Source organism: Chlorocebus sabaeus, chromosome 14, assembly GCF_047675955.1.
Source record: "Chlorocebus sabaeus isolate Y175 chromosome 14, mChlSab1.0.hap1, whole genome shotgun sequence".
Classification (NCBI taxonomy): Eukaryota; Metazoa; Chordata; class Mammalia; order Primates; family Cercopithecidae; genus Chlorocebus; species Chlorocebus sabaeus.
This window is the reverse complement of record NC_132917.1, coordinates 69480047-69711601: the sequence shown is the minus strand read 5'-3', so window position 1 is coordinate 69711601 and position 231555 is coordinate 69480047. Positions and strand designations below refer to the sequence as shown.

The window sequence follows — 231555 nt, the reverse complement described above, 5'->3', positions numbered from 1 at the left end:
CCTATAGCAAAGTGAGGAAAAAGGTTCTGCCAAGGCCTTGTTAACAAAAAAAATTTTAAATGTAGTTTACTGCTTAATTATCAGTTGCCTTCAGTACAGTTAGAGCTAGAAAGCGTTCTGGAAGGCAGAAAAATGTAAATCCAGCACTTTGGAAAGCCGAGGCAGGAGGATGGCTTGAGCCTAGGAATTCAAGACCAGCCTGGGCAACACAGGAGGACCCTCTCTCTCTCTCTCTCTCAAAAAAAACAAAAACAAAAACAAAAAAAGACTCAGAGCCCATTTCTGAAGTTCTTCCAAGATCATCCATTCTTGATTACATACTTGAATAAATCATTATCACCAAAAGTTAATAAAAAAGAAACAAAAGGCCGGGTGCAGTGGCTCACGTCTGTAATCCCAGCACTCTGGGAGGCCGAGGTGGGTGGATCACGAGGTCAGGAGATCAAGACCATTCTGGCTAACACGTTGAAACCCCGTCTCTACTAAAAATACCAAAAAAAAAAAAAAAAAAAAATAGCCAGGTGTGGTGGCACATGCCTGTAGTCCCCGCTACTCGGGAGGCTGAGGCAGGAGAATCGCTTGAACCAGGGGAGGCAGAGGTTGCAGTGAGCCGACATTGCGCCGCTGCACTCCAGCCTGGGTGAGGGAGTGAGACTCCGTCCCAAAAAAAAAAAAAAAAGAAAGAAAGAAACAAAAATATAAAATACTTCTTCTTGCCAAGCACCATGCTCTGTGGTTTGCATGCATTATTTCTTTTTTTTTTTTTTTTTTTTTTTTGAGACGGAGTCTCGCTGTGTCACCCAGACTGGAGTGCAGTGGCCGGATCTCAGCTCACTGCAAGCTCCGCCTCCCGGGTTTACGCCATTCTCCGGCTTCAGCCTCCCGAGTAGCTGGGACTACAGGCGCCCGCCACCTCGCCTGGCTAGTTTTTTGTATTTTTTAGTAGAGACGGGGTTTCACCATGTTAGCCAGGATGGTCTCGATCTCCTGACCTCGTGATCCACCCGCCTCGGCCTCCCAAAGTGCTGGGATTACAGGCTTGAGCCACCGCGCCCGGCCATGCATGCATTATTTCTTATTTACTCCTCAAGACAATTTTGCGATGTAGAGTACTATTAGCCCCATTTAACCAAGCTGAATGTTAGCTTTAGAATACGGTTGGATTAAGTTTCCTCCATTTCAGGAAACTGTAAATCCCCTTATAAGCGATCAAAACAAAGTTAAGAGCAGGGACCAGTTTCTTAGGGACTTTCGGTAAATCAAGCTCTTGGCTTATTTTCTACCCTTACCGGGAGCGTCTTCGGTGCGGGGATCGCGAACGGCTCCTTCTCCGATCTCTCTCCCGAGACCTGGACCTTTCTCGGCGCCTGCGTTCTCTCTCCCGGGATGTGGACCGGGAACGCCTACGTTCTAATGGAATCGCACACAAATTGCATAACTGAAAATTACCTCAAATATCTAGAGCTGCGCCGTCCAGTAGAAAAATAATGCAAACCATTACTAGTCACATTAAAAAGGTAAAAAGAGGCCAGTGGCTCACGCCTTTAATCCCAGCACTTTGCGAGGCCCAGGCGGGCGGATCACAAGGTCAGGAGTTCGAGACCAGCCTGGCCAACACGGCGAAACCCCGTCTCTAATAAAAATACAAAAATTAGCCAGGTGTGGTGGCACGGACGGGTAATCCCAGCTACTAGGAAGGCTGAGGCAGAAGAATCGCTTGACCCCGGAAGGTGGAGGTTGCAGTGAGCTGAGATCGGCCACTGCACTTCAGCCTGGGCGGGCGAAAGAGCGAGACTCTGTCTCATTAAAAGTAAATAAATTGATTAAAAAGAAAAAAACCAACGAATCAGGGGCAGAACCGAGGGTCTAAGTTAGATCTCCTGATGGAAGTCCAGCTTTCTTTACATCGCGCTGCCTCATTAATGGGGCTGGGAGTCAGAAAACATTACGAAGTGAGCTCCCAGGACTCAAAATTCTTAATATCGATTTCCCTGTAATGACTTGGGCAGGAATCTAACATTTATTAAGTATTTAAGAACTAGGCAGAATCACATACTGTGTGTTATGGGATGTGACATTAATTATCACATCAGTTTTTAAAAGTTGGCAATAGTACCCTCAAAAAGGCTGAGTAGTGACTTGCCCACCGTCGCCCAGAAATTCAGCAAAGGAACTGAGGCCTAATTCTAAACCCACCGGCCACAGTGTAATAAAGGTTATTGTATGAAGGTGACAAAGACTTAATGAAACTAATTCAGAGACACTGCCTTCAAACCGGAGAAGGTGGGCTGAAGAGGGAAGGGCCCAGGTCTACGTTCCTTTATCCACCCCTCGCTCTCCTCCTGGGGAAAAGAGCCCGCCTCTCTGCTACCCGGCTACCAAAAACAAAACAAAATAAAACAAAAGGGACGGGCCTCCAACAGAGCCCCACGTCCTCCGAAATGCTACAGGACTCACCCCTCCGTGGGGAGCGGCTACGACTGCGACCCATTTGGAGTCCCGCTTCCCGGAAACAACTGTGCAACAACTTCCGGGAGGGCCGGGAACCGAGGTTTTACCGCCGACCAGAAAACGTCAAAATGAGTCGCGAGGGTTCCGGTCTTCTTTTGTTCACGGTGGGCATTAAAACATGCGATTTGGTATTACTATAGAAATTCCTGGAAAATTCAGCCGTATACTCATTATCCTAACACATCTTTCATTTTTTTCCCCCCATTTTTGTCCACATGCACAAAATACAGCAAACCAATTGTAAACAGCAAACAGCTTGTTTTTCCACATAACATTTATAAGCAGTGAATATACCAAAGTTCACCTTTTTTTTTTTTTTGAGACAGAGTGTCTCTCTGTCGCCCAGGCTGGAGTGCAGTGGCGCGATCTCCGCTCACTGCAAGCTCCGCCTCCCGGGTTCACGCCATTCTCCTGCCTCAGCCTCCGGAGTAGCTGGGACTACAGGCGCCCGCTACCACGCCCGGCTAATTTTTTTGTATTTTTAGTACAGACGGGGTTTCACCGTGTTAGCCAGGATGGTCTCGATCTCCTGACCTCGTGAATCGCCCGCCTTGGCCTCCTAAAGTGCTGGGATTACAGGTGTGAGCCACTGCGCCCAGCCCCCGTCCATCTGCTTTATATTTTCTCATGCCAGCATTGAGAAGGCACCCAAAACCTCCTACGGGCTCTTGGAAGGAAAACTAAAGGCCCCAAATTCCATCCTACCCTACAGAGTACTTCCCCGAAGTTGCCTCTGTCCTCACGGAAAACAACAACAACGACAAAAACTTTAGAATGTTCAAAACTACAAAAATTAGGAGAAAGACTATCTTGCCCCAAGGCTGAACCATCTGTGATAGAGCATAAATAAGCTTACCAGGAAAGACTCAAACCTCTTTATTTTATTTTATTTTATTTTATTTTATTTTATTTTATTTTATTTTTTATTTTATTTTATTTTATTTTATTTTATTTTATTTTATTTTATTTTATTTTATTTTATTCCAGGGTTCATTTGCAGGATGTGCAGTTTTGTTACATAGGTAAACGTGTGCCAAGGTGGTTTGCTACACCTACCAACCCATTAAGCCCTGCATCTATTAAGCTATTCTTCCCAATGCTCTCCCTCCCCCCAGCTCCTCCCCCTACAGGCCCCAGTGTGTGTTGTTCCCCTCCCTGTGCCCATGTGTTCTCATTGTTCAGCTCCTACTTATAAGTGAGAACACGCAGTATTTGGTTTTCTGTTTCTGTGTTAGTTTGCTGAAGATAATGGCTTCCAGTTCCATCCATGTCCCTGCAAAGGACATTATCTCGTTCCTTTTTATGGCTGTATAGTATTCTATGGTGTATATGTACCACATTTTTAAAATCCAGTCTATAGGCCGGGCGCGGTGGCTCAAGCCTGTAATCCCAGCACTTTGGGAGGCCGAGGCGGGCGGATCACAAGGTCAGGAGATCAAGACCATCCTGGCTAACACCGTGAAACCCCGTCTCTACTAAAAAATACGAAAAACCAGCCGGGCGAGGTGGCGGCGCCTGTAGTCCCGGCTACTCGGGAGGCTGAGGCAGGAGAATAGCGTGAACCCGGGGGGCGGAGCTTGCAGTGAGCCGAGATAGCGCCACTGCACTCCAGCCTGGGGCACAGAGCAAGACTCCGTCTCAAAAAAAAAAAAAAAAAAAAAAAAAAAAAAAAAAAAAAATCCAGTCTATCATTGACGGGCATTTGGGTGGTTTCTATGTCTTTGCTATTGTGAATAGTACTGTAATGAACATATGCGTGCATGTATCTTTGTAATAAAATGATTTATATTCCTCTGGGTATGTACCCAGTAATGGGATTGCTGGGTCAAATGGTATTTCTGGTGTTCGGTCTTTGAGGATTCACCACATTGTCTTCCACAATGGTTGAACTAATTTACATTCCCACCAACAGTGTAAAAGTGTTGAACCTCTATTTCTAATCAAACCAACTCTTTTCAGTCAGTTCTCTCCAGAATTATCAAATCTAGTGACCTGGCTTTTAAAATACAAAGAGCTGGGAGATGGAAATGGACTTTATTAGGTTAGAAAAAATGCCCACCAATCACATACATTTTTAGTTAGATTTATACATTCAGAGTGACCTCTTTAATACCTATTCCAACCCAGACTTCCAGGAAAGATCCAGCCATGACATGTAGGATTTCTACCACCAGCCCCGACCCCCAGACTCTTTTGGAATTACCCTGGCAAAGCATGCACTAGGTGTAGAATGGGGAGGTTCAAGGGAGGCGCAGGCCCCAGGGAAGAAGATTTAGGGACATCATTGGAGAAACACACCACTAATGATAGCTGGGCGTGGTGGTACACGCCTGTAATCCCAGCTACTTGGGAGGCTGAGGCTGGAGAATTGCTGGAACCTGGGAGGCTGAGGTTGCAGTGAGCTGAGATTACGCCACTGCACTCCAGCCTGGGTGACACAGTGGGACTCCATCTCAAAAAAAATAAATAAATAAATAAAATAAAATAAAATAAAAAGAGAGAGAGAGAGAAAGAAGAAATACACCACTAACGATTGAAGAAATTGTCCACAGGGAAGACAGGATTTATGGGAAACCTAAGGGGGTATGTACTAGATGTGTAAGAGAGGAAGAACATGGTGGCCTCAGGTGGTGGCTGAAAGCACTCCTTCTCTTTCTCCTTGTCCCCTCAGGGGTGGGGTCTCATCTGATGAAAATGCTTTTTAAGAAACCCCTCTAGGACTAAAAATGATTGGAAGGTATGCTGGGGATCAGTTGAATACACAAAGAGTTTTTGAATGCATAAGATGCACAGGACACTCTACCACTTTGGCACTAGGATGAAAAGATGAGTAAGACATAGTCCCTGCCTCAAGGAGCTTGCACTCTAGCTGTGGAGGCAGACAGAGGAGACACATCTTCACTATAATGTGGTAAGATAAAATATGCACAGTGTGCTATGGTGACATGAAAGAAGGCTTTTCAGCCTAATTTGTCCAAGAGGGTTTCCTGGAATAATAATAATACTAGCTAATACGTACTGTGCTAATTATATTCCAGGCACTGTTATAAAAATGTTTATGTACACACACATTCACACACACACAATTAGTTGAGCTGTGAGACTCAAAAGAGTACATTGTCCAGGTAAAGAGTGGGAGTAGCAGCAATAGAAAAGGCACAGAGATGTGTCACACTATGACATACACAAGCACTAAAAGAGGTTTGATATTATCATCACTTTGAGTTCACCATGGCAGACCTTACTAAGTACCTGGGACTTTATCCTTATGGTTACAAGAGGCCACTGGAGCATTTCAGGCTGGGGAGTGACCTGACCAGATTTGCATTTTAGATGATTCATCTGGATCTAAAGACCTGAGCCAGAAAGAACAAGTGGAGGGAATAAGGGGTTGCACTAAGGCAATGATGGAAGAGAATGAGAAAGAACATAGGAGACATTTGAGGAATAGCATGGCAGGTCTTGGAGACTGGTTAGATCCAGGCAGTGGGAAGAGAGAGAAGAAATGACTTCCAGGCAGGGCCAACTTTACAGGCATGGGACCTGTGTAGTCATACAGGGTCCTGGGCATAGAAGGGCTTAATACTCAGCTTTTGCTACTCTTGAAATTCCTGCTAATCTTTGAACAAGAGGTTCTGCATTTCCATTTTGCACTGGGCCTAGCAAAAAGTGTGTATCTCATAGTGATGTCTACTAAAGTGAGAAAAATCACAATTTGTCAGTTTACTACTTAACTGAGACACAATGGTGAGTCCATGGGGGAGACGGTGGAGAAGGCAGTAAAAGGGACATCCCTTTTTTATGTGAGACGCCCTCTGTCAGTGATTAGTATGGGCCCTTCCCTGCCCCTAGATCCCCCCATATCCATTCAGGGGAATTCCTTTTGTACATGTTTGCTCCACAGTGTGAGAACCTAGTTACACTTCTGCTTTTGGTGAGAGGAAGAACATGAATTTCATTTTAGAAGATTATTAAGTGTGATGGACTTGAGGAACATCCAGATAGATATATTTTTGGTAGGCATCTGACCAGCTACAGACTGAGTCTGATAATTACAGGGAGCAATCAGGGCTAAAGATAGAGATGGAGGGGATGGGCGCGGTGGCTCATGCCTGTAATCCTAGCACTTTCGGAGGCTGAGGCGGGTGGATCATGAGGTCAGGAGATCGAGACCATCCTGGCTAACACGGGGAAAGCCCGTCTCTACTGATAATACAAAAAATCAGCCGGGCGTGATGGTGGGAGCCTGTAGTCCCAGCTACTCGGGAGGCTGAGGCAGGAGAATGGTATGAACTTGGGAGGCGGAGCTTGCACCAGTGAGCCGAGATCACACCACTGCACTCCAGCCTGGGCGACAGAGCAAGACTGTGTCAAGAAAAAAAAAAAAAAAAAAAAGATACAGATGGGGGAGTGATGAATCACAGAAGTCCATGAAATTGTCCCAGTGAGAAAAGTGTGCTAGGTGAGCAAAGGATGGCCCCCATGTGGGATTAAACAGAAAAGGAAAGGCCAACAAAGGAAGCCAAGATGAACTTGTCAGGTAGCAAAACAAGAGTACAGAACAATGTGCCAGAATTCAGAGGGGTGGAGTTTTGAGAAAGAATGAGAACGGTCAGTGTAGCAAGCTGAATAATGGCCACCCAAAGATACCTCGTTCTTTCCTCTGGAACCTGTGAATATTACCTTCTATGGGAAAATGTTTACAGATGTGATTAAGAATATTGAGACAGGGAGATTATCCTGGATTATCCAGATAGAGCCTAAATGCCATCACTAATGTCCTTATAAGGCACAGGCAGAGGAATGTTTGATACATACACGAGAGAAGGAGGCAATGTAACCACAGAGGCAGAGATTGGGTGGTGCAGCCACAAGCCAAGGAATGCTGGCAGATTTTTCTCTAGAAACTCCAAAGCGAGCACACCCCTACTACACTTTGTAGTAGGGTTTGGCCCGGTAAAACTGGTTTTGGATTTCTGGCCTCTAGAATGGTAAGAGAATAAACTTCTGTTGTTTGAAGTCATCAGGTCTGTGGTAATTGGTTGCAGTAGCCTCAGGAAACTAATACCATCAGCTATGTCAAATGCAGCAGAGAATCCTTTAAAACAGGGGTCCCCAGTTCCCAGGTCATGGACCAGTATGGGTCTGTGGCCTGTTAGGAATTGGGCCACACAGCAGGAGGTGAGCAGCTGGTGAGCCAGCATTACTCCCTGAGCTCTGCCTCCTGTCAGATCAGCGAGGCACTAGCTTCTCATAGGAGCGCGAACCCTACTGTGAATTGCACATGGGAGGGATCTAGGTTGCATGCTCCTTATGAGAATCTAACTAATACCTGATGATCTGAGGTTGACAGTTTCATCCCAAAACCATCCCCTGCCCTGTCCTGTGGAAAAACTGTCTCCCACAAAACTGGTCCCTGGTGCCAAAAAGGCCGGGGACTTCTGCTTTAAAATAAGAACTGAAAACTGTCCACTGGATTTAGCTTTATAGAGGCCATTGGTGAACTTGCTGAAAATTGTTTTTGGGGAGAGTAGGTTAAGACAAATTACAAAGAATTACATTCATCTTTCCTACTCCCGAAATCCATACCAGCATGGGACATTAGGGAAGATGCCATCAGCAGACCAGAAGCTGAGGAATTTCCAAACCAGAAAAATCATACCTAAGACAATGGCAACTCAACACAACAAAAGAAGTGATGACTGAAAAGGTGAGCAGATCTCTCTCTTTGTAGTCACATTCATCCACCTCTCCTTCACCACCCCAGGCCTGTGACAACCACTAAGCTTTTTTCTACCTCTGTAGCTTTCCATTTTGAGAATGTTATATACATGGAATCATGTGATACATGACCTTTTTTTTTTTTTCTTTTGAGACAGAGTCCTGCTCTGTGCCCAGGTTCAAGCGATTCTCCTAAGCCGTTATGACTATGTGTGTACAGGGTTTTCTACCGATAAATGCCCAGGAGTGTGATTGCTGGGCTTTATGGTAAGTGCCCGTTGTTGTTGTTTTTTTTTTTAAAGAAACTGCCGATCTGTTTTCCAAAATGTTTATGCCATTTTACTTGCCTACCAGCAATGTATGAGAAATCCAGTTTCTATACATCCTCACCAGCATTTGGTGTTGTCACTATTTTTTAGGTATTCTAATAGGTAGATAGTGGTATCTCATTGCGGTCTTAACTTGTATTTCCCTAATGGCTATCTCAATATATTTCCATGTCCTTATTTACCATCCATATATACTTTTTGGTGAAATGTCTCTTCATGTCTTTTGTCCATTTTCTGTTTGGATTATTGGTTTTAACTGTTGAGGTTTTTTTTTTGTTTGTTTTGTTTTGTTTTTTGATACGGGGTCGCCCAAGTGGTGTGAACACAGCTTACTGCAGCCTCGACCTTCTGGGCTCAAGTGATCTTCCTACCTCAGCCTCCCAGGTAGCTGGGATTACAGGTGCATGCCACCACACCCAGCTAATTAAAAAAAAATTTTTTTTTTTTTGTAGGGATGGAGTCTCCCTATGTTGCCAAGGTTGGTCTCAAACTCCTGGACTCAAGCAATCCTCCCACCTCAGCCTCCCAAAGTGCTGGGATTGCAGGTGTGAGCCACCATGCCTGGCCAATTGTTGAGTTTTCAGAGTTCTTTATATATTCTAGATATGAGTCCTTTGTCATATATATGATTTACAAATATTTTCTTCCAATCTCTAGTTTATCTTTTCATCCACTTAACAGGATCTCTTACAGAGGAAAGTTTTAAATTTTGATTAAGCCCACTTATTTTCTTTTTTACAGATTATGCTCTTAATGTCATACCTAAAAGTTGTCACCAAGGCCCAGAATCCTGCTGTAGGTTAAATGTTTGTTTCCCCCAAAATTCATATGTTGAAACCTAATCTTTGGTGTGATAGTGTTAGGAGGAGGGGCCTTTGGGAGGTGAATAGGTCACGAATGTGGGGTCCTCATGAATGGGATTAGTGCCCTTACAAGAGAGACTCCAGAGAGTTCCCTTTCTTCTTCCACCATGTAAGGACACAGCAAGAAGGCACTATTCTGTTCTATGAACCAGGAAGTAGGCCCTCACCAGATGAAGAACCTGCTGATGCCTTGATCTTGAACTCCCTAGCCTTCAGAACTGTAAGAAATACAATTCTGTTGTTTGTAAAGCCACCAGTCTATGGGATTCTGTTCTAGCAGCCTGAATGGACTAAGACTGTCCAAAGACTTTCTCCTACATAATCTTCAAAAGGTTTTATAATTTTACATTTTATATTTAAATATTTTGATTTTTGTATAATGTGTAAGGTTTAGGCCAAGATTCACTAAACCTTTTAGTGTTATATTTGGTCGAATGCTTTTTCTGCATCTATTAATATGATCATGTGATTTTTCTTTATTTGTTAAAATGGTAAATTTCATGAATTGATTTTCAAATTGATTTATATTGAACCAACATGACCCAGAGAATCCCGCTGTTGGGTATATACCCAAAGGAAATAAAATCAGCACCACAGAGGTGTCAGGGCTCCCACATCAATTGCAGCATTATTCACAAGAGTCAAGATATGGAAACAGCATTAGTGTCCATTGATGGATGAATGGATCAGTTGTGCTATATATAAAATGGAATGTTATTTGGACTTAAAGAGGAAATATGCCATTTGCAAAAACATGAATTAAACTGGAGGACATTATGCTAAGTGAAAAAAGCCACACACAGAAAAATACTGCATGATCTCATTTATATCTGGGATCCAAAAAGAGTCACATACACAGCATAGAATGGTAGTTACCAAGGGCAGAGAGGAGGAGGAAATGGGGAGATGTAGTTCAAAGGGTAGAAACTTGCAGTTATGTAGGATGAATAAGTCTAGAGGTCCAATGTGCCACAGAGCTAGAGTTATTAATATTGTATACTGAAGTTTTGCAGAGCGGAGATTTTAGGCGCTTTTACCACACAAAACAAGAGGTAACAGTGGTAGGTGATGGATATCTTAATTTGCCTGCATGTCCTAATCTTTTTACTATGTATATCAAAACATCATGTACACTTTAAACATATGCAATTTTTTTTTAAAAAGGAAAACAGCTCTGGGGTTTGAGTTTACTTTCGGCTCCACTGCTCCACAGCTTTACCACCTTGGACAATATTCTTAAGCTTTAAGCTTTCAATTTTTTCTTCTCTAAAGTGGGAATAATAAAGTTTAATACGTTAGACTGTTGTGAAGAATAAGAGCACATAGCACGTAGTAAATGTGTGTTTTAAAAATCTGGAATGTTTTAATCAGATATGGTGTCTTAGTCTGTTTCTACTGCTATATCAGAATACCACAGACTGGATAATTTACAAAGAAGAGGAGTTTATTTGGCTCGTGGTTCTGCAGACTGGGAAGTCTAAGAGCATGCTGCCAGCATCTGGTGAGGGTCATCCCATGGTGGAAGGCATTGTGTGGTGAGGAAGCACGTGCGACAGAGGACAAGCGGGGAGGGGGCAAACTCATCATTTTCAGCAGAAACCCCCTCTTGCAGTAATGGCATTAATTCATTCATGAATGTGGAGCCCTTGCGACCTAATCACCTCTCCAATGTCCTGTCTCTCAACACGGTTAAAATGGGAATTCAATTTTCATTTTATGAACTTCTGAGGGACACACTCAAACCATAGCATATGGTAAGACACAGAGACACAGACGTGAATGTCACAAAGGAAGATGTTTTTAACTGAGTAAAACATTACAGTCAGTTTCCTAGAAGCAGGAGGCATGGCATTCCACACAGGGAAGCACTAGGGTTGACCAGGAGGTGAAGGGAATGAGGGGAAAGCATGGGTGACACTTTACTGTGGTTGTCATGGGAAGGAATGGGTGAGGCAGGGTAAGCAACTTCTAAGACTGGCTAGTTTGAATAACTTCAGCAGGTTCTCAGGTGAGAGGCTGGCCCTGGGGTGATTAGGGGATGGGAATATTGGCTTGGCTTATGAGAGTTTGTTAAAGGAGGTAGTTGGGGATATGGGCTTTGGATTGGCTGGGGTGTATATGTAAGGCATGCTCCAATGGGAGTCTTTTGCAATCTCTAGGAATTAGTCCTAGGAAGATAAGTCTTAGCAAGAACCCAGATGTCAAAACATCAGAAAATAAAAAAGGCGTGTTACTACAGTTTGTCATTATTCACACATTTATGGCACACCACATGTATCAGAGGATTTAACAATGCAAAAGATGCAAGTCGTGAGTAGCTTGTAGTCCAGTGGGGGATACAAACAAGTAAACAGTGTGAAAGTGCATTAATGGGGAAAGAACAGAGTACTAGGAGGGCACATACCATGGGAGGGTTGTCAAGAAAAGTTTCCAGGAGAAAACAACGTTCAAACAAGACCTAAAGTATGAGCAGAAACTAGCCAGGTGAAATGGGGTGACATCTGTGGTGGGGAAAGGTGGAAGAGATTGTCCAGGCTGAGGAGACTGCATGTGCAAGGGCAGGAAGCGAGGGACAGGATGGGCTCTTTAGAGAACTAAAGGAAAGTATGACAGCCACCTTGGGGGCAGAGTGTGGAGATGTGAAGACAAGGCTGAAACAGACTCCTTAGCTATTGTATAGAGTTATCCTGAGGGCAAATGGGGGACCTTCAAAGAATTTTAAGGATAGGAGAATAGACAGAGATTTGAGTTTATGCAGATAACTCTTTGGGTAATGTGGAGACTCAATTAGAAGGGGAAAACACAGGAGGTTGGTGCAATAATCCAGGTTGGAAATTATCATGGTCTGTACTAGAATGGTGGCAGTGGGCAAGGTGAGAAGTGGTTGCATTTGAGATACAGTTGGTAAAATCACAAGAACTTTGTGATTTCTGGATGCAGAGCATGAGGGAGTTGGAAGATTCGAGAATGACATCTAGGTTTCTGGCTTGCACAATTGAGTAGTGTCATTTGCTGACATGAGGCATACAAGACAAATTCCAGGGAAAGCAGATGCATGCAGATCTGGACACGCTAACATTAGGTGCTATTTTGAACACTCAAGAGGAGATGTCAACTAGATGTGTATCTGGAACTTGGAAGAGAGATCTACGCTGGAACTATAGGAAAAGGAATTATCAAAATACAGATGGTCATTTGAAGCCATGAGAGTACATGAAATCACTTGGAGCAGGCTCAGGAGAGAAAAGAGCCTGGAGACAGCCAGAGGAAGAAAACAAAATTAGACCAAGGAGTGGCCAGAGAAATAGAAATAGTGTGATGTCAGAGAAGTTTAAGAGAAGACTCCTTTTTAAGGAGAGCAAAGTGGTCAATTTTAAATGTTAGTTAAAGGGAATGCACATCTAACCTACAGGATTGAACAGCAAAGTCATTGTTGACCCAGGAAATTTTATTTTGAGCCAGGAAGTTAGATTTTTTTTTAACCTTTGCCAGTCCTAGTTCATATAAAATTACCAGTCATTACAAAAGTATTCTAGTTTATTTTTAAGAGACAAGGTCTTACTCTGTTACTCATGCTGGAGTATAGTGGGTACAATGATAGCTCACTGCAGCCTTGAACTCGGCTCAAGCAGTCCTCCTGCCTCAGCCTACTGAATAGCGAGGACTACACCCAACTAATTTTTATTACTTTTATATTCATGTATTTACTTTTTTGAGATGGAGTCTCACTCTGTCACCCAAGCTGGAGTGCAGTGGCGTGATCTTGGCTCACTGCAAACTCTGCCTCCTGGGTTCAAGCGATTCTCCTGCCTCAGCTTCCCGAGTAGCTGGGACGACAGGCACGTGCCACCATGCCCAGCTAATTTTTGTATTTTTAGTAGAGACAGGGTTTCACCATGTTGTCCAGGCTGGTCTCAAACTTCTGACCTCAGGTGATCCGCCCTCCTCAGCCTTCCAAAGTGTTGGGATTACAGGCGTGAGCCACTGCATCTGGCTTCAGCTATTTTTTTAAAAAATATTTTTTTTGTAGAGATGGGGTCTTGCTATGCTGCCCAGTCTGGTCTCAAACTCCTGGCCTGAAGAGATCCTCCTGCCTTGGCCCCCCAAAGTGCTGAGATTATAGGCATAAGCCACCATGCCCAACCTTTTATACTTTACAAATGAATGTATGCTGTTGAGTAATTCTGCTCCATAATTAGATACAGTCTGACCACTAGTTAATAATGATTGATGCCCTTTGAGGATTTTTGCTCTTTGTACCCCTGTACCTTAGACCTTGGGAAGAATTAAAACTCTCTGGTTGAGGAGAGTTTGTGCCATGCCTTTTTAAAAATTTTAATCCAGTCACATGATTGGGTCCATATTGGTTGAACACATTTCAGGAGATTGACAAGTCATTTATGCTTATCATTTGTACCCCTGGCTCTATTATTTTCTATTCTTTACACAGGTTCATCTTAAACAGTTTAACAATTACCAGTCCAATATTCTACATCAGCTATCAGAACTTTCTGCAATAAAAATATTCTATAGCTGTACTGTCCAATATGGTAGCCACCAGGTACATGAGTTACTGAGCACTTACAGTGTGGCTAGTGTGACTGAGGGAGTACATTTTAAATTTCTTTAAATTTTAATTAACTTACACTTAAGTGGCCACAGTGATCTTCAGTAACCCTTTTTTTTAAATATATTTTTTGAGACAGAGTCTTACTCTGTCATCTAGGCTGGAGTGCAATGGCACGATCTCGGTTCACTGCAACCTCTGCCTCCCAGGTTCAAGCGATTCTCCTGCTTCAGCCTCCCAAGTAGGTGGGATTACAGGCGCCCGCCACTATGCCCAGCTAATTTTTGTATTTTTAGTAGAGACGGGGTTTCACCATGTTGGCCAGGCTGGTCTCGAACTCCTGACCGCAGGTGATCTGCCCATCTCGGCCTCTCAAAGTGCTGGGATTACAGGTGTGAGCCACTGTGCCCGGCCCCCAGTAACCCTATTTTTGCATTTGATGTTGAAAATTGTTCACATATGACGGTAATCCTATTGAAAGACTTGAAATTAGATAAAATGTTAGCTGTGAAACACTTCGTAAAAAAACAAAACAAAAAACAGGCCGGGCAGTGGCTCATACCTGAGATCCCAGACTTTGGGAGGCTGAGGTGGGCGGATCATGAGCTCAAGAGATCGAGACCTTCCTGGCCAACATGGTGAAACCCTGTCTCTACTAAAAATACAAATATTAGCTGGGCGTGGTGGCGCGTGCCTGTGGTCCCAGTTACTCAGGAGGCTGAGGCAGGAGAATCGCTTGAACTCAGGAGGTGGAGGTGGCAGTGAGCCAAGACTGCACCACTACACTCCAGCCTGGTGACACAGCGAGACTCCGCCTCAAAAACAAAACAAAACAAAACAAAACAAAACAAGTGACTACCACTGTTCTCCACACGGTTTTACCTTTCTTGCTAAGTTTCATGCCAAACCATTTTTTTTTTAAAGGAAAGGTATTCATATCCCTTCTTAATAACTTAGTGTGAAACTCTAGGACATATTTTCTTAAAGACCTCTTCCTTACTGACAAACACAAATCATTTTTTTTTTTTTTTTTTTTGGAGACGAGTCTTGCTCTGTAGCCCAGGCTGGAGTGCAGTGGCGCGATCTTGGCTCACTGCAAGCTCCGCCTCCTGGGTTTACGCCATTCTCCTGCCTCAGCCTCCCGAGTAGCTGGGACTACAGGCGCCCGCCACCTCGCCCGGCTAGTTTTTTGTGTTTTTAGTAGAGACGGGGTTTCACTGTGTTAGCCAGGATGGTCTCGATCTCCTGACCTTGTGATCCGCCTGCCTCGGCCTCCCAAAGTGCTGGGATTACAGGCTTGAGCCACCACGCCCAGCCAAATCATTCTTAAAATATAAATGTTGTTTTCTAGCCCTAGCATAAAAAAATAGTAGAGGCTGTAAGACAAAAGCTGACAAAACACAAAGCTTTCATAAACCATAGTTTATATAATACTTTAGCTTACACTATTAACACTTTATTGAAAATATTTCTATTGAAAAGAACAAACTCTGCAAACACATAAAAGTATTTGGTAAGAAAACAAAAGCACATCTTTACTACCAATGTGAATTACTAGCTGACAATTATCAATTTCTCAAATAAGAACATTAACCTACTTGTGATTGAAGAATTATCCTGTCTATGGATGACATAAGCAACTTGGCCAGGACAGAACCAATGGATGAAACCACATACAATTCCAATTTGGCCAGTTAACTTATATAAGTGAAATGAAACAGTTAACTTTATTCATTAATATGCTCAAACATTATCTTTACTTCCAAGATTTGCAAAAACGTAATTATCCCAATAATTTGTTTGGCATTTATATATATTTCAATACATAAAGGGTAAGGAAACTCTTATACAGTAATGAGATAGAAAGAAAACAACAGCTTCCCATGAAAGAGACCTAATATAGTCAAATATAAAAATAATTAATGTAACCTCTTTTTTTTTTTTTTTGAGATGAAGTCTCACTCTGTCGTCCAGGTTGGAGTGCAATGGTGCAATCTCCCCTCACTGCAACTTCTGCCTCCTGGGTTCAAGTGATTCTCCTGCCTCAGCCTCCTGAGTAGCTGAGATTACAGGCGTGTGCCACCATGCCTGGCTAATTTTTATTTTGTGTATTTAATAGAGATGGGGTTTCACCATGTTGGTCATGGCTGGTCTTAAATTCCTGACCTCAAATGATCTGCCTGCCTTGGCCTCCCAAAGTGGCTTATAGGTGTGAGCCACCACACCCGGCTGACGACCAGCTGAAATGTAACCTCTTGATAACAGCCAAATCACTGTATTAGAAACATTTAAATTCCAGCTCTGAGGGTCAAGGGTGAGGCATTTAAAAGGTTCCTTTAAGTTAAACCAAATGGATGAATTTTAAAAGAACAAAAGCAATTTATGAACCTATGGGCATATCATTAAGAAAGAAAAAAATTATTAATAAATTCCAAAAGTTAAAAGGAGTTGGAATAAAAACCTAACTAGAAAGAAAAAAAATTTGGTTTCAGTTAAGGGGGGTTTTTTGGTCCATTTTATGTAAGAGCTTACTTACTCTTTTTCCAAATGGGCATTTATTATTTGCACAGATACATAAAAATGATTCCCATTTTAAAAACCATAATAAAAATATACATTAACCACAGAAGTACTTACTCTAACTGGAAAGAAAATGAACATGGCTATTCTCAAAACAGTAATAAACACAAAAGGTCAACATATATAAATCACGACAAGTGTACATCTCATTTTTGACAAAAATAAGTTCCATTTTTACATTAATGCTTCATCATCAGGTTCTATATTAGATCCTCTGACCTTATTTACATTTACTATGAAATTTCTATTAGCATGTGTAACTCAAAGGCACTCAATTCAGAGGGTATAAAGTCCTGAGCTTAAGTAGGAAACAAAGTTCCCAACTAAAATTTGAACATAAATAATTCTAAAGATCAGAGAATATTAAAATGTTTAAAACTATAATATCTGGTACATAAATAATTCTAAACCTAATAATAAAGGTGTACAGACTGTCAAAGAAAAGACCATGTAAGGCAAAAAATATCCTTGGAATCAAACTGATTTTTCCTTCATTCAAGATCATTTGAAGGTGTGAAGCTAACTTTCATTGTTCTTAAAATCCTAAGAAAGCCTAATTTAAAAAAATAGCAATGACAATGCTTAAGTTTTAAAAAAAGTTTCTCAGTTTAGTCTCCAAAACCAGGAAAAAAATATTTAATGATTAAAAACAAGTGTGAGCTGGAAAAATAATGAACTAAAAGGAGGCATCATAATGAGCAGGTGAAAATATTAAAGGAAAGCTTTAAATGCACCAACTGAAAAAAGCATTTCTAATTGGCCATCCGAATTATTCTTTTAGATTATTTTAGCCAAATAAAAAGAAATTTACAGATGGATAACTGAGGTCCACAAACATAAGGCAGAAAGAAAGTTTAAGCTAAAAATTAAATCTATATTTTGTTGCAGATAAATGTGAGATTTACCTATAGCAATTTTCTACTGATGCTAAATTAAACGCCCATGAGTTGACATCGCTCTAACAGAAATGGTTTGACAGATATTTTCTTGGCTTTAAAATGTTTCTTCGTATATGCATAGAAATGCAATGAGGATAAGAATAATCTTCTGTATTGTCCGTACAGTTCGTAAGGCCTTTGTCATTGTTAGTCACCTTAGATGTGAGTATCAGTAGGGCCATTAAATTAAAACTGGCCTAAAAAGTTTTCAAAGTGCTACTGTTTCCAACTGATGAGATCTTCAGTTTTCTGTATTTTCTGGGTGACGATTATTTTCAATTCTTTTTTTCTGGTGATATATACAAGAAGTTACAGCAGATATATAAGGGGAAGATCAGAAGCCTGCTGTCCAAGTTCATCACCACTTGTTCCTATAAGACAGATTTGTAGATTTAATGACAAGTAGATAGCAATAGCTTAAAAATAAAAACAAAAAAACCAAACTGTTGAACTGAGTGAACCAAAGGAGATACTGTCCTGAGTCTGAGATCCACAACTCCACTCTCCAAATTCCCACCCACTAGCTGTGTGACCTTGTCAAATGCAGCTTCCTCACTGTAAGATGGGGACAATAAGAGTACCTGACTTACAGGAGGATTACATGAGACAATGCACAGGGAGTTTCACAAAGCCAGCTATCTATTGTGTACTCAATAATGGTAGTTGTTTTCATTATTGCAAAAATTTCTATCAAATACTTACATATTTTGTGAACAGATACAATGTCTACAAACACATAAACTTCTCACTTGACTTCAATGTTTTAAACATTTTATTTCCTTTTAAAAAATAGTTATTAAAAAAAAATGAGATAGGGTCTTTCTATATTGCCCAAGCTGGCCTTGAACTCCTGGGCTCAAGAGATCTTCCTGTCTCATCCTCCTGCCTCAGCCTCCTGAGTAGCTGGGACTACAGGCAGGTGCCAATGTGCCCGGCTACTGGGCTTTGATTTCTGATGGCCGTTGGGTACAGCAAATCACTGGGATGAGGGTCGGGAGTCATTATCATCACCAAAAAGCAGGGTTCCTACTATTGTTTAAGATTTCCCACTGTCCCTATGACAAACATGTAATTTGTCTCCTGAAACATAAAATGCATTATCATGGAAAAGCAATTTCAGGTTCAGTTACATCAACACACACAAGAATGCTCAGAACTCCCAGAGACAGGAGTTGACACTACACAAATATAACATCCCTGATGCTACAGATCTCTGTTTGGAACCTCATATATCCTCTACTAGAAGCATTTGCTAAACAGAATCAATCCTCAGAGTAAAAGAGGAAACACTAAAATGAAAATTCCTACATTTTAAATGTCTGGCATACACTCTCCGCAATAGTATGCATTAGTTACACTTTATTTATTCTGGGTAAGATACTATTAAACACTGTTTAAATCCAAAGTTTTAATTTTTTACTGAGGCATGTATTCCTGCATGAAGAGGGACTAAAACTAGAATATTTGAGTGACTGAAGCAGACTCACTGGACACAGCTTCTGTGTTGAGGGAACAAGCAGATAAATTTGAATAAAGAAGGTAGAGAGTACAAATGTCTCTCTCACACACACACACACACACACAATCTCTCTCTACATATATATGAGGGAAAGTGGTATTTTAAATAGACATCAGTGAACAAAATCAGGGGAGGCCATCACCTAGACTGATTGTGCTAACAATGTCACCAGAGAGGAACGATGCCAAAGCATGGTTGGTCTTCAGATACTTGAGACATCCTGACCTAGTCAAAATTTATATCAATAATCTGGATGAAGGCACATTTACCAAATTTGTTGAGGACAAATGCTTTGATGATATGTATATCTGATGATAAAAATTAAGATTCTGTACCTAATAACTAAAAGCTTCTGAGGAAGATTAGCCTTCTGGTATTTGAATATAGTTAAGATTGAGGCAGGGAAGGGCAGGTCAAAGGGCCAACTCTGGAGAAAGAAGGAAGCCATGTGGATATCATTTGGCTGAATGGACACACCAATTTTTGAATATTAAATTGTATTAATCCCCATTCTCCATTCCCAAACAGGATAGGTTGATCCTAGCTTCATCAAATGTGTTGCTTCACCTAAAGGTTCAATCTGCATCTGCATTTGCATTGAAGTACTTTTACAGCAAAGTTCTATTGTCATTATTCCACTATGGATGGAAGCTGTGGAGCCCACATATCACAGCAGCAGAGCAGCAGCATCCTCCTAGGTCCCCACTTCTACTTCCAGATAATTAGTTATTCATCTCTATGTAGAGATCCCTGCTTCTTTGAGGTTTCTGCAACTTATTCTATACTATTCCTCTATTACTTCCCCCACATTCTATCTTATATGTCTAAATTCCAAGATCTAAAAATACAACTCACTATTAAATAATCTTTACTTAGTTATAAAGTAACTCAAATTCAAACCCTCAACTATTGGCTACTATCTATCCCTTCCTTTCTTTCTTTCTGGGCCACCTCCACTTTCACTCTTACAATTCGGCTTAAAAAATTAAGTTTCTAGGTATTTGTTGTTGTTGGTAGTGTTTTTTGTTTGTCTGTTTTTGTCTGGAGACAGGGCCTGACTGTCACCCAGGCTGGAGTGCAGTGGCATGATCACGGCTTATTGCAGCCTCAGCCTGCCAGGCTCAAGTGATCCTCCTGCCTCAGTTTCTGAGTTGGTGGTACTACAGGCACATGCCACCATGCCTGGCTAATTTTTTAATTTTTTGTATAGACAGCGTTTCGCTATGTTGCCAGGGCTGGTCTTGAACTCCTGGTCTCAAGCAATCCTCTTGCCTCGGCCTCCCAAAGTGCTGGGATTACAGGCATATGCTACCATGCCAAGCCTGCAATTTGGCTTTGATTCCCCATCCCAGCTTTTGAATGTCTCACCAGGTTACCTTTTTTGCCCATCTCTTAAATACCAGTGATCACTAGGGTTCTATCGTGTCATATTCTCTGCACATTTCCTGAATGTTATCTCATCCAATTATTATTTCTAGTTCAGGCATTACTTGTAAACTCCAAATCCATTTATTAACCAGCCTATCAAATTTTCACCTTGATGTTCTCAAATTAAACGTGCCCTAAACGGAATTCATCATCTCTTCACCATCACCAACACTACGTCATGTTTTCCTTCCTATAATTCAAATCTCAGGTAAAACTACTACTATAAATCAAATTGCCCAAATCAGAAAACCATGAACCATCTGACATTTCCTCATGCACACACACGATTAAGAATCAAATTCTCAGTTGCACCACTTTATTTCCAGAACCCATCAATATTTTCATCTTCACTGCTACATTCTTTAAGGTTCTCATCACTTTTAATCTGAATTATACCTATATAATCAATAAATTGTTTTATTGCCATTATCATATCTTGAATCCTTCCTACACATTGCCGTCTGAGGGAACCTTCTATAGTGAAAATTCATTTAGCATGGTCTTATAAGACAGACAGTTACAAAATAAATATACATAATTCACTACCTTTGTTACATTATCAAAAACTATTAGAACAAATGATTCATTTCATATTAGCAATTGAAATGTAAAATACTGGCTGGGCGCAGTGGCTCACGCCTGTAATCCCAGCACTTTGGGAGGCCGAGGACAGCGGATCACAAGGTCAGGAGATTGAGACCATCTTGGCCAACATGGTGAAACCCCGTCTCTACTAAAATACAAAAAAGTGGGGCATGGTGGCATGTGCCTGTAATCCCAGCTACTTGGGAGGCTGAGGCAGGGGAATCGCTTGAACCCAGGAGGCGGAGGTTGCAGTGAGCTGAGATCACGCCACTGCACTCCAGCCTGGCGACAGAACAAGACTCCATCTCAAAAAAAAATAACAAAAAAAAATACTAAACATTATACTTCTAGGAAATAATACAGGAACAATATGGGAAAAACTACAAATTTTAGAGAGAGACATAAGAGAAGACCTAAATAAATGTAGAAAATACCATATTCCAGAAAGGAAGACATCAACTGTCCACAAACTACTCTACATATTTAATCATATAAATTAAAATCCCCACAGGAATTTTTGAAAGGAAACTTAGCAAAATGATTCTACATCCCATACAGGAGAATAATCATGCAAAAAGAACTGAGAGATTTTTGAAAAAAGAAAAATGAAGGTGGTTTTGCATTACTAAATATTAAAATGTATTTTAAAGTTAGCCTAATTAAAACAATTAGGCTTGTCTTCATAACAAAGAAATCAATAAAACACAAAGTCCAGAAATGAAAGCAAGTTTATAAGTATTTCATGTACAATAAGGCATTTCAAACACACTGATACATCCAGTACATTTCAGATACATCGTCAAATACTCCAAAGTAAAAAATTAAGCCATAAAAAGAACAGAAAAATATATAGATGACTATTTATATAATCCTAGTAAAATGGGGGCCTAAGGGTCACACCAAAAAAACAAATCATAAAAGAAAAAGATAGATTGTTTTGAAGGTTGAAAAGACAAATGACAAAAATGTAAAGACTGGGCATGGTGGCTCATGCCTGTAATCCCAGCATTTTGGGAAGCCGAGGCAGATGGATCACTTGAGCCCAGGAATTCCAGACCAGCCTGGGCAACGTGGCAAAACCTCGTCTCTATAACAAAATACAAAAATATTTAGCTGGGCGTGGTGGTGCGAGCCTGTAGTCTCAGCTACTTGTGAGGCCCAGGAGGTGGAGGCTGCAGTGAGCTAAGATTGTACCACCGCACTCCAGCCTGAGTGACAGAGTGACAACCTGTCCCAAAAAAAAAAAGAGAAAAAGTAAAAACTACAGACTATCACAAATGTTAGTATTTTTAATATATAAAAGCTGTTAAAAATTAGCAAGAAAAAAATGAACATTTTAATAAAAAATTTAACAGAAACAATATAAGCTGTCAGTTTACATGAGATGATGTGTTCAATAAGCATAACAAAACCCAACCATACACTAACCAAAGAAATGAACATTGAAAATTAAGGGCCAGGCATGGTGGCTCACACCTGTAATCCCAGCACTTTGGGAGGCCAAGGCAGGTGGATCACTTGAGGCCAGAAGTTCAAGACCAGCCTGGCTAACATGGTGAAACCCTACTCTAAATACAAAAATTAGTGCACTCCAGCCTGGGCGACAGAGCAAGACTCTGTCTCAAAACAAACAAATAAAAAAGAAATGAAAGTTAAAACAAATATTTGTTTTCACATTTACTACACTGGGATAGAGATGAAAAAGAATGAGAAGACACAATATCGGGTATACTCTCCTATACTGCTGCCGGGGGGCAGTATCAATTGGACAGTACCTTTGGAGGGCAATTTGTCCATTAGAAAATTGTATGTACCATGCAACAAGAATTCTACTTGGAATTTACGCTTTTAAAATATCATAAAAACGGACAAAGATATACGTATATTTCCTATAGTATTGAAAAAAATGAGAAACAACTTTATCCAATAAAGAGGAATTATCTAAATTATGGTATAGCCAAAACAACTAATATTATGCAGTTCATAAAAATGATGCTGTGAATATATATTTATTGACAAGAAAAGCTATGTACAACAAAGTGGAAAAAAAAAAGTAGATTACAATTACTACCTCACTGTCTGATGCATCTAGGTTCTCCTGGCCTTGGGCTCTGAAACAGGACTAAGCCTTTCTTCTACTGGGCCCAGGCCAGGTAACCCTACTTTGCCTCTTCCCCAGGCCTGACCACTATGCAGCCAACAAGTTCTCCCCAACCACTGAGTTGGCCATGAAGGAGACAGAAGACAACACCACACTTGTGTTCACTGTGGATGTCGAGGCCAAAAAGCATAAGATCAAACAGGCTGTGGAGGAGCTCTATGACACCGAGGTGGCCAAGATCAACACCGTGATCAGGGCTGATGGAAAGAAGAAAGCGCATGTTCAACTGGCTCCTGAGCATGCTGCTTTTAGATGCTGCCAAAAAACTGGGATCATCTAAGTTGAATCCAGCTGGTGAATTCTAAATATATATATATATATATTTCACCATTAAAAAAAAGCAGGTTACAAAATAGCTAATCTACTGTGATCCAATTTTGCAAAACAGATACAGGTGAAGAAAAAACTCAGCAATGTATCTGAGTGGTACATGTATGATTGTTATTTCAGCTGACTTATATTTTCCGTTCTTTCTACAGCATCCATAACCTATATGAAACACACAACTCCCAAAGTAAATCTTCCAAACTTCATCCACAGCCCTTATGCCCTGGCTCTAGTTATACTGAACTCTTCCAACCGTCTTTCAGTTCCTTGAATGACCCGTGTATTCCCTTGCTTCCATCTTACTCACCGTTTGAGGCTTGGTTCAGGTATGCATTGACTTTAACACTTTTCCAGGAGACGATGCTTTCCCTGAGCTGTCTTTCTTTCTCTTCCTCCTCCAATAACCACCCCCAACCCCGGCAACTGCTCAGTTACAGGTTAGAGTCTTCTCCCTCAAGGTTGCACACTCTGAGCTCATTCTATGATGCTACTTACACTAGTCTACATTAACACAAGCCTGTCTTTATTTCTTCTACTCCTAGCTGAGAACCAAGCACATGGTGGGGACACAAATGTTTGCTGAAGGAACATATGGAATACAACTACTATCTTGGCCTGGTGCATTTTTAGGTCTCTGGCTGGGATTGAGCCATGATGGTATTTTTCATGAAGTTTCAGGTAGAAGATAAAGATAGTCATTGTCTATTCAGCTGCAGAGGGTACAAGAAGGACCAACAGAGAATTCTGATGGAGGCAGATTTGAACTTTCTCATTATATATCTGCCTTGAAATGGACATTCCTACCTACTACCTTTCATGTAAGATGGGGGTCGGCTAGAGTTTCAACAATGAGTGGATGACCGTCTGTAGAATGCTATTAAAAGAAGTTCTCATATGGCATGTGAGGTTACAATGATCACTTCCAGGGTTACTTGCAATGCTAAGGATGTTCTACGATAGTCTCTTCAGTCTGAGGAAAACTACTAACTTCTCATAATTTATGTAAACTATAACGAGCTTTGAATCCTTTAATAAAACATTATGCCTTTTGGAATGATGATTAGTTTTAATAGAAATAAACTTCCTCAATATTTTAACAGCTTTCAATTTTACTTTTAAAAATGGTCTACTTTCTCATCATGACACTTTGAAACTTCTCCAAGTGTGTGATGTATGAATAAATAAATGGCTTTGGAGATAATCTGGGGAACAATACAGAGTTTGCCATCTTACGAACCTAATGGGCTAGAGAATAATGCTCTTACGATATTAAGGAGCTTTGGAGACATACAGGATTGTCTTCAAGGCGCCTGCTGTGAATGTATAAATAAATGCACTATGTACACAATGGATAAAGCACTTAAGTTCCTAAAATTTTCGGAATGAATTTTAGTGCTGCTGATGATATTCAGGATAAACGATTATTGCCTTATAATCAGCGTTTCCCTGCCCCTCAAATAGTGTTTTCTTTTTTTCTCCCAATTATGCTTCCATTGGGATGGGGTCAGTTATGCATAAGTGAACGTGGTACTTTCATCTTTACCTTCAAAAGGCTTTCAAACCAACTTTTAGGTCAAAATGCCATCACTTTAATGTTAATTCTACTTAAGAATTTTCAAAAGAGGATTCAAAAGACAAATATTATAATGACATACCAGAAGATAATCGAACATACCTGATCCTTTTCAAGTGTAAGTATTTGATAGCCAGTTGTTCTACTACATATTAGTTTTCCACTACTATCAAAAGAAGCCAAACGTAATCTAGGATTTAAAAAAATAAATAAATAAACACAGGATTTTTAAACCACAGATTAAATAAGCCCTTCCTCACTTTCATATTTACTTTTTTCTCTGTTTTTTATTTGATAAAAGACTTTCAGGAAGTCTTTTCAAACTGTAATCTGACTGCATTCAGTGACAAGCCTGTGCTATTACACATATCTGGCCAAGAGAAATAATTTATAAATGTTTTTACTGTTGTAAAATATACATAACATTTATCATTTTAACCATTTTAAAGTATATAGTTCTGTGGCATTAAATATATTTCCACATTGTTCTGTACCCATCTCTAGAACATTTTCATTTTCCCTCGCTGAAGCTCCTTACCCATTAAACACTAACTCCCCACTTTCCCTTCCCTCAGGCCCTGGCAACCACCAGTGTACCCTCTGTACCTATGAATTTGTCTACTCTAGGTACTTCATATATGGAGTGGAATTTTATATTTGTGCTTTTGTGAGTGGCTTATTTCACTTGGCATGTCTTCCAGGTTCATCCATGTTTAGCATGTATCAGAATTTCCTTCCTTTTCAAGGCTAAACAATGTTCTCTTTTATGTATGTACCATATTTTGTTTCTCTAGCATCTGTCAGTGAACATGTGGGCTGCTTCCACCTTTTGGCTATTGTGAATAACGCTGTTATGAACATAAGCATACAAAAATATCTGTTTAAGCCCCTATTTTCTTTTTTTTTTTTTTTTTTGAGACGGAGTCTTGCTCTGTCACCCAGGCTGGAGGGCAGTGGTGCAATCTCGGCTCACTGCAAGCTCTGCCTCCCAGGTTCACGCCATTCTCCTGCCTCAGCCTCCCAGGTAGCTGGGACTACAGGTGCCCGTCACCACGCCCAGCTAAGGTTTTTGTATTTTTAGTAGAGGCGGGGTTTCACCGTGTTAGCCAGGATGGTCTCGATCTCCTGACCTTGTGATCTGCCCGCCTCAGCCTCCCAAAGTGCTGGGATTATAGGCGTGAGCCACCGCGCCCAGCCTAAGTCCCTATTTTCAATTCTTCTGGGTCTATACTCAGAGGAGAAATTGCTTGATTGTATGGTAATTCTGTTCAATTTTTTTGAGGAAGCGATATACCATGTTCCATAGTGTCTGTGACATTTTATATGGCCACGAGCAGTGCACAAGGATTCTAAATACTCCACATCCTTACCAACACCTGTTACTTTTGTTGTTGTTTTTTCTATTCTGTTTTTATTAATAGCCATCCCAATAGGTGTGAAGTGAAAGATCATTGTGGTTTTGGTTTGTATTTCCCTAATTAGTAATGTTGAGCATCTTTTCATGTGTTTTTTAGCCATCTGTATATGTTCTTTGGAAAAATGTTTATGCAAGTCTTTGGCCCATTTTTGAGTTGAGTTTTCTTTTTAAATTATAGAGTTGTAGGAATTTTCTGTATATTCTGGGTATTCATGTCTTGTCAAATGTATGGTTACAAGTATCTTCTCTCATTCCCCGGGTTGCCTTTTCACTGTCCTCTGATACATAGGTTTGTGATTTTGATGAAATCCAATTTTATCTATTGCTTCTTTTGTTGCCTGTGCTTGGGTGTATTATGGAAGAAATCACTGCCAAATCAATCGTTAGGAAGCTTTCCCCCTATGTTTTCTTCCAAGAATTTAATAGTTTTAGTTCTTATGCTTAGATCTTTGATCCATTTTGAGTTAATTTCTGTATTTGGTGTAAAGTAAGTATAAACATATGACTTTTAAATCATATGTTCATTAAGCTATTGTCCAATTTGTCAGCTTCTGGTATCCTCTCAGAAAAAGATTGCTAGCAACCACTGGGCAAAGTTTAACATATTAAATCCTTTAAAAAGTTAAGGATAATACATGTTTTCCTGGAAACATACCTTGCTACATATTTCAACAGTCTGGACCTTTTATTTGCTAGGAATAGCAACAAGGCGATAACTTCAAGGCTGATATTCCCTATTGGTATATATTCCAGCCTATTCATTCTCCCTGACATACTAGATCTTATGATTCTGATTACCGACAATACATTTCACAGGAATGGAGCCTCGTCATTTCCTACCACTTTCACATATACTATAGCTTACCAAAGTTCTACTAATGTTGGTGTAAATTATCAAGGTTTTATTTCTTACATTTCCTCTGGAGTGAGGAGGAGTGGGGTGGGGAATCTCATCCTACCTAAATGCTATGCTCCTTCGAGGCTGTAAACTGACAGATCCGCTACATGGCTGATTCAGTGTATTGCGTTTGAAAATGATGTATCGATTGGTGTAAGTTACAAGTAGGTCAAAGCCGAAGTTAAAACCCGTCCAACGCCAGCAGTACTAAAAAATACAAGAAAGAAGACTTACTTCAGTTTATCATATTAGCAAGTCAAAAATAAAAAATTCAAAATGTCTTTTGTCTCTAACTCATTACAAGTATTTCCCTCATGAGTGGTTGACTTTTTGTCAGTGACTTTTTCTTCAGGCTTATCACCCCAAACTATACATACATCTATGCCAGAAAAGCGGCCCTTATGATCATAATTCTCTAAGCTACTTTCCTCTTCATGATTAGTTTCCTTATCTCTTCATACTGCAATTCTACCATAAATAACAATGCTTTTTTTTTTTTTGAGATGGAGTCTCACTGTCACTCAGGCTGGAGTGCAGTGGCATTATCTCGGCTCACTGCAACCTCCACCTCCCAGGTTCAAGTGATTCTCCTGCCTCAGGCTCCCAAGTAGCTGGGACTACAGGTTCCTGCCACCACGCCCGGCTAATTTTTGTTGTTGTTGTTGTAGTTGTTTTTTGAGACACAGTTTTGCTCTAGTTGCCCAGGCTGGAGTGCAATGGCATGATTTCGGCTCACCACAACCTCCGCCTCCTGGGTTCAAACGATTCTCCTGCCTCAGCCTCCCGAGTAGCTGGGATTACAGGCATGCAACACCATGCCCGGCTAATTTTGTATTTTTAATAGAGACGGGGTTTCTCCATGTTGGTCAGGCTGGTCTTGAACTCCCGACCTCAGGTGATCTGCCCGCCTCAGCCTCCCAAAGTGCTGGGACTACAGGCGAGAGCCACTGCGTCTGGTCTTTTTTTTTTTGTATTTTTAGTAGAGACAGGGTTTCACTATGTTGGCCAGGTTGGTCTTGAACTCCTGATCTTGTGATCCGCCCGCCTCAGCCTCCCAAAGTGCTGGGATTACAGGCATAAGCCACTGTGCGAAGCACTAATAAGGCTTTTCGCTGTAACTCTATGTGACTATATAGCTTAGAGCACTAAGAATCTAGATGGGGGTAACTAAGAACCCATTAAAATCTCCTTGCTTTAAAAATACTCTAAAATACCTTAAGTGACACATAATTGGGTTATGTAAATACCATCATGGGGTTCACGAGTTTGTTTATTCTATCAGCTAATAGTTAATGTGAGAGTATCAGATAAGGTGGTGTGATAGAGAGAAGTAGTTAGGGCTTCAAGTGTTTGGCTGACACCCTGGATTGCAATTCAGTATTAACTGATATTTATTGAGCACATATTATATGCCAGGCACTCCTCTAAGCAATGGAATCATAGCAGTAAATAACATACAGTTTCTGCCCTAGCAGAGGTGAGGTGATAACTGTAAGGGCAAATCTTTTTTTTTTTTTTTTTTTTTTAGAGACAAGGTCTCTCTATGTTGCCCAGGCTGAACTCTAACTCCTGGGTTCAAGCAATTTTCCACCTAAGCCTCCCAAGTAGCTGGAACTGCAGGTGCATACCACTGTGCCTGGCTGGAGCAAAGGTTCTGAATAGGTGAGCATGGATAGAGTCCAGTACAAAGAGAGGGAATGGACTAAGAAGCAGGCAGTTCATTTTTCTAATAAGAGGAAAAGCATAGCGCATAGCTATAGATGCAGGTAGACTGGCAGAACTACTGGTAAGAGGATGTACAGATTCTCTTTTCATTGCATTAGGCAGCAAGGCCATCAGGTAAGAATAAGGGTGAGAGTATTGCCCTTTTGAGGAGAGAAGGTATGACTTATCTCAGCTAATGGGAGGATCAGTTCACTAGGGAAATGCAGACAGATCATGATGCAGCACTAACCTACTTGAAATTCATGGTTACCACATTCAAGTGGAACCTAATGGGGTATGGTGTTTGTCTTTAATCACATTCATCTGTCTGGATGCAAGCATGGAGTGCAACCCTTAACAAGAGTTGGGGTTTAGCCAGGTGAGTTTAACATGTCAAAGAGGAAAAAGAAAAGTTAAAAGAGTATAAGCAAGTGACCAATTTTAAGATGGAACATAAAATATAAGTCAGGCAAAGAAAGAAGTAGAAATGTGGTCAGAAAGGTGATAGGGAAAGGTTGCAAAAATAATGTATTATATAGCCAAATGGGGTTAAAAAATTGTTGGAGTCCAGGTGCTAGAGCGAATGAGCTAGAAAGATGAGGTGGGGTCTGAAAACGGGATGCCTGAAATGGAGATTTTGAAGGTGGTGTAGTAATTAATAATGCAAGGGTATGCTCATGGGAATGGATGCCTGAGGTAGGGTGGAGCACAAGAGCATGGGGGAAGGAAGGTCAAGGAATAGAGATATTGAAATCATCAAGACTGATAATAAGAATAGTGATAAAGAAAGGTAATGAGGGCTGGACGTGGTGGCTCACGCCTGTAATCTCAACAATTTGGGAGGCCAAGGTAGGAGGACCACTTGAGCCCAGGAGTTTGAGACCAGCCTGGGCAACTAGTGAGACCTCGTCTTTACAAAAAATTTAAAAAAATTAGCCAGGCGTGGTGGTGCATGCTTGTAGTCCCAGCTACTTGGGAGGCTCAGGTGGGAGGATCACTTGAGCCCAGGAAGTCAAGGCTTCAGTGAGTCATGATTGTGCCACTGCATTCCAGCCTGGGCAACAGAGTGAGACTCTGTCTCAAAAAAAAAAAAAAAGAAAAGAAAAGAAAAGAAAAGGCAGTGAGCTCAGTGAATTATGGCCATAATAAGGGTAGTAGGTGGTACAGTAGAAGCATTTGCTTCAAAGTAACAACAAGATCTGGAAGCAGCAAAAAGGAAAAATGTGAACTAAAGAAAACTATTCTTTTACACTCTGAACATCTATCATAATATAAAGGCAAACATAGGCTGGGTATGGTGGCTCACGCCTGTAATCCCAGCACTTTGGGAGGCTAAGGCAGGAGAATCTCTTGAGCCCAGGAATTTGAGACCAGCCTGGGCAGCATAGGGAGACCCCCATCTCTACAAATAGTAAAAAATAAAATTAGCTGGGTGTGGTGGCATGTGTCTGCGGTCTCAGCTACTCCACAGACTGAGGTAGGAGGATTGCTTTCAGTTCAGAGCACTGAGGCTGCAGTGAGCAATGATTGTGCCACTGCACTCCAGCCTGGGCGACACATTGAGATACTGCCAATCAGTCAACCAATGCAAACATAAAACAATCAACTTTTAAAAATTAAAAATAAATAAAGTAAAAATGAGGAAAAGTTTGGGATAGAAATAACCAAATGGGTATCTATATAAGGCTGATTTTTTTTAAAAAATAAAAATTATAATTAGTTGGGGGGGGAATATTTAAAAATGTAGTTCATGTCCCATTAGTAGATTGTAAAATCAATTGAATAGGATACAATCAGTTGTTTTGTTTTGTTTTGTTTTGTTTTTGAGACGGAGTCTCGCTCTGTCACCAGGCTGGAGCACAGTGGTGTGATCTCAACTCACTGCAACCTCTGCCTTCTGGGTTCAGGCGATTCTCTTGCCTCAGCCTCCCGAGTAGCTGGGACTACAGGTGTGCACCACCACGCCCAGCTAATTTTTGTGTTTTTAGTAGAGATGGGGTTTCACCATGTTGGCCAGGATGGTCTTGATCTCTTGATGGTGTGATCTGCCTGCCTTGGCCTCCCAAAGTGCTGGGATTATAGGCGTGAGCCACCACGCCCAGCCACAGTCAGTTTTTTTTAAAAAAAATATTAAATAGATAGCTGGGCATGGTGGTTCATGCTTGTAATTCCAGCTATTTGGGATGCTGGGATGGGAGGAGTGCTTGAGCCTGGGAGGTAAAGGCTGCAGTGAGCTGTGGTCACGCCACTGCACTCCCGATTGGGTGACAGAGGGACAGCCTGTCTCTAAATAAAAAATAACAATAAAAGTATTAAATAGAAAAAAGAATCTCTGGATGCACAGGGATAAGTATTGTTTTTAAATACTGTTCTTTCACTTATATACATTTATATTGGGTGATAATGAAAAAATATCTTTTTTTTTTTTTTGAGATGGGGTTTCTCCAGCCAGGCTGGAGTACAGTGGCATGATCTTGGCTCACTGTAACCTCCGCCTCCCAAGTTCAGGTGATTCTTGTGCCTCACCCTCCCTGGTAGCTGGGTTTACAGGCACGCACCACCATGCCTGGCTAACTTTTGTATTTTCAGTAGAGACAGGGTTTCACCATGTTGGCAAGGCTGGTCTTGAACTCTTGGCCTCAAGCGATCTGCCCACCTCAGCCTTCCAAAGTACTGGGATTATAGGTGTGAGCCACCGTGCCTGGCCAAGAAAAGGTAATTCCTAATGTGGGTAACAATCAATGGATCTGAATGTCCTTGATTTAGGATAACTGTAACACAGAATCACTTTTAAGACTATGTAACAGATCCCTCACAATTTCTTCTTTATCTTAATTTCGGATTGCTAAGGGACCCTCTTCTTGTATCTCTTATCTGAACTCAAAATTTAAGTTCAGCATTCTCATACAAGGCCAAGTAATCAATCACTACTGAGTGTGGTGGCTGTAACGCCTTTCCCAGAAGATCATGCTACAGAAAGTATACAAGCTCTTCTGAGGTATGACAAGTGTCATGATTATTACTTACAGGTGCAGGATGTGCTGATAATACAATTTGTATGAGAATATTAACAGTCACAACCCATACTTACTTCACCATCTTTGGCAAGCTTTCTACCACACCTCATGCTATTTCCCTCTAGTTCTTCTTTATTGATTTCTTGAGGCCTAAAAATATACATAAAACATGAACTCTCATAGAAAATATGCAACTAATAATTTAAAAAGAACTATGAGTTAAGGACAGAAAATCTTGCTACCAGATTTAAAAATAAATTTTTGTGGTACAGATAAAAATAACAATGTGTTGATTAAATTTAGTCCATTACCTTTGCTAGATAAAAAAGATTTAATATCTTCTATGTTTCACTTATTGCCCTGACTTCTGGACTACTTTTATTAGGGCTCAGTCAAACCAGAGAAGAGGAAAAGAAAAACTGAAAAATTCTATTTGCCAAAAAAAAAAAAAAAAAAAAAAAAAGCAAAAGTCTACTAAGTAAAACAAGTTAAAATCTATTATTTCTGTAAATAAGATGTGACTTGATATCACCTACCACTTAACATTACTTGTTTCACATGCAAACCATTTTTCATGTAGTGTAAGTATGCAAAATCAATATTTAATAGAAAATGTAGAATTTTATCAGTTAAGTCTTTACTTGGTTCCCTAGTTTAAAAACCTTAATAAATTAAGAGAAACACTGTTATCTCAAGTTGTAATAAATATAGTATTATTATTAGCTTCATAATTCCAAATGATAATAGCAATACAATACATTCATTCATATACTCATTCACAACATGAAGTGCCTAGAAATTGGGTGCAATAATAGCATATATAATAGATAATAAAATAATGAAACAAATACAATAAATAAATAAGTGTAAATAAGACTAATAAAACATGTCCTTGATATCCAAGAGCTCAGTTTAGTAGGGAATTAGACATAAGTAATAATTATAATACGGTATTATATTATAATAATTATTATAACATTAAATATTATAATAATTATAATAACATTAATAGTTTGTGGTTTGTGATGTTAAGAGCATGAAGAAGGTACAGATTTATTGCCCATGGTTAGAGGGGGATCATTAGAGAGTAAATATTATTTGTGCCTGAGTGGAAGCTTGTTGGGTGAGGTGGAGGTGAGGGGTGAATTCTAAGGAGGGCTAAGAGTATTCCAGGCAGAAGAAATAGTGGATAAAAAGGAACTGGAGCATAACAGAAAACCAAATGTAAAGGAATTTAATACAGCTGCAGCATACGAATATAAGAATTTAGTGCACATTTAGTGCAGATGAACATGAAAGGAGATGGAGCTAAACACATCTGGGATAGAATGCTGACAGTTCCCACAGGTCATGCTAATAAGTTTCAACTGCTCTTGTAGGTAACTAGTTCTCAAGCATTTATTCTGTAACTTTAAAATTTTTTATTATGAAAAACTGCAAACATATGAAAGCAGAGAAAACAGTGTAATGAGCCAAATTTTCTTACCATCTAGCTTCAACAATTTTGAATACCAATACTATAATCCCTTAACTATCATCAAATATCCCTGGACATATTTAAGCAGAGGAGTGACACAGTTTTATTGCCGTTTTAGAAAGATAACCTTCTTGGCAATGTAAACGAGAGTTTTATGAGGAGAACCCCAGAGGGAGACTTGACATCAGATTATAACCTAGCATCCAGGGAATATAGTGTCTTCCTCACTTTAGCAGTCCTGCAGCAGTGAGCAGATGCTTGGTTTATCTGCTGAACAGAATATTTCCTAAGCGGGAATATAATCATACACAGTTGACCCTTGAACAACAGGTTTGAACTGCTTGGGTCCATTTATACACAGATTTTTCTCAACCAAAATCAAATAAAAAATGCACTATTTGGCCAGGCGCGGTGGCTCATGCCTATAATTCCAGCACTTTGGGAAGCCGAGGAGGGCGGATCACGAGGTCAGGAGATTGAGACCATCCAGTCTAACATGGTGAAATCCCGTCTCTACTAAAAATACAAAAATATTAGCCGGGCATGGTGGTGGGTGCTTGTAGTCCCAGTGGCTGGAGAGGCTGAGGCAGGAGAATGGTGTGAACCTGGGAGGCGGAGCTTGCAGTGAGCTGTGACTGCGCCACTGTACTCCAGCCTGGGCGACAGAGACTCCGTCTTAGGAAAAAAAAAAAAAAAAAAAAGCAGTATTTGTGGGATGTGAAATCCCACTTGTATATGGAGAGCCAACTTTTTGTATATGTGGGTTTTGCAGGACTAAACAACTGTGGGACTAGAGTATGTGTGGATTTTGGTATACGCAGGGGTCCTGAAACCAATCCCCCCAGAATGACTGTACCTTTTAGGCAAAAAACTAAACACTTATTCTAGTGCAGTATCTTAGATGAGACTCTATATTACCCTCAATAAGGATATGGGTGAGGAAAATCTTGAAAAGTAAAGAACATCCAAAATCTAAAAATTGAATATACAGAAGATATAGGATGATTTATAAGCTACTTCATACACTACAAAAATGCTTCAGTTCTCAATTCCATTAAACAGTTCATTGTTACTTCATATACTACAAAATGCTTCAGTTCTCAATTCCATTAAATAGCTCATTGTTACTTCATATACTACAAAATGCTTCAGTTCTCAATTTCATTAAATAGCTCATTTTTTGGTTTCAATTTATTATTTGTATTTCAACAACCTTTTTTTTTCTTATTTATTTTTGGGACGGAGTTTCGCTTTTGTTGCCCAGGCTGGAGTGCAATGGCGCAATCTTGGCTCACCGCAACCTCTACCTCCCAGGTTCAAGCAATTCTCCTGCCTCAGCCTCTTGAGTAGCTGGGATTACAGGCATGTGCCACCACACCCGGTTAATTTTGTATTTTTAGTAGAGACGGGGTTTCTCCATGTTGGTCAGGCTGGTCTTGAACTCCTGACCTCAGGTGATCCGCCCACCTTGGCCCCTCAAAGTGCTGGGATTACAGGTATGAGCCACCACGCCCAGCCTCAACAATCTTACTATTATTTATGCTGGATAAATACACTGGAAATATATTTGAAAAAATATATAATTATAATCAAAGTAGAAACTAGGATCCTGGATAATAAAAATCTCATAATCATCATGAATTTATGTAATACTTTCATACACTTACTGTTTGGATGAAAACTTATAATTAGGTCATTACTCAAAAAAAGTCTTTGGTATATAAAAATGAGTTCAAAGAGATCAGGGGCAAAAAATTAAACTTCAAAGGTCTTTCTGTATACTCAGTCTCTTCATAATACCTATATATTAAGAAGCTAGCAGAAGGATCAAATCACAAATATAAAAGTTCTGTGAATTACAAAACACTATACCTCTTTCCTTTAAGATGAAGAAAGAGCATTAATGTTTTGTGGGGGGAGTCACATGTTTTTGGGGAAAGTATTCGTAACCAGATGGTGTTTTTTTTGTTGTTATTTTATTTTATTTTATTTTATTTTATTTTATTTTATTTTATTTTTGAGACAGAGTCTCACTCTATCCCCCAGGCTTGGAAGTGCAGTGGAGCAATCTCGGCTCACCGCAAACTCCACTTCCAGGGTTTAGTAGAGACAGGGTTTCATTATGTTGGCCAGGCTGGTCTCAAACTCTTGACCCTAAGTGATCCTCCCACCTCAGCCTCCCAAAGTATTGGGATTACAGGCGTGAGCCACTGTGCCTGGCCTGCATGGTTTTTAAATTAATTTTAGACTTAAAGATCATCAAAACCTATTCATTACATTAATTAGAATTTGACAATACTACCATAAATAAGAAAAAACAGATTTACCTAGACATAAATATAAAAATTGTGCTTTATGAAAGCATTACCTCAAATAATAGTTCAGTATGTCGAAAGAAAATCATATGATACTAAGTGAAACAAGGTATACATGGATTACATGTTCGATTTTACTAACAAAGCAAATGATATTTCAATAATTGCATTATACTAATTGACCAGAAAGACATTTATAAGACTGATAATGTTGCAAATATATAATAAAAAGTGATAATATGATCTTTACTTCAACAGCTTGAGTTTTCAATACTATTAATGATTTTTCAACATAATTAACGCATTAAAAAATCCATAGCAAATTTTTTTAACGAAAAATGATACGTTATAATATACTTACCCCACCTCACTGTCTTGTTCTGCCCGCAGCATAGCAAACCACTGCTGTTTATACACAGAAGAGAGCCATTCTGAAATGTAAGAATAAATTAATAATAAATAACGACTGAAGAACATAAAGGATTTAAACATTCATAGTTGATAAAATTGTTACCATTTCTAAATACAAGTTTAAAATAGCAATTTAAAAATTAGGTAGCTTAGGCCAGGCATGGTGGCTCATGCCTGTAATCCCAGCACTTTGGGAAGCCAAGACAGGTGGATCACCTGAGGTCAGGAGTTCGAGACCAGCCTGACTAACATGGCAAAAACGCATCTCTACTAAAAATACAAAAATTAGCTGGGTGTGGTGGTGGGCGCCTGTAATCCCAACTACTTGGGCGGCAGAGGCAGGAGAATCACTTGAACCCAGGAGGTGGAGGTTGCAGGGAGTCAAAATCATGCCACTGCACTCCAGCCTGGGTGACAGAGTGAGACTCCATCTCAAACAATCAAACAGACAGAAAACAAACAAACAAACAAACGAAACTGGTAGGTAGCTTATATTTTACAAACATACTATAATGGCTTAATGATCTTTAAAGTGGTAAAGGTTATATAGCTTTGTCTCAGGATAGACTGCACTTATATTGCATACATTTAAATTGGGATGTAAATCCTTAGTTAAAAGCATATTCTTGCATTTAATGTTTTCCTTTTCATAGTTCATATTAATTTTTCAATTGTAAAAATCATACCTGAAACTATATTTTTAGTTTTTATAGAAGTTCTGACAGAAAATTGAATAATAAACTCTTCAGTTATTAACATCTTAAAAAAACAATTAATTTGTTTTTTGGGAAATCCCTACATTAGTAGATGAAACATGCACACTCAATAAATAAATAATTCTAGAATATTAGATTTAGATAATATAAAATTAAAATATTTTAAATTATTCTAAATAGAATAAAAATTACAATTATAGACATTCCTATAATAATACTTTTTTCCCACAAAATAAGCCTGTGTAAGTGGAAATGTTAGTTATTTTAGATAAAAACAGATTAAAAACAAGAGTAGGCCAGGTGAGATGGCTCATGCCTGTAATCCCAAGCACTTTGGGAGGCTGAGGTAGGAGGATCACTTGAGTCCAGGAGTTCCAGACCAGCCTGGGCAACATAGTGAGACCCGATCTCTCCAAAATCATGAAAATTAGGTGGACATAGTGGCGTGTGCCTGTCGTCCCAGCTACTCAGGAGGCTGAAGCAGGAAGATTTCTTGAGCCTGGGAGGTCAAGGCTGCAGCGAGCCCTGGACATGCCAATGCACTCAAAACCTGGGCAACAGAGCAAGACCCTGCCAGAAAGAAAGAAAGAAAGAAAGAAAGAAAAGAAAAGAAAAGAAAAGAAAAGAAAAGAAAGAAAGAAAGAAAGAAAGAAAGAAAGAAAGAAAGAAAGAAAGAAAGAAAGAAAGAAATGGCTTAGCACTATTTATCTCTCTGCTCTTGTTTATTCCCAACTAGGGTAGTTTTTCTATTTTTTTTAAGTTCTTAAATTATTTTTCAATCTCTAAAAGAGGGGTGGAAATTATAGTGCAATTAAAATCTGGATTGTCACTTCCTAGGTCTCTACTTAATAAAAGTAATCAGGTGACTTCCAATATTTACTGGTGTCTTTCCTTAAAACATCCTATAAATACAAATACTTTTTTTTTTTTTTTTTTTTTTTTTAGAGAGAGAGACACGGTCTCGCTCTGTGGCCCAGGCTGGAGTCCAGTGGCCCTATCTTGGTAAACTGCAGTCTTGAACTCCTGGGCTCAAGCGATTCTCCTCTCAGCCTCCAGAGGAGCTGGGACTACAGGCGTCTGCCACCATGCCTAGCTAATTTTTCCATTTCTTATGGAGAAGGGGTCTCCTGCTTCAGCCACCTACTGCTGGGATTACAGGCGTGGGCCACCATGTCTGGCCTAAATACACTTTTGAATGTTTCTTTCAGGGGCCTCCAAAATTATATTCTTGATATTATAAGGAATTTAAGTGTCTAGCACAGATAATTTGTCTTCATAGGTAAATACTAGTAGCAACTATTGCATGACTCAGCACACATATACTCGTATATTTTTAAAAATTCTTTTTTTTTTTTTTGAGATGGAGTCTCACTCTGTTGCCCAGGCTGGAGTACAGTGGTGCGATCTTGGCTCACTGCAAGCTCCGCCTCCAGGGTTCACACCATTCTCCTGCCTCAGCCTCCTGAGTAGCTGGGACTACAGGCACTCGCCACCACGCCTGGCTAATTTTTTGTATTTTTAGTAGAGATGGGGTTTCACCAGGTTAGCCAGGATGGTCTCGATCTCCTGACCTCATGATCCGCTGGCCTCAGCCTCCCAAAGTACTCGGATTACAGGTGTGAGCCACCGCGCCCGGCCAAAAATTCTTATATATGTGTATTTAAAGCTGATCACTACCTATTAAAATGCCTGGAGTTAGAAACTCATTGATCTAGAGATAGCATATGGCATTTCATGATTCATTTGTAAAACTGGAATGAGTTACACATACATGCATATTCTCAAATATCATGTTAGATGTATCCCACAATTTTTTTTTTTTTTTTTTTTTTTTTGACAGAGTCTTGCTCTGTCACCAGGCTGGAGTGTGGTGGCATGATCTAGGTTCACTGCAACTTCCGCCTCCCGGGTTTGAGCGATTCCCCTACCTCAGCCTCCCCAGTTGCTGGGATTATAGGCATGTGCCACCACACCTGCTTATTTTTTGTATTTTAGTAGAGACGGAGTTTCACCGTGTTGTCCAGGATGGTCTCGATCTCCTTACCTTATGATCCACCCACCTCCGCCTCCCAAAGTGCTGGGATTACAGGTGTGAGCCACCGTGCCTGGCCAAAAATGTTTTAGAATTTAAATTGCAACAAGTTTTGTATAACCTCCTTTAAAACCAAAAGCATTTTAACAAGTTAAAAACATGAGTACATATTTTTGTTTCTCTTGTCATGGCTTAATCCAAAAAAGTAAAAAGTGAAACTTCAAATCTTTCTGGTCATTGGTAGCTCAAGGATTCTAGGTCCCATGTCTTAAAAGCAGCATTCCAAAAGTAAGTCAATGTAACACAAGTTCAAATGCAATGTTAACAGCATTGCAAAAGGAAAAAAAAAAAGAATCCCTGGTAAAATATGGGATAAAAAGAAGTGAAGCAGGTTCCTTTTCACAGAGTTTTCAGTATGTTTGTATGCAATCATTTCCAAAAAGGAAGAAACACTAGGCAGAGTTTGCCAGAATCCTTTTTGGCAGAGAGCTACTGTTGGCTGGAAAGATTCTGAAAAAGTGCCTTCAAGAAACTTTGACTACGTAGACTAAACTTTGACTAAATAGTAATATGTTTCAGCACTTATTTTAAACTTTATCAGACCAAGGTCCAAAACAAAAACTCAAAATAGGGGCTAGGTGCAGTGACTCATGCCTGTAATTCCAGTATTTTGGGAAACCGAGGCGGCAGGATTGCTTAAGACTAGAAGTTTGAGAAGAGCCTGGGTAACATAGCAAGACTCTGCCTCTACCTGCCTGCCCCTCTCCAGGCCACAGGGCGAAAAAAAAAATGGGCATGTCAAGGTGGTATTTGACAGTGTCATGGATCCGATCTGCAGTTGAGATCTAGTCTACAGCAGTTTTGAATATAAACACAGTATTTTCCCAATGGAATAAATGAGATACATGAGACTGAATTTATTTAGATTATTTCCCTAGTTTTACACAAAGAATATGGAAAGGGGACCTCTAAAACGATATTATTTGAAAATGTCATGTCTTACGTTTACCAACTTTAAAAAGCAAAAAAAGATACTTCCTAATTTGCCCAGTATTTTTTGTTTAAGTGAAGGGAAAAGTGTATCTTCAGGTATACATACACTCACACGAATCCACTTAAAACTAATATGGCTTATAGCAAAAAACTAAGCCTACAAGTTGAACTACTTTATGAAACACATAAATCAGATGTAGATAATGAAGATGAGTGACCAAACATTTACATAGTAAAAATTTCTACATGGACAAATAGGAGTACTCTGTATAGAGCATCTAGGTAGAAAATAGTAACACAAAATTATGGAGAAGCCTGGTTCAAAAACGCTTATGTATAATAACATAAAAATCTAGTTCTGAAGCTATTTTCTGAATTTATTACATGGATTTATATACTTTTTCATTTTCAGTAACTTATTTTCACAAAACTGACAATGAGGTAATTGGGTAGAAAGTTAGAACAGAGTGGCAGAAATTGATATAATTGCTGAAGGAAATGAAAAAGAGAAATAACGAACTAAAAGTAGTATAAGAAGTCCCAAGGTTCAAGCTTAGTGTTGAAATGTCAATTTGCAGTGACACCAATACGAGAGCTGTAGAATGCTCTGCAGCAGTACTCAGCACAAAGTAGAGTGCTTGACACAGTTGAATCCTAAAATAAAATGCTTCTATACAAAGTCCCAATTCAACTTTTAATTAAACATGTTTCTAAATTTTTTACCTAAAGATGGCAAACAGATGTACTCAAACTCTCCATATTGCCAAATGTCTAACTTTGATTAATGTTAACACGTTTGGCACTATTTCTGAAAAATGATCAAGTTTTAGGTTGATTAATCAAAATAATTTCAACTCATTTCAAATCTAAGATACCTTCCTACTGACAGCATATACCAATCTATCTCAATAATGTGAATTAGGTGGCTTCCTTCTGTCCCTTCACAATGTGATAAATATGTGGTAAATAATTATCTGTAAGATATGGTAACAATGACTGACATCTGCCAGAAAATACAGGATCTAAACTCTTTCTGATTCTATATTGAATAAACTATTTTAGACTAGAAATACTTGTACCCATCTTGCAATCCAAAAATATAAAGCTTATCCACTTGCATCACAGGCACACTTAAATTAAACCACTTTAGAACAAACTTTTCCCCAATCTCTTTCAAAACTCATTTGCAAAAAGCCTTAAAAGGAAGTACAGTTAGAGTGGCATATGTAATTGGCTTTGGCATCTAATATTACATCATTGCTAGGGCCTGGTATTTAACAGATACTAAAACTATTATAGAACTGCTATACTATAAGGAATGTAAAATTCAGAGAATTTGTGATTTAAACAGCATCTATAAACTTGCTGAAGTGATTTTATAAAAATGCACCACTTCCAAATATACCAGAAGAGTTAACTCTAAGTTTTCTTTCCCTTCAATTCCTTTCCAAATAAGTATACAGATTTCAGGAACAATTTAAATCTATAAACATATAGCTATGTCACAATTAAGGTGTCAAAAAATCACAACCTTTTACACAAATCTATAACTCTAATTATTACTGCAAACATGACATATAAATCTTCAAACAGAAATTCTATTTTCCATTTCTTATATGTATATATAGTACTAAATGGAATTATTCACAAGCACTAGAGATTTAACTCAGAAAGGTAAATCAGTAGTTATTTCAAAAAATTTAAATTATAATTAGCAAAGACACATTTGCTTCAACATGAAGTTTAAGACTTTAGAATAAGAAAAAACCAGAATAAACAAATTTAAGGAGCACTAATAGAAAAATCAGTTATGATCTTTAAATACTTCAAAAGTCATTTTTAAAAGTCTGATCCAAAATCATGTACTGGTTTATTAAATTAAAGAACATCCATATTACAGAATACTAGATAATCATTTAAATATTCTAGAGAGTATTTAATGAAATATGATATGGGAAAATACTCATGATATGTAAGCATGGAAAATTACCTCTATAGTATGATTCTACTTTGGAATAAACATGTATACCTTTTTGGGATTAATAATAATTTCTACTTCCTTGTTCTATTCTATGATCTATATTACTGTTATAATCAGAAATATATTACTTAAAATTACAAATTCATTATGTTCTCTTACCTGAAGGTACTATAGCATCTTGTTCAATAATTCTTGCAGAGGCCAGATCACTGATAATATATTGTAACCTTAAATGTCCGAATACCGACACAAATGGTTTTCCTTGTTCAGTTTCAAGAAAGGCCATACCTTCAAAATCTATAAAAAACCGTGTAAGTTAAACAGTCATTCTTTTCAAACCTATTATTCTTAAATGTTTTGATGGACAGGAGATATACACATACACTCACGTCTATTAGAATACAAAATAAGGTAGTTTTAAAGTTCTCAAGAATTTTATAAACCTTAGGTTTACAGATAAAAACATAAGGAGATTTATTTTAAAATCCCAGGAAATTAACTTTGGTCCTAATGAAACCCCTGGGCTGGGAATTCAGCTGTTTCTGGGCATTTGGCATTTATAGCGCAGCAAGTTGGGAAAGGAAGGCTTGAGAAAGGTACTTAGGGTTACACACTCTCACCAGAATCCCCCTCCCAGGAACCGAACAGGCCAGTGAAACTCTGGAGCCCAAAAGCCTCACTCAAGGGTAAGGTACACAGGACAAAGACTATCTCTTAATTTCTTTTAACTTACATGTCAGCTACATGTAATGAACACTAGTTAATATATTAATTCTCTATTGAAATACAAAATAAGAAAGACTACGTATGGCTAGGCGTGGTGGCTCACGCCTGTGATCCCAGCATTCTGGGAGGCTGAGGCTGGCAGACTGTTTATGCCCAGGAGTTAAGAGACCAGCCTGGGCAACATAGTGAGATGCTATCTCTATTAAAATAAAATAAAACAAAATAAAATAAAAGACAGACATTGTAGCCATAGTTTTGCAACAGTTGGGTAGTATTCAGTTATTATTAAGATAATTCAAGGCTGGGCACGGTGGCTCACACCTGTAATCCTGGCACTTTGGGAGTCTAAGGTGGAAGGATCACTTGAGTCCAGGATGTCTAAGATCAGCCTGGCCAACATTGTGAGACTCCCATCTCTACAAAAAATAAAAATAAAAAAATTAGCGAGGTGTGGTGGCATGTGTCTGCAGACCAGACCCAGCTCCTCAGGAGGCTGAGGTGGAAAGATTGCTCGAGCCCAGGAGTTAGAGCTTGCAGCGAGCTATGATTGTGCCGCTGCACTCCAGCCTGTGTGACAGAGCAAGACCCTGTCTCTAAAATAAATAAATAATAATAATAATGCTGAAAACAGAATAATTCGGCCGGGCGTGGTGGCTCATGCCTGTAATCCCAGCACTTTGGGAGGCTGAGGCGGGTGGATCACGAGGTCAGGAGTTCAAGATCAGCCTGGCCAAGATGGTGAAACCCCATCTCTACTAAAAATACAAAAAAGATTAGCCAGGCGTGGTAGTGGGTGCCTGTAATCCCAGCTACTTGGGAGGCTGAGGCAGAGAACTGCTTAAACCTGGGAGGCAGAGGATGCAGTGAGCCGAGATCATGCCACTGCACTCCAGCCTGGGTGACAGAGTGAAACTTTGTCTCAAAAAAAGAAAATAGAATAATTCAAGTTTATGAAGTATATAATTTTTTTTCTTTTAGGGAGAATTTAAGGTTATTCCTAAAAATTACCCTCAGTTACATTCCAGTGTGCTTTCATGAGTCAGAAGGAAAGGTTTAGAGTTACTGCTATCAAACAGGTATTTGTGCATGAGCCCTAGTCTATGTTTTCTGTTAAACGACATACACCCAGGAGAGTATGTACACCCAGTCCTGTTGCTATTAAGGATAAGGAGAAAAACAAGACAGTTGCCATTATAGACTACTATGTCTCAAACCATGCTTCACATAGAATACAGGTTTTCTGTAGACCAGAAGGTGTTCTCCACTAAAATATTTTTTTACTGAAAATTGTAATAAAGACAGCCAAGTTAATGAAAAGAATTTCCACATTATCTCATATATTTTTCGTATTCCCTTGGCACCTGCTTAGAGTCAGCAAAGCAAACAAGAAAGCAGTAAATTCATTAAAAAAATTAATAGTTAACTTTGCTTATTTATACAACAGGTGTGTGATGGTGGATTTATATCTCTGGCTTTTAAAAATAACAACATTGGTTCTAGTTCACACGTTGAATTAAATGTGCCAATTTCATGGGGTGTGCTGAGAATACCATTTTGTTTTCACAGGTGTTCTGTCACATGAACAAGACATAAAAATCTAATTCTGGATTGTCTCACAAAAATCTGGTGATTACATCTCATGAAGCCTTTTCGTCAAGGCTGTAGAAGAGACTGGCTCATTTACTTCTGTAAGAATTTATAGAACCAAAAAAAATGTTTTAAAGTTGCTTGCTGGACAACATGTGGCCATACTTATTCCATCAGCTAAATTCAATAGCAATCCTTAAGTATAATTGTGTAGAAAACTTTCTAAATTTCTATTGTTTCTTGTAGTCCTGATCCATATAGATCTGAAAAGTCAAATAATTAAGATAACTTAAAAGAAATATACAAAAATATACGCTGGGTGTGGTGGCTCACGCCTGTAGTCCTAGCACATTGGGAGGCTGAGGCAGGCAGATCACTCGAGGCCAGAAGTTCAAGACCAGCCCGGCTAACATGGCAAAAACCCATCTCTACTAAAAATACAAAATATTAGCTGGGTGTGGTGGCATGCACCTGTAGTCCCAGCTACTCGAGAGGCTGAGGCAGGAGAATTGCTTGAATCTGGGAGGCGGAGGCCGCAGTGAGCCAAGATCGCACCACTGCACTTCCAGCCTGGGTGACAGAGCAAGACAAAAAAAAAAAAAAAACAAAAAACAGACAGACAGACAGACATACACCAATATATAACAAGTGAGGGATCACAAGTGATTTTTTCTATCCTGTTTCCTAAGTATGCATCTTATTTACAATTTTAAAACTACTGAAAATGACTCTATAAAATCTACACAGAAAAACAAGAGCATTAGACATACATTTTTGTTTGTGCAATCAATGTCTCCCTGAAAAGTTATGTTGAACTGTAAACTTTCACACCTCAGGGGCTGGGAGGGAGAGCCTCAAGTGGGAAACCAGAAGTGGACCACAGCTTGCTTCTCTAGTTTCTGCCACTTAGGCTACAGGGCAATTTCTCTTTTGATTGATTGCTGTGGTGGATCTATCTGAAGCACAAATGATCCTAAGGTTCTATCAACATTTGCCTAACATCTGCTATTTCTACTGAGTCCCTCTGTCTTTTTAACTTCTTCACCATCCTTGTCTCTTTCCGTTTTTCTTTTTTTGTTTGTTTTTGAGATGGAGTCTCGTTCTGTCGCCCAGGCTGGAGTGCAGTGGCCGGATCTCAGCTCACTGCAAGCTCCACCTCCCAGGTTTACACTATTCTCCTGCCTCAGTCTCCCGAGTAGCTGGGACTACAGGCACCCGCCACCTCGCCCGGCTAGTTTTTTGTATTTTTTAGTAGAGACGGGGTTTCACCGTGTTTGCCAGGATGGTCTCGATCTCCTGACCTTGTGATCTGCCCGTCTCGGCCTCCCAAAGTGCTGGGATTACAGGCTTGAACCACCGCGCCCGGCCCTCTTTCAGTTTTTCTCTCTCTTCTGTTTATTTAAATGCTTTCCCCTACTTTTCTCCTCTGTAATTTCCCTAGTCCCTCTTTAATTGCCATAATGTAACACGAAAGTATAATTTAAGATAAAAGTTTAGTATTTTTGTTCTTCAAGGAAATCAAATTATATTTCACTGATATGGTTCTTTACATATTTTTATTTCAAGAGTTTTACAGAAAAATAATTTGTCTGGCTCTGAGGTAGGAAATCTGACTACATAAAATAATTCTATAAAATGAATTTAAGCTATAAAGAGCATGAAATTTTAAAATTAAGAACATCTATTCATCAAAAAACATTTTTTTTTCCTTTTTTTTTTTGAGACAGGGTCTCACACTCTGCTGTCCAGGCTGGAGTGCAGTGGTGTGTGGCCATGGCTCACTGCAGCTCTGACCCCCCCCAGGCTCAGGTGATCCTCCCCCCATGTCAGCCTCCCCAGTAGCTGGGAATACAGACAAGTGCACACCACCATGCCCTGCTAATTCTTTTTTTTTTGAGACAGAGTTTCGCTCGTTGCCCAGGCTGGAATGCAGTGGCGCAATTTTGGCTCACTGCAACCTCTGCCTTCTGGTTTCAAGCGATTCTCCTCCCTCAGGCTCCCTAGCAGCTGGGATTACAGGCGCCTGCCACCAAGCCCAGCTAATTTTTGTATCTTTAGTAGAGATGGGGTTTCACCATGTTGGCCAGGCTGGTCTCCAACTCCTGATCTTGTGATCTGCCCACCTCAGCCTCCCAAAGTGCTGGGAGTACAGGCATAAGCCTCCGTGCCTGGCTGCCCTGCAAATTCTTTATGTTGCTCAGGCTGTCCTTGAACTCCTGGGCTCAAGTGAGCCTCCTGCCTTGACCTCCCAAAGGGCTGGGATTACAGGCGTGAGCCACGGCAGCAACCAAAAAGACATCTTTAATAAATTAAAAAGATAACCTACAAACTGGAAGTGCAGAACATATTTATGACAAAGTATTGGTTATCAGGAATATATAAAGAAAGTCTACAAATAAATAAGAAAAGACAAATGTGACATTAAAATAGGAAACATACCTAAACAGATATCTCACAGAAGAGGAAACATGTGGCTAATAACCATATTAAGGGTCGTTCAATCTCTTTAGTTATAAAGGAAATTAAAATTAAGGCCACAATGTGACATAGTTCCATAACCACTAAAACAAAATGATACATTATCCAGTGGCGTGTTGCCGCTGGCTCATAGGAGCTGACTGTGTACATCTCCTTTTTCACAAAGTGATGTCATGTTGGTAGTTTGCAATCAATCAGCCACAATGGGAAAATTTATACCATGGGAATTAAAAAATGGTACTAATCAGGGATTGTTTTTTTCAGAGTCAGCTTATTAGCACACCACTATGTAATATATGTTAAGACATATATACTTGGTGCAATAATATATATTTTGAAAGCAAAAGAATAAACACGAAGCTCAAGATAGCGGTTAGGAAAAGTCAGAGGGACACAATAGAAAAGAAGCACATGAATTAGACTGAAGTTACTGATGTTCTAATTCTCCAAGATTAGGTCATAAAGGCTCAACGTCTTAAAAATAAACCAAAAAGGTGGCCATAAGCTAAGAAAATCATTAACTAAGGATTATGATTTATCCAGTTCTTTGCACCTAACAGCCATAAAAAATACTTTTTCTAGATATGTTTTAGCAAAGTAAAAAATAACATACATACATTTTAATATACACACACATGTATTTTTTACATTGCATGCCCTTCTTTGTGCAGATAAGACCTTATAGCAGTTGAGCTTAATCAATTTTAGATCAGTCTCTACTGAGAATCTGATGGAAGGTATGGAAGCTCTCCTCCCACAAATGTATGCAGCAGCACACACACACCCCCCCCAAATTCTGTACCCACTTTTGGGGGTCAGTGACACATGAAAGCCTATCTATGGCCCCCATGTTAAGAATGGTTGCCTGACAGGGTATAGTTTGTTAGAGAAAACTCAGTGTGGTCAAGACAAATGCAGTCAACAAGATCTGTTGGTGATATAATGGGAAAAACAATAGTTTTGGGGGATCAAGAGTATGGTGACAGTTCAAGGAGTAACAATTCAGATAATGATAGGTAAGGCATTTTTCTTATCTAGCCTTGATTTTCTCACTACAAATGAGGGGCTGAAGTAGATAACTGCTAAAGTTTTCTCTAAGCTCTAAAATTAAGTCTATAAACAAGTCAGGGCCTGATTTCATTTGATTAATTAATTTATTTTCTGTTCTCACGGGGCCTGATTTTAATAAATTTCCTTTTAAAAGATAAGTTCTCAAAAACTTTAGGCCTACCTTTCCTCTGTTTAGAAAACCAGACATCTGTCTCTGTCAAAAGCTGTTTTAAAGATCCATTCCAAGAAGGCACAAGTTGAAGGAACATCCACTAGGTTAAAAAAATTAAATAAGAAAACAATTATGAAATTTCATCATTTTATGATTTTACATTTTCAGATTGCTTTCACCTTAAAATATATAGCTAAAAAATTTAACTTCTACTTTACCAGCAATTGCAAAAGAGAAAGTACAACTATTAGATGACATGCTTATAAGCACTCAATTTATCATGGCATTATCATAGTTCAATGGCTGGGTGCTGTGGCTCACACCTATAATCCCAGCACTTGGGAGGCCAAGGCAGGAAGATCACTTAAGAGAGGTTTAGACCAGCCTGGGAAACATGGTGAAACCCCACCTCTACGGGAAAAAAAAAAAAAAAAAGGGCATGGTGGCATGCATCTGGAGTCCCAGCTACTCAAGAGGCTGAGGTGGGAGAACGTTTTGAGCCCAGGAGGTCAAGGTTGCAGTGAGTCATGATTGCACCACTGTGTTCTAGTCTAAGTGACAGAGCGAGACCTTGTCTCGAGGAAAAAAGAAAAAAAAAATCACAGTCCAGTGATAAAAATTGGATGTGGGTGCTAAGCAGTAAGCCAATCCTTGAGAAGTCTTTATGGTAACTCGCTGGAGATTACTGTATTAAAAAGGTAAAGGTCTAATATATATGTATATTACATTAGTAATTTTATACTAACTTATTCTACTGACTAACAACTCAATTTCACTAAATACTATATGAGATTATAAAAGCAAGAAATTAACACGGGAAAAAGGAGCTTCTTTGTCTTATTGCTGAGATAATATGCACAGCAGGTAAGAGCAAAACAACTTTTAAATCCTGGACCTGGCACTTAAGAGCTGGGCACATTACCTAATATCTCTGGGCCTTAATTTCTTCATTTGTAAAATGAGCATGATAATATGTTTACCTCATAGGACACTAAAATATTTAATATATATAAATACTTAGAATGGTGCATGGCATGTAAACACCCTGTAAGTATTAGCACTTATCATTACTGGCAAAAAGCAGTTATAACAACAGAAATGAATGCCACTGTGACAACTCACTGCAGGCTGCACCTCCTAGGTTCAGGTGATCCTCCCACCTCAGCCTCCTGAGTAGCTGGGACTACAGGCACAAACACCACACCCAGCTAAGCTTTCGTATTTTTTGTAGACAGGGGTTTTTGCCATGTTACCCAAGCTGATCTTGAACTCTGCGCCGTAAGCGATCCGCCAGCCTGGGCCTCCCAAATTGCTGGGATTAAAGGCGTGAGTCACTGTGCCTGACCTCTGCACCAATTTTTTAAAAGACTGGATAGCCCAGATAGTAAAGTTCCTTGAAGAAAAATAGTCACAAAATTTCATCTCTACCATAGAAACAAACAAACAAAGAGTCCCTATGAGATAAGCTAGAAAGTGTGTCAGTCTGAAGTTTCACAACTGTGTTAAATACTCACAACAGTTTTGGGGACAAAAGGGTAAAGGCAGGATTATGCAGTAGGAAGAGGGCAATGGACTGAGACTCCCAAGATCCAGTCTCTGCCTTAAGCCTGCTCTGAGTCTCACTATCTACATGAAAGAATAGTGGCTGATCTATATCTTCAGAGTTGTGAAAATAAAATTAGATTTTTAAAATGTTGAAACTTTTCAAAAGGATGAAGTAAAACATATGCCAGACATGCAAACAAGCCTTTGAAAGAAAAATTTCAACACTGCTTAGAAAAAGTGTGTCTAAAAATACCATCATTAACTGAAGCTCAACTTTGAAAACGTTCCTAAAAATGATATAAAACATTTCTGATTACGTAAATAAATAACAACAATATATTTTTTGTTAAAGAGAAGTCTGGGAAAAAACAGAAAAGTATTCCTAAAATAGAAAAGTACAAAAAATAAAGTTAAAATCACTAATAATACCAAATCCCTAAATATAAAGACTTTTTAATGTTTTGGCCTATTTCCTTTTCCTACATTTATAACCATCCCTTTATTGCTGGACACTGTTTCCAGTTTTTCACCATTATACACAGTGCTGAGGTGACATCCTTGCATAATATGACATCATATTATGTCAGTACCTTTTTTAGAGCGGTGTATATATCCATCTCCACTTGCATCACAAATAAGTTAGATGAACCAATGAGCTGTTTCATGACATTTATACTGAAAACGATAAATAGAGGGAGTGAGCTTATCTTTAGGCACAGGCTAAAGGATCCTGGTGGAACTAAAAGCTTTGTCTTTCTTTGAAAAAATACGTGGAATTAAAAATGACAGCAGTCCTTCTGCCCAAGACAAAGAATCTTACAAAACAATCTATCTGGATACAAGGATAGTTTTAATTCAGATAGTGTGCTGTGAAAGGTCCTTTTCACACTGATAGGGAAACAAAGAGCTCTGATCTGCTGATTAATCAAGTTAAAGCAAGGTTCCAATAAGATAACTTTCAGTATGCTCTGATAAAATGACAGCCATCCTCTTTTACCTTCCACCACTCCACTTCTATGTTTTGTTTTGTTCTTTAAAAAAATGCCAGGCATAGTGGCTCACATCTGTAATCCCAGTACTTTGGGAGGCAGGAGAATCATCTGAAGCCAGACGTTTGAGACCAGCCTGGACAACATGGTGAGACCTCGTGTACCAAAAAAAAAAAAAAAAAAAAAAAAAAAAAAATTAGCCAATCATGGTGGTGTGCACCTGTAGTCCCAGCTACTTGTGAGGCTGAAGGGGTAGAAGGATCACTTGAGCCCAAGAGGTGGAGGTTGCAGTGAGCCGAGACTGTACCACTGCACTCCAGCCTGGGCAACAGAGCAAGATACTGTCTCCAAAAAAAAAAAAAAAAAAAAAAAAGACACTAGAATAGCTATATCGTCAAAGTAATCTTTAACCTCTAGGCTTAAGAGAACTGCTTAGTCATAAACTATGGTTTTAGTACTATTCAAGAGCATAAGATCAAGAAACATGTGCTATTTAGAGTGAAAATGACATCATCAGTTATTTTGTTTTGTTTTGCTTTTCCTTTGTTCTTTCTTTCTTTGAGCCACAAAAAGCCAAGAGAGTATGTGGGTTTTTAAGAGGATCCTGCTCCTTTTTCAAAAAACTCAATGAGAAATTAGAGTTGTCCCCTTGTATCTGTGGGGGGTTGGTTTCAGAACCCCCTACAAATACCAAAATCCTCTATGCTCAAGGCCCTTATATAAAATGGCACAGTATTTGCATGTAACCTATGCACATCCTCTCATATACTTTAAATCATTTCTAGGTGTTCTTATAGTACTTACTACAATGTAAATGTTATACAATAGTTGTCATACAATATTGGGTTTTTTGTTATCACTTTTTAAAGTTTTTCCCCCAAATCTTTTCAATCAGCAGTTGGTTGAATCCACAAATGGAGAACCCATGGATATGGAGGGTTGACTGTATTAAAGTGTTTCTAATGATTTTCAAATCAAACATTCTACAGTGATTTATTTATGCCTCGATATCACCAGGTGATGAATGTCTCTCACACTTCTCTACCAAATTACCTTGTAAAGGCAAAAGAAAGGAAAAAACCCAATGATCTAGGTGGTGGTCTAACCATAAAAATAACATTTCTATAAATGGTATCTTGAGAGTTCAAGGAAATTTGAATTCCCTCTATTCTATAATGTATTTAAACATAAAAATGTTTACCTCTCCCCCACCTCAACAACAACAACAAAAAATCAATACAATCAGTAAAATTCACATCCCGGGGAGCTATGCAATGTTTGACTTTAGTTTTGTACATTTCCATCAGAAAGTCACTTACTCCTGGGCACATTTGTATCCCTGTCTCCAAAGCACCGCTGTCAAGTAAATGCAAGCCAGAAAATGACTGTAATGCCAACCAGCCTTCAAAACTTCACTGCTAGCCAGATTTTCTCAGACCCATCACAAATACCTTAGTCCCATTACTATAAGTTCCCTGACAGCAGGAGACCATGACAAAATCATCTCTGCATCCTTCACAGCCACTAACAGAATATCTTTACATAATGAACAGTTAGGAAGTACTTGCTGCAGGAATAAATGGATAATATGCGTACTTAATCCAAAAAGCCAAACTAAGCTGGGTGCAGTGGTATGTGCCTATAATCCCTGCTACTTGGAGGCTGAGGTGGGAGGACTGCTTGAGCCCAGGAGTTTGAGTCTAGCCTGGGCAACATAGCAAGGCCCCCATCTCTTTAAAAAAGAAAGACTGCTATGTAGCTTGGATGGTGGGCAGTCCTCATTGTCACCGCCATATTTCTTGTAGGTTTTTAGAACCCTGGAATCCATTTCTCACAGGTGACTGCGGTCCTATTATTCCAGCTTGGACTACATGGTCCACAGGTGACAGAGAAATCTTGGCCCTCTGGCTCCATCTCCAGGACCTCTGGCTCTGCGCTGTGCTGTGTCCGACCGGGTCCCGCTTGAAGATGAAGGCAGCGCAGTTGACTGTGGGAGCCTCTGCAGCCCCAGCCTGAAGCCTGCATGGGACCCTGTGTAGTGGTAACAGTTTTTTTTAAAGGAAGACTGATATTTTCTCAAAGAGAGGGGACGTCACTATGTTGCCCAGGATGATCTCGAACTCCTAGATTCAAGCAATCCTCCCAACTTGGCCTCCCAAAGTGCTGGGATTACAGGTCTAGGTTTTCCTAAATCTGCTTTTCTGGTAGAGAAACCCTGAGGACTGATTGGCTTTTGCTTGTCTAAAACCATGGCCTGCGAATTCGTAACATTCAGGGACATGGCCATAGACTTCTCTCATCAGGAGTGGGAATACCTTGACCTGGTTCAGAAGACCTTGTACCAGGAGGTGACAGTGAAGAACTATGGTAACTTGGTCTCACTGGGGTCTCACTCATACTGAGGCTGGAGTGCAGTGTTGCAATCACAGCTCACTGCAACCTTGACCTCCATGGCTCAAGCAATCCTCCTGCCTCAGCCTCCAGAGTAGCTGGGATTACAGATTTGAATTCAAGGAGTGAAATAATCAGAGACGGAAAAATGTACATTTATAGGAGCCACACATTTGTTACGCCACATCAGAGAATTCATTCTAGTGAGAAAACCGATCAACATGAAAAGTTTTTGAAGGTTAAAAAAAAAAAAAGGCCAAAACGTTTCTTCAAACTTATTTCTCAATAATAAAGATGATTTTTAAAATATACCTTTTAAATTCTCTAAGAGTCTGGCAAAACCTGAAACTTTTCTATAGTCTTATAACAGCAATGCATTTTTCTTTTTTAAATTTTTTTTTATTTTTCTTTTTTAAATTTATTTATTATTATTATTATACTTTAAGTTCTAGGGTACATGTGCATAACGTGCAGGTTTGTTACATATGTATACTTGTGCCATGTTGGTGTGCTGCACTCATCAACTCGTCAGCACCCATCAACTCGTCATTTACATCAGGTATAACTCCCAATGCAATCCCTCTCCCCTCCCCCCTCCCCATGATAGGCCCCAGTGTGTGATGTTCCCCTTCCCGAGTCCAAGTGATCTCATTGTTCAGTTCCCACCTATGAGTGAGAACATGCAGTGTTTGGTTTTCTGTTCTTGTGATAGTTTGCTAAGAATGATGGTTTCCAGCTGCATCCATGTCCCTACAAAGGACACAAACTCATCTTTTCTTTTCAACCCAAATGTCCATCAGTGACAGACTGGATTAAGAAAAGTAATGCATTTTTCTATTAAAATTGGTTAAAACGGTAGACATAATATCCATTATATTATTCACAACAAAGAAATAAGTTTGTGTAGCATTTCTTCAGCTTATGGATGTAGTCAAGCCCTTTCATTAAATTGTTTGCTTTTTCATATTTTTGTGTTCTACAAAAATGTTACATACTTTAACAAACGATAAACAGTATTTTAGGATGACTAATTATGAAGTTACTTGAAATTCAAATACCTGAGTTCTTTAAAAAGTTCAACATTCTGGTGAGTCATCAAATTGTTTAGAAGCCATTCAAGGCACCTGAAATTAAAACATATAATTATTACATTATATACCATGTATTTACAATTTATTAAGTAGGACTTATAGTTAAAATCAGAATATTAATCTTGCCAGAACATGCTCAAAACTTTTAACTTAAACAATAGGAAATTTAGTATTATTTTTGTCAGTGGATATTATTAAGAGAATATTTCCTTTATATTAATGAGAGCATTTCTAGTTTTAAAACTTCATTTTGAGTTTGTGTTAAATAGTTTATCAAGGGGTCTGCATACTACTACAACCTTTAAAATCTCAAAACAGGTACTGCAACTTTCAAGAGTTAGAAGGACTGTCAGTCATTGCAATGGTATAATGTCTATCAGGCCTACTTCTTAAACAATTTTAACAGAAAATGTACTATAAAGTACGGTGGCATGATCACAGCTCACTGCAGTCTTGAACCTCCTGGGCTCAAAGAATCCTCTGACCTCAGCCTCCAGAATGGCTGGGACCACAGGTGCATGCCACCATGCCTGGCTAATTTTTTAAATTTTTTGTAGAGATGGGGTCTCCCTATGTTGCTCAGGCTGGTCATGATCTCCTGGGCTTAAGTGATCCTTCTGCCTTGGCCTCCCAAATCACTGGGATTACAGATGTTAGCTACCACACCTGACCAAGAGAGACCAAGGTTTTTATAAGCATATATATAACCCATATGGTCACTGACAAAGACAACACTTTTGAGGAATTTACTAATTAGTCCAAAAGTTAAAATGGGCTTTTTATTTAACAAAATTCCATTCCCCTATCCTAATTTTCCTTAATTCTTTCTTTCTTATAGCTATACATTCTCTTAAGAAACTAAAGCAACCAAATTCCTAAAGTAGGATAGGAAGAAAAATGAGAAAGGTAACTCACTTTTTCTTTACAGAATCTAATCCATAGGTCCCTGCTGATGTGTAATAGCCACATACAGTTTTCACATTAATTGTTTCCTTCATTGTCTCACCACACTGCTGTATTAAACCATCCTGTAAATATAAATAAGCACTGGAAAGGCCCATTTCACGTGGGAAAAATTAGCTCTGATATGTGCTTTTACATATTAAAAAGGAAAAAAAAAAGAAGGAAGAAAGAAAAGAAAGAAAACTCATTAAGTGCAGCAAACCTAAGTTGTTTTTGTTTTTTTTTTTTTAACAAGTCCAATAAAAATACTGAAAAAAATTCAGCAAGTATTCAACTAAATACTTGGAATTTGAAAATGGAAGGTGGGGGGAGCAGTCAGCTAGAGATGAATACTGCTATTCTTTTTCTTTTCTATTCTTCCCTCTCTGAGACCTTTGCAAATTTCTTTAGCAGCATTTTGTCTGTTTTGCCATTTCTTTTTAAATTAAGAAGTCTACATAGTCAGTTAACCATGTCATGGGCCTAAACAAATAGTATGCATTAGCAGAAAGTAATTATTAAGTTTAAAATAACTATAATATCTAAGAGACACACCTAAAACAAGTATATTATTTTAAATTATGAACATTAAAGTTTTAACCTAAAATGTTTATATAGGTTTTAAGTGAACTAACTTTAATATATGGAAAGAATACTACTTTTCATTCAAATTTCTGAAATATATTCATCATGCAGGTATATTAAGTTAAAGAGTTAGTAAATCATAAAAGTAACACAGAAAGTGAATTTAGAACAAAATCAAAAGGACCAGAGTTAGAAAATAAAGTATACTTATTGGAAATAAGTATTGAAAGGATCAAAATATTTTGAAAATCAAATGATCTCAACCAAGGATATTTAGCAAGCTATTAACTAATATTTCAAATGAATCAGTACAAAAATACCACACAAAAGTAAACAATTTTTTAAGATTAAAATAAAACATTGACTCCATTAGGATTTTCAACTTACCTGGAAATCATTCTAGACTCCTCCCCTTTCCTCTTAACACTTAGTCTGTCACCAAGTCCAGTGGATTATCCCTGAATATCTCTGCTATCTACTTTTTCCTCTCCAAGCTTATTGCTACTACCCTACTTTCCTCCCTTGGACGACTGCAATAGGTTTTTGTCTCTAATGCTGTATGCATCATTCCTTCAATTCATCTTTCACATTGTTACTGAAGTATTCTTTCTAAAACATAACTTCGTCTTTCCCCTGATTAAAATATTCCAAAGGTGCTGTGTACGCTAAACTCAGCAATGTGTAACGGTATTTTCATGATCTGGCTTCTGCTCCTCTCTTCTCCAATCCTTCTTATGTTTATGCAGGAGCCATGTTTCTGTTAGAGTCTTGAATCCTCCACTATTTCACATTGCTAGGTCTTAGTTTACTCTGTTCTGTCTGAAATGCTCTTTCTTCCCCTCTTCCTACTTTGCAATACAAACACACTTCCAACTTTCAAGACTCAATGTGGAAACGTAACTTTCCTCTGTGATACCACCAGGGTGAACTGACCACTTCTTTCTTTATGCATTCACTAAATGCTACAGGATGTTTATTATCATATCTATAATATTGAACAGCTCTTACTTTACCTCTGGGTTTGTATATCAACCCTCCCACTGCTCTCCACACATACATACTATATTGTGAACTTTTTGAAGGTAAGGATTACATCTTAAGTTACCTTTGGATTTCTGTGTCTAGTTTGACACAGTGCTCAATACACTTCTGTTAAATGAACAAATCTGTCATTCTGCCGGTAGATTAAAATACATATATGTGATTTATACACAATTCTTTCAAAACTAAGAGAAATTTAAATAGTAGGAATGCATGTTTATTTGAACCCATGAATGATATTAATTAGTAATCATAAGCCATCTGCTTAATAGTCAAGTAATTAATGAATAGAAATCTGTAAATGACTTTAGACAAGTAAGTTTCTTCCACATTATAGTCATACTAAGATATCTACACAGAAATGGCCTGCATTCATTTTATGCAGACATCAAGACTCCCTCAGTTATAATAAATTGCTTTTGGTTAGGCATTTTAAATGATTTATAACAAATGGCATATTTATATGTTTCATTTTTATTTAAAAACTCTAAAAAGCTAAGCTTTATTTTTGCTTTTGGAGTACACACTTTGAGACAAAGATTATTATTCTGAATCTTTCTTTGAATCATGTGCATACTTACCAACTGCAGCAAACAAGCTGCTGCCAAAATGGCAACAACTCGACTGGGCTTTATCAAGACATCATCTCGATACAGTGAACCAAATGCAACCTGCAGTGCTGAAAGCAAGGTACACATGTAGGATGAAATAATATTTATATCTATTACAAGTATTATACAAATAACAACGACGACTGTCTTCACACACAAAGACATCTGTCTAAATGTGGCATGTACACAAAAGGATAACAGAAGTATCTCTTTAATTAAAAACGCTAGTAATCGTTACTGGTTGACACCATTAATTTAATAACAAGGTTATAAATTTCTGTTTATTCTACCAAATCTAGCTGCATTCTTCTAACATGTAATCTTGACATCAGTGGTCACAACCAAGAGGCCTTGGAAGAAGTTTTATATGATACTCCTGAGTAGACCAATCGTTAAGTACAAATACGCAGACTCAAAGATAATCTTAACCCTGCTGCTTTCAGCACTTTACCACTGAGAAATGTGGTACAGCTCCTGAGTCCTGTCCATGCCACACTCATGCCCAGCCCCCACAGTGACCTATGCCTGTCCATCCTTCCTCCACCGCCACTGTTATGAATGTCCCACATGGTTTGCTTTGTAAATATTCTTAACTATTTCTTTGCCTTTGTATTGAGCACCAGGTACTTCCATGTGGACCACCAATGAGGGGAGCAGCAAGAGCACTGGAATGGGAATGAGGAGAGCTGTCGTCTGACATAGGCTCACTAAACTGCTCTGAGATCCAAAGTAAGTCCCTTAACTCCTTTGGGCCTCAGCTTCCTCAACTAAGGATTCTTTTAGCTCTAAAACAATATTACATGATTTATGCCTTTATTGTTCCCAGAAAATAGGGAATAATCAATAAGTATTATTTATCAGATTTTCTACATAATTAAAAAAATGGTCATACTTTTCCTTCCTTCATCCTACGTCTTCCGTATCCCAGGTGGGCATATTTTACAAAGATAAGTAAACGGACTGATAAGGCCCACATGACAAAACAGATCAGTGATAGGATGGACAGAACTGATAAACTATGGTGTAAATCAACATAAAATTATCACCTTGAGGTGATTAAAGGAGTTTTCTAGACTACAAGGCTAGAAGGAATTATTTATTTTCTACCAAAAGAATAAGATTATGTTTTTATGATTCTTGCATAATAGTTAATTATTATGGTAGTTACCTTCTACATCAATGTTCTGGTCAGGAATCTCCAGTTCAATAATATTCATGCTGGATTCTTTCCAAGAACCACTGAACATACTAGAAAAGTACCCAGACTTAAAAAAAAAAAAAAAAGTCAACGATTATCAAGTACTTTCTGTGTCTTCCAAATTATTTTCCCATTTCTAATTCTAAGCAACTATTCTATCCGTTAACTAAACTCATCCATTCTATTACTTCAACAGAAAAAGAACTGCCAAATATGTCTACAGGAGAAAAGAAATTAAGATAAGGACACTACTAGGTGTATCAAAATATACTTTCAGTTTAGTACTATTTTTGACAAAAACCTAAAATTCCTATATTACTATCTAAATTGAATTCCTGTATTTCTATTTGAACCTGGTTAGCTTTTTACTCAAACTGTTGAATCCTTACTGTACACCTGAGTGGCTATAAAGGACCAAACCAGTCCCAAGTCAGCAAAAACAGGATGATCCCCAAAGAAATTAGGGAAAATCCAAAATTTAGTTTAATCTAATGAGAAATTTCCAGAATGGACCTGAATTCTTGGAAAGGTATAGAATGAAGTCTTTAGTTATCTGCCAGATAGCACTCCTCATAATTAGAATTACTTTGAAATTGATCAAATATTAACTAATTCATTTAAAAATGTTACTGAGTACTTAGTATGTAGAAGGCACTGTGAATATAGCAATAAACAAAATCAATATTGTTTCTGTCCTCAGGGGGCTTATATTTTAGCATGTGGCTTGAACTATAATCAATACAGCTTCCATGAGAGGTCAAGTTTTAACAGAGGTATTCTCAACCTTAAGTTCACAAAACTGCTTTCAGATGTTAAAAAGAAACAATACGAATCATATCCTGAAGTTAAAAGCAATATTCTGATATAGTGTCTGGGCAACATACTTCAAGCCAAAATAAATTTTTTTCAAAAACATTTTTTGTTTGTTTGTTTGTTTGTTTTTTTTCAGACTGAGTCTCGCTCAGTCGCTCAGGTTGGAGTGCAGTGGCGCGATCTCGGCTCACTGCAAGCTCCGCCTCCTAGGTTCACGTCATTCTCCTGCCTCAGCCTCCCGAGTAGCTGGGACTACAGGCGCCCGGGGTTTCACCGTGTTAGCCAGGATGGTCTCGATATCCTGACCTCGTGATCCGCTCGCCTAGGCCTCCCAAAGGGCGGGGATTACAGGCGTGAGCCACCGTGCCCGGCCTCAAAAACACATTTGAAAACATGATTAAAATGTTAGAGAAGGCAATTCCTTTCCAAATACTTTTACTGAAAAATTTTATACTATACTGTCTTACCAGTAATTATTCTCAAATGGTAAAGAGGAAAAATATAAGTTCCAAAGGATAAAACCTGTTGTTTTATTCCTAGTGCCTAGATCAATATCTAGCTTATAGATTTGATTTAAAAAAATGAATAAAGTATTTGGGCCATTAGAGCAACACTGTATTCTATTTTGAAAACTCTGATTTTTTTTTTTTTTTTTTTTAGACAGAGTCTCGCTTTGTTGCCCAGGCTGGAGTGCAGTGGCGCGATCTCAGCTCACTGCAACCTCCATCTCCCAGGTTGAAGCAATTCTCCTGTCTCAGCCTCCTGAGTAGTTGGGATTACAGGTGCCCATCACCACCCCGGCTATGAAAGTTCTGAATTTTTAAAGTGGGGTGGGAAGTAGTAATATTTTCAGTACAGAAATCGACTTAGTCTATATACTTTTTGGTGTTGTCTTTACCTGGATTTTCCAGAGAACTTTCCACTCACACTCAATGTGAATTACAAAGCAACATTTCAGGTGAGTTTATCCAATTTAAATAACCATAAGCAAAATAAACACATTACAATCTTAACTTTAATGTTAAATATTTTTTCCCCAACTTTTCTCCTTTTATCAACAGAAGGCACCGAAAAAAGCACTTTATGAAGTGATGACAAATATGTAGTATTAGGCTCGTATGATACTGAAATCTCAAAATCTCTTTCTAGACCAAACTTCATTTTCACTAACAATGCTTATCATTTTTCTTACAGACTTTTTACCAAATGAGAGGATTTAACCACTATGGTGTTCATGCAAAAGATTACTGTGAAGTGCAATGAGAAAGAACATGACTTAAGAGTTTAAGTGATTACCCTGTTACTCAAATAGAAAAAATACTTACTTGACATAAATATATTTTGTGTAAGCTCCATTCTTCTCCTAGAGCACAAATCTTAATGTCACTGTTTTCACCATTCAAAAATAACGTTTGATAAATATATTTAGATGTACTCTTTAATTTTTTCCTGTTAAAAGAAATGAAAAAGTCACATATTTACATAAACTGAATGCTTTACTGATTTTGCATATATTTCTAAATACTCCTTTTATTCAATTTCTATTAAATAAAGTCAACTCACCTATTGTGTAAAAGGATAGGGGGAGAGTATTTATTCAAATTTTCTTGTGTCTAGAAAAGTACATAAGAAACTAACAATAGTGGTTATCTCTGGGGTCCTCTATGCATGAGAGAGATAGTGGAGAAATGGGGGCAGCATGGGAGGCAGACTCTTCACTACATACATTTTAGCAATTTTGGACTAATTTAATTACCTATTCAATAGATTAAGAAGTTAGCATGTTGATTTTTTTGCTTATTTCCTTATTTAAAAACCAGCACTATGAAGGAACTCAAATAGTGCAATAATCTGCAACTAGGAAATAGAGAACAAGAGTAAACATTTCACTTACCCAAGTAATTTTAAAATGATTTACATTTAATCTTACTTTGGTACCAATCTATTCTTAAACTACTTAAAATGTTTTCTTCCCGCTGGACAAATGGTTTGCAACCTTAGATCAAAGGTTTTCTCTTCTTATTTATTTTTTAAAATTATTTATTTATTTATTTGAGATGAAAGGTTTTTTCACACTGCTCAAAGAGAAGTCTTAGGGGCCACCAAGGAGAGCTGAGGAGTGAACTGTGAGTATCCCATCTAACTTCAACCAGAGCAGCATCACCTATTATATCTGTAAACATACTGGATTTCTGCACAGATTTAATTTAAAGGAAGAACTTGACTTAAAAAATAAAGTTTGAAAAGAATTGCTCAAAATGGTCCAGTAACCAAGAAAAGGCCCTAGGCAGAGGCTGATCAATATCTCAAATTCCTGACCAATTCTGACAGCTTTCCTAGCACATAAAATTTTCAATGTCTTTTTTTTTTTTGGAGACGGAGTCTCGCTCTGTCGCCCAGGCTGGAGTGCAGTGGTATGATCTCAGCTCACTGCAAGCTCCACCTCCCAGGTTCACACCATTCTCCTGCCTCAGCCTCCCGAGTAGCTGGGACTATAGGCGCCCACCACCTCACCCGGCTAGTTTTTTTTGTATTTTTTAGTAGAGACGGGGTTTCACCGTGTTAGCCAGGATGGACTCGATCTCCTGACCTCATGATCCGCCCATCTCGGCCTCCCAAAGTGCTGGGATTACAGGCTTAAGCCACCGCGCCCGGCCCTCAATCTCTTTTTAAAAATGAAGTAATTGTTTCAGATGACATCCTGAACTGGTGAATTTAACACCTGTGTACTTAACACCTCTTCCTAGACAACAATAAAAACAGCACATGCCTTAGTGGTAACAGACTTGGGTTTGAGTCCCAGCTGCCCCCCTGTTCAGTTATCACAGCTGTAAAAAGAGGATATTAATAGTATCCACTTCATTGATTATGATGAGAAATCAAGAGACAATGTAGTTTCCAGTTCCTGATAGCAGAATGTACACATGTTGGCTTCCCATCCCTCCCCAAATTACATTAAAGATTAAGAGTACAAAAAGGAATAAGTCCACACCAGGAAAAGGTAAAGGGTACACTCATCACTTGATGAGAGATTTACACAGATCTGAAAGTTAGAAAATAAATTCAAATGAAAAAGAACAGTGAAAGCCATAGCCAAAAAATACATTATGGAGGGCTAGGATGGAGGCTAAGCTTATCTGCCCGTTAGAACCCTTGGGAGAAAAGTAGGATGAGGTCTCAGGGAAACAAAGGCAGAAGAAAGAAGAGGGGCAGAAAATGGGGAAATTAGTGCCTTCTCCACTCTATGAACACAGATTATAGATAAGGAGAGTACAGATACTGAGGCAAAAATATTCCAAGGCTTTTCTAGAAACAGCACAAAGCTAATGGAAGATCTAAGGCTGTAGTGTAGCTGCTGGTGCCCAGACAAAGCAATCCTCATTCTGAAATTTAAAGAATCTGTGGCCTGTTCACTCCCAATCCATTCACCCTGAGTCATGGTTCCCAAACTGTGTGTGAAATTCACCAGTTCAGGATACCATCTGAACTTAGAGCACCACAGCCAACTCAGAGAGGCATGTGGAATATTTTAAATTTGAAGAAAACACAGTAACATCTTTCAGATACCATGCAATCTGCTATCATTAGGTTGTTTGGCCCTAACTATGAAGTATTTCTTTTGGACTAGGGGTGAAAATTACTAAAACATGAAATGTGCTGTGATCCATGAAAGCTTGGGAACCTCTGCTCTACAAAGCATGCCCCACCTATAACCAGCTGAGTAGTCTTCTTACTCAAAGAAGAGGTACATTGGAAATACATCTATTTACTCAATTAAAACACCATACACCAGTTACTCATTCTTCAATGTAAGTGGACAAGAAAGGAAGGATCACCCAACATGAGGAAGAATAAGAGCATATGAGAGACAGAGAGACAGAGAGAGAGATAGAGAGACACAGAGAGAGAGAGAGAGAGAGAGAGAGAGAGAGAGAGAGAGAGAGAGAGAGAGAGAGGGGCTCCCTCCATCCCTGGAAACATATAATTCAGGGAAAAGAGAGGAACAAAAAACCCTCTCACCAGTATACCTAGAGATCTGAGATTATTATATTCACCCCGTAGGATGCTATGATAAAAGATGACTCAGAACAAGAAAGAGCTTTTAGAGACTAAAGACATGATTACCGAAATTTAAAAAAACAAACAAACCAAAGAATGGTTTGTTTGTTTTTCTTTCTCATGTTGGGTGATCCTTCCTTGCTTGTCCACTTACATTGAAGAATGAGTAACTGGTGTATGGTGTTTTGAGTAAATAGATCTATTTCCAATGTACCTCTTCTTTGAGTAAGAAGACTACTAACTTGGTTATAGGTGGGGCATGCTTTGTAGAGCAGAGGTTCCCAAGCTTTCATGGATCACAGCACATTTCATGTTTTAGTAATTTTCACCCCTGGTCCAAAAGAAATACCTCATAGTTAGGGCCAAACAACCTAATGATAGTAATGAAAAAGTTAAAGGAAATTTCCCAGAACATAAAGCAAAAAGACAAAGAAAGAAAAAAAGAAGAGACAGATGCATAATCCAAGAAATCCAGAATCCAGTTAAGAGGCATCCCAGAAAGAGAAAATAAAGACAGCAAGAGAAAGGAAATTACGGAAGAAATTAATGGAAAAAAATTTCCCAAAACTAAGGTAGTATATGAGTCTTCAGATTATAAGGAACAAGTACCAAGGCCATTAAAAGACCCATACTTAAGCATATTCTAGTTAAATCCCAAAATACCAAAGAAAAAGTTCCACAGGTTCCAGAGAGCAAAAATGGTCACCTGAAAAGAGAATTACACCAGGATCAAATTTTTCATCAAGACTGTAGGCCTGAAGACAATGAAGCAGTGTCATCAAAGATATGAAGAAAGTTATTTTAGATTTCCATACTCAGACAGAGGATGAATAAAAAGAGACTAAATTTATATTTAGATATGCACAAATTACCCCCTTTTGCACCCTTTCTTGGAAAAATACTTGAGATGTATTAAATAGTTCCTAAAATGAGTGAGAAAGAAATGCAGGCTACACAAAATAGTACATTCAATCCTAGAGATGGGGTGAAAGGAAGTCCCAGCATAAGAGCAGACAAATCCAGATTGGAACAGGAGGATGGAAGAGGTCTAGGTTTTAGAGAAGGATTCCATGAAAGTGTGTTTCAAAAGACTTTTCTGTGTTTTTTCAGAAAAACCTGAAGCCATGATGAAGGAGTATTGTTACTTTGTCAAGAGTGGGGAAAAGGCCATTATACACTCTGGGACAATAAAAAAGCAATACAAAAAAAGGCACTGTTCAAATAAGATACAAACAAAAGCAGGGCCTGACTTTAAGCACTTGATGGAATATAAGAAAAGATTCCATATGACTGTGAGGTTAGAAAAATTTCTCCCTTTGAACAGACAAGGGGTTGTGACATTGGACCCATCAAGTATGATTTATAATCCTAGCACACTACTTAACTCTTCAGAAACAATATTTACATAGTTATAACTATGTAATGTTGTTTCAATTTTTTAGAGACAAGCTATGGACAAAACACTCAAGATCTGGTTGTAGAACAGTGTGGGTTTTAACAGTCTTGTAAATGTAAAAGTAAAACATGCAGTTGACAAAGGTATGAGGTGGAAGTTGGACCTAAAAGCTAAAACTTCTCATAAGGTGGTCTGTTGATGTGGGAGGGCACACCAGACAACCTCAGGAAGAATATACTAGGGCCAACACACAAAATTCAACATCTTAATGCTTTCTCTTTTAAATTTTTATTTATTTAGTTTTTGAGACAGGGTCTCACTCTGTTGCCCAGGCTGGAGCGCAGTGGCGCAATCTTGGCTCACTACAACCTCTGCCTTCTGAGTTCAGGTAATTCTCCTGCCTCAGCCTCCCAAGTAGCTAGGAATACAGGCGCGCACCACCATGGCTGGCTAATTTTTGTATTTTTTGGTAGAGGCGGGGTTTCACTGTGTTGGTCAGGCTGGTCTCAAACTCCTGACCTAAAGTGATCTGCTTGCCTTGGTTTCCCAAAGTGCTGGGATTACAGGCGTGAGCCACTGCGCCTGGCCCATCTTAGTGTTTTCTTATACCCTGCATCCGTACTGGGCTGAATAATCCAAGCATCTTCTAGTAATATACACACACTAAACTCTGATATGCATTTTCTGATAAAGGTTTGCTTTAAAAACTTTCCATTCCAGTCTACTTATGTAGTCTAGGAGTTGGTACACTTTTTCTGTAAAGGTCTAGATAGTTAATATCTTTGGCCTTCTGGGCCAAAAGGCTTCCAAATAATTTTGTTGGCATCCTAGTAGGCAGTGTCCTGCTTGCCAGCCTCAGCCTACCACACCTGAGCAAACTTTTCCACCATCCAGTGGGCTACAGCCACACCTCCTTCAACATCATCTGAATCTTAGCTTGGTAAAGGGTTGGGGGCACCTATTTTCCAAATTTGTTCCTTCTGTGGCTCTTCTGCCTCAGCCTTAGAAGTACTGACTACTCCATCTATTTTCTAGAGAACTCTTTACCTCAGCATTGTGTCCTCAGTAGTTAATTCTCTGTGCCTTGTTAATAATGTTTATATTAAATTTCCTGTATTCAAATTGCTGTGTGATTTCTCTCCTTCAAATGCACTGTGACGTATATTTCAATAATTACATTAAATATAAGTGGTCTAACTACTAATTGAAAGGTTAGATTGTCCTGTTGGATAAAAGAAGCAAGACTCAACTATATGCTGTTTACATGATATCTATTTTAAATATACACAGGTAAAAAGTGAAAGGAGAGAAAATGAGATATTCAGACATTTATCAAAAGAAAGTGGCTGATGGATACACTACAATCCCAGACTTCACCACTACTCGTTATATGCATGTAAGAAACCTGCACCTGTACCCACTAAATATAAATAAATAAATAAATACATGTATGTGGTAGTGGCTAAATTACTAGGGATAAAGAAGGATGAACATTTTGTTGTGATAAAGGGGCCAATTCATCAAGGAGACATACTTACTGCATGCTTACATGTTAGACATTGTGCATTTGGTTGTTCTCATATTTGTCAAAGCCTAAAAGGCAGGTATTTATATCTCCAATTTACATATGAGGAAAATAAGGCTATTAAGTGCAGAATACAGACAAGAAGTCAGAATTTTTTTTTTTTTTTTGAGATGGAGTCTCACTTTGTCACTCAGACGGGAGTGCAGTTGTGCCATCTCGGCTCACGGCAACCTCGCCTCCCAGGTTCAAGCCATTCTTCTGCCTCAGCGTACCAAGTAGCTGGGATTACACATGCCCGCCACCACGCCTAGTTAATTTTTATATTTTTAGTAGAGACAGAGTTTCGCCATGTTGGCCAGGCTAGTTTTGAACTCCTGACCTCAGGTGATCTGTCTGCCTCAGTCTCCCAAAGTGCTGGGATTATAGGCATGAGCCACTGCGCCTGGCCAAGAACTCAGAATTTGAACTCTTAAAACTATGCTACAGGTTGGCAACGGTGGCTCACACCTGTAATCCCAACACTTTGGGAGGTCAAGGCAAGAGGATCACTTGAACCCAGGAGTTCAAGGCCAGCCTGGGTGGGCAACAGAGTGAGACCTTGTTTCTACAAATAAAAAAATTAGCTGAGTGTGGTGGTGCATGCCTGTGGTCTCAGCTACACAGAAGGCTGAGGTGGGAGAATTGCCTGAGTCTATGAGGTCGAGGTGGAGGGAGCCATGATCCCACCACTGCATTCCAACCTGGGCGACAGAGCGAGACCCTGTCTCAAAAAAGAAAAAAATTTTTCCAAAAAAAAACTATGCTACACTGACTCTTCAAAAAGGTTACAGAGTCACGCATGGTGGCTCACACCTGTATTCTGAGCACTTTGGGAGGCTGAGGTGGGAGGATCGCTTCAGCCCAGGCATTTGAGACCAGCCTGGGCGATATAGTGAGACCCCTGTCTCTTTAGAAAAAAACTCCAAAAATCAAATAAACAACAAAAAAAGTTACTGAATAGTATTCACAGTAGGGGTCCATTTTTGTAAATAAATAAAAATATTCATTAAAAAACAGTACAAAAGGTTTTATAAACCAAACTATTAAGTTTTTAATCTATGATTCCTGTTTTACAATATGTTACACTTGTATAGCAAAACCTTTTTGAATCTGCTCATAAAGTTTAATTTTACGCCGGGTGCGCAGTGGCTCACACCTATAATTCCAGCACTTTGGGAGGATGAGGCCAGCAGATCACCTGAGGTTGGGAGTTTGAGACAAGCTTGGCCAACATGATGAAACCTGTCTCTACTAAAAATAGAAAACATTAGCCAGGCGTGGTGGTGCGTGTCTGTAGTCCCAGCTACTCGGGAGGCTGAGGCACAAGAATCGCTTGAACCAGGAAGTGGAGGTTGCAGTGAGTTGAGATCGCACCACTGCATTCCGGCCTGGGTGACAGAGCAAGGCTCTGTCTGAAAAATAAAAACAGAAAAAGAAATCATTAAAAAAATTTCATCTGTGACCCTACCAAATCACCTTTAAAAACAAAAGCAGAAAAACCAAATTGTTTGTATAAGAATATATTCTACCTATAAACTACATTCTAATTCCAGGTCACAAGTCAATATTCCATCTTTCAACTCATTAAAAAAAAAAAAAAAAAAAGGTTAAGCAAGCTGCAGCAGCACCGCCCTACATACAGTACATCCACGGTCAACGACTTCAACTACTAGAAACTTGTACGAACTCTGTTCCTGGTTAGGAACAAATGTACACTATTGATAAACTTCACCTTTACGATTAACGAGAACTCCTGTGTGCAATTATTTCCCCTCCACTGAGTGGGCGACAGTAAGAGTACCCATTTCAGAGATTACATTTAGTGTCTGTACTAAGGCAACCGGATGCAAAACAACTTAGTCTGCGGCTACCCACTTGAGAGGGCAAAGGTGGACTGGGAAGGCCAGCCAGCCGGGCGTCTCTAAGGTTTAACGAGACGCGAGCTCGGGCTTGGCGTTTCTTATCCTCATCTTGGGGCTGTAACAACACCCTGGAAGCGTCTGTGGTTAAAAAGGCAGAACACCAGGCGTCTCCCAAGGCGCTCCCCCGTCCGCCCGGCATCGGGCCGGCTTCCACATTCACTTGTCAAGGGCACGACCCCTCTCCATAGGCTGGGGAGCGCTGCACCCCGCAAGCGCACGGGGCGCCGGCTTGGCCCCAGGCCCAACAGGTGCGGGTCCGGGTACGCGCGGGTGCGTGCCCCCACGTACCTTCGAGGGGTGTTGAGGAGCCGCTGCTGCTCGTCCCCCTCCTCCTCATCCTCGTCTGTCTCCGAGTCAGGGTGACAGTAGCAGAAGGCCCCGCTGCTCCGCTTGCGCTTGTGGCTGCCCGGACAGTAACAGAAGCCGTGGCCCGCCGCATCGTCTCCAGTGTCCGGCCTCCAGGCCGAGCCCCCCGCCCTGGCACCCTGCGCCTGCTGGGCAAGGGCTCGTCTTGGCTGGCGCAGCACCCGGCTGCTCAACGATCCCATGGGTCACGGCTCCCCGAGACTTCAGGGAGCCCAGAGAAGGGGGTCTCCCGCCATGGCCCGGCCGCCGCCGCCAGCCTTCCCCGAGCGCAGATGCCTACACCGCCACCTTCTCACGCGCAGCCCCAACCGTTGCAGCGGACGCTACAGCCTCCATCCTCCGCCCCGCCCGCAGTTTTTGGTCGCTCCGCGCGCTAGCACCGCAGGACCTCGCCCCCTCGCTTTCGCAACAAAGCGCGGGCCGGCGGGCGCATGCGTGTGGCGAGCCTCCGGAAGGGGCGGGGCAAGGCAGGCGTGCGTGCGTGGCAGGTGGAGCCTGCGCAGAACCTGGCGCGCCGGTATGGGCCGGTGTTTTCTGGCCTGCTGGGGGCCTGGCCTCCTACTAACCTGAACTTAGGCGTAGACACAGTGTTAAGCCGTAGTTCACACACGCCTTTGTAGTGGCAAGACTTGGGACTTCAGTCACGCATTCTTTCTACAAAGGTGCCTTGAGCCCCAGGTGCTTATGGGCCTGTGCTAAGGAAGTGGCAAAACACCGAAGCTATTTGGTCTCCTTGCGGGAGCTCGGCGCTTGCTGGGGCCGCGCTCTGCTTTGTTGGGCGTGGCCTCCTGTGAGAGGGGCCCTAGGATGAGGCGCTATGCTGGATTCCTGGTCTTCCTTAACAGGAGCCCTACCCTGCTGTAGACGTGAAAGGAACCCATTAAGTTACGGGAACGTTCCCGGCACTCCTTTTCTTTCCTATCAAGTGCCAGTGGGATGTCCGAATAGGGTCTGGCACCATGACTGTCCGTACTCAAAAAAGTGCCTTCAGGAGGCCCTAGCAAAATTGACAAGTGTCTGCCTGGAGGAGCTGCTCTTCTGATGGACTCCGGACAGCGAGCGTTCACTCCCTGATTCCCTTCTGTTACTTTTTAAGTAAAATAATAAAAATATTTCTCCTGTGGACCCACCACTAGCTTGAAATTTTATCATACTTGGTTTCATTCTTTTTTTCCTCTCCGCTTTATTGAGGTGTAATCAATGATTCATTCTTTTTAAATAGAACAATACAGATAGGCAGAAGCCCCTGTGTACCTCTCCCTCCCCAGTGGCAATCACTGTGCTGAGAATGTTGTATATCACTGTCCATGTATGTCCTTATATGCGTACCCATAAATATTTTCTTTTGCATGTTTAGACATATCATGGAACGGAATCATAGCTGTACCTCTCACTGTGCACCTTTCTCCTCTCAAAATTATACTCTCGAGATTTGTCCATTTGGTCAATTGCTAGATAATTTTCACTGCTCATTGAATGACTGAACCATATTTGCTTTTACATTCCTTAGTGAGAGAGGTTATTTCTACTTTAACGGCCTTACAGAGCAGCAATGAACATCATGTGCAATGGATTCGCCAAGCCGATTCCCAGAAGTTAATTTGCTGGGAAATTTGCAACTTTGTTAGCTATTACTAAATTGCTCTCTGGGTTGATTGCATCAATGTACCAATTTAGACTCCCATCGGCAGTATACGTAGTTTGAGGGCCCCAGTGGACTAATGTCTGATTCATGTATGAGAAATCTGAACTGAGAGAGGCTAGCCAAGGCAGCTTGGGGTGGAGGTGGGAGGCGGAGAATGATGGCTGCAGAGGGATCAGCTTGCATACACAGAATTTGCCAGCGCAAAGAACGTGCAGGTGTTTCCCATGGAGCAGATGTGGACCACCATGAGATAGCTGGGATGGGATCATCTTAGGTCCTGCCCAACAGGTCTGGGAGGAAAGCAATGAACTTCAGCACTGAGAACCTCAGAGTCACCAAATTCCTAGAGGCTGAAAAAGGAGTACACATTTGCCTTGCCAAAGGAAGCGCAGGTGAGTAGCATGATGAGGTCGACAAAGGAACCCACAAGAATCAACTTTAGTCTGTCAGAGTCACGCAGGGCTGATCCTCTACCACTACAGCAATGACAGTCAGGTAACAGCTTTCCTGCTCCCCTTAACTCTCTGCTCTGCTACAGCCCAGACATGGTAGGTTGGGGCAGGGGAAGAACGTGGAAGGAAACCTAGGTGGAAAAAGAAGAGAAACTCATGGTCACCCTTTCCCCAGAAACCAGCTTCCTACTGGCAGTAAGCCAGAAGTAAGTGAGGGAAGAAGCCTCAACTATAAATCAAGCTTGGAATTTTGACTGGATATATTGCTTACTAAAATGACACTGTTTTATGACCTTAAGGGACTACACAGTAGGACTTTAAAACCTAAGAGTGAACAGAAAAGTTATGACTCTATTCTCTATCTGAATCTACATCTAAAAGAACTAGGCCCGCTGAATAAATGTCAGTGGACAGTGGGAGGGAAAAACAAAGTTACTTCATAATTATATTTCAAAGTCATGCTAATTCAATATGACAAACTTTCCTCCAGGAAAGTTATCCTACCTTCTGGAAATCTTCTGGTGAATAAATGCCATTTGTTTTAAAATTTTGGCCAACCTATGTATCATTTAAACATAAAACTTCTACCAAAAAATTCCCCATGCTTCCAAAGACAAAATAAAGCTGATTTGGAGATTCTGTGGTCTTCTGGAAAGGCATTGAAATGGCAGTATTATTTCCTGTAAGTAACTGGAGTGACTAAATATTCACAAAAGTAGCTTCTACCAGTAGCTGTGAATATAAATGTCTTTTATACATTTATGATATTTAATATAAACGGTCTACTTAGAGCAGACAGCATCACTCATTTCCAGAGAATAAGTTCATACATTATTTTATGATATTGAGTAGTGTTTGGCATATGTGAACATTAGCCAGTAGGCACACATAAGACTAAATATGTGATTTTTTTTTCTTATATTTTAATTCCTATAGAAACTGAGTAACACAAGTCCTTCAAAAATAGCTCCTTTCAGGGGTCAGGATGAAAAACCTCAGACGGTGAAAAGTGGATCAGAGAAAGACTATACCTCATTTTAAAGACACTCCCCTCCCCATCCCTTTAAGATTTGGTTTCTCGCTCTGTCGCCCAGGCTGCCGTGATCTCGGCTCACTGCAACCTTCGCCTCCTGCCTCCTGGGTTCAAGCAATTCTCCCTGACTCAGCCTCCTGAGTGGCTGGGATTACAGGCACCTGCCACCACAGCCAGCTAATTTTTGTATTTTTAGTAGAGATGCGGTTTCTCCATGTTGGCCAGGCTGGTCTTGAATTCCTGACCTCAGGTAATCCACCCACCTTGGCCTCCCGAAGTGCTGGGATTACTGGCATGAGCCACTGCCCCCAGCCTAAAGACACCATTTTAAAATTAAAATTATTTTTCCACGTTCATACAAAGTGAACTTTTTAATTAAATCAAAGTACATCTTCAGAATGTTTCTAGAGTTGAAAGGCACAGTGCAAACAGAAATTACTACAATCAACAAAATTGAAAAAGATTTTAAAAAGTATTTTTAGCACAAAAAAGTTTTCTTTATATCAAACTAAATTCAGAACACTACATAATTCCCAGAATACCTAGTTTGAAGCTTATTTGTTTTCTCCATTCACTTGCAAGCTGGATTAAGACATTAACTATAATAATATGGAATGTTCGGCATTTATGTTTGGTAACCAGATGTATATGGTTTGTATAACCATACTTTAGAATTTAGTTTGTTCAGATAAATTGGTTTTGGTATACTTTGACTACAGAAAGTGGTTTCAACATAAGATGTGATGAAGGAAGTCTCCCATGAAAAACTTAGTAAGGATCAACTAATGCTATGGACAAAACCTAAAAAAAGAGATTTGTAGATGCTTTCAAGGCTTTGACTATGAAATGTAGAAAACTGGATGTGCGTTCTTACTAACCAGATGCTTACAATTTCAAATGAAGAAAATACTAGCTACTCTAAAAATTAGATTAGGGGAAAAAGTGATTTTAGAACAGTTTTCCATTTAAAAAATTTTTCACTGAAAAGAAAATATGGAATAATTTAATATATTCAATGTCTGTGAAACACAAAGTATAAAGTAATCTTTTAAAAACATGGAATACATTTTTATTTCTATTTTTAAATCTCCATTTATGTCTTATAAGCTTTGAAATGCAAGTACAGCTTTAAAGCACCATAATGACTAATTATAGGCAAATAATAATACAGACAGTCTATATCCTAGGAGGCAGCTGTAGGCGTTTTAATTGGAAATAAGCATTCTGAGATTATGATAATAGCAGTGTAGAAAAATGAAGTTAAAAAAATTCAAAGTGTTGAGGATCCTCCTGTCCTTCTGGGATTTTTATTTTAATCATCTCCTCCACAGAGAACAAGCAGTACTTTCCTGTAGTCTCCGGATGTGTCACCCTGTTGGATAGGGAAGCAAAGTTAGATAAATAGATTTTGAAACAAAACACACAGTTCAAAATCATCTAAGCCAACTTTTTCAAGCTTGGCTGGATTTTTCTTAGCTTTAAATCTTTTTTTTTGTTATTTTTTATTACAAAGGTAATACTCATTCAGTGTAGAAAATAAAGACAAAAAAGAACACAAAAATCAACCATTATTCCATCATCTAGAGACTACTATTCTTATCATTTTGATGTGTGAATGTCTTTCCAGTCTTTTTTCTATGTATCTAGATACCCAGTGTGATAGAACAGTAGTAGTCTGTGTTCTGCTTTTTCACTTAACAATATAGCCTATTTCCCTATTTTGTTAATTTTTTTTTTTTTTTTTTTGAGATGGAGTCTCATTCTGTCGCCCAGGCTGGAGTGCAGTGGCGTGATCTCAGCTCACTGCAAGCTCCGCCTCCCGGGTTCACGCCATTCTCCTACCTCAGTCTCCAGAGTAGCTGGGACTACAGGCGCCCGCCACCATGCCCAGCTTTTATTTTTGTATTTTTAGTAGAGACGGGGTTTCACCATGTTAGCCAGGATGGTCTCGATCTCCTGACCTCGTGATCCACCCACCTCGGCCTCCCAAAGTGCTGGGATTACAGGGGTGAGCCACTGTGCCAGATGCCTATTTTGTTAAATATTATTCTACAACATTATTTAATGGTTACAGAATATCCCATTGTATGCAGGTAAAATCATTTATTTAATCACATCCTCCCTCTCCCTATTGTTGGATATTTATGCTGTTTCAATTTTTCACTATTATAAACACTGCTTCAATAAGCATATTGTAGTTATATTTTTGTATATTTTCTTAATGATCTATTCTGGATAAATTTTCACAAAATAGGAATTACTGGACTAAACGCATTTTCTTAAACCTTTTTTTTTTTTTTTTTTTTTGGGACGGAGTCTCATTCTGTGGCCCAGGCTAGAGTGCAGTGGTGCAATCTTGGCTCACTGCAACCTCCGCCTCCCAGGTTCAAGTGATTCTCCTGCCTCAGCTGCCTGTGTAGCTGGCACTACAGGTGCACACCACCATGCCTGGCTAATTTTTATATTTTTAATAGAGATGGGGTTTCACCATGTTGGCCAAGTTGGTCTTGAAGTCCTGACCTCAAGTGATCCGCCCACCTCAGCCTCCCAAAGTACTAGGATTACTGGTGTGAGCCACTACACCCAACCTGTTTTCTTAAACATTTTGATATGGGTTACAAAACAGTCTTCCAGAAAGGTTCTATAATTTCTACATAGAAATTTTAGTGGTCATAATAATTGATTAATTTTTTAATCTTTTATTTATTTATTTATATTTTATTTTTAGAGACAGGGTCTTGCTATATCACCCAGGCTGGAGTACAGTAGTGTGGTCATTGCTCACTGCAGCCTCGAACTCCTGGGCTCAGGCGATCCTCCCACCTCAGCTTCCCAAAATGCTGGGATTATAGGTGTGAGCCACTGCACCTGGCCTAGATTAATTTTTATTAGTCATTCGTGGGGACTAGAAAAGATGGAATCTCTGTATATAGGGTTCAAAGTTTAATAAATATCTGTTAAGCTCAATCTTAATATATCCTTGTTTATACTTTGCCTTACTGATCTGCCAAAGCATAGGATGTATTAAAGTTTCTCACTAGCATAGTAATTCCATTATATGTTTTCTTCTGGAGCCTCAAGTTTCTTATTTATACATTTCAATGCAATATGATTTGGTACTTGAAGTTTCGTAACAGTTTAATCTTTGCTGTGAATTGTTGCCTTTGTCAGTATAAAGTGATCCACTCTCTCCTATTTAATACTTTTTCTCCTTAAATTCTTCTTTTTACTAATAGCATAATCTCCACTTTCCTTCTTATATGTCCGCTTTCTTTCCCTGGTGTTTTTCTTTAGGTTTTTTACATGTCACTGTATTTTAGTTGTTTCTTATAAACAGCATGAAGTTGGATTTTACATTTTTACCTAACCTGAGAGTTTATTTTTATAACTTTTATTTTTATCTTTCGTCATTTTTTTCTATTATTTACATATTTTATGCTTCCATTCTGCGTCTTTTGTTTCTTTTGACAACTATTATTAAATGAGCAATGTATCCTTTATTTTTAATCTTTTCTAGTGGTATGTGTGTATACACACATATATTTACATATTTATATATACAGACATATATACACTAGATTATAGTGTTTTCTTCCCAAGCCAATCAATATATTTGTACTCAATCATTTTAGTGTTGGCATAGTATTATATTGTATGGATTTTCCATAAGTTATTCCCTATTGATTAATAGTAATAATAATATAAAATTATATACTATAATACCATATTATTGATATAAATATAAATAACATAAAGCAATGTAAATAATATAAATAATGCTGTGATGAAGCATTATAATACTCAGTCTACTCTTTTCACATTTCATTAAATAGTTTTATTTAAATTCTTTCGGAGACATTTTATTGTGGTAAAAACAAATATATATATATACAATTTGTCATTTTAACCATTTTCAATGTTCCTTTTACAATGTTATGTAACCATCATCACTGTCTATTTCTAAAACCCTTTCATCACCCCAAACAGAAACTCTGTACCCACTAACCAATAACTCCCATTCTTTCCTGTCCCTCCAAATTCCTGGTAACCTCTAATCTACTTTCTGTCCCTATGAATCTACCTATTCTACATACTTCATAAAGCAGAATCATACAATATTTGTCCTTTTGTGTCTGATTTATTGCACTTAGTATATTTTCAAGGTTCATTCATGTATCAAAAATGTTATTCCTTTTTTCATGACAGCCTACCATTGAACGTCACTGCTTTTTATGTATGTATATATATTTTGTTTATCTAGACATCTGTTGATAGATATTTAGGCTGTTTTCACCCTGTGCCTATTGTTAATAATGTTTATGTTGATGTACAACTAGCTGTTTGAGTTCCTGTTTTCATTTAAGTATATAACTGAGAGTGGAATTGCTGGATCATGTGGTCATCCTATGTTAAAATTTTTTCTTTTTCTTTTTTGGGAAGGGTCTTTACTTAGGCTGGAGTCTTGAAGTGGTATAATCATGGCTCACTGTAGCCTCGACCTCCCCAGCCTCAGGTGATCCTCCCACCTCAGCTTCCTGAGTAGCTGGGACTACAGGCGTGCACCATCACACCCAGCTAATTTTTGTATTTTTTGTAGAGACAGGGTCTCACTATGTTGCCTAGGCTGGTCTTGAACTCCTGGGCTCAAGTGATCTACCTGTCTCGGTCTCCCAAAGTGCTGGGATTACAGGCGTGAGCCACAATGCCTAGTCTATATTAAACTTTTTGAAGAAGTTTGGTGCTTAAAGTTTCTTAATAGACTGTTTTTCACAGTGGCTGCACCACTTTACACTCCTACCAATGGTGCATGAGAGTTCTAGTCTCTCCATATCATCCATAAATCATTTGTCATTTCCTGGGGTTTTTTTATTTTGTTTTTTTCTTGTTTATAGTATATTTTCCCATAACTTCACTTACTGTCATCCTTGAATCTTAAACTAGTTATACAATTCAGCTCTGCCAAATCAAGTTACCTAATAGCCTAGCCAGACATAGAAACAAGTTCCTGCATGCCTTGCAGACATAGTAACAAAATCCACAGCTTGGTGGGGCATGGTGGCTCATGCCTGTAATCCCAGCACTTTGGGAGATCGCGAGGGGTGGATCACTTGAGGTCAGGAGTTCGAGACCAGCCTGGCCAAAATAGTGAAACACTATTTCTATAAAAAATACAAAGTTCATGCCTGTAGTCCCAGCTACTCAGGAGGCTGAGGCAGGAGGATCACTTGAACCGAGTACGTGGAGGTTGCAGTGAGTGGAGATTGTGCCACTGCACTCTAGTCTGGGTGACAGAGTGAGACTCCATCTCAAAAAAAAAAAAAGAGAAAAATCTGCAGTTTAAATCACCTAATTGTCACACCTCTCCAAGCTTTGAGTAGGATTCAGAATATTTAATTCACAGATCAAATGCTAATTTGAAGCTTGCAGTGCAGGCAACCTTAGCTGCTAGGGAAATCTGTCTCACTTTCATGTGCATGAGACTCTTCTGGCATCCTCAAGAAACAAAATCCCAGCTTTGAGGGAGGTGAATCATTTCTCACCACTACCATCCCCTCTTAGGACTCCTAGAAGTCTGGTGCCTGGTAAAGAACAGTAATTCAGGATAACAAAAATGCTTTTCCATGTTCCCAGCAGACCTCAGCTGGCCCTGCATAGGACTCTGGATTCAGTTGTTTATCTTCTATCATAATTAGGTAGACGAGGAAATTGTGTGCTTAAAAGTATTCATTAAAATGTAATCTTTGTCTGGGGTCAACATAAAATAATTACTGTATTTAGAAGGCAAATTTCCAGCTTGTATCCTGGCAAAGGTTTAAATATCTGTGTGAAAGAAGAGAGACTGGAAATATCGGGAGTATCATCTTTAAAGGAAATTATATATACCAAGAAGAGGGGACAAGTGCTAAATGCCAAGGTCAGAGGGGTCCTTTTCTGGATCCTTTCCTCTGGACTGAGGCTGCTGTGACCTACCTTGATGAACGAGTACAGAGACTTTCCATAGAGTCTCTTGAAGTGTGCCCGGATATCCAACATGTCAATTTCTGCTCGAGAAACCATCACTCTGATGAGGGTGTTATCATCGGTGCCCAAGCCCTAAGGAAGAAAACGAAATCCAAACATATACAAAAACCTAGCTGTTTTTCAGTGTCTTCTTTAGTCTGCCAAAGCAAGACTAGAGATGACTGTGCTGATGATGTCCTCTGCTCCACTGCTTGGCAGTCCTGAGGAATATCCTCACTCCTCATCATGGTATTCAAGGCTCTCCACAACTCACTTTTCCAGTGCTATGTGTTCTGACCACAGGATGCTGTTCCCTGCTTTTCTAGAGCCATAACCTGTGCTGTCCAGACATACCCTGCCACCTGGCTCACCTATGATTCCTTCTCATAGAGTACTATCCTTCCCTCCCCAGCCTTATCACCCCTTCCCCTCACCATGTGAAATCCTCTGATGTAAAACTTTTACATTTGGAAGGTCCTGCTCAAATGTATCAACTTCTTTATATATTCTTTGCAGATTCCCTACCTCAGAAAACAAATATTGGGAAAAAAAAATCCTTTTCTCTGTGTTTCTACAATGTTTGCATCCTCAACTACTGTCTTACATTCTATCTTGTTATAATTGGTGTCTTGCACATACTTATCTAGGCTAGACATTCTTTGAGAGCAAGTTCTATTTTTTTGTTTTGTTTTGCTTTATTTATTTATTTATTTTTTTTGAGACAGAGTCTTACTCTGTCACCCAGGCTGGAGTGCAGTGGTGCGATCTCAGCTCACTGCAACCTCTGCCTCCTGGGTTCCAGTGATTCTCCTGCCTCAGCCTCCCAAGCAGATGGGATTATAGGTGTGAGCCATCATACTTGACTAAGTTTTGTATTTTTGCAGAAACAGGGATTTCACCATGATAGCCAGGCTGGTCTTGAACTCCTGACCTCAAGTAATCCACCCGCCTCAGCTTCCCAAAGTGCTGGGATTACAAGAGCCACCGAACCTGGCCAAAGACTACATTTTGACCTTCCCTGCACCTCCTGTGATTCTCAGCACAGGTGCCTGCAGAGTACGATGGAGGGTTAGGAATATGGGCTCTGGAGCTAGAATGCCAGGTAAACAGTAATTCTCCATTACTTCCTCACTGAGAATCTTGGGCAAACTGCATATCCTTTCTATGCCTCAGTTTCCTCATCTGTAAATTGGGGGTTAGTAATAGTACCAGCCTCATAGAGCTGTTGTGGGGATATAATTAATCTATTAAAAACAGTGATCCACACATCGTAAGTACTCAGTAAATATCACCTAGTATTACTATTAGCAGGCACTCACTGAAGTATTCGATGGATTGAATTGGATCTTTCAGAGCAAAGTTTGGATAGGCGATATAAGTAAGCTTAAGAAAGTGGACACAAGATAACTTAAATTCATTTAGATGCTAAAAATAAAGCCATTTACCTTCATTGATTTATAGAGCTTTTCAGCAAAATACGCAGATTTGTTCCTCATGCACTTTACTGTCAAAGAAAAAAAAAGAAGAAATGAAAAGATTACAGATAAGACCCATGAAAAAAGGAAAGTGACAGTTGTTTCCTCTGTTTCTACAAGGTATCAATATTTGCTTTGCCAGGGAAATTTTAGCCAAGCAATGTTTCATGAACATAGGCTATGCTCTATGTATTTTCACACATAGAAAGTACCCTCGATTTATTATCAAGTTCCTGGAGAAGTAATTGATAAAGTCTATCAAAGCAAAGGGTGGTATTTCGTTTCAAAATGAGGATTATTGTATCTGCCATATGAGACAGTTACTAGTTTCTAGCCATTCACAGACTTGCAAGCTGCAGCTTGTTTATCTGCACACTATTACCTTTCACATAGCACATACAAAAGCATAGAAGATATAAAATATATAAACCACGTGGCACAATAGCAATCAGGTTGTATATGATATTTCTTGTTTAAAAACCTGGAATGTACCATGAGTGATTCAAACAACTTTTATCTCTGAAAATAATTCTATATCCCCATATTGCAAGTTGATAATAAGAAGAAAAATCTATAGACATTTGTTTCTCTACTCCCCCTACCAGCTTACCTATAGCCAGCAGAGCATCTTCAAAGCTACCAGATGTTTCAGATTTAATACTCTGTTCAATATCCTTCTGTGATATCCTTTTGTATTCATCAAACACTGCAAACAATAACAAAATAGTATTACTGGGAAGAAAAAACAGAGGAAACTGAAATTATGGAGCAAATGAGCATTTTTAACTAGCCTACACTATTTATTCTTCAGCATACTTGAGGAGGAAACTAATTAGTAATATGGGCAAGCACACAGGAGGGAGGTGCAGAGTGGACAAGAAGGAAGAAATGCTGTGATGTTTGGAGGACACCAGTCAAGTCCTTCCCCTTATGTGGGATGCTTGTACATAAAATGGAGATGGCCTCTGGGGACCTTTGCTTTCCTTTCTCATTGTTTCCTTAATAAGCAGAATGTGTCTTTTTGTCCTTGGCAATCACCTCCCTGTCATCTCCCTTTTGGTTCATCAAAACTAGAACAATTCAACCTCTTCAAAACTGAGTCACAGTTAATAACAGCTGGTTGCATCTTTTAAAATACTTAAACATAATTACATTTGTTGTTGTTTTGTTGTTGTTTTTGCTAAGTGTTTTTGAATGTGGTGAATATGTTCCCCTCTCTTGCTGTCTCCTTCTGGAACCTTCTTAGAGCAGGTATCCATTTTATCTTCCCACCATCGCCTTCTTTGGGGTGCTGCCTCACTTCCATCAATGTGATTTTAACAGGGCTGTCAATCAAGGGACACCATGCTCAACAACAAACAACACAACCTCTGTCAAACATATGAGCATTTCACCCAGTCAGGACCCATTAGAGTCTCTCCTGGGAACGTTTTAATTGAGCAGCTCACGGGGATGGCCAAAAGCACTGTGTCATCTTTGCCCTCAGAGAAACCTGTTAAACTTCCTGGGTGTCACACTCAGAGGTTCTAATTCAGTCAGTCTCAAGTAGGAGGTCAATAATGAGCATTTTTAAAAGAGGATGAACTTCAGAAACTCTGCTTTAGAAATAAAATCCATTATTCCCTTCTACTGAGACCCCCAAAACTCCCTTGACTGCTGTTCTTCCTGAAGGTGTTCAGCTTTCTGTATAAATCTGTGAGCTACCAGTATTTTCCATTTTCCCTCTTGTGCCATTCCATATTATTTCATATTTTCTTACTTAAATTGAAGTCAGTGTGTGTGGCTTGGAATCAAAGAACTTAATTGACACATTTCTAAGCCTCAGTTTTCTCCACTGTAAAATGGAGATAATAATTACTGCTCCACTGGGTGTTGCAAGAAACAATGCTTATAAAATGCTTAACAATGCACCTAGAAAATAGAAAATTATTAACAAAACCATAGTTATTATGAAACCTCACCATTATTGTTGGTTGGTAAGACAATTATGAAGTTTTCCTAACCCAAACAGTGCTTAAAATATTTTCTCCCGGTGAATTACAGATATTTCATAATTGCCTAACTATTGACTTGCACCCAGAAGTGAAAATGCTTGCAAATGCATTTATGCACTAAATCGGCTTCTGAGGACCTGCAGTTCTTCGAAAATACCACCAGGGGGGAGATTCCTATTATTTGTAACCAGGCAAGGGAAGGAAATGAAGTAAGAAGCTGAGTCAGAAGTTTGTGTTTCTGATAGTAGCCTAGGATATTGATTAACAGGAGTAATCACCTGTTTTTTGTCACTGTGAAAAATCTGAAATAATTACAACTTCAGAATGTGCTGTACTTCTCAATTGCTTTATGTTTTCAATTTAACAAACTCATTCTCAAATTTCCCACAGGCTTTGCAAATCAGTGTGTGTGACTAAAAAGGTATGGTGGGTGGGTTTATAAAATTATAATGTATTTAAAGATCTAAAGAACTCGTATAAAAGATGAAATATCTTATTAAACCCTTACTGCTGTTTAAAAGAATATAAACCTGACAGCAAATATTCTAAAATTGTCTAGTGTCTTTCCCCCAAATAAGTTAAAATCACATTACAAAGTTTATATTTATCAGAAACAAATCAGAAACATTTCAAATTTGAAATTATCCATTATTCATCTTATACAACGTAACCCCTAAAGAAATCACTTGTATTAGCTTTACAGCTTGGATGGTACACAGGAATAAATATCAACCAACATTGCTATTTTATTACTACCTGATCTACTACAGATTACTTTCATATGTAACTAAATAAGAATGAAGGCCGGGCGCGGTGGCTCAAGCCTGTAATCCCAGCACTTTGGGAGGCCGAAGCGGGTGGATCACGAGGTCAGGAGATCGAGACCATCCTGGCTAACATGGTGAAACCCCGTCTCTACTAAAATATACAAAAAACTAGCCGGGCGAGGTGGCGGGCGCCTGTAGTCCCAGCTACTCGGAGGCTGAGGCAGGAGAATGGCGTAAACCCGGGAGGCGGAGCTTACAGTGAGCCGAGATCGCGCCACTGCACTCCAGCCTGGGTGACACAGCGAGACTCCGTCTCAAAAAAAAAAAAAAAAAAAAAAAAAAAAAAAAGAATGAAAATACTGGGGCTACTTTAGAAAAGCGACTGACTATGAAGGTCAGTTTCCTAGAAACAAGAATGCCAAGCTTCTATGACTACATGCATTTTTGCTAATTATTCATAATTAATCTTTCAGAAATTAGCCTTCATACACGTCATTGGACTAATACATTTCCAGGGTAAGAATCTAAGACACTTGGGTACAATCAGTTCTTTGTACCCACTGAAGGAGAAAGGTTATCAATTACTTATGGGCAATACAGTTTTTGCTATCTTTCACACCCTTTCTTTGGGAAATGAAGTGCCTTACCATGCAACAGGTGATTTCGGTTCCGGGAACAGAGAACAGTTAGAAATTTTACCTCGTCTGTCCCCCATTTCTTCTCTCCAGCCTCATACAGGTCCTGAAGCCAAACAAAGCACAAGTCTAAAACTCCAAAAAGGATGTGCCAGGACACAGGCAAATACTTCCAGAAGCTCAAAGAGCTGAGATAGATTAGTTTTATTTTGTTGGTGATGGGGGTGGAAATGGTGGTGGTGAGTGGAAATGACTCAGGGCCCTTCCTCAGGCATAAGGCTGTTGGGACTCTGTCATACCTTCCTGGGAGTCAAGGCAAACACTGGCAGTTCCCTAGCTGCAGACTACATGGTTCTATCCTAAGAGCTAAAAGAAATGTCCTAGATTTGGGCTGTCCCCTACAGTTGCCACTAACCACATGTGGCTGTTTAAATTTTCATTAAAATTAAATACAATTTAAAATTCAGTTCTTCAGTCACACTAGCCTCATTTCAAGTACCCAGCGGCTACAGGTGGCCAGTAGTCACCCATACAGGACCGTGCAGATGTGGAATGTTCTCATCACTGTGGGGAGTTCTATTGGATAGCCCTGCTCTAGAATGATCTGTGATTTTCCTGAGGTTACAGGACAGTCTCACAGTAGAACCAGGGACCCATTGCCAATTGCTTACATTCCAACCAGGTAGGAATACAAGAAACTGATTCTGCTCAATTTAACTACATTATCGCTAAATTCAGAATTACTGTTCATTTATAATAAGCAGCTGGCCTGTTACATTTCTCAAAAAGATCTTAAATCACATATATTGTTGCTCATTGGGCTTACCTCCATATACTCCCCCATTTTTTCACTTCTTTCTCTGATTCCCTCACTGCTTTAGAGTCAATTCACATAATCATAAAAATTTAAGCTGAAAGCGTTCATCTCATTCACCTAATTCAAAAACGTTCATCTTATTCAGCACTTCTGAAACTTGAATCTCAACAGCCTTGTGACAATTTATTTTATGTCAACTTGACCAGGCCATGGGTTACCCAGATTTTTGCTCAAACATTATTCTGGGTGTTTCTGTGAGGGTTTTTGGATGATCCAATATGGAAGAGGGGCCCTCATACAATCAGCTGAAAGCTTTTGTTTTCAAGAACAAAAGGGCTGACCTTCCCAAGAGTAAGAGGGAGTCCTCCTGCCTGACTGCCTTGAGCTAGGGCATCCGTTTTTATCCTGCCTTTGGATGTGAACTGAAACATCAGTTCTTCATGGGTTTCCAGCCTGCCGGCCTTCAGATGGGAACTGCTCCTGGTTGTCAGTCCTTTGGACTCAGACTGGAACAAAATCATGGCTGTCCTGCATCCCCAGCTTGCTGACTCCCTCGGAAGATCCTGATACTTGCCCACCTCCATCCTCTCTCTCTTTCACCCTCCCCCACCACACACATACCCCCTCTGTGTGTGTGTGTGTGTGTGTGTGTCTGTGTCTGTCTCTCTGTCTCTCTCTCTCTCTATTGGTTCTGTTCCTCTGCAGAATTCTGACTAATACATTGCTTTAATTAATAAAGCATAGTAGTTGGCTGGGCACGGTGGCTCATGCCTGTAATCATAGCACGTTGGGAGGCCAAGGCAGGTAGATTGCTTGAGCCCAGGAGTTTGACACCAGCCTGGGCAATATGGCAAAACCCCACCTCTACCAAAAAAATATTTAAAAATTAGCCGGGCATGCTGGCATGTGCCTGTAGTCCAGCTACTCAGGAGTCTGAGACGGGAGGATCACTTGAACCTGGGAGGTGAAAGTTGCAGTGGGCCAAGATTATGCCACTGCACACCAGCCTGGGAGACAGAGCAAGAACCTATCTCAAAAAAATAAATAAATAAAAAATAAGATACAGGTTAGTGAAAGTGATACTGTGATTTCTGAGGCTAGATCATAAACAATCCTGCAACCGCCATTGGTTCCATTAGAATGCTTGCTTTCTGGGTGCTCCCTTTTGAAACCCAGTTGCTATGCTCCAAGAAGCCCAAGCCACACACAGACCTCTATCCCCTCTAATGAAAGCAACAAGTTCTCTTTTGCATAAAACTAAGTTGTTCATACCTCACACACTGAATGGGACCAATCCCTCATTATGGTTATGTATTGGTTAAGAATACTGGGTCTATGGCCAGGCGCGGTGGCTCATGCCTATAATCGCTGCACTTTGGGAGGCCATGGCAGGTGGATCATTTGAGGTAAGAGTTCAAGACCAGCCTGGCCAACATGTTGAAACCCTATCTCTACTAAAAATACAAAAACTAGCTGGGTGGTGGTGGCGCATCTTGTGATCCCAGCTATTTGGGAGGCTGAGGTGGGAGAATTGCTTGAACCTGGGAGGGGGAGGTTATGGTTAGCTGAGATCATGCCACCATACTCCAGTCTGGGTGACAGTGAGACCCTGTCTCAAAAAAAAAAAAAAAAAGAGAGAGAGAGAATACTGGGTCTAGATGCCAATTGGTTCAAATCCTAGCTCTGTCCTTTACTATCTGTCTGAGCTTGAGCAAGGTACTTGACCTCTCTGAGCCTCAGTTTCCCTGCTTGTAAAATGGGGATAGCAATACTTATGAAGTTATTGCAAAGATTCAATGACATACTTAATATAGAATTTAGAACAGTGGGCAGGTTGCAATAGTTCATGCCTGTAATCCCAGCACTTTGGGAGGCCGAGGCAGGTGGATCACCTGAGGTCAGGAGTTCAAGACCAGCCTGGCCAACATGGTGAAAACCTGTCTCTACTAAAAATACAAAAAATTTGCCGGGTATGGTGGCAGGCACCTGTAATCCCAGCTATTTGGGAGGCTGAGGCAGGAGAATTGCTTGAACCCAGGAGGCGGACGTTGCAGTGAGCCAAGATCATGCCATTGCACTCCAGCCTGGGCAACAGGAGTGACATTCCATCTCAAAAAAAAATTTAGAACAGTGTTTGGTATCTGGTAATGACCCCCCTTTTTTTTTTTTTTTTTGAGATGGAGTCTCACTCTGTTGCCCAGGCTGGAGTGCAGTGGCTGGATCTCAGCTCACTGCAAGCTCCGCCTCCCAGGTTCACGCCATTCTCCTACCTCAGCCTCCCGAGTAGCTGGGACTACAGGCGCCCGCCACTTCGCCCGACTAGTTTTTTGTATTTTTTTTAGTAGAGACGGGGTTTCACTGTGTTAGCCAGGATGGTCTCGATCTCCTGACCTTGTGATCTGCCTGTCTCGGCCTCCCAAAGTGCTGGGATTACAGGCTTGAGCCACCGCGCCCGGCCGTGACCCACTTTTTATTAGCTATTAGTGTTATCTGGCCACAGCTGATTAGACCATGGGTTGGTTCCAGGACAACCATCACTGGGCTGGGAAACAGAGAGGCAAATGCCTCTTGGGGTTTCCTATTAATTTTACCCAGCAGGGTATACACTGTGCCAGGCTATTTTATATAGGTTCTATCAAATGTCCTCTTTGATGAAGAAAAAAGCACAGTGAACAGTCCCTTTCACCTCCAAGGCATTCAGAAGACACTCAGTGGTTCTCCGGGATTGCCACACGATGGTCCTAAGGGTGAGAAACCTGGAACCCAGGAGTGCTTATATAATGATGTCCAGCCCCAGGCACCTCCACGAGAAACCTGTTATTAAAGGCCATCTGTGGGAATGTTTTTAAAGAACATATCCAAGCCTGGCTAATATACACTGTAATATAAGATGTTGTCCACCCACTAAGGCCTGTCTTATTGGCAAAAGAGAAGAAAACTGGAAGAAAGAAGCTGCAGTTCTACCAACCTGGGCATCCTGTCTCACGAGAGCATCGTCCAGATAATTTCCTTCATCCCTCCCACCCTGAGGATGAGAAAAACAAACAAAAAGTAATTTGAGAATATACATGAAGATCTGGGGACACCATTAAGATAGCAAGTCTAGAGTAATGAGACAAAATACCATGAGGAGTGGGGCTTCAGACCCAGGGAGGAAGGACAGACATCCTTGAAATGTGCTCGCATTATTACCATGGCTCTGATGTGTGCCTAGAGGGCTGAGGCTCAGTGTGGCCCCTAACGTTGCATGGGTGCCTTTGCCAATACAAGGAGGAGAATAAATGCTTCCCAGGGACAGCTCCCTCCACTATCTCCTGGCCTCACCCACACCCCACTCTCCTGTGTCTTCCCAGCTGACTCATGCCTTCCTAACTGGCAAATCTACATTGATCAACCTCCGCCAAAAGGGGGTCTGGGTGTGCTTGTAGTTCCAGCTACTCAAGAGGCTAAGGTGGGAGGATGGCTTGAGGCCAGGAGTTCAAGGCATTGAGCTAAGATGGCACCTGTGAATAGCTGGCCTGGGAAACACAGCAAGACCTTGTATCTTTAAAAAAAAATAAAAGCTGGGGAGACTGGGAACAGAGGAGAGTCAAGAGAATATGGGACCTATGGTGGGACTTGAGGATCCCATAAACATGTCCCCCTACCCCTCACCAACACCAGCTCACAAGAAGGCAGGGTGGAAGCCTCTGAAGAATGCTAACAAGTGACAAAATGGGCTAATTTCCTCTAGTTTTTAGGCTATTTTTATTGTTATACTCTCTTGATGTTCTATGGTCTAGGCATGGCTCATCAGAGTGGTAAATATGGGAGGAAAAGAAAAAGTGGGAAAGAAATATGAGACACAGGCAGGTGTTACTAAGTAAATACTGGAGACAAGAACAATGTGAAAATTGGAGATGATTTCCAGGGTTCTGTTTCTTTAAGTGTAGGAGGAACAGCAGCAACATTAACAGAAACAGACAAGTCAGGAAGAAGAGCTGGTTTGAAGGGAAAATGAGTTCCGGTTTAGTTCATGAGGACTGGTTTAAGGGGATAGTAGAATATCCATAAGGAAACATCTAAAAAGCAATGTGAAATGAGAGTCTTACGCTCAGGAAGGAGGCCAGGGATAAAGATGCAGTTGGGAAGTGATGTGAAATGTCTCGAGTCTCCAGCTTCCCTTTTCAGGCACCCCTGCCCCACCTAGCTCAGTCCTGCTTTATTTTCCAGCTGGAATTTTCCAGGTAGCTTCGTTCCTGGTCGTCCAGCCTCCAGTTCTCGCCACTGTTCATCCTACACGTCACTATTACATTACTATTCTGAAAGTGCAGCTCCAGTCACATCACTCCCATCATCATTGTCATCATCACGTCATCTACTGCTCCCAAATCAGTAAGTGTAAACTCCTCCCAACATAGAATTCCAGTTTATCCTCCCACCCTGTTTCCAGAATCACCAGCCCAACTGTTCAGTCAGTTGTTCCCTGAACCCCCTGTTCCCTGCCTTGTTCTTGCCGTTCTCCCTGTCTGGAATACACCCACCCACGTCTCTGCCTCTTGAAATTCTAGTAATCCTCCAAGTTCTTCCTGAACCAGCATCTCTGTCATGAAGGCCTTTCTTTGTTTCTACAACCAAAATTTCTCCTTGAATCTTCTTTTTCCTATGCGCCTCTCCTTTGGCATGTAATCTTTTCATGCCTTCTAGCAACTTGTGTACCTGATGTATTCCCTTATGACAATATATACTGTTAAGGCCCAGGAACTGCCTCTGAATCATCTTCATAACTCTCAATGCACCGAGTGACAGGGGGACCTGGCAGGTATTAGGTACTTGTAAATATCAAATTAAAGTAGAACAAATGGGCATGAAGGATTAGCCAGAGTCTCTGAAGGAGAAATAAGATAAAGGAACAGAGGGGTCCAAGAACAGCACCTGGGGAATATCCACATGTCAGGGACTGAAAGGATGAGAAAGGCTGGCAAAGGGGATAGAGTGGACATTTCAACAAAACCCACCCCCCATCAGAAGCAGTCACTCACAGCTGACAGAGACACCAGCACTCGCTGGAACATGAACGATGTGTCAGAGCGAATGTCATCTTCAAGGCTCCGTCCATATTCTAGCAAGAGAGTGAAATTAGCTACATCAGAATAAAGAGTCTTGCCCAATGCCCTGTCACACTCCAGAGCACTCTGTCCCCTCAAGACCAGCCTGCTTATGGAAGCAGCTTATCACCCCACACACAGTTTTTCAAAAACTAAACTCTGGTAAAATGGTCAAGATAAGCTTATCCTGTCACAAGATATTCCTATTTTTGTTTTGTTTCTTTCGAGATGGAAACTCATTCTATTGCCCAGGTTAAGAGTCTGAAGTGCAGTGGCACCATCTCAGCTCACTGCAACCTCTGCCTCCTGGATTCAAGCAATTCTCCTGCCTCAGCCACCTGAGTAGCTGGGATTACAGGTGCGCCCCACCATGCCTGGCTAATTTTTGTATTTTTAGTAGAGACGGGGTTCTGTCATTTTGGCCAGGCTGGTCTTGAACTCCTGACCTCAGGTGATCCACCTGCCTTGGCCTCCCAAAGTTCTGGGATTACAGGCATAAGCCACTGTACCCAGCCGAGATATTCCGAATTCTTAAAATGTGGGGTTGAAAAAGCTGGAGCTGAAATCCTCCCTCTGTGCTTCCTGCTACCCAGGGGTCTGATCTGAATGTGGTTCTCAGTGATGCAGAGAGAACCTGCTGCTTCACGGATGGAAGGCAACCACATAGGAGCTTCTGAACCCAGCTTTGGGGTGGGGCTGGGGTCGGAGCACCGTCAAGGGCAAATCCTAGCATATGCCTTTCTGCCACGTCTCTCACTTGGGAGGTTCTGACAGGTTATCCACGAGAAGCTCCATGGCCAAGCGCAGTGGCTCATGCCTGTAATCCTAACACTTTGGGAGCTGAGGAGGGCAGATTGCTTGAGTCCAGGAGTTCGAGACCAGCCTGGGCAACATGGTGAACCCCCATCTCTACAAAAAATACAAAAATTAGCTGGGTATGTTGGCGCATGCTTGTAGTCCCAGCTACAGGGGAGGCTGAGGTGGGAGGATCACCTCAACCTGGGGAGGTCAAGGCTGCAGTGAGCCATGATCATGTCACTGCACTCCAGCCTGGGCCACAGAGTGAGACCCTGTGTCACAAAAAAGGCGGGGGGGGGGGGGGGGGCTTCAGCAAGAAATTAAAAATCACTTCTTCATTATTAATTTTTAAAAAGCAAAAACAAAAAGAGAAGCTCCAGCCCTTCATAGCCCTCAGGGAAGAAAACCCTCATTGGGCAGATGTGGGGACTGGGTTGCTAAATCCAGACTCCTAAGGTTTAGAATCTCCTGCTCTGAACACTTCCCACAAAGCTCTTATTGTGGTGGTTTTTCTTTCTATAAAGGTAACACATGCTGACCACAGAAGACTTAGGAAAAAACAAATAAGTAAAATGAAGGGACAAGGCGAGGAACTCCACTGCAATCTAGTCACCCAGAAATAATAATCATTGATAACATTTCTGTAAATATCCTTCCTCATTTTCCCCCATATACACACATTATCTTCATTTATTTAACAAATAATGTGTTATTAACTGTGTTAATTTTTAAAAAATGGGATCATAGCATACTATTTTATGGCTTGTCTTTTTCACTTATAGGTACTACACCATTTAATAAATATTTTAATAATATTGTTGGCCAGGTGCAGTGGCTCACACCTGTAATCCCAGCACTTTGGGAGGTTGAGGTGGGCAGATTGCTTGGGCCCAGGAGTTTAAGACCAGCCTGGGCACCATGGGGAAACCCCATCTTTACAAAAAATACAAAAATTAGCTGGGTGTGGTGGCACACGCTTGTGGTCCCAGCTACTCAGAAGGCTGCAGTGGGTGGATTGCTGAAGCCCAGGAGGTCGAGGCTGCAGTGAGCTATGATGGGGCCACTGCACTCCAGCCTGGGCAACAGAGTGAGACCCTGTCTCAAAAAAAAAAGGTTAAATAAAAGAAAAAAAAATACTCTTTAAGTTTTAATGACTACATAACAGTTCATTGTATAAGTGTATCGTATTTTGTTTAGACACTCTGCTACTGTTGGACATTTTTAGCTAATGTAGATAACACTGAATAAACACTGTGAGATCTAAACCTTCGTTTATGTTTAGTTATATTCTCAGGGCAAAAAGGCAGGCATTTTTTAAAGGCACTTCGTATGTATCACCCTCTGGAGGGCTCTAAGAGGGAGTGAATGGCTGTCATTCTGATTTGGCTGGAGGACATACAGTCCAGTCTGAAGGGAAGAATATGGGCCAGACAGCCCCTCCAGACCATTCCTTGGAATGCTAAGATCTGCTGGTGCCACCACTTTTGAACAAGTACCTTAGATTCTTTGTCTGATAATAAGGAACAACTTTCCAACTTTTAGGGTAATAAAATACTGCACTGGGTAGGCAAAATAGTGTGTCATCTTCACCTGAGAAATCTTAAGAAGCCAACAGACCACCATTTGCCTAAACAGGGATCTCTCTCAAAGCAGAGCTTGGCACCAAGGATCCCTCATGCTCAGCATTCTATGAAAAGTCTCATCAGCAGACAACCACCCGCTGCTACCCTCATTCTCTCATCACAGCGAAACCTCAGCCAGGGCCACTGCGGATGTCACGTACGCTGCTGGTAGGTTTGGCTTATGCGCTGGATCTCCTCAGGGGTCCGGGAGGCCAGGATCTCAATTAGGCAGCCCTCATCAGTGCCAGCTCCCTAAACAAGAAACCAGAGGACAGGGCTATATGAGCCAGTTTACAAAGCTGAGGCCCAGACACAGAAGGAATACAGCCATGAATCTGCAGAGAATAAAGATAATCCACTGTGTTCTAGCAACAGGATTTGTTCACTTTTATTGTCCTGCCTGAAACCCAAAGTGTTTGTCATAATAATTATGAGTAATAACAAACATTTCTAGGCTGTTTACTATGTGTTGGTTACTCCAGGATAGGTACAGTTTCTGCCCTCTGGGAACTTAATTTTTCCTTGACCTCTTCTACTGTCTTCCTCTGAAGGGCAGAATTTTCTGGCAAAGACTTTGTCACCTCTTTGCTTTCCCAGAGCCTGGCCCAGAACCTTCCACAAGTCTGAGTATTTATTGACCTGGTTGAGGAGGATAACTGTACTCCTCGACTTATGATGAGGCGTACAATATACTGAAAATTTTTAAGTAGAGCCATCCTAAGCTGGGGACCATTTGTATTTGCATTATATACTTGGTCATTAAAATTCGGCAGACCCCGGCTAGGGCACAGTGGGTAGGTCATCTAGGGAAGCCAAGAACTCTTTCGCCAGTTCTAAGTCTATAGTAGACCTGGAGGCCCCAAGGTGTCAGTCATAAAGTTACATATCTCAAAAGTAGTTAACATGACCACGAAGTCGCTAGAGCTGTACTAAAAGCCACAATTATAATCACTCCCCATTGAGCCACAGGAAGGAGCAAGTGATGCCCTTTTTGGAAAAGAATTTTTAAATGATCATTGGTATAATGTAATGTTGTTTTCAAGTTGTCATAAATGAAGGAAAATCTCCTATACTTTACACCTGCCATTCTCAGAAGGCCTTGGTCATAGTTTCTTTTTTTTTAAAAAAATTTAACTTTTACTTTAAGTTCAGGGGTACATGTGCAGTTTTGCTATATAGATAAACTTGTGTCATGGGGGTTGTTGTACAGATTATTTCATTACCCAGGTATTAAGCCTAGTACCCATTAGTTATTTTTCCTGATCCTCTCCCTCCTCCCACCCTCCATCCTCTAACAGGTCCCAGTGTGTGTTGCTCCCCTCTATGTGTCCATGTGTTTTCCTCATTTAGCTCCCACTTGTGAGTGAAAACATACGGTATTTGATTTTCTATTCCTGCCTTAGTTTGCTAAGGATAATGACCCCCAGCTCCATCCATGTTTCTCCAAAGGACATGATCTTGTTCCTTTTTACAGCTATTCCACAGTGTACATGTACCACATTTTCTTTATCCAGTCTACTATTGATGGGCATTTAGGTTGCTTCCATGTCTTTGTTATTGGGTGACAGTCTCTTAAGAAAGCACATCAGCATTTGCATCAGCAGCACCAAGAGCACAAGAGGAAGAGCACAGACCTTCATGGCCCTTCGCAGCTCTTGCACGTCATACAGCACCGTGGGCGTCATCATCCCCACAATCACCTGCTCGAAATTGCCACTCAGTTCTGACTTCAGGTCGTCTATCAAGTCCTGCAATGCAAGAAAGTAGCTCCACTTAATTGCGACAGCAAATGAGACCAGCCACTCTCCAGTGTGGTCCAGGGATGTCTAGGGTCTCCAAGACCCTTTCAAGGAGCCTGCAAGTCAAACCTATCCTCGGAATAACACTCAGATGTTATTTGCCTTTTCACTGTCATTCTTCCACAAGCATACAGTGGGGTTTTCCTAAGGCTATTTGACATTGTGCATCAACAACTGTTCAAATACTCCCCCCATTTTCAAGTACATATCTGTACAAGACCAGATTTTCTTCATATACCTCAACCCAAACAATATATCATAACAAATTGAAGTAGAAATGGATATGAGAAGCCATCTGTCTTCCATTAAGCCAGACATTAAAGAGATCTGCAAATGTAAAACGATGCCAGTCTTCTCACTAAATTTTTTTGTTCTGGGATATATAGCTATTTTTTCATTAAAATGTTATTTATAGTAACATACAATACACTTATTCTTTTTACTAAGTTAACAAATATCTATCTTTAAATGCCCTCAGTTTTAGTTTCTAATAGGGCAAATATCAAAAGATAGAACCCACAAAACCAAAAGTCCTAAAAAATTTAAGAGGTAAAGGAGCCTTGAGGTTAATATGCTTGTAGACACCGATGTAAATGTACTTGCCTACTTAACAATATGTCTTGAATATATTTCCAAGTCAGTATTCACTGATAACCTTTTTAGCAGCTGTGGAGATTTCTATAGGTAGGTACAATATCATTTCTTTTTCTTTTTTTTTCTTTTTTTTGAGACGGAGTCTCGCTCTGTTGCCCAGGCTGGAGTGCAGTGGCGCAATCTCGACCTCACTTGTCTTGGCCTCCCAAAGTGCTAGGATTACAGGTGTGAGCCACCCACCTGGCCTAATTTCTTTAACTAGTCATCTGTTTCTATTTTTCTACTGTTATATACATAAGGCATTTAGTTGTATCTTTGTGATCATTCATGATTATTTCGTAAGGCTCAATTCCTAAGATATAATTTCCAAATATAATTATTTGGAAAATGGACCGAATTCTAAAGATGTTTATTCACATTTCCTCCTAGAACGGGTCAGAGAGTTTAAGAACCTGTTTAAGATCAACTAAGAAGCAGCTGAATCGCTTTTTTTTTTTTTTTTTTTTTTTTTTAGATGGAGTCTCGCTCTGTTGCCAAGGCTAGAATGCAGTGGCACAATCTCGACTCGCTGCAGCCTCTGCCCCCTGGGTTCAAGCAATTCTCCCGCCTCAGCCTCCCAAGTAGCTGGGATTACAGGCACCTGCCACCACACCCAGCTAATTTTTTGGTATTTTTAGTAGAGATGGGGTTCCACCATGTTGGTCAGGCTGGTCTCAAACTCCTGACCTCAGGTGATCCACTCACCTTGGCCTCCCAAAGTGCTAGGATTACAGGTGTGAGCCACCCACCTGGCCTAATTTCTTTAACTAGTCATCTGTTTCTATTTTTCTATTGTTATATACATAAGGCATTTAGTTGTATCTTTGTGATCATTCATGATTATTTCGTAAGGCTCAATTCCTAAGATATAATTTCCAAATATAATTATTTGGAAAATGGACCAAATTCTAAAGATGTTTATTCACATTTCCTCCTGGAACAGGTCAGAGAGTTTAAGAACCTGTTTAAGATCAATTGACTAAGAAGGATCTTAATCGTTATTCTTCTTTTTTTTTTTCTTCAGATGGAGTCTTGCTCTGTTGCCCAGGCTGGAGTGCAGTGACATGATCTTGGCTCACTGCAACCTCCACCTCCTGGGTTCAAGCAATTCTCCTGCCTCAGCCTACAAAGTAGCTGGGATTACAGGTGCCTGGCACCATGACCAGCTAATTTTTGTATTTTTAAGTAGAGATGGGGTTTCACCATATTGTCCAGGTTGGTCTCAAACTCCTGGCCTCAAGTGACCAGCCTGCCTTGGCCTCCCAAAGTGCTGGGATTACAGGTGTGAACCACCACACCTGGCCTCGAGAACATCTTTAAACAAGACAAAGGATCGATCTTTTAAAACACAGGGTCACTTCAGGATCCTAGATCAGGAAGAGGCCCTGCTTCCTGTTGCTGCCAAGTCAGCCAGACAGAGCAGGAAAGACTGTGGCCTACCCTGCCAATGGTGCTCTTGTAGGCCGTCCTGATCTCCTGGCGCTGGGCGGTGTTGCGGTAGGCAAGGACGCTAATAATGGCGTCTTCATCGGTGCCTGGGGACAGAACGGAGACAGCGGGTGAGTGTGATTGGAGAGAGGAATGAGAAAGCGGGTTCCTCTGCGGACACTGGAGTTACCCAAACACACGCAGAGGGCTTTCTAAGAAAAGAGGCCCTTATTCAGAGGGTTTTCTACTTTTTGGGAAACAGATGCTAGGTTTGGAACTTAGCCTCTCCTTTAATTGGCTGTTTACTACTGAACAAAATGGTTAACTTTCTAAACATTAGTTAGTTTCCTTATCTGGAAATGTGAATGATGACAGTGATTTCCTTCGATAGGTTGCTGCAAGTGTTAAACAATATAATTAAATGCCTAGCACTTACTAAACATTTAATAAATGTTGGCTGGAGTAATTATTCTTCCTCTCCTCTAGAATTGTTTTTTTTTTTTCTTTGAGAGGATGTCTTGCTCTGTCGCCCAGGCTGGAGCGCAGTGGCGCGATCTCAGTTCACTGCAACCTCTGCCTCCTGGCTTCAAGTGATTCTCCTGCCTCAGCCTCCTGAGTAGCTGGGATTACAGAGCTGTGCCACCACCCCCAGCTAATTTTTGTATTTTTAGTAGAGACAGGGTTTCACTATGTTGACCAGGCTGGTCTTGAACTCCTGACCTCAAATGATCTGCCCACCTCGGCCTCCCAAAGTGCTGGGGTTACAGGTGTGAGACATCGTGCCCAGTCATCTCCTCTAGAATTCTTTTCATGTCTTTTGAATCTCCTATCTCTCTCTTCCATATTCTTGCCTTTTCTTTGTTTTTATCTCTTTATCATCTCCTCTGAGTTTTGAAACAATTCAAACTTGTCTTTTAATTCACCAATTTGGCATTTTGCAGAGTTTAAATTGGCTGTAACTACATTCACTATGTTTTAAAATCTGGAACTATGTTTTTCACTTCTAAGCTATCTTTCCTGAACACAAATGGTTCCCTTTTAGAACTGCTGACAAATTACCATGATACAACATCTTACCAAAACTTTAAGCAAAAATTACAAATTAAAAATGTTCTAAGTTTTGCTTGCCTGTTTCTTGCAGCAGCTTTTACAAAGAGACTTTATTCTGATTTTTCAAATTGGTCCCTTATCTTTATAACAGCTGGATGTTCATAAATGTTTGGTGAATCTTCTGTTTCCTCGTTGTTTATGCTGTATGGGGGGTTGGGATAGGTTTCAGAAGTGATTCTACTGAAAATATTTCAGGGAGAAGTGAAAAAATACAGCCTCACCTTAGTTATCCTTGGCAAGATTAGAGATAAGATGTGAGTTGTTGGGAGGAAGCTATAGAACTTTAAGTTTACATACCTTGGGGACCTACTTTCTGTTCCTTTTTTTTTTTTTTTTTTTTGAGATGGAGTTTCGCTCGTCACCCAGGCTGGAGTGCAGTGGCACAATCTTGGCTCACTCCCTCCACCTCCCAGGTTCAAGCAATTCTCCTGCCTCAGCTGCCCTAGTAGCTGGGATTACAGGTGCCCACCACCACGCCTGGCTAATTTTTTTTTTTTTTGCATTTTTTAGTAGAGATGGGGTTTCACCATGTTGGCCAGGCTGGTCTTGAATTCCTGACCTCAGGTGATCCACCTGCCTCAACCTCCCAAAATGCTGAGATTACAGGCATGAGCCACTATGTCCAGCCGTGTTCCTATTTTTAAAAAGGAGAGGACAATCCATACAACAATCAGTTTCTCCCTTAGCACTCTCAGCTAGGAGGTGGTGTGGAGGGGGCAGAGAGGGTTCACTACCTTTTGTTCTCTCCCTGTTTCTTTGAAAGGGATCACTCTTCTCCCCAGTCAAGCCAAGCTGAAATTCTCAAAATAGACTTGATTTTTTTTTTTTTTTTTTTTTTTTTGAGACGGAGTCTTGCTCTGTGGCCAGGCTGGAGTGCAGTGGCGCCATCTCAGTTCACTGCAACCTCCGCCTCCCGGGTTCAAGCGATTCTCCTGCCTCAGCCTCCCTAGTGCCACCACGCCTAGCTAAATTTTGTGCTTTTAGTAGAGATGGGGTTTCACCTTGTTGGCCAGGATGGTCTCGATCTCTTGACCTCGTGATCTGCCCACCTAGGCCTCCCAAAGTGCTGGGATTACAGGTGTGAGCCACTGCACCCAGCCAATAGCTTTGATTTTTTCACCCTCTCCTTTCCTCTATATTCAAGTCCACTGTCATGAAAAATGTTGCTTTACACTCTCTTTTGCATTCTTTCTCTCTTTTTATTTCCTACCATAACCACTCCAATTCAAGATTTCAGGGTTTCTTCTTAGACAAGTGCAGATGTCTGCTAACGAGTATTCTTAACTCCTGATTGGTCTTCCCAGAGTCTTGCCAGATTCATTTGTGTAAAAAGAAAAACTCACAATGTCCCTCCCCTGCTCAGAAATACACAATGGCTCCCTATCATCTACTGGATTTACTTTAGGCACAGCAGCCTGACATTTGAGACTTTCTATAATGTCCCATTCACTATTGTAAATAGCCACATAAAAGGACACTAGGCAGCCAAATTCACAGACTCAGCTCTTGAAATATTGTGCTTTACCCAACAGTGCTGCACTCCATGCTCCTGACCTCTTTCATTACCAGTCTATTGGTTTATATGTCTCCTTAACCCCCTCCATTTAGCATCATGATTCTGGTATATGTTGTTTCCCAGCCAGTGCCTGTGGGACATACCCCCCTGTCTGTGATTCTTATTGGTGGCTTTCTCAGTAGCACCCCTAGAACCTCCTTCTGGTACCTGCTTTCTCAGAAAGCTCCTGCTTTGCAAGTACCTCCTGCTGATACAGGAGATAGAAAGAAATTGTTTAGGCAGATAGTGAGGGCAGGCCGGGTGTGGGGGCTCATGCCTGTAATCCCAGCACTTTGGGAGGCTGAGGTGGGTGGATCACTTGAGGTCAGGAGTTCAAGACCAGCCTGGCCAACATGGTAAAACCCTGTCTCTTATTAAAAATATAAAAGTTAGCTGGGTATGGTGGTGGGGGCCTGTAATTCCAGCTACTCGGGAGGCAGAGGCATGAGAATCACTTGAACCCGCGAGGTGGAGGTTGCAGTGAGCCGAGATCATGCCAGTGCATTCCACAGCCTGGGTGGCAGAGCGAGGCTCCATCTCAAAAGTGAAAAAAAAAAAAAAAAAAAAAACAGATAGTGAGGGCAAAAGAGTCCTTGGCAGAACTTCCCTTCTAACAAAAAGCAGCCCCCAAAATCTTTTTTTTTTTTTTTTCTAACAAAGAGATGCCTGAAAGATCAAGCTACAAATGTAGATAAGGAAACTGAAAGCTTGCACAAGGGAATGCTGACCACTGTGCCAATAGAAAAGGGCTACCTGGGGGCCAGGCATGTCCACCATAGAAACTTCATCTTCCCTTTTTTGTTAGCATGTGTATAGTAAGAAAGAAATGTAAGAAAGTACAGCTCAGGCTGAAAACCCACCTGCATAATAAAAGACTGGGGTAGTGGCTGCCAGAGATTCGTGCCCTATGCAGATAGCCCACCTGTTTCTAACTGTTTTTTGGTGCCCTGTGTAGATCAGACATCAGCCCTCCCCATCCCCAGCCTCTGCATTTCACTGTGAATTGGCAACCCATTTTTCTGGAATCCCTTTCTGTAGCAGACAGCTAGTCTCTTTCTTTTCCCTATTAAACTTCCGCTCTTAACCTCACTCTTTGTGTGTCCACATCCTTGATATCTGTGGTCATGAGACAACAAACCTTGGGTGCCACCCCAGACGAGGCCACTTCACTGCTGCAAGACACTTTTCTGTGTATTTACCATGACTCCCCTAGACCTCAGCACATGCCATTCCATTAATCGAAACACCTTGTCTCTTAACTCTGTTTACAGAAATTCAATCATCTCCCAAGGTTCATTTTAACTTCTACATCCTCCAAGAAGCTTTGCCCACTGCCCCCAAGTGAAACATGATATCTTCTCTCTGAACCCCAGTGGGATCTTATTTGTGCCCCTCCTGTTACTGTTATATTATGAATTAATCATAGTTATTTCTGTGCATGCCTTAGCTGTGCTAGCATTCATAGTCTATTTGAACACAAGAACTAGGGATTATAATCTTTGTCTCCTCCAACAGTCTGCCTTGCATTGGCCCACACATAACAGGCACTGAAAAAGGGTGGTTGTGCCAAATGCCTCCTCACCCTTTATGTTGATAATTCTGAATGTGACCTGGGCTACATTTTGAATTATGGTGTCCTTGTCATATACCAAAGAATTAGGATAAACTGAAAAAAAGGTGGGTCCTGTACTTTTCTCTGTTTATGAAAAAGGGAAAAGAAGAAGATACATAGATTCAGGACAATGTTCTCTTCAGAGATGGGCAGCAGCATAGAACAGTGGCTTAAACTCCAGCTCGGGAATCAGACATGAGGCAGCTGATCATGCAAAGATGAAAGGAAAATGTTCTAGGAATTACCTAGAATCCTGAATATACCACTTAGTAGTTCTGGGACCATGGGCAAGTTAGCCAACTTCAGTCACTATACTTTACCTTCTCAACAGTAAAACAAGCTGCTGTCAGGATTAAAACAGATAACCCATGGAAAGCATCTATCTCTATGTCTGACGCATAGCAGAGCTTAATAAACATTTGCTATTATTGCTACTGTTGTTGTTACTGTTAGCAACCTTGAGGCTGAGTAAAATGAACTCTTTTTGGATAGAAAGATGGTCTCATGGTCAAGTGTTTTCACCCTAATCTCAAGGAGATTCTAAATAGCAGCTAAGAACCAGGGGATACTTCTCTGGCCAAAAGTTCACTGAGACAAGGTCTTGGGGGCAGAGGCTAGGCCAGGTAGCTTGTGGTGCACATAGAATCACTGTACCTACCCAGCATGAAGGTGGTGGCCCCCAGGGAGCTAACTGGAGGGTAGCATGCTGGAAGACACTTCTAGTGTTATAGAAGGCAAAAATAAATTATTTAGGTAGACATTTAGGGTAAAGTGAGTCCCCAGCAGAAAACTTTCCTTTTAACAAAAAGCAGTTCAAAAATAGCTCCCTTTCTAACCACACATAGTTAAAAAAAATCACTTCTAACAACAAGCAACCTGAAAGTTCAGGTTGTAAAACACAGATAAGACAGCTCAAGCACAGAAGGAGGGGTGGAAGTCTCCTGGGTAATTGCCAAACTTCACACTTACACAATGGGCCCCAGTAAAACAGTGGGTCTTAATAAGCACATTCCTTTCCCTTTAGGTGCACTAAGATAGAGAACTAAAAGCAGACTGGGGGGATGCCTGCAGCTGCAAGAAGATGTATGGGAATAGACACTGAAACTCTTCCTCCAAGATAAGCAAGACAAAGAAACACAGACTAAGAGTCAGCCTATGTGGTCAGGGAATGGAATAAGAGCTGATAAAAAAAATTCTGCTCTATACAGACAGCACACTTGGTCCCAACTAAATTGTCAGGCCCTAAGAGGATAAAGTATCCCCTCCTCATGAGGCCCCTCCTCCCTAGACCATTTATAAAAACCCTGACATTTTTACTACTGCTTAGCAACCTGCTCTAGACCCCTCTCTGTGACTGTTCGGTTCTGTTCCTTTGCCTATTAAACTCTCCTGCTCCAAACTCACTCTATGTGCGTGTGCATGTCCTTGACCTCAATCTCCTTGGCCATGAGACCAAGAACCTCAGTATCTACCCCAGACAACAAGGCTGCTTCATTTTGAGGGCTCGTCCAGGATTTGAAGGTGACTTCATTAGAATGGTGAGTAAAGGAGCAGACTCTACTTTCACTTCCGAAGTTTCTTGTCCTCTGTTTTTATTCTCTCAAATAACTATCAAAAACACCAGGCATCTGACAGCTGATTGAGGAGCCACAAGGGCTGGCCACCAGTCTTGAAGACTCAGATGTGAGGCTTGCCGGGGAGGACCTAGTCAATCCCCTAGTGACCTCAGGGTGCTGGGAATGTTGGCTCTGTCCAAACTAGTTTCTTTTCACGGAAAGCCTGGCTGTCGCATGGGGCTGGAATAGGTCCTGGAGCAACTGGGAATTTCTGGCCAGGACCACACCCTGGTGTTATTCAAAAGGCTCCTGGACAGACCCCAGCCTCTGACTGCCTGACTGGGTGTCAGCCACAGGATCCCCAAGTTTTCCTATTGCAAATCTTATTTTCCTCCTTTCCTTTCTGCAGTCACCATGTCTCCCATCCCCTCTCTGTATGAAATGCTGCAGGAATTTTTACAGCCCAGGAAATAATTCAGTTAGGCAGGCTTAGCAACCACCTTAGTAACCAGGAATACAGCTCAAGGGATTGCTGTTTTTGTGACTTTTTACAGATAGGGGGATTCCATGATCCAGATCTCAAAGACTATTTAACTCCTAATGATAACACTTCCTGGGGGTGGGTGGGAGGCTACTTTCCCCCCAGTAAATGCCCCTCTGTCTACTTAGACTGTTTCTTTTCCCATGTGAGGAGCCAGCACTGTCCAGTCAGACTGGATAGCCCCTCTATGAGGTGAATTAACTTTCTCCTGTTAGGAGGTATGCTGTGGGGACAGCTGGCCACAGGTCAGACTTCTCTCTCTGTCCTTTGTTTAAAGAGCATATGGAGGAAAGTTACTGCCTGGTATTCCACTAGCACACCTAGTAAAACGGGAATCCTCTCCATGAGGAATCTTGTCTGCCCTTTGCTAAAAGTCTCTGCCTTTTCAGTTCTTCTCCCTTTTACATCCCTCTAATAGATACCAAACCTTATGCCCCCTCTGCAAGTGGAAGAACTCTGCTTTCAGCAGTGAGGAGGAATATGTCCTCCAAAACCAAATTTTAGTCTCAGTACTCTCTCTGTTAGCAGGAAGGCCACCATTTGACCCTTATGTTCTCTGGACACACCCATTCTGCCTACAACTAGAATGGCATCGAAATAGAATGGGGATTTTATGTCTGGAAGTTTATCAGAAACACCACCTAAGAATAAATTTTCTAGTCTGGTCCATAATAGCAGAGTATACAGCCCAATCCAGTATACTCCCTCCATTAATGGGCCTTGCTCGAATGCAAGAGTTACATAATCTCTCCTGAGACCCATTTATCAAGAAGCCACGTAGGTCACACAGGTCTAGGAGGTCAGAGGGTAATTACCCAATTATTAGGCAGATGACTAAGGTCATACGGGTAAACATGACTAGCCCATTGATTAGGGCCTCTGGTATTATGCTTGGGGGTCATACCTGCAACCATGGGGCTGCAATTATGGTGCTGGGACCTGGGGACCAAGGAGGGAGAACAGCCGGGAGGACACTCCTACTGTGTCCCCTCCTCCCTGAGTCACATTGAAAAGAACCAGAAGACCGAGGAACACCTCTACTCTTGTCTCTTTTTCAGATGGGTAACAAGCCATCTTCAGCCAGCACTCCTCTGGAGTGCATTCTGAAGCACTGGGACTCCTTTGACCCTAAAACTTTGAAGAAAAAGCAGCTCATTTTCTTTTGCACAAGGGCGTGGTCTTCTTACTGTCTCTGGAATGAACAGACATAGACAGCTGAAGGGAGCCTTGATTTTAATCTTATCCAACAATTAGATCTTTTCTGTAGACAGGAGAGCAAATGGTCCAAGGTGCCCTATGCACAGGCTTTCTTTGCCCTGCGAGACAACCCAGACCTTAGCAAGCACTGCACAATTGACTCAGCTCTCTTAGCAATCATATCAGGCAGGTCTATGGAGAGTAATTCCCCTAAGTCAGAAGAGCAAGTTTTGGAGGAGCCATTGGGGGCAGCTTCTAAGTGCCCAGTCCTAGTTTTCCTAATCTGGGGCCCCCTCCAACTGCACCATCTGCTCCTCCAGCTCCACTATCTCCAAAGCTCCCCACTGCCCCAGCTTCACTCCTACCCCTACAAGAAATGCCAGATGGAAGGGGCACCTCTAGGGTACATGTTCCCTTCTCATTACAGGACCGTAGACAAATAAAGGAAGACTTGGGCTGATTTTCTGATGACTGTAATAGGTAGATAGAGACCTTCCAAAATCTAACTCAGGTGTTTGACTTCACATAGAGGGCTGTTATGCTGCTTCTAAGCCAAATCCTCACTGCAGCTGAAAAGCAGGAAGCTCCTGACATTAGAAGGAAGCCACAGAAACACGTTATAGGACCAGATAGTACCTTGGAAGATCTCCTGAAGGTGGCCACCTCGGTCTTTTACCATAGGGACTGGGAGGAGGCCCAGGAGAAAAAGAGAAAGTGACTAAGGCTCGAGTGGCTGCTTTGCAGGCTTGCAGAGTCCAGGATCCTCAGGAAGCAGCCACTAATTGCTACTGGTGTGGCAAGCCAGGGCACTTTGAGAAGAATTGCCCAGGCAACAAGAAAAAGCCACCTTGACCCTGTCCAGCCTGTGGTGGAGACCACTGGATATTAAACTGCCCCTGAAGATGGAGGTCACTAAGTCCAGAACTGGTCTCACAGATGGTCCGGCAGGACTGACAGTTCCCAGGGCTCAAACCCCTGGCTCCAGTGGCTCAGACTGCCATCACTGCTCAGGAGCCCCAGGTGATTCTGGAAATTGAAGAGAGGAGGGTGGGCTTCCTCCTGGATACTGGAGCCGGTCTCTCTGTTCTCTTGTACAATCCAGGCCTCCCCTCTTCCCATAGCACAACCATGGTGGGTGTCTCAGGAAAGACTCTAACCCAATATTTCTCTCAATCCCTTAGCTGTAGCTGGGGGGACTTATTATTTACACTTGCCTTCTTAATTATGCCTGAAAGTTCCACTCCTTTATTAGGTAGAGACATTTTAGCCCGCATGGGCCCAGAGTCCTCATGGCCCCAGGACAAACTCTGTCTTCCCTCAGTGAAAGCCAATATTAATCCAGAAGTGTGGGCAACTCGAGGAAGAATAGGTCAAGCTAAAACTGCTAGGCCAGTTCAGATCCACCTTAAAAATCCCACTTCTTTCCCTAACCAGAGACAATGTCCTCTAAAGCCAGAGGCCAGAGAAGGGCTAGAAGCTATTATTAATAACCTAAAAATGCAGGGCCTCCTCAGACCCTGTAACAGGCCTTGCAACACCCCTATACTAGGAGCGCAAAAACCCAAGGGGGAATGGAGACTAGTTCAGGACCTCCGCCTCGTTAATGGGCCACAGTCCCAATTCAGCCAGTAGTCCCTAATGCCCACATCTTGCTGACTCAAATACCTGAAGGAACTAAATGGTTTATGGTCCTAGATTTAAAGGATGCCTTTTTCTGCATACTGTTACATCCTGACTCTCAATACCTGTTTGCCTGTAAGGATCCCTCTGGCCAGACCACACAGTGAACATGGATGGTGCTGCCTCAGGGATTTCAAAACAGCCCTCATTCGTTTGGACAAGCACTGTCAAAGGACCCTTTTAAGTTCTCCTGTCCTCAGCTCAGGGTCTTGCAGTGTGTAGATGACACTTTCCTCTGTGCCCCAATCAAGGAAGGCTCAGGAAGATGCTAAGACTCGCCTCAATTTCTTAGCTGAAAGGGAGTATAGAGTCTCAAAATCTAAAGCTCAGCTCTGTCAGACTTCAGTAAAGTACCTAGTTCTAGTCTTATCAGAAGAAACCAGAGCACCAGGTGAGGAAAAGATTAGGCCCATTTCCTTTGATAGATAGGAAAATTCTTGGGCATTAAATGGATTTTGTAAACCGTGAGTACCTGGGCACAGGGAAATGACTCACCCTTTATACTGCCTCATAAAAGAAACTCAAACAGTTAAAACTCACCCCTCTCTTTTTTAGGAACCTAAGGCTCAAAAAGCCTTTAACCAGCGAAACCAAGCCTTCCTGGCTAACACGGTGAAACCCCGTCTCTACTAAAAAGACAATAAAATTAGCCGGGCGAGGTGGCGGGCGCCTGTAGTCCCAGCTACTCGGGAGGCTGAGGCAGGAGAATGGCGTGAACCTGGGAGGCAGAGCTTGCAGTGAGCCGAGATCCGGCCACTGCACTCCAGCCTGGGGGACAGAGCGAGACTCCGTCTCAAAAAATAACATAACATAACATAACATAACATAACATAACATAACATAACATAACAGCCTGCAGTCTTTCCATGGGGAAAGCATTCAGTCTCTACGCAACAAAAAGGAAGGAAATGGCCCTGGAAATTTTAACTAAGGCTTGAGGTCCAGCTCAACAGCCAGTGAGTTACTTAAGCAAGGAACTTAAAACTTGGTGGCCAAAGGATGGTCAGTCTGCCTCCAAGCAGTTACAGTAGAGGCTTTGCTGGTGCCAGAGGCCACTGGGTTAACCATAGGAAATAACTGTTTAACCCCACACAATGTAACAGGACTGTTGTCCTCTAAGGAAAGTCTCTGGCTAACAAACAATTGCCTCCTCAAATACCAAGCTTTGCTGCTAAAGGGATCTGCAGTCCAGTTGAAAACCTACCCTTGCCTGAGCCCAGCCACTTTCTCCCAAAGAAAACTGGAGAACCCAAACATGATTGTAAACAGGTAAGTGGAGCAAACTGGGTAAAACAAATAATAAGAATCACTGTTTGCATTCTCTGTAAAGTTTTAATTAATGAAAAAGGATTTTCTTAAAGAACATTCAGCTCAATTAAAAGTGGATATCCAAGCTATGGTTATACTTAAAAGGCCTTTATATTTTTCTCTTCATAAATCTTCCTTTTCTGGAAAACATTTTTTTCTCAGTCGACTGATTTTTTTTTTTTTTTTTTTTTTTTAACTGTGTCTTGCCACTCTTGGTCTATCTAGAATAACTTCTGGTGGCCTGGGACTCCTTGGGGAAACAGAAAAGGCGCCACAAATCCCATTTTAAGAAAAAATCTGTTTTCCACATGGAGCCTCTAGAATTAAAGGTGAATAAATACCTCTCAAAATCTGTCTTTGTCTTCTGGCTATGCTTGCTTATTAGGCCCTGGAAACTGTATTCCTAGTTCTGTTCTTAAAGAACCTCACTCGGAGGCCAATAATCCAACCGGAACATTGGCATGTGCAAAATCTTATAACTACTGGATCTTCTTCCTTTTGTCTGTGTGGTTACGTATGTGCTACTTGTGTAACGTCTATTTAAAAAAGGAACTCTAGGCTGGGCGCTGTGGCTCAAGCTTGTAATCCCAGCACTTTGGGAGGCCGAGATGGGCGGATCACGAGGTCAGGAGATCGAGACCATCCTGGCTAACACAGTGAAACCCCGTCTCTACTAAAAAATACAAAAAAATGTAGTCCCAGCTACTCCGGAGGCTGAGGCAGGAGAATGGCGAAAACCCGGGAGGCGGAGCTTGCAGTGAGCTGAGATCCGGCCACTGCACTCCAGCCCAGGCGGCAGAGCGAGACTCTGTCTCAAAAAAAAAAAAAAAAAAAAAAAGGAACTCTAATTAATTGGCCTAAGAAAAATAAGTGCGTAAGTCAAATATTTTTAAGGGAAAAATAAAAGCTGTGGTACCTTTCAGTTCATGTGACTTCAATCTTTAAAAATAAAGAGTCTTAGGAATTATTGGTAAAATACAAATGTCTTCAAGGTATAAAAATGTGGTCTAAATTACGCAGCTCAAATACTAGGTTTGCTAAATATTTTAAGGTTGTTGTAAACTGCTTTTTTTCTCTTTTTTTTTTTTTTTTTTTTTTTTGAGACGCAGTCTTGCTCTGTCACCATGACTGGAGTGCAGGGGCGCAATCTTGGCTCACTGCAACCTTTGACTCCCTGGTTCAAGCGATTCTCCTGCCTCAGCCTCCTGAATAGCTGGGATTACAGGCACGTGCCACCACACCTAGCTAATTTTTGTATTTTTAGTAGAGACGGGGTTTCACCATGTTGGCCAGGATGGTCTCGATCTCCTGACCTTGGGTGATCCACCTGCTTCAACCTCCCACAGTGCTGGGATTACAGGCACAAGCCACTGCACCTGGCCGTAAACTGCTTCTTTAGCCTTTAAAAACTGTCAACTTGCCTGCTTCACAATTGGTAGGGCCTGGGAACATATGGAAGTAACCATGCCCCTAACTATGCTGAAAGGAGTCAAACTTTATCTGCATCTAGGACATAATTAAAACAACCTAACAGGTTTTACATTAAAGTTAAAAATTACTAAAAGTTACCATTATAACATGTGATTGAAACTACTGAACATGGAATTGCATGCGAAGTGTGTAAAAACAGTAAAAGATATTTTTATTTAAAGATTATAAGAAGGCATGGAAATGTATATTTTGCTTAGAAATAAAGAATTGTCTTAAAGTAGAAGGTTTAAGCAAATTGTAAAAAAAGTTATAAAAATGAATCTTGCAAAGAAAACTCTGTGTGTGAACATATTAACTAAATCAAAAGGGCATTATATGGTTTTTTTCTGTAAATTAATCACTGAAATAAAAGCACAGCAAGGTTTTCTTAAAATGCTAATCTACTCTTTAACAAAACTTGTCAAGGGCTATAACAGGTATGTGAAAATCTCACTTCATGGTCAAACTGGTTAAAATTAAATAGGATTGTCTATAATGTTTCATTTAAAATTAAAGTTAACATTAATAGTAAACTAATGCAAAGGTAAAATTTAACTTTCTCTCTTAACACAGGAGTTTCATGGAATAGAAAAGAATGAATGGTTTTTGCTTTTTCAAATTTCTGGCTCATCATTTTGGCAAAAACAAAAAACTTATGGTAATCTAAAAGTCTATTTCATAATATCAAGTGTTCTAAATTTTAAATATACTTAACAGGCTTCCCAAAGTCAAACTTTAGTCTCAAGGTTGTCTTTCCTAACCCCTGGCTTTTGGGTGCTGCAGAGGACCCCTGAAGCATCTAGAAGAGAGGTAAACATAATTATTTAACATGTTGAGGTACATAAAATTACCAAAATGATGTCTAATACTCTTCAGGTTATATTTTAGGGGATAATATTAACATGTGTTCCAAAACTGTATGGGATGTCTATGGTTCTAGTGTCTGAATGTGTGCTATTACAATTAAGCTTGTTATGCTGGGTTTTTGAAAACCACAAAAATAACCAAATTTCTTTGTTAATTGTATTTCTGACTATCCAAACTGGACATTTTGTCATTTACAGACAATTGTTGTTTTGTTTTAATTCTCTTCAAAAGATGGTTTATAATCAAGCCGTGGGACTTTAACAAGTTCTCTCCAATGCAGGTTTGTCATGACCAAAAAATGTACAGGACTCATAAAAGGCTAAAATGTTTATCACTATCAAACAAAACAAAAGTTAATGGAATGAACTAAACTAATAGAAAACTAAAGCAATATTCCTCATTTATGCTTAGAACATGGCTAATCCTTATTTTACTTTTTAGAGTCAAAAAAACTTGTCTTTAGCTACAGCCTTTGATAACTAAGCAAAGTGTACTACTATAGGCAAAGTTTGGAGCGTGTTTATTTCTCTCTGACTAATTCCTCTAGAATTTGGAAACTAGTTATAAATATTCTTTTTTTTTTTTTTTTTCTTTCTTTTTTTTTTTTTTTGAGACGGAGTCTAGCTCTGTCGCCCAGGCTGGAGTGCAGTGGCGCAATCTCGGCTCACTGCAAGCTCCGCCTCCCGGGTTCACGCCATTCTCCTGCCTCAGCCTCCCAAGTAGCTGGGACTACAGGCGCCTGCCACCGCGCCCGGCTAATTTTTTCTATTTTTTGTAGAGACGGGGTTTCACCATGGTCTCGATCTCCTGACCTTGTGATCCACCCGCCTCGGCCTCCCAAAGTGCTGGGATTACAGGCGTGAGCCACCGCGCCCGGCAAATATTCTTAAATTACAACAATATAGTTGTTTGGATCAGTGCAGCAAGAATCCATTTTCTCTTGCAACAAAACACAATTGGAAAAACTGGTTGTTTTACCAAGGCTTTGATTGGAAGGGTCTGTTTCCCTTTAAGGGATCAAGCTTAACTTGCTGAGCCAATAAAAAGCCCTGGGGAAAACTGGCCTCATACCTGTCTACACAGTCTCCATACCGGGTTCCTGACCTGCGGTGGTAAAGAATGTCACTTTCTAACAGGCCTAGGAACCCCATGCTTCTGGAACCTCAAGAAGGAAAAGAATTTATCCAACTCACAGGTATTTAAAAGTACAAACCCATGGCTGGGCTTGGCTTTAAAAAGTCCTATCTAAAATTCCTCATGGAACAAGGTTCTATCAAAGCCAATCTAAAAGGCCTACATAAGAATGATTATTCTTGCTGTACTTTATGCAAATAATTAGGCCAAGACTTCAGTCCTATCATAGATTGTTTTTAACAAAACTGAGGACAAGAGAAAGAGAAACTATGTTTCAAAACTTATCATACCTCTGTTATTAACTTCTAGTCTCATTAGTTGTTTTTAAGTTCTTGCCGACATTTTAAACTATCCCTGCTTATTCCTGTCAACCAACCAGCAATCTCTGGCTGCAGCTCAGAGAAAACAGAAAGGCATGGGTGACAGAAAAATCTGGAAACATGTTCTAGTTCTGGGCAATTATCCTACAAATCCTGCCAGGTAAACTACAACCCCAAGGTTTCCCTCTTTTTTGGGAAAGTAAGACCAAGGAAGCTAAACAAAGCCAAGCCCCATATACCCACTTACAACAGCACAACCCATCTAAGTGGCTCACGGGTATCAAATAAACTCTGTTGTCATGGTTACAGCCTATCGTGCCCCCACTAATAACAGTCGTCTTAATACTCATATTTGGAACCTATATTCTAAACCTCCTTGTAAAGTTTATCTCTTCTCATCTAGAAACCATCAAGCTTCAGATGGTGCTGCAAATGGAGCCGAAAATGAAACTGCCCTCCTACGAAGGACCCTTAAATCAGCCCCAGGAGAAAGCCCCAGCTGCTGTTCCCCACACAACACTACTCTCCAGCAGGAAGGAGCCAGAAGAAATGTCACCCAGTTTCCCCTAGCAGCAGTTAGGGATTCTATTTCTGAGGGGGGGAAATACGTTATAGGAGTCAGAAATTATTTAGGTAGACAGTCTACCTAAAAAACTGAGTCCCTGGCAGAAAACTTTCCTTTTAACAAAAAGCAGCTGAAAAATAGCTCCCTTTCTAATCTCATGCAGTTCAAAAAAAGTGCTTCTTTTCTAGCAACAGGCAGCCTGAAAGTTGAGGCTGTAAAACACAGAGAAGATGGCTTGAGCACAGAAAGACAGGGGGAAGTCTCCTGGGTAATCACCAAACTTCACACTTACACAATGGGCCCCAGTAAAACAGTGGGTCTTAATAAGCATATTCCTTTCCCTTTAGGTGCACTAAGATAGAGAAGCTAAAAACAGACTGGGGGGATGTCTGCAGCTGCAAGAAGATGTGTGGGAGCAGACACAGAAACTCTCCCTCCTAGGTAAGCAAGACAAAGAAACACAGACTAAGAGTCCATCTATGTGGTCGGAGAATGGGATAAGAGCTGATAAAAAACTCTGTGCTATAGACGTAGCACACCTGGTCCCAACTAACCATTGGGCCCTAGGAGGCTAAGACATTCCCTCCTCAGGAGCCCCCTCCTCAGTAGCCCGTTATAAAAACCCTGACAATTTTACTACCACTTGGCAACCTGCTAGGGACCCCGCTCCGTGATGGAGAGCTATTCTTTTCTTTTGCCTATTAAACTCCTGCTCCAAACTCACTCTGTGTGTGTGTGTGTCTGCAACCTCAATCTCCTTGGCCATGACATCAAAAACCTTGGTATTTACCCCAGACAACAAGGCTGCTTCACCAGCCTTCTCACATTAAATTCCACACATTGCATGTCAGTGCTGTCACAGCTGTGTCTATCACCACAGCAACAAGCAGAGGGACTCAAGGCAAGAATGTGGACTTAGCGCTGATGACCCAGAGCTTGAGATGGGATCTGCCTAGCGTGAGCCATGGCTCAGTTTCACTCACTATGTGACTTGGTGAGAGTTACTTGGCCTCTCTGGGTCTCAGTTTCACATGTGTAAAATGGGGCTAAAATAACAATAGGAATAGCTGCTTTCACTAAATCACAGGTTGCTGCATGTATCCAATGAGATAATGTTTGTGAAAGTGCTTTGTAAATCTATGGCACCATATACATACCAGCACTAACTGGAAAACAAATGCATTTCTAAAATTAATATGTAGATTCATGACGCTGTAATTCAAAGCAGGTTTAAACAATAGGGGAAATCCATAATGAGTATATTAAATGTATCATTCTTTATTAAAGTGAAGAACTAATGCCCCTCCCCATCCAATTTGTCCCAACTTTTCTCAACTTGTCTCATGTGTTTTCTTTCCCTCCCTCCCTCCTTCTCTTCCTTCTTTCCTTCCTTCTTCCCTTTTTCCCTCTTTCTTTCTTTCTTTTTTGAGATGGAGTCTCACTCTGTCTCCCAAGCTGGAGTGCCATGGCAAGATCTCAGCTCACTGCAACCTTGCCTCCTGGGTTCAAGTGATTCTCCTGCCTCAGCCTCCCAAGTGGCTGGAATTACAGGTGTCTGCTACCATGCTTGGCTAATTTTTTTATTTTTAGTCTAGATGGGATCTTGCTATGTTGGCCAGGCTTGTCTCAAACTTTTGGCCTTAAGTGATCCGTCCACCTCAGCCTCCCAAAGTGCTGAGATTACACGCGTGAGCCACCACACCCAGCCTCCCTTGTGTTTTATTAAAGGAAGACCCACGTGATGGCCAGCAGAAATGGCACCCTCCTGTGTGACCCTGTGATGTGGAATGCACGCAAGAGGATTCACTTCCAGCAGGACACTTACCGAGCCCTTTCATGGCCTTCCTCAGGGTCTGGGCATCTTCCACGGCGTTGAATCCTGAAGCAGCTTTGACAGTACCTCCTTTGGTTGCCTAAGCACAAAAGACAGTGATGTTACTGAGAGGCAGTCTCTTACCAACACGGAGTCATCTCATTCGGCAAACATTTGCTGAACACTGACCATAGCCTAGAGAGTATTCTAGGTTCTAGGGATATGGCAGTGACCATGAAAAATGGAGCTCTTGCTCCCCGGGACTGATGCTCTAGCTCCTGGGAGGCAGACAGTGAACAAGCCAACAATTCTCAATTCCATAAACTGCCTGGGGGTGAGCAGTGCTGTGAAGCAGATAGAGAGGTCCTACAGGCCCATTCTGAGGAGTGACATTGAGGTTAAGAGCTGAATGAGATGAAGCAGATGCCCATGCAAAGACGGAGGCAAGGGTTATGGGCAGAGGAAACAGCTCCTGCAAAGGCCCTGAGGCCGGAACTAGTTTGTAGGGAGAGCAGGATAGAGGCCAGTGTGGCTCAAGTTGGTGGGCAAGAAGGGGAGGGGAAGATGAACTACATCACCATGGAATCCTGTTCCCCCTAAAAGGGAAAAATATCAAACCTGAATCCAATCAAGCCTCTAGAGCCAAAAACAAATTTACAGTAAACAGGAGAAAGGAGAATGTTAAACCACACCAAAGGGTTGCAGTCAGCAAAATCCAGACTCTGAGACACAGCACTTAAGAAACGACCTAGTTTCTTTGACAAATAAATGGCAAGGAGAATTTAAAGAGAGAGATGGAAGGGAAATACAGTTTAAAAGACATTGAAAAGGAACATCAATGATCATAATGTGAACCTATAGTACCATAATTTGGATCCTAAATTAAACAGTAAAAAACAAAAGACATTTAGGAGACAATGAAAATTTCAACATTGACTTGACATTTGATGACACTAAGGACTTGGTTTTAACATTTTTAGGTATAAGAATGGCATTATGGTGATATTTCATTTTGAAAAGAGGTTTAATCTACTGAAATAGTTTACAGATGAAATGATAAGATGTCTTGGGTTTGCTTCCAAATCACACAGGTGGAGAGAAAGGGGAGGAAGTGGAGACAAAGAAGAAACAGGCTGGACATGCTGACTCACCCCAGCAATCCCAGCACTTTGGGAGGCTGAGGCGGGCGGATCTCTTGAGCCCAGGAGTTTGAGACCGGACTGGGCAACATGGTGAAACCTCATCTCTACAAAAACATACCAAAAAATTAGCTATGCATGGTGGCACAGGCCTGTAGTCCCAGCTACTCAGGATGCTGAGGTGGGAGGATCTCTTGAGCCCAGGAGGTGGAGACTGCAGTGAGCCGAGAGCACACCACTGTGATCCAATCTGGGCGACAGAGTGAGACCCTGTCTCAAAAAAAGACAAAAAACAAGAGTGACGATGAGTTAATAATTATTGACTGGTACACAAAGGGGTTCCTTATAGTATTCTGTTTACTTTCACATATGTTTAAAGTTTTCCATAATAAAAATATTTAAATAAATGAACTAAAAATAAAAAAGAAGGCAGTCAGAGAGGTGGGCTGGGACCAGAGCAAGGCAGCCCTTCAAGCCAGGTAAGGAGTCTGTATTTTATTCTAAGTGCAGTGAAAGCCACTGACAGGTTTTGAGCAAGGAGATGGGGACACATGATCTAACTTATCGATTTAAAAGATCCCCTGGGCTGCTGTAGGGAGATGCAGAGACCATTTGAGAGTCTGGGCCAAGATCCGGGGGTGGGATATGAGCTAGACTAGGGTGAAATAGTTAAGATGGAAATAAACAGGAGAACAGACAGCTCAGCACATGTTTTGGAGCAAAGGCGACAGAACTTGCTGATGGACTGACGTGGGAGGTGAGGAAAGAAAAGAATCAAGTATAACTCTAAATCTTTTCCCCTGAGCAGCTGGGTATCATTTACCCAGATGGGGAAAACCGGAGGAAGACCACTAGATTTAGGGTGGCAGTGTGGGGTGGGATTTAGAGGTTCTATGTTGGAAATGTTAAGTTTGGGATGTCCATTAAATATCCCAGTGGAATTGTCAAAAAGACAATTGGTTACACAGGATAAGTCTAGAGGTCACATCCAGCATAATAAAGTTAGGACACATCAGCATTTGGGTGGTACTTGATGAGACGACCTGGAAAGAAAGTGAAAATAGGGACAGGAACTTAGGATAAGCCTGGGTCTCTCCAACAGTACAGGTCCAAGACGGGAGAGCCCAGAAAGGATGGCTGAGAAGGGGCGGTCCTTGAGCTCATAGGAAATCCAGGATCAAGCACTGTCCAGAGGCTGAGGAAGGAGGGAGTAGCTGGCGCTTGATCTAAGAAGCTTAGTGGGAAGGAGCATAAGCACTGGAGTGGGGTATGAATCTTATCTTTACCTCTTTATCTAGCTGTGTTGCCTGGGGACATTTCATTTTTCTCACTTGTATATTGGGAATAATGATAACTCACAGAAACAGGATAATATAGGAATGTACTTAGCACAAAACCCAGAAAAAAGTAAACACTAAAACAAAAACTCAGAATCATCATCATCATCATCGTCGTCATCATCATCAAAGAGGACTTCAGCTGTGCCTCCGTACTAAATAAAATAATGAGATTCTTTCATCTATTGCTTGTATTACACCTCCACACAAGCCTATGGGGTAATGCCAAAGCAGAATCTAGGATGGAGCATTTGTACAAGGTGGCAAAAACGGTATGGAATATGTGGAATAGAGTTAAAGTTTTCTGATAATCTAATTGGATCCAAGAATGTAATATGGGCCATCTAAAGGAACGGAGGATTTTTATACCCTTAGTGCAGTTCTCTAGTGAGCCTGACTTGAGCTTACTGCACTAGACCACCCTGGCCTGGACCTCTCAGGCTCATAGTGGCCCACATCAAGCCCGTCCAAGTCCTCAGGTACCCAGGGCATGGGCCTTCTCTGCTGCAAGACCAGGCTTTCATGTCCTGGATATGGTAAACATTTAGCACTTGGTCATCACCCTTTTACGTCTGACAGAGGAACGTAGAAATGTATGACATCAACTTCCTTAGGCACTGTTATTGGATGAATTGTATCTCCCCCACAAAAAAGACACATGGAAGTCCTAACCTCCAGCACCTCAGAATGTGACCTTATTTGGAAATAGGGCCGCTGCAGATTAATCAGTTAAGATGAGGTGATACTGGAGTAGGGTGGGCTCCTGATCCAGTATGACTGGTGTCATTATAAGAAGATGTGGATATGAGAAGACAGAGATAAAAGGGGCGAGCACCATATGACAAAGGCAGAGATGGAAGTTATGCAGCAGCAAGCCAAAGAATAGCTAGGACTGCCAGCAAACCCCCAGAAGCTAGGAAGAGGCCCAGAAGGCTTCTGCACAGGTGTGAAAGGGAGCACAGCCCTACTGACACCTTGCTTTGGGTTTCTGGCCTCCAGAACTGTGAGGCAACACATTTCTATTATTCTAAGCCACCCAGTTTGTGCTATTAGGTTGGTGCAATTACTTTTGCACCAACCTAATACTTTGTTTTGGCAGCTTCAAGAAACTAACAGAGGTACTTTACTTCTTTTCTTCTATTATGTATCAGTGGTAATACGCAAATTGGTGACTTGCTGTCAGAATTCCAACATGGCCTTTGGCCCCAGCATGAGACAGCTTTCTCAGTTGAACGTTTCACAAGGTTCTTTTGGAACTCCCGTATTGAAAAATTTTTGGATGGCACTCAAACACTGCATTCAACTATTAAGCAAACTACATTGCTGAGGGACACTACTGTGGGATTAGGATTAATAGATAACAAGGTGAATCAATAGAGGAATTGGCAAGGGTGGTTCTGTTTACCAGTTAGCATTCTTAGTGACTCTTTGTCTCCAGGAAAAAGATCAAGAAATGTGTTCCCTGTTAGCATGATAAATACCCATATTGATTAAATTTCAGAGTATAATATACCATTATCCATTCTGGGAAGACATGGAATTCTGTCCCAAGAGGGCCCATTGTGATAGCAGGCAAAGGAAACAGAGCGGATACAGGAAGGAATGATGAAAATGAATAGATAAAAATAGGTGCCATATCACAATTGATGAAATGTTGTTATTACATTAATAATGAAGAAGATATATGCAAAAAAGAACAGAATACAATACAGTGGAATACTAATGGGCAAAAAAAGGAATAGAGGAACAAACTACCGATGCAACAACACGGATTAATTGCAGAAGAATATAATGCCCAGAAAAAGAAGTCAGACACAAAATAGTACCTACTCTATGATTCCATTTATAGGATGTTCTAGAACAGGCAAAACTAACTTATGATAACACTCAGAACAGCAGTTGCATTGCCTGTGTGGAGTGGAGGGTGGGAAGGGGAGTTGATACGATAGGGGCATGGAGGAGCTCCTGGGAACAATAAAATGTCCTACCTCGATACACGAGTAGGTTATGTGGGTATATACATTTGTCAAAACTTATCGACCAGTAACCTTAAAGCATGTGCATTTCACTATATGCAAATTATGCCTCCATAAAACATGTTTTAAAATCTTGAATACAATGATTTAAAAACATACTGTAGAGAATTCGGCAAATTTTTTAAACATTAAGAAGAAAGCAGGGCGCGGTGGCTCACACCCGTAATCCCAGCACTTTGGGAGGCTGAGGTGGGTGGATCATGAGGTCAGGAGTTTGAGACCAGCCTAGCCAACACAGTGAAACCCTGTCTCTACTAAAAATACAAAAAATTAGTCGGGTGTGGTGGTGGGCACCTGTAATCCCAGCTACTTGGGAGGCTGAAGCAGGGGAATTGCTTGAACCCAGGGCAGAGGTGGTAGTGAGCCGAGATCACACCACTGCACTCCAGCCTGGGCAACAGATTGAGACTCTGTCTCAAGAAAAATAAAAATAAAAAAATTAAGAAGAAAATTAAAACATAACCACTAGAGTAAATAATTTTAATGATATGAAATGTAATATAAACATTACATTATCTCATTAGCATAGAGAAGAGATAAAGTATAAGATCAGCGTGAATACATAACTTGTTTCCTATTTTCCTATACTAAGTAGAGGAAAAGAAAGGCTATAAAACTGTTGTTTATCCTCTTATTACTCTTATTGAAAAATCATTATACATATGAGTAAGGTCTAAAATAAAATAATGGCAAATAGTTGGTGTTTCCAATGTTGTGACTGGATAGTGTGGTTTTCTTTTTAAAATGTCCTTTATCTGTCTAATAAATAATAGTCATGATAGAAAAACAGGTTTTAGGAGGAAAGATGAGAGCAACTGAGGTAATTTTCCTAGAGTGGAAAGCACACAAAGGGCCACTTGATTATAGTCTTCATTTGTAGGAAAGCTGTGAGCCTACTGAAGACAGGAAAAGCATTTCATTAATTCTGAGTCGCAGTACCACATCTGGCACAAAGTAGGGGCACCATAAGCATTTCTGAATAAATATTCTCCACGTTGGCTAGGCACAGTGGCTCATGCCTGTAATCCCAGCACTTTGGGAGGCCAAGGTGGGAGGATTGCTTGAAGCCAGGAGTTTGAGACCAGCTTGGGTAACATCGCGAGCCCCTCATCCCTATAAAAAATAAAAATAGGCCAGGCTCAGTGGCTCACGCCTGTAATCCCAGCACTTTGGGAGGCCGAGGCAGGTGGATCACGAGGTCAGGAGATCAAGAACATCCTGGCTAACAAGGTGAAACCCCATCTCTACTAAAAGATACAAAAAATTAGCCAGGCCTGGTGGTGGGTACCTGTAGTCCCAGCTACTCGGGAGGCTGAGGCAGGAGAATGGCGTGAACCGGGAGGCGGAGCTTGCAGTGAGCCGAGATAGTGCTACTGCACTCCAGCCTGGGCAACAGAGGGAGACTCTGTCTTAACATAACATAACATAACATAACATAACATAACATAACATAAAATAAAATAAAATATAAAATAAAATAAAATAAATAATAAAAATAAATAAATATTTTTAAAAAATTCTCCATGGCCAGTGAGAATCAATCAGCAAAAAATTGATTTTAAACTAAAGCATGAGAGATTTGGGGCACACATGAATAAGCCTTTGACTGTCAGAGATCATGAAGAAATTTCTGGAACATCTAACGCAAAAAAAAAAAAAATTAAGAGTATATTACTCTTTGTTCAGGATAGTTCACTTTACACATCCATCTTCCTAAAGGAAGGCATCTCAAGCTGGCAGACTCTCCAGTTCCTCTCTAGGTATAAGATTTCCACTTCTATTATTGCTTCCTCCAGAAGACCATGGACCAGAATTACTTGTCTATTCAGAAACATATTTGGGTGAGAGAAGGAGAGCAGATGGCCAGCCTTAGGTAGAGCCATGTTTTCAGCTAAGAGGCTCAGCTTCCACCTCAGAGCTGAGCTGTACAGAACTCTCAAAGGGATTCAATTTGATGCTTGTTCCAAAGATCAGATAACCAAGGTCCAAGGCATCTGATTACTATGTAAAGCAAGAGGCGGCCGACACACCCATATTGTTAAGAAATACCCCTCTTGAAGAGCCTCAAATGATGTGGCTACCCCAGAATACGGATAGCAGTCCTCTTCTGGTGGTAGAACCTGCAGAATTTTTAGTTTTTCCTTTTTAAATGTTCTAAAATAAACATGTAGTGCTTCTGTAGACAGAAAACTACAACTTGCTTCTATATTCTCAGGATGTTAAAAGAATTCAAATAATTCTCTCTTTGAATCAATTTTCAAGGTCAAGTTGCTTACCACCCCTAAAAGAAATTTAAATGATGTTTAGAAATAGATCTGCCTTTTCATGTCCTCCTCCCTCCCCTCTGTTGAGTAAACAAGGCTTTGTTTAAGCTAACAGTCGCTGCGCCCACATTCTGTACCTGTTGGCAGCTGGCACCAGATAAGGTTGAGGTAGTTCACAACTTACCACGGCCATGACTCTAGGTCAAGATCAAAGTTCAGCCACCCAAGCAGAAGTTCTTCTGTGATAAAAGCAGAGGGGAAATGATTGTGATGAAGGAAATGGCATTAAAATCATTCATCAGGATAACTTGCAGTTTGCATGAAGCTAAGCCTGAGGAAATGACATCTAACTTAATCAAAAGGCCAGTTACTGATTAGCCAAAATACAAGGAGTGGGCTAGTAATTAGAGAAACTGTTAAAAAAAGTCAACTTTATCATACTGGTAAAATATTTTCCTACCTGTTCTTCTGTTTGGAGATACACACGACAGAAAGGATTCCTATTGTTTTGTTAGGGTAAGGTACCATTACTTGTACTCAAGCTGGACACAGATTCTGAACTGAATGTTATAGCAGACCAGAAGAGGTTCCCCCTTTGAGAAAAGAGATAATCCAACTGCATCAGAGGAAAGTACAGCATACCAGCCTCCCCTCCGTGTGTGCATCTGTGTGAGTGTGTTTGTGTGTGTGTACGTGTGTGTGTGATGACAGGCCAGCAGCCCAACCAACATGAGATTCTTTTCATTTCCCAATGGCGATTTTTACTGCCACCATTCTAGGATTAAAGATGTTTCTTCCCTTTAAGCTGCAGACTTATAAACCCAACTTTGTCCTCGGTTTTCAGCACCCCCTCTTTCATCATCATCACACATTTCTTTCAGTTGTTCAGAATGCAAGAAATGTCTTCATTGTAGTCTAGGACTCTTGTGGAGTTCTCATGATATACAAACAGTCCCCTAACAGCAGCCCACCACCTCCTGTTCCCATATCTAAGTCATATGAACAAGGCACCTTCTCTTTTCTTATTTTTTTTGAGTCAAGGTCTCCCTCCATATCCAGGCTGGAGTGTAGTGGTGCAATCATAGCCCACTGCAGCCTCGAACTCCTGGACTCAAGCAATCCTCCTGCCTCAGCCTCCCGAGTCACTGGGACTACAGGTGCAAACCACCTGGATAAGGTTCCTTTTCTCAGAATTTAGTTAGATCCTCGATACTCAAAGAGTCATCCGAGAACCAGGAGTGCATGCATTCCTGGGAGCTTGTTAAAAATGCAGAATCTGGCTGGGCACGGTGGCTCATGCCTGTAATCCCAGCACTTTGGGAGGCCGAGGCAGGTGGATCATTTGAGATCAGGAGTTTGAGACCAGCCTGGCCCACATGGTGAAACCCCATCTCTACTAAAAATATAAAAATTAGCTGGGGAGTAGTGGCACACACCTGTAATTCCAGCTACTTGGGAGGCTGAGGCAGGAGAATCACTTGAGCCTGGGAGGCAAAGGTTGCAGTGAGCCAAGATCATGCCACTGCGCTCCAGTCTGGGTAATAGAGTGAGACCCTGTCTCTAAAGAAAGAAAGAAAGAAAAAGCAGAATCTCAGATCCCTACCCCAGACCTACTCCCAGAATCTGCATTTTTAGAAGATTCCCCAAATATTTGCCTGTACAGTAGTTTGAAAAGCACTGGTCTAGATAATCTGACCAAGCAGCGTGCCTTTTGATGATAACTAAGTCCTTCTTAACCCACCTGATTACCACTTAGGCCTTGTTTGATCACATTTGCTTTTTACCTTCCAGTTTCATTCTTCCTGTTTCCATCATTCATTGTCGACTGACCCCCTATTACCTGTGGGTTCAAATAAGGGGAGAACCAACTAGTCCCGGGGCACAGCCTGAGCAAAGGTGCAGAGGTGGGAATGAGCTGCAGTTTCAGGGATAATGAGGAAATGCGGGCATGACAGCAGAGGGCTCATTCCAGGGAAGGCTCAGAAACAAGGTTGGAAAAGCCAAAGCAAACTGAATGGTATGGGCCTTGCATGCCTGGCTGAGGAGTCTGGCTTTACAGCATACCACAGGTCATGGGAATACTGTGGAAAGCTTTTTGTTATTTGCAGAGAAGTGCCATAATAAAAGAAAAACTTTAGCAAGGTACTGTACCTTACTACAGGGTAAACTGGAAAGAAAGACTGGAGTGAGGGAGAAGGAGTTAAGAAGGCTTGAGAGATGACTACAGGAACAGATGGGTAGAAGCAAACGCCTGTGCAGGGTGTGGCACTGGAATATGATATACGGAGGATGTTTGGAAGGCTTTATCAGATGTAGTGACTCATGGACTGTATAGATTTACTCATTCAATCACCAAATGTTCCTAAATGACCTCTCACAACACCTCTTCAGGCACACTTGTTCTGTTGATAGAGATAATGCAGTGGATAAGACAATGAACCTGCTGTCAAGGCATTTATAGTCTACCAGGAGAGATAAACAACACATTTATTTTTTAATTTTATTTTTTACATAACTAGACATCTTTATCTTTTGACAAACAGTTTTAACAAACGTAATTTTCAAGCTCTTTCCACAATAGAAATCATTACTTGCGCTCCCTTATTTCATTTAAAAAAAAAAAGGATTCATTCTGACTTCTCTTTCCTTTTTTTTGGAGGCAGAGTGTTGCTCTGTTGCCCAGGCTGGAATGTGGCGGCGCGATCTTGGCTCAGTGCGACCTCTGCCTCCCAGGTTCAAGCGAGTCTTCTGTCTCAGCCTCCCTGGTAGATGGGATTACAGGCATGCATTACCATGCCCGGCTAATTTTTGTATTTTTAGTAGAGACCAAGTTAGGATTTCAGGAATCCAAGACAGGATTTCACCATATTGGCCAGGCTGGTCTTGAACTTCTGACCTCAAGTGATCTGCCCACCTCAGCCTCCCAAAGTGTTGAGATTACAGGCATGAGCCACCGCACCTGGCCCTCTGACTTCTCTTTCTGTCCTTTTTTTTTTTTTTTTTTTGAGACAGAGTTTTGCTCTTGTTGCCCAGGCTGGAGTGCAATTACGTTTAACAAACGTAATTTTCAAGCTCTTTCCACAATAGGAATCATTACTTGAGCCCCTTATTAAAAAAAAAAAAAAAAAAAAAGGATTCATTCTGACTTCTCTTTCCTTTTTTTTTTGGAGGCAGAGTGTTGCTCTGTTGCCCAGGCTGGAGTGCAATGGCACGATCTTGGCTCACTGCAACCTCTGCCTCCCGGGTTCAAGCGATTCTCCTGCCTCAGCCTCCTGAGTAGCTGGGATTACAGGCATGTGCCGCCACGCCTAGCTAATTTTGTATTTTTAGTTGAGATGGGGTTTCTCCATGTTGGTCAGGCTGATCTTGAACTCCCGACCTCAGATGATCCGCCCACCTTGGCCTCCCAAAGTGCTGGGATTACAGGCGTGAGCCACTGCGCCCAGCCCAACTTCCCTTTCTAAATGCCAGCTATACATCAACCAGGCCTTTTCTGACCCCAGAGACAGTAGACTTGGGGACAGTGCTGATATCTACTGTAGAGATGCATTGTAATTTGGCTAACTCTAATTAGTTCTGATATTAACAGGCCCAGCATAGGCTGCTAAAACACTTTGACAATTTTAAAATATATTTTTAACTCTCACTTCTAACTTCTACTCAACTTCTTTGCCACTAACAACAAATTTTAGAAGGAATAAATGAGATAATTTCTGATTTTGGCGAGATGATGAAAATATAACAGGATGATAGCACAGAACAAGGATCGGCAAACCACAATAGCTCATGGGTGAAATCCTGCTTTTGTATGACCTACAAGCCAAGAATGTCATTTTTTTTTATAATTGACTAAAAAATCAAAAAAATGATATTTTATGATATGTGAACATAATACAAAATTCAAATTTCAAAGACTTATTGGAACAGTCACACGTGTTTGTTTATATTTTGTCTGTGGCTACTTTCAAGCTACAACAGCAGAAATGAGTAGTTGTGACAGAGACCATGCGGCCCAGGAAGCTAAGAATATTCACTGTCTGGCCCTTCACAGAAAACATTCGCTGACCCCTGACATGGAAGACAACAGGATCAGGTTACCAGGAAGGAGCTGGCCTGGGCAGGGCGATCCAGGAGGCATCTCTGAGTTGACATCTGAACTAAGACCTGAATGAAGGGAAGGGGCTAGCCATTCAAAGTTCTGAAGGAGAACTCTCAGGCAGCTGGAACAGTCAGTGCAAAGGCCCTGAAGCAGAAATGGGCTTACTGTGTTTGAGGGATGGACAAAAGCATTGTGAACAAGGGCAAGAGTGTCATGAGATGAAGATGCAGTCAGGCCATACAACATTGTGACCTAGAATAAGGAATATACACCTCTTCATCCTCCTGTTCCTGGTACAGAACTCCTAAATCCCTTGGAATTTTCTAAGTGATAAGAACAATAACGGTGAAAGGAGCATATTTTGTTATTCATAACAAGCCCCATTAACCACACCTGAGTTCATGTTAATGAGGGGATGTCTGGAAAGCAACCAGATAACTCTAGGATGGGGGACTGGTTGCTCCAGTAAAAAAACTCTGTGATAGAGAGTTGGAATTTTCAGTCCAACCTCTCATCTCATGGGAGGGGAGAAGGGCTGGAGACTGATTTCATTACCAATGGCCAATGATTTGATCAATCATGCCTATGTAACTAAGACTCCATAAAAACCCAAAGGATGGTGGGAAATAGGGAGTAAACGGTTTGAAGAGCTTCCAGGTTAGTGAACACATGGAGGTGCTGGGAAGACAGAGCATCTGGAGAGGCCATGGAAGCTGTGAGCCCCTCCCCACTTGCCCCACTCTATGCATTCTTCCATATGGCTGTTCCCAGACTGTATCCCTTTATTATAAACCGATAATCCAGTAAGTAAACTGTTTTCCTGAGTCCTGTGAGCCATTCTAGCAAATGATGAAAGTCAACAGGGGGTCATGGGAACCTCCGATTTCTAGCTATTCCATCAGAAGCATAGGTGACAAGCTGGACTTGCCATTGGCATCTGAAGTGGGGAGGCTTGTGGGACTGACCCCTTAACCCAAGCTTGTCCAACCTGTGGCCCATGGGCCACATGCAGCTCAGGACAGCTTTGAATCTGGCTCAACACAAATGTGTAAACTTTCTTAAAACATACGAGATTTTTTCAATTTTTTTCAATTTTTTTTTTTAAGCTCAGGAGCTATTGTTAATGTTAGTACATTTTATGTGTGGTCCAAGACAATTCTTCTTCTTCCAATGTGTCCCAGGGAAGTCAAAAGATTGGACACCCCTGCCTTAACCAGTGGGGTCTGTGCTAATGTGATAGTGTCAGAACTGAGTTAAATTGTGGCATACCCAGTTGGTGTCCAAAGAGAACTGAAGAACTGCTTGATGTGGGAACCCCCACCCCGCCTCCTCACCCACCTACATCTGGTGCTAGAAGTGAAAAAGTGCTAAAGTATAAGGAAAAAAATAGTTTGTTTTCCTATACAATCGGTGTCAGAAGTGAGATTTGCTAGAATGGCCCTGGCTTGCACAAATATGTGGTTTGGGAAGAGAAAGAACGAAAGGGTTAGGGATGAGGAACTTTGATTCCTAGGTGGCCACACGGTCATGAGACACGCAGGCTGGTGGGCTCCCTATTTTTAAATGGTCTGGGCCAGGCATGGTGGCTCATGCCTGTAATCCCAGCACTTTGGGAGGCTGAGGTGGGTAGATCGCCTGAGGTCAGGAGTTCGAGATCAGCCTGGCCAACATGATGAAACCCCATCTCTAATAAAAATATAAAAATTAAGCTGAGCATGGTGGTGGGTGCCTGTAATCCCAGCTACTCAGGAGGCTGAGGCAGGAGAATCATGTGAACCCCCAGAGATGGAGGTTGCAGTGAGCCAAGATTGCACCACTGCACTCCAGCCTGGGCAACAGAGTGAGACTCTGTCTCAATAAATAAATAAAGAAAATAAAAATAAATAAAATGGCCTGGAAGAAAATGATAGAAGCCCTTCACTCAAGCTCTAACTTATCTAACTCTCAATTAATAACAAAAGACCCAAGAAGCTTATTAACCACAAGCTCCTATTTCAGGGGGCTAGGGACTTCCCTGGAGCCCTATATGCATAGCTAGACTTAAAGTCCAACCTATAGTTACCCTTCCTCATTTTAAGGCTCAGAATGAGTGGGGTGGAGATTTAAAATGCTAATGTTGCATATGATGCATGAAGAAGCATGCTGAGCTACTGTGTGAGTGCTAGAAAAGCCTCTCCTATACATGCTCTGATGTAACCCTTTCCCATGGAAAGACCCTATAAAACTAACCCACACACTATCCTCTGAGAGCAGTCTGTTTCTTTTCCTTTCTCAGCACTGGCTCCCTTGTGCACAAGCCAAAACAAACTTTCTTTGCTGCTATGTATGGTGATTGCTCTTGATTTCTATCCTGGGTAATTACAAGAACCCAGGGCATTGGTAACAGCCACCCATGGTACAGAGTAGCATACCATGCTGAGATCTGTTAGTAAAAGTAAAAGCTACCCCAAGGAGTTGACTTACTGGATGCATAGGGAAATGCAAACTAATAAGAAAAGGCGACATATTCAGTCCCTTGCTTATTGTTATCTGTAATAGCTAAAATAAAATTAAAAGAGAGTGCTAGGTCAGACCAAGCTCAGATTTCAGTGAGTCTATGCTCTAGCCACTAACTGCAAAGCCACCCACCAATGGCAAAATTATGCTGAGATTACAGACAATATCACTAAGAACTCTGGTAACCAAGAAGGCAGTTCATGTGGGGTGGAAGGCAAACCATGAAACGATTGAAAACACAGGGTATGGTGTGAAGAAATTATTTTTCTTTTTTTTTTTTTTTTTGTGACAGAGTATCGCTCTGTTGCCCAGGCTGGAGTGCAGTGACGCGATCTCGGCTCACTGCAAGCTCCGCCTCCCGGGTTCACGCCATTCTCCTGCCTCAGCCTCCAGAGTAGCTGGGACTACAGGCGCCCACCACCTCACCCCGCTAATTTTTTGTATTTTTAACAGAGACGGGATTTCACCGTGTTAGCCAGGATGGTCTCGATCTCCTGACCTCGTGATCCGCCCGCCTGGGCCTCCCAAAATGCTGGGATTACAGGCGTGAGCCGCCCGGCCAGAAATTATTTCATTTTGTAGATCAGTATCATAAACTTCCTGAAGAATCTTTATTCAAATGTGTTGTGTCAGTAACTGAGTGAGTGACAGTGTCTTAGGTTTTGAACACTGCAGAGTATTCAAAGTGCTAGCATTCACGTTTGGGTTGATACAGGACCCACAGCTCTCCATGGAGCAATTGCAGATGTTTCCGGTGGTCCAGAGGCACAGGAGGTTATTCCTGAGAGAACATCCAGCCTGGTGGACTGGAGAAAAGCCACAGTAAGGTCTGTTTACCCTGAGAAGGGGGACTGTTCCTCTCCCCTTATAAAAGTCAAGTAGAACACCCCTGATGAAGCAGCTGATATGCTTCATATGCAAACCACACAGGACTGGCTTGATGATCATGGGGTCTTTGTCTGCTGAATATGCCTGTTACCCAGGTCATGGTAAATGCTGCGGTTAAGGGGGCTCCTTTTGGCCGGATGCGGTGGCTCACACCTGTAATTCCTGCACTTTGGGAGGCCAAGGGAGGCGGATCACCTGAGGTCAGGAGTTTGAAACCAGCCTGGCCAACCTGATGAAACCCCGTCTCTTCTAAAAATACACAAAATTAGTCAGGCGTGGTGGCACATGCCTGTAATCCCAGCTACTCGGGAGGCTGAGGTACAAGAATCGCTTGAACCTGGGAGGTGGAGGTTGCAGTGACTTGAGATTGTGCCACTGCACTCCAGCCTGGGTGACAGAGTGAGACTGTCTCAAAAAAAAAAAAGAAGAAAGAAAGGAGAATAAAACAAATATTGATAAACAAACAAACAAATAAAAGTCATGGGCAGAGCTTAAGACCTTCATAGATCCCAGCCAGTCCTTGGTCTGGAGGCCCTGTTTCATGTCATGTGAATGATCCACATGTACCCATATCCGTTGGTAAGTATGATTCATATGCTAATTGGCTGACAACCCTGGCAGATACAGCTTTTCAGAGCAAGGGCCTTCCCTTTGCTTCCATGTAGTTTTGGAATAAATGACAAGTGAGGAGGCAGGGAAGGGGGACACCTCTCCAAAAAAGGCAACCTTTAATATGAACATTCCACTCCTTTTTACCACATCAAGAAGTGGAAAGACACCTTGATCAAAGCCTTCTGGAAATACTGAGAGTCATTATGCAAGGAGCTAGAAATATTTCACTTAAGGAAAAAGAAGGTATCATACTTGAACACTGGATACTTTTAGTCAATTTACTTTGAAACTCGGACAGCACACAGTGTAATATACACATTTATATACAGACAGCTGTTGTTTATTTATTAAAGTTTTACTCGTATGAAACAAATTTCTTTTTTTTTTTGAAACAGAGTCTCGCTCTGTTGCCACGCTGGAGTGCAGTGGTGTGATCTCTGCTTACTGCAACCTCCGCCTCCTGGGTTCAAGTGATTCTCCTGCCTCAGCCTCCCCAGTAGCTGGGATCACAGGCGCCTGCCACCATGCCCAACTAATGTTTGAATTTTTAGTAGAGATGGGGTTTTACCATGTTTGCCAGGATGGTCTCGATCTCCTGACCTCATGATCTGCCCACCTCGGCCTCCCAAAGTGCTGGGATTACAGGTGTGAGCCACTGTGCCGGGCCACCAAACAAATTTCTAAATAGAGTATAGAAACAAATGCAGAAAATGGTGCTCCTCGATTCATCGTTATATCAGCTAATATGTATAAAGTCGGTCTACACAAATGCTTATTAGCCTAGAGCCTGGGACCTGCTAAGGCCTCAATAACTCTTGGCACAAGGATGGGGGGAGCAGAAAGAGGAAAGAAACGCACCCCCCAAAACACAATTGCTGTAGGCCTCTCTTAGCTGCACACAATGATAACTCCCAAGGACTGAAAAGCCTTTCTTCTGGAAGCTCCACCTATAACCTTCCCACCTCATTTTCCACCTGCCTCGCAGTGCCATACTCTTAGCGGAGCCTCTGCCCAACATTCTTTGCTACCTCAGCTTCCTTGATTCCTTTGTTCTTTCTCTCTGAAGGCCTTTCTACAATCCATAAGCTGCACATTATGACCAATTCCACAATGACTCAGACTGTGTTGGGGGTTTAAAAGCTCCTTTGCTGCTCATAGATGGGGCGAAATAATTAGCAACTATACCTCAGTTTTTACATCTGTAAAATGCAAACATGCCCCCATTTTGGGGGTGACTCAAATAACTCTAAAAGCATCAGGACTGTTCCAGATGGAAGGATGAAGCCTGAAGGTGACACACTTTTTAGTGATGTCTTTTTTTTTTTTTTTTTTTTTTTTGAGACGGAGTCTTGCTCTGTCGCCCGGGCTGGAGTGCAGTGGCCGGATCTCAGCTCACTGCAAGCTCTGCCTCCCGGGTTTACGCCATTCTCCTGCCTCAGCCTCCCGAGTAGCTGGGACTACAGGCTCCCACCACTTCGCCTGGCTAGTTTTTTGTATTTTTTTGTAGAGACGGGGTTTCACCGTGTTAGCCAGGATGGTCTCGATCTCCTGACCTCGTGATCCGCCTGTCTCGGCCTCCCAAAGTGCTGGGATTACAGGCTTGAGCCACCGCGCCCGGCCTAGTGATGTCTTTAAAAACCTAGGGTTATGAAGAACATGGGTAGGTGAGCACAGCTTCTTAACAGTGTCTGAACTCTACAACTAGGGCTTAGGATAGGGATCTGAAGTTTTAAGACATAGTTTTAGAGCAACTGAAAGATAGCTGGGAATTAAACATATGAGACCTATCTCAATAGCAGTTACCAAAAGGAAAAATAAGTTGTAAATAACTTCAACTTATTTGAACTAAGATTAAATAAATTCATGGAAATAATTTACAATGAATTCATAAAGAAAAAGTAGGTATGTTGAAAATACATCTATACTGGTTTCCAGGATGTCCAGAAGGATAACAACACACTACAACACAAACTGCCTGCTTGCATCTGCCAGAAATGGGCAAGCCAGGTGCTGACTCAAGTAGAAAGTTTCTTATGTCCTTATGGCAGACTGCAGGGATATGGAACAAGGACTTCTGATTTCAAGTCCTATTTAGTAGGCTATATGTGGAGGCAACGGTGTGGTGCATTCTCCTCTCTCACCCAGAATTTGGAAAGCAGGCAAAGTAGATACTTCCCTAAGCATTAGACTAGTAAAATCAGCAAACACCCATCAAAACAAAGATATGCAAATGCATTTTAATGGGAAAGAACAGCTCCTGGGTTGAAGCAGGCTTGCTGGAAGGTTTAAATGAAAACACATGTTTAAAGAAAACTTGTGTCTATCAGCAAAGCAAGCTCCATGCAAAACTGGCACAGATGCTTACTTTGAAACATTCATCTAAGCCCTGTCCTACGGAAAGGGTGAAGCCAGTGGTCAGGGTCAGGTATTTCCCCACTGTGAAGATGAATTCTGTCCATCTAATACTCCCTTGTTCCATGGCTGCCAAGCACCTTTTAGACTAGAGTTTGGCTTCCCAAATCAACCTGTCTACAAATATTGGAGCATGAGGATTTTTGCCTAAATTTTATATATATATACACACACACACACACACACACACACACACACACACATATATATATATATATATTTTTTAGAGACAGGGTCTCACCCTGTTGCCCAGGCTGCAGTGCAGTGGTACAGTCATAGCTCACTGCAGCCTCGAACTCCTTAGCTCAAGAGATCCTGCCGCCTCAGCCTCCTGAGTAGCTGGAACTACAGGCACATGCCACCATGCCCAGCTAATTTTTTTTTTTTTTTTTTTTTAATTTTCTAGAGACAAGGCCTTGCTGCATTGCCCAGGCTGGCCTTGAACTCCTAGGCTCAAGCGATTGCCCACCTCACCCTCCCAAAGTGCTGGGATTACAGGTGTGAACCACCATGCCTGGCTCCGTATTTCTTAATATAGGTAAATTAGCAACATGTGTGTGTCTGCACGTGTGTGTGTTCGCACATGTGTATGTGCGTACAGGTTTAATGAGCCTGGTGAATAGGAACCCTCCCTTTCTTGCCGTGCTGAGAGAGAGTTTCTCTGGGTCTGCTGGATGTTGCATGGTGGTGAATTCACCCCGGTAACTGATGCTCTCGAGACTTCAGACCCCATCACAACTTGGCGGCCTCCATTCAGGTTCCTAACATTGACCCACATCCCAGAACAGGCCACCTGAGCCTACAGTATGAAGGGACCTGCCAGCCTTGTGGCACATTCCTACTGAATCCTTCTCTTCGCTGGAAGATCACATGTGAGTGAGTCATTCACTATTTTTCTTTGGTACATGGTTTCACTTTACAGCCCACAAGGATGACAAATTTAAACCACTGGTCTGCAGATTGCGAAGGGTGTGACTGGGCCCCACCCAAACACTAAAGGCTTTCGAAACCGTCTATGAAATAGGAAAATGACAGTAACTCTCTTTTTTTCCTTTTTTTCTTGGAACTTAGATCCTTCTAAAAGTAAAGGAAGTTTTATTGCAGTGACGGGGTTTGAGTCAAGAGAAATAACATTTTAAACATGTATTCAAAGGCAAGATGTAGAAGCTAAAGGAATGAAAACAAATTTGGAGGCCTGCCTGCTAGGCCATCTGAAGAAAGAATCGATTCCAGCCTAGCACCCAACTAGTAACTTACAGAGGATCTTTTGTCCATATTTTGGCCAGTTATTCACAGCATTGCTGAAGGCAATAATAATCCTTTTAATCCACAAGTAATTCAAAAATACGTATCTTAGGCCTGGTGCAGTGGCTCACACCTGTAATCCCAGCACTTTGGGAGGCTGAGGCGGGCAGATCACCTGAGGTCAGGAGTTTGAGACCAGCCTGACCAATATGAGGAAATCCCGTCTCTACTAAAAATACAAAAATTAGCTGGGTGTGGTGGCACGTGCCTGTAATCCCAGCTACCCGGGAGTCTGAGGCAGGAGAATCGCTGAAACCTGGGAGCAGAGGCTGCAGTGAGCTGAGATCACACCACTGCACTCCAGCCTGGGTGACAAAGGAAGACTCCATCTCCAAAAAAAAAAAAAAATGTATTTTACATATAATTTAAAACATCCCACGCCTTCTCTGCCCTTCCCACATCATGCCAAAGCCAGTTTTGCCTAAAAGGCAGGGGAAGGAGGGAAGGAACACTTATTAAATACTCCTCCATGTTATCTTAATCTACTCAATAACCTCTGGGACAATGACTATTATTTCCACTTAACAAGTTAAAAACTGAGACTTAGAAAAGTTGTGTAATTTGCCTGAAAGTCACACAGTTAGCATGCGGCCAGACTGGGATAAAACACCTAGTTTGCCTGATTCGAAAGCCACTAGATACCACAGTAGTGAAAACTGGTTGTGGTGAGTTCTATCTTGTCTTAAGAGGTAGGGCTAAATAGCTACATTTTACAACACTAAGGAAAGTCACAGTGGCCTCAATGGTTGCTGGGAAAGCTGGTTGGGTGCCACATGCTGATAGTTTAATCCTTGCTTTGTTGTATGGTCTTAGTTCCCAGGCTCAAGCTTCGAATACTGCATAAATCAAAGCATATTCTAATAAGCTTTATAAATGTGCAGCTTCCCTAGCTTGTTTCTCTGGGCACCATATTCAACTTGCTTCAGATATAATGAAGCACCAAATACAGTGCTTTAGATTTTCCTAAGTAATTTTTTGTTTTATTTTTATTTTCTGAGTGACCCGTAGTGCCACCTGTGGACTACAGCCTTTGGAATCTTGGTTGGCTGGTTTTTTTGTTGGTGGCAGGTTTTTTGGTTTTTTGTTTTTTAACTTTTCTTTTGAGATGGGTCTCACTATGTTGCTCAGGCTGGGCCTGAACTCTTGGGCTCAAGTGGTCAGCCTGCCTCCGCCTCCCAAAGTGCTGGGATTACAGGCATAAGCCACTGCACTTGGCCCTCTGCCTTTTAATTGCAGACAAACTAGTTGGATTTCTCTCCCCCCAGACCAGTGAGCTCAGAAACAAGAAGCTGATGTGGTGGTAAGTCTGCCGATTGCTATCATGAGACCAACAGGATAGTTGTACTGATGTTTCATATTCATTCACCGACTCATTCAACACACATTATCTGAACGCCTGCCCCATGTCAGGTACCATTTGAGGTACTATATGGCACGCTTTCCTTTCTGCCTGTATACCTTTCATGACAGTATATGATCCCCTATGCCTTGTAAGTTTAAGAGTAACTTGCCATTTAAAAAAATCCTGGAGGCTATGGAGATGACTTGGTTGAACTTCCTGCTGTGAGGACTCTACAATCTTTCGCAGTGGTCCTCTCTCAGCTTCCCGTCACCCTCTCTCTGGTCCTGGGTTCACGCCTCCACAGGTAGGCTTTGCCAGTGCTAAGCAGCGGTAATCATCAGGAGAGCTGGCCTTATATTCCTCGTTCTGTCCTCTAGAGCCAGAGGGACTTTATTTTAAAATAAGGATTTATTGAGCTAGTTGTACTGAATGCTTATGTGTTTTGTCACTGTTACCTCATTTTGCCCTATTATTGTCCAGTGGACTGGAAATGATAATTTAAGTTTTAGAGAAGTTAAGCATAGTACCCCAGGTCACTCAGTAATAGGTGATAAGAGCTGTTTTCACAGGTCTGCCTGTCTTTAGAGACCTTTATATATGCTGAATACATGCTATAATATATACTTGCATATACTATATAAAGCATGTGTATACTAATGTGTATAATTATATAAATATTATATATGTATATACACATACTTTCAATATGTGTATATATGTATATATTTACATAATATGCATAATATATGCAAAGTGCATATATATAAAGAGTGTGTATATATGTGTATAATTAGGTGAAAAGGCAGGTGACAATTCTAGAAACTTTTAGAATAATGATAGAATAAAAACTAAATTGTTACATTTCTTGCTGAGCTAAAAATTTCTCATTCTTCATATCTTTTAACAAGCTGGATGCAAAAAACAAAACAACAACAAAAACCTTTCTCTTCCAGACTTATCTCATGGAAACTGGACCACACTTTGACGGGCAGACAGATGGCCCCGGTCAAACATATTTAGTACAAGCCTGGTGGCCATTTCAAGAAAGCAGCGCATTTCTAACCCCCACGTGCTCTAATTCAGCCACACAGCCTTTCTGGTGGGAGAACAATGCGGCATGGCTCTGTAATATGTCTCTTTGGGCAGACATATGGTCAGAGTTGTGCCATCTCCAGCTAAAAGGGACATAAAGATTCCACCCAAGCACATTCTGTGGCCCCCACCCCTTAAAACAGGGCCCAGCATCCTGTGTTTAGTGATTAGTGCACGTAGGGAGGTCATGGCTGATCCAACCACAATAGCAAAGTTCCCAAAGTACAGCCTGCTTCAGAGACTACTGCTGCATCATGCCTTTGGGGTATCTGAATCCAGTGTCAAAACAGGTTAGATATAATGACCCCATTTGGTTATGTTTATTTTAGCACCAGCAATATTAAGACTATCCAGTATATACCAGTAGGGAGAGAAAGGAATGCCAAAAATAGCTCTTTTAGCTCTTGCTACAAACTGAAAACATTATGGGCTTTCATTCAAAGCCTCAGATGGAGTTGGCACAGCTGCAACATATGCTTTCCAGCCTTGGATGGCAGTTGCTTATGCTTTTGGAGGCAGCGCCCCTCCAGGCTTAAAGGCACAACTCTTCTTTTGATCACTCAGGGTTGATTTTCCCTGTTTCAGATCAAAATGTGAAATAAACCATACATGAGAGAGTAATTCTAAGGCTAAAATATAAGTATGCAAAGAAAATGGGAGTAGAAATAGAGGGGAAATTCTTGCCCCCCAGAAAGAGTGCATTTCTGCCAGACTGGATTGTTAGGATAGAAAAGACTTTAGAGAGCATCCGACCCACCCCTCCACTTCTAGCTAGGAAACAGGCCTATCTACAGGTGAGTGATGGGTTTGCCTTCTGGGCAGTGTGCTTGGTAATAACACGTTAAGTTCTGTCAGCTGACACAAGGTCTGGAAGTTGCTGGCACTGTGGGCAACACAAGTTCACCCTGGGATGGGCGATCTATGCCACCCTTCTGATGAGAAAAAGAAGGAAAAGTGCAGGTCTAACTATGGTGCAGCCAACTTCCTGGCCTAGTTGCTAATTTTGCATCATGGGCCATTCAGATAAACAGAAACTTCTCCTTCAATGACCACCCCATCCTTCCTCCATAACAAAGTGGTTGGAGCCCTGGAGCACAACCACCTGGATTTATAATCCTCCTAAAGATACCTTCTGACTGGGTGATTTGGGCCAAGGTATAGTCTCTTATGCCTCAGTTTCCTCATGGGTAACATAGAGTTAATAACAATAGTTCCTTTATAAGAGGACTGCAAAAATTAATCAAGTTATTACATCACGTAAGTACTTAGAATGGTGCAGACACTGTGTACTCAACAAATGTTAACTATTCTTCTATTGCTGTTCTTTTCCAAGTAACCTTTATCACATCTACAGTATTCTAGCATTACCTGTTTAGTGAGCTGTTTAAGGTGGGGTTACCAAATCTACCCACATGAAAAGCATCTGTGGCGTACAGAGTTCAAGTTTTCACATTTACCAACAAGTCAAACCAGATTCCTTTGCGGTTCTTCTGGTCACCAAGTCCATAAAGTCCTCAGTGTGTGTCTGTCCTCTGACAAAAGCATTATCCAGTTGTATGAATTCTAAGGCAGCATCTTTCCTCACCAAATTCTCATCCTAGGCCTCTAGTTTCCTGTTTCTAAATTTTAGCAGTGCCTTGCACATAGTGGGCCTGCAAGAAATGCTTGCTGATTAATTGAACTGGCTGCCTCTGAAGCCACAGGACTGACATTAATTCCTATGGCTCCTTGGGCTTCCTGCAGGCCTCAATGCTAGGAAGGACCCTCTCCAGCCTTCCTCAGCCCTCCCCAGGATCTCCTCTTCTCACTTTGTTTCTGAGACCCATTGTATTCTCTAACCAACCATTAGCACAGTATCAAACTCCAGTCACACTGGGGTTTATTTTCCATCCACATTTAATTTTAGACTAGGGGTTTGGATAAGCCTCAAAAGCATTACTCTGGCTAAATGAAGCCAAACAAAGTATTTGTATGAAATGCTAGAACAAACAAAGCTAATATATAGTGCTAGAAAGTGCAAAAGTGGTTGTCTGGGGCCAGTGATTAGGGGCACTGGTGAGGCAGAAGGGATACTAACTGTAGAGGAGCATGAGGCATCATCAAGGGGTGATGAAATGTTCTTTACCTTGATTGGGGTAGTGTACCCAGATACATCTGCCAACACTCACTGAACTCCACTCACACCCATTACAATGGCCATTAGAATGGCTATTACTCAAAACAGAACAACAGAAAATAACAAATGTTGGTGAAGATGTCGAGAAACTTGAACCCTTGTACACTGCTGGTAAGAAAGTAAAATGGTGCAGCCACCATAAAAACAGTATGGCGGTTCCTCAACAAATTAAAAATAGAATTACCATATAGTCCAACAATTCCTCTTCTAGGTATACATATACCCAAAAGAACAGGAAGCAGGAACTTGAAGAAATGTTTGCACATCCATGTTCACAGCAGCATTACTCACAGTTGCCAAAAGTGGAAGCAACATAAGTGTCCCTCAACAGATCAATGGATAAACACAACATGGTGTGGGGGGTGTGTGTGTACACATACGTACATTGGAATATATACAGTAATATCACTCAGCCTTACAGAGGAAGGAAATTCTGCCACATGCTGTAACGCCGGTGAACCTAAGGACACTAAGCTAAGTGAAATAAGCCAGTCACAAAAGGATGAATACTACATGAATCCACTTACATGAGGTACTCAAAGCAGTCAGATTCACAGAGACAGAAAGCAGAATGATAATGCTGGGGGAAAGGGAAGAGGGAGTTACAGTTTAATCGCACAGAGTTTTAATTTTACAAGATGAAAAGCGTTCTGTGAATGGATGGTGGTGATGGTTGCAAAACAATGTGAATATACTTAATGTCACTGAACTGTTACATTGAAGAACGTTTAAGATGGTAAAATTTCATGTGTATTTCACCACAATTTTTAAAAGTTGATTTTAAATGTTAACTCCTTAAAAGAAACGACGACTCATCAAACTAATCACTTAAGATGGGTGCATTTTATGGTGGCATAAAACCTAAGTAAGAGGTCAAGTTCTCAACCTAAGTAAGAGGCTCACAGTGGCCTCTCAGGGAAGCATGCTGCTGTTATCCATCACTCAGCAATGCCCACGCTAAGGCAAAATCCAAACCAGTGTAATCCATGTGGCTTTTGCACAGCATCATGAGTAAAATCATCTCCTCAACTATAATTGTTATTTAAAGAGAAAATCTGTCAAGCATGGTTGGGGTTATATCATGTTTTCTGATCTGTTCTCAGAGTTATTTTAGAATCAAAGTCCCTTGAGGAAACATGAAAGGTCACTTAATTTCATGTTCATCTTTCAGAAACACCATTGGTAAACTATTACAGGTGAGTGTGAAACTAATACAGAAATCCCAACTGGTTGATCACACAGGAACCCCAACGCGTTCATCACAAACTACTGGCATTGATCTCCAGTTCTTGTCCGTCCTATCACGAGGGATTCTCATCTGTCCATCTGCGCTTAGGCCCCTTCAGTCTCTCTTTATGGGTCACAAACTACAGGCCTCCATTTCCCAAGGTCCAAATTCCAAGGTTGGCCAGTAATGTTGGTATCTTTTGTTGTCTTAGCAATCATAAGTCTTAGGGATAAAAGAAGAGGACCTTGTCAGAAAAAAACTAAGACCAGGTGTGGTGGCTCACATCTGTAATCCCAGCACTTTGGGAGGCCGAGGTGGGTGGATCACGAGGTCAGGAGTTCGAGACCAGCCTGACCAACATGGTGAAACCCCGTCTCTACTAAAAATATAAAAATTAGCTGGGCATGGTGGTGCATGCCTGTAATCCCAGCTCCTCAGGAGGCTGAGGCAGGAGAATCACTTGAACCTGGGAGGCGGAGGTTGCAGTGAGCTGAGATCACGCCACTGCACTCCAGCCTGGGCAACAGAGCGAGACTCCATCTCAAAAAAAAAAAAAAAAAGTACAGGAGGGAAGGGATTTGCAGTGAGTCAGTGATAAAGCCAGACTGTCGTCCTTGTTGGGTTCTATTTGCCTGGAATACAGGCATTATGCAGACCGGAACTTTCTTTCTGGCTCTAAACACACAACATCAACTACCTTTATTTGCCCATGTGGGGAAAAAACAAAAAGCCCTCTCTTTCCAGATGAACCGGAAAGGCAGCTTCGTTTCCTACACAGATTTCAACTGGTTCCACCTCGGAGATCTGGAAGTGAGCAGAGAGTAAGCACTGCTCTTTTCAAAGTCTCACTTTGTTCTGAGGCCTCCCGCGCCCCGACGTCATCAAGTTCCAGCTCTCTGGGCAACTCCTCCTCCCCTTGGATCAGCTACTCCCTCTCTGGGCCAGGGAGGGGTTCTGTCCCCACATCTTTCCAAAATTCAAGCTGCCTCTGGCAGAAGAGCACAAAAACAGGACTGTAAAATTCTTGCACAGTGGATTTCTGATTCACGTGAGGAACTCAAGCGATCTTCCCACCTCAGACTTCCAAAGTGCTGGGATTTCAGGGGTGAGCCACTGCACCCAGCTATGTTTTAAGATTGATAAAGATTCTTTATCTTTTGATGAATTGATTTCAATTGATAAGATTGAAAAACGAAGGCATGTTACTGATGTACAATTGAGGAGAGTGGCAGAAGCATTACAGCTGACACAGTAAAGAACAAGAGATGGAACTGACAAGAGAGTTCGTGAATTTACTTAACTTGGAAAGATGCAGTTTTAAAAGTGAGAGGCTTTTCACTTCAAAGTCAAATTCTTCTAAAAAACATGAATCAGTTTTTTCAATGTGCGTGCAAATATTAAAGGAAAATTATTTTAGAGTACTTGATCTAGTTATTGGAAAAATTTTGAAGTATGTTTGAAATGATTTGAGCATGTAAATTGATGTGAAACTGAACATTTCATGAAATCTAAACACAGACAAAATATTTGATGAAAAATTTGCATTTAAATTTGTATGTGCTATCAGTTTAAAATACACATTAGACTGCTACAACACAGCATGAAAAGAAGCCTATAAAATACCTCCTTAATAATGTTTATATTGATTACATGTTGAAATGATAATACTTTAGGTATACTGGGTAAAATAATCTATATGATTAAAGTTAATTTTGCCTGTCTCCTTACTTTTTTGAACGTAATTATTAGATAATTCAAACTTGCATTTGTGGCTTACTTTATGTTTATTAATTTTTAAATTAATTAATTAATTAATTTAATAGAGACGCGGTGTCTCTCACTATGTTGCCCAGGCTGGCCTTGAACTCCTGAGCTCAAGCTATCCTCCTACCTTGGCCTCCCAAAGTGGCTCACCAGTGTGAGCCACCACACCCAGCCTCACTTTGTATTTCTACTGCATAGCACTACTCTACACATATTTCATCTTATTTGCTAATAATTGTTATAGCTAATGTTGACTAAACATTTATTATGGTCAGATACTGTTCTGAACACTTCACATGAACAGTCAGAGTAGCTCTTTAAATCACGCACACAAAAACGTGTTTATTTATCTTCTCAGTGCCTTCATTTCCCCATTTGCTAAAAAAGAAAAAGAAAAACATAATATGCACCTACATCAAAATGCTAGAAAACAAGGGAAAAAAACAAAGCCCCATAATATTTAAAAGAGTCTATCTCTGAAAATAATCCACTGAATTATTCAGAAGAAACACTTAGGAAACTATTAGGCATCCTCAGTGTTTGGTAGAATAACACAGCACTCCAAATAGAGAAGACTGGCTGGCACCAAAATATCACTAAATCCTTTCAGACTACAGATTTTGGCTTAAATATTCCATACTCATCACATCAAGGGCAAGATTCATTTTCTATGACCATCCTTCTCCTCCCTCTCTCTATTTAATCAAGTGACAAGATATTTTAGATTTTTAAACCATATGTGCATTCAAAAATGACTTACCAACTCATCTCTAAATATCACCCTTTTCACTACTGTTTCGTTTCAATGAAATTGTTTTTTCATAAAAATGGAATCCCCCCTAAAAGAAATGAAGACTAGGCCGGGTGCGGTGGCTCAAGCCTGTAATCCCAGCACTTTGGGAGGCCGAGACGGGTGGATCACGAGGTCAGGAGATCGAGACCATCCTGGCTAACACGGTGAAACCCCGTCTCTACTAAAAAAAAAAAATACAAAAAACTAGCCGGATGAGGTGGCGGGCGCCTGCAGTCCCAGCTACTTGGGAGGCTGAGGAAGGAGAATGGCATGAACCTGGGAGGCAGAGCTTGCAGTGAGCTGAGATCCGGCCACTGCACTCCAGCCTGGGCGACAGAGCCAGACTCCGTCTCAAAAAAAAAAAAAAGAAATGAAGACTAACTGCAGAGGTCATAGAAAATGTAATACTAATACCTCAAAAAATCACAAAAAAAAAAGATAAAACAGGCCAGGCACGGTGGCTCATGTCTGTAATCTCACCACTTTGGGAGGCCGAGGCGGGTGGATCACAAAGTCAGAAGATCGAGGCCATCCTGGCTAACACGGTGAAACCCCATCTGTACTAACAATACAAAAAATTAGCTGGGCATGGTGGCCGATGCCTGTACTCGATGCAGCTACTCGGGAGGCTGAGGCAGGAGAATGGCGTGCACCCAGGAGGCAGAGCTTGCAGTGAGCCGAGCTTGCGCCACTGCACTCCAGGCTGGGCAACAGAGCGAGACTCTGTCTCAAAAAAAAAAAAAAATTTAATTGTCTTTTTAATATTAGTCTCTATTTAATTTTGAATTTTAAAGATAATATGTGTACACGGCAAAAAAAAATTATTGTTTGGTTTTGTTTTAGCAGCCTCAGGATCTTATGGTAGTAACAATGAAGTACGCATCCTAGACAGTCAGTGCTGGTTTTATTTGTCACTATTAACCTCTCCTTCCCTCTAGCTGTTATTATTATTGTTATTATTAAAGTAACCTGTATGATCTCATAAACTTGTTTTCCAAACCCTGCAGAATCTAGGTAGAGGTAGAATTTGTCACTGCAGTGTTGAAAACAATGAATCTTTCCACACTTACAAATACAAATGATTAACTTTCATAGAATTTTAGAGACTGCAAAGCCGTCAGCAATCATCTATTTCTCCCTTTCATTTTATTTTGTAGATTATTAAATCAACTTTAAACACTGTAAAGGACTTTTTTTTAAGTAATGTAAACTTACCATCTACTTTCTGTTTATTCCAGTCTTTCAGCATAGTTGTAATCACAGTATGTATATAATTTTGTATTCTACTCTTCTTAATTTTCTATATTTTATACAATCACCATATTTACTATTTTACTATAGTCTTCCATCAAACTGATATAATTTACTCAATGTCCCAACTATTGGTTGTTCAGATTTTCTATCTCAGAATTATAGTCTTTTTTTTTTTTTTTTTTTTTTTTTTTTTTTTGACAGAGTCTCTCTCTGTCACTGGAGTGCAGTGGTGCTATCTTGGCTCCGCCTCCTGTGTTCAAGTGATTCTCCTGCCTCAGCCTCCAGAGGAGCTGGGATTACAGGTGTGCACCACCACACCTGACTAATTTTTAGAATACTTTTAGTAGAGATGGGGTTTCACGATGTTGGCAAGACTGGTCTTGAACTACTGACTTCAGGTGATCTGCCCACCTCAGCCTCCCAAAGTGCTGGGATTACAGGCATGAGCCACTGTGCTTGGCCTATAATCTTTACAATTAGCTTTGTAGATATTTTCTTCTGTTGGCTTATTCCTTGTGATATCTGATAATTATGAACATTCTAATTGTCCTCCAAATGTATAAGGCTATCCAAAGCCCAACCACCCATAAGTTAGCTTGCTTGCTCAATTTATTTATTCTTAATTTAATATTTAGGCATAAAATTGAACCTTATTAACTTGCCTGATATTTTTTATTTTTTATTTTTTTAAGAAACAGGGTCTCACTCTGTTGCCCAAGCTGGAGTGCAGTAGCACAATCATAGCTCACTGCAGCCTGGAACTTCTGGGCTCAAACAATCCTCCCATCTCAGCCTCTTGAGTAGCTGGGACTACAGGCATGTGCCATCACTTCCAGCTAATTTTTAAAATTTTTTTGCAGAGATAGGGTCTCCCTATGTCAGCAGGCTGGTCTCAAGCTTCTGGCCTCAACCGATCCTCCTGCCTCAGCCTCCCAAAGTGCTGCGCTTATAGGCATAAGCCTCTGTGGTTGGTCTCCTTTTAACCTTAGTAGTAGGGGTTGGGTACAGTAGCTCACGCCTGTAATCCCAGCACTTTGGGAGTCCAAGGCGGGCAGATCACTTGAGGCCAGGAGTTCAAGACCAGCCTGGCCAACATGGTGAAACCCTGTCTCTACAAAAAACACAAAAATTACCTGGGCATGGGGGTGCACGCCTGTAATCCCAGCTATGCCGGACGCTGAGGCACAAGAATTACTTGAACCCAGGAGGCAGAGGTTGCAAATATTTGTTTTCATATTTACTATACTGGGACAGAGATGAAAAAGAATAAGACATAATATTGGGTACACTCTCCTGTACTGCAGGTAGGGAGTATAAATTGGACAGTACTTTTTTTTTTTTTTTTTTTTTTTTTGAGACAAAGTCTTGCTCAGCCGCCTAGGCTGGAGTGCAGTGGCATGATCTTGGCTCACTGCAACCTCCTTCCCCTGGGTTCAAGTGATTCTCCTGCCTCAGCCTCCTGAGTAGCTGGGACTACAGGTGTGTGCCACCATGCCCAGCTAATTTTTGCATTTTTTTAGTAGAGACCGGATTTCACCATGTTGGCCAGGATGGTCTCAATCTCTCAATCTCGTGATCCACCCACCTTGGCCTCCCAAAGGGCTAGGATTACAGGCATGAGCCACTGTGCCCAGCCCTGGACAGTACTTTTGGAGGGCAATTTGGCCATTAGAAAATTGTATGCACCATGCAACAAGAATTCTACTTCTTGGGATTTATCTTTCAAAATATAACAGAAAAGGCTGGGTGCAGTGGCTCACGCCTGTAATCCCACCACTTTGGGAGGCTGAGGTGGGCAGATCACAAGGTCAGGAGATCGAGACCATCTTGGCTAACACCGTGAAACCCCATCTCTACTACAAAAAAAAAAAAAAAAAAAAAAAAAATTAGCCAGGCGTGGTGGCAGGTGTCTACAGTCCCAGCTACCAGGGAGGCTGAGGCAGGAGAATGGGGTCAACCTGGAAAGCGGAGCTTGCAGTGAGCCAAGATCACGCCACTGCATTCCAGCCTGGGCAACAGAGAGAGACTCTATCTAAAAAAAAAAAAAAAAAGGCCGGGCGCGGTGGCTCAAGTCTGTAATCCCAGCACTTTGGGAGGCCGAGACGGGCGGATCACGAGGTCAGGAGATCGAGATCAGCCTGGCTAACACAGTGAAACCCTGTCTCTACCAAAAAAAAAAAAAATACAAAAAACTAGCCGGGCGAGGTGGCGGGCGCCTGTAGTCCCAGCTACTTGGGAGGCTGAGGCAGGAGAATGGCGTAGACCCAGGAGGCGGAGCTTGCAGTGAGCTGAGATCCGGCCACTGCACTCCAGCCTGGGCGACAGAGCAAGACTCCGTCTCAAAACAAACAAACAAACAAACAAACAAACAAACAAACAAACATATACACACACACACACACACACACACACACGAGTTCAAGGCCAACCTGGACAACAATATATATATACACATACAGAAAAATGGCTGGGTGTGGTGGCTCACACCTGTAATCCCAGCATTTTGGGAGGCTGAGGTGGGCGGATCACCTGAGGTTAGGAGTTCAAGACTAGCCTAACATGGTGAAATCCCGTCTCTACTGAAAATACAAAAAAATTAGCCAGGCATGGTGGCGCATGCCTGTAGTCCCAGCTACTCGGGAAGCTGAGGCAGAAGAATTGCTTGAACTTGGGAGGCGGAGGTTGTAGTGAGCCGAGATGGTCCACTGCACTCCAGCCTGGGGAACACAGCGAGACTCTGTCTCAAAAAAAAAAAAAAAAAAAAATTAATTAATGTAATTTAGTAAGTAGTAGGAACACTGACTCTTCCTTTTTTTTAAACTTGTATTTTTCTTTGTGAATTATTGGTGCATATTTTTTGTCCATTTTTAGGATCTTGGTGCTTTACTGACATATGCATTATACATATATTATAAATTTTAATATTTTATACCAAAAATTAATTCTAAGTATGTTTCCAATTTAATATTCTTCTTTTAGTTTTGCATAGTCAAAATTTGGGGAAAAAAATTTAAATTATACCAGTCCATCTTTTCCTCTGTATTCCTCCTTATTATATTTCAATAGTTAGAAAAGTCTCTTTTTCATTGAAATGTTGGTAACTGTTGAGGTGGGTGATGAATAGTTACATGGCGGTTCATTTTGCTATTCTCTCACTTGGGTATATATTGGAAAATGTTCATAATAAAAGCTTTTTTTTTTAATGTTAGTCAAGGGAAACAGTAGAAGTGGAGAAGGAACAAAGAAATCTCTGTAACTGGCTGTGATCAGTAATAAAAACTTTTTTAAAAAATCATCTCTTCCTCATTGCTAGAAAAATCATCCTATTTTATTTCTACTAGTTTTTCTCCCACCCCTTTCATCTTACAGTTGAGGAAAGGCACCCAAGAGGTTAAAAAGTAACTAGCTGACTCTGTGACTCATCTTCCCCCCTACTAAACTTAGCCACCACCCTTTCTTTTTTAGGCACAGCAAAAACACCCCAAGGCAGGGCTATTTGGAAAGGGCTAGGATTCAATTAAAGAAAGCTGGGCTGGTAGCTTCCAAGCGACTGGTGTTTTATTCCTACAAACTTACACCAACCCTAACCCACACGGTAAGGCCAGGGATGTGCTGATAAACCTAATAGCCAGCTCTCCAAGGAAAGGACACCCTGATGTGTAGCCACTTCTTTGGTGTAAATCTTTGAACCCTGACCAATTTCAAGTTACTATTGTGATGTCACTGAACTTGGAGTTGGGAGTAGATGGGCAGCAGCACCCCATTACACATTAATACTACTTTCACCACACAGATATAATAGACACAAATACCCTCAGGACCATAGATAATGGCAAAAGGTAACTTAAGAACTACGAAATGATGAATTGTTTTAAATACAAATTACTTATAAATATTCATATTTCAATATAACTTATTTACTCATTAATTCATATAATTTAATTTTAAATCACAGCTGGCTATATTTAACAATCAGCTTGCAAAACCTCTAAAAATTTAACAGTCAGCTCTCAGGGGCTGATACAAGGACAATTTAGCACATCATTGGGAGATAGAAGAATAACAAAAGCAAGATTTTTTTTTCACTCATGGTAACATATATATAGCAAAATTTACCATTTTAACCATTAAAACATTTTTTTTGAGATAGGGTTGCCCAGGCTGGAGTGCAGTGGTGTGATCTCAGCTCACTTGAGTCTTGACCCCCCCTGGCTCAAGCGATCCTCCTATTTCAGCCTCCCAAGTAGCTGGGACTACAGGTGCAGGCCACCATGCCTGGCTAATTTTTGTAGAGACGGGGTTTTGCCATGTTGTCCAGGGTAGTCTTCAACTCCTGAGCTCAAGTAATCCTCCAGCCTTGGCCTCCCAAAGTGTCGGGATTACAGGTGTGAGCCACTGTGCCTGGCCTATTTTAACCATTTTAAAGTGTACAATTCAGTGGCATTAAGTACATTCGCAATGTCTTGCAACAATGATCACCATCCATTCCTAGAACTCTTCCATCGTTCCAAACAGAAACTCTGAACACATGAAACAGTAACCCCCTCACCTCAGCCCTTGGTAATAACCTCTATTCTACTATCTGTCTCTATGAGTTTGACTATGGTAGGTACCTCATATAAGTGGAATCATATACGTGGCTCAAGCCTGTAATCCCAGCGCTTTGGGAGGCCGAGACGGGCGGATCACGAGGTCAGGAGATCAAGACCATCCTGGCTAACCCGGTGAAACCCCGTCTCTAGTAAAAAATACAAAAAAATAGCCGGGCGAGGTGGCGAGCGTCTGTAGTCCCAGCTACTCGGGAGGCTGAGGCAGGAGAATGGCGTAAACCCGGGAGGCGGAGCTTGCAGTGAGCTGAGATCCGGCCACTGCACTCCAGCCTGGGCGACAGAGCGAGACTCCGTCTCAAAAAAAAAAAAAAAAAAAACATTATCCTTCTGTGTCTGGATTATTTCACTTAGCATAATGTTTTCAAGGTTTGTCCATGTTGTACCATGTATTAGAATTTCATTCCTTTTAAAGTGAAACCAAAATTTCAAGACCAACATATAGAGCCACCATCAGTAAACACACAATTAACCAGGCCTAGAGGGAAGATGCATTGACCTCACTCCACCTTCTCACTTCTTTTGGAATAAGCCCAGCCTAGAGTCACCAAAATACAGAAGCCTAGGTGAATCCCTCTATGCAAAACACAGCCAGAGGGGAAGGCCGGGGACAGCCTTAGGAGGGAGCACAAAAGAACCTGGAAAGGATAGGATGTGTGTGGCACGCATGATAAAATCCTATTATGTCATCTTTTCAATGAACCCAGATCAGTTATCATTTGTTCTAAAAGTGTGGTTTCCAGACCAACAGCATCACCATCATCTGGGACCTTGTTCAAAGTGCAATTCTTAGGCCCAACCCTAGATCTACAGAATCCTAAACTCTGGGGATGGGATCCAGCAGTTTGGGTTTTAAGAAGCCTCCAGGCCATGCATGATAGCTTGTGCCTGTAATCTCAGCTATTGGGAGGCTGAGGTGGGAGAATCCCTGAGCCCAGGAGTTTGAGGCCAGTCTGGGTAACATACCAAGACCATCATCTCTAAAAACTAAAAATAAATAAATAATCTTTGTCAAGTGCAAGAATCCCGCCAAGTGATTCTGATACATTCTGAGGTTTGAGAACCCTGGTTCTATAGTAATAATTCTAGACTCAAACTATTGATGTCTAAAAGGTCCCCAAACCACCCTGTGAGCATTTCATAAGTATAGATTGCCAGTCATGACTTCACATCAAGTATGAGGAAATGGGAACGGGGATAAGTTATGTTAATGCGGGACGTTATAATATCCTTTTTTTTTTTCTTTGAGATAGAGTCTTGCTCTGTCGCCCAGGCTGGAGTGCAGTGGCGCAATTTCGGCTTCACTGCAAGCTCCACCTCCCGGGTTCACACCATTCTCCTGCCTCAGTCTCCCGAGTAGCTGGGACTACAGGCGCCTGCCACCTCGCCCGGCTAATTTTTTTTATGTATTTTTTAGTAGCGACAGGGTTTCACCGTGTTAGCCAGGATGGTCTCGATCTCCTGACCTCGTGATCTACCCGTCTCGGCCTCCCAAAGTGCTGGGATTACAGGCGTGAGCCACCACGCCCGGCCATTATAATACTTTTAAAACACTTGCATAAACATTACTTAGGAAATATTGTGTTTGCCAAAGATTATTTAAACAGCAGAATTCTCAAAACCATCCACTGCAAACATGCATTACTCCTGGTAGGCCAGATCTGGTATTCTATGATATCTGTGAAACTCCAAATTAAAGTATCTTCCCACAGATGGGTGCTGGCATAGGCTGTCAATGAAGATCATTCAGGTTTAGAATCCAGAACTAGAACTAAGTTCCAGTCCCTGTTCTGCCCTCCAGATTTAACCCCACCTATGAGAGCTGGTTTATTTTGGCATAAAATTGGGACAGTAGCAGTTCCTGCAATGCACAGACTTTTTTGCAAAAATCAGCAATAATTTCAACCTCCATTACACTTTCCTTCTTCCTTAGGAGAACCTTCTTTCTGTTTAGAGAGTGGGTTTGGTAAACCAGGAAGGTGGGGCTAGTCCCAGCAGGAGACAATAAGTGGTCCAAGGCAACCCCATTTGAACAGCCATGAATGGGTTAGGAGTGGCCATGTGACTCACTTCTGACCAAAAAGAAATAAGGATAAACCTGCTAAGATGCTTTGAAGTTCCTCCAGGCTAAAAAGACAGAGTCAGCCAGCCAAATTCCCCCTTTCTCCTGGCCCTGGATGTTGTCAGGACACGATGTCTGGAGCTATGGCTTCAAAACGATTCTACTTAATATAGATTGTATAGCGTCTGTCTAGCTTGTTATATGAGGAAAGTTCTCAAATTCAAAAGTACACAAAAGTCATGTGGGGAGCAGTTAAAATACAGATTTTTGGTGAGGACCCTGGAGATCTTGGGTGGGCCCCAGAGACTTCATTTAATCAAGTTTAAATAAGCAACCCTGGCATTCTCCTCATAAGAATCAGTCCAGGCCCTGTTTCTTACACAAGTGGTTTTCAGACCCCAGTTCCAAAACCGCCACTCGCTATGTGTGCAGGCACTCACAGTCCTTACTTAAAATTTATTTTGCCCCTATCATGTGCGAGGTGTGGCAGGAGAAAGATGGAGGGGACATGATCTTGCTTCTCCCAAGAGAAATAGAACAGGTATATAACTAGTCTAAGGACAAAGCGGCATGTGAGAACTATTACGAATTGCAGGGTAGAGGAAGATGGACAATGTACCCCTAAGAAATTCAAAGAGCTCTCATGTGACTTAGGCTTTGAACAATAATGCGATTTCAATAGGGAAAGAATTTTCCAGGCAGAGAAAACAGTAAAAGCAAAGCTCCCGCTATGATTATGAACATTGAGACTTATTTGGGAAAGAGTAGTTAGTTTGGAGTTGAGTGGGAGTTTAAGGACACCATGAAGGGAGCAAGAGCTATAAAAGTAATTTTCAAAACTGGATCATTTTTGTGACAGGCCAGGACTAGAGGGTGGACTAGATTTTCTAGGCCATGGGAAACTGTCCATTCATACTGCACACTTGTAGCAAGGCCCGAGTATGTGCTCAGCAGCACTGTGCTAGCCAGAGGGGGCTGCACGGTCCCTGCCCTCAGTGGAGCTCAGAGCTGAAGAGAGGAGGCAGGTATGTGACCAGACGTCATAAGGTGCGAACATTCCCATGCTGGGGAAATCACAGAGTCAGGAGTGTGTAGGAGAGGCCCCTGACCCAGATTATATCAGGGAAGGAGACCGTGTCTAAGATGAACATTGGAGGTCTGGACAGGCTAAGCAGGGAGGCAAGGAGCCATGTTTCTCCAAGGCTAAATCTCTGCCTTGATTTCCTTCCTGTTACCCAGCACTTTCATTTTATCTGAAAACATTTATTACATAACTTTGCCAGGCACTGGGGCAGATGCAAAGGGAAGTAGGGATTTATATTCCAGGCCAGCAGTTCCTTACATGGGATCCTTGGACCCTCTAAGACCTATCCCTCAATACTCATCTGGCCTGTCTCCCATACACCTATGGAATGGATTTAGTTTCTAAGGGACCTCCATCTCCACCTCTGGGACTTGCCTGCCATAACAGACATGTCATTCCTTCAGTGTGCTTTGGCCTAGCTTTCTCATCTCCATGACTGTGCATAAGCCCTTCTTCTCTAGCCCTGGCTCAATATAAAGCTTCCTCCTCCAGGAAGCCTTCTCTGACCACTAATGATACGGTTAGGTGCACCTCTTCTGTTACTCCATGGCAGTCTGCACATATCTGTCAAATTATTATACTAATCATACAGTCCTATGATTTTTGAATCACTGATTTACTGATCTGAGTCAGTGTGTTTCAATTCTTGAATCTCTAGTGCCCGTCACTTATATATAAAATAAAGAAATGCACCTTTGCCCATTTGGCAGAGGCCACTGACCTCCTGCCTAGCTCTCGAAGACCCTACCCCAAGGTTCTGAGCTGTCTCCCCTCCCTTTAGATGCTGCCCTAAGTCTTGCTCCCACGAGGATGGGCCACCAGAGTCATGATGCAGCACATCATCCTGCTTCAGCCTCTGCTCTCCACTCCTCACCTGGACCCCCTGGATACTCAGAATGACCTAGATCAATATCAAGTTCACCTTGGACAAGTGGTTTGGACTTAGACTCTCCTTCCCCTCTGAAAGAATTTAGCCCCATGGCTTAATCTCCCAGCCCTGTCTTTTTCAGCTGATTTCCCTTTTTATTTATTTATTTGTTTATTTTATTTTTTTTGAGACAGAGTCTCATTCTGTCATCCAGGTTGGAGTTCAGTGGCATGATCTTGGCTCACTGCAACCTCTGCCTCCAAGGTCCAAGTAACCTCCCACCTCAGTCTCCCCAGTAGCTGGGACTATAGGCGCATGCCACCATGCTTGGCCAATTGTTTTATATTTTTGGTAGAGAAATGGTTTCGCCCAGGCTGGTCTCGAACCCCTGAGCTCAGGCGATCCACCTATTTTAGCCTGGGATTACAAGCATGAGCCACTGCACCTGGCCTGATTCCCCCACTTTTAACCCATTAGACAGAGTGGCAAAGCATAGGATATAGTCATACTGACAAGTTCAAATCCTGGCTGTGCCGCTCGTCAGTGTGCAACTTTGAGCAAATTACTCAACCCCTTTGTGCCTCTGTTTCCTCATCTTACACTGGCAATGATAATACTAGTACCCACCTACTATGGGTGAAAATTTAATGAAATATCATGCCAGATGTCTGGCACAGGGTCAGGATCATAGAAGACACTTGGTGAACATTAGCTATCAATGTCTCCAGCAGAGAGAGGCAGGTCTCTCACAGACTAAGCCACAGTCTAGCTGAAGATAGGGGTCCAGGCTCCAAAGTCAAGGTCAGGCCCCTCAGTGTCCATGGCCATTGATATCACCAGAAGAAATTTCTCTGACAAAGGCCCCTGCCCCAGAAGGTCTACCTAGTCTACGGGCCCTGATTTATTCCATCTACCTCCTGTCTCTGCTTCTGCAGCAAAAGACACCCTGGAATCAATCAGACCATTTAAAAACAGAGCTAGGCCAGGTGCTGTGGCTCATGCTTGTCATCCCAGCACTTTGGGAGGCTGAAGCAGGCAGATGGCTTGACTCCAGGAGTTTGAAACCAGCCTGGGAAATGTGGTGAAACTCTGTCTCTACAAAAAATACAAAACATTAGCTGGGCGTGGCAGTGCATCCTATAGTTCCAGCCACCTGGGAGGCTACGGTGGAAGGGCCGCCTGCACGCAGGAGTTTGAGGCTGCAGTGAGCCATGGTTGTGCCACTGCACTCCAGTCAGGGTGACAGAGTGAGACCCTGTCTTAGAAAAACAAAAAGAAAAACGAAACAAAACCAAAAGCAGAGTCTTCTCCACCATCCAACTAGAGGCACCTTTACATTCTTTTAGGAACCAGCTACCCAAGTGAAACACACGGCAAGAATGAGCGGTAGCTGCTTCATCTCACTGGAAACTGAAGGATACTTGCATGTTAGTTCTTTGTACACATATAAGGAAGTATATGACCAAATGTTAATTTTACAGTTGGAAAATCTGAGAATTATACATTCCTCATTTCTATTTAATTCTCCCTCTTCACAAACAATGTTAAATGGACAGGTGATATCTGTAACGCTCTATTTTTTTAAATTAATAGGTAATACATAAACATAATAAAAAATTCAAATAGTACAAATAAGTACATAATGACAAGTCTGTAAGACTTTCCTTTCCCCTCCCCAGGCAACCACTCTTATAATTTTCCTGTGTATCCTCCTAAAATTATTTAATGCACTAATAAGCATATGAGAATATAGGCAGCCTCCATCTTTTTTTTTTTGAGATATTTTTTAAAAAGTAAAGTACAGCTTTGCGTGGTATGCTACCATATTGGTGTATAAAAATGATATACACCATTGTAATCTCATGCCTGTAATCCCAGCACTTTGGAAGGCTGAGGCAGGTGGATCACTTGAGGTCAGGAGTTTGAGACCAGCCTGGCCAAAATGGTGAAACCCCATCTCCACTAAAAATAAGAAAAAATAGCTGGGTGTGGTAGTGCACGCCTGCAATCCCAGCTTCTAGGGAGGCTGAGACAGAAGAATTGCTTGAACCCAGGGCAGAGGTTGCAGTGAGCTGAGATCAAGCCACTGCACTCCAGCCTGGGTGACAGAGCGAGACCGTTTAAAAAAAAAAAAAAAGAAGTAGGGTATATAAGCATCTGTACCCCACTGTAGTATCAAGTAAAATCACTCTGTGATTTTCCTCCATGTATAATATGGGGGAAAATGAATATTCCCCCATAAAATATGTATTAATACAAAATTAATGTGAAATATAATGTAAAATTAATAAAGTAAATTAACATAATTTATGTAATATAATGTAAAATTAATATAATTTATAAAAATTAATTATAATGTTATAATTAATACATTAATATAATGTAAAATTAATGGAAAATAATATAATATTAATAGCCCCCATAATATATGTATTTTTCCCCATTTATGCCTTTTCTCTAATTATCCTCTTTTGTGAGTTGATTTTTCAGCAAACCTTCAGAGGGCAAAGGGAATCCTTTCTCTTGTCCCCTACAGTAATTTTATACAATATTTTAAAATAATTTTGGGCCAGTGGTTCATGCCTGTAATCCCAGCACTTCGGGAGACCAAAGCAGGAGGATCACCCAGGAGTTTGAGACCAGCCTGGGCAATATAGCGAGACCCTATCTGTACAAAAATTTTTTATAATAATAATAATAATAATAAGCTGGGCATGCCTATAGTCCCAGCTACTCTAGAGGCTGAGGTGGAAGGATTGCTTAAACTCAGGAGTTTGTGGGTATGGTGAGCTATGATTACACCAGTGCATTCCAGGCTGGACTACAGAGCAAGACCCTCTTTCTAAAAATTAAAAAAGTAACAATTTTGTGTATGAAACAAAGTTTTGACCGCAACTCATTACACGAAGTCAGGTGTGACATTTCTACTTGCAGTGTCATGTTGGCATGCAAAGAGTTTCTAATTTTGGATTTTCAGATTGGGGATACTCAATCTGTATCCATGACTGAGTTTAGAAGTGTGTCTATAAACTCCTTGAAATTGTATGAAAAATGTTAAGTATATATTTATTTTTAACAAGAAAGGATCCATGGCTTCAGTCAGATTCTTATAGGGGTCTGTGATTCTAAGGATGAGAACCACTGAGTCAGCAGGTGCTTGTACAGCATCAAAAAGTAGCAGTAGCAGAAGCTGAAGTTGGGTAAGACTCAGAAAATGTTTTCCTGAGTCCCCTGTAGAGGAGTAAGAGAGAAGATGCTGGGGGCTGATCATGGCACAGGCTTATAGCTCTAAAGGACCTTCTCCAGGGAAGATGGTTCAATCGCATATGAATCAGGAGAACCTGTTCCCAGTAATCACAGGGCCCCTCTATATTAGATTCTGTTAATGATTTAATATGCCACCTCTCTAGCAGGGGTGAGTGCCTAAACCCAGAGGAATGAATCCACAGTGACCGGGCAGGGAGGTCTCTTGATGACTTGACAAAATGAAGTAGAGGTCGGCATGGGGGGGCTTCCTGCTCTGTTACATGTCAGGCTGCTTGTTCTGTGTGTTGCTTCTAGGCCTAAAGGGTTAATTATTTCATGGGGAGGAGGAGGAAAATGGAAGGATTTTTTTTTTTGAGATAGAATCTTGCTGTCACTCAGGCTGGAGTGTAGTAGTGCAATCTTGGCTCACTGCAACCTTTGACTCCTGGGCTCCAGTGATTCTCCCACTTCAGCCTCCCATATAGCTGGGACTACAGGAGCGCACCACTACACCTGGCTAATTTTTATAGTTTTTTTTCATGTTTGTTTGTTTTTGGCAGAGACAGAATTCACCATGTTGCCCAGGCTGTAGAAGATCTTTTCCATAGTAATTTACAGTCTGACACTTAGCTGCAATTTATTTCTGGTGCTGATTGTGGATATAATATTCACTCTATTTTTTCATGTCAAGCAGTATGGACCAAGAAGCAGTATGGCAATTTACTGACATCAAACAGCCTGAATCTTTACAAAGAATTCTTCAATCCCTGCTTATTTCTTAAGCCCATCGATGCCACTCATTAAATTGTGTTTAGGGCTAATGAATCATTGTTCCTTAATATTGTTTTCAATATGCCACAATTTAGGACACATTTAAAATTTTCTAAAACAATAACCTAATCAATATTGACTAATTTTAGCCACATTCCCAACTCAAACTCAGCACACACTGCCAGTCTTCCCCAATATCTCCTCTCAATTCCCCACCACACCTTATAAAGTGGGAATCAAAGATATCTGATTCTGTCATTGTTAATCTAAGAATAAAAACACTGACTTGAATACAGTTTTACTAAGTTTCAACCTTCTAAGTAGGTAGGCCTCTAGATATTCTGCAGATCACTGGTGGTCTTGATAGCCATTAATATATGTTTGTATTATGTTATTTTTCAACTAAATCGCAGTCGAAAAAAACATTTAATATTATGCCCTTGGATCTATTACTGCATCACTAGCACTTGTGATGCAGTCGGACACTTCGCCTGTACTGAAAGGGCCAAGAGTAAATGCCTTATTTTGTTTTTATTTTGTTTTTTGTTAAACATGTCTATAGAGTTGGCAGTTAATGCTGAATTTGTCAAATACCCCTTCCAAAATTATACTTGTATTTAAAAAATAAATGGATCTACCTAATTTCTATTGATTTAAAAAAAAAAAAAAAAGAATTCTTCAAAGGTGGCGGTTCAGGTTCCCATAGCAAAAGCTCTCAGTCCAGTTCAAACAAAACCAAACACTAATAAATTACTCCCAATAAAACCAACAACAGGCCTTAGATAGAAATCCGAAATTCCTCAGGGAATTAATGTAGTACTCCATCTTAGTTTCAATTAAGTGAATCAACAAACAAACAAACAAAAAATTCAGTTAGAGCTCCACATTGTTCTAGAATTGTTAGCGCTGTAAGACTATGTGGTGAGTTTGCAGGGGAAAAAAAAAAACTGCTAATCAAATCACAAGGGAGATGTGATTGGTATAATAAAGAACTATCCTTGGCCGGGCGCAGTGGCTCACGCCTGTAATCCCAGCACTTTGGGAGGCTGAGGCAGGCGGATCACAAGGTCAGGGGTTTCCACCCTGGCAAACATGGTGAAACCCCGTCTCCACTAAAAATACAAAAATTAGCCTGGCATGGTGGCGTGTGCCTGTATTCCCAGCTACTTAGGAAGCTGAGGCAGGAGAATCACTTGAACCTGTGAGGCAGAGGTTGCAGTGAGCAGTGGGTGACAGAGCAAGACTCTGCCTCAAAAACAAACAAACAAACAAACAAAAGAACTATCCTTGAGAAGGAAGGTTTTAGCATTTACCACATTACCTAGAGTTTATACATAATGACCAAAATCTAAGTTTCCTTGGAAAGGTGATATGTTTTTATTAATGCTTTATTCAATTTATGAAGTATGCACATATTCATATAAGTGTTTCTAAAACATAGTTTCTCTGTCGGGCATGGTGGCTTACACCTGCAATCCCAGAACTTTGGGACGCTGAGGCGAGCGGATCATCTGAAGTCAGGAGTTCGAGACCAGCCTTGGCAACATGGTGAAACCCCACCTCTACTAAAAACACAAAAATTAGCTGGGTGTGGTGGCGGGCGCCTGTAGTCCCAGGTACTCAGGAGGCTGAGGCAGGAGAATCTGCCTCCGCTTGAACCTGGGAGGCAAAGTTTGCAGTGACCTGAGATGGCACCATTGCACTCCAGCCTGGGTGACAGAGAGAGACTCTGTCTCAAAACATAAAAAAATAAAAAAATTTTAAAAAAGCATAGTTTCTCGAAGTGAGGCCCAAATCACAGTCATCCAGGGAGCTGCTTAAATAAGCAGAATCTGCATGTTGTATAAGCTTCCTGGGTGATTTTGATGCACCCTGAAGTTTGGGAACTACAGCTGTAGAAGTACCTGAGCTTAACCTGCTAACCCTTTCCAGCTCCATCAGAAAAGGGCTGTGAACCTCTGCCTAAATACCTCTAGTGAGAGAGCTCTCGCCAACATCAAGGCTGCCCGGTCTGTGGGTTTTAAAAGCCACTTCCTCAGATTCAACCAGAGCCTACCACCCAGCTCTGCCAAACACCTCGAAGAGCGAGTTTATTCCCTTGTCCACATGTCAAACACCTCTGGCATTTAGGGCTGCTGGCTAGCATGCACCCCCCACACTCACTGCAAACTTCTCTCTCTTTTTTTTCTTTTTATTTAGAGACAGGATCTCACTCTGTCACCCAGGCTGGAGTGCAGTGGCACAATCATAGCTCACTGCAGTCTCAAACTCCTGGGCTCAAGGAATCAGGCTCCCAAGTAGCTGGGACTACAGGTGTACTCCCTTTCCAGCTGAAACAATTCTAGTTCATCCAACCCCATTTCACATCAGCTTGACAAGAATAAGAAAAAGAAAAACATTTGTTCAAGATTTAGTTAACAATCTACGAAGCCACAAATCCAAATTACTATGAACCAAGCACTGATGGAGTTATGGTAGGGCGGAGAGGATAAGAGAACAGGCTTTTGTATCCTGGCAGCTGGATTTAAGCTTTAGTTCACAAATGGTCTGAACTTGACCAAGGACGATGATATGGAACCTTGGGATCCTCAGCTGTAAACCAGTGTTAATAACCCCATTGCAGGTTGAAGTGAAGATTAGATAAGACAGTCTAAGATGAGTGTTATTAAAAGTTGCTCCAGGGAGGACACTGCAGTGTCTATCAAACTGCCTCTATACGTAGCCCTAATTGTAGTGAAAACAAACCCTCAAGGGCTAGGTTTGGACCAAATCGCAGCTCAAATCCCAAGCAAAATGTTTTCGAGGTTTCTTGTTTTAGATTTAAAAGGTATATAATTTTTGGATTCTACTTCAAAATATATCTGTGATTGTTTTAGTATAAAAAGTGTTTTTAATCTGAAATATTTGTGTAAAAATGACACTCAAAGAAAATCTCCTCCTCTTGTTTTTGTTTGTTTGCTTGCTTGTTTGTTTATCACCCAGGCTGGAGTGCAGCGGTGTGATCATAACTCACTGCAGCCTTGAACTCCTGGGCTTAAGCGATCCTCCCTCTCCAGCCTCCCAAGTAGATGGGACTACAGGTGGGTGTTACCACGCCCAGCTAATTTTTAAACTTTTTGTAGAGATGGGGTCTTGCTTTGTTGTCCAGGCCTCTCCACCGCTTGTTTATTCTGGAACTTCAGGTACTCCCTGGCACACTGCCCACCATCCCCAGTGCCTGCCACTCATCTTGATCTCCCTTGGAGAAAAGCAGGCTTAGTCTACAATCAGATAATAAGTGAGCTCAGGAAAACAAAAGAGTGGCTGGACATAAACAAAGAAACATGCCACTGGACATGAGCCTGGGGATGACTAGGAGACTCACCCTTTAAACACTAAGGCCTGGAGTGGTACACGGCTTGACTGTGCGGGTTACCCTCTAAATTGCTTGCAGAGAAAAATGATCCCTAACCAAATGCAAGAACATCCAGGAGGGAAATTCATAGAAGCCTTTGATCCAGTAGCTGTGTGTCTGTGCCTGTCTACATGTGGGTGGGGGCAGGGGTGTACTTGTGTCTATATCCTCAATCAGCAGAAATCTGACATGAGCTGAATGAGGATGGCCTTGGCCTGATAGGGCTCTGGGGAGTCAGCAGCTCTTGGGTCACTGGGGTTATCCATTTTCTTATTCCTGTCCACTTCCTCTCCTACTTGCTCTTCCATCTGTGTCTGAGAATTCCCTGGCAACGAAAAACCTAGGGTTTGGATGCTGGGCATGGTGGCTCATGCCTGTAATCCCAGCACTTTGGGAGGCTGAGGCAGGTGGATCACCTGAGGTCAGGAGTTCAAGACCAGCCTGACCAACATGGCAAAACCCCGTCTGTACTAAAAATACAAAAAAATAGCCGGGCGCAGAGTCGGGTGCTTGTAGTCCCAGCTACTCGGGAAGCTGAGGCAGGAGAATGGCGTGAACCCGCAAGGCAGAACTTGCAGTGAGCCGAGATCGAGCCACTGCACTCCAGCCTGGGCGACAGAGCAAGACTCCATCTCAAAAAAAAAAAAAAAAAAAAAAAAAAAAAAAAAAAAATTCTAGGGTTTGATTATCAATAGTTACCAGTTACCTCCTGAGTAGCTGGGACTATAGGCACGTGGTGGCATGCACCTGTAGTCTCAGCTACTCAGGAGGTTGAGGTGGGTGAAACACCTGAGCCTGGGAGGCAGCGTGAGCTATATCCAGGCACTGCACTCCAGCCTGGGTTACAGGAGTGACACTGCGTCTTAAAACAAAACAAAAAATTAAAGGGCAAACAGTAGGGAATGGAAAGGGGTGGTGGGGTGTCATGGACTGGTGGGCAGGAGAATGGATAACTTGGAGAGGGCCACCCTATCTATCCTTCCCACTGTCAGCAGGAGAGAGCAGATGCCGAGTTCCATGAAAAGCACGAGTTATGCAGGACCCACTCTGCTCTATCAGCTCAGAAGACTTGCACTGACCCGGGGGGCACTTCTGCCGGCAAATTGTTGAGAAGCAATCCTCCTTGGCCCCAAAATCTCCAGTTGGTCAAAGTCATGACAAACTGGTGAGACTGCGTCACCGGCCAACTCAAGTCATGGACCCTATAATGATCAGACTCCGATGTGCCGGGCACTGTGCCGAGGGTATTAGACACACGAAAAGTTAAGAAAATGGTAAGGATCTAGGGGAAAGGAGTAAGTTTCTTAAATGGAGTAAAGAAAGAATCAAAGAGTAAACTGTAAGAGGTGTTAGGCGCAGTTAGCTACAGTCAAGATTATCTCGGTCCTTTCTTTTTGATGCCCGAGCCCAGCACACGGACTGAATAAATAACTGCCGTGGTCTCTGACCCGCGTCCTGAGCTGTGTAAGCGGCCCCGGATGTCTGGATGGTGCCAGTGGTTAGGCGCCGCACTCGCCTCCCTCTCGCCCACCCGGAGCGAGTCCCGGGCCCGCTGGCCCCCTCCACCCTGTGGCCGCCCGGGCTTGCCCGCAAGCCGGCGCCGAGCACCCATTCTAGGGCGCAGCGCGGAGCCGGGCATCCCCGCGAGACCCTCCCGGGCCATGTTCCCCGTTCCCCGAGCCCAGGACTCCCGGCCCGGAGCCCCTTTACCCCTCGTACCGAGGCCGGGCTGCGCTCCTCCTCTGCGGCTGCGGAGGTCACACCCTGCTCAGGGCCAGACGGCGGGTCTTATCCGGGACGGATCCGCCCCGCTTTGGGGTGGAGACTGAGCCCGAGTTCCTGGTTTTTCCTCTGCCCACGAGACCGGAAAATCCCTCTTTAGGCGAAGCGCACCTGGGGCCCCAGGCCGGGACTGCAGCGCCAGGAGCTCTCTGAGGGGCGGGCCTCGACCCTCGGCGGGTGCGCCCTCCACACGTGCCCGCGCCCCAGGCCGGCCGGGTCCCCCGGCCTCGCCCTCTGCCCGGATTGAAATAGTGCCGCCAGTACCGCCAGCCCCGCTCCTGGTCCCGCAGGGTGGGAGCAGTTGGATTCTCGGGGTCCCCGTGTCCCGGGCGCTCCACACCCTCGGAAGGCCGAGCCCGGGCCACCTCGCCAGTTCCTCCCTGCGCCTGCCGCGCCCAGCTCCGCGCGGAGCCGCAGTCCCGCCACGAATCCACGCTTCCCCCAACCCCGGAAAACCGTTTCTCTCCCAACGGCAGGCTAGTGGTGAGCCCGTGGCCGGAAAAGTAGAAAGTGAAATCTGAAGGGTACTTTTCATTTCCCCCTTTCACATGAAAACACATTCCCAAAAGTTTCCAGCACTTCCCTCTTCCCTGTGTGCCCAGCAGGCCGAGAAAGCTTTGGAGTAGGAGTTAGGAGCAGCTCTGGATCTTTCTCTGTATTCCTGTGAGTGACTGAGGTTTAGACACTGTCCGTAGCTCCCAGATTCGACTTGGCGCGGCGCTCATCCCTTATAATAGTGTTGTGTTTTCATATCTGCTTCCCCTGCTGGACACAGCCTCTTGAAGCCACCAACTAGGGCTAGGTCGTCTTAGCACCCATGCCCAGCACCGATTCCGCCATGTAGTGAATGCTTGCAGAATGAATCCGTTGAGTCTATAGGCAAATTCAATTTTTTTAAAAAACAGAGAACAGCCCGTTTGGGGAGTGTTTCTATCCGACACATCAAAATCTAAGTGGTTAATGGCACCCTTAAAGCTGGAGAGGTAGCATTAAATTATTTCATTAAGATGTAATTTTAAAAGGTGGTTTAATATGGTTTAGAGCATGGATTTTAGGATCAGACTGATTTGGATACTAAAACTCGTTCTGCCTCTTTTGTCTGCATGTGATAACTTAAAAAATTAAGGCTGGGAACGGTGGCTCACGCCTGTAATCCCAGCACTTTGGGAGGCCAGGGCAAGTGGATCGCTTGAGCCCAGGAGTTCGAGACTAGCCTGGCCAACGTGGTGAAATCCTATCTCAAAAAAAAAAAAAAAAAAAAATACACACACAAATTAGCCGGGTGTGGTGGCATGCGCCTGTAGTCCCAGCTATTCAGGAGGATGAGGTGGAAGAAACACCTGAGCCCGGGAGGCGGAGGCTGCAGTGAGCTGAGACTGCGCCACCGCACACCAGCCTGGGCAACGGAGCGAGACACTGTCACGAAAAAAAAAAAAAGAAAGAAAGAAAAGAAAGAAAAGAAAAAATAAGTAAAATAACTACCCGGGCGCGTAGCCACGCCTGTAGTCCCAGCTACTGGCCAGGCTGAAGCAGGAGGATCACTCTAAGCCCAGGAAGTCAACGTTGCAGTGAGCTATGACTGCACCACTGCACTCCAGCCTGGGCGACAGAGTGAGACCTTGTCTCAAAACAAAAACAAAAACAAAACAAAACAAAAAATTAAAGGGCAAACAGTAGGAAGAAATGAAATACAGATAATTCATTTCCTCAGCAAGATAAGAGAGACACTGCATCCCTTACAAGCAACAGTTAGTCTGGGTGAGGTGGCTCAGACTATAATCCCAACACTTTGGGAGGCCCAGGTGGTTGCTTGGGGCCAGGAGTTCGCGAGACTAGCCTAGGCTACATGGTGAAAACCTGTCTCTAAAAAAAAAGAGAGAGAAAAAGAAAGAAAAAATTAGGCTACACGAAAAAAATAAAGGTTAGGAATGAAGCAGACGCTGTTGGCACCCCGCTCAAATAATCTTTACTAGGTGGGTGCGTCCAGCCCCAGCTCACTGCCCCCTCACTGCCCCCTTCTGCCGACATTTGCGCTCAGACCAGAATGGGGAAGCCACAGCCAGAGGCTAACTTTTTTAGGGTATAAAAGATGTGACTTCCTTGCTGCATTGGATAATACTTTTTAAATATTGGGAGATTATTTGCCATTTTTTTTGTGCTATTCACAATGTAACAGCTACAAATATGATACAATTAAAAATGTTAATAGTAAAAAAATTAAAAATAAAAAAATAAATTAGATGATGGAGTATAATCCAGTGCAGAGATTCAGAAGATGCTCAGAGGACATTGAATAATAGCTTTTCAATTACATTAGGGAAATCCCCAGGGTCGAGAAACCTTGAACTTGGCTGAGTTTGGATTTTGAACATTTATTTGACCATATTTATTGTAAACAAATCAAGATAATGCAAATGAATTATTCCCTTGTGAAGTTTTGTTGTTTAAACAAAAAGGAAATATTTCTTTCTAAATAAATGACCTGTCACCACTTAAAAAAAAAAAAAAGGCCAGGAATAAATCTGCAGTACCATTCATATGCCAGAGCTCCCATGGGATCAGACTGAGGCTAAACTTCGTCAGAAATTTGCCCAGTTTCTCCCTCTGGCCTATCCTATTTCCCTCACTTACCTAGAGGCTTCCCTCGAGAATACGCTCACTACAGCACTTGCACTAGAATCCCAGGATCAGGCTCTGTTTCTAGGAAACCTGATCTAAGAGTATTTAAAAAATTAATATAATTGTAGAAATTCAACTCCAAGAAGCTTTTAAATTAAAGACAGGGATGGGTGCTGTGGCTCACGCCTGTAAACCAGCACGTTGGAACGCCGCAGTGGGAGGATGGTTTGAGGTCAGGAGTTCGAGACCAGTCTGGGCAACACAATGAGACTCTCTCCCCCACCCACCATGTCTCTTAAAAAAAAAAAAAAAAAAAATAGCCAAGCCTAGTGACGCACACCTCTAGTCCCAGCTACTGGGGAGGCTGAGGCAGGAAGATCACTTGAGCCCAGGGGTTTGAAGCTGCAGTGAGCTATGCCTCTGCACTCCAGCCTGGGTGACAGAGTGAAACTCTGTCCCCCGCGCTCCCCCTTCCCCACAAAAAAAAACCACACTTTTTTAAATTTAAAAAAAAAATTTAAATCTCACAAGGACAAGGGAATAAAAGAGGAAAAATAATAAGAGTTTGGAACCTGGAAAGCACGTGGACAGGCGACAACTGACTTAACAGACCTGAGAAATCCGACTTCTAAACCAGGAGTAGGGAAAACCAAGAAACAACATGACAGTGGGATTTCTCGGGATAGGAGAGTTTGCTGCACTGGATGCGTTTGAAAGTGGGTGTGTAGGTGAGACTAAACCTAGGACGAGTTCTTGTAAGTCTGTACAAGAAGCAGTGAGCCTACCCAACACTGCACAGTGGCTACTGCTCCTCTTCCGCCTGGGCGGATGATTGGACGCATGTCCTCTGAAGAATCATGCAGGGCTCTCTGGAATGGGGACACCAGATGTAGTCGAGGTGTTCTGGTTGTCTAAGGTTGCCTAAAAACCACCCCAACACTTGAAGATGACTTAAAACAATAACCATTATATCTCATGATTTTCTGGTTCTGAATTTGAACTGAGCAATTCTTCTGTTCCACCTGGCATCAAGAAAGGTCACTTGGTGCTATCCAGCTGGCAGATGGGCCAGTCTGGACAACTCACATATTGGGTACCATGATAAGAGCTGGAAGGTTGGTCTCAATTGGCACTGTCAACTAGAGCATCTACACATGCCCTCTTCACATGGCAGGCTCAGGGTCAGATTTCCTTCATGGAGGCTCAGGGTTTCCAGAAAGGATACTCCAAGACATCCAGGCAGAAGTTACAAGGCTTCTTATTATGCAAGCTTGGAAGCTGATGAACGTTATTTCTGTTGCATTCTATAAGTCATGCCTGTCACTAGGGCCAGCCTAGATTCGAGGGAAGGGGATTAGGCTCCATCCCTGAGTGGGGAGGGGTGGGAGGGTGCAAAGAATTTGCAGCCATCTTTCATCAAGGCCAAGAGATGAACACAAGACTAGGGCTACTGTACAGAAATTGAAGAGCCACATGAAACTTAAGATGATGTCTACTGAGCTGCTTGGTATTCTTCCCACTTGGCTCCTAGAACTCTGGCAGCCAGGATCAAACTCACTAAGATGGAGAGTTTGGAATGCTCTTCTCTGGGGAATCTAAGAGAAAAGACCTGAAAAAATGTAATAATTTGCGCAATGAAACTGGAGGAACCTGTTAGTCAACTCACCCTTGTCAAGCCCCACCCACTTACACACACACTCAGGGCTTCCAGGCAGCTTTGCAGATCTCACTCTTAGGGTTGCGAGATAAAATACAGGACACTTAGTTAAATTTGATTTTCAGTGAACACCAAGTAATGTTTTACTAAAATATAAAATACTCATGTACTATAAGTATGTCCAAAATATTACATGAGACATACTTATACTAAAAATTATTCATTGTTTATCTAAAATTCAAATTTAATCAGATGTCCTGTCTTTTTTTTCTTTCTTTTTGTTGCTAAATCTGGCACACTTAAGTAAGAGCAGGCAGCTGAAAGTCATCACAATGTAAGGGAAGGATCTGACATTAAAGACAGAGCCCAAAACATGCTAACAGGAAAAATGAGACAAGGAAGAAAAAGAGTATATGGGGAGAAGAGAACTGAGAAATCTATTATTGATCTTCTCTGAGAAAGATCAAACAGAACAGAAAAGCTGGGCGCGATGACATGAGCCTGTAGCCCCTGCTACTTGGTAGGCTGAGGCAGTAGGACCACTTGAGCCCAGGAGTTTGAGGCTATAGCGTGCTATGACCACACCTGTGAACAGATACTGCACTCTAGCCTGGGTGACATAGCGAGACACTATCTCAATAAGTAAACAAATAAATACTCTAAAAAAGGAACACTCATAGAACCAAATACAGCTCTTTTAAATTAAAAATACAATAACAAAAATGAAAAACTCAGTAGAATGTTAAGAAGATAAAGTTAGAAAATATCCTAGAATGCATAGACAAAAGGCAAAGAGCAGGGGAAGAAATAAGAAAAAATAAGAAGATTAGAAAGCCAGCCCTGGACATCTGGGAAACGGGGTAAGAAATGAATTATTCAATTATATATTTTGAGAACTAAAGAGTATGCATTTCCACATTGAAAGTGCTCACTAAGCACAGTGCAATGGACAAACCAGAACCACACCAAGGCACATTGTGATAAAACTTCAGAAGACTGAGGACATAGAGAAGATCTTACAAGTACCCAGGAGGAAATAAGGTTTCACATAAAGGATCCAGAATCAGAATGGCATCTGATTTCTCAGTAGCAACGCATGAAACTGAAAGACAATAGAATAATGTCTTTAAAATGCTGAGAATAGACCGGGTGCAGTGGCTCACACCTGTAATCCCAGCACCCTGAGAGGCCAAAGTGAGTGGATCACTTGAGGACAGGAGTTCAAGACCACCCTGGCCAACATGGTGAAACCTCATCTCTGCTAAAAAATACAAAAATTAGCCGGGCATTGTGGTGGGTGCCTGTAATCCCAGATACTCAGGAGGCTGAAGCGTGAGAATCACTTGAACCTGGGAAGTGGAGGTTTCAGTGAGTCAAGATGGCACCACTGCACTCCAGCCTAAGTGATGGAGCGAGACTCTGTATCTAAATAAATTAAATAAATAAATAAATAAATAAATAAATAAAATGCTGAGAGAAAATTATTTCTAACATAGATTCTCATACCCACACAAATTAGCAGTCAAATGTGGGGGTAAATATATTTCAGACACATACAATTTCAAAATATTTATCTCCCATGTATCTTTTCTTAAGATGTTTTCAGATGGTGAAAGCTTTTCCACCTAAACAAGGACATAAACCCATAAACTTTTTTCTAAAAAAAATGGGAATAGCAGAATGAACAACTGAGAATTGAAAGACGGGGAAGGGTAATTAGTTAATACTATAGTTATGAACTTCTAATTTTTCTTAACTCTAGAGTACAGCTAGAGTTACTTACTGTATGCACTTACTATGTGCCAGTCAGTATTCTAGGTGCTTTAAATATACGATATTAATGAGTTAATCCTCACACGGCTCTATGAGTTAGATACTCTCATAGAGTAGGTGTCAAGAAGTATTACTATTAATGGTATACAATCATTTATTAATTCAACAAGTTGCATTAAACTTCCTACTGCAGATTGTATTTTTCAGAATTGCTGCAACAATATGTTCAGTCCCACGTGCTCTTCCAAAACCCTGCCCCCAACCTCAATCAAGAGGTGGCATCCAAGTCCTTTCACCTTGATCCCAGGTAGGCTTCATAGATGGATTTCTGTGACTGCACATCTAAAGTAATGCTATGTGACTTTCAAAACTGGGTCTTAAAAGGAGACCTGGTCATCTAGCTCTAGGCATCAGTTAGCTCTCTTGCTCAGAACATGTGCCTTTGGAGTGTATAAGTACAGCAGCCCTGAAACCACCATGTTGCAGAGATCATGTAAATAGACTCCGTGAAAATAAAGAAAGAGTCAAGGAACTTTGACTGTTTCATTCCCCAGCAGTTTGAATTTTCCCAGTCCCAGTGCCACGCATGTGAATAAGGAAGCCTTCAAGTCCATTCCAGTACAATCTGTGTCTCATGGTAGCCAGGTGACACATTCTAAGTGGGAACCAACTAGCTGAGCCCAATCACCAGAATCATGAGAGACAATAATAAATGACTGTGGTTGTTTCACACCCCTGAATTTTGAGTGTTATTTTTTAGAGCGATAGACAAGAAGAACACTTCCAGGGAAAATTGGGTTTTAGCCTAGACTTCTGAATCTCCTCTCTAAATACTCACTGAAATGGCCCAACACATGTAAATAGGGGATTTTTTTTCCCAGAGTGGCAAGTCTTCCCTCTGATACTGCAGTTGAGTCCAAAGCTCATACTGCTTATTGCACAACAGCCAATAAGTTGAGAGACAAGGTGTTGAGGCAAGGAAGATGACTTTGTTTCAGGGAGCCAGTAAACAAGATGATGGTGGACTAGTGTCCTAAAGCACCCTAAGTTGATAGATTTTTAGGCTCTTTTATGTTGGGGGAAAGGGGAACAGGGAAGGAGTTAAAGTCCAGGGGTGACTGGTGACCACAGACATCTGGGCATCAACAGGGGTCCAAGGAGGTTGCAAATCTTCTTTGTTCATAGTTAACTGCTTGTCAGAGCCACCCTTTTCCTATAAATCTTTAAGATAGCATTGTTACTTGTGTACATACTTCCTTACCTCCTCAGAGGTCTGTTTCAAAAGACAGATAGTCATTGGTTCTACAGTTAAACTATAAAATAAATTATTTCCATGGTTAGCTTGGCCTACATGTAGGAATAAACAAAAGCAGTTAGCTTGTGAGGTTAGAAGCAAGATGAAGTCAGCTATGTTAGATTTTTCTCACTGTTACAATTCTCCAGTATCAAAGGTTCCTTCCATAATCTTGTGGAGTTGGGGACAACAGAATGTTTTCTCTCATTTGGCTACTTTCCACTGGGCAGGGTTGACAAGGGGTGACTGTGGAATGAAACTATTTGACCTGGCTAAGGAAATATTCCTTAATGCTCCTTTTAGGAGCAATGGTTATAGGCATCTCCTTTCTTGTTTCTGCAGTTTTTGAGCTAGGAGGGGCCCTCTAGTAGTGTCAACTTGAGTATAGTGTACCCACAGTTTTATTCCAACAAACTTCACTGATGAGTGGGTATTCAGCAACATCTCAAACAGTCCCATTCACTTGTTCCTTCCAGGTTTTTAGGAGGACCTGATCTCCCAGTTGAAAAGGATTTAGGGCTACATCTGTGGGATGAGTTAATATTTCACTGGGCTCAATTTCAGCCTACTTTGGGGAGCCACTCTAATCCATGACAGGGCAACCAGCAATGCCTTATCCCAAGTCAAATTAGTATCTTGACATATTTTAGCAATGTTTCTTTTTAGGTATGGTTCATCTTTTCAGTTTTTCCCATCAATCATGATCTCCAAGATGACAATCTAAAAGTTGCAGGAAGGGGCAAATCACAGTTTCCCTTGGCACTCCTATAACCATTATTGTCCTGTTTGAACCAGGGGTACATGGGTGTTGACTACAGAATATATGGCTCCTGCATCAGTAAGAATGTAAATAAGTTTGTTGCCTACTGTCAATTGTACCTGGACACCTGAGGGGAAATGACAACAGATTGGCTAAATGTATATATTTAGCATGTTACAGGAGGGGCTATAAATATCCATGAAGGACACACATGTATTGAACATGTATTGAACATGCATGTAACATATGATCCATGTTTACCTTGGGGTAGAGGCTTAACATTTAAATTTAACCAAACCAGTCTAGAAATAGGCCAGTCCCATTAAACAGCTGTGTCTCATTTTGGGAGATGGCATTGCAGGTGGGAAAATAATAAACACTCAAAAACAATGGACAAGGCTAGAATCTAATACCAGGTGTACTATAGTTTTCTTCTGAAATATAATTTTTCTCTTCAGTCCTGTATTTCTATCAAAGACAAGTCAAAGTAGAATAAATTTATTTGCAAAATAAGTTTTAGTTTTATAATACTTGGCCTGATTATTTGCCTAAAGTGCAGCAAGACTAATTATTTGCTGCACTTTAGGCCCTTTTTTAAAAATTGGCTTTGCTGGGACTTGTTTTTTCACAAGGAATTTCAAATTAGACTTGTTAAAAGCCTCCAGCCCAGCCCAGGATTTAATTGTGCCTGCAGATACCTGTATGAATTGGGTGAATTCCTCTCTTCTCAAGATTCCAAAATAACTGGGGGTTCTTAAGCCTGTCAGAAAGTGACATTTTTTTACTTAGTACAGGTCAGGAACTTTGTAAAGAAATCACACAGCCATGGTATAAGGCCAGTCTTTCCAAGGAGCTTTTTATCAGCTCTGTAAAGTCAATATCAATTCTTCAAACCAGTCTGAGCATATCTTTAAAAATGTCATTCTAGTCAAATTCTTGGTAAAATAACCAGTGTCTCCATCTGTGTCCTTTTGTAGAAGAAAATAGACTTAGTCAAACAACTATATTGCCATAAATTAAGAATACTCACAAATAGTTTCCAAATTCTGAATAAATCAGGTGGAGAGAAAGAAATATGCTGCAAATTTTGGTCACAAGAGTAAACTTTACTCAATTATTAAACACTGTATATAGTTTAAAACAAAAAAGTTTTCTTGACGCTGAAAAACAAAGCAAAAAGAATCATCAATGTTTCATACAAGAAAGTTAAAAAATCATTTTAGTCCTCTATTAATTCAGTCCCATGTAATTAATTCTTATTTTGCTTGATGTCAAGCTAGAAATTCTCATTAATACATCAACTTTTCAATTAGAGTCTGGGAATTTTTTTCTCTAGTCCAAATGGCACAATCTCCAAAGTTATCAGAAATCTGCATCCAAGAGTACCTGTCAGAGTCCTTTTCATGAAGTCCCCTAAAGAAGCAAGTTTTGGATTATAGCTTTTTTAGAAGAATCAGTGTAAAACAATTAATTGTAAATGACAAAAGTCTTAGAATAGCCATAAAGGCAATTGACATGGAAATTTGGCTATTTCTGTGGTATACAACAATTTTACATAAAAATCATAATTATTACTGATAACATATACTAAGACACTTAAGAATTTTAAGAATCTCATATAATTTTGGAACTCAGATTAATAACACATTTTTATATTAATAAAAATAACCCAAAGAAAGTTAAACATCATTTTATATTTGACAATGCTTCCTATATAATTTTAACATACTAATTAAGTCTAATATGTCTCTCTTAGACTTTCAGAGGACTTAATAGCTAAAAAATTAGTTGAGGGTTAAAAGGCTAAGTTAAGAATTTCAAATTTAATTTTGGAAAGTTTATTAAATATTGAAGCTTTAAAACCCTTGAGATCAGCCTGGGCAACATGGCAAGACCCCATCTCTAAAAAATAAAAATAAAAAATTAGCTGGGCATGAGGGTGCATGACTATGATCCCAGCTACTTGGTTGAAGTAAAAGGATTGCTTGAACTGAGAAGGTCAAGGCTGCAGTGAGCCATGTTCATGTCACTGCACTGCAGCCTGGGTGTCAGAGTGAAACCATGTCTAAAAAAATAAATTAATAAAATAAAACACTTGGGATCACAGGTCACTGTGAAATAGCTGTCATTCATTTAGCCAAAGTGATCATTTAAAGATTTCAAAAAGCAAAGACCTTTACTCTTTGACAGAAAGGAGACTCAGTTCCCAATCATGAGACCTAATAAAGATAGCATGAGGCCAACTAAATCGGTGTCCCTGTCTCTCTCTCCCTTCTTTTTCCTGCAGTTTACTCAAATGGTAAACAAAAATCTTTTATTATCTTATTAGTATTACACAAAATTTTTGCTCAAAAGAGAAAACCAAATTTTACCTTTGTATAGTGCATTATTCATATTAAAGATACTTTAAATACACCTTATAAACAAATCTATCTAATTTCAATCAGTTTGACCATAAGGTAAGATTTCCGTAAACTTTGTATAACCTTTTACAATTTTCCATTAAAAAGCAGATCAGTGCCCTAAGAAAACCTTGTTATTCCTACACAGTGCTCAGACAATGGCCTTGCATCAGTGTGCTTCTGATATTAATGTTTAATTGATAGAGAAACTTTGAACTAGTTTTATCCCTCAAAATCAGCCCCTATAATCTCATACACCCACCTCTTCCATGTTAGTGCCTGGGCCTAGAGGAATTAACAAGTTTTAATTTCTGGATATGTGCCTCAGAAGCACAATTCATTTTGATTGTCACCTTCTGCCTACTCTGAAGACAAGGCTTTGATTCGTGTCAATGTTTAAGATTTAGCAGGAGTCAGTGACTTTTTCAGACCTGGGAGTCAAAGCCCTATAATATAACACCACAAAGACTTTAAAAGCAATACAGAAAGTTACATGGATGTAAAAACTTTAATTCTTTTATGTCTCAGTTTCCTAAGGAATCAAAAACTTAGTAATGATAACAAGGAATTGTCTTGATAAAACATAAAATGTGTTTTACAGGTCAGTTACAAAAAGGTAAAGAAAGACCATCTGCAGTGTGATTGCTTCTCGTTATGGGAAACCCATTTAGATAACCTGGAAGTCAATCCTGATGAGAAGGTACTTGACTTAATCAGACACAGGAAGAGTGTGTCCTGGGTCATGAGTAAAATTTCTTGGTTACATGAAACGATTTAGACATATCAAGAAAAGCCAAGGGTACAGATCAAGTTATACTGGAGGAAAATGTCCCTTTTTTTTTTAGATCTTTAAGGTAAGATATTTTAGCATCAGACCACAACCTAGTTAGAAGTGCAGGAAAAAATTTACAGGAGCTGCTGAAAAACTTTAAGGAGAGAGTTAACGTTTCAGGCCTTCTCAAGGGGAGAAAAAGCTAAAAGCAGCAAGATACAACAAAAGTTGAACTTCTAATATATGAACTGATAAGTTTTCAAAAAGAAACAAGTTACAGAGTTAAAAATCATTATCTCTTATAATTTTATTTAGAGAAAATTAATACCTTAAGGAAATCTTGTTCTAAAATAGGAGACAAAATTTAGAAAGATTATTATGTTTCCTTTGATTATAACCAATTTAATCACATACAAAATCCCTTTTATAAATTCTCTTTTCTTTTTAACCTTCCTTACCAAAAATACATCTTCATATCCATAACTTGCTTCAGTTCTCTTTCCTATTTACTGCTTCCTTTCTGCTCCTTTCATAAATAACGTTGAAATAATCTTCAAATTATGTAAAATTATTCTTTTTCTCAATAAGAACACAACTTTAGATCTTTCTTATATTCTCTCATCAAAAAAACACATCTTACCTTGATACACTTTCTATAGAGAATTATACATTAACTAGAATTCTTATTTTTAGTAACCATAAATTTTAGTAAAAACCTAAGAAGCAAGAAATCTTGAACTATCAGATATTAGTATTTTCTAGGTGAAACTACTCCACAATTTTTAGAAACTTATGCTACCATATCATAACCTTTTCTTAATTGAAAATGACCCAGGTAGCTAATGAGCATCCAAAATAATTTTAAGATTTTAAATTACAAAAAAGTTTACCTGCAAGTATTTATTCTATTCATATTCACTGAATTTATTCATTTTTAGCAGTTTATCTAGATTACTTCTGAAAACTGAGATGTTAGACAGAGCTAGTCATCATTTCATGTTATTTTTTGTTTGTTTGTTTGAGATGGAGTCTCATTCTGCTGCCCAGGCCGGAGTGCAGTGGTGCGATCTCAGTTCACTGCAACCTCCACCTCCCAGGTTCAAGCAATTCTCCTGCCTCAGCCTCCTGAGTAGCTGGAACTACAGGCACGTGCCATCACACCCAGCTAATTTTTGTGTTTGTAGTAGAGACAGGGTTTTGCCATGTTGGCCAGGCTGATCTCGAACTCCCAATCTCGGGTGATCTGCCTGCCTTGGCCTCCCAAAGTGCTGGGATTACAGGCATGAGCCACCGCGCCTGGCTCTGTTATTTTCTTGTTAACCATTTTTTACAGCCTGTGAATATCAGATGTTCATCTAAGTAATAACCTTAAAGTTAAACATATGGGGCTGGGCGCAGTGGTGCACACCTGTGAATTCCAGCACTTTGGGAGGCTGAGGCGGGCAAATTGGTTGAGCTCAGGAGTTTGAGACCAGCCTGGGAAACATGGTGAAAACCCCGTCTTCACACACACACATACAAAAATTAGCCAGGAGTTGTAGTGCGCACCTGTAGTCCAGCTACTCAGGATGCTAAGGTGGGAGGATTGCCTGAGGCCGGGACGTCAAGAGTTAGCTAAGATCATGCCACTGCACTCCAGCCTGGGCAACAGAGTGAGACTCTGTCTCAAAAACACAATGAAAAAGTTAAATGCATGGGTACTTTTGCCAATAACCCACAAGATACAGCTGTTTTCATTATACCAACAATATTAAATGAGTCTTACTTGTCAAAAAAGTCACATAAAAATCATTCTATTTTTGGCAGAGTTTATAGGTTTATCACCTTTGTGCCAAACCCTAGCACCTTAAAATATCTAGCAAAGCAAATATAAAATAATCAGTATATTCAGACGAAAATGTATGATGACAATTCTGAAGACATTTCTATTTTTATTTTACTGATAACTTTAAGACTAGTTTATTTATTAAAGATTTACTTAAGTCACATGAACTTGAAAGTATTTGAACTTATTTATTTAATCTATGAGGACTCATTTACTTATAAGCCAATTGGGTACCATGCTAGACCATCAACGGTGAGTTTTATCTCAACACCAGCAGGTTACTAACAATCGATTCAAAGCAGGCAGAAAAGGAAAGAAAGAGAGAGAGAGCTTTAGAAGTCCCTACTTAACTCTATAGTCGCAGGTTAACCATTTGAGCTTTGATTTTTTCTTACTGTAATTTGCCCATTAGTTTTTAAATGTGCACAAACATGGTCATAATATATAACCAGCTGAACTTCCAGAAAATCTGGTATGCCTTGGAGCTTTTCCATGTTTTAAAATATGTCAGCCAGGGGCCCACGGATTTTTCGGCTCCTTTTATGTTAGGGGAAGGGAGAACAGAGAGGGGTTAAGGTCTAGAGGTGATTGGTGACCACAGACATCTGGGCATCAGCAGGGGTCCAAAGAGGTTGCGAAACTTCTTTGTTCATGGTCAAATGCTTGTCAGGTCCACCGTATTGCTATAAATCGTTAAGACAGCATTGTTTAAATGTTGTGTGCATACTTCCTTATCTCCTCAGGGGTCTGTTTCAAAACAGAGGTAATCATTAGTTCTACAGTTAAACTATAATCTAAATTCTTTCCATGATTGGCTTAGCCTACATGTAGGAACACACGAAGGCTGTTAGCTTGTGAGGTTAGAAGCAAGGTGGAGTCAGCTATGTTCGATTTCTCTCACTGTTACAATATTGGCAATGGCAGTCTTAGGACGATGGCCAGGCCACATCCAGTCTGGCTGTAATCCCAGCTACTCGGGAGGCTGAGGCAGGAGAATGGCATGAATCCAGGAGACGAAGCTTGCAGTGAGCCGAGATCATGCCACTGCACTCCAGCCTGGGTGACAGAGCAAGACTCCATCTCAAAAAAAAAAAAAAAAAAAAAAGTCACAGATCATGGTCTCTGAGGAAAAGGTGACACCCACAGCTTGCTCCACATCCAACCTAGGCCTCTAAATAATGTAAGGCATAGCAAGGCAACTGATAAGCAACATGCCTTTGATCAGCACAACTTCTTGACTGGGGTCCGCTTTTGGCGCTGTAATAATGTTTTGTTTTGTTTTTTTTTCTTTTTTAGAGATGGATTTTTGCTCTTATTGCCCAGGCTGGAGTGCAATGATGTGATCTCGACTCACTGCAACTTCCGCCTCCTGGGTTCAAGTGATTCTCTTACCTCAGCCTGCCGAGTAGCTGGGATTACAGGCATGTGCCACCACGCCTGGCTAATTTTGTATTTTTAGTAGAGACGGGGTTTCTCCATGTTGGTCAAGCTGGCCTCAAACCCCCAACCTCAGGTGATTCGCCTACCTCGGCCTCCCAAAGTGCTGGGATTACAGGCGTGAGCCACCGTGCCCGGCCGGCACTGTAACAGTCTTTACTCGATGAACTCTACTGCTGTTTGGGAAGAGGCATTGCCCGATTTATGTCACTTCTAGATATCAGATATTAGATATTCTCAGAACTTCTCGTTTACCTGATCTACAGACACAGTGAACAACACCCCCAAACCCACTCCCATCAAGGGTAAAACCTAATATTCTACAGAACATGTAACTAAGAAATAGCATCAGCATTTGGTATTTCTGTTTTTTCCTGCCCCAAAAGAGTGGCACCTTTTCTTTCCTTCCCCAAAACCTGTTTTGCTTACCATGCACTGCTGCAGCTCAACAAAAAGAGGAACCTTATTTGACCACAGGGAGGTTAATCATTTGCATGCTATCAGTATAAAGTTCAGCATAGTTTGACAGTCAAACATGCATTTGCAGACCATTGCTTCCGAGGAAGTGTCCTACCCTACCCTTTACTCTACTCAGATGCCTGACAGCTGACTAGGAAGGCAGTTTTTATTCAATTATTGGCTTTTTAAAAAACATCTGCTCTTTGAGGTTGTGCCTTCTGCTGCTGAGCTGCAGCTCATATTCAAGCATCATCAAACCAAGCCATCATTATGAAAATAAACTCTGATCACAGGGGTCAACATGGTCTCATTTTTTTTCACAAATACTCTAGGTGGATGTGGATTGCCCTGAAGTGACTGCAGTAACTTGGTTAGTTTCAAAAACAAAGCAGCTGCAAATAGTCCAGCGTGAGAGTCAGCATCATCACTCAGTTCTTTCATACAGGTTTTTGTAGTAGAGCTTTCAGCTTGAGCTAAGTTTGTGGCCACTGCTAAGTTGGAGCAAGTCTGGGTAGGTCTGGCAGATGGATGGAAAAAGTCCACCAGAGGTCGGAGAAGCCTCATGCAAGAAGGGAAGGGAGCCAGTTGCGCTGAAGTTAATTAACAAAGACCCGGTCACTGCAGGAAACTCCACACCCCAAGAATAAAACTAGGACCCAGCCTCCAGGAAATAAGTCTCAAACATTGAGTGGATGGAACCAGGCCCTATGTTGTTACCTTCTGCATCCTGGTAGACACAGGGAGGCCTACTGGTGGCTACAACAGACTCATGAATTTTAATATAAATAGTGACATTGTGGCTTTTGGCTTCTCGGGGCCAGCCCTCCTCAGGGCCAGCACTTCAAACCCATCGACCTAAAAGGCAGCTTTGGGGAACTGTTGATGGAGATGTAATTTTGCCTTACCCAGCAGCACTTCCCTGTCATCACTACTGGATGGAGAAAGCGAATATATGACATTAGTAGTGCCTCGTCCCTTTCCTACGTTGGCAGTGGGCCTTGCTAATGGGCCATTATCGAGCAATCCCTAAGCAGCAGAGATGACTGCAGCTGTTAGATCAGTTTACCAATCTTCCATTCAGTAAGGAGACAACACACCCAAACAGACAGTTTCTCACAGTGCAGCTGGCAGCATGAGCATTGTGTTTACATAGGTTCTCATTTACCTCCAAGTCGCATAGGGGCCATGCGGAGGCAGGCCCAGGTGGATACTGAGCAGACAGTGGATCTATGTCACAGCTGAAGAACACTGAACCTTAGAAACCCGCATGAAAAAAAATTTTGTTTTGTTTTGTTTTTTGGTGTTCTTTTTGTTGTTGTTGCTGTTATTGTTGTTGTTGTTAAGTTGGAATTTCATTCTTGTCGCCCAGGCTGGAGTGCAATGGTGCAATCTCAGCTCATTGCAACCTCTGCCTCCCTGGTTCAAGCAATTCTCCTGCCTCAACCTTCCAAATAGCTGGGATTATAGGCATGCACCACCACGCCCAGCTAATTTTTGTATTTTTAGTTGAGATGGGGTTTCCTCATGTTGGCCAGGCTGGTCTTGAACTCCTGACCTCAGGTGATCCATCTGCCTTGACCTCCCAAAGTGCTGGGATTACAGGTGTGAGCCAACGCGCCCAGCCCTACTGGGTTTAAAAAACAGATCTTTTTTTAAAAATAAAAGTAGAGGTGGGGTCTCACTATGTTGTCCAGGGTGGTCTCAAACTCCTGGCCTCAAGCGATCCTCCCACCTTGGCCTCCTAAAGTGCTGGGATTACAGGTGTGAGCCATCGTGCCTGGCCCCTCCCTGGAGAATGTAAGCAAATCTCCAGGGAATAAAGGGCACGGTCTCTAGCTCTGTTACCCTGGAATATCTCAGGAAGAGGCATCTCCAGATCTCTTTGCGGGAAGTCACTATCTTTATCTTTCCAAGACTGTTATACAAGTATCTGTGAACAAAACTGTCAGTGCCTTTTGCTCAGAAGGTGTCCAGAAACACAAAAGCCATGGGGAATTATCTCCCAACAATTATAACATCTTTTTATAAACTGAACACCGTATGTTTTATTCACGCCCCAGTAATAAAAACTAACTTTAATATGATGAAAATGTCACTGTATATCACTTCGTGTGAAATATAAAAATCCACGAACAGCGTATAAAAATAATGACTATGAAGTGATATCTTTCCGGAAGTTCTTAACTCTATCCTGGGATTTCTTGAAAATAGCGTTGTTGACATTTTGGGCTGGATGTTTCTTTGCTGTGGGGTGGCTGTCCTGGCATTGGAGGATGTTAGGCAGCACTCCTGCTTATCCACTAGACACCTATAGCACTATCCCTAAGCCGTGCCAAAAATGTCTCCAGACATTGCCAAACATGTCCTGGGAGGCAAAATCACTTCCCATTGAGAACCACTGCTCTATGCTACTCTCTTCTCATATAGTCATGCTTTAAGAATAAATTGTCAAACATCAAATGCCTAGGAATAAATCCATGGAAATTGTATAAGACCACTACGCTGAAAATTACAAGACATTATTGAGGGCCATGCACGGTGGCTCACATCTGTAATCCCAGCACTTTGGGAGGGTGAGTCACTTGAGGTGAGAAGATAGAGACCAGCCTGGCCAACTAAAAATGCAAAAATTAGCTCTGCATGGTGGCTTGCAACTGTAGTCCCAGTTACTTAGGAAGCTGAGGCACGAGAATCGCTTGAACCCGGGCGGTGGAGGTTGCAGTGAGCTGAGATCATGCCACTGCACTCCAGCCTGGGCGACAGAGCAGACTCCATCTCAAAAAAGAAAAATATTATTGAGAAAAATACAGAAGATCTAATGGAGGAAGGTACTTATGATTTGATATTGTAAATATGTAACGCTCCCAAATTGATCTATAAATTCAAATGATCCAGATCATCTCATCAAGGGTTCGAGTTACGTATGTAGAAACTGACAAACTGATCCTAAAATTTAGACCAAAATGCAAACGGCCAAAAATAACAAAGTCTATCTTGAAGAAAAAGATTAATGCCAGAGATGTAAAACTATCAAGACTCAATAACATGACACTTAAAGTCGGCGTGGTATTCACACAAAGGTAAACAAATAGACAAATGGAATGGAAGACAGAGGGCAGAAACAGACCCTCACCTCTATGGTCACCTGATTTATGACAAAGATGGCAGTGTGGGGAGGAAAAGACAGACTTTTCTATAAATGATGCTAGATCAATTGGATATCATATGAAAAAACAATGAATCTTGATACCTATTTAAATAAGAATGAATTACAGATAGATTGGCAATTCAAACATGAAAAGAAAAACAAATTTTTAGAAGAATACATAGGTTAATATCTTCATGACCTTGTGGTAGGTAAAGGTTTGATTTCTCAAACAGGACATAAAACAGACTAACCATAAAGAAAAATAAATAAATTTATTTATATTAAACTTAAGAATTTCTCCTCATCAAGACATTAAGAGAGTAAGTAAGACTTAGAGTAGGATAAGATATTTACAATACATGTATCGAAAAAGGGCTCATAGCAAGATCATTTCGAGGAGCAATGAAGTAAAAGCACTATGGAGCAAAAGCATGAGAGGAAGAGGATATTTACATATTGCCTCATTATATATTTATTAACTACAAAAGAAATAGTACAGTAACTGTACAGTGGAGACACAAGACAGATACCACCTTAACCAACTGATCCAACCTAACTTTACCAGTGATAAAGTATATCGACATTATGTTCTTCCTGATATCATGAACTGAGAAGGATACGTTATTTCTTGCAAAGATGCATAACCTGAGGATTTCCTTTAGACAAATACAAATTGAGGGCGTTTTACAAACTAACTGGCCAGTACTCTTCAAAAACGTTAAGGTCATGAAGGACAGACTGAAGAGCTTCAGGTTAATGGAGACTTAAAGAGACATGACAAGTAAATACAATGTATAATCCTAGCTTGATTCCTGGTCCAGAAAAAGATATTAGCAAGTCAACCCATAAAATTTTAATTAGTTCTGAAGATAGATACAAATGTTAATTTCTTGATTTTGAGATTAACTACAGTTATGTAAGGTATCAAGATATCAAGCCAGATGAAGGAAACATAAGATTTTTTGTACACTTTTTGCTAAGGTCTAAAATTATCTCAAAATGAAAAGCTAAAAATAAAGAAAAAATTAAATTTTTGTAAAGTGCCTATTCAAATATTTTGCAGTAAATTGGTAAAACACTTAAACAGCACTTTACAAAAGAGAATATCCAAATAGCCAATACAGCACATTAAAAACAAAAAGCTCAACTTGATTAGTCTTCAGGGCAATGCAAATCAAAACCTGGTGAGATACTACTGCACACACCAGAATGTCCAAAATGAAAAAGACTAGTTATACCAAATGTTATCATATTGGAGCAACGGCTACTCTATACACTGCTGGTGGGGATGTAAATTGGTAGAACCACACTGAGAAACAGTTTGGCAGCATCGATTTCAGCTGAACAAATGTGTATCCTATGACCCAGCAATGTGTAACAGTGTTCATGAAAAGACATTTTCAAAGAATTTTATAGCAGCATTATTTGTAATAACCAATAACTGAAATAATTTACATATCCATCAATAGTGAAACAAGGCTAGGCGCAGTGGCTCATGTCTGTAATCCCAGAACTTTTGGAAGCCAAGGTGGGAGGATTGCTTTAGCCCAGGAGTTCGAGGCCAGCCTGGGCAACATAGGGAGAGCCAGTGTCTAAAAAAATTAGCTGTGTGTGGTGGTGCACACCTGTAGTCCCAGCTACGCAGGAGGCTGAGGTAGGAGGATCACTTGAGCCCAGAAGTTCTAGGCTGCAGTGAGCCAGGATTGTGCCACTGTACTCCAGCCTGGGTGACAGAGCAAGACTGTGTATGTGTATATATATACAGACACACACACACACACATATATATACATATATACACACACATATATATATTTGCATGTGTGTGTGTGCAATGAATAGATTGTGGCATAGTTACATAATGGAATACGATACAGCAAGAGAAATATCAGACTACAAGTACACACCACAACATGATGCCTTTCTCAAAATATTGTGTGATGAAAGCCAGGCACACAACAGTACTTCTTGTTTTATTTTATTGATGGAAAATTCAAAAGCAGGTGCAATTCATCTATGGTTTTAAAAGTCAGGATAATGGTTACCCTTGGAGTGACTAGAAGGGTTTCTGGGGTTCTGATAATATTCTGTTTCTTGATCTAAGCACTGATTACATGGTTGTGTTCACTTTTTGCAAATTCATTGAGCTGTGTGTTTCTCTGTATGTATGTTATGCTTCCATTAAAAGTTTATATTAAAGAAGTCAATCTTTTAGCATAAATCATTGCATTTTTCTAGCATAGTAATAAAGACACAGCTAGTATAAGCTGACAAATGAGTTAAGTTCCTGAGCTGAAGAATGCTTGGATTGGCTCTGTATTAGTCTGTTTTCACACACTATAAAGAACACCCAAGACTGGGTAATTTATAAAGAAAAGAGGTTTCATTGACTCACAGTTCTGAATGGCTGGGGAAGCCTTAGGAAACTCACAATTAGAGCAGAAGGTGAAATGGAAGCAAGGTGTGTCTTACCTGTTGGCAGGAGAGAGTGAGGGAGGATGTGCCACTTTTAAACCATCAGATCATATGAACTCACACCACAGGGGAAACCGCCTCCATGATCCAATTACCTCCAGGTCCCTCCCTCGACACCTGGGGATTACAATTCGAGACGAGATTTGGGTGGGGACACCCAAGAGCACCCAGAGCAAAACCATATCAGTCTCTTCAGGAAAAATTATTTTCAAAACACACAATTTATCTCACTGAATAGCTTTGATAATTTTCTCAGCTGCATCTTAACAACAGCATAGTGAAAAAAATGTCACAAGAACCAAATCATGAAGCAAGGACTAAACATATTTTACAGAATTCTGTGCATTTATATATGTGAAAGAAAAATTAATAAAATGCCAGGTAAAATGAGCTGGTTCTTAAAATGCCATTGTTTTCCTTAAAAATAAATGATTGCTTGATTTTTCTAGGAAAATACAAAACAGAGGCTGTGAGTGATCAAGAGTCGCATTTAGCCTCTTACTGTGCACATTAGCCTGAAGGCCACACACTCCGTTCACCCATTGTTTGCTCTTCTCTGAGCCTTGAGCCTCTTCAGCTCATAGGAATTGACTTTGAAGGTAGACAAGACCATGTACCAGCGTGATGGAAGTGTTCTGTGTCCTAACTGGGGTGGCGGCTACACTGGTATATATATTTATTAAACTCACTGAATCGTACACTTAAGGCACACGTTTAAATACACTTAAAGGCATACATTTGAAGTGTATGGTATATTTATTTGGGGCACCATTCATATATTTAAATATATATTTATATTTAAATAAATATACAATAAATATATAAATAAATATATCATATTTATATATAAATAAATAATTTTATATATTTAAATATATGGTATATTTATTTGGGGCATCATTTAGATATAGTTAAATGTACAAATAACACCTCAAAAAGATGCTAAAATGATTAACGCTAAATGATAGATGTTAATATATATGTTAATACGTTATATCTTTGTAAATACCTATATGTCACCTTGAGTCAGAATTTACTAAATTGACATGCATTATATTATCAGTAAGACCTCCTGGCATTTCTCAAGTGGATGTCAGGAAGCTGAGCTCCGTGTGGGCTTGACCTGTGTCTCCCGGGTTTAAACATCGGCTGACTGCAGGAGTCAAAGGGAGAAGAAAAGGAGACAGGCTGTGCATGAACTTGACGAGTGCCGTGAAACTGTTATTCCACTCAATAAAATTTCTTGACAGGATGAGCAGGTATTTTCTTTTTTTTTTTTTTTTTTTGAGACGGAGTCTGGCTCTGTCGCCCAGGCTGGAGTGCAGTGGCCGGATCTCAGCTCACTGCAAGCTCCGCCTCCCGGGTTTACGCCATTCTCCTGCCTCAGCCTCCCGAGTAGCTGGGACTACAGGCGCCGCCACCACGCCCGGCTAGTTTTTTGTATTTTTTTAGTAGAGACAGGGTTTCACCGTGTTAGCCAGGATGATCTCGATCTCCTGACCTTGTGATCCGCCCGTCTCGGCCTCCCAAAGTGCTGGGATTACAGGCTTGAGCCACCGCGCCCGGCCGAGCAGGTATTTTCAAATCGCATAATGATGAAGCTGGGATCCGCTAAACGTTCCACACGGACAGCCCCTGCAGCCCAGCTTCCTCTCAAATTCCATCATCAGGAAAGGGTTTCCAGTACCTAGGCAAGGACGCCATCTAGTGGCAAAAGAAGCAACCGCAGCGTGGCCGAATGAGCTTATTTTTTTCTTGCTCCAGCTTGTCTGTCTTTCTTTGCCTTTTTACAGAACTAAGGTCTGTCGGCAAAAGGTAATTCTCCACCAGTGGACTGCCGGTGGTGGGTTAGTTACCCACAAAAGGGCTTGAAAGGATCTTCTGAAAGATGCTTTGACACTGAAGAGAATTGAGGGGGCTCTTTAGAAAGGACAGAATCAGACATGAACTCTCCCCTAGCCAGGACAGTAATGGTGACAGCTGGGGACACAGGGCTGCAATTAGCCCAAACAGCCTGACGAATTTGTACTAATTAGAAAAAGTCTTCTTTTAGATGGGTGGATGAAGCCCCCAGGTGCACGGCTTGGTAAATGGCATACTCGCTGTATTTCAGCGGACCTCCCTGCTTCTGCCAGGAACAGTGGACAACCTGCACGACCATGTGCTGCAGCCCTTAGGCAGCAATAGTACCTTCTCCTGGCACCTCATTTGCCCACAGCAAACACCAATTTCTAGGAGATGGGGCACAAGATGGGTACAGCCACCCTCAAATGGATCCTTAAGGTATTTGGATAGCCGTTGTTGCATATGGATATCCATTTCTTTTCTTTTCTTTTCTTTTCTTTTCTTTTCTTTTCTTTTCTTTTGAGATAGAGTTTTGCTCTTGTTGTCCTGGCTTGAGTGCAATGGTGCGATCTCCGCTCACTGCACCCTCTGCCTCCCAGGTTCAAGTGATTCTCCTGCCTCAGCCCCCCGAGGAGCTGGGATTACAGGCCTGCACCACTGCGCCTGGCTAATTTTGTGTATTTTTAGTAGAGATGGGGTTTCACCATGTTGGCCAGGCTGGTCTTGAACTACTGACCTCAGGTGATCCGCCCGCCTCGGCCTCCCAAAGTTCTGGATTACAGGTGTGAGCCACCGTGCCCGGCCCCGTTTCAACTGTTCAGAAGTGTTTAGTTTTCAGGCTTAGGTTTTGAAAGCCTCTTTCAGCTGAAATGGAATAAGAGTAGGAGCTTCTCATGTAGTGTCTTTAGGAAAATAGCGTCACAGGCTGGGTGCAGTGAGGGGTGCATGCCTGTAATCCCAGCACTTTGGGAGGCCAAGGTGAGAGGATGACTTGAGCCCAGGAGTTTGAGATCAGCCTGGGGAATGTAGCAAGACCCTGTCTCTATTGGAAGAAAGAAAACAAAATAAAATAGCATCACACAGCTTGTCATAAAAGACTGTAGTGTGGGATTGGACATCCAAAGTTATAGATAAAGAGCATAAGAAATTTTATATCATAAAATTTATGGATAGACAATCGACGCATTGTAGAACTAAAGGAAAATGTTTGTTCATTTAGCAAATATTTCATAAGTCCCCTGGTTGGAGACATTGGGCTAGAAGAGGGAACAAAAGTGACTGGAACAAGAGTCCCTCTGCTTGCAGGGCAGAATCCCTGGTCGTCACCACATCCTGTGCCCTAGAAAACACCTGCTCTCCTCCCCTGGTCCACAGTTCAAAAAGCTTGTCTTTTTTTGAAGCCTTCTGGAGTTGAGGAGTTTCTTCATATCACTTTAGAAAGCATCTTTTAGCACATCTTATTATAATTACTACATATTTATTTAGTAGCTTTTACCTCCCCCTGAATCAGCTTTGGTTTGTTGAATTTCTCTATTTTTTTTTGTTTTCTATTTCATTGGTATTTTCTTTATTATTTCCTTCATTTTATATATATATATATATATATATAGTTGTTGTTGTGGTTGTGGGTTTTTTTTTTTTTTTTTTTTTTTTTTTTTTTTTTGAGGCAGAGTCTTCTGTCACCCAGGCAGGAGTGCAGTGGCACGATTTTGGCTCACTGCAACCTATGCCTCCAGGTTCAAGCGATTCTCCCGCCTCAGCCTCCCTAGTAGTTGGGACTACAGGAGTGTGCCACCACATCCGGCTAATTTTTTTTTTTTTCTGTATTTTTAGTAGAGATGGGGTTTCACCATGTTAGCCACGATGGTCTTGATCTTCCGACCTTGTGATCCACCCACCTTGGCTCCCAAAGTGCTGGGATTACAGGCATGAGCCATCATGCCTGGCCTATTTCCTTCATTATACTTTCTTTAGGTTTACTCTTCATTCTTTTTCTAGTGTCTTTAGTTGAACTTTGACCCATTTATTTATGTTTGCTATTTTTTATTGTAGTTAAATATATATAACATAAAATTTGCCATTTTAAACATTTTGATGTGTATAAATTCAGTGGCGTGAATTAAATTCACAATATTGTGCAACTATCATCACTATTTCTAAAATTTTTCATCACCCCCAACGGAAAGTCTGTATCCATTAAGCAGTAAATCCCCATTCCTACCTCCCCCGAGACCCAGGTAACCTCTAATCTCCTTTCTGTCTCGATGAATCTGCCTGTTCCTGATATTTTATACAAGTAGAATCATATAATATTTGTCCTTTTGTGTCTGCCTTATTTCACTTAATGTAATGTTTTTAAGGCTCATCCATGTCGCAGCATGTGTCAGAGCTTTACTGCTTTATATGACTGAATAATATTCCATCGAATATACATACCATATTCTTATCCATTCATCTGTTGACGGACACTAAGGGCGGTTTCCACTTTTTGGCTATGGTGAATAATGCTGCCATGAACACTGGCACGCAAGCATGAGTTTGAGTCTCTGTTTTAAATTCTTTTGAGTATATGCCTATAATTATGTCTTTACATCACTGCTCCTTCCAATAGATCACAGACCTTGAAGGTTGGTCTCGTTTATTTTTACATCCCCAGGCTTAGCACAGGCCAAATACACAGTAGGAATGGGTGTGAGTTTGGTAAATAAATGAATAATGATAACAATATTTTACATCCATGAATCACTTTGAAGTTTATAAAACACTGATCACATTTTTTTGTTTGATCTTCCCAATGACCCTGTGAGGTACTTAGGAGAGTCTGATATTATTATTTCCATTTTATAGAAGAGGATAGCCAAGGTAAAAGCATCAGTGTAGAAGTCACTTGGGATTCAAATCCAAATCTTTCACCTTCTAGTTCAATTCCATTTTCATCCTAATTTGCTGTTTCTCCTGTTATTTCTGACAAAAATTATTGGTGAAAATATCCATTCCTACCAAAAATTAATTGCAGGAATATAATAAAGCTTTTCTATAAAAGAGCCAGAGGAGACTGGGGAGGTCTTAATTCATCCTTATTGTCTAGTCAAATAGCTGCTGTACCTGGAGTTTAAACAATCCAGAGTAACTTTTTTTTTTTTTTTTTGAGACAGGGTCTCACTGTGTTGCCCAGGCTGGAATGCAGTGGCACAATCACAGCCCACTGCAGCCTCTACCTCCCAGGCTCAAGCCACCCTCACCTCAGCCTCCTGAGTATCTGGTACTACAGGCGTGTGCCACCGTGCCTGGTTAACTTTTCAATTTTTTTTTTGTTGAGACAGGGTCTTGCCAGTCCTGTCTCCAACTCCTGGGCTCAAACAATCCTCCTCCTGCCTCAGTCTCCCAAAGTGCTAGGATTGCAGGCGTGGGCCACCACGGCCAGCCAGAGCGATCTTTTAACATCACGGATTTGCTCATGTTATTGCTGCTCTACCTGAAACCTTCCAATGCCTTTGCAGTGCTTCCAGGGTAAATAACAAAATCCTTAACAGCCCTACCCACCCTGCAGAGTCTAGCTTTTGAGATCTAGACTCCAATCCCAACAGGAACTAGACAATTCGCTTAAATGAGCAAACCGGCTGGGCAAGAGATGAAAAACAGCAGCTGGCTCTTGGCTGCAGTGCTGGGAACTGACAAAGAGTGGCCGGGCTGTGGCAGCTCGGAGAGTCCATGCCACATCAGAAGCAGCAGCCAGGGCTTGATTTATTCCCATGGGGGCATGCAGGCCTGGGGTGGCCAGACCTCCCAACTTTCTTAGAGGAGCAGAAATCTGTGTATTATGTGTGACATCTATACATTTTTAATAACGGCAATGAATTCAAATTTAAAAATCAGTTGGGCCAACACTTTGGTGAGAATCAGAGGAAACAGAACAGGCCGGTCGTTGCCCACAGAAGATGAAGACCTCAACCCTTTCCTCTGCATGTCTCTCCTGGCTTACCCCCAGTCCCTCTGTACTCTGGCCACACCAGTTATCTTCTAGGACCTCGTATGCAGTAGTTCTCAACCCTGGGTGCACACAGGAGTCACTGGGCACCAGGAAGAAAAAGAAAAGTGACATTTGGACCCCTCCTCTGGGTACGTCTTTAATGATGGTCACATGTAGGCAGATTGAGAATGTCTAATTACCAACTGGGCTTCTGCCTCCAGCTGTGCCCTCCTCTGGTCAATTTCCGGTACTGCAGCAAGAGCAATCTTTTAAAAACATAAATCTGATCAAGTCACTTCCCTACTCAAAATCTTCCACGGCTGCTCCCTGCCATCCGGATACATAACTTTGCACTCTTGGAAGGTCCTTTGTGCTGCATCCCCCGCAGAGCCCTCCGTCCTCACCTCTTCCCCTCACCGCCTCTGCTCCTCCCCACTCTGAATGCACTTTGTTTCAGCTCCCCTGAATTTCTTGAAGTTCTAAGGATGCACTGTGCTCCTTCACCCATGAACTTTTGAACATGCGCAATTGGCAAAGCCTGTGTGAAAGTGATCACTAAGGCACTGATGGAGTGAGAGGAGGGACCGGGGGGATTTGAAGCGGTGCAGAGAGGTAGCCAACACTAGTACTATCTTCAAAAAGAGGAAAACTGAAGGCAGAGATTACAATTAATATTGCTTGTTTCCCTCTCCCCAGCCCTCCAAGGGCCAAGTCCTGAGCATATGAAACAAATTCTGAATCGAATCGGAATTACATTCTCAGGAAATAGTCTCTAGTCTGCTGCTTATTTGGAGGGGGAGCTCATTCCTAATCTGATTGAGAGTCAAAGCATAACAGTAGCACTAATAACCTATATATTCACCCAAAATGCCAGTATTTATTGATCATTTACTGGTTGCCTGGCACGTTGGAACTGTAATGACAACCAGAGAACTTATTGCCAATTGGTAAAGACTTGGCCAGGCACAGTGGCTGATGTCAGTAATCCTAGCACTTTGGGAGGCCAAGGTGGGACGATCACTTAAGCAGGAGTTTGAGACCAGCCTGGGCAACACAGTGAGACCCCATCTTTACTAAAATTACAAAATTTAATAATTTCTAATTAATAATATTTGTGTAATTAATAATACAAAAAATAATTTTAGGCAGGGCACGGTTACTCATGCCTGTAATCCCAGCATTTTGGGAGGCCGAGATGGGCGGATCACTTGAGGTCAGGAGTTTGAGACCAGCCTGGCCAACATGGTGAAACCCTGTCTCTACTAAAAATACAAGAATTAGCCAGGTGTGGTGGTGCGCACCTGTAATCTCAGCTACTCAGTAGGCTGAGGCACAAGAATCACTTGAACCCAGGAGGCAGAGGTTGCAATGAGCCGAGATCACACCACTGCACTCTAGCCTAGGCAAGAGCAAGACTCCATCTCAAAAAAAAAAAAAATTAAAAAAAAATTACCCTGATGTTGTGGTACATTCTGGTAGTCCCGGCTACTCAGGAGGCTGAAAGCAGGAGGCTCTCTTGAGCCCAGGAGGCTGCAATGTGCTATGGTTGCACTATCACACTCCAGCCTGGGTGCAGAGCGAGACCCTGCCTCAAAAAAAAAAAAAAAAAAAAAAAAAGACTGGAAAAAAGTCAATGGTTAGAAAACTGTAAAAATGGGGGTGTGGCAAGGTCAGGAGTTCAATACCAGCCTGGCCAATATAGTGAAACCCTGTCTCTACTAAAAATACAAAAACTAAGCTGGGTGTGGTGGCAGGCACCTGTAATCCCAGCTACTTGGGAGAATGAGGCGGCAGAATCGCTTGAACCTAGGAGGCGGAGGTTGCAGTGAGCTGAGATTGTGCCACTGCTCTCCAGCCTGGGTGACAGTGCGAGACTCTGTCTCAAAAAAAAAAAAAAATGGGAGTGTGAGAGGGTAGCTAGCTCGAGACTTGGAATATCAGGAAAAGTTTTACAAGAGACTCTGGAAGGACAAGCAGAAGCCATGCTGTGTATGCATGTGTGTGTATGCATGTATGTGTGTGCATGTGCGTGTGTGTGCGTGTATGTGTGTATGCATGTATGTGTGTATGTGTATGCATGTGTGTGAGTGTGTGTGCGCATGCATGTGTGTGTGCATGTATATGTGTGCATGTGTGTATGCATGTGTGTGTGTGTGCATGTGTGCACGTGTGTGTGTATGCATGCATATGTATACATGTGTGCATGTTTGTGTATGCATGTGTGTGCCGTGGATAGGGTTGGTGGGAGACAAGGAAACCCCAAGCCACAAGAAGCAGCAGGTATAAAGCCCTGGAGCCAAGGAAGGCGCGACAGTTTCTGGAAAGTGTAAGTAATTCCACAAGTCTGAACCTGAGTGATTCTATGACCTCTTCCAGTGACCTCAAATTCTGGCTAAGCATTTCCCAAACGTAGCTGAAATAGTATCTACTTGAGAAAGTTGAATATAATTTAGTTCCTGGCTGGTGTATTACATCCCCTGAAGAATCTCTTAGGAGATGGTCGGGTAAAGAAGGAAGGGTGAAATGACAAACATCCAGAAGATGGAGGTGCCATTTATACTGCAATCCATCTCCCAGTGGTAGCCTTCTTTGGGAACTCTGACCAGCTGGGGGTACCTTTCCGCACCAGCTCAAGCTTTTATCTAGCAAATCTGGGGTCCTCACTTCTGTTATGCAGACGGGAAGCAAGGTTCTCCTGGGGTTACACAGCAGGAACTTGACATTTGGATAATGTGATTGATGAGTTCTGTCCTCCCACAGAGAAGTCCCATGGTGAGAGAGGGCTCCAGAAGCCAAGGAGCCAGGGACTTTCCAAACCAAACATCTGCTATGAAATGTACAACGCACTGAGCTATGCCTGACCTAGCTAGACACACAGCCTTGGGGCATCAAGCATCTCCCTAGCCAGGGTTTCACCATTAAAACTATTCCTTTTAATTCCAGCTTTCTTACTTAGAGGACCCCTGCTGAAACATTCTAGAGGGAAGGGAGTGCATAGGTTGTGTACATCTCTTAGTTTGCCTGTCATCTGGTAGAAGGCCAAGATCCATAGGGATCCAGGCACATTCTAGTTTAGTCAGTGCCTGAGACAAGCAAACTGGATGAGGTACAGTCCCAGGCATCAGGAGGGCTCAGGGCACCTGCTGCGGAGGCAAGGCTTTGTGGGGAGGGGTCACAGGGAACAACATATTCCAAAGAAGATGAAACGAAGAAAAACAAAGTTTCCAGTTAGACACGTGGTGTTAAAGAGGAAATGGCGGTAACAGAAAGATGCAGCGACGGGTAATTCCAGAAATGAAAAGGACGGGACATCAGGCCCTTCTGCTTCAACTCAAAGTCAGATCCCTTGAACTCACAAAATAATACTGGCTGATACCCTGGAGAGACAGGCCTTTGTTACCCTCATTTATGATGCAGGAATAATGATCAAATGCCACCTGCTTGTGTCGATGAGCCAGGCCTAACAATTAAAGGGTGGGCGCCAGGATGGGCTTTGGGAGCGTGGGATGAAAGGCACTGGATGAGAACAAAGGGGCCATGGTGGAGTGTTCCAGCACCAGCCTCAGTTTTCTGCACAGAAGCCTCCTGCCACCTCAATGCCAGCTTTGAAGGCATAGCCCGGCAAAGAAAACCAAGAAGCCAAACAAAATGCATATGGATGCTTTCAAATGGGCATGTTCCTATTCAGTGGGCATGAATTGGAGAGTATTCATCTTTAGCCACCTCCTGCATCCTCAGGGCGTCAGCTCCTCCTTCCAGGACCACTGAAGGGACGGAGCCCACACCCCGGCCCCTCTGCCACGTGATGCTGCTTTACTATCTCCCCTGCACTTCCCTCGTTTCTTGATTGGTTTCTCTGGTTTTCATGTTTTGTCTTGACACAGTGTGATGCCGGGGAGCAGAGGTTGGACGGTGTTCTCCTCCACACACTGCTTGGCCAGTAGTAAGCAGGCAACAAAAAGTTGAATTGATGACTCAGAAAAACTTAACAGTCTCCAACTCTGTCATCTCTTTTGGTAAACCTACTGGACAATTCCATTTAAATGTATGATACTTACTTCAAACTGCACATGAACAAAACACAACTCTTTGGTTCTTGCCCTCCCCTCTGGACAATGACCAAGTCAAAAAAGTCGAGTCATTTTCCATCCTGAGCTCTTCCCCTGGATTCCTGGAGCAGCCTGGTAACTATTCCGCTGCCCTCCTGTTGTGCCGTCTCTCAGACTCTCAGACCGCTGCCCTCCTGTTGTGCCGTCTCTCAGAAGGTCATATTGAGTGACCTTCTCAAAATGAGCTTGAGCATGTCACACCACTGCTTGAAACCCTTTGGGGGCTCCCTGTTGCCCTCACATAAAGACTAAACGTTTTAGCCTGACAAATAAGGCCTTCCCTGACGTGGCTCTCGCCCGTCTCTCTAGCCCCCTCCGCACATCTCGGCTCAAGTCATCCTGAGCTGCTCGCAGTTCCTCGAGTGTAGCTGCTGCTACATTCACCCTCTGCCTCTCTTCTTATCTTTCTGGTGAATCCCTTTTTTCCAGCTTCACCTGTTCTATGAATACTTTTTTTGACCAATATTGTATTTCTCAGGACTCTTGACTTTAAGGGACAGAAACCCAACACAAACAAGCTTCAGTTAAAAGGGGATGTATTAACTCATATAAGGAAGGACTAGACGGAGCCACCACAGGAATGGCTACATCCAGACACTCAAACAATGCTGTCAGCTCTCTCTCTCTCTCACACACACACACACACACACACACACACTCATATGTACACGTATTTTGGCTTCTTATTATGAGTTGGTCTCATCCTTTCTCGCTAGGGGAGACTGTACTCACAGGCAACTCTAGACTTACATACAGTTTGATAATCCCAGGAGAGAGGGAGGCTTCTTTCTCCCAGGCTCAGGTTATTAAAATTATGGGAAAGACTAAGAGTAACCTGACTGGTGACATGTGCCCAGCACTTGGCCCATGACTGGAGGGACAGCGTTGTTATTGACCATGCCTTGGACCCTCTTTCTTGACCTAGGAAGAAAGAATGGGTATTCCTCTTGTCAGAGAGCGGCTGTCAGATAAAAAAGGGAGTCTGTTATCACATAAAGAGAGTAGACCACTGATGTCTCCTTCTTACCCCTCCCTCCACCTCCATTCACGTTCCCACTGCCCTCTGCGCATAGGCACAGCAGGGGACAAAACAGATTTTGGAGTCAGATAGACATAGAGCCAGTTACTGGCTTTATAGTAACTATGTGACTTTGGGGATGTTTTAAGCCTCTTTGTGCCTCTGTGTTTGCTTCTGTACAATGTTTTAGGGATGTGTTGTGAGGGTTAAAAACCTAGGCAAAGTATCTGGCACATAGTAGGTACTATGGCAGTCATAACAATCGTATTTGACCATCTCCCTTTCCTAAACCATGATTTGGCCAGGCGTGATGGCTTATGCCTATAATCCCAGCACTTTGGGAGGCCAAGGTGGGAGGATCACTTGAGGCCAGGAGTTCAAGACTAGCCTGACCAACATGGTGAAACCCTGTCTCTACTAAAAACACAAAAATTAGCCAGGCATGGTGGTGTGTGCCTGTGATCCCAGCTACTTGGGAGGCTGAGGTGAGAATCGCTTGAACCCAGGAGGTGGAGGTTGCGGTGAGAGGAGATGGCGCCACTGCACTCTAGCCTGGGTGACAGAGCGAAACTCCATCTCAAATAAAATAAAATAAAATAAAATAAAAAATAAACCATGATCTGCTTGAGGCAGGGCCTTATTTTAGGCAAAATTTAACTGATTATAAGAGCAGGGCTCAAATATACAATGGATTGATTTCGGTCCACTGAAACAGGATGATACTGAAAGATAAGGCAACTTTTGCAGATGAGGGAGGCATTTAGTCCTGTCTTCTTCAATCTTGGCTTTATGATATTGGCCCATTGCCATTATATAGTCTTCTGTTTCAAGCTCTCCAAAGCATCTCCACATCTGTTACTTGACTTCACTGTGTCACCCTGGAGGGAGGACCTTGCATTAGGCTTCACGAACAGATCTGATGAGGGATTCACAAGACACAAGGTTAACCAAGAATGGACAGCAGGGAGCGCTGTGGACAAGCCCCGGGAAAGCCAGGGGAAAAACTGCGGAGGTTCTGAACGTAGACCTGCCCAACGTCCTGCTGACGGACTCAGACACCTCCGGACCTGGGTGTCTGGCTATTGATCGGTTACATGCTGAAGCACGCTTGCCTCCCAGGGCAACCCATCACAAATTAGGTCCCAGCTCTGGGATCTGGCCCAACGCAGGCCCTCTCCCATGTATAGGAGCTGTGGGGAAAACACAGGAGGTTAATGGGAGCCCGGCCAGGACCCCAGGAAATAAAGCGCTGAAGTTTGATACACTGATGGGCACACTGTGGACAGCAGACTGGCTGGTCTGGGGCAGGTGGAGTGTTATGTGAGGTTTCGGCCTTCGCCAAAGCCTCAGTCTCTTATACTCTTACGCTTCCTCCGGCGTCGGTTGCCGGGAGTAGGTGCTTGTACTCTACAGAGTCGTTTATATCTGAAATCCTGCATGGATGCATTCGGTCCTCACCGCATTCTTCCTCCCTTCCGGAAACTGTAGACTCCCCTCCTTTGGAGAAGGTCACTTCTCCACTCCATGGGGTTCTAGTGCGGCTGCCAATCACCATTCGCTCACATCTCCACCCTGACCCCACCCCCCGGCCCACGCAGGCACCGGAGGTGGGAAAGAGCTAGGGCTTGTCAGAAGGTAGACCTTGAAGTAGAAGAGCCTCCCAGTAGGGAGATCAGGAATGTGCTCAAAATCCAGACTCAGATGTCTTCAAAACCCTGGAGAGATGTCACCCACCAGGCACTGCGGTCTTTGGCAACTCATGTGGGACAGAGGGATAGACTAAAGAATGTTCTGCCCCATTCTTTTGTGAAGGACAGAGTAGGGGAGAGTAGAGCTCGTTTCATATTTGAATTTACGTTTCTTCTCTTCACAGCAGGGTCTGATGTTCCTCCATCAGGTGGAATTTGTGCTACAGGGTAGACAGCGAAAGCTGCTGAGACACAACCTTTTCCCCCCTTTCTTTCTTTCTTTTTGTGAAAGGCAAAACTCCTCAAAGTCCTAAACTGTTAAGAGAGTTAGGCGCCCCAGGAGGAGAGGGGAGAGCGGTGATGCCTTCAGGGCAGCAGCAGAAGCAATGGAAGGATGGATGAGGAACCCTGCAAAGGGGAGAGAACGCTGGAGTCTGTGAAGAGTGGAGAGCTGAGACCCAGCTCACCATGTTACAGGTTGTGTGTTGCTGGATCCAGCAGGTAACAGCTTGCTGGAATGAACGTTAAAGTCTCAAGAGTTTTACAAACTAGTTGACTTCACTTTTTAAATTGGCTTTATTGAGGTGTACAATCTACATACTTGGAAGCAGCTATGGTAGAAGCGTTTTTACACCATGGAGATTGACACATGCTACAATTCAGGGCTTTCTCTTTGCCCCAAAGCCAGCTGCTAAACATTTACCAACACGCCACTGAATGTACGAGTGGTTTCTTCCAATCTTAGCATCCACATATCGCTTCTTCCTTGGGGAGAATGAGTGATAGGAATGGGAGAGAGAGGGCCAGAAAGTGTGTTACACCAATAGCACTCCCCTGAAAATGGAGCGGAAGTTCTTCATGGAAACACATAATGGAGATAGAAGGGCTCCCTCTACCTTCCTTCCTTCCTTTACATTTTCTTTTTTTACTTCATAATAATGACTATACTGAAGATTTCAGGAAACAATAGGAGGCAGCAGAGTGGTGGTTGAGAGTAAGGCTTTGGAGTCAGACGGCATTTGGGTTCCCACGGCAGCTCTGCCACTCTCTGGCTGTGTGGTGTTGTATAAAGTGGAGCAAGGTCAGAGTGAGAAACCTCCTGATGTGTATTTAGGGTAGAAGCCAGTCCACTCTGGTCAGCTGAGCTCTGTCGGGGATCTTCATTGGCCACAAAGAGTCCTCTTTTCATCCTCTCTGAGCCACTGCAATGAATGAATGGTGGTAGGCGCCCACAAACCTGGTGCACAAAATGTGGATAGGATTTAGGTGATATCTTGACAACTCAAGCAGAACCCAGGCTTCAACAGTCCAAGCAGATGTTGTCTCCTTCTTCTAGGCACATCTGAAAACGAAATGCCAAACGGGAGGGCCTGTCGCTAACGTTGGTCATCCGGTTCTTTATAAGGGAGTGGGTAGAATATCCATAGAGTAGAAATGACAGGATAGCTTCATTATCTTTTGTGAATCGATATTAAAAGGCCCAGAACCATTGCAAATTTGCTACTGAGACTTTCTGGAGTTCCCCAGTTGGATCCAATTAGCATCATTACTGAGATGGTTGCCTCCCCTAGGCTGAAAGAAAAATGACACCGTTAACCTTTAATCATTCACAACAAACCCAAAGGAAAAGTCCTTGGCCCAGGTCCTAATAGGGCTATTAAAGCTATTTTCCTATTCAGCTGCTTAGACTTGGGGCGAATAACCCGGTAATTTTCTACTGCTCCCCACGGAATGTAAAGGACCAAGAGTGAACTCTTCCAACTAATGCGCTTTAGGGCAGGGGCCAGATTTTACCTTCTTGTCTCTTGGTTTGCTTCCACCCCCCATTTTTCTCCTTCGGTTGTTTTATTTTAGTGTGAGGGGTATGTGTGTGTGTGTGTGTGTGGTGGGGGGCATTGGGGAAGATTGAGTTGTGTGTGGTGTGTCTGTAGGTGTGTGTGTGGTCTGTTTAGTGGAAGACTTTGGAAGCACACAATAGTTACACATGGTGTCTAAAACCCCCCAAGAAAAGCAGCGACCAAGAGAATGAAGATAAAAAAATAAAAATAAATTGAGACAAAATAGGCAGCACATACAAAAATCCTATGTGTAAAAACTAAGTGTTTTCTCAATTTCTTGCTCTCCTTTTTCCTTTTTGCTGCAGTAGAGATCCCCCCATGCCCCACATTTCTCTATGTCTCTTTTCTCTCTCTGTGCCCTCATTAACTCAACCTCCTTAACACTTCCAAAACCAGACATCATTGTCCTGACACCGTCCCCCACACCTTTCAAGTCCTATTTCTCTTTCTGAATTCCCCAATCTGTTTTCAGGTTCTACTTTATGTCAGCTGCTCATACAAACACACACAACCCAAAAAACTATATAGCAGAATCTTTTCTTATTTTCTTAATTGGCTTTTTTGAGGTACAGTTTACATACTACAAACTCACTCATTTTAAGTGTTCAGTTTCATTCATTTTGACAAATGTACATAATCATATAACCACCACCACAATCAAGGTGTAGAACATTTCCTTCATTCCAAAAAGTTCTTACCTCCACTCCCAAGCCCAGGAAACTACAAATATCACTATAGTTTTGCCTTTTCTAAAATGCCATATAAATGGATTTATACAGTAGGTAGTCTTTGATGCCTGGCTTCTTAGCACACTGCTTTTGAGATTTATGCAATTACATGTATCAGTAGCTTATTCATTTTTACTGCTGAGAAATATTGCATTAAATAGACACATCACAATTGTTTGTTTATCCTTTCACCAGTAGATGGACATTTGGGTTGTTTCTTGGCTCACTGCAACCTCTGCCTCCTGGGTTCAAGTGTTTCTCCCCCCTCAGCCTCCCAAGTAGCTGGGATTACAGGCATGCGTCACTATGCCTGACTAATTTTTGTATTTTTAATAGAGACGGAGTTTCACCATGTTGACCAGGCTGGTCTCAAACTCCTGATCTCAAGTAATCTCCCCGCCCTGGCTTCCCAAAGTGCTGAGATTACAGGTGTGAGCAACTGTGCCTGGCCAGTTTGGGCTATTATTAATTAAGTGCTCTGAATATTCACATATGGGTTTTTGTGTGGATGTGTTTTCACTTCTCTGTGGAGTAGAATTTTATTTTATTTCTAGGAGGAGAGTTGCCGGGTTGTATAGTAAGTGTAGTTTAACTTTATAAAACACTGGATAAGCTTTTTTCCAAAGAGGTTGTATCATTTTCACTTCCACCAGCAATGTATGAGAATTCCAGTTGCTCCATATCATTGTCAACACTTTGTATTGTCAGTTTAAAAATGTTAGTCTGTAGTATTTGTAGTACTACCTCATTGTCCTTTTACTTTGTATTTCTCAGGTGACTAATGTGGAGTATATTTTCACGGGGTTATTTGCCTTAAGTATATCTTCTTTGGTAAATTATCTGTTTGCTTTTTTTTTACCCATTGAAAAATTGACTCATTTGTCTTCTTATAATTGATTTGTAAGAGTTATTTATATATTCTGGATGCAAGACCTTTATCTAATACATATTTTGCATATGAAAATAATCTGAAATACAGACAAAGAGTCATGCATAAGGATTATCATATCAATGTTACTTATAATAGTGATGAAATTGGAAACAAGTCACAATAAAAGGAAAACTTCATTTCTTTATGATTCAAAGGGATATTTTACAGCCATTTTATGATATAAAAAAATTACAGACATGGAAATCTACTTTTAATATAAATTTAAGCAGAAATTAAAATTACATATAATATCAGCAATGCATTTAAAAAGCCTGGAAGTGGGCCGGGCATGGTGGCTCATGCCTGTAATCCCAGCACTTTGGGAAGCCAAGGTGGGCAGATCACGAGGTCAGGAGTTCGAGACCAGCCTGGCCAATATGGTGAAACCCCATCTCTACTAAAAATACAAAATTAGCCAGGCGTGGTAGCACATGCCTGTAATCTCAGCTGCTCAGGAGGCCAAGGCAGGAGAATTGCTTGAACCTGGGAGGCGGAGGTTGCAGTGAGCCAAGTTCACACCATTGCACTCTAGCCTGGGCAACAAGAGCAAAACTCTGCCTCAATAAAAGAAAAAAAAAAGCCTGGAAGTGAATGTCACCATAATAACTGATACCATCTATGTGGTAAGATTATGGCTGGTGTTTAAATTATCTATTGTTTATCAAAATTTATACAGCAAGCATGCTTTAGTTAAAAAGGGGGAAAATGTCATAAATAATTAAATGGTTGAAGCAGTGCTTGGTGCTTCCCTTACAAGCACACCTGGCTTGCAGCATGATTCATGATACTATTAATAACACAGTGAATTGGTTACTTGCATAACAGACCACCCCAAAGCTTTGAACTATAATTCCAGCTCTTCCCTTGAACTCCAGGCAGTTTTTCTGAAATGGGTTTCAGAGTTATGAGTTACCTAGCGAGGTTGCCATGTGGATTCCTGGGACGCGGCTTCCCGTGTATGTACTCTAAAATGTGCAAAAGTTCTTGATGTTACGTTCAGTGACTTGTGAAGATCATCTTGAGAAGTCAGGCATGCCTTGAATACTTAGAAGACAGAGTTTCTGTGCTTCTGCTGATAGAAAACAATGACCAAAGAGAACACAGACGCAGAGGGCTGGAGGCAAAGCAATGCCGGCAGTTAATGAGAAAAGCCTTTGTTTGAGGAAAATATTGGCACTAAGAAGAAAGGTGGGAATGGAAAGAGGAAATGGAGGAAGAATAGAGAGGCTAAGCAAACAGGTCAGACTTCCAGGAAGTAAACTTTATAGATGCATTTTGCACATAAAGTCTTATCCTGTAAATAGTTTGTATCCTTTCCTCATTTTAATTTCTAACTCTAAAGTCATTTCTGTTGCCCTCTGAAGACTGTCAGGAGGATACAATTACTATTGGGTTTATTGAGAGGAAAAAATTTAAGGAACTTAAGGTGCTCCTATAGGGATTTCTCTCATACGAAGGCAATTTCTTAAAGCAACATGTTTTGCGAGGGTCAGTGATTTGGTTCATATCAAAGCATCTTTGAACCTGGTCAGTTACTTTACCTAAAGCAGACACACTATGTATTTTTGCTGATGAGTGACCTAAGAGACACAGAAATAATATTCAAATTATTATTCAGAAGATATAGTAGAGGTTTGTTTTTTTTTTTTAAGTTTGGTAGCCAATTAAAATCTAACCAAATTTTTTCTTTGAAACTTGATGAGATGGAAGTGCAAAGGGCCAAGAATAATCAATACAATCTTGAAGAACAAGATAGGAGGTTTCTTTACTATATATTTGGATGTATTGTAAATAATTTTGACATGAGGATAGACAAATTGACCAATGAAATAGAACAGAAATATCAGAAAGAGATTCATGCTTATAAGGATATTTTGTTTATGACAAAGGAGGCACTGTGAAGTGCTAAAGAGAGTCTTTTCAGTAGATGGTTTTGGAACAACTGGATAATTATGAGGAAGAGAAAACCTGACCCCTACCTCATACCATGCATGAATATTCACTATAGGTGTATCATAGACTTAAATGTGAAAGGCGACACAATAAAGCTTCTAGAAGACAATATAGGAGAAGAGCTTCAGGACTTGAAGGGAGGAAAGACTAATTAATAAACACTAATCATAAAAGATCAGTATGTTTGAGTATACTAAAATTAAAATGTCATTAAAGGTAAGGAGAGACTTCTTAAATAGGGTACAAAAAGAGCTAATCATAAAAAGATTGATAAATCTGAAATTAATTTGACATTTAAATTTAACACTAATATTAAGAACTTCTATTCATTAAAAGATACAGAAAATGGAAAAGATATTTGCACTATCTGCAGCCTACAAAGAGTCCACATATGAAATACATAAAGAAATTCTACAAACCAGTAAGAAAAGACAATCAACCAAAGGAAAAATGGGGGAAAAAGGATATATAATAGACCATAGACATATGAAAAAATTCTTAATATCAGGATACTAATAATCAAGAAATTGAAAATAAAACCAAAACCCTGGACAGAATTACATGCCCAACATAGTGAGTAAAATTAAAAAGACCAATACTACCACATGTTGGTGAGGAAATGCACAACAGATACTCTTACGTGCTGCTAGAGGAGTGTGGATCGGTACAACACTTTCTGTTTTACAATTTTTAAAAATTTATTGTTTTATTTCAATAGGTTTTTAGGGAACAAGTGGTGTTTGGTTACACACATAAGTTCTTTAGTAGTGATTTCTAAGATTTTGGTGCACCCATTGCCTGAGCAGTGTACACTGTGCACTGTACCCGATGTGTAGCCTTTTATCCCTCACTCTCCTCCCAACCTTTCCCCCAAATCCCCAAAGTCCATTGTATCATTCTTATGTCTTTGCATCCTCATAGCTTAGCTCTCACTTATGAATGAGAACATGTGATGTTTGGTTTTCCATTCCTGAGTTACTTAGAGTAACAGTTTCCAATTCCATCCAGGTTACTGCAAATGCTATTATTTTGTTCCTTTTTATGGCTGAGTAGTATTCCATGGAATATATGTATATATCCTACACTTGTTGATTGATGGGCATTTGGGCTGGTTCCAGTTTTTTTGCAATTGCACATTGTGCTGCTATAAACATGCATGTGCAAATATCTTTTTTGTATAATGACTTCTTTTCCTCTGGGTAGATACCTAGTAGTGGGGTTGCTGGATCAAATGATAGATCTATTTTTAGTTCTTTAAGGAATCTACACACCGTTTTCCACAGTGGTTGTGCTAGTTTACATTCCCACCAACAGTGTGAAAGTGTTCCCTTTTCACCACATCCACACCAACATCTATTATTTTTTAATTTCTGATTACGGCCATTCTTGCAGGAGTGAGGTGGTATCGCATTGTGGTTTGGATTTGCATTGCCCTGATCGTTAGTGATGTTGAGCATTTTTCCATATGCGTGTTGGCCGTGTGTGTGTCTTCTTTTCAGAATTGTCTATTCATGTCCTTAACCCATTTTTTGATAGAATTGCTTATTTTGTTCTTGCTAATTTGTTTGAGTTCATTGTAGATTCTGGATATTAGTCCTTTGTTGGATGTATAGATTGTGAAGATTTTCTCCCACTCTGTGAGTTGTCTGTTTACTCTGCTGATTATTTCTTTTGCTGTGCAGAAGCTTTTTAGTTTAATTAAGTCCCATCTATTTATCTTTGTTTTTATTGCATTTGCTTTTGGGTTCTTGGTCATAAAGTCTTTTCCTAAGCCAATGTCTAGAAGGGTTTCTCCGATGTTATCTTCTAGAATGTTTATGCTTTCAGGTCTTAGATTTAAGTCTCTGATCCATCTTGAGTTGATTTTTGTATGAGGTGAGAGATGAGGATCCAGTTTCATTCTTTTGCATGCGGTTAGCCAATTATCCCAGCACCATTTGTTGAATAGGGTGTCCTTTCCCCACTTTAAGTTTTTGTTTGCTTTGTAGATGATACATTGGCTGTAGTATTTGGCTTTATTTCTGGGCTATTTATTCTGTTCCACTGGTCTATCTACTTATTTTTATACCAGTAGTAAACACTTTGGAAAAAATTTTTATCATATTTATCAAAGTTGAAGTTACATATAACTTACAATTCAACAACCCCATTCATAGGAATATACCCAACAGAAATAGGTACACATGTTCTCTAAGAGACATATACATGAATGTTCAGAGCAGCTCTATTTTTAATGATCTCAAACTAGAAACTGGCTTAAAGTCTGTCAACTTAAGAATGAATAAACAAAGAGTGGTATGCTCCAAAAATAAAAAAAATATATTGAGCAAAGAGTAACAACAGCAACACGTAACACTCTATTTTTTTTTTTTTTTTTTTTTTTTGAGATGGAGTCTTGCTTTATCACCCAGGCTGGAATGCAGTGGTACTATCTCGACTCACTGCAACCTCCATCCGGGGTGCAGGCTATTCTCCTGCCTCAACCTCCTGAGTAGCTGGGATTATAGGCACATGTGACCATTCCCAGCTGATTTTTGTATTTTTAGTAGAGACAGGGTTTCACCATGTTGACCAGGCTGGTTTCGAACTCCTGGCCTCAAATGATCTGCCTGCCTAGGTGGATGGGATGCAGATGCAGTCCGGGCACAAAGAAGCTGACTTCCAGTACACAGGCACCCTCAATTGTTGGAGGACCGTCTTCAGAGAGGAAAGGGGCAAAGCTTTCTTCAAGGGCATGTGGTCCTCAGAAACATGGACCTGCTGGTCCTGCAGGATGAGCTGAAGAAAATCACCTAAATGCATCTGTCTCCCCAGTAAAAGAACCGAGAGACTCATGAAGAATACTTTCTCTCTCTTTCTTTCTCTCTTTCTTTCTTCTCCCACGCTCAAATGATCCTCCCACCTCAGCCTCCCGAGTAGCCAGGATTACAGGCAGGTGCCACCAGCCTGGCTAATTTTTGTGTTTTTTTGTAGAGACAGGTTTTCGCCATGGACAGGCTTAAAATACTTAACTGTTACAGACTACTGCCCGAAAAATTCTAATCGTCTTTATCCTGGCCAGTTCGTTCTGTAGAGGGTTGTGGAAGGCTCTAGAAAAGGAGCCCATTGTGATCACATTTCACCATTGGCACTTGATGCCACGTATTGATCACTGGGAAGAAGGGGGGAATCATGACATCATTGTGGGCCCAAGCGGGAGTCAGCTCCACTACTCAGACCTGGAGTCCTGATGCTTGTAGTTGTGTTTAAATATTTATTTAAAGCAAAAGAATCGTGTCTCCCATTTGTGCCTAGGTGCTAGCACCTCTTTTGCACAGTGGACTATTTCCAATTATTTTCTATGTTGGGCACTCTGCTGCAAAATACTGAAAACAGAACATGGGGGTGAGAAAACCATGTTGTGAGTCCATAAGAATAAATATTGTGTAACTTCATTTATATGAAGTGAGGTTCCAGAAATGCAGGCATAGTCCAATATTAGGAATTGTACCAGCTGGGTATGATGGCTCATGCCTGTAATCCCAGCACTTTGGGAGGCCATGGTGGGTGGGTCACCTGAGGTCAGGAGTTTGAGACCAGCCTGGCCAACCTGGTGAAAGCCCATCACTACTAAAAATACAAAAATTAGCCAGGCATGGTGGCAGGCACCTGTGATCCCAGCTACTTGGGAGGCTGAGGCAGGAGAATTGCTTGAACCTGGGAGGCAGAGGTTGTAGTGAGCCGAGATCAAACCACTGCACCCCAACCTGGGTGACGGAGTGAGACTCCCCCCCAAGAAAAAAAAGGAATTGTACCAATGTACTACTATATTAACAGATCAAAGGAAAAAGTATAATAATCACACTAGATACTGAAATGCCATTTAGCAAAATTGAACATTCATTCCTGATTTAACAAACAAACCAAAATCAAAACAAAAACCAGAGTCTTAGTATCTTAGAAAAAGCTAGATTATTTTTGCATTATAAAAATTCAGCATCATACTTTAGTCTCCATTAAAGTAAGAAAGAACATATTATGCTTTTTCTTTTTTTGTTCTCACACTACACAGATGTATATATTTTTTAATAAAAAATTTTAATTAAAAAAATTAACATGTACCATATAGCACTTTGAGGAAGTATGTGTTTTACTTTGTTTTGTTTTGTTTTTTGAGACAAAGTCTTGCTCTGTTACCCGGGCTGGAGTCCAAGGGCATGATCTCGGCTCACTGCAAACTCCACCTCCTGGGTTCAAGCAATTGTCCTGTCTCAGCCTCCCAAGTAGCTGGGACTACAGGTGCCCGGCACCATACCTGGCTAATATTTGTATTTTTAATAGAGACAGGGTCTTACCCTGTTGGCCAGGCTGGTCTCAAACTCCTGACCTCAACTGATCCACCTGCCTTGGCCTCCCAAAGTGCTAGGATTACAGGCATGAGCCACCACTCCCGCCCAGAAGTGTGTGCTTAAAAGAATGTAAGAATATATCATAGAATCAAAAGTGCTAATATGTTAACAACTACAAAATTTTTACATTATAAGGACACTCCAATTCCAAATTGTAGAACAGAGATTCTGGCTACAAGCAGGATGGTTACTGTGGCTTACACTTTGGAGTGAACTGGGACTCTCTGAGCCATCCCAAAGTGATGGTGTGCCAACAAACGAACGATTTTATTATATAAGCAACACATATTCATTGTAGAAAAAGTAGAGACTAGCAAGAAGCGAAACAATAAAAAGGAAGCCCTATAATCCCACGACCTATTAGGTAACCATCAGTCACTTTTTCTTTCTTTCTTTTTTTGAGACAGCGTCTCGCTCTGTCACCCAGGCTGGAGTGCAGAGGCATGATCTTGGCTCACTGCAGCCCCGACCTCTTGGGCTTGAGTGATCCTCCCACCTCAGCCTCTCAAGTTGCTGCGAGCACAGTCGCACACCACCACGCTCAGCTAATTTTTTAATTTTTTTGTAGAAATAGTGGGTAGTCTCTCTATGTCGCCCAGGCTGGTCTCAAATTCCTGGCCTCCAGTGATCCTCCTGCCTCAGCCTCCAAAAGTCCTGGAATTACAGGCCCATCAGTAACCTTTTTTTTTTTTTTTTTTTTTTTGAGATAGAGTCTTGCTCTGTCGCCCAGGCTGGAGTGCAGTGGCCAGATCTCAGCTCACTGCAAGCTCTGCCTCCTGGGTTTACGCCGTTCTCCTGCCTCAGCCTCCCGAGTAGCTGGGACCACAGATGCCCGCCACCTCGCCCGGCTAGTTTTTTGTATTTTTTAGTAGAGACGGGGTTTCACTGTGTTAGCCAGGAGGGTCTCGATCTCCTGACCTCGTGATCCGCCCGTCTCGGCCTCCCAAAGTGCTGGGATTACAGGCTTGAGCCACCGCGCCCGGCCATCAGTAACATTTTAAAGTAAGATATTATACTTTCATAATGTTTTGGAAATCCTAACCAGTACGATTAAGTAAGAAAATAATTTAACAGTTAAAATTACCTCTTAAGGTAAGGAGGATTTATTAATTTAAATGGTATCAAATAATTACTAGAAACCTGACGAAAATAGGCCAAAAAGAAATGTTAGGAATCTGGGGGAGATTGCAAAAACAGCTACAATCTTTTGCAGCTCTTCTCAGGAATGAAGTATATTTCTTCACACTATGAGCTCAACCATGTGACTTTCTTTAGAACAATGGGACATTAGCAAACATGATGCAAGCAGAAGCTTGAAAAATATTCGTGTGTTGGAACTTGCCCTCTTTTACCATTTTAAGAGACTGTGACCACTGCTCTGTGAATAAGCCTAGGTAAGCCCATGGCATGATGAGAAGCACATAGCCTCATCATCCCTGTTGCTCCTGACACAGAACCAACTACCAGACATCTGAGTGAAGCCACTCCCATCTATCAAGGCCAATGAAAGTGCCAGTTTTCTGCAGAAATAAACCGAGTAGGCCCAGACCAGAAGAACTGCCAGTTGACCCACAGAGTTGAGAAATAACGTTTCTTATTTTAAGACACTAAGTATTGGGTGGTTTATTTTGCCAGAAAAGCTAACAGAAATTATAAGAGAATTGTAGTTAAATAGTTAGTTACTTTTTGTATAATTACTGTACAAAATGGCTAGTTAGAAAATACAGTGAAAGAAAAGATCTCATTTAAATAGCAACACTATCATCAATTTATCTGAAAATAAACTTAACAGGAAATAGGCAGGACCATGTAAAGAAAATATAAAATCTCTATTAAGGGGTATTAATTCTTGCTGAATTTAATCTGTCAACTCAATGTGGTCCCAATAAAAATTTTTAAAAATGTATTTTCAACATTTTACGAGAAAATATTGGGTTCATCTGTAGAAATAAACAAGAAAGAGTAGCCAGGAAGAAAATCTCAACAGAAAGATATTAGGGGAGGGGAGGCAGTTAGATTAAATATTTAAATGCATTTTGAAGTTACAAGAATTAAAACATTTAAGCTGGGTGGGGTGGCACGCACCTGTAGTCCCAGCTACTTGGGAGGCTGAGGCAGGAGGATGGCTTAAATCCAGCCTGAGCAATATAGTAAGACTCCATCACTAAAATAAGTAAATAAGTTTTAAAAAACCTAGTTTGATTCTAGCAAAGATTTAGATAGATAACAGAATAAAATAGGAAATCCAGAAATAAACTAAAATGAGAATTTAGTAGATGGTAATGGTGACATTTCTAATCCATGAGAGGAAAGATGAATTATTCAGAAACCAGTGTTGAGACTATGGCAGGACTATGTGGGAGAAAAAAGAGTCAAGCTGTATAACTCCTCTTCCTTCATTAAAGTAAATTCCAGCAAGGGTATGATGTAAAATGTTAAAATGAAACTCTAAAAGCACTAGCAATAAAAAAGTCAGACACAAAAGGCCACAGATTGTGATTCTATTTCTACGAATGTCTTGGGAATCCATAGAGACAAAGTAGATTAGTGGTTGCCAGGGACTGGGGGGACATGAAAATGGGGAGTGATCACTCAATGGGTAGAAGATTTCTTTTGTGGGTGATGAAAAAAATGTAAAATTAGATAATGGTAAAGATTGCACAACTGTGAATATACTGAAATCACTGAATTGCATACTTTAAAAGGGTACATTTTATATGTGAATTGTATTTTAATAACGCTCTTATTATTTTTTTTTTTAAAAAAAGGAAGCCAGAGGCGAAAGAGTCCATAGGAGGCTCTGACCCACATAGCGAGGTCGGGAAGGTTGTCTACAGAGGGAACAGGAGGACAGGGTCTGAAAAGGTGTTTCATGGCAGTAGATGTTTTACAGGTGAGAAAGGGGGCAGGGAAATTAACTCTCTTGGCTCTGATTACCCCATGTCTCTGTCTCTCTCCAGGGCTTAAGAACTTTGCATGAACTGGACAATAATGTTGAATTTAATGAAAGGTTTTTGAGTAAAATAAATGCTAGAAGAAAACATGGGTGAGTTTATTTATAATATTGTCATGAAGACTTTGTAAACATGGCACAAAACCCAGAAACCATATAGAAAATGATTGGTAAGTTTGCTTAGAAATGAAGTTTTATATTTAAAAACAATATACATATGATTATAGTTTTATAGTTATGTTTTAAAAGAATTTTGTCTTTAGAGATACATACTGAAAATACTTGTGGATGAAATGATGATGTCTAGGCTCTGCTTCAAAATAATTTTTTATTAAGAGACAGAGTCTTGGCCGGGCGCGGTGGCTCAAGCCTGTAATCCCAGCACTTTGGGAGGCCGAGACGGGCGGATCACGAGGTCAGGAGATCGAGACCATCCTGGCTAACACGGTGAAACCCCGTCTCTACTAAAAACACAAAAAACTAGCCGGGCGAGGTGGCGGGCGCCTGTAGTCCCAGCTACTCCGGAGGCTGAGGCAGGAGAATGGTGTAAACCCGGGAGGCGGAGCTTGCAGTGAGCTGAGATCCGGCCACTGCACTCCAGTCCGGGCTACAGAGCAAGACTCCGTCTCAAAAAAAAAAAAAAAAAAAAAAAAAAAAAAAAAAAGAGACAGAGTCTCACTCTGTCACCCAGGCTAGAGTACAGTGGTACAATCATAGCTCACTTAACCTCCAACTCTTGGGCTCAAGTGATCCTCCCTCTTCAGCCTCCCGAGTAGCTGAGACTACAGGTGCACACCACCACACTCAGCTAATTTTTTAGAGATGGAGTCTCACTATATTGCCCAGGCTGGTCTCTAACTCCTGGCTTTAAGTGACCCACCCACCTCTGCCTCCCAAGTGCTGGGATTACAAGTGTAAGTCACCATGCCTGGCCCTCAAAATAATTTGAGGTGTAGTGGAGATTAAACTTGGTAATGGGTACACAGAGTACTCTTTTCTCTACTTTTTAAATATATTTGATTTATGTATTTTTATATTTTGGATTTTTTCCATAACAAAAAGTAAAAAATAGGCCAGGCGCGATGGCTCACACCTATAATCCCAGCAGTTTGGGAAGCTGAGGCAGGCGGATCATTTGAGGTCAGGAGTTCAATACCATCCTGGCCAACATGGCAAAACCCTGTCTCTACTAAAAACACAAAAAAATGACCCATGGGTGCTGGCGCACACCTGTAATCCCAGCTACTCAGGAGGCTGAGGCAGAGAATTGCTTGAACCTAGGAGGTGGAGGCTGTAGTGAGCTGAGATCGTGCCACTGCACTCCAGCCTGGGTGACAGAGTGAGACCCTATCTCAAAAAAATGCATAAATAAAATAAAAAGTAAACAGCAAGAAGAAAGATCTATGTACAAAGTAAAAAGATAAATAAACTGGGAACAGATATTTGCAACATAAGATATTAAAAGGGCTAATTTCTTAATTTATTAAGAATGCATACAAATTGCTCAGAAAAAACAGAGAAAACAGTGGGTAAAGATATCAACAGGTGGAACAATAAAAAAGAAAAAGTCGCCAATAAATCTGTGAAACGGTGACCAGCCTTACTCATACATGCAAAGGAAAACAATAACCAGACTCCTCTTCTGTGGAGTAAACTGGCAACATGAAGAGGCTGGATAGTAAGCAGGATTGGTGAGGGTGGGGGAAGTGTGGTTGGACCTACTTGCTGTGGTGGGAGTGAAGGTATCACCTTTTAGAAGGACGATTTCAGAATATCTGTCTGCAAATTTAAAATACATACCTCCATACAGTGAATATAATATTATTCAGCCTTAAAAGGAAGGAATTTCTGATACATGCTGTAACAGGAATGAAACTTGACAACATTATGCTAAGTGAAATAAGCCAGTCACAAAAAGACAAATTATTCTGCTTTTGTGGAGACCACGGTATCCAGAGTAGTCAAAATCATACAGATAGAAAATAGAATGGTGTTTGCTAGCAGGAGGGACAGGGAGGGCAGTGGGGAAAATGGGGAGTTCATGTTGACTGGGTATAGAGTTTCAGTCCAAGATGAGGAAAAGAGTTCTGGAGATGGCTGGTGGTGAGGGTTGCGCAACAATATGAATGTACTTAAAACCACTCGCCTGTACACTGAAAAAATTATTAAGACAGTAATTTTTAGGTATGTTTTGCCACAATTAAAAAAAAAAAATTAAGCCAGGCACAGTGGCTCACTCCTGTAATCCCAGCACTTTGGGAGGCTGAGGCAGGCGGATCACTTGAGGTCAGGAGTTCGAGACCAACCTGGCCAACATGGTGAAACCTATCTCTACTAAAAATACAAAAAAATTAGCCGGCTGTGGTGGCAGGCACCTGTAATCCCAGCTACTCTGGAGGCTGAGGCAGGAGAATCACTTGAACCTGGGAGGCAGAAGTTGCAGTGAGCTGAGATCGTACCACTGCATTCCAGCCTGGGTGACAGAGTGGGACTCTGTCTCAAAAAAAGGAAAGAAAGAAAGAGAGAGAGAGAAAGAGAGAGAGAGAGAGAGAAAGAAAGAAAGAGAGAAAGAAAGAAAGAAAGAAAGAAAGAAAGAAAGAAAGAAAGAAAGAAAGAAAGAGAGAAAGAAAGAAAGAAAAAGAAAGAAAGAAAAGAAAGAAAGAAAGAGAAAGAAAGAAAGAGAGAGAAAGAAGAAAGGGAGGGAGGGAAGGAGGGAGGGAGGGAGGGAGGAAGGAAGGAAGGAAGGAAGGAAGACCCCTTGACCAAGTGATTCCACTGCCAAACATTTACCTTAGGTTACCCAAGAAAAAAATATGCCAAGTATGTTCATTTCTATCTCTGTAACAACAAAATCTTCAAAGAACTTAAATGCCCAACAATGTGAATTCACTAAATAATTATGTAATACCATATATATAGCACACTACTCTGTAGAGATTTTGAAAAGGTGGTTTGAACTCTGAGATATATGACTATGTAATCAAGGCCATAGCAAGCCACAGAATGTGTACTGTATGACCCATGTGTATGCATTTCTAAAAGTGTGTGTGTGTTGTGTACGTATGTGATAAATTATGAGTAATTTCTATATAATCGTAACATATTTTTCTGCAGTCACAAATAAAGTGTTAATAGTGGGAAGAGTATGGATGGTGGCAGTGATAGTAAGACTTTTTAAAACTTTTTGTAGTGCTTGGACTTTTTACTTTATTTGAATGTAATTATTTTTATTTATTTATTTAGAGATAGCCTTGCTCTGTCACCCAAGCTAGAGTGCAGTGGTGCCATAGCTCACTGTAGCCTCCAACTCCTGGGCTCAAGAGATCCTCCCATCTCAGCCTCCTGGGCAGCTGGGACTATAAGCATGCTTCACCACATCCAGCATTTTTAATTTTTTAAGTTTAAAATAAAAATGTGACATTTTGTATTCAAAGGCTGTGAGCTTTGTCATGGTTTACAAGATGTGTTTCCATTTGGATGTTTTATCTAACCACTTTCTTTAAAAAAAAAAATTACATTTCCTTCTGCTGCCTTGTCTAAAATCATAATGTTAAATCTTCTTTTTGTCTTTCTATACATTTCTTCAGTTTTCTCTCCTTCCATTCTCTCTGGGTACTCACTTTGCTAATTGAACTAACTGCCTGTGGCTGTTATATACTGCATTGGGACATCTTTGGAATGGCTGCCTTCCTGCTGGGGTGACTAAATTCCCTGGAGGTCACCATCTTCAGGCTTTTTATAGCACTCCTTGCTCTGGTACCTGCAGAGCATGTGCTGAAAATTTTTTCTTGGTCATGATGGACCCTCTTCCTTTGAAAGCCTCAAAGCTGCAGTCTTGGATTCTTTGTTCCTGGCACCTCAACCTGCACCTCTTTTTTAACCCTCAGTTTTTAGGAGTATCAAGTCCACCTCAAGTGGTAAGCCTAAATTTGTTTTTTTGCTGTTGTTGTTTGTTGGTTTGTCTTTTGAGACAGGGTCTCACTGTCATCTAGGCTGGAATACAGTGGCATGATCATAGCTCACTGCAGCCTGGGTTCAAGCAATCCTCCCTCCTCAATCTCCTGAGTAGCTGAGACTACAGATTCACACCACCACGCCTGGCTTGTTTATTTCTCATTTTTTGTAGAATGAGGTCTCACTGTGTTGCCAGGGCTGGTCTTGAACTCCTGGGCTCAAGTGATCCTCCCACCTGGGTCTCCAAAGTGCTGGGATTACAGGTGTGAGCCACTGCACCTGGCCCTAAGTTTCTTACTATGTGGGTGTCCTCTAACTTTTCACATGTGCTTTCCACATCTTTGATCTTTTAACTCCCTTCTCCGAGTGCACAAAATAGAGAAAAGAGCCCTGGAAGGTGGGGCAAGGAGACCAAAGTTTAACCCGGCTCTGCCACCAGTTTACTGAGTGGCTCTAGGCCCAGGTCCTCCTCTATGTTGTGAACACCACTGCTAGACCCCGCCCCACACACTCCCACTGCCAGTGCTGGCGCTTGGCAAAGACCATCACACCCTCCTCTTTACCCATGATTATCGCTTCAGTTGTCCCCCTCACCCGAATCTTTCCTTCATCCATCAGTCTTTTAAGATATTAGTATAGTCTATTTTCCAGGCTTTGTTGTTTAGCTCTTGTTCCACCTTTCCTGCCTCATTCTCTTATTTCCTTTTGATTCTTTCAAACGATATTCCAAAACATAAAAATAAACCTTGTAGGCCGGGCACGGTGGCTCACGCCTGTAATCGCAGCACTTTGGGAGGCCGAGGCGGGCGGATCACGAGGTCAGGAGATTGAGGCCATCCTGGCTAACACGGTGAAACCCCATCTCCACTAAATATACAAAAAACTAGCCGGGCGAGGTGGCGGGCGCCTGTAGTCCCATCTGCTCGGGAGGCTGAGGCAGGAGAATGGCGTGAACCCGGGAGGCAGAGCTTGCAGTGAGCTGAGATCGGGCCACTGCACTCCAGCCTGGGCGACAGAGCGAGACTCCATCTCAAAAAATAAAAATAAAAATAAACCTTGTTTCTTTCTACTTCTTCTTCCCCCTCTTCATTGAAATTACAACTCAAAACCACCACCCTTTCACAGAGCTTTATGAATAAGTAGTTGTATCACCATCTTGAGAAGCAGAGACAAAGCTTGGTAGCGCAGGAAGGACACAAGCCTCAGAGTGACAAGGGCCAGAACTGAATCCTAGCAGTCCCCCTCATGATCGAGTCTCAGTTCCTTCATCTGTATAATGGAGACGATAACAGTTTACACTTCTCCATCGCACAGTCCCGCCGTGCCCCACCTAGTCAGAGCCGACAACGCAGCTTGTCACCAGGATCCATTCGCTCCATAGGTGACACTCCTGCCCCCAGGCCCTCTGGTCATCCTTCTCTGCCGCCCTAGGCTCCCACTCTCTGCACCTCATGGCTCTCCCCACTCTGTTCCAGCCTTCTCAATGAATCCAAGCTCCCTGCGGAGAAACGCAGGGGAAGAGGCCAGCCAAGGAAATGGTGGGAGTTGAAGGGCAGTTTTTTAGCTCCATAGATTTCTGCGTGTGGGGACTTCCTAGAAAGCTGGTCTTCATCTTCCATCTGCTATAGACTGAATGTTTGTACCCCGCAAAATTCCATAGGTTAAAATCCCAATCCTCAAGGTGATGGTATTAGGAGGTGGAGCCTTTGGGAGGGAATTCGTGAATGAGCAGAGCCCTCGTGAATGAGATTAGTGCTCATCTTAGAGAGACTCAGAAGAGCTTCCTTGCCCCTTCGGTCATGTGAGGACAGAGCAAGGTGATGACATCTATGAACCAGAAAGCAGGCCACATCAGACTCTGAATCTGCCAGTGCCTTGATCCTGGACTTCTCAGCCTCCAGATCTGTGGGAAATAAATTTCTGTTGTTTTTAAACCCCCAATCTATAGTATTCTTGTTTTCTTTTTTTTTTTTGAAATGGGGTCTCACTGTGTTGCCCAGGCCAGCCTCAAACTCCTGGGCTTAAGGGATCCTCCCATCTCAGCCTTTCAAAATGCTCAGGTTATAGGAATGAACCACCTTGCCCGGCCCCTGAGCCACCACACCTGGCCCCAGGCATCTTTGATGTTACCATTGTTAATGTTTAGGGCACCATAAACTGTGCCCATATAGAATAGCAAGCTTAATTAATAAATATTATATACTGACTGCTCCACTGCTCAGACTCAACAATATTGACATTAGGCCAATTAATAACCTTACGATGACCTCTCAGTGTTCAAGTGAAAGGAAGAGTCATGCGCATCTCTCATTTTTGAATCCGAAGCTAGAAATGATTAAGCTTAGTAAGGAAGGTGTGTCAAAAGCCAAGACAGGCCAAAAGCTAGGCTTCTTGTGCCAAACAGAGAGCCAAGTTGTGAATGCAAAGGAAAAATTCTTGAAGGAAATTAAAAGTGCTACTCCATTGATCGCAAGTATGATAAGAAAGCGAAACCGCCTCGGTATGGAGAAAGTTTCAGTGGGCTGGATAGAAGATCAAACCAGCAACAACATTCCCTTCATCCAAAGCCTAGCCTAGAGTAAAGCACTAACTCTTTTCAATCCTGTGAAGGTTGGGAGAGGTGAGGAAGCTGTAGAACAAAAATCTGAGGCTAGCAGAGGTTGCTGCATGAGATTTAAGGCAAGAAGCCATCTCCATAACATAAAAGTGCAAGGTGAAGCAGCAAGTGCTGATGGAGAAGCTGCGGCAAGTTATCCAGAATATCTAGCTAAGATCATAGATGAAGGTGGCTACACTGAACAATAGCTTTTCAATGGAGATGAAACAGCCTTCTACTGGAAGAAGATGCCATCTAGGACTTTTGTAGCTAGAGAGAAGTCAATGTCTAGCTTCAAAGCTTCAAAGGACGGGGAACTCTCTTGTTAGTGACTAAGGCAGCTGGTGACTTTAAGTTGAACGCGGTGCTCATTTACCATTCTGAGAATCCTAGGGCCCTTAAGAATTATGCTAAATCTACTCTGCCTGTGCTGTATAAATGGAGCAACAAAGCCTGGATGACAGCACATCTGTTTATAGCATGGATTACTGAATAATGTAAGCCCACTGTTGAGACTTACTGCTCAAAAAACAAACAAACAAAACTATTCCTGCTCCTTGACAATGCACCTAGTTACCCAAGAACTCTGATGGAGATGTACAAGGAGCTGAATGTTGTTTTCATGCCTGCTAACACAACATCCATTCTGTTGCCTGTGGATCAAGGAGTGATTTTTGACTTTTGAGGCTTGTTATTTAAGAAACACATTTGTAAGGCTACAGCTGCCATAGATAGTGATTCCTCTGATGGATCTGGGCAAAGTAAATTGAAAACCCTCTGGAAAGGATTCACCATTCTAGAGGTTATTATAAAACCATCAACATTAACAGAGTTTGGAGGAAGCTGATTTTAACCCTTGTGGATGACTGCAGGGTTTGAGACTTCAATGGAGGAAGTCACTGCAGATGTGGTGAAAATAGCAAGAGAACTGGAATTAGAAGTGGGTACCTGAAGATGTGACTGAATTGCTGCAATCTCATGATCAAACTTGAACAGATGAGGAATTGCTTTCTATGGATGAGCAAAGAAAGTGATTTCTCGAGATGGAAGCTACTTCTGGTGAAGGTGCTGTGAACAGTGTTGAAATGACAAGAAACAATTGAGAATGTTCCATAACTTAGTTGATAAAGCATCAGCAGGGTTTGAGAGGATTGAATCCAATTTTGAAAGGAGTTTTATTGTGGGCAAAATGCTATCAAACAGCATCTCACAATACAGAGAAATCTTTTGTGAGAGGAAGAGTCAATAAATGTGGCAAACTTCATTGTATTATTTTAAGAAATTACCACAGCCACCCAATCTTCTGCAGCCACCACCCTGGTCAGTCAGCAGTCACCAGTGTTGAGATAAGATCCTCCCCTAGCAAAAAGATTTCAACTCACTAAAGGCTCAGATGACAGTTAACATTTTTTTTTTTTTAGCAATAAAGTATTTTTAAATTAAGGTGTGTACTTTTTTTTAAACATAATGCTATTGCACACTTCATAGACTGCAGTATAGTGTAAACATAACCTTTCTATGCACTGGGAAACCAAAAAATCTGTGTGACTTGCTTATTCCAAATATTTGTTTTATTGCAGTGGTCTGGATCAAAACCCACATAACCTCTGAGGCGTGCCTTTTTCTCAGAGGTAGGATTGCTGTTTGATTGGAGATTAATCTTACAGGGTAAGGAAACTCATGCTTTCAGTCCATTGTCGGAAAGGCCTCTCCCAAGGGGATGCCAGCTCTCCCCAGCCTGGTTTCTCCTCCACTTCGTTGCTTCCATTCTCTCACTGTCAAGAAGAGCATGCGGGTGTTGTTGTATTTCACACTCACGGGTTGCCGTTCTATGTTGCTTATTACAACACTTTGCACAACTTCTTTTTGCTCCCTCATCTCCAAAAATAGCAAACGACACTGCTTGCCCAGATTTTCCACCTGAGTTTGTTTTTCATTTTTGAGGGAAATCAGCACGGGTGCTCAGTGCTGCCTCAGCACCAAATAAATACTGGTATGAACCCCAGGACAAAGTCAAAGGTTATGCTCGTCTGCAGTGCAGCTGCAAATCTGCCTTGATTCTCAGCGTGAGAAGAACGGATGCTGTTTATGGTGTGAGTACTATATATGGAAATAGCTTGAATGTGCCTGGATTTCTGCATTAAATATGTTCCTGGAATTTAATGTGTACTTTTTTTTTTTTTCTTTTTTGAGACAGAGTCTTGCTCTGTCATCCAAGCTGGAGTGCAGTGGTGCAATCATGGCTTTCTGCAACCTCGCCTCCTGGGCTCAAGTGATACTCCCACCTCTCAGCCTCCTTAGTAGCTGGGGCTGCCGGCATGCACCACCATGCCAGCTAATTTTTGTACTTTTTGTAGAGATGAGGTTTCGCCTTGTTGCCCAAGCTGGTTAAATTTATCTTATAACAGGCTGGGCATGGTGGCTCACGCCTTTAATCCCAGCACTTTGGGAGGCCGAGGCAAGTGGATCACTTGAACCCAGGAGTTTGAGACCAGCCTGGGCAACATAGCAAGACCCCATCTCTGAAATAATTTAAAATTTAATAATAAATAAATAAATTTATCTTATAACAAAGTCAAGCTTACCCAGAACGACTGGTGTCTTAATCCATCTGGGCTGCCATAAACTGGGTATTTTATAAACAGTAGAAATCTATAGTTTACAGTTCTGGATCAAAGTCAAGGCATCAACAGATGTGGTGTCTGATGAGGGCTCACTTTCTGCTTCACAGGGTATCTTCCTGCTGTGTTCTCACATTGTGGAAGGGGCAAACAAGTGCCCTTGGTTCTCTCTCACAGGGCAGTCATCCCATTCACCCCATTCACTTTAGGGCCTCATCACCTCCTCAGACCCCACTTCTTAATACTATTGCATTGGGAATTAAATATGAATGTTGCAGGGGTTGAGGGGAGACACAAACATTCAGACCATAACAACTGGTAAACAGTGTTTCCATGATCATCAGATACGTTGGAATAGGGAGACCTACTTTTTAAATAAACCATGTGTAACCTGGTGTCTCCAGGCCACAGTAGCCAGGAGATTCAAGTGGAGTTTAGGACCACTGAGAACTCTCTGGCGGCTTCACGGGTGTGCGACCTGTATGAGTGTCCAGAGGTCTGCATTCAGAAGGGCCTGGTGCTTGGTTTAATGCTCACCTGTCACAATCATGAAATTCTTAACTCTAAAACCAGGAGCCTGTGTTGTCATTTTGCACTGGGCCCTGCAAATATTGTTCCCCAGAGCTACTTCCCCTTGTTAAACCCAACCCCAGATATGTCCAGGAATCCCCTGGGGTGGGTGTCACAGATGTCGATGAGACCACTCAGTAACCTACTTCGTGCGTGCTTCATTTCCTTCCTCTCCTGCTCCCCCACAGACACTGTGGCCCTGACATGTGGCTGTCCTTGGGGACCTGCAGGCAGGGTGCCATGTCCTCTGGAATCCCCAGAGGCCTGAAGACATGCTGCATGTTCCTGCAGAAGTGCTCCTGGCTCTCCTTGTTAAGCATCTTATCTCTTGACCCCAAAGCCCATCTGCTTGTGCCCCAGCGTCTCACTGAGCTTAGCGTGGAAACGTGCTCCTCATTGCCTGCTTATGGCCCTGTCCCTCTCTCAGACCCTAGGCAGTGACCTGCTACCTCCCCTGTCTTCCTGGCCAGCTGCTCCTTCTCGGGCCTTCCCTTCTCCCCTTCCAGCCACTTTCCTCCCCAGGGAGCTTAGAGTTTCCCTTTGAAGTCCTCACTAAACACAGATGAGGACTCTTCAAAGAACTGCACCGACCAATTCTATGTTCTTCAGAACTGCATTGCAGGCATCTATTAATAGGAGCAACAAAAAAGGGGAGGTTCACTAGGCAAATAAATTTGGGAAACAGTGCATATTAGATGCTCTTCTTGGAGATTTAACTAGTCACTACCAGGTATGTTGAAAGTTCAGGGAAGAATCTATTTAACCTAATATAAACCAGTGTTTCCTAAATTGGGCATTAAATTGGGCATTGAACACTCTGACCATCCCTCCCCACACTTCACACACACATTAGCAGTATGCAGATTGTATTCTTGGGTGAAACACACTTAGAGTATAATAAAATGAATTGATACAAACCAATTCTGAACCTAATTCAATATTGCTTTGAGGATTCATGAGATGCTGGCATTTATCTTTTGATCTCTGGACAAATGGAAATTAAGCATACTCCAGATGATATTTAAAATATACTAAAGACATTTAGCCTTACCTAGAGCTAGGCATATTGTAAATACTCAGTATATACTTGTGGAATTACTGAATTTATGGAAATCCTTTGGGTCTCAGTTTCAGATACTTAGAGGAACTGGATTAGTTGGTCTCTGACATCACTTAATAAACATCAAGTGTCTTTTAAGTTAGTCACTGAGGTGTGAAGACTAGGTTCCTCTCCCAAAAGATAGCCTAGTAGAAAACAGCCAATACACAAACAATTGTAATACAACATAATATTGTTACAGGAAATACATATACTGTTATGGAACTGTAGAGGAGGTAATAGCATTGAGTCTTAAAAAATAAGTAAGCGTTCATTAGGATGAAATGATACAGGGAAAAGGAATTTCAAGCCAAGTGCACAGCACAAACCAGTAAATGAAGACCTAAAGCATTGAATCTTTCAGGGACACTTCTAGGCCTAAATCCCTTGACTCTATAAATGTCATGGTAAATTGCATAATGCAAATCACCATGCCCAAATTCATGTTTTATAACGCCGTATGTTAGATCTCCTGACTGTGGTTTCATCTGAGGCAATCTTCTGAAATTTTCTGTAACAAACTGAAGAGTTGTCTGGGCACGGTGGTTCACACCTGAAATCCCAGCCCTTTGGGAGGCCGAAGTGGGCGGATCACCTGAGGTCAGGAGTTTAAGACCAGCCTGGCCCACATGGGGAAACCCTGTCTCTACAAAAACACAAAAATTAGCTGGGCATGATGGCAAGTGCCTGTAATCCCAGCTACTTGGGAGGCTGAGGCGGGAAAATCTCTTGAACCTGGGAGGCGGAGGTTGTGGTGAGCCAACATCACGCCACTGCACTCCAGCTTGGGTGACAGAGCGAGACTCCATCTCAAAACAAACAAATAAACAAAAAACAAAAAACCTGAAGTTACTGAATAGTAACCAATCCCCCTTCGCTTCAAGACAGATGCCAGGAAGCCCAGCCACAATGGCCAGGCAGCTCTAGTCCTGCCAGCTGCTCCTATGCTGCTAACTTCTGTCCTGCTAGTGTGAGGTCTGGGCTGCTCAGAAGGTTCACTCCAGTCCTCCTGTCCAAGGCCTTTTCTTTTTTTTTTTTTTTTCTTTTTTTTTTTTTTTTGAGAGGGAGTCTCCCTCTGTCGCCCAGGCTGGAGTGCAGTGGCCGGATCTCAGCTCGCTGCAAGCTCCGCCTCCCGGGCTCACGCCATTCTCCTGCCTCAGCCTCCCGAGTAGCTGGGACTACAGGCGCCCGCCACCTCGCCCGGCTAGTTTTTTGTATTTTTTTAGTAGAGACGGGGTTTCACCGTGTTAGCCAGGATGGTCTCGATCTCCTGACCTCGTGATCCGCCCGTCTCGGCCTCCCAAAGTGCTGGGATTACAGGCTTGAGCCACCGCGCCCGGCCACCAAGGCCTTTTCTAATTGTGTTCCACAGCTCTCTGGGTTTCAGTGGGTTCTGTGGCTAGTTCTAAAGAAATAACCTATAGGCCTGCATATGTGCATACGCGTGTGTGTGTGTGTGAAATCAGAGGTTCTCATATTTTAACTTTCAGCCTATCATTTTGATGCAGTTCGTTCCTGTCTTCTGCCTCCAAAGTCAACTCCCATCTTTATACTGTGGTAGTGCATCTGTTTTTCCGTGTAAAGACTGTACCAGGGGCTATACGCAGTGGCTTATCCCCATAATCCCAGCACTTTGGGAGGCTGAGGCGGGCGGATTACTTGGGGTCAGGAGTTCGAGACCAACCTGTCCAACATGGTGAAATCCCATCTCTACTAAAAATACAAAAATTAGCTGGGCATGGAGCTGGGCGCCTGTAATCCCAGCTACTTGAGAGGCTGAGGCAGGAGAATCACTTGAACCCGGGAGGAAGAGATTGCAGTGAGCCAAGATAGTGCCACTGCACTCCAGCCTGGATGACAAAGAGGCTCTGTTTAAAAAAAAAAAAAAAGATTGTACCAGGAAGAGAAAGGTACACGTGGTGGTTCTCCAAGGCAGAATATCTGTAAACTTGATATTACTGCTACCCACATGAGGAATATTAAAAGGGAAGAAAGACTGTTGCCACAGCCTTCATCTCTAGAATTCACTTATACATACGATTTACCATTATTGTTACTTCTTGGTTATTTCAGGATGTTTCTTCCCAATAAGAACCCAGGATAAATTCGGGGTATTAGTTGCTTTGTTTTACAAACAGTACTAAAGCACTAAAACATGGTGCTTAATAAAGCAACCGGTGATGCCCTGGCATAGGTGGAGTTTGTGATCAAGGCCTCTTGTTACTCAGAAGTGACATGCGATGGGTAAATGTTTTGCAGAAATTACCTTTAAATGAACTCCTCAGCATGCATTGTCACCTAAAAAAGAATAAGGTTTTAAGGGGACGGACCAATAAAGGGCTAATCTTAGATGTCTGAAAATCATTTGAAAAATGTAGAATATTTGCTTAGGCTGGAGAGGGTATCCCAGGGGTAAGTGTGTAGGAATTGCACAAACAGGGTGGAGCCTGTTAAATAGATGAAAAGACTGGGCTGGGCGCAGTGACTCATGCCTGTAATCCCAGCACTTTGGGAGGCTGAGGCGGGTGGATCACTTGAGGTCAGGAGTTCGAGACCAGCCTGGTCAATATGGTGAAACCCCGTCTCTACTAAAAATACAAAAATTAGCCAGGCATGGTGGTGCGTGCCTGTACCCAGCTACTTGGGAGGCTGAGGCAGGAGAATCACTTGATCCCAGGAGGTGGAGGCTACAGTGAGCCGAGATAGTGGCATTGCATTCCAGCCTGGGCAACAAAGTGAGACTCTGTCTCAAGTAAGTAAGTAAATAAATAAATAAATAAATAAATAAAAACCAAATAAATAGGAAGGACAAATTTTGAGAGACACCTGAATTCTGTTTCAGCTGACCATGCTGAAAGTTCCTTAAATTTTAATTTTGATTAAATGTGTTTAACATCCAAATAATACTATGTACAGTTCACATGGCAGAGTACTACACAGTTGTAAAAAACAATAAGGAATATATGGAGTGATCCTTAGACTTTATGGCTAGTGAAAACAAAACAAGGTAGAAAAAATTGTCTATAGTATGCTACTGTTCATCTAAAAAGAGAGAATTTGCTATATGAAAATGTTTGCTTATTTTTTTAATGAAAGAATATGCCATACAACTTTATTTCTTAAAAAAGACTTCGTTGGGAAGTAGACAGGTTAGAGGGCCTGGGATAGAAGTCACACTCCTCTGAATGTGCCTGGTGTTGTAGATTTGACTTCGGAAACTTGTAATCATTTTACATAATTATAAAATATTTTTAATTGAAAAGCAATCCCTATAAAACAAAATCAAAATGAAACAAATGAACTGAAATGTACTCTGAGTTGATGGAATAACCACACAGGAAGGAACTACTTCAAGTGACTTTGATTTTCATTATTATGATATGCCCTAAAGCCAAAAAGAACTACATAACAACCTTAAATGTATTTCAATAGTCATATTGTTCGTGGTGGGTGTTAGAACAGTTATTGTAAGACAGTTGCATTTTTTTTTGTGAAATAAAACAAATAAGTAATTTTATTGATGTCTTTGAGAATTGGGATTTTCAATAAGGAGAAAAAACATAAATGTGAGAATGACGAGGTTGAAAAAACATCTCGTAGTCTTGTTTGAAATGTCATATCGACTGGGCATGGTGGCTCATGTCTGCAATCCCAGCACTTTGGGAGGCCAAGGCAGGAGGATCACTTGAGGCCAGAAATTTGAGACCAGCCTGGGCAACATAGTAAGACCCTGTCTCTACAAAAATAAAAAATTAGTCAGATATGGTGGTGTATCCCTATAATCCCAGCTACTCAGGAGGCTGGGGCAGGAGGATCACTTGAACCCAGGAGTTCAAGGCTGCAGTGGACTATGGTCAAGCCACTGCACTCCAGCCTGAGTGACAAAGTGAGACTCTGTCTCCAAAAGAAAAAAAAAAAGAAAAGAAAAAGAAAATGTCATATGAACTCACAATATATTTTAAAAGAAGAAGAAGAGAAAGAAGAGGAAGAAGAAGAAAGGAAAAAGGAGAACTTCTTAATGCTTTCTACTAAAAAGCCCTAGAAACTATGATCAACCTAGTAGGCTGACATCCTTGCAGCCCCGAGTTTGGTCTCTAAATGTCATTTCCCATTGAAAGGAACCAGGACTCTTTGGAGAAATGGCCAATTCCTGATCTGGGGCAGAAAATACATGAGTTGAATATGGAATGTAAGAGATCTTGTCATATTAGAAATCAAGCAAATAAGTCAGATCATGTCAAAAAGACTTGGAAGCCAAGTTGAATATTAATAAAAATAACAATGGCGATTGATTGAAACACATCAAATATTTTTAAATCCATTAGTGCATCATAATACTTAAAACGAAACAAAACAGCTCATTGGTCTTCCTAGGCAGATGCTTGTGAACCAACTCATTGTTTTGAATTTCATAAGTAATGTAGCATTTATCTTACATTTTCTGTGCTTCAGCATAACCAAATCATTGATAAGGGGATATTTCTCTTTATAAAAGTATTCCAGCTAATAATTAAAGGAGCAACGAGAGAATTAAAAGATCATCATTTAGAATTGCAAATGAATTAACAGATCTAGACGCTTATCATCAGTGGCTGCTGATGTCACAATTTCTCACTATTTGTATTTCTCACTATTCTCCTAGTGAGAAATACAGAACACCACTCACGAAGTATTCTTTCCCAAGGAATCAAACATAAGCGTTATCACAAGAAATATAGGGGAAAGAGGAACTTGTTAAATATGCCATAATGCAATTTTTAAAAATTCAGACTGGGAAATTCTATACGACAAATAACACAGCACCTTCAACAAATAAATAATGAAAGGGAAACTTACAGCCTAAAAGAGATTTAAGAAACACATCTAACCATGGCGATGTGTGGACCCCACATCCTGACTTGAGCAAGCTCAAATTACAAATTTATGACACAAATGGGAAAATTTAAATAATGACTGCATATTAGATGATATTAGAGAATCAATATTAATTTCTTAAGTGTGATAAAAGTATTGTGGGTATATTTTCAAAATGCTCTTATGTTTTAGAGATGCACACTGACGTGTTTATGGACTCAATGATATGATGTCAGGCATTTGCATTTGTTCCACAAGAATCTGGAAGAATGGGTGGTAGGAAGATAGGAGGATAGATGATATAAGATTAGATATAAAATTGATAGTTGTTGGCTGGGAGCGGCGGCTCACACCTGTAATCCCAGCACTTTGGGAGGCTGAGGTAACTAGAAAGCACAATGGATCAAAAATCAGGCAGAGACTTGGGGACATCTTTAAGATTATCCAGCCCCATTCCCTCTTTTGATGCATGAACCATCTCTACACCATCCCTAAAGGTCATTGCCCATATTCCGCAGGACTGCCTTCAGTCCATTCCTCTTTTGATAGCTTTGCCTGTAAGAAATTTCTTTCTTTTTTCTCCCCTCCCCCAAAAAATCTTTTTTTTTTTTTTTTTTTTTTTTTTTGAGACAGGGTCTTGCTCTGTCACCTAGGCTGGAGTGCAGTGGAGCGATCTCAGTTCACTTCAACTTCTGCCTCCTGGGTTCAAGCGATTCTCTTGTCTCAGCCTCCTGACTAGCTGGGACCACAGAGGTGTGCCACTATTCCCAGCTAATTATTTTTATTTATTTTTAGTAGAGACTGGTCTCACCATGTTGCCCAGGCTGGTCTTGAACTCCTGAGCTCAAGCGATCTGCCCACCTAGGCCTCCCAAAATGCTGGGATTACAGGCATGAGCCACCACACTTAGCCAGAAATGTCTTTCTTATATTGAACAGAAAATCTGTCTCCTTGTATCCTTTTCTACACACCAATTAGAGCCCTAATCCTTCCTTATACAACAGCCTCTCAAATATTTGAAAACAAGCTCTCCCCTGTCCCTCTCACCCTCACCGCTCACGCAAGTGTCTTGAGCTCCAGCCTGCACAGCGCTGCTCCTCTCCGTTGTTTCACACACTCGTGACTTTGGTTCTCTGCCATCCTCTGCTCTGATCTCAGGAAAGTGTGACTTTAAGTTATGTGCTCTGGAATAAAGGGATCTGGGTGTGTCCTGACAAATGCAGAGAACAGCAGGGTTATCACCTCCCTTCTACCAGTGACCGCATTTCTGGTTACCATGGTCTGGAGCCCATGTGCACAAACTTGCAAGAGCTGATAGTTAAATGTTCAAGAATTTTCTGAGCTAGTTGTCAAATGCAGTTCTAATTAAAAGTTAAATTATGCTGGGCATGGTGGCTAAGGTATCCCAGCCCTCTGGGAGGCCAAGTCCAGAGGATTGCTTGAGCCCAGGAATTCACACCAGTCTGGGCAATATAGTGAGACTCCGTCTCTATAGAACATTTTAAAAAGTATTAGCCAAGCGTGGTGGGACACATCTGTGGTCTCAGCTATCCAAGAGGCTGAGGTGGGAGGAGCGCTTGAGCCTGGGAGATTGAGGCTGCAGTGAGCTGAGATCACACCACTGTACTCCAGCCTGGGTAACAGAGCAAGACCCTGTCTCAAAAAAAATAACAATAATTTTAAAAATTAAAGTTAAATTACATAAGCCTACAATTAGATATCTTAAAAACAAAGGTAATAAGTAATTAAAATATTACTTCCTAATAATGTTACTGCTTTTTATTATTATCTCTCCTCTTGAGGTTAATCACATCTACTGCATCTGTGTGGTGAAAATACCACATAATGGCATGCTATCGCACGTCTCTTCCAAACTCTGAGTTCGGTGTTACAAGGTCAATACCTTGAAATTGGCCAAGGTGAGAGTATTTACACTACAGAGATTGGTCAGAGCCATAAATCAAAGTCCCTCCTTCTCTCCGCCCCCAACCCAGGACCAGTTGTTAAATATTTACCACACCACTGGATACAGCCTAAAATCTTAGTTTTTTTGGCAAACACATTACACTTCTGACTCATATTGAGTTAAGGCTCTTAGTTACCACTAAAGCAAGTATTACTTATTCTCACTAATAGATTTAATTCCTTAGACCTCATATTAATCGCTCTTAAATTTCATCCTTTTAGATTCAGTCTATGGATTTTCGTTCTGCCATTCAAGTATTGATATACCCCCTAACTTCAGGTTGCCTGTAAATCTGATGAGCACGCCTTCTGTATATTTATTCTGAAAGCATTTATGAGGAGACAGTGAAGGACACAGCCTGGGACTCACTACTGCATGCTTCTTCACAGTTTGTTACCCAGCACCTATGTATGCAATTGACTGGTTTCTAATTCATTCAGAGTGCCAGAATTCAGTTTATATTTCTCTGACTGACTTGTCCAAAAGACTATCATGAAAAAAAACTTTACTAAATGTCTAACCGATAACAAAATATTCTATATATATGGGCATTCCCTGAGGTCCTGGGCTGGTAACTCTGTCAAATAGAAGAGATAAATTAGCCCTGACTTGTTCTTAGTGAACTCATCTGGATCTTAATCATTCTTTTTTTATCTAGTACCTTAAACTGTTCCTTTAATAACCCCCCTTCTAGACTGTGACCTAAGATTGAGATTACAGACCATTATCTACATTTTTTCTGGCTCTGCTTTCTCTTTCTGAAAATCAGAATACTCCACTGTTGCCAGTGTTCTGGAATCCCTCGTATTCTCTATGATGCCCCAAATATCCCTGACAATTGTTTGGTGATCCCACAACAATGTTTTCTCAGGACCGTAAGGCATCATTCTTCAAAACTGGGGACTCAAAATAGCTTGGAGCAGCTTTGGACTCTTTCTCACTCTATTATTCCATCTTGGGCTTCTATCTTCGCTTACCAAAGTTTATGCTCTTTCTCTATTTCTCCTCACCTTACTCATTGCATGTGGAGAAAAAAAATGTCCTTGTCCCAAAAGTTAGAAACAGAAGAGAATTGAAGATCTCTGTTTTCACTATGTCCCTCACTGACACTGGCCCTATATTCTACTTGATGGGCTTTTATTTATTTTTTATTTATTTTTATTTTTTTGAGACAGAGTCTTGCTCTGTTGCCCAGCCTGGAGTAAAGTGGCACAAACATGGCTCACTATAGTCTCAACCTCCTGATTTCTAGTAATCCTCCCACTGGAGCCTCCTGAGTAGCTGGGACTACAGGTGCACCCCACTCCACCACGCCTGGCTAATTTTTGTATTTTTTGTAGAGATGGGATCTCACTGTGTTGCCCAGGCTGGTCTTATAGGCATGAGCCACTGCACTCAGCCCTACCTGGCATTATTCCTCGAACTTTACTACAGAGATTGCAACACCCAAATTACATCCATCACATAATCTGATAGTTTCAGAATAATGTGAACTTATTTGGAGTTTTAGCCTTTCTGACGCAACTGTGTCCCATGTGCATTCGGGCCGATGTAATGGCAATTTGATGGTAGGATAGATATTTGATAAGAGATTCCTTTCATGAGTTGTGACACCACATCCTTGTTTGAATTTGCAACAAACTCCCTACTTTCTAAAGTGAAGCATGGTATAGAGTAGTCTTAAGCTTTTCAATTAATTGGACTTGAGAGTTTTCATCTTAAAATTTTTGAGAAAAACTGTAAATACTTCTGAGCTCGCAAATCACAATCAAGGAGATCCACAAAAATGAAAGAATTCAGTATATTTAGGAGCTTTTCTCTTTAATTTTACGTAGCTGATCTTGAACATAAAACAACTTCTTAAAACAATCAACTCTTGTTATGCTGCATTCTCTTACCTGGAACTCTCTAAATTGCCCTTACGCATAGTTCCAAAAAAATGTGAACAATGTTTATGGGTTTTAATCCAGAGGCCCTGAGCTAAGAGATAATGAAATCTAGGTTCACCACCACTTTGTTCTGCCATAACCAGTTGTGCATTCTGGGACAAATCCTCTTGCCTTTTTTGTTCACATCTAAGTGTTGTCGTAAGTTCCATCCAAATCCAAGAAAACAGAGTAGTACGTTACCCAGCTATCTTTCTAAGGGCTCTTGCCTGTCTCCATATACTCTGTAGTAGATGTGTGAGTGTGCAGGTACGTATGGAGGGACAGACTGAAAAACAGTCTGAGTTGGGAGTCTTGGTAGGAAGAGGAAAAGGAGGAGGAGGAGGAGGAAGAAGAAGACAGCACGTATCATTCCTCTTTGGTTTCTCAGAAGAGGTAATTTCAAAACAAAACGAAGCCAACCTATCAAAACAAGATAATGACAAGGGAGAAAGTAAAGGTTTTTGACCAAATTCATTTCACAATCATTCTTCCTGTCCCCACAAAGCTATCTGAACTGAGATCTTATTAGCAGACTCCATTTCCAGTAAACATCACTCAATTAGAACAAAAACGGGAAGCTCCCACATGTAGCGGCTGGAAGGAGTCCCAGATGCAGGAAGAGGTTTGTATGACATCATCCAGAGTTATGCAGTAGGAGGGTCTGCAGATTAGAAAAATATAGTTCACCTAAGAGTTCTTTTCACTAGGAACTTTTAGCCAGCATTTAGTAGGCCTAAGTTTGTTAGAATATATTTTTATTGATATATGTGTGTTTATTTAACCCATATGTAGAAATGTATATATCTCTTGGAAGTTATTTAAATGCTAAGGAAAACTTTATTCCAGTCTCTCTGTGTGTATAAACACTTAAAAGACCAGAAAAAAATATAGACAAATACTATTATCCTTCTGTATGTAGAAAAATTTTGTTCCTGTTTTAAACAATAACATGGTTGTTTTAGTAAAAATGATACATGCTTATTGTAAAATATTAAACAAATTAGAAAAGTACAAAAAAGATCATAAAAATCATCTGACTTCTCAAGACTGAGAAATAAACACTGACAGAATTTTGGTAAGAACTCTCCAGACCTTTCTCATGCCTGGAGATAGATGTTCACTCTTACATGAGTGACATGTTCTTGATTTGCTGCATTGTATTTCTCCTTACTTCTCAATAATGTAGTTCATCTCTGTAAATGTCACCAAATACAGGTATGTAACGTGACTTAAGGACCTCATGGTTTTCCATTTTATTTTGTTTCATATTTTGACATACTTAGTCAATCCCATATGAAAAAAAGTACAGTTGTTGAGAAAGAACTTGTTAAGCTTCAAAAGAACCATTATGTAAAGAATGTAATTTAAAGAAACTCACTTACACAAGAATCTGGTTTTATTGTCTCTACTCCAAAAGCTTGAAATAGTGTATGTAGACAGTGAGATACTGTAAACGCGTAAAAGGGTATCTTTATTATTACTGAACCATTAAATAAAATTAAATGTTTTAAAAAGCAAGGATGAATCATAAAGTAAAACTCAATAGATTCCACAACATAGAAGGAATATAAAATATCATAAATAAAATTTTAAAAAATTTATTGAAACAAATGGAAATTGACATACAACATATGAAAACCTATGGGATACAGCAAAAGCAGTGCTAAGAGGGGAGTTTATATCAATAAACACCTACATCAAAAAAGTAGGAAGGTTTCAAATAAATGATCTAAAGATGCCCTCAAGGAACTAGAAAAGAGAGAACAGGCCAGGCATGGTGGCTCACTCCTGTAATACCAGCACTTTGGGAGGCTGAGGCAGGAGGATGGCTTGAGCCCAGGAGTTTGAGACCAGCCTGGGCAACACAGGGAGACCCTGTCTCTACAAAACATTAAAAAAAAAAATTAGGCAGACACAGTGGTGCACACCTGTGGTCCCAGCTACTTAGGAAGCTGAAGTGGGAGGATCACTTGAGCCCAAAAGTTCAAGGCTGCAATAAGCCATCATAGAGCCATTGTACTCCAGCCTGGGCAATAGCACAAGACCCTGACTCAAAGGGGAAAAAAAAAAAAAAAAAAAGCAAGAACAATCCAAACTCCAAATTAGTAGAAGAAAATAAATAATAAAAAATTAAATGAAATACAGACTTAAAAAATAATACAAAAGATCAATGAAATGAAAAGTCATCTTTCTGAAAAAGTAAGCAAAATTGATAAATTGCTAGCTAGACTAACCATGAAAAAGGAGAGAAGACACAAATAAATAAAATCAGAAATGGGCCAGGAAGAGTGGCTCACACTGTAATTCCAGCACTTTGGGAGGCCGAGGTGGGTGGATCATGAGGTCAGGAGTTTGAGACCAGCCTGACCAACATGGTGAAACCCCGTCTCTACTAAAAATGCAAAAATTAGCCACGCATGGTGGGGCACACCTGTAATCCCAGCTACTCGGGAGGCTAAGGCAGGAGAATTGCTTGAATCCGGGAAGTGGAGGTTGCAGTGAGCCGAGATTGCACCATAGCACTTCAGCCTGGGCGACAGAGCGAGACTCTGTCTCAAAAAAAAAAAAAAAAAAAAAATCAGAGATGAAAAAGGAGACATTATAACTGATACCACAGAAATACAAAAGATCATCAGAAACTATTATGAACAACTATATACTAACAAACTGGAAAACCTAGAGGAAATGGACAAATTCTTGGACACATACAGCCTACCAAGATTGAATCAGAAAAATATTGAAAACCTGAACAGACCAATAATGAGTAGTGAGATTAAATCAGTAATAAAATGTCTCTCAACAAAGAAAAATCCAGGACCAGATGGCTTCACTGCTGAATTCTACAAAACTTACAAAGATCTAACACCAATTCTTCTCAAACTATTCCAAAAAAGTGAAGAGGAGAGAATTCTTCCTAACTCATCCTATGAGGCCAGCATTACCTTTACACCAAACTAAGACAAGTACAAAACAACAAAAAAAGAAAACTAAGGTCATTATCCCTGATGAACACAGATGCAAAAATCCTCAGTGAAATACTAGCAAACGGAATCCAACAGCACATCAAAAAGATAATACACCATAATTAAGAGATATTTATCTCAGGGATGTAAGGATGGTTCAACATATGCAAATCAATAAATGTGATACATTATATCAACAGAATGAAGGACAAAAATGATATGATCATCTCAATTGACACAGAAAAAGCATTTGATAAAATTCAACATACCTTCATGATAAGAATTCCCAACAAACTAGGCGTAGAAGGAACGTACTTCAATATAATAAAGGCCATATAGGACAAACCCACAGCTAACATCATACTGAATGGGGAAAAGATGAAAGTCTTTCCCCTAAGAACTGGAACAAGACAAGAACGCCCACTTGCACCACTCCTATTCCACATAGGATTGGAAGTCCTAGCCAGAGCAATCAGGCAGGAGGAAGAAATAAAAGGCATCCAAATTGGAAAAGAGGAAGTCAAATTGTTCCCCTTTGCAGATGACATGATCTTATATCTAGAAGAACCTAAAGGATGCACCCAAAAACTTTTAGAACTGATAAATGAATTCATTAAATTTGCAGGACACAAAATCAATGTATAAAAATCAGTAGCATTTCTATACACCAATAATGAACTAGCTGAGAGAGAAATCAAGAAGGTAATCCCATTTACAATAGCTACAAAAAAGAAATGCCTAAGAATAAATTTAACTAAGGAAGTGAAAGACTTCTATAAGGAAAACTACAAAACGCTAATGAAAGAAATTGAAGAGGACACAAACAAATGAAAAGACATCTTTTGTTCATAGATCAGAAGAATTAACATCTTTAAAATGATCAAACTACCCAAAGCAATAATCAGATTCAACGCAACTGCTATCAAAAGACCAATGTCATTTTTTACAGAAATGGGGCAAAAATCCTAATATTTGTGTAAAACCAAAAAAAAAGCTTGAAGAGCCAAAGCAATCCTAGGCAAAAAGAACAAAGCAAGAGGCATCACACTACCTGACTTCAGAATATATTACAAGGTCATAGCATAGCAACCAAAATAGCATGGTACTGGTATAAAAACAGACACACAGACCACGGAACACAGCATCCGGAAGTAAATCCATTTATTTCTAGCCAACTGATTGTCTACAAAGGGGCCAAGAACAGATATGGAGGAAAGTACATACTCTTCAATAATTGGTGCTTAGAAAATTGGATATGCTTCTACAGAAAAATAAAATTGGAACCCTAGCCATCACCATAGGCAAAAATAAACTCAAGATGGAGTAAAGACATAAACATAAGACCTACAACCAAAAGCTACTGGAAGAAAACATAGGGAAAACACTTTAGGACACGAGTGTAGGGCAAGAGTTTATGGCTAAGACCTCAAAAGCACAGAAAAAACCCCCACAAAAATAAGCAAATAGGACTATATTAAACTAAAAAACTTCTGCACAGCAAAGGAAACAATAAACAGAGTGAAGAGACAACCTGTTTAATAGGAGAAAATGTTTGCAAACTATTCATCCCACAAGGGAATTATATCTAGAATATATAAGGAACTCAAACAACTCAAGTAATCCCATTGAAAAGTGGGCAAAGGAGATGAAGAGACACTTCTCAAAAAAAGTCATACAAATGGCCATGCACGGTGGCTCACGCCTATAATCCCAACACTTCTGGAGGCTTAGGTGGGAGAATTGCTTGAGCCCAGGAGCTCAAGAGCAGTCTGGGTAACATAGGGAGACCCCATCTCTACGAAAAATAAAAACAAATTAGCCAGGCATGGTGGCATATGCCTGTGGTCCCAGCTACTTGGGAGGCTGAGGTGGGAGGATCACCTGAGCCCAGGAGGTTGAGGCTGCAGTGAAGAGTGATCATGCCACTATACCACACTCTGGCCAACAGAGTGAGACCTCGTCTCAAAACGAAACATTTTTTAATAAAATAAAATTTTAAAAACCACAAAATATTACATATACTTAATAAATATGTAATGTGTATCAATATAAAACTAAAACACTAAAAACAACTCAAAAAATAGCTAAAGCAGACCTGACAGAAGGTTAATATAGCAGTATATAAACAGATCATGTAAACCAATAAGGATGGTAATTCATAGTAGAAATATAGCTTGCAACTTACAAATACTTACAAATAACTTAAAATTTAAATATAGCTAAATATCACTATTAATAAATAAAATTAAAACAACAGACAACTTTTTCACCAACAGTATACAAGATTTTAAAGATGAGCTATTACATATATAGTAATTAGTACTCGGTTAAAAACTAAGTGCCTCATGAATATTAGGTCTTATTATTCTTACTCAGTGGTGTAATATATTTCTGTTGAAAGTATAAATTTGTGGGCTGGGCACGGGGGCTCATGCCTGTAGTCCCAGCACTTTGGGGGGCCTACGCAGGAGAATTGCTTGGGCCTGGGAGTTGGAGACCAGCCTGGGCAACATGGCAAAACCCAGTCTCTACAAAAAAAAATACAAAAATTAGCCCAGCATGGTGCTGTGCACCTGTGGTTCCAGCTACTCGGGAGGCTGAGGTGGGAGAATCTCCTGAGCCCAGAGGTCAAGGTGGCAGTGAGTCATGATGGCACCACTACACTCCAGCCTGGGTGACAGAGTGAGAGACCCCGTCTAAAAAAAAAAAAAGAAAGAAAGAAAGAAAGAAAGAAAGAAAGAAAGAAAGAAAGAAAGAAAGAAAAGACAAAAAGAAAGGAAAAGAAAAGAAAGTGTAGATTTGTAATGCCCTTCTGAAAAAAAAAAAAAAGCGATTTAGCACCATAAACCAAGAGTTGTAAAAATATTTGTAATCTTTACTTGGTAATTCTACTTCTAGAACTCTCATTAAATAATAATTTGAAAGGTAAACAAAGCCTTTGTACACAAAGAAGCAGATCACCACATTATTTATAACAGAAATTATAAATGGCCTAAATGTCATAGGGGCAAAATGTGTACAGACAAACCTTGCAGACACTGCAGGTTCAGTTCCAGACCACGAAATAAAGCAAATTATCACGATAAGGCGAGTCACATAAATTTTTTTGGTTTCTCAGTGCATATAAAAGTTATGTTCCCTTCATAGTAGAGGAGGGGGAGAAAGTTGTGTTTGCACCATACTGTAGTCTATCAAGGGTGCAATAGCATTATGTCTAAAAATACGAAAGTAGCACTATTTTCTCCAGGTGTAGGGCAGGATACCTGTCACATGAGGGTCTTCAGGGGAGAAAGGAGATGCTCAGAGAGTTAATTCCTAGGTTTTATGGCTTGCTTTAGGGGTGAGAAGTTCTGGTTTCTATGACCTTCCTTAAGGACAAAGAATTCCATTTTCTATAACGTGCTTCTGGGGAGAAATGGGTAGAGGTTGCAGTGAGCCGAGATGGTGCCACTGCACTTGAGCGTGGGTGACAGAGCGAGACTCCATCTCCAAAACAAACAAACAAACAAACAAACAAACAGTTTATGTTAGAGTACCATTTTTGAAATGAGATTTTAAAAAAATTATCAATGGTTACTTCTTGGAGAACCAATTATTTTTTATTGTAAGAGGATGACAGAGAATAGGTATTGAAGTCACAGGTTAATAATTTAGAGGAGAAAGGGCTGATAATGTCTTATATTTCAATGTTTCTAGAAAATCAGCCTGCAGGAAAACTTTTCCCAAGCTTACCCAATTTGAATCTTGAAAGTGTTTCTTTTTCCTCCCTGAAAATAAACACAGAAATCGTTGAGTGCTTCTGTAAAAAGACAGAAGCATAAAATGACTGTTGTATTTCTACACATTAGGTATGTGTTCCTTCACTAGCTTGCCCAGGAACAAAAGCAAATATCATGGTTTGCTCTTATCAATTCATAATTCTTTATTTCCGTCACACTGTGTTCCCATTGATTACACACAGGAATAAAAATAGAAAACTCTGGGCTAGTGCCTTTGCCAGTTGCGCAGATGACTTTCTGAACAAGGAAGTTTTATATGGGTGGATGGGCATAGGAACTTGCCTTGAAATGTTAAAAAAGGCAAGAAAAAACCCAGCAGAATCTATTTTTCATTGTAGGGGAGCCCAGGTTGTCCTGCTTATCTGAAATTAAGCCCAAATCCTAAAAATTCTGAACACCTGCTGTCAGCCTCCTGCAAATGGGCCAGGTTGCCTAAGGAATGTCACGAGAGAGCTGGCAGAGGCAGAGGACAGGACAGGCACCAGCAAACACTACTTCACCATGCAGCTATTTTCATGTCCTCCCAGCCCACTGAAATACTGATAATGGCTAGGGTCAATTCAACAAACACATTTTGGACACCTCCTTTGCACCAGACACAGTGTTCACCGAGGCACACAGGGCGGCCGCAGGTAAGAAGCACAGTGGGCAGCCAGCTGGGGGAATGTGTGACGGGACCCACTCTCCCTAGCCCTTCACCCCAAAGCCTTGTGCAGGGTCAGGAACATCAAAGTGGGATGGATTCCGTCCAGCCTCATATCTCCCCAGGTGCCTTAGTCTGCAGGGGGTGCAGAATCCCAGGGGGACCCTCCCAGCCCACAGTCCTGTTTGGCACTGGGCCAGGGCCATTGAGCGGGAGAGGGAGTTGGTGCAGAAGTCAGCTGCCACTGAGGGCAGCTGCAGGTCAGCACTTTTCTCCTTCACTTTGTGTGTGTGTGTGTGTGTGTGTGTGTGTGTGTGTGTGTCTTTGAAAAAAATGTTTCTTTTTTTTCATATACTTTAAGTTCTGGGGTACGTGTGCAGAACATGCAGGTTTGTTACATAGGTATACACATGCCATGGTGGTTTGCTGCGCCCACCAACCCATCATCTACATTGTGTATTTATCCTAATACTACCCCTCCCTTAGCCCTCCCAACCCCCAACTCCAGTGTGTGATGTTCCTCTCCCTGTGTCCTTGTGTTCTCATTGTTCAGCTCCCACTTATGAGTGAGAACATGTGGTGTTTGGTTTTCTGTTCTTGCGATAGTTTGCTGAGAATGATGGTTTCCAGCTTCATCCATGTCCCTTCAAAGGACATGAACTCATCCTTTTTTATGGCTGCATAGTATTCCATGGTGTATACGTGCCACATTTTCTTTATCCAGTCTGTCATTGATGGGTATTTGGGTTGGTTCCAAGTCTTTGCTATTGTGAACAGTGCCGCAATAAACATACGTGTACATGTGTGTTTGTAGTAGGATGATTTATAATCCTTTGGGTATATGCCCAGTAATGGGATTGCTGGGTCAAATGGTATTTCTGGTTCTAGATCCTCGAGGAATTGCCACACTTTGTTCCCCAATGGTTGAACTACTTTACACTCCCACCAACAGTGTAAAAGCATTCCTATTTCTCTACATCCTCTCCA

General features: G+C 41.3%; 3 protein-coding genes across 8 annotated transcripts in view; all 3 read right to left on the bottom strand.

The window, feature by feature from the left end:
• SNRNP27 (small nuclear ribonucleoprotein U4/U6.U5 subunit 27) overlaps positions 1–2574 on the bottom strand; it is an 11924-nt gene extending 9350 nt beyond the window's left edge. For both annotated transcript variants that reach the window (XR_005243390.2, XM_007970345.3), the window contains exons 1-2: positions 2458–2574; positions 1290–1410 (exon numbers count right to left, since the gene is read on the bottom strand). Coding sequence is in view for 1 of the 2 variants with exons in the window: in XM_007970345.3 (XP_007968536.1) it covers positions 1290–1410; positions 2458–2491 (155 nt within the window). In the remaining variant the exon portion in view is untranslated. The remainder of the gene's footprint in view (positions 1–1289; positions 1411–2457) is intronic.
• A 12824-nt stretch (positions 2575–15398) lies between these two features.
• Positions 15399–69024, bottom strand: GMCL1 (germ cell-less 1, spermatogenesis associated). The gene is made up of 14 exons (XM_007970346.3): positions 68512–69024; positions 60608–60731; positions 58440–58536; positions 57242–57339; positions 55008–55120; positions 54060–54125; positions 50212–50296; positions 48086–48176; positions 42223–42360; positions 36292–36361; positions 32213–32288; positions 27479–27624; positions 25205–25292; positions 15399–17880 (listed from the first exon to the last, which is right to left on the bottom strand). The coding sequence occupies exons 1-14, from the start codon at positions 68769–68771 to the stop codon at positions 17785–17787; spliced, it is 1548 nt and encodes a 515-aa protein (XP_007968537.2). The 5' UTR covers positions 68772–69024; the 3' UTR covers positions 15399–17784.
• A 3741-nt stretch (positions 69025–72765) lies between these two features.
• Positions 72766–157674, bottom strand: ANXA4 (annexin A4). 5 transcript variants are annotated; one of them, XM_073023052.1, is made up of 15 exons: positions 157491–157560; positions 119715–119838; positions 118739–118871; positions 118463–118517; positions 111515–111602; positions 94787–94881; positions 92549–92662; positions 91076–91166; positions 88429–88508; positions 86376–86432; positions 82603–82696; positions 79805–79900; positions 79165–79223; positions 77690–77812; positions 72766–73091 (listed from the first exon to the last, which is right to left on the bottom strand). In XM_073023052.1, the coding sequence occupies exons 4-15, from the start codon at positions 118469–118471 to the stop codon at positions 73032–73034; spliced, it is 966 nt and encodes a 321-aa protein (XP_072879153.1). In that variant the 5' UTR covers positions 118472–118517; positions 118739–118871; positions 119715–119838; positions 157491–157560; the 3' UTR covers positions 72766–73031. The 5 variants fall into 5 exon arrangements, with proteins under 5 accessions (XP_072879153.1, XP_007968539.1, XP_037862974.1 ...); XM_007970348.3 differs by lacking the exons at positions 118739–118871; positions 119715–119838 and having other exon boundaries at positions 157491–157674; XM_038007046.2 differs by lacking the exons at positions 118739–118871; positions 157491–157560 and having other exon boundaries at positions 119715–119735.
• Positions 157675–231555: the final 73881 nt, after the last annotated feature.

Bases quoted from the DNA above. Each gene is read 5' to 3' on its own strand.
- ANXA4 (XM_038007047.2), bottom strand. From the start codon at position 112,746: ATGAGGTTTCACCATGTTGCCCAGTCCGGTCTCAAACTCCTGGGCTCA. The intron at 111,603-112,653 runs GTGAGTCAGCAT...TTTTGTGCTTAG, and splicing joins AAAGTGCTGGGATTGCTGGG to GCAACCAAAGGAGGTACTGT. The intron at 82,697-86,375 runs GTTGGTAGAACT...GTTTGGCTTCAG, and splicing joins TCGTGAGACAGGATGCCCAG to GACCTGTATGAGGCTGGAGA.
- GMCL1 (XM_007970346.3), bottom strand. From the start codon at position 68,771: ATGGGATCGTTGAGCAGCCGGGTGCTGCGCCAGCCAAGACGAGCCCTT. The intron at 60,732-68,511 runs GTACGTGGGGGC...TTCTTTTAACAG, and splicing joins CTCCTCAACACCCCTCGAAG to GAAAAAATTAAAGAGTACAT. The intron at 54,126-55,007 runs GTGAGTTACCTT...TTTTAATTTCAG, and splicing joins TTAGATTCTGTAAAGAAAAA to GTGCCTTGAATGGCTTCTAA.